Source organism: Lutra lutra, chromosome 10 (genome assembly GCF_902655055.1).
Source record: "Lutra lutra chromosome 10, mLutLut1.2, whole genome shotgun sequence".
Taxonomy (NCBI): Eukaryota; Metazoa; Chordata; class Mammalia; order Carnivora; family Mustelidae; genus Lutra; species Lutra lutra.
The window spans coordinates 15,144,202-15,420,343 of NC_062287.1; the positions used below are offsets into that span (position 1 = coordinate 15,144,202).

Consider the following 276,142-nt stretch of genomic DNA (forward strand, 5'->3'; position numbering starts at 1 on the left):
CTCAGGCCACGTGTCTCAACTGGCTAACCTACTTACCCCTAGAAGACTCAGCCTGGGCAGGCGGGGGCCAAGAGGAGCATGAGGAATGAGCAAAGCAGGGGAAAGCCCCAGAGTGTTCTGGAGGACCTGCGTTTGAAGGCTTGTGGGCTGAGGGAAAGCATGACACGTGTACTAGAAGATGCCCAAGGCAGTGTCTGTGAGCCAGGTGCCATTGCCATGGTGCGTCTGTGTGTCCAGCATCAGGCGTGTGCCTGTCTTAAAGGTCTGGATTTGCCTGGGAGAGTAAGGACTTCTGTCTGTAGTTGGAGTAGGCTGAGTTCTAAGTACCACTGTCACCTCCCAGCTGTTTGCAAGCTCTCCCAAAGCGGTGTCCACCGGCCTTCCCTTCTTAACTAGTTAGGGAAGGTGGAGAATGGGGTGGGGAAAGGGGAGGAGGCTCTCCCCAGACTCTAGCTTTCAAAGCCTTTTTATCTAGTTTGGGGAATCGCTGGAGGAAGCCGGAGCTCAAGGGCCGAAACCCGGGGAAACTGATGGGAGAGTGGTGCAGACAGTCTGACAGCTTCACAATCCCTTGAGAAGGATGGCGTCTGCACCCCAATGCCCACCCCATCCCCTGTACGCACACCACCATCGTCTAGTCTGTAATCCAGGGACCTGTCCCCACCGAGCGACTTCAGTTCTCCTGCCCTCACTGTGTTCAAGTCGGCCCTTCGCCGCCAACCCCCCAGTCCGGGGTCCACACTGCGCCCGCTCTGGCCCCGCGTCGCCGGCACTGCTGTCCCTTTCGCCGTGCTCGCCCCCCACCGGCTGCGGGGAGGCGTGGGCCCTTTAAGAACAGCCGGACCGGCGAGCAGTAGCTGGGAGGAGAGCGCAGTCGCCCCGCGGGCTCGGGAGGACGCGGCGCCCAGCCTCGGGTTCTGGGAACCGGCTGTGCGCAGCCGAGTTGGGGCGCGCCCCCATCGCCCCTCCCCAGCGTTGTCATCTTTCCGCGGACCTGAGGCCCGGGCCCTCCCCGGTCGCCCGCCCCGCCCCGGCCCCGCCCCGGCCCGCGCCGCCAGGACCGGGAGCCGGGCCGTGGGTGCCGCAGCCGGAGGCAGGTGAGGAGGGCCCGGAGTCTCCATCCCCGGCCCGCGGCAGCGCCAAGCTTCTCGGTCCGCACCAGTCCGGGGGCGCGTCAAGGTGACTAGGCATGCGGGAGATAGGGAGGGGGGAACTCGCCCCCGGGGACTAGTTGGAGGCGGCGGCGGGGGGCGGTGGTCTCGAGTCCCGGTGGTGCGCCCGCCTTTGGGGAGAGTCCGGGACGCGCGGGCGCAGGGGAGCCGGAGGGAGGGGCCGGCCAGGGGACGCGCCCGGGGATGGGGAGGGGGATGCAGCGGGAGGCCCAGAGCCTCCTCTTCCTCCGCCTTCTCCCCTGTCTGCCCTGCGCGCACCCGCGTACCCTGACCTCCTAGCGGGCAGCCGGGGCCGGCCGCCCCTGCCGTCCTCCCCGCCCCCCAACCCTTCAGTCCCCAGGGGCTGCTGGCCTGCGGGGTAAGGAGATTAGAGCCGCCACCGGGAGGAGGGAGTGGGTGAGGGCTTCTAGGGTCTGGGCTGGGGCCAGGCTGGGGCCAGACTGGAGCTGGGGCTGCCTGGACCGAGGAGAGGTGGAGACTGAGCGTAGCTACGACGGGAGTGGGGGGCAGGAGTGGGCAGATGCTCTGGCGGTGGGAAGTGGGGTGCTCCCAGTAGCGGGTCTGCCCTGAGAAGGAGGCGGGCAGTGGGGGTGGGGAGCATTAGAAAACAACGAGGCTTTGAGCCAGGGCTTGGGGGTCTGCCCCGAACTGAGCAGGCCCTCTCCCTGCAGGCCCGCAGCGTGATGGCGGAGAAGGCGCTGGAGGCCGTGGGCTGTGGACTAGGACCCGGGGCCGTAGCCATGGCCGTGGCGCTGGAGGACGGGGCGGAGCCCCCAATGCTGACCACACACCTGAAGAAGGTGGAGAACCACATCACCGAAGCCCAACGCTTCTCCCACCTACCCAAGCGCTCAGCGGTGGACATCGAATTCGTGGAGCTGTCCTATTCCGTGCGAGAAGGGCCCTGCTGGCGCAAACGGGGTAAGGAAGCAGCCTGGTGGGGAGTTGTGGAGCCCCCAGGAGTTGTCTCTTAGAGAGCTGGAGGTCTGGGTGTCCCCTGTTGCCCGAGTTCTGCCCCAGGAGGCTCTGTGTGGCGGAAATCTCAGCCCACCGTGAGCTATGCACGCAGCTGACCCGCCAGGTCTGTGCTACACCACCACTCCTCCCCGCCTCCCCTCTCCCCTGCACCTGTGAGCTCTGAGGTGGGACACTAGGTTCAGCTTCGATTGAAGTTTTCCTCCTCCAAGATGACACTACAACCTCTGGTCCCTAAGTGGTCCTGGAGGAGTTTCTTTTATTTTAGGTAGAATTCCTGCCTTTGAGGCCTGGAAGGAGAAAGTCCTGGGCTGTGTTTCGGCCTTCCTCGGGGCTTAGCAGTATCCTTGTACCTATAGACACTGGTAATTTTATTTTATTTTTTTAAGATTTTATTTATTTATTTGACACAGAGAGAGAGAGAGAGAGAGAGAGAGAGCAAGAGAGCAACTACAAGCAGAGAGAGTGGAAGAGGGAGAAGCAGACCTCCCATTGAGCAGAGAGCCCGATGTGGGGCTCGATCCCGGGACCCTGGGACCATGACCCGAGCCAAAGGCAGATGCCCAACAACTGAGCCACCCAGGCACCCCGACACTGCTAATTTTAAAAGATGTTCTCATTCCTGTCATCTTACTTCATTCTTGCTGAAGTCCTCCGAGGGAGGGAGGGTGAAGGTTTAGCAGGCTGGGTGACATCCCCATGGTAGGAGTAAGGAAACTGAGGTCCAGGAAACTTGAGTCACCTGACAGGGCCACACAGCAAATTAGTGGCAGAGCTGGGACCAGAAGCCAGGTTTGCCAGCTCTCTGTGGATTGTTCTTTCCTTCTTAACGTCCCTGGTGCTGCATTCCTATCTCCTCCTCTTTTCTCTCATCAACGCAGGTGGGTAAGGTCTGGGCTTTTGGAACTTTCTGAGGTCCTTGGAACCTTCACCAGACCCTGGAGTCCTTGCCTCCTCCTACCCTGGGCAGCTTGAGCTGGGAATAGAGAAGCTGAGGGGTTTTTTGGTTTTGCTTTTTGTTTTTCCCAGAGCTGGGTGTGGGTCAGGGGTGGAGCTGGGGCATTGTTCTCTGAGATTTAAGAAATAAGTTTGGGGTGCTTCTGAGCAGGGCTGAGAAGGAGCTGTCTCTGCGTTCCCCACCCTCACTCTGCTCTCTCACGAGTGCCCAAAAGGTCACAGGGCCTGAGCCAATGGCAACTGAGACCTCTGGGTCCCCTGCTGGGGGCCCTGTCCCAGAGCAGCCTCTGGACCCTGAGATTAGCTCTGGGCAAATGAAGAGGTGGCCATATTTCTTCTTCTTCTTTTTTTTTTTTTAAGATTTTATTTATTTATTTGGCAGACAGAGATCACAAGTAGGCAGAGAGGCAGGCAGAGAGAGAGGAGGAAGCAGGCTCCCTGCTGAGCAGAGAGCCCGATGTGGGGCTTGATCCTAGGACCCTGGGATCATGACCTGAGCCGAAGGCAGAGGCTTTAACCCACTGAGCCACCCAGGCGCCCCAGAGGTGGCCAGAGGCTTTAACCCACTGAGCCACCCAGGCGCCCCAGAGGTGGCCATATTTCTTACAGCCCTGTTTTTCCTCAGTTTTAAGTAGATAAGTTATTTTTTTAAAGATTTTATTTATTTATTTGACAGAGAGAGAGATCACAAGTAGGCAGAGAGGCAGGCAGAGAGAGAGGAGGAAGCAGGCTCCCCTCGGAGCAGAGAGCCCCATGTGGGACTTGATCTCAGGACCCTGAGGTCATGACCTGAGCCGAAGGCAGAGGCTCAACCCACTGAGCCACCCAGGAGCCCGAGGAGATAAGTTTTAAGGAGCTAAGAAAGAAATGTAGCTAGAGGGACTGGTTTCTTCAACCCACCAGCCAGATTGGCGTCCCTGACTGGGTGCTTCCCTCCTTCTACCTTGCCAGCCCCCTGCTCTCTACTGTCCATTTTGCTATCTCTTCTGTCCCTTGCCCCTTTCCTAGCCCACTGTCCTTCTCTCTTTGACTTGTCTTTTCACTGGAGTCCCTCTCCCCTTGCCTGAAGGACAGAAAGCCTTTAGAGGTAGGCAGAGAGGAAGAGCGAGGGATTTGGAGAGAGGGTGGTGTCTGCCTTGCCCAGGTAGGGACTTGCCACTGGTCTCCCCTAATTATATATGATGTTTCTTCTTTTTCAAAACACTTTCCCATTAGTTACTATTAAACGTCTCACTCTATAGTCACAATAGCCCTATTATGCCTTGGGAGGAGATCTTACTGTCCTTATTTTATAGAGAGGAAATGGAGTTCCTCAAAGATTAGGTGACTTGACAAAATTGCAAGAGTTACTGACAGAGACGGGACCAGAACTCTGGTGCGTTTTTACCTGGAAGGGCTGACAGGTCCTTCCCGTGTCGAGCAGCTGGGGACCAGCAGGTGTTCAAAGACTGGGTTCCTAGCCGCTTGTCCACTGGATGACGTTGGGCCTCTCTTGGACTCACTTTCTTCATCTGTAAACAGGGACGATAAGAATCATCCCCGCACAGGCGTGTTGTGAAGCTTAGCTGAGACGTTATCTGTGAAAATGCTTGGTGAGAGGCAAGTATAAGATGATATATGTATTAGGCATCAGTGTTCAATCTGGTGCTTGGCTCGGATTAAATGAGGGGAAGGTTCCTCGTCGCCTGTTTCCTCTCCTGCCAAAGAAATCACTTCCTGTCAGTGGCTCTGAAAGTTGTTTGCTGGAGTGCACAATCACACGTCTCTCTGATTGGTGGTGATAATCCCTGAGGCAGAGGGATGGATCCTATGACTTCCCCTCTCCCAGGGAAGAACTTGCTGTGTGACCTTGGGTGAGTCACTGGATGTCCCTGGGCCCCAGCTGGCTCATCCGTGTTGCTATAGCAGCAATGGAAGTAATGAGTTTGTAAACCCTAAAGCACCATCCAGGCCGCCGGTGTGATGGGGACCCCATAGTGGACAGCAACTGAGTCTCCTGCTGAATGGATGTGTCCAGAGGGACAGCCGGGTGCTGCAGAGGGAGGGTGAAAGGTCCCATCCCTTCACTGTCTCTGCTAAGCAGGTAGAGGGGAGAGGACAGGGAGCTCTGTGGGGGGCGGAGGACGATGGTGATGAGCAAAACCTCCAGTAGAGCTTGGTGTTCCTGCCTCACTGAGGGAGATCTGTAAGCATAGTAGGCAAGGCTTGCCTGGTGGGCTCCCTTCTTCCTCTCCGTCACCTTGTTTCCCCAGGCAACGCCATGTAGTCTCTGACCTCCGCTTCTAGATATGCTCTCATGTAGCAGAGCTCTCCCTCCCAAGGACTGGAGAGCCTTGACTTCCCTCTCCATTTTTGATTGCTGCTCATCCTTCAAGACTTTCCTCAAATGCCACTTCTTCCATGAAGCCATTCCTGATTTTTCCCTTGTCCCTCCACCCTCTTCAATTTCATTTTCTTCATTCTCATTGTACATTATTTGTGCTTCTGTTTTAACCTTATTTTATCTCTCCTCAGATCCATAGATGTTTCCAATATTTTTTACCTAGACCATGACTTTCTTGAATGCAGGAAATGTGTCCTCTTCATTTTTTTGTCCAGTGTGTGGGACAGAGCTTGGAATGTAGTAGATATCAATAAGTGTTTGTCAAATAGAATTAATAATAAAATGTCACTTTTTAAATGTACTCTATGTGCCAAGCACTGTGTCATATGCTTTGCATATATTATCTCATTGCATCTCTATAGCAACCCTATGAGATAGGTACTGTCATCCTCATTTTACAGATGAGGGACCTGGAGCTCAGAGAGGTTAAGCAACTTGCCTGAGGTCCCACAGCTGGTAAGTGTGGAGCCAGAATTTGAACCTCGATCCACCTGACTCCAAATCAGTGCTCTTAATGCCTATGCTGCCTCCCCCAGGGAGTGAATGAATCATGAGATTTTTACCGGGCCATATCAGGGGCTGTGGAGACAAGCCTCCTGGGCCAAGAGAGCACAAAGAAGAAGGCTTTTTCAGAATGAAACAAAAGTTCTGAGAATCTGTTCTCCTAGAACCCATGGTGAGCCTCTAGTACATGCCAGACAGTCTGCTGAGGTCACAAAGATGAGTAGGACACAGGTTCTAGCCCCAAGCAGTTCACATACTAAGAGGCTGGGGGACAGGGGTAAGGGACGGGCACAACAACTAGCAAACATGCTGGTGTGCGCAGGGCTGTGCAAACACAGGGGACATTTAACCACTTTGCTCAGGCTGATGGTTGGCAAAGTCTTCCTGGAGGGAGTGAGAGTGACTACTGCATTTATAGAGGGGGAGCAGAGTCATCACTAAACTTGATGCCCTCCCCATGCCCATCCATGAGGTGTGGCGGTCTTCTCCTGGCCTACAGGAGAGTGTTCTTGGCCTCTGGTACTTTGATGTTGGTACCTGGCTCTTCTAGGGGAACAGGTGGAGACGGTGTGAATCTCAGTGCTCTCGGAAGGCGTTTCTCCATCGTCATCAAACGCCACTCCCCACCTGGGAGGGAATTGCCTCGTTCGCTAGGGCCATTCCTCAGAGTTTCTGTTGCCTCTGTTCACTGTAACCCTGATCACAAGCTCCTTCCTCCCTCGCCGCAGGTTATAAGACCCTCCTCAAGTGCCTGTCGGGTAAATTCTGCCGCCGGGAGCTGATTGGCATCATGGGCCCCTCCGGCGCCGGCAAGTCCACGTTCATGAACATCTTGGCAGGGTACAGGTGAGGACGAGGCCGGGGTGGAATGGGGGCAGGAGCCAGGAAGAAGGATCCCCCAGGGAGCTCAGAAGGTATTCTGAGGTGGCCTTGACCCCCCCTCCCCATCTGTGACCAATGTGCCTGCAGGGAGTCTGGAATGAAGGGGCAGATCCTGGTCAATGGGAGGCCGCGGGAGCTGAGGACCTTCCGCAAGATGTCGTGTTACATCATGCAGGACGACATGCTGCTGCCTCACCTCACAGTGCTGGAAGCCATGATGGTGAGGGCTGGCGTCCCTGCTCCTTCTCCCAGCCCCTGCTTCTGCCTGCCTTCCCCATCCTCCTCGGTTGGTGGCTAAGGGGACAAGGCAGTGCCCTCCTCCCACACGTACCTGACCTGCCTACTCTCTGGGCCTCAGGTCTCTGCTAACCTGAAGCTGAGTGAGAAGCAAGAGGTGAAGAAGGAACTGGTGAGTGGGGAAGAGAAAGGGGTGAGGACAGGACAGATGCCCTTCCTTCTAGAGTTCTAGAGCCTTGAGTTTGCGGGGGGCAGGGGGTGGGAGACTGGACCCCAGGCTGGGACATTGGAGGCCAAGTGGGCTTAAGGGAACGCTTCTTTAAATTGGGGTGGTGTGGGGGTAGGGAGGAGCAGAGATTCTGAAGCTGACCTGGGGTGGGTGGGGGCCCGGTCCAGGTGACGGAGATCCTGACAGCACTGGGCCTGATGTCCTGCTCCCACACGAGGACAGCTCTGCTCTCCGGGGGGCAGAGGAAGCGCCTGGCCATCGCCCTGGAGCTGGTCAACAATCCGCCTGTCATGTTCTTTGATGAGCCCACCAGGTAGTTCTCCCCCTCCTCTCCCACCAGCATGCCGCCTCCCCTTGCCCCCCCACCCTCAGCCAGGGCAGGAGGGCTACATCTTCTCCACTGCCGGAGACCAGAGTCCATGCACAGCAGCCTCCCGGAGCCAAGATAAGGGCTTCTCCTCATTCGTTCCTGCCAATCCCGTTGCCGTAGCAGCCCCATCCTTCACGCACGCAGAAATCCTATGTCCTCCTTGATGGATGCCTCCCTCTCCCTCTCTTCCCCACAGCCAATCTGTCATCAAGTCCTGCTGACTCTACCTCCTTCCTCTGTCTCTCAGATTCGCCCCACCCCCATCCCGAGTGCCCGTGCTTAAGTTCTGGACCTCATCAGCTCTCGCCTGCAATTCTACCATAGACTCCTACCCCCTTGTCTTCAGTCTCTCCCAGCCAGTCCTCCCTCCGAGCTGCAGCCAGGGAGAGCTCTCTAAGAGACAAGTCTGGCAATACTCACTACCCCCCCCCCCCTTAAAAACACACAGCGATTCCCATTTGCCCTCAGAACAGTCAGAAGACTTAGAGGTCTTGGCCTGAACCTACTTCCCCAAGCTTACATCTTGCTTCATGCTGGCTTGTATTTTATGCTCTAATAACACCAAATTGCTTATAATTCCCTGGGCCAGCCATGTGTTTCATGCCTCTAAGCTTTGCACATGTTGTGTCTTCTGTCTGGACTGCCCTTCGCCACCACGCCTGCCCTTCCGCCTTCAGCTGCCTCAGCTCCTTCCTCTTCCACACGTGCTCAGGAAACTTCTCTGACTAGCCCCAAGCCCCGTGCTGCAGAGCTGAAGCCTCCCCCCACCCCGCCCCATGTTTCTACAGCATGTTCCACATCATCTCGAGTGATCTCTACGCTTCTCTCTCTCCCTCCAGACCAGAGTCTATGTCTTAGCCATCCATCATGGTCATCCCAGTGCTGGCCATTCAACAGGTTCTCACTCGATATTTGCTTGTTAAATGGAATGGTGCTTGGGCTTCTTGGTACCTCCAAAGGCTGGCACCGTGTAGCATGGACAGGCTGTCAGGTAGACAGAGGGACTCCCTTCCTGCCAGCTCCAGCCCCTTTGGAGCAGCTGCCCCACATCAAGCACTCCCTTCTCTTGGCACTGCCCACCTCACGCCCCCCCACTGCCTTTCTCTGGACAGTGGTCTGGACAGCGCGTCCTGTTTCCAAGTGGTGTCCCTCATGAAGTCCCTGGCCCAGGGGGGCCGCACAGTCATCTGCACCATCCACCAGCCCAGTGCCAAGCTCTTTGAGATGTTTGACAAGGTGAGTGGCTCTGGGCTTCCCAGGGCACTGGCCTACGGCAGGGAGAGGGAGGGGCACTGGTCCACTGGTGGTGCTGTCCTCACCCCTCCCTTTCCACCTCAGCTCTACATCCTGAGCCAGGGTCAGTGCATCTTCAAAGGTGTGGTCACCAACCTGATCCCCTACCTGAAGGGGCTTGGCTTACACTGCCCCACCTACCACAACCCGGCTGACTTCAGTGAGTGGCAGGGCAGGGGGGCTGGGCTGCGGTGTGGGGCCAAATCGGGAGGATCGGCTCCCATGCCTAGGTCTCCTTGGGGAGGTCTCACTGTCCCCTACCTTCCCCACATACTCACGGAGGGGCTGGCTTGCCCTCGGGAACCAAGGAGTGATCTTAGCCACGCACTCCACTCCGTGTCTCCCAGTCATCGAGGTGGCCTCTGGAGAGTATGGAGACCTGAACCCCATGCTGTTCAGGGCTGTGCAGAATGGGCTCTGTGCCATGGCCGAGAAGAAGAGCAGCCCTGAGAAGAACGAGGTCCCCACCCCGTGCCCCCCTTGTCCTCAGGTGAGTAGGGCTGGAGAGGGCAGAGAGGGAAAAGTGGGGGCGGGCAGGTGGGACCCTGGATAATGGCCCTGCTTAAGAGGCTGTCCCCCAGAGGCATCACAACCATTAGGGACTAGGAAGAACTCAGAACTTGGACTAGACCTACTGTGGACTGCAGTGTGACCTTGGGCACATTGCTCAACCTCCGTTCATTTACGTGTTCAGCAAATTCTCACTAAGCATCTGTAGTGTGTTGTCCTCAGTGCCGGCACGGGGCCACCTGGTAAGCAGACCCAATGCTGCATCTCTTGCCTCATGGCTCATGGGTCTTGCTGTCATCTCCAGGCCAGAGGTGATGACGCTGAACTCCGGTGTTACTGGGAGAACTAATCAGATCATTACGTAAATCTCTGCACCGGGGCTGGTACAGTGGATATTGGTTTGGTGCCGGTTCTCGTTCCTAAATGAGATACCATGACCCTGGAAAACGTCCCCGAACTGAAGGAGAGCTCGTGCAGCAAGCCAGTACAAACAGACAGCGGGCTTGTGCAGTGAAGGAACATAGGCGAGTTCCTGGTGTAGGGCCACCCGGAGAACGGGGAGATAACACTCCCAAGTCCCACACTCCCCAGTGGCTCACGAGCAAGAGTTTTTCAGGCCATGACTTGGGGCAGAGGTCTTTTGAGAAGCTGGTTGTCATTGACCAGAGACCCCTGAGGTCATGCCAGCAGGCGCTTGGTGCTGTTTCATCTGGTCCCCAGAGGTCTTTTCCATCTCAAGAGTCTTGCCTCCTGAAAAATATCCTTATTCTTTATGCTCCAGGTTTCATTTGGTCCATCTGGCGATCATGTCTTTCAGGTAGTGCTGATGAGCCACTTGGAAGCTAGCGGGGTCGCGTTCCTACAGGTCCCTTGGTCTGTCCAGCTGCGCCTGGGGGCCCTGTGACTTCCAGTGTTCATTCTTTCATCTGAACTGACAAGCTGGATGCCAGCTTCAAAACCCAGGAGGGCCAGCTGTAGTTGTTGCCGCCATTATGATCATTGTTTAATACGATTGTGGCACAGGGGGCAGAAAGGCACTGTGGCCTTCGGGTAAATGTTTCTTGAGGGAGTGAAGACAAGAAGAGGAGTGACTGGCCTACTCTTAGTCCCCACAGTGTCCTTGACGTCCTTGCGCTCTCCTCTCAAGTTTTTACTCACTCCTTACGTCTCTCACCGAATCTCGCTCTAATGCATGACCCTGGGGCCAGCTTCCAGGCATGCACCTCAGTGGTGGAGAGTCTCCCATCAGCAGGAAGGGCCTGGAGGAGCCCTGGCCTGGGGAAGGGCTCGAGGGTTTTCCATTACCAAGCTGGGTGTGCAGTGGGTGGGCGGGGTAGGCTCGCCTGACCCAGTGTCCTCTCCCCAGGAAGTGGACCCCATTGAAAGTCACACCTTTGCCACCAGCACCCTCACACAGTTCTGCATCCTCTTCAAGAGGACCTTCTTGTCCATCCTCAGGGACACGGTGAGGCATCACGTTGTGGGAGAGGAGGCTGGTACAGGCCTGCCTGGCTTATGGGGGGCATAGGATCTCAGCAGCTGGGATGGGAAGGCCCCCCCCACCCCCACCAGCCAGCCGTCTCCCAAGGCACCCATGGGTCTGTGTGTCTGTGAGGGCGGCTCTTGAGTTCCTACCCCAGTTGGTCTGCCCATCCCTGGCCTGTGGCCCATCCCCTCTCCTCACCCAGGTCCTCACCCACCTGCGGTTTGTGTCCCACGTGGTCATCGGCGTGCTCATCGGTCTCCTTTACCTGCACATTGGTAACGATGCCAGCAAGGTCTTCAACAACACCGGCTGCCTCTTCTTCTCCATGCTCTTCCTCATGTTTGCCGCCCTTATGCCAACCGTGCTCACCTGTGAGCTGAGCTGCCCTGGGCAGGGGACCGGGAGGTGGGTACTGGGGGTCAGGGTCAGGGGCTCAGACAGCAGCGCCTCACCTGCCTGTGTCCTCAGTCCCCTTAGAGATGGCGGTCTTCATGAGGGAGCATCTCAACTACTGGTACAGCCTCAAAGCGTACTACCTGGCCAAGACCATGGCCGATGTGCCCTTTCAGGTAAGCCTCTTCCTCCCTCCCCTCTGGCTTCTCCTATCCTAGCTTGCTTGCCTCCTTCAACCTTGTCACCTGCCGTCCTCTTTTTTCCTTCCCCTCACTTAACAGATAGGTGGGGAGTACCTACCGTGTACCAGGCTCTGTGCCGGGCATGGAGATCAGGCAATGAATAAGACAGATGGGATCTTGACCTTGCGGAACTGATATTCTCATGGGAACAACCAATGACAGGCAGTGATGAAAATAATAGCCCTACAAATGTGTCTGTGGATCTTTTTATTTTTTTTAAAGATTACTTATTTATTTATTTGACATACAGAGATCACAAGTAGGCAGAGAGGCAGGCAGAGAGAGAGGGAAGCAGGCTCCCTGTCAAGCAGAGAGCCCGATGTGGGGCTCGATCCCAGGACCCTGAGATTATGACCCAAGCCACAAGCAGAGGCTTAACCCACTGAGCCACCCAGGCGCCCTGGGTCTGTGGATCTTATCCGCAGCAGTGGAGGGCAGCTAGTGCAGGTGCTGAAGCCTTACCACCACTTGTTAGCCGCAAGACACAGAGCAGCTGCCTGCCTCTCACTGCTTCCGCATCCCCATCTATCAAGAGGAAGGATGAGAGTATCCAGCTCAGGATTGTTCGGGAGAAGTCAATGAGTTGATACACGTGAAGGACTTTGGCTAATGCTTGGGACGTGCAAAAGTGCCTGATAACCGTTAGTTGGTTTGGGTTGGTTTGTTGCACTAGCCTCCCCTCCCCCCTACCCCATACATGCTCTGAGACCACCAGTAATCTGTAGGGCAGCTGTGTGCAAATGAGAAAAAGCTGGGCGGGTGCTGCACCGCGCTGCGGTGCATGGCCTCGTGAGAAGAGCACGGGAGGACCTCGGTGTCTGGTGGCCTCTTGATTGGGCGCCTAGTGCAGGGAACAGCCTGCATGATGGTCCGTGCTAGGCTTGGTCTGCCGGCCCCCTGGACTTGACCGCTCAGAGGGGGATGACACGTGCTCACATGTAGAGTTAATGAATTAGCAGTATAAAGAACCAGCTGGTCCAGTTTAGGAGCTCAGATGAGATGTCACCGTGCCTGAACTGGTCAGAAGGGGTCCAGTGGAAATGGTGTCACTGGAGGAAACAAGGGGAGAGGCACCAGCCCGGGGGGCCAGCACACACCAAGCGTGGGGGCGGCGGGACCAAGTGTGGACACTCTAGGAAGAGCTAGTGCTCCAGGGGTTCCCGCCCAGGTGGCGTGGAGGGTGGTGTGGAGGGTCTTGGCATCTGTGGCCCTGGGGCTGGTGCCCCTGCTCAGGCCCATGCCCACTCCCCAGGTGGTGTGCCCGGTGGTATATTGTAGCATCATCTACTGGATGACAGGCCAGCCGGCCGAAACCAGCCGCTTCCTGCTGTTCTCCGCCCTGGCTGCTGCCACTGCCTTGGTGGCCCAGTCTTTGGGGCTGCTGATTGGAGCTGCCTCCAATTCCCTCCAGGTGGGAGGGCTGGCCCTTGGGGATCTGGGGTGGGGATGGGGTCTGGTGGGAGGAAGCAGAGGCTGACATCAGGAATGGAAGGGATCTCTGGGAAACCGCAGGGCCACCCCTGTGCCGGTCACTCCTGTAATGGCCCGGTCCCCTTCCTTCCCCTCCAGGTGGCCACCTTTGTGGGCCCAGTTACCGCCATCCCTGTTCTCTTGTTCTCCGGTTTCTTTGTCAGCTTCAAGACCATCCCCACTTACCTGCAGTGGAGCTCCTACCTCTCCTATGTCAGGTCAGTGCCGCGGCCCACACCATCCATCCCTGCTCCTCCCTGCAGGAGCCCAGGCTCCAGGGAGGACAGAGTGGCTGCTGGGCCCCGGCAGTCTGCCCAGGGAACAGGGACCCTATGCTCTGTATCCAGCTCTGATGTCCCCGTGTGCACAGGTATGGCTTTGAGGGTGTGATTCTGACCATCTATGGCATGGATCGAGGCGATCTGACCTGCTTGGAGGAACACTGCCCTTTCCAGAACCCACAGAGTATACTCCGAGCGCTGGATGTGGAGGATGCCAAGCTCTACCTGGACTTCCTGGTCTTGGGCATCTTCTTTCTGGCCTTGCGGTTGCTGGCATACCTTGTGCTCCGTTACCGGGTCAAGTCGGAGAGATAGAGCCTTGCGCCGGCCTGCGCCCCAGCCCCCGCAGCGGAAGCCCCCAGCCCCAGCCCTCTGGGACTGTTTTAACCTTGTAGACTTTGGCACGGGTTGCTGGTGCAGCCACGTTCTCCTCTCTCAGCTCCTCCCCGGGTTGGCTGCTGGACTGCGCTCCCAGCCATGGTCGTGGCCACGGGGGGCTCCAGCCCTCCCCACCATGTCCAGGAGTCTTCCCAGTTGATGCAGTTTATAGCTTCCTCCCTACTCTCTCCAACATCTGCATGCAAAGACCACTAGGAGGCTGCCACCCTCCTTCCCCCACCTTGTCCCCTGTCTCTGCTGTCTGCTTGGGAGCCCCAGGTTCTCCAGGCCCCCATTCACAACTGACCAAAGTGGCCCCCTCTGGGGGTTCCCACCACACAAATGTTTGTAAACTGGGCTGATCTAAGGTTCGGGTTCCAGGGCTGGGCCCTGGTGGGGTCTCCTGGAAGTCCCATTTGGACATTGGAATGGAGCAGGGAAGGCTCTGGAAGTCTCTTCCTCCTCCTCACCTTCTCCCCACCCCCAGACCTGGCTGATTTGGGCAATCTGCTGGAACAGAAGCTGGGTTTTCTGTCTGGGTCATTCCTCCCAATCCTGGGGATTGGAGGGGCCTGGGGGCCTGGGATGCCCTGTCCCCTTCCCTGTCCCCTTTGGTCGGGGGTAGGGTCTGGTGGCACTGCTGCAATAATGTCTGTGTTTCTCTCCCACCTGCCACTGGAACCGGAGAATGCACTTTATTCTGGGGCGTGAGCAGGAGAAGACCAAGCCTCCTTCTTGCTTCTCCTGCCCAGTCCTGCGACACTCCCTCCCCTCCCCAGAGTTACAGGCACATACATGCGAACAGGCAATCTCAGCCCGACACACACACACGCTGTCCCGTATGGCTCCGAGGAGGATTGATGGTGGCATGGTGGTGGCGGCGGCGGTGGGTGCCATAGGAAGGGCAGTGCCCACCTCCTCTGGGGGTGCAGCATTGACTGCACGGATGAGGCTTGTGCCGCCCAGGGTGTCCTGGGACCCGGGGTGTCTACCCCCCGAGTCTTCTTTCCCCTCCAAGTCAGGGATGGCACAGGGCACTAGCTCCCTGGAGCTCAGCAGCCAACACAAGCACAAGCATGGGCAAAATTTGGCCTTGGCCACTGCCACCCTGTGGCCCTTCTTTTGTGCATCAGGCTGGCATTCTCACTGCCCTGCCCCTTCCCCAGCTACCTGCTGGTCATTCGAGCACCTGCCTGGGTCTGTGCACACCCTCCCTTACCTTCACATCGGCCCCCCGGGGCACCAGAGCGACAGACACAGAGCATGTCTGGCTTTTGTGGTAGGTCCAGACTTGCACCACTTCTGATCTCCCCTTCCCCCAGGGCTCTCCCACTGCTTTTTCTTGTGCACACACCACTCTCCCTTCTCTTACCCTGCCACAGATTCTCCCCACCGCCCAGAGATGCCACTTGTATTTGTGGGACTTTGCCCATTATTAATAAAACCTATATTTATACAGTATGCAGTGCGTGAATGGGTCCGGCTGGGGATCCTGGCCCTGTGGTCTGTGGTGGGTCTTCAGAGCACTTGAGAGAAGTCTGTGAGCTTTAAAGAGTTTGTGGCAGGGGGTGGTAAGTTAGTATATGTCAAGCGAGTGAGTGTACATCCTAGGAAATACTCCTGTTATGCTTTATACATTGCAAATGCTTCATGTTCATGATCTCAATGGAGTCCCATACCCACTCTGCATTATCCCTCATGACCACCCATTTTCCAGATGAGAAAACTGACGTGCGTTAAGTAACTTGCCTAAGGACACTCAGCTAATAGGGGTGAAAGCAGACCTGGTAACCAGGTGTTCCTTCCTCCAGACTCCTCATTCTTGGCATTGGCCAATGGCACTGATGAGGGTGGATCTGTAAGCTGCGTGGGTGCCCCGGGTATGTGGCATGGGTATGTTCTTTTTTTAAATTTTTAATTATTTTTAAGCATTTTCATTTTATTTTTTTATTTGACAGAGATCCCAAGTAGGCAGAGAGGCAGGCAGAGAGAGAGGAGGAAGCAGGCTCCCTGGGATCATGGCTCCCTGGGATCTTGACCCGAGCTGAAGACAGAGACTTTAACCCACTGAGCCACCCAGATGCCCCATTTTCAAACATTTTTCATTTAAATTCAATTAATTAACATATCATGCATTATTGGTTTCAGTGTGTGATTCATCAGTCCCCCCCCCCTTTTTTTTTTAAAGATCTTATCTGTTTATTTGACACAGCAGGGGCAGCAGTAGAGGGAGAGGGAGAAGCGGGCTCCCCAGACCCTGGGATCACGACCTGAGCCAAAGACTGATGCTTAACCAACTGAGCCCCCCCAGATGCCCTTACCAGTCTTATATAACACCCAGGGCTCATTACATCACATGCCCTCCCTAATGTCCATCACCCACTTATCCCATTCCTCCCATCTCCCTCCCCTCCAGCAACCCTCAGTTTATTTCCTATGATTAAGAGTCTCGTATGATTTGTCTCCCTCTCTGGTTTGGTCTTTTTTCATTTTTTCCTCTCTTCCCTAATGGTCCTCTGTTTTGTTTCTTACATTCCACGTATCGGTGACATCATATGGTAATTGTCTTTCTCTGATTGACTTATTTCACTTAGTATAATACCTTCTAGTTCCATCCATGTCATTGTAAATGGCAAGATCTCATTCTCTTTTTTTTTTTTTTTAAGATTTTATTTATTTATTTGACAGACAGAAATCACAAGTAGGCAGAGAGGCAGGCGGGGGTGGGGGGGGCGGGAAGCAGGCTTCCCACCGAGCAGAGAGCCTGATGCGGGGCTCAATCCCAGGACACTGGGATCACAACCGGAGCCGAAGGCAGAGGCTTTAACCCACTGAGCCACCCAGGCGCCCTGATCTCATTCTTTTTGATGACTGCAAAATAGTCCTATGCGTGTGTGTGTGTGTGTATACCACATCTTCTTTATCCATTTTTCTGTTGATGGACATCTGGGCTCTTTCCATAGTTTGGTTATTGTGGACATTGCTGCTATAAACATTGGGGTGCATGTGCCCCTTTGGGTCATTACCTTTGTATCTTTGGAATAAATACCCAGTAGTGCAATTGCTGGGTCATAGGGTAGCTCTATTTTCAACTTTTTTGAGGAAATTCCATACTATTTTCCAGAGTGGCTGCACCAGCTTGCATTCCCACCAAGAGTGTAGGAGGGTTCCCCTTTCTCTGCATCCTCATCAACATTTGTGGCTTCCTGACTTGCCAATTTTAGCCATTCTAACTGGTGTGAGGTGGTATCTTATTGTGGTTTTGATTTATATCTCCCCGATGCTGAGTGATATGGAGCATTTTTTCATGTGTCTGTTGGCCATTTATTTTTTTTTATAAAGATTTTATTTATTTATTTGACAGAGAGAGATCACAAGTAGACGGAGAGGCAGGCAGAGAGAGAGAGAGAGAGGGAAGCAGGCTCCCCGCTGAGCAGAGAGCCCGATGCGGGACTCGATTCCAGGACCCTGAGATCATGACCTGAGCCGAAGGCAGCGGCTTAACCCACTGAGCCACCCAGGCGCCCCCTGTTGGCCATTTAGATGTCTTCTTTGGAGAAATGTCTGTTCGTGACATCTGCCCATTTCTTGACTGGATTATTCGTTCTTTGGGTGTTGAGTTTGATTAAGTTTTTTATAGATTTTGGATGCTAGCCCTTTATCTGTTAAGACATTTGCAAATATCTTCTCCCATTCTGTCAGTTGTCTTCTGGTTTCGCTGTTTCCTTTGTTGTGCGAAAACTTTTTATCTTGATGAAGTCCCAATAGTTTGTTTTTTCCTTTGTTTCCCTTGCCTTTAGAGAAGTGTCTAGCAAGAAATTGCTGTGGCCGAGTCCAAAGAGGTTGCTCCCTGTGTTCTTCTCTGGGATTTTTTTTTTTTTAAGATTTTATTTATTTATTTGACAGAGATCACAAGTAGGCAGAGCAGCAGGCAGCGAGAGAGGGAGAAGTTGGCTCCCTGCTGAGCAGAGAGCCCAGTGTGGGCTTGATCCCAGGACCCTGAGATCATGACCTGAGACAAAGGCGGAGGCTTAACCCTCTGAGCCACCCAGGCACCCCCTCCTCTAGGATTTTGTTGGATTACTGTCTCACATTTAGGTCTTTCAGCCATTTTGAGTTTATTTTTGTGTGTGGTATAAGGCAATGGTTCAGTCTCATTCTTCTGCGTGTGACTATCCGATCTTCACATGGGTCTGTTCTTGCGGAGTGATACACGTCTCTCTCTTCAGAATTCACCGAGCCCTGGTTGTACCCATAGTGGGGGTTATAGTCAGTGGTCATGAAAGGCAGTGAGAACCAGGAAAGATCCTGGAGCCAAAGCTCTAGGAGGAGAATGGCAGGGACCTCAGTGAGCTTACCCCAGCTTTCTCTTTTTCTTCCTCTCTTCTCTCACCCTCTGGGTCACTGTTAGCAGGGCTAAGCCATTGGCCACCAGGACTGCAGATGGGTTGGTGGCCTGAGGTTTGGAGCAAGCAATTGTCCAGAAGTCCTTGAAGGCTGGTGGCAAGATGGTGGCAAGGAACAGCAGCACACTGTCTCACCCTCTTCCTTCCTGATCCTGAAGCTTGGGGACTGAAGGGGGGAAGTGGCCTCCACCTGACTAGCAGTGCATGCAGAGCTAAGTGTCCTGGGCTAGATGAGGGTCCCATCTTTTACAGGTGGGGTGTCTGCCTGGAGATGGGCTTTCTCATGAAGGTTTTAGGGTGCTAGTGGGAAGAAGTCAGAGTAGTAGCTTCTGGAACTCTAGCTCCTTCGGGGGGATTCCGGGAGCCACCCTGTCTCTGCAGTGATGCCTGCAGATGGCTTTTTAAAGGCCACGGGCACAAAATCCCACCGTTAAGTAATCTTTCTTAAGATTCTTCCTCTTGGGACGCCTGGGTGGCTCAGTTGGTTGGACGACTGCCTTCGGCTCAGGTCATGATCCTGGGAGTCCCGGGATCGAGTCCCGCATCGGGCTCCCAGCTCCATGGGGAGTCTGCTTCTCTCTCTGACCTTCTCCTCGCTCATGCTCTCTCTCACTGTCTCTCTCTCAAATAAATAAATAAAATCTTTAAAAAAAAAAGATTCTTCCTCTTTACTTTCTCTTTCAAAATGTAAATACTCCTAAAGGAGTAAAACATTTATAAATTCACACTTCTACAAGTGCCCCTGGGAGCAAGAGGAGACAAACAGCCTTTCTGGAGCCAGCAAAGGCCATCCAGGCACAGAGAACATCTGTAGAGTGGCTCATGCATTTGCAGGGAAAGCTCTTTGGATTTGGGCAATACACGAGGCTGCTAGGATGAGTATTATCATTTCCTCCTTTCACACCGAAGAAAACCAAGGCTTAGAAAAGTGACTTGAGCAAGTGCTCCAGATAGTGTGCTCCTGCCGCTGGGAGCTCCCTGTGATTTCTTCCCACCGGTCCCATCGGCCCGCAGAGGTGTGGCACAAATACCCAGGCCTGGCATGCTTTGAAATGGGCCCCCTCTCCCTGAGGGCCAGCCCACCCAGGACTCCGAGATCACTGCCTTCCCTGTAGCCACCCTCTGTGTCAGGGCCTGTGCGAGGGGCTGGAGGACAGGGAAGATGCGGGCTGTTCTCCATGCTATGGGTCTATGGGACCCGATGCCCCATCTTGAGGTCAGATGACAGAGCACATGCCCACAGCGTGACTCACGGTCCTTCTGTCTGCAAGAGGCCAAATTATATGTTATTAATAAAGCCTCCATGGCCATCAAAGCCACTGGGGACGGGGAGGGGAACAGCTTGCTCTGAGCCATGTCCAGTAACTGTAGCCGGAGGCCTGTCTGTCTCACATGGCTAGGGAAGTGGAGTGAACCTAGAAGACCCCCAGGTCTGAAATGTCACTCTGAGACCCCATTCATAGCGTTGCTCTATCTCTCTCCCCTCTCCTCATCCCATTCTACTCCCCTTTCAGAGCTTCTCTTAAAATGAGAACGTCCCCCCTATTGTCGGAAAATGCCCTTCCCTTCCCAGACTTTTTTTTTTTTTTTGTCAGAGAGAGAGAGAGAGAGAGCAAGCACAGGCAGACAGAATGGCAGGCAGAGGCAGAGAGAGAAGCAGGCTCCCCGCCAAGCAAGGAGCCCGATGTGGGACTCGATCCCAGGACGCTGGGATCATGACCTGAGCCGAAGGCAGCTGCTTAACCAACTGAGCCACCCAGGCGTCCCCCAGACTTTTTTTTTTTTAAGATTTTATTATTATTATTATTTTTAAAAAGCTTTTATTTGTTTCTTTGTCAGAGAGAGAGAGTGCAAGCAGGGAGAGAGCAGCAGGCAGAAGGAGAAGCTGGGAGAAGCAGACTCCCCCACAGGGTGGGGAGCCCGACGTTGGGCTCGATCCCAGGACCCTGGGATCATGACTAGAGCCGAAGGCAGGCGTTAACTGACTGAGCCACCCAGGTGCCCCTAAAGATTTTATTTACTGAGAGAGAGAGAGAGAGAGAGATTGAGAGAACAAGTAGGGGGAGGGGCAGAGGGAGAAGCAGTTTCCCCAAGGAGCAGGGAGCCCGACGCAGGACTTGATCCCCGGACTTGATCCCAGGACACTGGGATCGTGACTTGAGCTGAAGGCAGACGCTTAACCAACTGAGCCACCCAGGAGTCCCCTGCACGCCTTTCTACCGGTAGCTCAGTAGGAACTCCGTAAATGAACACGCCTTCAAGTGTAAACGAAATATCAACTCTGTCTTCAGTCTGGATGGGGAGTAGAGATCACAAAGCCCTCTTCCCAGCCCTGCCCTGAGGAGCCTCTCTACAGCTTCCCCACTGCACACCTCTGTTCAGTGCACACTACACACCTATGTCTGCATGTGGGGCATGCCCTGGCTGTGGGCTGTGGGTGGCTGTTCCATGGGTGACGTGGGCCCTGGGTGTGCCCTGTGTGGAAGCAGAGGGATGGGGTGAGGGCTCTGGGGACCAGGAAGCCCCAGGGCTAGGCCGTGACTGGGTGCTAGACAAGAAGAGCAGGTTGGGGTGGGAGCTCTCCCTCAGCCCCCATTTTTGCTCCTTTCTTGGTCAAAGTGACCAGAAGCCACACACAGAGGTTTGGGGGTCTGAAGAGCGCCAGGTACGGAGGGAGGACCCAACAAGGCCTTGACTCAGATCTCTGCTAGGAGGTAGGCTGAAGGGGTGAAGAGGCACCGCGGGAAGAATGTCCTGGGGACCGGTAGGTGGCTCAGGAGGGGCGGGGTGAGGGGTGCCGAAGTAGGAGGACCCAGGCAGGGACTCTAGTTCCCGCCCTGCCACTTCCTCATTAGGTCAACCCCGGGCACCTCAGGTCATCTTGGGCACGTCAGGTCACCCCTGTGCGCCGCAGCTTCTCCATCTGCACAATGGGCCGAGCAGCGAGCCCTGCCCGGGACGGGAGGTAACCGGCTGGCCCTGGCGCGGGGTCACCTGCGGAGGGCCCTGGGCGCGGCGGGGCCCGCCTGGATCGAGGGCTGCGGCTACGGAGGGCGGGCGCGACTCGGGGACAGCCCGTGAAGTCCCCGCCCCGGTCTCCGAGCCCTGCCTCCGCGGGTCGCCAGCGCGCGGGCTGTCCTCCCCGCTGCCCGCGGCGGGCGCTGGCTGCCAGGACGGGCCGGGCTCCGCGCAGGCGGGCGGGGCAGGCGGGACCCGCGGCGCCGGGGCCTCTGGGAGGAAGCGAGAGACGCCGGCAGCCGCGGGGGAAGGCCCAACCGGCTCCGCCGCTTCTCGCCACCGACCGGGCCGCTGCTCGGGGCGCGCGTGCTGCGGGGAGTTCGCCCCCGGACCCGGAGGACCAAACGGGTGCGCTGAGCGGTGGGCATGCCGGCCGCCTCCCCCCCGTGGGCTCTGACGCCAGCGGGAACCGGGAGAGCTGTTTGGGACCCAGTCTGTGCGTGTGTGGAGGGGGAGGGGAGCTCTGGACCCCTGGGAGCACAGCCCCTGCACCCTTCCTGGGGCGTCCCCTCCTTTCCTCTCTGGCCCGCTGAGCTCCGGTGACTTTGGAAATTGCCTTCGCCACCGCCCCACCGGCCTGGCGAGTCCCATTTTTTTTTTTTTTTAAAGATTTTATTTATTTGACAGACAGAGATCACAAGTAGGCAGAGAGGCAGGCAGAGAGAGAGAGAGAGGAGAGAGAGAGAGGAGGAAGCAGGCTCTCCGCGGAGCAGAGAGCCCTTTGTGGGCCTCCATCCCAGGAGATTGGGATCATGACCCTAGCTGGCAGAGGCTTAAACCCACTGAGCCACCCAGGGGCCCCGCGGCAAGTCCCATCTTGAGGCAGTGGCCGGGGAGCCAGTTTGATCCCACTGAGCTGGTTTTCCCAGCTTCCCAGGGCCCTCTCTTCACCTTTCTCCAACCTCTGGGACCTCTGCTACGAGCCCCAGCCCCTCCACTGGTTGGTCCTACTGGCGGGTGGGCTCAGGGCAGCCGATTTTCCTAGAGCCTGTCCTGCCTTTGAGGAGCCACTTCTCCGTGGAGACCAGGTGCCAAATAGCAGCACTCCATGTAAGGGGCATCAGGAGAGACTTCCCCCGGGAGGGGGCCTTTGAGCAGCGTCTTAAAAGATTGTGTAGCATTCTGATAGGGGAGAAAAGCCGTTCCAAGTCCAAGTGTATAAACAAAGTCAGTAAAGTGTAAGCATGAATTTGGGGAGCCTGGCAAATGAAGTACAGGTTGGGGGCAAACTCCAAAAAATAGCTTGTGTGGGCAGGCAGGGGGTTTGGACCCTACAGGAAACCTAGGATTTTAGGGAGGTGATGGGTGGCGGGGGTGAGGGATTGCGATGGGGTGGGGCGAGACTGAAGGCAGAGGCCGGGAAGGAGACAGAGGGTCCCCAGAAGTCCACAGAGGGCCTAAGGTAGCACAGGAGGGGCATAGGGACCATGCAGTAGGACCAGGCTGGCAAAGCACTGGGAGAAGGGATCAGTAGGACTGTTGCAGCTGCATGAAGGAGGGGAGAAAGGGTTTGAAGACCAAGAGCTCAGGTTCCTAGTATAAATGTGTGATTGGGAAGATAGGCAGTAAAGGAACAAAAAGGGGAGGCAGGTGAGGAGTATATGTGCGGAGCTTAAAGCATGGGCAGGATAGCCACGTGGAGATGTCAAGTAGGAAGCTCATTCTTTCATTTATTTATTATTTATGCCAACCTCAAAGGCAGCTGGCATAAAAGTCACAGAGAAGATAAGATGATAAAATCATTAAAACTCACTAACAGGACCTGATAGCTGGGGGGAAAAAACACAGAGGAGAGTGGATAATTGTTACTTGAAAATGTAGGTTCAGAAAAGCCGTTGAAAATGAACACAGGACTCATCTGAGCTTGCTGGCCGCCAAGCAAAAAAAAAGGACACCTAAATAAAGCAGCAGGGCAGCAGGGCTGGGACTCAGGAGCAAGGCAGCTGTGGAGGCTCAGCGGGAGACGCAGAGGTGGTAGGAGGTACAATGGCATCCGGAAATTGGGGGATTTAGGAGAGGGAGTCAGTCCGAAGGCCAGCCGGGCCAGGGCACTGGCACTGCTGACATTTAAGAAAGGGCCGATGCTCCCTGAGGAGAAAGACTTTTCTGCAGCCTCACAGGGAGGTAGGGGTGGGAAGGTGTGTGTGTGTGTGTGTGTGTGTGTGTGTGTGTATGGTCCCTTCACACAAGTCTTCTTGCAGAGGAACAGGACAGAAGGTGACCTGCTAATTGCCCTGAGCTCTGACCTTCTTCCCTACCATGAGGTGGGGCCGCGATTTGCCCAGGGCCTTGTGGGGCTCTGGTCTGAGAGGAGCGCTCCAGTCTGCAGGTGAGCTGGAAGCAGGGGTTTCTGTTTCTGCCTCTCCTTTCAGAGTCCAGATGGTGTCTCCAAGAGAGCAGGGATCCAGACACCAGGTGTTCTGGCCCTAGCTCTGCCATTCACATGCCGCTGGTCTTGGGCAAGTCACCTCACCTGCCTGAGGTTCCCTTTTTCTCATTCTAAACTAAGGGAGTCAAGCTAGATGATCTTTGAGGGTCCCCGTAGCTACATGAGGTCTAGGATCACTTGTCTGATCTCATTTTGCATTCAACAAATATTTATTAAGTGCGTGCTATGTGCCAGACCTTGTGCTAACTTCTAAGTATGTAATTATAAACAAAAATAGATGTGGTCCCTGCTCTCGTGGAGGGGGGTGGGGCAGAAATGAATGTTAATCAAATAATCACACAAGATATAAAATTGTGTAGTAACTGCTACAAAGGGGCAGTATATGATGCGATGAGAACAAGTGACGGGAGATTTGATGTAGATGTGAAGTCTGCGTGTCGGTGGGGAAATATGGGTGGGATCTGAATGTTCTTTCTTTCTTTCCCTTTCTCTGTATAGATGAACGAATCCCCTTCCTGATCCACTGGAGTTGGCCCCTTAAAGGGAAGCTGCCCCTTGGGTTCCCTAGGTGAGGCCTTGGGACACATCTGGGCACAGCAGAGTAGCCTAGGAAGGGTCAGGACTTGGAGAGAACTTGACTCCCACCCCCCAGGGTGAGGTTGGTTTTCTGGGAGTGAGGAGGGTACAGAGTCAGCTGCCAGGCCTCAGAGGAAGTTGGTTTACTTATCTACAGTGTAAGTGACAGTGGGCAGCCAGAGGGAGGATCTGTGGGGGAAATGGTTGGAGCCTGGCAGTGGCCAGCCTGAGTTCCAGGGGGCGAGACTTCAGTCCCCGGGAAGAGTATGAGAGTCAGACAAGGCTCTCAACTTGGGTGTCCAGAGTCAGGCCTAGATCTCGGAAAGCTAGAAGTCCAGCAATTCAGATGGGCCTGGGCTTTGAGCCTGTCCAGAGGCTGAGCCCAGGAGCCAAGCCCCAGCTCATTCCTTCTCCTTGCTCTCAGGGCCTTTGTACGTCACCGTGGAAGCTCAGCAGGCAGTAGTCCTACGTCCAGAAGCCGTGGAAAGTTTTTCCAGGGCATCTCTGCATCGGGTAAAGGGACTGACTGCTCAGTTGGCCTGAGGGGAGGGGCTGGCTGGGATCCCAGGGGCAGGGGATGGGGAGGTGGGGAGTTGGGTCTGGAGGGAGAAGAAGGCAGGAAGAAGGAGGCATAGAGGATCCACTGCCATCACCCATCAGTGGGCAAACCCTCCCCTGTCACCCCATTGTCCACCCATCCATATCTCCCTTCCTGCAACACTTGTGCAGTGCACACCCACACGCTTGCCATGTACAAAGCACTGGGAGGGGTACATCATCCCAACTCTCAACAAACTCGGTCTAACAGGCAAGTGGAGATTGCACATACAACCACACAACCGTTCAACCCAGGTTTGGTGTTACTGGTCTCTCGGCTTGCTCCTTTTGGCCATGGGGGCTTCCAAACTTCCTGGGAGAGTCCTATATACACAGCCCCATCCTGGGTCTCTGTGTCCTGGTGCTGCATCTTGCTCTGTGGCCTGACCAGCCCTAAGCTCCTGCACCTTCCTGCCCCTTTCCTTGACCCATTCCCCTTGCCTCCCATCCAGAAGCCGTTGAGCGCCACCGCCAGAATCTGGCTGAGTGGTTCAGCCGGCTGCCCAGAGAAGAGCGCCAGTTTGGCCCAACGTTTGCACTGGACACAGTCCACGTAGACCCTGTGATCCGCGAGAGCACCCCAGATGAGCTGCTTCGCCCGCCGGCGCAGCTGGCCCTGGAGCACCAACACCCCACCGCTGGGCTCCCCCCACTGTCCCTGTCCCAGCTCTTTGACCCCGATGCCTGTGGGCGCCGGGTGCAGACAGTGGTGCTGTACGGGACAGTGGGCACGGGGAAGAGCACGCTGGTGCGCAAGATGGTCCTGGACTGGTGTTACGGGCGCTTGCCGGCCTTCGAGCTGCTTGTCCCCTTCTCCTGCGAGGACCTGTCCTCCCTGGGCTCTGCCCCAGCCTCCTTGTGCCAACTTGTGGCTCAGCGCTACACGTCCCTGAAGGAGATCTTGCCTCTGATGGCTGCTGCTGGGTCCCGCCTGCTTTTTGTCCTGCACGGCCTGGAGCGGCTCAACCTCGACTTCCGGTTAGCGGGGACAGGGCTTTGCAGTGACCCCGAGAAGCCAGAGGCGCCAGCTGCCATCATTGTCAACCTGCTGCGCAAATACATGCTGCCCGAGGTGAGTGTCCTCACCGCCCGCCCTGCTGCCGCTGCCCCTGACTTGTCCCCTAAGGACTTTGGTGTCCCCAGCTCACGTGTTTACTGGAGTGGGAGCATCGGCTCTCTACCAGTTCGGACCTGCCCCGCCCATCGCAGCTGTGTGTCTTTGAGCAAGTCCCTAACTTCCCTGTGCTTGTTTCCTTCCCTCCTGGAGCTGTCCCGATCAGATTAGATCCCTGGGTCCCCGCTGGGGCTTAGTCATAGAATTACGATGCTCACCCTGGTCTGCAGGGGCTTTCTGAGGAGTGAGGCAGTCAGGACATGGAGGTCCTTCCTAACCCTCAACCGTGCCTTCCCCAGGCCAGCATTCTGGTGACTACCCGGCCCTCTGCCGTGGGCCGAATCCCCAGCAAATACGTGGGCCGCTATGGTGAGATCTGTGGCTTCTCCGACACCAATCTGCAGAAGCTCTACTTCCAGCTCCGCCTCAACCAGCCGGACTGTGGGACGGGCGCCGGGGGCGCAGGGATCTCGGCCACGCTGGCTCAGCGGGACAGCCTGGTGGAGATGCTGTCCCGCAACCTGGAGGGGCACCACCAGATCGCCGCTGCCTGCTTCCTACCCTCCTACTGCTGGCTGGTGTGCGCCACCTTGCACTTCCTGCACGCCCCCACGCCGCCCGGGCAGACCCTCACCAGCATTTACACCAGCTTCCTGCGTCTCAACTTCAGCGGGGAGACACTGGACAGCACTGACCCCTCCAACCTGTCCCTCATGGCCTACGCCGCCCGGACCATGGGCAAGTTGGCCTACGAGGGGGTGTCCTCCCGCAAGACCTACTTCTCCGAAGATGACGTCCGCGGCTGCCTGGAAGCCGGCCTCAACACGGAGGGAGAGTTCCAGCTGCTGCATGTCTTCCGCCGGGATGCCCTGCGGTTTTTCCTGGCTCCGTGTGTGGAGCCAGGGCACCGGGGCACCTTTGTGTTCACCGTGCCCGCCATGCAGGAGTACCTGGCCGCCCTCTACATCGTGCTGGGCTTGCGGAAGACAACCTTGCAGCGGGTGGGCAAGGAGGTGGCCGAGCTCGTGGGCCGTGTCGGGGAGGACGTCAGTCTGGTCCTGGGCATCGTGGCCAAGCTTCTGCCCCTGCGAGCCCTGCCTCTGCTCTTCAACCTGCTCAAGGTAGCAGCCTGAGCGTGCCAGGCTGTCTGCGCCCCTGTATTCCCCCTTTACCCCTTGCTCCCCTCCCAGGAGGCGACTGCTGCTTCCTGCATAGCCGTCTTCCTGACACTGGTTTCAGATTTGGGCGATCTGGCTTCTCATGGGGTTGAGACACAAGGGAGGGAGAGAGAGAAACCACAGGCTGAACAGAGCTTGGAGGTGGGAGGAGGATGCAAGGCCTTTCCACACAGTCCTGTGACCCTAATGACGATTGTCTTTTTGTGTTTCTTCTCCTCGCCTTTGTCGGCGGGAGGACGACAAAGTCCGGGGTCTGTGCTCTGCTTTGTGGGCCCCAGAAACTCCACTGTATCTGTTCCCCCAGAGGTGGTTGGACTCGGGGAATGATGACTCATCCTAACAAAATCACCAGAGACAAGTTTATAAAGCAGATGCCATTTTATTCATTTATACCGGGAGGATAAATGGCATTGGTAATTGGCTTAGAATAGTGCAGGCCTGCTCCAGGATCCTAATTACAAGCCCGGGGACTGTGTTCTGAACAGGGAGGATGCGCTAGGGTTTTGAGGGGAGGAAGGAGGCACCCTCCGGTAATGTCTCTCAGTGCCTCGTAAATGAAATATTATTATGATTCCTTTTTAGATAAAGACACTGAGGCTCACAGGGGTTAAGTAATTTGTCCAAGGTCACTCAGATAGTAGAAGAGCTAGGATCGGAGTCCAGATCCTAGTTTTGTGATTCTGAACCCTGTGCTCTCTCAGCTAAACCTGCTGATATATTATGGATATTGCTGTTCAGCTTCCGTGCCTTGCTAGGGAACCCTGGTCCTCTCTAGGAATGTTTTGGTAGCTCATCTTGAGGCAGCAGAGCCCTGGTCAGTGCTGGCAAAATTTTAACAAGTTTTCCTTTTTTATAGGCAACAAAGCATAAGGGTTAGGATCAGGGATTCGGTAATCCAGCCATGTGGGTTCAAATGCAGGCTCTGCCGCTTCCTAGCTATGTGATCTTGGACAAGTTACTTAACCTCTCTGTGCCTCTGAGTCCTTATCTGTTAAATGGAAATAATACAATGTATATCATGGGCCTAATATGAGGGTTAAATGTTTTCATCCTCAGGACCTGGCACATAGGAAGTTTCTATTTCAATGTTTGTTAAACCTCAAAAACAGGCTCAGGCAGCCTACCCCTTCTGCCACCATTGCCTCAGATGGGGGTCATGGCCGTTGCTGAGGCCAGCCCACCCCTTTGAGGATGGGCTTGCATGCCCTGGATCACGGTGAGAGGCTGTGGTCTCCTGACAGGGTTCACTCTATGGTTAGCACCATAGCTCCGGGCCCTCTGGGAGGGAGCGCTGCCTAGCAGAGGACTAGTCCCGTCCGTCTGTTTCTTCAGCCCTATTGAATCTGCCTCACCATGTGACATTTCCTCATCTTGTCACCAGGTGACTGTTGAGAGAGAAGCACTTGAATCTCCATGGCAGGAACCTCACCTGTTAAATGTGAAGAGCAAAACAAAGCAAAAAACAAAACCCAAAACGAGTCAGTCATTAGAGAAGAGACCACAAAATAGCCTCGTGGCTCCTTGCCAGAGGTCTGGGCCCCTTCTTGCTTTTCAGCCCCAACCCAAGGCCGGGAGCTGATGTCCCAAACCCAAACATTAATTTCTCCAACAAGTATTTGAGCCCTTGCTGTGTGCCAGGCACTGTGTTAGAGTCTGAGAAAGAAACAGTGAAGAGAACCCTGGGTTTCTGCCCTTTCTGGTCCTCCAGTAAGAACACAAACAGGTCACCATAACCATGTAATTTAAAGGTGTGCTAAGGGCCTGGAGAGACAAGTTCTAGTGTTGTGAAGGTGTGTAAGTGAGGAGCTGGTTTGGTGGTGGCGGGGGGATAGGGGAAAGCCTCTCTACAGGAAGGGCATTTACTCTGATCCCTGGAGGATTGATTGGTCCCCTACTACTGGGAGAAGAATGGGGGGGACAACACCCCAGGAAGAGTACAGCTTTGAAGGAAGAGAACTGTGGTACTGTAAAAAAAAAAAAAAATCCTAATAATGAGAAAAGCTGAAAGCACAGAAGCAGAGTGCGTGAGTGTGAGAGGTCTGTAGAAGGAGACAGTGGAGCTGGCAGGGGCCGGATCCTGCAGGGCCTGGAAGGAGCAGGAGCGAAGCCAGTCATCGTTGCTGGGATGACCAGGGTGGTACAGACGGTGGGCGTGTCTTCACAGCATCTAGCCTGGTATGGAACAAAAGGCATGGCAGATGCTAATTCCTTCCTACAGCTGGTTTGCAAATGTATGGGCGTTTGGGGAAAAAGAATTTCCTAAGGGCCTGAGGGTATTGAGAGGGTATGACGCAAGTGTTGAGAGGGGAGTCTGGAAAGGTTAATTTGGGGCCAAATCATGACCCGTTTTTCTAGTCCACATGGGCAGTGGGGAGCCACAGCAGATGCTACGGGGGTTGGGGGGCGTAATGTGATCAGACAAATGGTACTTCGGGTTTGAGAGGGATGTCGAGGCTGGAGTGGGGAGGAAGAGCTGCCCCTTGGGCTGAGCTTCGAAGGCTGAGCGGGAGGCGTGAGGCTACAGCACCTTCCCTGCGTGCTTTCCCAGGTGGTGCCGCGAGTGTTTGGGCGCGTGGTTGGTAAGAGTCGCGAGGCAGTGGCCCAGGCCATGGTGCTGGAGATGTTCCGAGAGGAGGATTACTACAACGATGACGTCCTGGATCAGATGGGTGCCAGTATCCTGGGCGTGGAGGGCCCGCGGCGGCACCCAGACGAGCCTCCCGAGGACGAGGTCTTCGAGCTCTTCCCCATGTTCATGGGGGGGCTCCTCTCCGCACAAAACCGGGCTGTGCTGGCTCAGCTCGGCTGCCCCATCAAGACCCTGGATGCCCTGGAGAACGCCCAGGCAATCAAGAAGAAGCTGGGTAAGCTGGGCCGGCAGGTGCTGCCCCCGTCCGAGCTCCTTGACCACCTCTTCTTCCACTACGAGTTCCAGAATCACCGCTTCTCCGCCGAGGTGCTCAGCTCCCTGCGCCAGCTCAACCTGGCGGGGGTGCGCATGACGCCCGTCAAGTGCACGGTGGTGGCGGCTGTCCTGGGCAGCGGGAGGCATGCGCTGGCTGAGGTGAACTTGGCCTCCTGTCAGCTGGACCCTGCCGGGCTGCACACACTCATGCCTGTCTTCCTGCGTGCTCGGAAGCTGGGGTGAGGACCCCCGAAGACTGGAGAGGGTTGGGGGTGAAGGGGCTGGAAGAGAAGGTGCTAGTGAGGCCAGAGGTGGGGAGGAAGGAGCAGAGGGTAGGATGAAGAAGTCTGGTATGTGTGGAGGTGATGAGCAGTGGGAGGGAGGGCACTGTGGGTGGGCCGGCTCCATGCTGAGCTCCTTCCTTGCTTCTCCCCTCCCCTCCGGCCACCTCCTGTTCCAGCTTGCAGCTCAACAGCCTGGGCCCCGAAGCCTGCAGTGTCCTCCAGGACCTGCTGCTGCATGACCAGTGCCAAATTACCACCCTGCGGTAAGTGTTTCGGGAGCAGAGCTGGAGGGAGGTTTCCCCCCATCCTGGTGGCAGGCCGAGATCAAGGGTGAGCTCATGCCTGTTACTGGCCCACCCATGCTGTGGTAGAGGGGGTAGGAGCCTAGACCCTGGCCTGCCCCCTCTCCCCAGGTCCAGTGCGAGCAGCAGGGTAGATGAACGATGCTTCCAGGAATAGGTGCTCAGAAACCCAGTGCCGGCGGGAGGTGGGATAATACCCAGGCTGGTTGCCTGGTAACAGTGCCACTGATGCCCTCCCAGAATGTTCCCTGTTGCCTCGCAAGGATGACCCTAATGCTGGGTGCTCAGTAGATGCTTCCAAAGTGCTGGCTGATTTACTAGGAGCCCAGAAGCCTGGTTGGAGGAAGGGGAGGTGAATGAGGAGGGGGAGGGCCCTGGGGCAGGGGCCTCTGCGTGGGAGGTAAGAAAAGGAGGAAGAGGAGGAATAGTAACCATGAAGAGTGGGGAGTCAAGGGAGGAGGAGAAGCCGGCTCCCACCCCTGCAGTGTGCCATACCCCCTGCTTCTTCCTTCCCTCCCCCCATCCCCCACATTTCTGTGTCCGGGCTCCCCTCCACCCCAGGCTGTGTGTCCTTTGGGTCCAAGTCCCAAGGCAAGTCCTGTGGCAAGCCCTGCCACAGGCCCTCATCTCCTTGGGGTGCATGTGGCTGTAGGCTGTCCAACAACCCGCTGACGGCGGCTGGTGTGGCCCAGCTGGTGGAGGGGCTGGCGGGGAACAGCTCGCTGACGCACCTGTCCCTGTTGCACACGGGCCTCGGGGACGAGGGCCTGCAGCTGCTGGCCGCCCAGCTGGACCGGAATCGACAGCTACAGGAGCTGAACGTGGCCTACAACGGCGCTGGCGACACGGCGGCCCTGGCCCTGGCGCAAGCCGCCCGGGACCACCCTTCCTTGGAGCTGTTGCAGTAAGTCTGGCCCCCCACCCTGGCCGGGAGCTCCTGGTCTCCACTGGTTTTTCCCTGTGATAGGGCCTGTCCTCTATCCTTGCCTTCTCACCGATCTTTGTGGACCGGCTTCTGAACCAACCTGCCCGTCTGTGATTGGCCCTTACCCTTCCCTGGTCCCCTACTACCATTTCTCTTAGGATCCTGGTGGCCCCGTCTTATTTACTGTCCCTGGTCCTGCTGAATTCAGATGTCATCCCTGCCCCCTGTTGGCCACTACCCCCGTCCCTGGCTCACTGCAGACACCTGCCCCATTAAGTTCCATAGCCAGGGGATGTTTTGAGAATTCTCCGCTCCACCCTGCACCCTCTGTCCTCTGTCTCAGAGCTCCGCTGAGCGGTATCTTCTCTTCTCTCTCTTCCAGCCTCTACTTCAATGAGCTGAGCTCAGAGGGTCGCCAGGCCCTGCGGGACTTGGGTGGCACTGCTAAAGGGGGTGCTCGGGTCGTGGTGTCGCTGACAGAGGGGACAGCAGTGTCCGAGTACTGGTCAGTGATCCTTAGTGAAGTCCAGCGGAACCTCAACAGCTGGGATCGGGGCCGCGTCCGCCGCCACCTTGACCTTCTGCTTCGTGATCTGGAAGACAGCCGAGGGGCCACCCTTAACCCCTGGCGCAAGGCCCAGCTGCTGCGAGTGGAGGGTGAGGTCAGGGTCCTCCTGGAGCAGCTGGGAGGCTCTGGAACCTGAAGCAGGGGCAGCAGTCACCTAGCGGTGTGACCCCTGGCCCCAAGATCCTTCCCTCTGTGGCCTCCTGGTTTGCATTACTACTTCCAGAAAGACTCCTTTAGGGCTGGAGGTAAAGGGAGGAGCACACCTGTGGCAGTTGCTCTCCTGGGGCAAGTCCATCCGTGGCTTCCAGGTCTGGAATTTCCAGGGTTATGGAACAGGCCTCTCCATTCAAGAGGAAGACTGAGAAAGACTTCAAGCCGACAGTTGCCCTGGGGTACTACCAGCCTTGCCTCTCTGCTCTCGGGAGCTTCTGACTGTGCCACCAGGGGGCGCACTTCTTAAATCGAGATTGCCAAAGGTGCAGCCTTCCTGCGACATGTCGGAGGGCCTGCCCTTTCTGCCTTGCTGCTTGCCCAGGTCGCCCAAGATGCCCCCTGCCACTTTCCAATCGTGTTGGTGCCTTCTCCCCTTCACACCTCCTTCCTCACCACCCTACCTGTGCTCAGGTGCTCCAAGGGCCTTGTGCAGTGCCTTGGTTCCATTAAAAAGCTGTGTCTTCCACCTACTGTGGCCTCCTCCTTGCCTGGTGCTTTCAGGAAAGGGTACTGTGTTTGGTCGTTCTGGTAAATTACTGACCACATTCTGTTACACATGGTTCTTGGGCATTAGGTTCAGAGGCAGTGAGGGCTGAGGCGGGGGGTGGGGGGCATGAACAAGATCCTGGGGGGAGGGGGGAGGCCATGCTGGGCCTTAGGACCCCATCACCTTTTTCAACATACTTATCCCAGGCTCGGAATTACAGTGACCAGCAAGCTATCTGCCTTTGTCTGCCCAGAGCAGAAGCTGGGACAGCAGCAGAGTCTCCGGAGGAAGTCCGGGGCCCAGGAATGGGGGCAGGAGGAACATACAGACTTCCCCAGAGGATAAGACTGTCCTCCCGTTAACCATTACCCTGCTGCTTCTAAGGCAGTGTCTTTAAGGAGGCGGGACGTGGCAGGGTTGGTGGGAGGGTCAGCTGGTTTTGATGAACCTTGTCCCTACCCTGAGCGCTGGGTCGCTGGTCCAACTATGGAGGCAGCTACAGGTAGGAGGCCAGGAGAAATCCTCCAGTGGGGGCTTTAGGGCAGTGAGAGGTCAGGGTGGGAGGTAGAGGCTTCGGGGACCAGAGTGTACTTGATGTTGTGACTTGGAGACCTAAGGCAAATAGACCCAAGTTAGGAGAGACGAGGTGAGTGGAGAGGTCTGCCCTCCTGGTCCACGCCCTGTCCTGCTCTGTTCAGATTTCTGTGCCAGGGACTAGGAGGAGAAGGGAAAGGAGAGGAAGGGAAGATTTTTCTGGAGCAGAATGGAGGGGGCAAGACCTGAGTGTGGGGGTTCTCCTGAGTCCTTTTAGTTAATGACCTTGGAAGAGGAGTCGAGGTAGGGACAGAACGCAGCCCTCCTCCCCTCATCCCTTCTTTGCACAGCAGGTCTTCGGGACACAGCCTCGTTAACTCGGTAAGTGCCTTGCAGTGCTGAGAAGGGTTGGGGCCGGGAGCAGAGGGACTCCAAGGTGGGGAAGGCTCTTCAGCTGCCATTCACCCCTCAAGTAGAGGCTGGGACCAGAGTCCAGATGTCATCAGCTCACTCCTACCTGCATCCCTCGCCTCCTTGCAGGAAGTTTGAGTTTAACCCAAAGTGGGGCATTGATAATCCTGTCCTCTCTCTGGCTGAAGACTTCGACCCCTCCGGTAACCCCCTTGCCCTGGGCAACCGTTCCCTTTCCCCAGAGATACCCCAGCTCCTCACGCCTTCCATCTCCTTGGTAACTACTCCACTCTGCCTCCCTCTGATAACAGCCTTGGTGGGGAGTAACTGCGTGGAGGTAGGAGGGGGTTGGCTGCTTTCTTCTGTCCAAGCCACTCTGCCCATATGGTATTTAGCCTCACCGTCCAACACCTAACTGGGTAGAAGCCTGCCTGGTGCCCTATCACAAGGGCAGGGTCGGCCAGGCCAAGGTGACCTGTACTTGTGCCACATCCCCTCCCCTCCCCTTCTTCTGTTGCCTCTCCCCTCCCCCCCAGATCTTCAGTGCCTGCAGCGGCCTCGTTTCTGTCTGCTGAGCAAAGAGGAAGGCAGGAGTTTTGGCTTCCACCTGCAGGAGCTGGGCAGGGCTGGGCCTGTGGTGTGCAGGGTGGACCCAGGCACCTCTGCCCAGTACCAGGGCCTTCAGGAAGGGGACCGGATCCTGGGGGTGAATGACCGAGTCGTGGAATGTGAAGACTACGCTGTGGTGAGGTTGGGCCCGGGGTCTCCCTGTGGAATCCAAGGACGCTCCACAGCATCTCGGGGAAGAGAGGAGCCAGGGGGCCCCCTCCCTGGTTATAGGCGGGCAGTACCCAAGCCTCTGCCTCCCCCACCTCCCGGGATCTGGGGCTGTCCAGGTGGGAATGGTTGAGTGAAGGTGTCCACACAGCTGGGTCCGGGGGAGTAAAATGTAGGCTCTGGGGAGGGGGCGTTGGCAGGAGGGGCGGGCCCCACCTCATGCCACGCCCCCTCGGTTTAGGTAGTTCGCTGCATCCGGGCCAGCGGGCCCCGCGTGCTGCTGACTGTCTTGGCGCAGCACGTGCATGATGTCGCTCGAGCTCAGCAGGGGAACAGCGCCCACCTCTGTCCTCCTCTCGGCCCTGGGGTCCGGCCCCGACTGTGCCACGTAGTGAAAGACGAGGGTGGTTTTGGCTTCAGTGTCTCCTACAGTGAGCTTAGGGGCTCGGGAGGGAGGTCAGGAGGGGGATCTCAGCCCTGTTCTGGGCAGACAGCAGACCGAAACTTGCTTTTTTTTTTTTTTTTTTTTTTTTTTTTCTTGCAGGCCATCAAGGTCCTTTCTGGCTGGTGCTGAGTACTGGAGGAGCAGCCGAGCGGTCAGGGGTGCCCCCTGGGGCCCGGCTGCTGGAAGTGAACGGGGTCAGCGTGGAGAAGTTCACTTATCACCAACTCAGCAGGAAGGTATGGCTGTAGGTTTCCCCATTCATCCTCACCCACCTGGGCCCCAGGGCCTTGCCTCGGGCAGCCGATTCCTCCCCCCTGCACCTCATCTGAATTTGACCTTCTACCTCCTGCCACCCTTCCCTTGACAGTTGGTCCTAGGCTCTGCTCTCCCCCACCTTGCTGCCTCCCTCCTGGGGCTGTGAGGAGCGCTTGCCTCTGCCCTCCCCACCCAGGTGCTTGATGCTGATGTCCCACTGGGTCCCCACAGCTTTGGCAGAGTGGAGACCAAGTGACCCTGCTGGTGGCAGGGCCAGAGGTGGAGGAACGGTGTCGCCAGCTGGGAATGCCCCTGGCTGCACCCCTGGCAGAGGGCTGGGCACTGCCCACCAGGCCCCGCCGTCTGCACCTAAAGAAAGGGCCCCAGGGCTTTGGGTTCCTGCTTCGTGAGGAGAAAGGTCTTGATGGTCATCCTGGTGAGTGGGAACCCCAGAGATGGGTCGGGAGGGTGTGGCTTGGGGGGTGGGCATGCATGATATGGTGCACAGAAAACCCCAGCCCTGAGCCTCTGCCCTCCTCCTGTGTACACCCTGGCTCAGTTCCTCCGTCTGCCCACAGTGGCCTGGGCTGGTGCTGGGGTTGGGGGAGGAGCAATGAGGATGTTTATGTCCCAGGACAGTTCCTGTGGGAGGTGGACCCAGGACTGCCAGCTGAGAAAGCCGGGATGCAGGCTGGGGACCGGCTGGTGGCTGTGGCTGGGGAAAGTGTGGAGGGGCTGGGCCATGAGGAGACGGTGGCCAGGATCCGGGCGCAGGGCTCCTGTGTCTCCCTCATTGTTGTCGACCCTAAAGCTGACCGCTTCTTCAGCATGGTGCGAGTGCGGGGCGGGGGCTGGAGTATGGGCAGGAATGGAGCAGGGCTCAGGCAGAGGGAGAAGCTACAGGTCTGTTCTATCTGCCTCCTTCCAGGTTCGTTTGTCCCCACTTCTCTTCTTGGAGAGCACAGAGGCTCCTGCCTCCCCACAGGAAACCTGCTCGGCCTCTCTGGTTGAAACCAAGGACCTACCAGTTGAAGACACAGCCATGCCTCTTGTCCCAGGTGGCTCTCGCCAGTGCTCCCTATACCCTGCGCCCGGCGGTGGCTATGGCTTCCGACTTAGCTGTGTGGCCAGTGAGCCTCGAATCTTCATCTCCCAGGTGACTTATGCCCCATGGACCTTGGGTCTTTCCAATCATTTGCCTCCTGATGAGCCTTCATCTGCTTCCTTCCTGAGGTCTTAAAACAATCCAGCAACTTTTCCATGGTATCCCATGTTCTGTGACCCCTCTCTTTGCTGCCAGGTGACCCTAGGAGGCTCAGCTGCCCAGGCAGGGCTGCAAATGGGAGATGTGATTCTGGAGGTGAACGGGTATCCCATGGGTGGAGAGAATGACCTGGAAAAGCTTCAGCAGCTGGCTGTGGCTGAGCCACCACTCCACCTGAAGCTGGCAGCAAGGTCGTGCCAGGGCTCTGAAGCCTGTAATCCCCCCAGGTTTGGAGAGGTAAGGTAGAGGAGACAGGTGGACTGCAGGCAACTAGAGAAGGATAGAGGGAGTCTATCCTCTCTGCAGTGTGGGACATGCAGGTTGGGACGTTAGGCCATGGTAGGTGGGGACAGAAGGACCCATGCAACTTGCTGCCATTCCTGGGCACCATGGGCAGGTGGGCGCAGGGAAAATGTTTACTCTTCTCATCCTTGAATAACCTTCTCTCTCTCTCTCTCTGTTCAGGACTGGGCTCCAGTGTCAGAGCTGCTATAGTCCTCTCCTGCTTGGCACAGACCTGCCCAGTGGCCTTCCTGTCTTCACTCTCCTGCTTGTGATGGTAGGAGATGAGGAGCTCTCTTTAAGCCAGAAGGGACAGCTCTAGGATTCTGGGCACTTCCAATCACAGGATTGCCCTGTGTCTCCCCACCTTCCCTTGGGCCCACCTCCCAGAAGAAGGTGTGTCCAGAGGTCTTATCCAGCCCCACTAGGGGGCGGTCTGCCCTCTGGTTCCACAGGAAGTCCTATGGGAGTTTTGGGAGTTGTGTCCCACAGATGGGAGTTCTGCCTGAAACAAGTGGTGGGATTTAAAATAAATTATACTCTTTCCTGGCACAGAGCTCCTAAAGTCCTTGGAATTTCCTAAGTAGTAAGAGTGATCTTTTACTCATAACAAGCCCTTTTCAACCAAACTTAACTTTGTTAAGGAAGTGACTTTTGGAAAACACCTAAGGATGGGGGGGCTGGTTGCCAGGGAAACCAACCACGTGATTAGATGGCTGGAGCTTTCAGCCTACCCCACCCCCACGCAGGGCCTTCTGGGAGAGGGGAGGTGCTGGAGGTGGAATGAATCACCAACCACCAATGGTGTCATGGACCATGACTCCATAGTAAATAAAGCCTCCATGAAAAACCAAAAAGATGGAACCAAACAGAGATGCTGGGAGGGCAGCACCCCCAAAGAGGACACAGGCTTCCATGCTTGTGCCTTGCCCCCAGCAAACCTGCCACCTGGCTCTTCCTGAGTTGTGTCCTTCATAATAAGTTGGAAGCTAGTGAGTAAACCGTTTCTCTGGGTTCTGTGAGTCACGCTAGCAGATGATGGAACCTGAGGAGGGGGTCGTGGGAACCTTTGTTTTTCCACCAATGGGTCCGAAGCACAGGAGACGAGCTGGACTTGACACAGGCTTTTCAAGTGGGGACAGTCTTGTGGGACTGAGCCCGAGGCCTGTGGGATCGGATGCTCTCTTCACCTCGGTAGTGCCAGAATGGAATTAAATCGTAAGATACCCAGCTGGTGTCCACAGAGCTGTTAGAGAATTGCTTGGTGACCCCTTCTAGGTGACCGGAAGTGAAGTAGGAATGAGTGTTATAAAATAGAGGAGGGACACAGAGTTTCCTTTTATGAGGCTGTGAAGCCGGCTAGGATTGTTCCAGATGGAACTTACCCCGGCATAACTCCTGGACTCTCGCTTATATTGCAAGAATTTGAAGAGCAGCTACGCCTTCCCTCTGGAGGCACCTTGGGATTGTGGGGGCTGGTGCATGGTCACTGTAGGTTTATTAGAGAAAGGGCCTTGCCCCCACAAATCTGGCTGCCTGTGTTGGCAGGGGTAAGGAGAATAGAGGATGGTGATTGAAGGGCCCCAGAAAGGCCTCAGACTCAAAGCCTGGGGCCCATTTTCTCTAAGAGAGTTGCTGAGAGTTTGTCAAATTTCTCTCCTCTCTTTCAGTCTCCAGGGCAATGGGCCAGCCCAGAACCAAGGTGCCCCCAAAGGAGACCCTTGTATCTGCCAAAAAGCCACAGACCACAGTTCTGTTGAGTTCTACATCAAGATAGCTTTATTGCTGGAGCCTCCAAGAACCCCAGAGACTAGCAGCTTATGGCTTCAAAGATCCAGGGGGTTGAGTCCAAACTGGCGGAGCTGCTCCTTGTACTTGGCATGAAGTCTCAGCACAGCCCCGTCCCACTGAGGCTGGACGACCCTCAGCTTGGCCAAGAGTTGGTCCAGGTTGCCCTGCAGACACCAAGTTTGAGGCCCCAGAAAAGGAGAGGGTAGAGTGAGCGGTGCCCCAGGCTGGTCTGTAAGCTTTCCTCACCAGTGTCTTCTTCAAGTTCTTACTCTTAGTAAGTAGGCATGGTTGTATTCCCCTGGCAGTCTGCCCTCAAGACAGAGCAGGATTCCCTGTGGAGATGCTGCTTCTCCTTCCCCTGGGTCTACCATTGATGACGATGGCAGCATGAACTAGTTTGGGTTGGAGTGGGAGGATAGGGGAGCACTACGTACTGGGGATTGGGCTTCCAACGGTGGTGCTTACATGTAAGATTTCCTCATACTTGGCCTCCATATCTGCCACGTGGGCCCGAAGCTGAGCCAGAGTCTGGTCCCGCTCTCCCAGGGCCTGCTCAGCCTCTTGCCCTGCAGCCTTGGCCTCCTTCTGGCACGTCTCTGTGGGTCAGGGCAGAAGGATGAAGGGGACTGCATAGTGACAATCTCCCTGTGAACAGAGTCCCCAAAGGTGCCTAAAAAGCAGAACTTAAATGGGATCATTCCAGACTTCCCCCAGGATCATCAATTTTCCCACAGTCCCTATAAAGAGCTGACATATACCATTAAGGTACAGCCGAGAAAGTAGTGGACTTGGGACAAGGGATGTGGGTCCAAAGTCTGGTTATCACTTACTTAATATCTGTGTAAGCTCAGGCATGCCTCTCTCAGACTCAGTTTTTTCATCTTTAAAGGCAGACTGATACAAACCTTACCGGCTTACTGTGAGTTAAATGCGAGAATGTGTGGGAAGATACCTCGTATATACAGGAGGTGCTCCCTAAATGCTGATTGATTTTAAATTTGAGATAAGGCAAGGATTAGGAAAGAAATGCAGGGTCTGCATGGCAGAGAAGCAAGTCTTGGGTATCTGTAGCTAAACTGAGGCCATTTTAGGGGAGCCTGGCTGACTTAGTCCGTAGTGCCTGCCACTCCTGATCTCAGGGTCATGAGTTCAAGCCCCACATTGGGCGTGGCACCTACTAAGAAAGAAACTGAGGCTATTTTAGGTTAAGAAAACTCTGAGACCACAATTATGAAAGATCTTATGTGCCATGCTAAGATAGTTCAACTCTATCTTGTAACCAAAAGAGAAAAGAAAACCTTACTGTTCTTTATATTTTTGTTTATCTGGAAGGTTTATTCCTTTATTTAGCAATAATTATGTAGGATTTGGCATGCACTTGGCATTGAAGATATGAAAGTAAATAAGTCAAATATCTTTTCTTAGTTTCATTGTAAAAATCAGCTAAGAGGGAATATGTTTCGCTCATGACAGATAAGGCACGGGTGGGGAGAAAGACCCAAATTTGGAGAGATCATGGAGAGAGGGAGATGAGATGAGAGACCCAGGTCTGCTTTAGTTACAACTTAGAGATTTTTGTCATCTTGAACCCTCTGCTCCAGTCCTCCATGGTGGAAGAGTCAGTGGGGAAAATGGCCCAAAGGCCTAGACAGCACGCAGTCTTCTAGAGAAAGACCATCTTCAGTCCGCCCCTGCAGGCTGGACCTTGTCAGTGCCCCAGGAGAGAAAGGGCTTAGGGGGTGGGGAAGCCTACCCAGCTGTTCCCGAAGGCCTGTCACTTCTTCCTCCAGATGCCTGCTGCGGGTCTCCATTTCCTTCTGCAGGGCCCGGCACTGACGACTCATTTCTGTGGTGGGGGCAGAGGGTGACCAGGGACCCAGGTGTGGATGGAGTCGTGGAGAGAGGAAAGGAAGCTGTGGGTGGCGAAGGGCCTGCTTGGCCCAATGGGACAGGAACATAAACGCCTTCTCAGTTCCCGTGATTTTAAGAAGCTGGCAGAACTGGAACACCTGGGGCAGAGCTGGGAAACCACACCCCTTTCCCCCTCCCCCACCTGGTCAAGTCCCGGACCTGGATTCTAGCCCTTCTCCCCACTTACTCCCATGGCACCAATGAGACAAGGCCATGTAAGTTTTTGTAATCCACATTACAAGAGGTGCTTTCTGTAATCCTTAAAGCACATGGCATTGGGCATCCTGGAAGGTTCTTGCCCAGCATCCCGGAGGCCTTCCTTTGGTTCTTTCAGGCCCCGTGCCTGATCCATGCTGAGCCGGGAAGGTTGGGGCTAGGCATGGCAGATGGAAGTCCTCCTCGGTTCCCTTCCTGCACCCTCTGGCCCTCTTGGTTGTCCTCTTCCAGGCCCCTGTCTCCTGCCCACCTGCCTGGCCAACCACACACCTGCATAGATGGCCTTGCCCTCACTTCGGGCCTCCTCCAACTCAGCCTCCAGCACCTGCAGCCTCTGCCTCAGCTGCTCCTCAGAAGCTTTAGCCCGGCAGGCCTCATCCCTCCGCAGAGCTGTGAAAAGTCCCAGAGCAGTCCTCACAACGGGCGGGGGGGTCCCACCAAATCAGACCCCAAGGGCTTGATAGACTCCTCCCACCTTTGGGAACCTGGTGGCAGATTCCCAGCCTCTCATTCTCTCTCTGGGTTGTTTGGTTGGTTTTCCCCCTAGAATCCCATGAGCTCTTCATTGCTAAGAAGGCAAAACTCTATATCCTGCTTATGAAAAATAGCTCTTCTCACCCACCCTCATTGCCCACCCCTTCCTCGAAATGTCAAGTCTTTCTCCACTGGGGGATGGGGGAGAGATCAGCTCAGCCTCCTGCCACAGCTCCAACCATCCAAGTTTCCAGGATGCAAATTGCCCCATTGTCCCACCTCTGGTGTCCCAGAGCCTTTACCCTTCTTACCCAGGTGGTCTTGGAGCAGCTCCTTCTCCATCACTGCCCGCCGGTGTGCGGACTTGGTCTCCACATCTGCCCTGGCAAGTTGGCAAAATCTCAGCTTATCATGATCTCAGCCTTCCTCATGTCTCCCCATCCTCAGCCTACACTTTGGACTTTTTCCCTGTAGCTCTGAGGGCCTCTAAACGAGGGATCTCTGATGGCAGAGGCTACCGAGTTCACCCCTGTGTCCTGGCTGCCCAGCACAGAGTAGGTACTTGGAATATGGGTGATGAATGTATTAAGGAAGGCACAGAGCCAGAAGGGCACCACAGAGCGGGTGCGTGCTGATTTCCCCAATTTCCCAGCTCCATGGAACCTGGGGGCAGGGGGAAGACACGAAGAGGGAGGGGCATGAAAACTCTGTCTTGTCATGCAGAGGGCTGTGTTCTCTCTGAAGCACCTCTGCTTGGTCTCTAAGCCAGAGCATGGAGAAGCAGGAGGCACTCACCTCCAGCCACCCTGACTCACCAGCGCCCGCATTCTCTTTCTTCTGTGCCCCAGTTTTCTTCCCTTTTCCTTTGGTTTTGGGTGGCATCTCCTTGCTGTCCTAAGGAAGGAGAGGATCATATTTAAGCCTGGGCATGGGGCTCCTTTCCTGACCCCTGGACTGAACCAGGAGTCCTAGGAAAGTTAGAGTTCTAGTCTCCAAGTCTTTCTCTTCTACTTTCCAGAAGCTTCCATGCTTGGACTCCTTGGAACTTTAGGCAAGGCTGGGATTTGGGGAGGGTGGAGCTGTTTCTTTCTATCAGTCAGGTTCTATGAGCAGAAATCATTCCTCGCAGTCGTCTTTTGGAGAAAATAAATCTCAGTACTTGTCCCTTCCCTCTTCCCATCATCCTTGCCCTGCCTCTTCTTACCTGTAGGATCCTCTCTGGCCTCCGCTGTGTCTCCCTGTGGGGTGACCCACTCATGGGAGGGGCAGAGAAATGGCCCAACCAGCTCGGAGCCTGAGGAGGAGCCTGGGTTCTGGGAGCCAATCCAGGGTGGCAAATTTCCTTTGGGGGCGGGACTGAGAACTGCACGGTTGGGTTTCTGGAGACCAAATGTTGTCCAGGTAACTGGGAAACACGGAGCTCATAGGCAGGTGGAATGTGCCAAGCACAAAGGTCCTGGAGGGTCGCTTCTCGCCTTATCCCTAAATCCTAAATGTATTTTGAGAAGAAAGAGCTTTGGAACCAGTTAACTATGCTTTATTTTCACTTAGCAGTGCCTGAAGTTCCGAGACATACAAATGACAGATTTTCACATCTGACAGGATGCTGTTGTGCTGACACAGAGGAAAAGGGCTGACAGTAGCCATTCTAGGTGATTTATATCCCTAGGGCTCATGAGGGAGCACAATGACATTATTAGGCTTTGGGAAGGCGTTTTGCAGTGTATGAGGGAAAGAAGTGCAGAAGGTAGCTGAGGGAGTTTCTCACTTCAGAGAAAGGCAACCCAGAGGAGAGGTAGACCCATGGACTCCAGGGTGCTGACATAGAGGGAGACAAATGTAGAAGAAAGGATATTGGTTAGAGACAAGAGCCATGAGTTCTAGTCCCCCTTCTGGTTGTGTAAACTCTGACAAGCCATTTAATTTTGCTCAACCTCAGTTTCCTGGTCTTTAAGTCTTTGATGCTGTAAATCCTGAAAGGACCGGATTTTAGCTGGGTATTCACAGGGCTTTCTTCCCTTGTGGGAACTTAATTTATTGCCTTGCTTCTCCTGTTCCCTAATGTGGCTGATTCTCAGTCGGGTGCTGTGAAGCTACTTTGCCAGGCTCCCCTCAGTCCTGAGTTGGTCCGGGCTCCCTCTAGTGGACTTGCTTGACTTCTGGCGTCTCCTAAATTTTTCTACTTAAATTCTTGGGCCACGTCTGGGGTGCCTCCCTTTTGGGATACTTCCTAGCAACTTGCTGGGGTCATGAGTGGTTGGAAAAGCAAATTCAGGGAAGGGAGTATGATGGGCGACTTGTCCTTATCCCGATCCTCCTTCCAGCTCTGTGTTACTCCAGCCTTGTCATCTGTCTGCGACCTGGATCTCTGGGCACCGTACTGGCTAGTATGAAAATGGCAGAAACGTCAGGATTTTCCTCTTGTAGGTCAAGGAACCTGCAGACCCTTTAGATATTTCTCTCTCTCTCTCTCTCTCTCTCTCTCTGTGTCAACACTTTTGGTCAATTGCCTGCTGTCAGGAGCAGATCTGAAGAAATGCTTTGAGAACTGGGATTTAAAAAGCCTTCCGCAGGGTGCCTGGATGGCTCAGTGGGTTGAGCCTCTGCCTTCAGCTCAGGTCATGATCCCAGGGTCCTGGGATCGAGCACTGCATTAGGCTCTCTGCTCAGCAGGGAGCCTGCTTCCCCCTCTCCCCTCTGCCTGCTGCTCTGCCTACTTGTGATCTCTCTCTCTGTCAAATAAAAAAAAAAAAAAAGCCTTCCTCTGGGGAGTGGACAGATTCAGGTGGTGGCTGATTCGTGTTTATTTCTCTGTCACCTTGGTGGCTGCAGGGTACTTCTCTGATTCTTCAGACATTTTACAGCGTAAAAAGAAGAACCAGGCTTGCCTTTCCTGGGGCTTACAGTTCCTGTACCCCAGGGTCAGATAATTCTGTGCACAATTCCCAAATCTGGAGAATACTTTTCTTCTCATCTTAAAGTGTGTTTTTCATTTATTCTCCGCCCCGCCTTCCCTGAACCCTTCCCCCTTGCACAGAAATGCAGTAGAGATTCCTGCCCCAGTCCTTCTCCTCATCTAGAAGCCTGTTTGGGGTCATTTTCCAGGGAATGAGAAATCTCCGCATTACGCTGATGCAGGGGCCAGCATTTTGAGGACAGGGTTTACAGAAAACAAACAACATATCATGCCTCCGAAGAGCATTTACTTTTCAAATATGTTCAGTCAACTGACTTTCGGGTGCAGAATGAGGATGTGGTTTGGGTGAAGGTGAAATGGAGTAAGAAAGTGCCCCATGTCACATGATGTGATGATACAAACCGAGCCGGCTCTCGAATAAGCCAAGAATGCAAATGACACTGTGATCAACAATCCAATCCCATCTTCAGTATATGTTGAAAACATGCCAAGTAAAATTGTGGGGGGAGAAAAAAAAAGGTCATTCTTTCCTTCTTTTTTCATTAACTTCAGCTTAGAAGTGAAAATAGGTAAGATCATCTCCACAGAACTCTGTCTTCCTTTGAATAGGATCCCATCTGGGAGTTCAAAGAGACACAGAGGAGAGAACCATCACTCTCTCTGGTTTATTCAAATGTGAAATATAGGTCATTTGTATATTCAAGGAAATATGGCTTTTTCTCTTTTGTAGGGTGCATGAGTGGCATAGTCAGTTAAGCACCTGACTCTTGATTTGGCTTCAGGTCCTGATCTCAGGGTCATGAGATAGAGGCCCCCACCCACACCCCAACCCTCAGGATCTGCACAGCGCCCAATCTGTTGAGATTCTCTACCCCTCTCCCCCTGCACGTGTCCTGCATGTGCTCTCTGTCTCTCTAATAAATAAATCTTAAAAAAATAAAAAAAAAAAACCCTAAACTATGGCTTTTGTTTTTCCTTCTTCTGGGGGGGGGGAGGAGCAGAGAGAGAGAGAGAGAGAGAGTGTGTCTTAAGCAGTCTCCGCGCCCAGTATAAGCCTGATGCAGGGCTTGACCTCATGACCTGAGATGAAATTGAGAGTTACAGCCCCAGAAATATGGCTCCTGCAAGCAGAAATAAAGTATAAATTATACCATTACATTCTATCCAGGAGGTACTGAAATAATAAAAATTGGAAGCCTTAAAGGAAGCCAGAGATGTGTAGATGACCCAGAGGAACCCATATAGGTCCAGGGGTTAATTTCTTGCCTGTATTCCATTAAATCTAGCATTTGATGACGAGGGCGAAAATACCCTGCGTACTTATACTGTGTTAGGACTGTGGAAAACTAAAGTCTACCAGACAGCATAGCATAAATTAATATGAGGCATCTGTGAGAATACAGGGTTATGGAAATTTAGAAGAGGAAAGGATATTTCTAGCTGGAATGTCTGGTGAGAAAGAAAATATTTGAGCTGGATTCTGAAGAATGGATAGGACTTCAGTAGCATACTTTTTTTTTTTAAGGGTTTATTTATTTATTTGACAGAGAGAGAGAGATCACAAGTAGGCCGAGAGGCAGGCAGAGGGAAAGGGGAGTAGGCTCCCTGCCAAGGAAAGATCCCAGGACACTGGGATCATGAGCCAAGCAGAAGGCAGAGGCCCAACCCACGGAGGCACCCAGGCGCCCAGGTGCCCCTTCAGTAGCACACTTTAGGCAGAGGGAATACTCTCAGCCATGGTGATGAAAAAAGAAAGAATTGTGGTATTTTGTGACTTGGTGACTCACCCAGCATAGGATATACATATTGGAATAGTATAAAACTGCAAGGTAGTTTGGAGTTAGATCATGACTCTTAACTTCATCCAGGAGACAATCATGAATGTTTGAAGTTTTTTTTTTTCTGATGCCATCAGAACTATACGTCAGGAAGACTGGTCTGAAGGCACAATGGTTTGGAGATGACAGGGAAACCAGTGAGGAAAACGTTTCAATAAACAGATCAGGGGAGAGAAAGGAAGGGCCTGCAACCAGGGTGGTAGATGGGAAGTTTTGACAATTATCTGAGAGGCTTGTCTAGATTTTCCCTTGGGAGATTTCTTCTTTCTCTAGGTAGGAACTTATTAAAGGAAATTCTACTGATAGGAAATAATGTTGACTACTTAATCAATCTTAGGTAAAGGCCATTGAATTGCAAAACAAGGATGTCTGGCTGATGGGTGCTTGAGTTCAGAGAGATTTTCCCCAACTGTGACAGGAGCACACGGTAAAGTTAATTCCCTTATCAGTCAACGGCTTTGTGGAAGACCCAGGTGGGGGATCTAAGACGGAACTGAGTACTTACAGACACACTAGAGCCTGCAAGTTCCCAAAGAGGAGGCTCAGAATTAGCAAATTAGGGCAGGGCACTTCCTTCTTTAGGAAGAAAGTTCCCTTTTTTTTTTTTTTTCAAAGTTTTTCCAACAGAACTTTTAAATTAGAGAAGTGGAAATGACTGGGAACTGCGTTTCTGTTCCACAAGAGGAGCGAGTACTCCTCTGGTCAGAGCTCACACCCGTCTTACAGCATCTGTGGTCAAGGCCTTTGCAGACCGCGCTGACCTGCCTGCGCAATGTGTGGAGCCCAGTGCGCTGAGCTGGGGAATCTTAAGTACATACTCAATTCCCAGAAAAAGGAACTAGTGTTCAGAAGCCAAAAGAGGGGGAGGTGTTTTGTTTTCAGAAAGTCAAAAGGCCTGGAAGAAGAGCTTGCGGCCTGAGTGTCTCAAGCCTTTCTGGGGTGTAATCAGGCTTGAATATCGGCAACAGTCACATTCTTGTCACATTCTTGTCCTTGGTGCCGACTTAATGAGTTCAAAACACCAAGGGGTGGGGAAAGAACTTCTGTTTTTCTCCAACAGTGTGAAGAAGCAAATGACTTTAAGCTCAATTTCCTCATCCGTCAGGTAGGGGGTAAAGACTTGACGTCGAGGTTCCTTCCACTGCTACCTGTCTTCATTTAAATGTCCCAATAAACCACTCAAAGCGCCAACCTTACAGCCCACAAGGAATATGGAGGGCTCGGCTTCTGTCTAGTGCGCAGACTCCTGCCAGACCCCGCCCCCTTCCTTTCCCGGCTTCTCCAGCAGAGGGCGCAGGCGCAAAGGTTCCGCCTGGGCCCGCCCCCGGGGGCAGGGGAGGGGTAGGCGGCGCGGAAACTTGGCCGCGGCTTTCCGGGAGCTGTGACTCGGGAGGGGGTGGCGCAGGAGCGGTCGCTACCCAGTCGGGACCAGGCCGCCGGCTTCGCGGAGCTCCGCGCGCTCCTCCCGCCCCCGGGCTCGCGCTCTTGGAAGGGGCGCGCCCGCGCGGACCCGCGCTCCCGTCGCCGCCCACTCCCCTTCCCGCGGCCGCCCCTCCCTCCGCCCGGACAGCCGGCGGTGGCGGCGGCGGCGGTGGCGGCCGGGAGAGGCCCCTCCTTCACGCCCTCCTTCTTTCCCTCGCTCGCAGCGGAGCGGAGCCGGCGGACGCGGCTGGGCCCCCAACCCTCCCCGGGCCATGGCCGGCAACGTGAAAAAGAGCTCCGGGGCCGGGGGCAGCGGCGGCTCCGGGGGCTCGGGCTCGGGCGGCCTGATCGGGCTCATGAAGGACGCCTTCCAGCCGCACCACCACCACCACCACCTTAGCCCCCACCCGCCGGGCACCGTGGACAAGAAGATGGTGGAGAAGTGCTGGAAGCTCATGGACAAGGTGAAAGGCCTGCCCGGGACCCGCGGGAGCAGGGGTGGGCGTGGGCGGAGGGGCCGAGGGAGGGGAAGGAAGGGACAGAGGAAGCTGGGGGGAGGGGACGGGTCATGCGGGGCTGGGGAGGCGAGGAGCTGGGGTGACCCAGCCGAGGGGTGGGGGAGGTGGGGGTGGGGAAGAGACCGGGAGGGTGGGGGTCGGCGGTGGGGGAAGGGCTGTGGTTGGGAGTGGGGAACGTTGAGGTGCTGTATTTGGGGTAACGAGACAAAGATGGGGTGGGGGCTGGGGTGAAGGTTAACTGGGAAGCCACCGGGGCGGAAGTATAATGGGGGGGTTATGTTGGGGCTCTGCGGGGTCTAGGGATGTGGGTCACGAAATTGGCCCCAGGAGGTAGGAAGGAGAGGGAGGGCAAAGAAAAGAGTGTGCGATGTACCGGCTGGGGCTGTTAGCAGGATGAGGAGTCGAGCTCGGACTCGGGAATTAACGTTGATGGGCTCTGACTGAGAGACCTGGGGTCAGGACAACTCCGCAGGCAAACTGCGCTCGCGGCGCGCGCACAGTTTTTCTCGTTAAGATGTAACACCAAGATAAAAGAAATTTGGGATGTTTAAATGGGCCAAGGAAGGAACTTTCCTCCACGTCTAGCACTGGGGCAAGTTTTCATCCTCCAAAACATTGGATGGGATCCATTGCTGGTGCTGAGATTGAACCACAAGTTCTGGTTAGAACCATTATCTTCGGAAAGATGTATTCACTGAGCGGGCTGAACAGCAGCTTCAGGCTCCTTCCAGATTCTGGCTGCTTCCAGAACTTCCTCCTCACGCTGCTTTTAGCTGGGTTCTAGTTTTTTCGTGGTGGACCTGACTCCTGGCTTTAAGCTTGTTCCGTGAGCTTTGATTACCTTTTTTAAAGCAAGTGTAAAAAATACCCTTTTATATTTGGCCATTAAGTTTGCCGTTTGAGGGAATTTTACTTCTTCACTGTGTCCGTGGTAAAGAACTGTAGTGTTCCAGAGTACTTCAGAGTGTTTAAGCATTTCCAGAGAATTCAGTGCAGTGTTTCCTTAATATTTTTCACATTCATTAATTCATAGCTTATTTCTTGAAAAATTTCATATTGCCAATGAAAAGTAATTAAGAGTATCTGGCATATTGTAAGAGAATGGTGTTATTTCCTCCAGAATAAACTTGGTTTTCTTTGGTTCCTCTAGGTCTAGGTTCCTCTTCTGTAAGTTCTTCATGGATTCTTTTGGAGTAAAACAGTTAATAAAAATGATTATGAAACACTTGGCAAATATAAATGTTCTGTATAAATGCTTATTAAGTCTGGTGCGTGAATTAACACTCCTGAAGTGCATACAAGTGGTTCCTGAGCCACTTTGGGTGTCTAGTGTTTCTAATGTTAAATAATTTGGTACTGTAATGAATGATCCCAGTATTTGTATGTTCATTATATTGGTGGTGTAGTGCTAATTTCATTATTAGAAGTCATAATAAAACCATTGCAGAAAGTTAGGCATGGAAAGGACACTTTGAATTCATTGACACTTTTAAAAAAATTACCCAATGTATTCAGTATCTGAAGTTTGTAGGGTTACGTTTTAGAGATTTATAGGTAAGGACTAAGGTTCTCCCGGAATAGAAAAAAAACTTGTATTTTTAGTTTCTCATTTAAGATGTATGTATGCGGTATATCGAAACTGTTGAGACCTTTCCTTAAAAATGACAAACTTTTTCTCAGACTTTAGAATCTCTGTAAAGTAGTTCAATAAGATCCTTCTTTAAGTTTTATTCCGTTGTTTCTTAAAGTATGTGTATGGATTTTTGATTTTTTGATGCAGAGTGTTTAATGGGGAAGAATACTCATTTTGAGTGCTTCTCGGGTTTTGATAGTTTCAGGGAAAGTGGGCACATAGCTTTTCCTTTCTAGTGTTGGGAGAGGAATGTTTTATTCTTGTGTTGCTTGTCCTGGAAGGTAATTTTTAGTACTCTTCTGTGCCCCATATCACATATTACTAATCATGCTGAAATAAAACTTAGTTCTTTCTGATGTATTCGTCTGATAGGTTCATACTGCTCTCCAGATTTTGGGTACTTTCGTATTAGATTGAACTGTCTCTTCTGTGCTTTCAGAAATGGTCTTTTTTTCACTTTTTCGTTGTTAGAGTCTTAAATGTGTCGGTAACCCTCCTTGTCTTCGTGTGGTATGATGTAAGTGGTAAAGAACTTAAGTCTCAAATCCACAAGTGTCCCACACAGTTACTGAATTTGGTTCTTGTCACCTTCTATTTCCTGTTTTGTCCTTGTTATTGAAGCTAGGTGAATGTTACTCCAGCCTATTAATAATCAATTTATTGACTTTGCAATGGGAACTGTTGGTGTCCTCCCCTCCCCCAATATTGAATATGTGCAGATGGAGAAGTTGGCATAAGTCATGGGTTCTGGTCAACATAGGCCCGATTTACTAATCCATTATGGAACTTAAACTCATTGTTGGGAAAATGCTTGTCCTAGAACACTTGTTATTTAACAAAAGACATGGTCAGCCTCTGGGGTTTTTTGGTGCTAGCCTAGTATATTGTAATTAGTATTTGTGTAAATGCTTGTGTGTGAAGAAAGTGGCTAATAAGAGCCAAGTGGGCAGGGGAGTGGAGAGAGAAATCCTATAAATTGCCTTAAATGTCAGCTCGGAAGTATTGAAGTACTTAGTTTGGTGAGAGATTCAAAATTCTGTTAGGAAGTAGAGCAGGAGTTGGCAAACTTTTTGTCGAGGGACAGACAGTAAATATTTTAGGCTTTGCTGGACCCACTTAGTCTTGTTTTCTTTGCTGTTGTTTTATAACTCTTTAAAAATGTAAAAGCCGTTCTTAGTTTGCAGGTTTAAAAGAAGGCTGGAGATTGTAGGTTGCCCATCTCTGGAGTAGAGCATCATGCTGGCTGTACTATGTCTGTACTATGTTTTTATTTTGAATTAGCTTATATCACTAGAACATAAAGGTGTTTGATTTTTTTTTTTAAGATTTTATTTATTTATTTGACAGAGATCACAAGTAGGCAGAGAAGCAGGCAGAGAGAGAGGAGGAAGCAGACTCCCTGTTGAGCAGAGAGCCCGATGCGGGGCTCGATCCTGGACCCTGGGACCATGACCATGACCTGAGCCGAAGGCAGAGGCTTTAACCCACTGAGTCAATGGGATATAATTTACAAAAGAATTTATGGGACACCTGGGTGGCTCAGTTGGTTAAGCATCTGACTCTTGGTTTCCGCTCAGGTCATGATCTCTGGGTCGTGAGTTTGAGCCCTATGTCCGGCTCAGTTGGCAGTCAGCCTGAGGATTCTCGCTCTCTCCCTTCCCCCACCCCTCCCCCCAGCTCTCTGAAATAAATAAATATTTAAAAAAATTATAATTCCCTTATGATTTATAAGGGGAAAAAGCTTCCTTTTAAGTCATGAGTTTAAAAAAGTATTTTTTTTTTTTAGATTTTATTTATTTATTTGATAGAGATCACAAGTAGACAGAGAGGCAGGTAGAGAGAGGAAGGGAAGCAGGCTCCCTGCTGAGCAGAGAGCCCGATGCGGGGCTCCATCCCAGGACCCTGGGATCATGACCCGAGCTGAAAGCAGAGGCTTTAGCCCACTGAGCCACCCAGGTGCCCCTAAAAAAGTATTTTCAAAAGGTGATTCTTCCTTCTACCTATCTTCTCTTTGTCCTACCCGCCCCCTCCCCCAAAAGTACCTTTCTATATTTTATTTTATTATTATTATTTTTTTAAGATTTTATTTATTTATTTGACAGAGATCACAAGTAGACAGAGAGGCAGGCAGAGAGAGAGAGGAGGAAGCAGGCTCTCCGCGGATCAGAGAGCCCAGTGTGGGGCTGGATCCCAGGACCCTGGGATCATGACCTGAGCCGAAGGCAGTGGCTTAACCCACTGAGCCACCCAGGCGCCCCGTACCTTTCTATATTTTAGAAGTAAGATGCACTAAATAGAATTTATGATTCAGTATATTTCTTTTTTTTTTTTTTTAAGATTTTATTTAATTTTTTGACAGAGATCACAAGCAGGCAGAGGCAGGCAGAGAGAGAGAGGGAAGCAGGCTCTCCGCTGATCAGAGAGCCCGATGCGGGACTCGATCACAGGACCCCGAGATCATGACCTGAGCCGAAGGCAGTGGCTTAACCCACTGAGCCATCCAGGCGCCCCTGATTCAGTATATTTCATTGGACTATTTCCTCCTTCCCTTCTCAGCTTCCTTCCTTTGCATGCAAGTCCCAAGCATAGTGCTAGGTGTAAATTACCTTCCAGGAGATTACATTATAGTGATAAGGGACCATGTAAATGTGTACAAAGCGATATGAGATCTCTTAAGTTTAAACATAGCGTACATACAAGATTGTAAACTCCATGAGGACAGCAACTATAGTCTGCTAACCTGCAGTGTCCAGTCATGAGGCTTACTCAATAGTAAGTGCTTTGTAAATATTTCATTTGTTTTGTATTGTGCTCGCTTTGGCAGCACATATATTAAATTGTTTTGTATGTTCCAAAGAAATAACTGAAAAGGAAAGATGTGGGGGTGGGAATACATTTTAATTACATTAAACTTCTTTTTTTGCAGTAGCCCTTTGCTGGTATCATGTGTGTCTTATAGAAGGAGGCAGTTAGGCTCAGAGAAGTTAATTTAATTTAGTGGGTTTGGAGGCTGACTTGGAATCCAGGATCACCTATCTCCTGAGGCTTCGTTATTCCCTCCATACAGTACCTTCTTAGGTATACAGCAGAGCCTCAGTAACAAAAAGCCATTTATTCAGAAAGTGACCCTAGGTATAAAACAATCTTCATGCACACTTACTACGTTCTGCCATTCACACACTCAAGTGAAGTAGATGTTCTCTTGAGTGATACTAGGATAGCATTTAATATCATTCAGTGAAATATCATTTGTCTTCTACTTTCAGGTTAAGGGTTTGTGTCTCTCCAAATCATGTGTACCGGTTCCTTTGCATGGTGGTCTCAGAGGCCTGTGCACTTTATTTTCCCATTATACTAGTGCATGTTATCTCTGGTATCATTTATGACTTTTCTTTTTCCATCTATTTTACCGTCTATTTACCGTCTCTTTTACCATCTATTTTACTACTTTACCATCTATTTTATTTTTTCCATTTATTTTACTATTTTTCTTTTTCCATCTATTTTAGAGCTCTTTAGGACCAAGGCTTTGTCTTAATTTCAGTTCCTGGGCCTGACATGGGGTAGTTGGTGCATGAAGTGCAAGCAAACAGTTAACAAAATAAAATGAGCTCAAAACATAGTCCCTCCTCACTCTCTGTGAGATGAATTAGGGAGAATCAGGTAGGGAATCTCTTTTGAGTGCTGACTTAAGGTACCATTTACTCAAAGTACTTTTACCTTTCTCGGTTATAAGGGTAATATATAGTCATTGTAAAACATGATTGTGCTGTTAAGACCTCCCCCAAAGGATGTAAAATTCTTTGTAATTCCTTGTGAAACATGAGCTTGCTTGAGCATTTCACGTGATTTGTGATAACTTGGTAGGTATATAGAATAAAAGTGAGGTTGGGCCAGGGAAGAAGAGAATCTGTTCATTTTGTAACTTTGGTTGACGTGTTTAACTCTTGCTATATAGTAAAACCTGTTTTTAGTATGTAGTAGGTTTGTTGTTAGTATATATACATTAAACCTGATGGCAGATTGGTCCCTTACTCTTCACTGCCGACAGAGTTCATGTTCTATTCAAACATAACAACTTGGTAACTTCTTTTAAAAGATTTTATTTATTTTTTTTGACAGAGAGACAGTGAGAGAGGAAACACAAGCAGGGGGAGTGGGAGAGGGAGAAGCAGGCCTCCCGCAGAGCAGGGAGCCCGATGTGGGGCTCGATCCCAGGGTCCTGGGATCATGACCCGAGGTGAAGGTGGACGCCTATCGACTGAGCCACCCAGGTGCCCCCTTAGTAATGTTTATACTATGGAAAAAAAAACCCATTTCCCTAATGATTAACCTAGATCATTAAAAGAATAATAAATGAAGTATTAACTTGAAAACTGAGTTTAAACTTCAATCCTATTTTTTAATGAAGTTGTTAATTCTGATCTACATTAGGTTTGTTGGAAGTAGGGGGATTATAACAAGCAAGTCATTGTGAAATGTTTTCATGATTAGCACATTTTGTGCTGGAAGGAAATAGGTGGGAGCAGTCAACCAGGAGCACTGGAAGCCAGCCTCAGCTCTATCCTCACAGTGTTCCTTCCTGCAGCAGCTTCCAAAGGGAGGAAGGGAAAGGGGTGCTAATGATGGCATTGGTGGTATACACCCACTGGGGATTTCAAGCCCTGGGAAATTTGGTGCCACAGTCATAGATGCTCCTGTGATTCCTTTAGAAGAAATCCACGATGACTCTGGGTCTTCTCTCTGCAGCTTTTAGATGGACAGTGACTCTTGCTTTGCAGACTCTACTGCCTGGGCACCTTCTCAGACCCACCTCTGAATACTGCCTTTGCTCTGGCTCTGGGATCAGGCATGAGGAAGTCTTAAAATGAGGCCAGCGTATTGATACTTTAGTGAATGGGATGGGATCCTAATTCCCACCTCTTCCTACTTTGAATAGCAGTGTCTATTGTAGCACTCTTTGTGAAAAATGACATATGAATCATAACATATACAGAACAAAATGTAAAAGTCCCCTATTACTCTCCTGCCTCCACGTGACTACCTCTCCAGAGGTACATACTGTCTACAGTTTGGGTTCCATCTCTCCAGTCCTTAGTCCCTTTCCCTAAGCTAGGCTCTGAGAAGGTTGGATGGACAGCATTGCCCATGAAAGATAGATCAACTTGAGCAAGTTACTGACTTTTTAGCATTTACTCACTAAGACTGATAACTGAGTTCTAATCGTCCCTTGTAGAGCAGTTTACAGTTCACATCTGCTGATACATCAGGAATCTCAAAATAGTGTGTTTGAGGAGAATGGAATTGAGATTCAGAGAGATTAAGTAACCTAAGTCACCCAGCTAATACTTTTGCTTTTCGTCTGGATCTTGAACTGGTGTTCAGACTCTGTTAGGTGATTTCTTATAAGCCAGTGCTTCTCAGACTTTACTATGAATTCAGACCATTGCGGTGGGGGGGGTGTTAAGATTTGTTTATTTTTAATTTTATTTTTATTTTTTATTATTATTTTTTAAAGATTTTATTTATTTATTTGACAGAGAGAGATCCCAAGCAGGCAGAGAGGCAGGCAGAGAGAGAGGAGGAAGGAGGCTCCCTGCTGAGCAGAGAGCCCGATGCGGGGCTCGATCCCAGGACCCTGAGATCACGACCCGAGCCGAAGGCAGCGGCCCAACCCACTGAGCCACCCAGGCGCCCCAGATTTGTTTATTTTTTAGAGGGTGGGGAGGGGCAGAGGCAGAGGAGAGAGAGAGAAGCTCAAGCAGATTACATTGAGTGGGAGCCTAATGCAGGGCTTGGTCTCATGACCCTTACTTAGATCATGACCTGAGCCGAAACGAAGAGTTGGATGCTTGACCGACTGTGCCACCCAGGTGCCCCCAGACCATCTGGGGATCTTGTTAAAAAGGTAGAGGCTGAGTAAACCTGGGGTGGAGCCCATGATTCTGTATTCCTGACCAGCTCCTGGGTGATGTCCATGCAGCTGGCCCCAGGGACCACGCTTGAAGTAGCAAGCCTCCATTCCACAGTTGCTTTTATTTTAGGTGAGCCTAACAGACTTTTTTTCCTTTCTTGAGAAATAGGAGTAGTGTATCTCATTTATGTCGAAGATTTTTTTTTTTTTAAGATTTTTATTTATTTATTTGACAGACAGAGATCACAGGTAGGCAGAGAGGCAGGCAGAGAGAGAGAGGAAGGAAGATCTCTGCTCAGCAGAGATCCCAATGCGGGGCTCGATCCCAGGACCCCGAGACCATGACCCGAGCCGCAGGCAGAGGCTTCAACCCACTGAGCCACCCAGGTGCCCCTATGTTGAAGATTTTAATTATTATGTTCTTAAATTTCAAAAGTAAATTGTACTTAGAATATACATTTTTTTTTTTATTTTATTTATTTGACAGAGAGAGAGAGATCACAAGTAGGCAGAGAGGCAGGCAGAGAGAGGAGGAAGCAGGCTCACCGCCGGGCAGAGAGTCCGATGCGGGGCTCGATCCCAGAACCCTGAGATCACGACCCGAGCCGAAGGCAGAGGCCCAACCCACTGAGCCACCCAGGTGCCCCAGAATATACATTTTTTTAAGATTTTATTTATTTATTTGACAGATCACAAGTAGGCAGAGAGGGGGAAGCAGTCTCCGCGGTGAGGAGAGAGCCTGATGTGGGGCTGGATCCCAGGACTCTGAGATCATGACCTGAAGTGAAGGCAGAGGCTTAACCCGCAGAGCCACCCAGGCGCCCCAGAATATACATTTTTTAAGGAAAAGTGGGCTTTAAAAAAAGGTTCTAGAATGTTTTTTTTAAATCTTTCTTTTTTTTTTTTAATTTTTAAAGATTTTATATATTTATTTGACAGACAGAGATCACAAGTAGGCAGAGAGGCAGGCAGAGAGAGAGGAGGAAGCAGGCTCTCCTCGGATCAGAAAGCCCAGTGTGGGGCTGGATCCCAGGACCCTGGGATCATGACCTGAGCTGAAAGCAGAGGCTTTAACCCACTGAACCACCCAGGCGCCCTGTTTTGCTTTTTCAAAATTTGCTATATTGTGGAGATTTACCATGTTAATACCACATATAGGTCTCCCTAAATTCTTTTTTTTTTTTAAGGATTGTATAAGATTTTATAATTATATGTTTATCTAATAAATTCATATTGATAATCTTTTAGGTTATTTCTGATTTTTAATATTAGGAACAGTGCTGTGGTGACTATCCATTATGCAGTTTCTAAATATTTCTTTAGAATAAACTCCTAGAAATGAAATGTGCTGGATCAGAAGACTCATACATTCAAGTTTTAAAATATATATGTATTAGCACGTTGCCCTCTAAAAAATTTGCTTCCACTCATGATCCTTGTCTAATTTGTTGATTTAAATATGATTCCTTGGTACCTTAGAAGAAAATCGGGGGTAGGGAGAGGGTGGTGGGGTTATGGACATTGGGGAAGGTATGTGCTATGGTGAGTGCTATGAAGTGTGTAAACCTGGTGATTCACAGACCTGTACCCCTGGGGCTAATAATACTTTATATGTTAATAAAAAATAAAAAATTTTTTAAAATTACGTTGGCATCCGTCCATATACTTTTATTGGACATAAGCTGTATGCCAGGTGCTGGGGAGTTACAGATGACCCAGTGTACTCAGAATCTGGTGCTCTAACTGAAGGTATACAAAGGGCTCTGGGAAGTGTCTGTGGAAATCATTAGGCGAACCTTTACTTCATTCCTGATGAGACAAGACAGGGGATTGGGAAGGGAAGGAACTTGAGAGCACATCAGTGCCTCTGTACTATCCTAAGTAAGCCACAGTTGTATCTTAATAAGGGTCTCACATCCCAAAATGATGCTAAAATCATTTAATCTCTAGTTCATGCTGAGTATTCCGTTTGAAGTTGCACTGATAAGTCTGGGTGGAGAATTATATTTTCCTTTAAAAAACAGAATCTGTGTATAAAAACTACATGGTTAAACTATCAGTACGTGTAGGTTATTTAATATCCTACATTGTGTTGGATTTTTTTCCTGCAGCTAATGTGATAAATGAAAGTAATGAGATTGGTAATTAGTTATAAGTGGCATAGTGTCTTTAATAAATAGTGTTGGGTGGTATTTGAGAAGTGTTAGGTAGTAATTATAGTTCAAGTCCCTGAATGGAGTTTTGAGAAATCAATAATGGAGAATAGTAATTAGAAGTAAAAGGCTTTTTTCTTTGGGCCATTATCTAGTGATGATAGGTTTCTTAAAAAAAAAAAGTACAGGTTTCTGATTTCTCTTTAAAAAACATTTAAAAGCTTCACTGTATATAGTTGTAATACTGTTAACCGTTTTCAGGTTTCTGTGTTGGTGAGTTTCTAAACCTGAAGGTTTAAGAAGATGTTAAAAAATTAAAGTCTAAAGAGGCTTTAGAAATTAATTGATCTCTTTCATTTATAGAGGCAGAAATTGAGACCCAGAGAGGTCAATAAACTTGGTTAAGGTCAGCATAGCCAAATAATGTTGGTCATCAGGCTAGAACCCAGGTCTCCGGACCTGGTGTCCTTCCTGCCATACCTCTTGCTTGAGCAATATGGAGTCTTTTAATAAAACTGTAACCAGATTTTACGTGTTTTAAGATCAACTCAACCAACTGAATACTCATTTCAAAGCATAAAGCTTATTTTAATCACGTCTTAATGTATGAAATGTTTGAAATGAAAAACCGTTCCACGGATAAGTTGAGGTTTACAGAGCTAAAAATACTTAGTCATTCATAGTCCTATATGGTTAGAGTTTTCTGTCTAGTTGGAAATTCAGGTTCCTTAGTGGTACAGAAGAGTCTGTGTTAAGAATAGAATTAGGCTTAGGCACTGTTCTTGGTACCTTTTCTCTTTTTATAAATTTAACTGTTTCCAAGCATAATTTTATTTGTTTTTATTGTAATCATAGCACTTTCCAAATTGTTTCTGTTGACCATTGAGGCTTGGCAGAAGCAAAGGGAGGAGTGAGGCCAATGAGAAAGCTGTTATGAATGAACGTGTGGCAGCCGTACAAGGATGCTGTTGCTTTCCCAGAGCACGTTTCTTTTTGGCATTGTTTTGAGTGATGCTATAAATGTACAGGCAGAAGTAAACAAAAGGAAGCCATTTTTGCCATTGCAAGACTTGGAAGGCCAAATAAAGTTGGCCAAATGGAGGACACACTGAATAGGAAAATATTTTAGCTTTTTAGAAATTTTTTGGTGAATGTTTTTGGAGCTCAGTGTCCATTTATGCTTTAGCTAGCTAGCTATGATTGGAAATTAAAGTAATAGTAATAATTAAAGACAGGTTTTCACTTTTGATGTTTGTTAACTGTTAAATTAGTCATAGAGCCTTTTTTGAACTTTTTCCTAGAGGTTATACGTGTTGAGGGTATTTCTTTTCCTTTCTAGGAGATTTTAGTATCAAAAGAGTAGGTCTACTTAAATATTTTCTTTATGGTTTGTGTTAGTATTAAAAACTCAAGAGTTGTTAGTGGAATACTGATTTCCCTGGTCATGTGATGATTCATCTCAAAAAGATCTTAAGAGCAGACATTTAATCTGCAAATGATCTTCAAGGTCATGTTTGAGGGAGGGATGAATAATATTTGTGAAAGGTACACGGTACTAGCTTGAAAATGCAAGCGAATCAAGTGTTTTTGGAGACATTTTTTAACTTGTGATATTTTAAATGTTATATTATGAGGAATGTTATGTTTTTTGGTGAATTATCATTAACATTTATTGATTGCATGTTATAGGTTGGGTATTGTATGTAAGATTAAGCAATTTTAGTTTTGTGGAAAGAAAGTATATGTTTTTTCAGAGGTATTAGGCGAATAACTACATTTTAACCTAAACTCTCTGAGGTTAATGCATTTATCTTTAAATAGGGAGAACAGGGGGCGCCTGGGTGGCTCAGTTAGGTAAATGTCTGAGTCGGCTCAGGTCATGATCCCAGGCATGTGGCATGGAGTCCTGCCCTGGGCTCCCTGCTCAACCATGATCCCAGGGTTGTGGGATGGAGTCCTGCACCGGGCTCCCTGCTCCATGGGGAGCCTACATCTCCCTCTCCGGCTCTGCCGGCTTGTGCTCTCTCTCGCTCTCTCTTTGTCAGATAAATAAAATCTTTAAAAATAAATAAATAGGGAGAACAGGTGGGTTGGTGTGTGTAGCCCCGGATATAAATATGAATTCATATTGGGAGCTCTGCTGGATTTGGACCTTGGAAGGTGGAGTGGGAGGATACTGTAGCTTTTGCAGATTGTGGGTCACCGTATTCTTGAGTGGCCTGCTGCCTTTTCTCTATTCTTTGGTCATCAGTTAGAGACTATGCAGGACTGGGAAGGTAGCAGTGGCATGAGCCAGGATGGTAGGAATTATGGTATCAGTTTCTGGGAGTCATCAAAAGGTGATGATCTACCTAAAGTCCATAATTCCTGCCTACCGTGAAGATAATCCTGGTCAAGGTGAATGGAAATGGGAGCAGAACACGTATTGAGTACCAGTTTATTGGAAACTGTGCAGGCCTTTCATAAGTGTTTATTGTGAGGTAAGTATTTTCTATTTTTGCTGATAGAAGAGCTGAGGCTCAGAGGTTAAGAAAATTAGTGAAGGTAAATGACCGAAACAGGACATTTCAATATAGTTGGTTGAAGCAATCTTAGCAAAATATGAAAACATTTGGTCCTTTCTAATTTTTTTTTTTTAAGATTTTATTTAATTATTTGACAGACACAGATCACAAGTAGACAGAGAGGCAGGCAGAGAGAGAGGAAGGGAAGCAGGCTCTCCACTGAGCAGAGAGCCCGATGCGGGGCTCGATCCCAGGACCCTGAGATCATGACCTGAGCCGAAGGCAGAGGCTTAACCCACTGAGCCACCCAGGCACCCCGGTCCTTTCTAATTTTAATCAAAAACTTGAAAGCTTATATTACAGGCTTCATCCTAATGCCTCCTTGTTAATTACCTGTTTCACATCTTTCTCTCCTCTCTCCACTTTGCTGTCTCCTTCTTAGTCTTACTGATCTTTTTATTCCTCAAACAAATCCAGACCTGTTCCCATGTTCAGACTGTTGGATTAGTTTCCCGCTCTGGGCTCCTCTTCTGCTGATACTGCATGGCTAACTACTTTGTGTAATTTCAACTCTTAATCCAAAAACACATCAGAGAATCTTTCCCTATTCAGTGTTCTAAAGGAGTCGTTCAGGGGCACCTTGGTGGCTCAGTCGATTAAGCATCCGCCTTTGGCTCAGGTCATGATCCCAGAGTCCTGGGATGGAGCCCCAAGTCAGGCTTCCTGCTCATCAGGGAGCCTGCTTCTCCCTCTGCTGTTCAGAGGGAAAAATGCTGTTCAGAAAAATAAAGGAATTGTTCAGCATCTTATTACTCTATTTAAATGCTCTGCATGGAGCCTGACACTTTTCTTTTTATTGAAGTATAATTGACATGTAACATGATGTTAGTTTCAGCTGTATAACATGATGAATGATTGTTTGTATACATTGCAGAAGATTGTTTGTATACATTGCACCACAAGTACAGTTACCATCTCACACCATACAAAGTTACAAAGCTGTCCTCCCAAATTTTTTCTTTCAATGAGAACTTTTAAGATTTACTCTATTAACAATGCTTAGTTATCTAATACATATTGTATTATTGACTATAGTCACCAAGCATTACATTCCCTTGGTCGAAGTTTATACTTTTTGACTCCCTTCACCCATTTTGCTGACCTCCGAGCCCCCTCTCCCTTCTGGCAACCACAAATTTGTTCTCTGTGAGTTTTGTTTGCATGTTTGTCTTACTTATTAGATTCTACATATAAGTGAAATCATATGGTATTTGTCTTTCTCTGTCTGGCTTATTTCACAGCAGAATACCCTTGGGGTCCATCTGTGTTACCACAGATGGTGAGATTTCATTCTTTTTTATGGCCGAGTAGTATTCTGTTGTACACACATACCACATCTTCTTTATCCATTCATCAGACCATGGACACTTAGATCGTTTCTGTATGTTGGCTATTGTAAATAGTGCTGCAGTGAACACAGGGGTGCATGTCTTTTCAAATTAGTTTTTTTTTTCCTTCAGGTAGATATCCACAAATGGAATTACTGGATCGTATGGTAGTTCTGTTTTTAATTTTTTTTCAGGAACCTCCATACTGGTTCCTGTACGGTTGTATCAGTTTACATTCCCACCGAGAATGCGTGAGGGTTCCCTCTTCTCTGCATCCTTGCCAACACTTCCTTCTTGTCTTTCTGATACTAGCCGTTCTGACAGGTATAAGGTGGTATCTCATTGTGGTTTTGATTTGCAGTTTCCTGATGATGAGAGATGTTGAGCATCTTTTCATGTGTCTGTTGGCCATCTGGATGTCTTTGGAAATATGTCTATGGACAGCCTTTGCTCACATGAAAATCAGGTTGTTTGTCTCTTTGTTATTGAGTTGTGTGAGTTCTTCAATGTTTGGATGTTAAACCCTTATCAAATGCATGATTTGGCAGTATCTTCTCCCATTTGGTAGGTGGCCTTTTCATTTTGTTAATGATTTCCTTTACTGGGCAAAAACTTGTTTCCTTTAATTTTGCTCTTTTGCCCTTGCTTTTTTTTTTTTTTTTAAAGATTTTATTTATTTGACAGAGAGAGATCGCAAGTAGAGAGGCAGGCAGAGAGAGAGGGGGAAGCAGGTTCCCTGCTGAGCAGAGAGAACCCGATGCGGGGCTCGATCCCAGGACTCTGAGACCATGACCTGAGCCGAAGGCAGAGGCTTTAACCCACTGAGCCACCCAGGCGCCCCTTGCCCTTGCTTTTGAAGTGAGATCCAAAAAATCATCACCAAGACCATTGTCAAGGAGCTTACTTACCACCTGTGTTTTCTTCTGGGAGTTTAATGGTTTCAGGTTTTAGAACGCTCTATTTATATATATATATTTTATTTCTTTTTTGTAGCTTATTGCCTAATGGCTCCCAGATTCAGGCATGTTGTCTTTTTACTTCTGTGTATCCCAGTGCTTGACATACATTTGTTGAATGGGTACGTTGAGAGAAATCAAAACCATCAGGAACGTTGCTACCTTCATGTTAACTGCCTTCATATGTCTGAATTTGTCTCTCAATCTGCCCTCATCCCTTCTGTTTCAGAGGATGGAGGTGTCTTTTCTTTCTAATGATGTGTAATGTTCCTAGCCATATATAGCTATATATATATATATATATATATCTATCTATCTCATTTCCTGTTGTCTTCCCAAAAACCTTAGCTTTTCGCTTATCTTTTTATCTTCTGGTTCTTTCTCCTTATCATTTCCAATTTTCTGTGAAGATAAAAACCTTCAATTATGTACCTCTTATAGCCTTTGCTGGGTCTTGAGATCTTAAGTCTTATAGTCAGTCTACCTACTTTCTTCCATTAACTAACCTAAGGAAGATTTCCTTTTAATTATTTTTATTACAAACATATATTCTGTAAAAATATATTCTGAATTATAAACAACTGCCTTAAAATGAGGTTTTGGAATGTAACACTGTAAATTGAAGACTATTTGTTTTATTAATATGAGTTCTTATTAACTCTTGCACTTAGAATATAGTTATCTTTTGAGGTAGTCTTTCTTTCTTGGCTGTGTTTTTCCCTTTTGGCTTGAAATCTTTAATAGGATGAGCAGCTTCCTAAAACCCTAAAATATTCATACATCAGATATTTTTGTTGATTCAGCTTATGTTTAGTAGGATTATATGGGCCTCTTTTTTCAAGAGTTCAGGAAATGCTGTACAGAGAATAAGATTCCTAGCTTTAAAAATTTAATATCATCTGACTCATCTTAAGAAGAGTCATTGATGTTTAGTTATTAAATGGAAGGTTTGCGGTTATCCTAGCTGAACCTAATGTTTCCACTTCTGGGGGAATCTATTTGAATGAAATAATCTGATGTATAAAAGAATAACATGCTCAGAGATGTTCATCACAGTGGTCCTTGTAATAGTAAAGGCTTAAAAACAACATAAATGTTAAAACAGGGTGGGGTGAGGGGGATGGTTAAGCTATACTGTGGTCTATCTATAGAGTGGAATCATTTAGACATCTCAGGCTTATAATGAGCTTTTGTTGACACAAGGAAATAGATGTTTTTAAATGTGAAATAAAAAGCAAGATGTCAGATTTTGCTTCTGCCAATGTTAGACAACGTCAGATTGTTTTAAACCAAACCAAATATATTGCTGACAACTAGAAAAGCTAGAAAGCATTGAAGAGCTATAAAAGCAGTAAGGAATTATGAGGCCAAGTTCCAGAAGATAAGGAAGACTGAGAAGTTAGCTTGATGTTAGAAGGTGCCTTGTCCATGAGATCATGGCTGACTTTTTGGAAGTGACAGTTGAGAGGCTGAGTAGAGTGTTGAAAAGGCTGATGTCAGGGAAGACAAAAAATTGGAATCCGAGCCTCCCAGGGTAGAGGTAGAAGGCCCTGGGAAACTCTGGTTTTGGGTTGGGTTCTTCAGGACCTTAATTGTAGGAGTAAGGGTAAAACAAGTAGACTAGTCTTTACTAAGGAGTGAAGCCCAGTTTTTTGGTCTTTTCAGTTCTGGATTAGATTAAGATGATCTGGGAATCTAATATTCCTAGCCTGTCTGCTTGCCAGAAGCAAAAGTGAACCCTTTCTCCATCATCCATAGCCTCAGATTGTGTCTATAATTTTTTATTTATAATGTCCAACGTTCAGTAAAAAATAACCATGCATATGAAAAGATGAAATGCAACTAGAAACCAAGAGGAAAAACTGACAGTAGAAACATACCCACAGGATAGGCAGAAATATTTGAATTATCAATCATGGGCTTAAAAAAAATGTATGATTAGGGAGCCTGGGTGGCTCAGTGGGTTGGGCCACTGCCTTCGGCTCGGGTCATGGTCTCAGGGTCCTGGGATCGAGCCCCGCATCGGGTTCTCTGCTCAGCAAGGAGCCTGCTTCCTCCTCTCTCTCTGCCTGCCTCTCTGCCTGCTTGTGATCTCTGTCTGTCAAATAAATAAATAAAATCTTTAAAAAAAAGTGTATGATTAATGTGTTAGAGGAACGAAAGACAAAATTGATAATTTTGACATTTGAAATAAATTCTGAAACCGAAAAACGCAGCTGATTATTACGAATTCTGTGAATGGGTTTAACAGCATAGATATAGCTGAAGAGAAAATTAGTGAAGTGAAAGCTAAATTAGGGGAAAAAAATCCAGACTAAACCACTAGAAGCAGAGGATGGAGAAGACAGAAAAGAGTGTAAAAGACATATGGAACATGATGAAAAGGTCTTATGGATTAAGTCACTGAAGTTCCAGAAGGAGAGAAGAAAGTAAATGGCACCCAAGCAGTTACAGGCATTCCTCAGTTTATTGTGCTCTGCACATACTGCATTTTTTACAAATTGAAGCAAGCCTCTTCACAAATTCAAGGAAGTCTCTCTACTCCATTTTTCCAACAGCATTTGCTCACTTTGCTCACTTTGTGCCATATGGTAAATTCTCCCAGTATTTCAAACTTTCTCATTTATGTTTGTTTCTGTGATCAGTAATCTTTGATATTACTATTCTAATAGTTTTAGGGCACCACAAACCGCACTCATGAGAAATGTTGGAACTTTTTTTTTTTTTTTAAGGGAGCTCTACACCCAGTGTGGGCCTTCATCTCAAGACTCCAAGATCAAGAGTTGTATGCTTTAAAAAAAAAAAAAAAAAAGAATTGTATGCTCTACTCACCGAGCCAGCCAGAAGCCCCTGAAATTGCAAGCTTAATTGATAAATGTTCTGTGTTCTGACTATTCTGCTGACCTGGCCAGCTATTCCCCCTCTTTCTACTTCTCGTGTGGCCTATTTCCTGAGACACAATGATACTGAAATTAGGACAATTAAGAACCCTACATTGGTCTCTGAGTGTTTAAGAAAGAATCGCACATCTGTCACTTTAAATCAACCAGTAACCAGCACCCTGATGAGTCAGCAGGCGTCCACATTGAGGCAGGACCCTCAATTGCAAAAAAGTTACAACTCACTGAAAGCTTAGAGGATGCTTAGCATTTTGTAGCAATAAAGTATTTCTTAATTAAGGTATGTACATTTTTTTAGGACCTACTATTGTATATTTAATAGACTACAGTATAGTATAAACATAACTTTAATATGCACTGGGAAACCAAAATACTCATTTGATTCACTTTATTAAGTGCTTTATTGTGGTTGTCTGGAATCAAACCTGTGCGGTCTCTGAACTATGCCTGTATTCTGAATATATACATTTGGATATAGATGTGTTATATATTCTTTGATTCTCTACAGGGTTTTTTTTTTCTTTTTTTTAAGATTTTATTTATTATTTATTTAACAGACAGAGATCACAAGTAGGCAGAGAAGCAGGCAGAGAGAGAGGAGGAAGCAGGCTCCCCGTCGAGAAGAGAGCCCAACGCGGTGCTCAATCCCAGGACCCTGGGACCATGACCCAAGCCGAAGGGAGAGGCTTTAACCCACTGAGCCACCCAGGCGCCCCTCTCAGGGGTTTTTATTCTTTGTAGGGCATCTTGATAAACAGAAATTCTTATAAAGTAGTAGACTTTCAATTAACGTTTTTGTGTATGTGTTTAATGCTTTTTATAGTCCTGTTTAAGAAAGTTTTCTATGTAGTTGAGATAATTTTCTTATATTATCTTCTAAAGCTTTATAGATCTGCCTTTCACATTAAGATCTGTAACCCAAGGTCTACTTTTTTGGGGTTTGTTTTTTTGTGTGTATATGTATGGTTTTGTTTTGGTTTTTGGTATAGTGTAAGGTGAGGGTTTAGTTTGATTTTATTTTTTTGTTCTGTATAGATACCCGATTGTTCCACTACTATATTTGGAAAAGACCACTCCTTTGTGATAAGTGAAGGGCCTGTATATGTGTGGGTCTGTTTTTAGACTTTTCCCTTCCACTAATTTGTTTTTCCCAGACACGGAAATATCCATGTAAGTGGAAAATACAAAATGAGATAGTAGGAATAAATATAAATTTATTAGTCATTATTAACAAATATAAAATGTACTGAACTCACTAGTTTAAAAACAAAGATTGTTACATTGGGTTTTAAAAATATTGCTACGTATTCCTTAAAAGAAACCCACATAAAACATAAGAACTCAGAAGTTGGGGGCACCTGGGTGGCTCAGTGGGTTAAATCCTCTGCCTTCGGCTCAGGTCATGATCCAAGGATCCTGGGATCGAGCCCTGCATCAGGCTCTCTGCTCCTCGCGGAGCCTGCTTCCTCCTCTCTCTCTGCCTGCCTCTCTGACTACTTGTGATTCTGTTTGTCTAAAAAATAAATAAAAAAAGAAGAAAAAAAAAAAGAACTCAGAAGTTGAATGTAAAAGATGGGAAAAAGAATTATTAAGCTAAATGTTCTGGAGGTTCCCCCCCCTTCTTTCTTTCCTTTTGTTTTAAGCATTCTCCATACCCAGCTTAGGGACTGGAGGTCATTTATATGGCAAGAAATGGTATCTCAGTTGAGCTCCATGGGGTTCAAGGCTCCTCTGCTCCCAGACCCTAGTGGCTGTTAAAATTCTAGCCTCTCTATTACTTCCCAGGGCAGCCATGTTCTTTATTTCTGTCCTTAGGAATTTTCTTTTCTGTACTGTGGAGTGAGCCATGCATTTGAAATGAACTTGTTCTAGTTCATCTAGCACTTTTTAGGTATTAGTGTGATGTCTTCCTCCCACTGCAATGTTTAGTCTGCTATGTAATTTCTTTTCTTTTCTTTTTTTTTCTAAAGATTTTATTTATTTATTTGACAGAGAGGTCATAAGTAGAGAGGCAGGAGGGGGTGAGGTGGGGGTGGGGGTGAGCAGACTCCCTGCTGAGCAGAGAGCCTGATGCAGGGCTCTATCCCAGGACCCTGAGATCATGACATGAGCCAAAGGCAGAGGGTTAACCTACTAAGCCACCCAGGCGCCCCTATTTTCTTTATTATTATTTTTTTAAGATTTATTTTTAAGTCATCTCTACACTCAGCATGGGGCTTAAACTCACAATCCCAAGATCAAGAGTCACACACGCTACTGATTGAGCCAGCCAGGTCCCCCTTGTCTGCTGTGTAATTTCTGGACCATTAGTCTCTCATATGGTTTTAAGAACCCACCCTTCTAGGGGGGCCACTAAAAATGTAAAATAATTGCAGGGGTGTTATGGATCATTTCTTATGGTCTTGTGCATTTTTTAGTATTTCTGCAACAGAGCACATATTTTATAACTTTTTTTTTTTTTTTCAACTTGAAAAAGGAAATTGTCCTTAAGATCCTCCAAGTAATAGCCCTTCTTTTCCATTTGTTGCAGGTGGTGCGATTGTGTCAGAACCCAAAGCTGGCGCTAAAGAATAGCCCACCTTATATCTTAGACCTGCTGCCAGACACCTACCAGCACCTCCGCACTGTCTTGTCAAGATATGAGGGGAAGATGGAGACCCTTGGAGAAAATGAGTATTTTAGGGTGTTCATGGAGAATTTGATGAAGAAAACTAAGCAGACCATAAGCCTCTTCAAGGAGGGGAAAGAAAGAATGTATGAGGAGAATTCTCAGCCTAGGTAATGGCACATACCACACAAATACTTCTTCAGGTCTGTGACTGCCTAAATGGGTAACACTTAGAAGTAGTTGACTTGGTTTTAAATTTTAGGTCAGTGAGAATGCAAAGTTGACATTTGATTTAAAGGTGGGTTTTATATAAAACGTTACCTTGGAGGACACTGAATCCCCCCGCCTCTGAAAAGTCAGTGACTTTTAGTCATGAAGATGAGTTGGAGGTACTAGGTCCATTGGAGACCCCACAGATCATGGAAGTGTGGGGTTAGGTGAGAGTTTGAAAGAAGGTTGGGGTTCAGCTGAAGTTGGGTGTCAACAATAAGAGGGCAGATTTTGCCAGAGCTATAACTTATTAGGGAAGTCATATATGTGGGATAACAAGTAAAAAAATAAAGTCAATAGTTAGGTAACTTTTTTTTTTTAATCAAAGTGAAATGACGTTTCTTTTATAGGTAACTTTTCCAATAGAACAGATATTGACAAAAAATGTAGTTCAGTAAATATTTGACAGACTCCTTCATATTCTTTTATATTTATTACTGTATTGGGTATCCCATATGTTATTAGTTTGGTTGTTATAAATTACATACTGGGAGAGAAACAGGTTAATTGTAGGTATGGTTGTATTTGGTTTGGTTCAGTGGGAAATACTAACTCATCTAGGTCAAGTAATAAAATGTAAATTCCACTAGAGGTTTGTAGGTAGTAAATTAACACTCAAGGAGTGACACCAGTTAGGAAGAACAGTAATTTCTGAGGGCATTAAGTAAGCATGCATTACTCAAGCACTAACTTACTAAATGGTATCCTTGTAGCTTACCTGCCACTCCTTTGACTCTGGCTTAGATTCTGGGAACCCTCATCCCTTAGTTAAAATTTTACGCCCGTCGTTATTTATATTAAGTTTACTACAACAGATTACTCAGGTTTGGTCCAGAGTATCAGTCTTTTCTCATTAAAAAAGATTTCTGGTGACTGAATTCGATCTGTAGGAACCTTTATAGCTTCTAATTTACATGAAAATGAACTTTATTCCTTTTAAATATTTAAATTTTATGATTTGTTAAGATAAAACCTGATTATGTGGACCCCAGCTAACTGGTGATTTTGTATGGCTGAGTTTTTAAAAAATAATTTTGCTTTATTTAATTTGAAATTTAATTTGTCATCTACAGTGAACTAGGTTCTAATTGTAGGAGGTGAAAAGGGGAATTTTTAATTATGATGTACCGAGGCAGATGCTTTAATAGAGAGATGTACAAAAGGCTGCGTGAACACAGGTTTGCCTGGTGGCATCAGGGGATGTGGCAAAGAGGAAGTGTGATGTGAGCTGGGTTGTAGAAGGCAAGTAGAAATTTTCTAATCAGAGAAGTGAAAAAAAGGCCTTTAACATGGGGGCATGAACATGCACAGGCTCCGTATGTTGAAGGAACGTGAGTGGTCTGGGTTGGCTAGAATTGGGGCAGACAAGTGAGCTGTGAGTATAGGTGGGAGTCAGGGCATAAGTGTTCTTTTGTCTCTGGACATTGTCCTGTGAGTAAGAGGCTGCCACAGAACTGTCACTGTTCTTTTTTGAAGAGCACTTTTATAGGGAGATTAAAATAGTAGATTTCCCAGTTTTAGAGCATACTGAACATCAACTAATTTTTTTTTCTTTTCCCTGCTGGATTGTTCATTCCTGAAAGGCAGTATGCTGTGTTGGTTAAGAGGATGGACTCTGAAGCTTGCATTTGAATCTTAATTTTGCCATTTAGCTATGCGATCCCTGTTTATTCATCTGTAAAATGAGATAACAGTAGTACTTTATTTGTAGGGTTGTTGGGAGTTGTTAAATGAGTGAGTAAATGTTCAGCACTTAGAGTGGTGATCGGCACTTAGAGTGGTGATCGGCACAATGGAAGTAAAAGTGGGTTAGCTCTAATTTTAATCCTCATCCTGATTGTACTATAAACATCGGTTATTGTATCAAGCTTTGTGTTGGTGATGCTGCCAGATCATAATTAAGTACATGGACCAATTTGCCCTTAATAAGTGGCCTCATACAATTGCTTTCAGGTTCTTCTGCTGTTTTTTTTTTAAGTCTTCCTGTCAGTACGTTTGTCTGTATCAAGTGTTATTACCCATGATAGGAAGTTTTTAATACACTATGGGCTTTGAATCCATACAGCAAGGTTTGTACAAGTTATCTGTAAAATGAGAAAAATAAATTTCAATTGAGATTCAGATTTTTTTTTTAAGATTTTATTTATTTATTTGAGAGAGAGCCAGAGCACGAGAGGGGAGAAGGTCAGAGGGAGAAGCAGACTCCCCACAGAGCTGGGAGCCCGATGCAAGACTTGATCCCAGGACCCTGGGATCATGACCTGAGCTAAAGGCAGTGCCTTAACCAACTGAGCACCGATGTGCCCCTCAGATTTTTTTTTTAACCAAGGAAAATGTATGGCTTTCCTGTGTGACCTTTCTGATCTGTATTTTGGTTCCTTAAAGACTTTTTTCCTAATCAGTTTTTTAAATTGAGATATTAATGTATCATAAAATTCACCCTTTTACAGAATGTAATTCGGTGGTTTTTGGTATGTTAACAAAGTCTTGTAACCGTCCCCCACTATCTAATTTAAGAATGTTTCCATCATCTCAAGAAACCCCAGACTCATTAGCAGTCACTGCCCATTCCCCACTCCTGCTCCCCCCACCCCGCAAGCCCCTGGCAGTCACAAATATCTATTTTCTGTCTCTGAAGATTTGCCTGTTCTAGACGTTTCATGTAAGTGGACTTGGAATGTGTGGCCTTTTTTGTCTGGCTTTCCTAACAACTCATTCATGTTATAGTGTGGGTCAGTACTACTCACCGCCCCCCTTTTTTTTTTTTTTTTTAAATTTATTTGACAAACAGATCACAAGTAGGCAGAGAGGCAGGCAGAGAGAGAGACAGGCAGAGAGAGAGAGACAGGAGGAGGAGGCAGGCTCCCTGCTGAGCAGAGAGCCCGATGTGGGACTCGATCCCAGGAACCTGAGATCATGACCTGAGCCGAAGGCAGAGGCTTTAACCACTGAGCCACCCAGGCGCCCCAGTACTACTTCCCTTTTTAATGGCTAGATAATACTCTATCCCATGGATATACCACATTTTGATTATGGTCATTTGGGTTGTTTGCACTTGACATAATGAATAATCCGCTGTGAACATCTGCATGTAAGCTTTTGTGTGGCTATATGTTTTCTGTTCTCTTGGGTAATACCTGGGAAAGGAATTGCTGAGTCATATGGTAATTCTATGTTTAACTTTTTGAGGAACTATTAGACTGTTTATCACAGCAGCATTTTACATTCCTCTAGCAATGGAGGAGGAGAGTTCCAGTTTCTTACCAGCACTTGTTATTTTTTTGTTTTTGTTTTTATAGCTGTCCTACTGGGTATGGGGTAGCTATCATTGTGGTTTTGATTTGCATTTCCCCAATGAGTAATAATGTAAGCTTTTTTTCATGTGTTTATTGGTCATTTGTGTATCTTCTTTGGAGGAATTTCTGTTCAAATCCTTTGCCTAGTTGGGGTTCTTTTTATTGTTGAGTTGTAGCATTCTTTACATATTCTGGATACTAGACCCTTATCAGATATATGATTTACAACATTTAATTCCCATTTTGTGGGTGGTCTTTTCACTTTCTTTTTAGTGTCATTTGAAGCACAAGCAATTTTAATTTTGGTGAGGTCCACTGTTTTTTTCTTTGGTTACTTGTGCTTTTGATATCATGGCTAAGAAACCATTGCTTAATCTGATGTCATGAAGATTATGCCTGTGATCATTTTGAGTTAATTTTTGTATATTGTCAAAGGTAAGGGTCCAACTTTATTCTTTTGCATATGGTATCCTTTAGTGCCAGCACTGTTTATTGAAAAAAAATTCTTTCCCTGTTGAATTGGCTTGGATTCCCTTGTCAAAAGTCAATTGTATGAAGGTTATTTTTAGGTTTTCTCTCTTCTTTCCATTGGTTATGTCTATCGTTAGGCCAGTATCCATACCGACTTGATTACTGTAGCTTTGTAGTAAAGTTTTGGAATCAGGAAGTATGAATCCTCCAACTCTGTTCTTTTTTTTTCCAAGGTGGTTTTGATTATTTGAGGTCCCTTGAGATTCTTTATGAATTTTAGGATCAGCTCACCAATTTCTGCAAAACGGGTGGCTGTAATTTTCATAGGAATTGGATTGGACTGGTACATCTGTTTGGGAAGTATTGCTGTCTTAACAATACTAAGTCTTGGGGCACCTGGGTGGCTCAGTGGGTTAAGCCTCTGCCTTCGGCTCGGGTCATGATCTTAGGGTGCTGGGATCAAGCATTGGGCTGTCTGCTCAGCGGGGAGCCTTTTCCCCCTCTCTCTCTGCCTGCTTCTCACTTGCTTGTGATCTCTCTCTCTCTCTGTCAAATAAATAAATAAAATCTTAAAAAAAAATACTAAGTCTTCCTATCTATGAACATGGGATGTTTTCCCATTTGTTTAGGTCTTTTCAAACATCTCTCGGCAGTGTTTCTATAGTTTCTAGTGTACGAGTTTTTCACTTCCTTGGTTTAATTTATTTCTAAGTAGGCGTGCTGGGTGGCTCAGTTGGTTAAGTGGCCAACTCTTGGTTTCGTCTCAGGTCCTAGGATGGAGCCCTGCTTTGGGCTCTGCACTCAACAGGGAGTTTGCTTGAGGATTCTCTATCTCCCTCTCCCTAACGTGGTGTGTACGTGAGCTCGCTCCCTTTCACTCACTCACTCAATAAAAATCTTTTAAAAAATAAAATTTAAAAAAATTTTATTCCTGGGCGCCTGGGTGGCTCAGTTGGTTAAGCTTCTTGCCTTTGGCTCGGGTCATGATCCCACAGTCCTGGGATCGAGTTGTGCTTTGGGCTTCCTGCTCGGTGGGGAGCCTGCTTCTTACTCTCCCTCTGCCATTCCCCCTGTTTTTGCTCTCTCCTCTCTCTCTTTCTCATATAAATAAATGAAATCTTGGAAAAAAATTTTTTTTAATTCTTTCTGATGCTATTATAAATGTAATTGTTTTTCCTGGTTTCATTTTTGGATAGTTTATTGATGGTATATAGAACACAACTGATTTTGTATCCTGTAACTCTGCAGGACTCATTTACTGATTCTAGTAATTTCTTACTGGATTCCTTTGGATTTTCTACAAACCAGATTGTGTCATGTGCAAATAGAGAAAAGTTTCAATACTTCTCCTTTATGGATGCCTTTTATTTTTTATTTTCTTGCCTGGTTGTGGTGACTAGAACTTCATGTTGAATAGAATTTATGTTGAATAGAAGTGATGAGAGCAAACATCCTTGTCTTGTTCTTGATATGAGGAGGAGATCTTTTGGTGTTTTCACCATTGAGTATGATGTTAACTGTGGGATTTTCTTTCTTTCTTGTTTTTTTTTTTTTAAAGATTTTATTTATTTATTTGACAGATCACAAGTAGACACATGGCAGGCAGAGAGAGGGGGAAGCAGGCTCCCTTCCGAGCAGAGAGCCTGATGTGGGGCTCGATCCCAGGACCCTTAGATTGTGACCTGACCCAAAGGCAGAGACTTAACCCACTGAGCCACCCAGGTGGCCCGTAGCTGTGGGATTTTCATAGATGTCCTTTATCAGGTTGAGAAAGTTTCCTTGTGTTCCTTGTTCAGTGTTTTTTATCATGAAAGGGTATTACAGGCCTTTTATGCTTCATTCCTGGTTTTTCTTCTTGGGAGAGAGAAATGTGTGGACTTGTAAATTCTAGAAAAAGTGAATATGTTAAGTTGCACTTAGGGCAAGGATACAAGGAAGCCTCAGGAGTAACAAACCGGGGTTGGAAATGTTGCCGGGATTCTCTCCGCATTCTCTTGATGCAGACGGATGTCTGAATTGCCAGAAAACTGACCTCTGCTACATCCAACATTTACATCTTGTGGGGTTTCCACTGTAGCAGAACGTCTCTCAGTTTCAGTTTTGACTTTGGCTTGCTATGTATGTATAGATCAGTTGATGATCCCTAAACCAGTCAACTCGAAAGAAAAGGTGAGTGCTGGGACGCCTGGGTGGCTCAGTGGGTTAAAGCCTCTGCCTTCGGCTCAGGTCATGATCTCAGGGTCCTGGAATCGAGTTCCGCATCGGGCTCTTTCCTCGGCGGGGAGCCTGCTTCCCCCCTCTCTCTGCCCGTCTCTCTGCCTGCTTGTGATCTCTGTCTGTCAAATAAATAAAATCTTAAAAAAAAAAAAAAGGAAAAAAGAAAAGGTAAATGCTATGATTAGTTCAGCGTGGGCCAGGAGCCACTTCTAGATGAACCTGCTGGCTTGGGGAACACACTTGTTTCCCTAAAGCTGTATGCACAAGGGAATTTGTTCCTAGGCTGGATGTTGAAGAGCTGCTCCCTTAAGTCCGCTCTGCATATCTATCCATATTTAATAGAGTTGCTTCCTGTCTTTATTTTAGAGAGGATATTAGGTGAAGTAACTTCTCTCAAGATAAACTTGCCCTTATTTCTTTTAGACTTTATAAAAAACGACTTCAGCAAAAACTTTAAGCTGCTTTCTTGTCTTTGATCTGTGACCCTAGTTTTTGCACCTGTTTTCTTTCTTGCACAGGATGTTACAACAGAAGCTGAATGGGATTATGCAGCAAAATATCTTAAAAACATTACTGTTTCATTGCATACAGTTTGAAAGATGAAACTTTGTTGTAACTCTGCTGCCTTTTTAGTTATAAACTGAAATGATCAAGATTTGGCTTCATTGTCATTCAGCTGGGAATAATTCAGAACTAACTAAAAGCTCATGTTCTAACCATTCATTAAAGAAACAATTGGTCTTGGGTACTATCTTGATGGTAAGCACTACTCGAGGAGCAGTGATCGCACACCGGGTGGTACCAACACAGTCCTTCTCTTAGGAGGGTTGTAACCTAGGGTTTTAGCTTGTAAGGTTTTTGGTGTTTCTCTAGTAGAACAGTGGTGTTTCACAGACAGAAGTATTTGTGCTGCTATAGTCTTCCCCTAGCCCCCCGAAGAGAGGTTTTCAGTTAGCGTGTCATATCTTAGTGTAGGCAGCTTAGATCTTTGTGTGGAGAAGATAGGGCTTGGGGTGCTTGGCTGGCATAGTTGGTTAAGTGTCTGACTTTTGATTTCATCTCTAGTCAGGATATTGAGCTCTACTTTGGGCTCTGTGCTCCGCTCAAGTCTGCTTAAGTTTCTCTCCCTCTGGCCTGTGCCTGCCCCCCACCAGGCTTGCTCTCTGTCCCTCTGTTTCTCTCTCTCTCTCACACACATAATTACATTTTTTTAAAAAAGAAGTTTGGTTTTGGTTAAAGATTTCCACTCAGATTAGGAACGACTTTCTGCTGATTGGGAAAGGGGCAGCACCCCCTTTTCGGTCCTGGAGAAAGATGATGGATTGAATCAAAGTGGTGATGGTAGAAATGGCAAGAAGTAGACAGTACTTGATGTGTTTTAAACCTAGCAAGGAGCACGTGGGCGGCTAAGTCGTTTAAGCCTCTTGATTTTGACTCAGGTCGTGATCTCAGGGTTGAGGGATTGAGTCCCACATTGGACTCTGCGCTCAGTGCAGAGTCTGCTTGGGATTCTGTCTCTCTCTTTCTCTCCCTCATCTTCTGACTCTTCCCCCTGCTCTGTGCATGCTCTCTTTCCACCTCCCATAAAAAATAAGTAAGTGAGTGAATAAAATCTTAAAAAAAAAAGGAAGCAGAGCTAGCATTGGCTAGGTTTCTGGTTTGAGCAATGGGAAGTCACAGAAACGTATAAAAAGAGGGGAAGGACCTGATCCAGTAGTTACTTTAGAATGATAGCATTGGCTGCTCTGTGGGAAATGGATTAGGCTTGGGGGTAGCAGTGATGGGAGCAGAGGGGTAGGTTACAAGGTTGTTGTCAGCCAGATGGGAGGCAAGATAGCTTGGTCTAGGGAGAGGCTGAAAGGAAGAAAAGTGGACAGATTTGAGCTAGAATTAGAAAGAATTCCTGGGGAATTGGACAAGAGGACGGCAGGAAGAAATAACAAGGAAGGATCAAGATGACGTATACGTCTCTGTCATTAAGTCTGCCAGTGGCAGCGGCATTTACTAAAACGGGGTATTCGGAGTATAGACGTGGGGAGAGCTAAATTGGGAGTGAGGAGGATCAAGAGTTCCATTTTGGACTTGTTTACATTGGAGATATTTTTATGAGCCGTCTAAGGCAATAAGTCAAGCAGGCAATTGGCTGTATTAGACTTTGGAATTCAGAGGGAGATGTGTGGGATGCAGTTTTTGGTGGCATTTAAAGCCTACATAGTGGACAGAATCATCTAGAGGGAGAGGAGTTGGCAGTGGAGACTGAGGAAGAGAGAAGGGAGAGAATAGATTGCAAGAGCCACAAAGAAAAAAGAGGGGGAAATGCCTGGGTGGCTCAGTCGGTTATACATCTGCTTCAGCTCAAGTGTGATCCTGGCATCCTGGGATTAAGCCCTGCAGCAGGCTCCCTGCTTAGTAGGGAGCCCGCTTCTCGGAACTCTCTCTCTGCTGCTCCCCCTGCTTGTGCTCTCCCTCTCTCTCTGTCAAAGAAATAAATAAAATCTTAAAAAAAATTTTTTAAAAACCAAAAAAATCCTCTTTCTAAATGGAAAATTGACAAAGGAAATGACTAGAAGAAAAATAAAAAGGCACATATAAATATTAAAAGAACAGTCTAGTTTACGAGTCATAAAGTAATTTTCTTTGCCCCCCCCAATTGGCAAAAATTGGAAAATCAGCTTATAATTAGTGTTTCAAAGGAGGGTGCATGCAGGAAAAGGGAGTACTCCCTTACCTGGTTGTGGTAAGAATAAAATTGGTTTAGCCTTTCTGGGGGCTGGTATATATAGAAAGATTTAGAATCTTGCTCAGTTCCACTTTTAGAAATTTATCAAAAAGAAGTGAGAAGGGATTTGGATTAAAATATAAAACCGTAAAACTCCCAAAGGAAACCCTAGGGGCGCCTGGTGATGCATTCAGTTAAGCATCTGACTCCGTTTCAGCTCAGGTAATGATCTCAGGGTCATGAGATCGAGCACTGTGTGGAGTCTGCTTAAGACTCTGTCTTGGGCGCCTCGGTGGCTCAGTCAGTTGAGTATCTGCCTTCAGCTCACATACTGGCCCCAGGGTTCCGGGATTAAGTCCCAGTCTGGCTCCCTGCTCAGCAGGGAGTCTGTTCCTCCCTTATTCTCTGCCCCCCCAATAAATGAATAAAATATTTGAAAAAATCATTAAATAAAAAGACTGTCTCTCCCTCTGCCTGCCACCCCCTGTGTGTGTGCTCTCTCTCTCAAATAAATATTTTTTGAAAAAAAAAAGAGAGAAAAGAAAATCTAGGCAATAAACTCTTGGACATTGGCCTTAGCAATATTTTTCTGGATTCGTCTCCTCAGGCAAGAGAAACAAAAGCAAAAATAAACAGTTGAGATGACATCGAATTAAAAAGCTTTTGCACAGTTTCACTTATTTGTGGAGCATAACAAATAGCATGGAGGACAAGGGGAGATGGAGAGGGGAGTTGAGGGAAATTGGAAGGGGAGGTGAACCATGAGAGACTATGGACTCTGAAAAACGATCTGGGAATTTTGAAGGGGTGGGGGGTGGGAGGTTGGGGGCACCAGGTGGTGGGTATTGTGGAGGGCACAGATTGCATGGAGCACTGGGTGTGGTGCAAAAATAATGAATACTGTTATGCTGAAAAAAAAAAAAAAACAAAAAACTTTTGCACAGTGAAGGAAACCATCAACAAAACGAAAAGGCAACCCGCTGAAGGGGAGAAAAATATCTGCAAGTGACATATCCAATATGGGGTTAGTTATCAAAATACATAAAGATTCCCTGCAACTCAAGACCAGAAATACAAATAATCTGACTAAAAAATGGGCAGAGGACCAGAGCAGGCATTTTTGTATTACTGAGAGTTAGAATAAGTTACCCGAGGATGAGTAGCTAATTAAGTGCCAGAACCTCCTTTCTCTTTCTTTCTTTCTTTTTTTCTTTTAAAGCTAGTTTCCCAAATGTTTATTACTAATTACTTTGGTTTTCTTTGAATGTAGAGGAATGGTAACGGTATATTCCACTCCATATTACAGAAATGGTCTCTTGGAGGTAACACTTCAAGTATCATATGAAATAGTAAACCACGTAGACTCAGACATGAATACATCTTTTAATTGGTATGTCTTTTGCACACACAAATACTCAATAGTGTGATTTACCACAGGATTCTTTCTTTACATAACAATCTTACCCCAAATATTTTGTATTGGATGTAAGCTTGGTTATGCAAATAGAGGGAACATGAGGCTCTCCCTTGCCTCCTCTCAAAGAATCTGTGATAACTTTTAGAAAACCAGAACATTATAGAGAAGTAGGCAGCGAATGTCAAGTAGAATGTGTAAAAGCTTTTTCTAATCACTTCGTTCTACTAGTGCCAGCCAAGTCTTGCTCTAAAACCATAATACTTGGGAAGTGCACAACTGCATTTAAATTAGAACATCTTAAAGAACAAGGTCAAAAACTGGCTCCAAGAATGTCTTTTTTGCCAGGCTGTAGTGTACGAAGGAGCAAATGCTTGCTGGCGATACCTAGTAGTTTGAAAATGCATTGTGTACTTTAATCCTGGCAGCTTAATTTTTTACTTACTGTATATTAAAATACATGTCTTTTCCCCCAGAAAGCTTAAATCCAGTGTTTTAAATTTGTCAAAGAAACGGAATAAGGAGGCTTCGCTAACATTTTTGTTTCCTCTCTTTGTTTAAACCCTCCCCCTCCTCCTTTCACATGCAAAACACTCACCCCGCTTCAGTGTCTAATACAATATACCTGGATGGTTGAAATCCAAGTTTAAGCATTCAGAGTTTAGTGTTCTTCAACTCGTTTCATTCTTAGAACTTCTTCCCCAGTTATTTACATTTAAAATGGTTGACTTGTATTTCCTGGGTAAAGTTGATCCAGATAATAGTATCCTTTTTTTTTTTTTTTTTTTTTTTTTTTTAATTCTCCTGTTCGGACTTCAAAGAGCATGATTAAAAAAGGCACTTAGGAAAGAGAATCCTCCATTGTTACTTGTTGTAACTGTGAGCTAAATTCTCTGCCTGAACCTTTGTGCTGGGGATCTTTAGATCTATCTCTATGTGGGTGAATACTATTTTACCTTTTAATCACTGGATCAGGGTTTTGTAGATTAAATCTTCACTTGCAGATCCTGAATGATCATTAAGGCCCTGCCTTATATAGCACAGTTTCTCAGTTTCTCAGGCAGTGACACGAGCGTGTGTTGGGAAATATGGCACGTTGAGCAGGGATGTTGAGACAGAACAGAATTAGATGTAAGTAGGACTGTATGTGTGAGCTGGATTGCCCAGAGTGGAGCCCTCTGCCATTCACTGTCTATGCCTTGAGACCAGGTACTGCTCTTTGCCTCAGCTGTCTCACTTAAAGGTGTTCTGGGACCATCGTGTTATAATAAATACGGTAATATTTGGAAAACACTTAGAATAATGCATCGTTCACAGCAGACCTAAGTATTTGCTTTTTCTTTCTTTTAAAGATTGTATTTATTTGATAGCGAGCGAGAGAGCACAAGCTGGGGGAGCTGCAGAGGGAGAGGAGAAGCAGATTCTCCGCTGAGCAGGGAGCCCGATACAGGACTCGAACCCAGGACTTCTGGGATCATGACCTCAGGCCAAGGCAGCAGACACTTAACTGACTGAGCCACTCAGGTGCCCCAGTATTTGCTTTAAAAAACAAAAGAATTAGAGGGGCACCTGGGTGGCTCAGTTGGTTAAGTGTCTGTCTTCAGCTTAGGTCCTGATCCTAGGTCCTGGCATTGAGACCCCCATTGGGTTTCGCTTCCCTGGGCAGGGAGCCTGCTTCTCCCTCTTCCTCTGCCCGCTCCTCCCCTTGCTTATGTTCTCTGTCTCTGTCAAATGAATAAATAAAATCTTAAGGAAAAAAAGCAGAGATCCATAGTCAGTGAAAAATAAGGGAAGAAGAAAAGTATTGAGTGCTCTGTCCACTGAATTATACACTTAAAAATGGTTAAATAGTCATTTTGATCTCATGTATGCTTTACCATCACCTTTTCAGAAGCAGTGAGTGTCCTAATGCAAAGGCTGTTGAAGTTTTCTTGCTGCAAGTGTTCGGTCAGCAAGTAGTTCTGAGAACTTGCTCTCAGTGGGCTGCAGGTGAAGGTCAGGCTGGAGTTCATGGGTAGAAGGATGACAGGAACATAGACCCCCTCTTCTTGGTGTCCTGTGGAGAGGAGTGCTCAGGTTGGGGCACACCTGGCTGTTCTGTGAGACTGGGCTTCAGGAAAGAGACTCTGTCTCCCAACCCACCCTGTCCTCTCTTTTTATGGGGTTAATTGTGGTGAGTGAGGTAAAAAGGCGAAGTCTAGGAACCACCTGTTTCTAGGAGTTACTGAGAACCATCTGTCGAGCACCTAGAGACTGTGGGAACCCTTGGGAAGGGGTTTAGTAGAAACCCCTTCTGGCAGAGGGAGGGGAAGGAGGAACCCTTGGTCCTGTATAGCTCATTGCTGAGCTCATTGCCAGAGAGTACAGGATGACCAGTCAGGAGCTAAACCAGTCGTCCTGGTGAGATGGTGGGAGCTGGGACCACAGTGGTGACTGGACTGCTATAGACGTAAGAACTCACTGGCTCTGTGAACTGAACATGTTTTGTTTTTCTTTCCTTTTCCCTTCTCTTCTCTTTTCTTTCTTGATTTATTTAAGAGAGCTGACAGGGGTGGAGTTGAATGGGAGGGACAGAGGGAGAGAGAGAATCTCAAGCAAACTCCCTGCTGAGCGCAGAGCCCAGCGTGGGTCTGGATCTCACGACCATGAGATTACAGCCTGAGCCAGAATCAAGAGTTGACCAGCTGAGACACCCAGGTGCCTCCATGTTGTGTTTCTCTATGCGCAGTTGTTACAATGAATTATGGTTATAGATCGGCAAAGTTAAACTATCCTTGCGTTGCTTGGATTATCTCTAGTTTGTAATGATGTATAAATGCTCACTGGACTCTATTTAACAATCATTTATGATTCTGGGGCTCCTGGGTGGCTCAGTCGACTGAGCATCCAGCTCTTGATTTTGGCTCAAGTCATGATCTCAGGGTTGTGAGATCGAGTCCCATGTCTGGCTTCACACTCAGTGCAGTCTGCTTGAGATTCTCTATCTTTCCCTCTCCCTCTGCTCACATTCTGTGTCTCTAAAATAAAGAAAATCTTTATTTTAAAAATGAAGCAATCACTTATGATTTTTTAATCTATGTAATGTGTTGTATTAGTATGTATAATATATAAATATATAAATATATAACTAACAATCATTTATGACTTATTCACCTATATAATATATTATATTAGTAAGTGAAACTGGCATGTCATTTTTTTCTTGTGTTTGATTATGGAAGTAATCACAGTGATTTAATTCTTTCTGATTTTGTGACAATTTGCAAAAATAAGAATTTGCTTTTGTGGGGAATATCTAGCAAAAATTTCTTCTGTAGTTCTGTTATGGTCTAATGGGCATGCTTGTGCACATGTGCGTGCATTGCTATGTCTCTGAGGGCTGGGGAGGGACTTTTGATACCTACTCTGTTTAATGGTTGTGGTTTACTCAGCGTTTGAAATGAAATAGTCCATTTCCCCTAAATTTGTAAGCTTAAGAACAGTGCTTGCCATAGAGTAGGCTTTCAGTATTTGTGGAATGAGTGAATTAGTAAAAGTTATTGGACTAGAGTTCACTGTATTCCTTATTAAAATGCCTTCTATATTGTGTGTCTAATTTGATGTTGAGACAGAACAGAATTAGATGTTAAGATTTTAAGAGTTGCTGCATTCTGAAGATTTTTACCAATTCATTTTTTCAGTTACCATTTTTTGGTTTCCTCTCTTTGTTTAAACCCTCCCCTCCTTCTTTCACATGCAAAACACATCACTTTTTCTTTTTCTTTTTTTTTTTTAATGATTTCATTTATTTATTTCACAGAGATCACAAGTAGGCAAAGAGGCAGGCAGAAAGAGAGGAGGAAGCAGGCTCCCTGCTGGGCAAAGAGCCCGAGATGCGATGCGGGGCTTGAACCCAGGACCCTAAGAGCATGACCTGAGCCGAAGGCAGAGGCTTAACCCACTGAGCCACCCAGGCGCCCCACATCACTTTTTCAAGTACCATTCAGTTTCTACCAGTTCATCATGATCGGTTTAAGTTTGCGTTCTCACATAGCTTTCAGATATCTAATATTCTATTCAAGGTACATTTGTGATTTTTTTTTTCTTTATTTTTCCTTATATGTGAATATACCTCTGCACCTTGACCCTGTTGACATTTTATCATATGTGTTTTACTTTGCTGAACTTACTGCACACAGTAAATACTGTTTACTCTTGTGTGGTGGCTTCGATACCCGTGGGTGGCTCAAATGTGCATTTTCCTGTTGGGAAGTAGGATAGATGCCACTGGGTAGGTGGCACAGCCCCTGAAATCCTACAATCTATGAAGCTGTGCTGAGATGCTAAGTGCATTTTCGAGTCTGTATAAAAGATGCTGACAAGGACTGGGTCTCAAAGAGAGGGCATTACTTTCTGCCTTAGGTGAGAATATACAAAATTAGCATGATTTTCTTATAAAGGTAGTTTGCTTGGGACATTGATTGGCCAGTATTTTCAAAATAACTGTTCACATGGATTTGTTCTGCCTTTTTAAAATTTATTTATGTATATATTTTAAGTAATCTCTACACCCAGTATGGGCTCCCACTCATGACCCTGAGACCAAAAGTCGCACTCTCTTCCAACTGAGCTAGCCATGTGCCCTGGATTTGTTTTGCCCCTCCTCTTTTTTAAAAGATTTTATTTATTTATTTGACAGAGGGACAGCGAGAGCAGGGATACAAGTAGGGGGAGTGGGAGAGAAGAGAAGCAGACTTCTGGCCAAGCAGGGAGCCTGATGTGGGGCTCTATCCCAGGACCCTGGGATCATGACCTGAGCTGAAGGCAGACACTTAACAGACTGAACCACCCAGGAATCCCAAGGAGGATTATTTTTCATGGAAAATGAGAAGAGAATGGCAGTTGTGAGGATTTCTCCAGTTTTGATCCCTTCAAAAGTCTTAGATTCAGATAGTTACACAAAATTCCATATTTCTTCCCCTGTTTTGAGGATACTAAAGTTTTAGTAGCTACTCTGTATTTTCAGAGAAACCGTATATTTAAATGTCTAATGTGTCATACATTTAGGAGGTAAATAATTAATGATAACCAGATAGACTTTCTGCATATTTGATTAGATTCTGTTAGAGCTGTTTCCTGCTCAGTATAAGTTGTTTTGTCTGTCTGCGTATCCATATATTTTTAAATACATTTTTTAAGTTCATAAGACAGGCTTTCTGAAAGCAACTTGGTGGTTTTGTCATTTGCTAGTGAGAAGGTTTGAGAAGTTTTAGAGATTTTTCTTTTTGCATTTTGTTACGTAAGAGCTTGCATATTCTTTAAAGAACTGGTATGGAGAGGAAGTAATCAGTTCTTGGGGTTAATACACTTTTAGCTGCAGACAAATGCTTCAGTGTCTGTAATAGCTTATATACTTACCTTTCAAAACTTGAGTTGAATAAATTCAAAGGTTATGTTGAAATACAGGGAAGTCAGGTTATGTTCTTAAACTCTTTAGGAAATAATTATTTTCAAATATTGTCTCTAGTATAAATGATCTTGTTTCAGATGAGTTAGGAAAGGACGACTGTCGGTGAAAAAGGAAATCTTGTCCACTAGTAACTGTCCGGTGGAGAAGCATGCCAAACACTCCTGGCATTAACCCCAGTGATCAAGGTTGGCATCACCAGTGATGCCATGTGGACTTCATGTAGCCCCTGATAGGATGTGATGAGAAGGGCATCTCACTTCTGTGGGATTCTCTCTGTGAACTCAGGCCTCATCAAAAATACTAGCTTAACATCAGCTAAGCACATCGGGGGATGTTCTGCAAAATACCCGACAGGAACCCCTCAAAACTCTGTGAGGTCGAAGAAGAACAAAGACTAAGAAACTATCTCAGACCAGAGGAGAGTAAGGAGATGTGATGTTAAATGTTGTGTATCCTGGATTGGATCCTGAAACAAATAAGGGCATTAATGGAAAAAACCAGGCAAGACCTGCATAAAGTCTGCGGTTCAGTTGATAGGACCATACGGATGTTGGTTTGTTAGTGTTCACAAATGAACCACAGTAATATAAGGTGTTAATACTATTAAGGGAAACTGAAACTGAATGAGGGCTGTATGGGAAATTCTGTAGTATCTTTCAACTTCTTTTATAAATCTAAGGTTCCAGAGTAAAATGTTTATTTAAAAAAAGTAATATTTTCCCGTTCAGTTCTACAAATTTATTGAATGCCTGTTAGGTGCAAGGCAGTGTGCTCACTACTGCAGGAGACAAAGTATGTGAGACACCGTCCCTGCCCACAAGGAGTTGTCCAGTTGGGGACTAAGACAATGGATACAAAGCAGAACATGGTAGAGCTTGTGCTGAGTATGAGCAAGGTGCTTTGGGGTCTGAGATTGGAGAATGGACATAAAATAAAGACAGGCGAATGTCCCACACCTGCCCGCCCCACTACACATACTGGGGAGATAGCATTTGAGACGGACTTTGGGCAGGAGTTCAGTAACCGTAGGCGATAGAAAGGAAATCTGCATCATACTGACCAGTCTGGGCTCTTCAATCAGTAGACCAGCTTTGCCATTTACTAGCTCTGTGACCTTGGGCAAGTTATTTAACATCACTAAGTCTTTGTTTCTCATTTGTGTCATAGTATTAGTAATTCCTATTTCAAAGCGCTATTATGAGAATTAAATGAGGTATATATGTAGCCTTGCAAAGCATCTGATACGTAGTAAGCTCTTAAGGTTAACTGTTAGAAATAGAGGCATATATTGTTGACGTAACACCATCAAGAAAGGTGCGGGGCCCTGGAAAGTACAGGATTTGGGGGGAAATAATGAGTCATGTGTGTTTAGAAGGATGAATCAGGACCCTATTGTAAGTGCTCTGATTTGTAAGCTGAGCACCTTGAACTTTTTTGGTGGTTATTGGGAAGTCTGTGAAGATTTTTGTGTAGGGGGTAGTAATGAGATTGAGTCTGTGGCTTAAGATTAATTTGTTAGAAGTGTGAGGGGAGTACTGGAGATTCTCACATGGGCTGCTGCCTTCCCATTCATCCGGTGAATTAGATTAGTGTCCCTTCAGCTTTTAGTGCTGTGAAACAGGGAGCTGAAAATGCTGTGGATGGTTAATGCTGTGATGGTAATCTGTTACATGTAACTTGGGGGTCTTAAAAAGGATGGCCACAAGTATAGCAACAGGTACATTTAATATGTGTTTTGTATTTGGAAAAAAAAAAAGGTCATAGATATTTTTTAGAGATACTGGCTCAGGACTCCTTTTGTAGGTGATGGTTCTGGCTTTGCCACCACCCCTCCCCCCCTTTTTAAAGCAGTTTAAGCAGATAAGAGTTAAACAGTACTTTATTGACTTCCTGTGGAGCTTGTTGAAAGAAGTTCCGTTCTATCTATTTTTAAAGCTGATTACTGTGAGCAGGAGTGCTGCTGCCCAGTTAGAATGTTCACCCCAGTATGCTCTCAGCATTCTTTGGATGACACTGTGTTTGCATATAAGGTTCTCAGGGTTCATTGAAGAGGAAAGCAGCATAGTTATCGCTGAAATGGTGGCAGTAAATGAAATTCTTACAAGCATCGATCGTTTCACCATTCATCGGTATAATCAATTTATCGTCCTCCATATGGGGCCTTTACCTCACACTGCTGGCTGAAGGGCAAAAAATGGGTTATCGCTGTGACCTCATTTTGGGGAAGATTTTACAACTTCAAGATGATACTATATAATGGGGCACCTGGGTGGCTCAGTGGGTTAAAGCCTCTGCCTTCGGCTCAGGTCATGATCCCAGGGTCCTGGGATCGAGCCCCGCATCAGGCTCTCTGCTCAGCGGAGAGCCTGCTTCCTCCTCTCTCTCTCTGTCTGCCTCTCTGCTTACTTGTGATCTCTCTCTCTCTGTTAAATAAATAAAATAAAATCTTAAAAAAAAAAAAGATGATACTATATAATGTTCTATAGCTTGTTTGTTAATCATTGTATCAAAAGTGCTAATCATTTTGAAATTTACTCACTGGGAAGTAGAGGTTCATTGGGCCCATAAATATTAAAATAGATTCCAGCCTAAATTATTGGGGTTCCCCCAATGTTTTGTTATGAAAATTTTCAGTCATGCAGAGAAATTTACACCAATTGTATCTCCCATCACTTAGAATCTCTAAGTAACTAAATGGTAAAAGGCAAGTTCTGTTTTCTTCTCTTTGAAAATCAAAGAAACTTCTTCCTGAAACTTTGAACTGTTTTCATGTAAGGTAGTATTTTGAAATGGCTGGGGTGATTTTTTTTTTTTTAAGATTTTATTTGAGAGAGAGAGACACAGAGTGAGCATGAGCAGGGGGAGGGGCAGAGGGAGAAACTGACTCCCGGCTGAGCAGAGAGCCCAACGTGGGGTTCAGTTCCAGGACCCTGGAATCATAACCCAAGCCGAAGGCAGACACTGAGCCAACTGAGATACCCAGGTGCCCCGGCTACGATGATTTTTGATGCTAGTTATTTCTTCGGAAATGAAATTGAGTAAAATAACTTAACCACACATTCTGGGATTTAGTAAATTCCCAGTGTTAGAATAGAAAACAGTATTTACCAGATCAGATTAACTTTTCAGATCTCACAGTGGGTTCATACAATTAATTGCTCATTTAAATTCCATGAGACATGAGCTCATTTAAATTCTTTGTAGGTTGGGCGCCAGGTGGCTCAGTCAGTTAAGCTTCTGCCAGTCAGCTCAGGTCATGATCCTGGGCTCTTGAGATTTGAGCCCCACGTTGGGCTCCCTGCTCAGTGAGGAGCCTGCTTCTCCCTCTCCCTCCGCCTGCTGCTCTCCTTGCTTGTGTGCTCGTTTTCTCTCTGTCTCTGTCAAATAAATAAATAGAATCTTTAAAAATAAATGAACAAGTTCTTTGCAGGCAAAAATAAAACAAGATGAAATCAGAGAAGGAGACAAACCATAAGAGACTCTTAATCATAGGAAACAAACTGAAGGTTGCTGAAAGGGAGCGGGGGTGAAGATGGGGTGACCGGGTGATGACATGAAGGAGGGCATGTGATGTTATGAGCCCCGGGTGTTATATAAGACTGATGAATCTTTAACTTCTACCTCTGAAACTAATAGTACATTATGTTACTTAATTGAGTTTAATTTAAAAAATTAAAATGTTAAAAAGTAAAAAAAAATTTTTTGCAGGCAGAAAGAAAATAAACTTGTAAAATTTATTTCTTATAATTTCTAGTCCTCAATCTTATAAAGATATTTATACTAGTTTGCTTTCTCTTGAGTCTTTCTTCTTCAATCCTATTGTGAAATTAAACTGCTGAAGTTAAGGTTTCTAGTTTCAAATCCGTGGAATAGCATAAATTCATAAATTTTTATTCATAGAAATAGATCTTTAAGAGTCATTGGTTCCAGCTCCCTTATATTACATCTCAGGAAGTGGCAGCCCAGAGAGGTTAAGTAGCTGCCCAAGGGCCCAGTAAATTAATGGGGGATCAGGAAATACATTTTATTTTGTTTATTTTTAAGTATTTTAATTTTAATTTTAAGTAATCTCTATACCCAACTATGTGGAGCTTGAACTCACAACTGCGAGATCAAGAGTCATGTACTCTACCAACTGAGCCCACCAGGCATCCCAGGAAAAACATTTTAAATCTCTAGTCTTCTCTAGTATTATCATACATTATTTTTAGATAACCCTTGTAGAAAGAATAAACAGAGTATGCTTGTCAGTTATAGAATTTATCTCTATTTAAATGGAGTTTCAGAAAATGGCACCCTAAATGAGAATATCTTTATGAATATATTGGACTGTTTTATAAGTCATATTTTTTTCCTAGAAGATCTCAGTCCCTTAATGTATTGATTTCTCGACAGTCCTTTTCTTCATAATATTGTTGCTGTACTTCGAAGGGATGGGGCATTCTCACTAAGCAGGGAAGAGTGGTACTATCAGTACTCATCTTAAATGTTAATGAATATATTTTAAATTTTTTTTAAAGATTTTGTTTATTTATTTGACAGAGAGAGATCACAAGTAGGCAGAGAGGCAGGCAGAGAGAGAGGAAGGGAAGCAAGCTCCCTGCTGAGCAGAGAGCCCGATTCCAGGACCCTGAGATCATGACCTGAGCTGAGGGCAGAGCTCAACCCACTGAGCCACCCAGGCGCCCAATAAATATATTTTATTTTATTTTTTTTTTTAATTTTTTTTAAGGTTTTATTTATTTATTTGAGAGAGAGACAGTGAGAGAGAGCATGAGCGAGGAGAAGGTCAGAGAGAGAAGCAGGCACCCCGTGGAGCTGGGAGCCCGATGCGGGACTTGATCCCGGAACTCCAGGATCATGACCTGAGCTGAAGGCAGTCGTCCAACCAACTGAGCCACCCAGGCGTCCCCCAATAAATATATTTTAAATAGAAAGTTTTAATTTATCTCCCCGCACTATGTTCTTTTTTCCATTTCCTCTTTCTCTGCAAAGAACTCTGTGGCTATGAGTTACAAGATAGCTCATTTTTCAGTATTTTGTGCAGTAGTAACTTCATCAGTTGGAATCATTTGAAGAGGTTTCTGTTTATCTCATTCATATAAAGGCTACGTTTCAACACTGTCTTGTTTGATCTGCAGAAGCGGTGATTGTAATTCCTCTCAAGTTGTATTTATCTTTCTACTTTAGAAGCTAAAACAGGAACTGTAATTGCTCTTTAATCTTTAATATACCTATTTGTGACACAGAAATCTTAGTCCCTACTAGCTGAAATTATACTCAGAAGATGTAACTGTTGTTTTAGGCCTGAGGTACAAAAAAGGTGCTTTAGCTTTTAGAATAGGACTGGAGGTAGGGAGAAAAGAACTGACACTGGTCTTGAACTTAAACTGACACTGCATACTGAATCAGCATTTGATTATGAGGAAGTTGTGAGCGAAGAGAAGAGGAAGATGGAAGCTATACGGTAGAATTTGTGGTTACTTAGATGTAGATGTTTGGCATTAAAGGCAATAAAAATGATCTCCTTCTTCAAATACTGAGTTAAAGAAAAACCTGTATTGCTTGCTGCTGCTGGAACTTGAGAGTAGTGTTGTCTTCAGGATATTTATTAAAAAAAAAAAAAAATAGAAGAGATGTGTTCCTTTGTGTTTCTTTGGAGAATTGTTAGAACATAGTGTATGAATTGAAGTAACTGCTGACAGAATTTTCGAAGTATTGCTTGCTTTGTCATAAGCCTAAAACATCCATCATGCCTCATTGTTCTAAGATTACATGTTTAGACAGATTCTCCTGATTAAATTCAGCTCTGTACACGGCGGACACTCAGCTATAAGCCTATGGTCTTAAAATGTTATTGAACAGAATTTCAACTCAGATCAGTTACAAAATGCTCTGACCCATGGGATTTTATAGATGGTTAATTTCCTTTTAAGAAGTGTGATGCTTATGGTGCGCATCTCTGGTGGTTTTAAGAAATGTAAGCTGGCTTTTTGGGGGAATGCATCCTTAAGTAGGAAAGTGTCTCAAATTGATTTTCTGTGTCTATTTCAGTCAGCACTTTGAACCGCTCTTACGTACCTGGCCCCATTACATCCTTGTGGTCAATAACTTTCTCTTTTCTCGTGGCTTACTTCACATATTAAAATAGCTTTCTGTCCATTATTATTTTGGTGTGTATATTTTATCTCTGATCCAGCATAATGCTGAGCACTTGGTAGATCTGACTGGAAATTTTTTTTTTTTTTTAATTTGTTTGACAGACAGAGATCACAAGTAGGCAGAGAGGCAGGCAGAGAGAGAGAGGAAAAAGCAGGCTCCCTGCTGAGCAGAGAACCCAACGTGGGGCTCGATCCCAGGACCCTGGGAACATGACCTGAGCCGAAGGAGAGGCTTTAACCCACTGAGCCACCCAGGTGCCCCTTTGACTATAAGATTATTTGAAAAGATGCCGACTTGGCTTGGTCATCCCAGACTCACGTTGTCCCCACTTCATACTTCGTTTAAGAATCTGCTCTTGGGTGTGCCTGGGTGGCTCAGTGGGTTAAGCCTCTGCCTTTGGCTCAGGTCATGATCTCAGGGTCCTGGGATCGAGCCCCGCATCAGGCTCTCTGCTCAGCGGGGAGCCTGCTTCCCCCCCTCTCTCTGCCTACTTGTGATCTCTCTCCCTCCCTCTCTCTCTGTCAAATAAATAAATTAAAAGTTAATTAAAAAAAAAAAAGAATCTGCTCTTGGAGAGAGGTTCCCAAGACCACCTTCTCTAAAACAACAACCCCACACGACTCTCTTCTTATACTCTGCTTTGTTTTTCTTCAGAGCACTTTTCTCCCATCACCTGATGCTCTCCTATGGGAATATAAATGCCATAAAAACAGGAATTTTGTTTTGTTCACTGTGGTATCCATCCCTGTTGCCCAGCAAGCACATAGTAGGCACTCAGTGTTTTCGGAAGGTATCATGAAGGTTAGAAATTGTGCCAGATATCCTGTGGGATATAAATACACATTAGAAATGGATTTAGTCCTGTGTGCGCAGATAGCTAAAGCACAAGATGGGTTCAGACGGTCTGAGAACTTCAGCAAATAGGCTGTGGGTATTTTAGTGGCTTATTACTTCTAGCTGGCTTCGTAGGAAATGACATTTAAGCTGCGTCTTCTTTCAGACTGGGGAACCAGATAAGCAGAGGCTCAGAGGTGGGAAAGTGAGTAAGGGTGGTATGTTATAAGAAAAGATGACATATTCAGTTTGGCTAGAATATATTCCTGACAAAGTAAGAAGTCAGGTAGAAAGGTAGGTTAGATCCAGGGCAGTGGAAAGTCTTCAGATCAAAGCTGAGTTTGGGTTTTGTCCCGCTGGCACTGTAGAAATTGTTATTTTCCCTCCTGAAAGGGCAGTTAGTCGGTTTTGTGTCTGCCTCCAGCTCAGGTCATGATCCTGGCTCCCTGCTCAGCGGGGAGTCTGCTTCCCCTCTACACCTGACCACATTTGTGCTCGTGTGTGCGTGTGTGCACGCGCATGCTCTCTCTCTCGTATAAATAAACAAATAATTTTTAAAAAGGGCAATTATATGGCATGATTGGACCTGTAGAGGAGGAGATTGAAGACCCAAGTCTGTTTTTATTATTATTAGATGTTTTATTTTAATCCAGTATGTTAGCAAAGTGTTAAATTAATCTCAGATGTACAGCGCAGTGATTCAGAGTTCTGTACCTGATTCAGCGCTCACCACCATAAGTGCACTCTGAATCCCTTCACCTAGTCCACTCCTCCCCGCACCCAGCGCCCCTCTGGCAGCCACCAGTTTGTTCTCTAGAGTTAAGAGTCTGTTTCTTGTTTTGTAGGTCTCTTTCTTTATTTTCCTTTGCTCATTTGTTTCTTAAATTCCACATATGAGTGAAATCAGAGGGTATTTGTTTTTCTCTGACTGACTTCACTTGGTATTATCCTCTCTAGTTCCATCCATGTTGCAAATGGCAAAATCTCACTTTTTATGGCTGAGTAACATTTCGTGGACATACATATATACACCACATCTTCTTTATCCATTCATCTGGACAGTTGAGCTGCTTCCTTGGTTTAGCTATTGTAAATAATGCTGCGGTAACCATAGATGTGTGTGTGTGTTTATACTTTTTGGGGTTAAGAACCGGTAGTGTGATTACTGGATTGTAGGTCAGTTCTGTTTTTAACTTTCTGAGGAGCCTCCGTACTGTTTTCCACAGTGACTGTTCCAGTTCAATTCTAGTCAACACCCTCACCAACACCTGTTGTTTGTTGTGTTGTTGATTTTAACCATTCTGTCAGGTGAGAGGTGATGTCTCGTGATGAGTGATGTTGAGCATCATTTTGTATGTGTGTTGAAAGACTGAAGTTTGAATTGTAGGGTAGGTGGGGGAAGGTAGCAAGGAACTTATATTAGAATAATAATATAATTTCGGGTACCTGGGTGGCTCAGTGCGTTAAAGGCTCTGCCTTCGGCTCAGGTCATGATCCCAGGGTCCTGGGATCGAGCCCCACATTGGGCTCTCTGCTTGGCGGGGAGCCTGCTTCCCCTCTCTCTCTGCCTGCCTCTCTGCATACTTATGATCTCTCTCTCTCTCTGCGTCAATTAAATAAATAAATAAATAATCTTTTTAAAAAAAATTTAAAAGTGGGAAGACAACAGTGGTCAGCAAATTGACAAATAAATCCGATACGGAGAATAAGGGAAATGGAAGAAACCAAGATGACTTTAAGGTTTTGAATTTGTGAGAAGTAAGATGGTGTTGTCATTAAAGAGAACATGAAGCATGAAGTAAGAACAGATTTGAGAAGGAAGATTAATTTAATTTTGAACATGTTGCTTTGAGGTGCTAGCATTTGAGTGGAGGAATGTGGTTGGCAGTTGGAGAGCTACCAAGGCTTGAGATTTGGGAATCGCTTGCAGGGTAGTTTCTGAAGCTTGAGAATGTGAAGGAAGAGTCAGGAGAGCACATGGAAAAAGAAAGGAAAGTGGCGGAGAACATATTCTTGGGAAATAACTGTTAAGAGAACAGGAGGAGAACCAAGGGAGGACAACATTATAGGAGTCCAGAAAAAGGTCTGTGGTAACCTTGAGAGTGTGATATATATCTTTTTAGTCATATCACACATTGTTCTGTACTGTTTAGCATAGTTCTTTCTTTTTTAAAAATATTTAAGTGATCTCTACCTCCACTGAGGGGCTCAAAATCATGACCCTGAGATCAAGAGTCACAGGGTCTACTTACTGAACTAGCCAGGTGCCCCATTCTGTGATATATTCTTGGTCTTTCTGCTTTTTGTTTCTTTTTTGATAAAATAGCAAAAGTTCTAACAAGCCATAATCGAAGGATCTCAAAGTGTGAGGAGGACAACAGTTAAAGGAGCTTAGGGATTGGATAAGTGCTCATCTTCGTATCTCACACTTGATCTACATAGCATAGGAATTATTTTAGACTGTCTTCAAAGAATATATTATCACTTTTGTAGTGCTTTCAGAAAACAAATCAGAAACTAGAAAGAATAACTTGCTAAAGTGCAAGAAGACAGATCTTAGAACTGAAGCTGATTTGTTGAAAGCTGACTGGAAAGATTTCAGTAGCATTTTGTACAAGAATCAGGGCTAGGAAGACTTGGTGTCTTTGGTGCAGCATATTATATAGCAAAAAAGAGAACAATCTCTCCGTGAAAGAGAATTTTTAGGTACTCAAATTTGATCATGAATTGACTTGAAATTTTGTAATCCACTTAAGAGAAGAATAGACTTTTGAATATAAAAATACTAATGATTGGGACAAGGTGAAAATAAGTACAGACGGTAGCTGGTTTGGCATATAATAGTATCTAAAGCATCTGTCTGTCTTACTCTGTGTGGCAGCACATTAAAGATAAGATAATCTGATTAATGGACATACCTCAAAGTAGAGGCATCATCCGGTGTGTTAAATTGGTACTATGTGGCATCTTTTTTTTATTGACACAGAATGTTCCATTAATTTCAAGTGTACAACATAGTGATTCGATAACTCTCCATTATTCTCTGTGGCATCTTTATGAGGTTATTAGAGTAAAGCTCACTGATGGGTAAAGCATGCAGTAGCATATGCACGCAGGTAGAAATTGTCACATGGTTTGGATGCTAACATTCCAGTTTCGGTATAGGAAGAACTGTTTTGGTAAAACTTAACCTCTTTAAGGTCTGATTTAAGTGAAAATACTTGTTATGTCTGGATATTCAAATTGAAAATTGTAATTTATTAATTTATTTTTTAATTTGGATGAGTGATATGATTAGCTTTAAAATCCAGAATAATGGGGATCCTGGGTGGCTCAGCTAATTAAGTGTCTGCCTTTGGCTCAGGTCATGATCCCCAGGGTCCTGGGATTGAGCCCCGCATTGGGCTTCCCTGTTCCGTGAGGCGTCTCTTCCTCCCCTTTCTCTGCCCCTCTCCCCACTCATGCGTGCATGCTTGCGCGCTCTCCCTCTCTCTTTCCCTGTCTCTAGCTCAGATAAATAAAATCTTTAAAAAAAAATCCAGAATAGGGGTGCCTGGGTGGCTCAGTGGATTAAGCCACTGCCGTCGGCTCAGGTCATGATCCCAGGGTCCTGGGATCGAGCCCCACATGTGGGGCTCTCTGCTCAGCCGGGAGCCTGCTTCCACCCCCCCCCCCCCCGCCGCCCCCCCGCCTACTTGTGATCTCTGTCTGTCAAATAAATAAATAAAAAATCTTTTTAAAAAAATCCAGAGTAGCTTATGCGAAGCAGAAATAGTATATTTTGCTTTTTTAATATTTCCTTTCTTTTGTTTGTGAATGATTTTTTTTTTAAGATTTTATTTATTTATTTGGCAGACAGAGATCACAGGTAGGCAGAGCAGCAGGCAGAGAGAGGAGGACGCCACCTCCCTGCTGAGCAGAGAGCCCAGATGCGGGGATGCGGGGCTCCTGGCTCCATCCCAGGACCCTGGGATCATGACCTGAGCTGAAAGCAGAGGCTTTAACCCACTGAGCTACCCAGGCGCCCCTGTGAATGATTGAAAGCCTTAAAATCTATTATTGTTAAATTTTCGATTTACTATAGGACATCTTTTTGAATGCGGGGAGTAGGAGTGGACCTAGTGAATGCAACAGTCTTCCCTGTGTTAAATATCTGCATCTTTCATATGATGTTAAGACAAAAAGAGTTTCTGAAGCCCTTCTTTGAACAAAGATAAAAATTAGAGTATTTAATAGTGTCAACAGCACATTCCTTCCTGTCTTCTTTCCTAGTTTTATGTATCTCTGAATAATACTTGCCAGAAAGTATATTTGAAGAGGTTCTTTGTAAATGTGTGTTCATGTTCATATTAATTACATACCTGATATGGTGAATTCAGCGCATTTAAAATAGAAGTAATTTTATGTGTTTAATTATTGCACTTCTGATCATTTGTAGGCGAAACCTAACCAAACTATCCCTGATCTTCAGCCACATGCTGGCAGAACTAAAAGGAATCTTTCCGAGTGGACTCTTTCAAGGAGACACATTTCGGATTACGAAGGCAGATGCTGCTGAATTTTGGAGGAAAGCTTTTGGGGAAAAGTAAGTCTCAAAATAATGAATTTGGTTTTTTGGTTTGTTTTGTTTATGTGTTTGTTTCTTAAGTAGGCTCCCACATGGAGCCCATTGTGGGTCTGGAATTGTGCTGAGACCCAGAAGTTAGACGCTTAACCACTGAGCTACCCAGGTGCCCCTCAAAATAATGAATTTGAACTGTGAAGAGTTAAAGCTAAAGTTGTGGCCTTCTGCTTAATTTTTTTTTTGATGTTTTAACTTTTTTTTTTTTTTTTTAAAGTAAACTGCAGCCTCAGTGCGAGGCTCGAAATCACAACCCCAGCATCAAGAGTTGCATGGTCTACCAAGTGAGCCTGCTGGGTGCCCATTTATTTTTTTAATTAATGAAATAATTATATCATGGGAAAGCATAAAGAAAAATAATGAATGCGTATGTACAGTAGGCCCCCCCCTTATTGGCAGTTTTACTTTTCGTGGTTTCAGATACCTGAGGTCAGCTGTGGTCTAGAAGCTGATGGTCTTCCTGGTGTATTAGCACAACGTCAATAGTAGTCTAACACTGTCTCAGTGCTTGAGTCCTTCCCCTCACTCCATCTCCTCAATGTAGGCATCTTATCTCATCCTGACTAGAAGGGTGTCTATAGCACTGAGATGCTGTGAGAGAAAACCCACATTCACGTTTCATTACAGTATATTGGCTATAATCGTTCTATTTTGTTATTGTTGTTGTCGTACTGTGCCTAAATTATAAATTAAACTTCATCATAGGTGCGTGTATAGGAAAAACCCCAGTATATGTAGGGTTTGGTACTATCTGCCTTTGCAGCCATCCACTGAGGATTTTGCAAAGTATCCCTTGCAGATAAGGGGGGCATATTGTACCTACCTCCCCATGTTTTGGAGGTTCTTTTTTTTTTTTTTTTTTCCTGTTTTGTTTTTTTTTTTTTTTTAAAGAAATCTTTGTAGATTCAACTGATACCCAGGCTCTTATATTGAATATTTGTCTGTCTCTCTCCCCATCCATTCCGCTGTTAATAGATGTTTATGTTTCACATTCTTCGCGCTCACAAACTGTGCCACAGTGAACAGAATTATTTTTGTCTTCATATGCAAGAGCTTCTAATCACAGTTACATGCCTAGGAGTGAAATAGCTGAATCAGAGAGTTTCACGTCCTCTGCTTTGCCAGATATTGCCTAATTGCTTTCCCCCAAAGTGGTTATACCAGTTTATATCCCTGTAAGTAGTCTACACAAATTCCATAGCTCTACAGTTGGGCTAACACGGGTAGTGTGACTTGGGTATAATATTTTGCTTTCTAGTCCTAATGACAAAGGAGATTGAGCATCTTTTCACAGTTATGACCAGTTGGGATTCTTACTCTGACTTGCCTGTTCCTGTTCCTAACTTGTCCATTTCTCTACTGAGTAACTTGTCTTTTTCCTATTGAAAGACACTGATTGTTAGTTACCTTACGTTACAGATATCTTCTCCTAGTCTGTGGCTAGTTTTCTACTTTGTCATATTGTCTTTTATTGTATAGAAGTTTTAAATTATATAGACAGATTTATGTGTTACACTTATGCTTTTAAGTATTAATATAAATGTTGTATAGCCTATGAAATTTTGGATCGAGGAACTGAAAAAAAAATAGCAATACAGCTTTTTAGTTGTATATACAGATCCTAATATAAATTTCCCTTTGGATGCCTTCTTTTTAAAAATATGCTTAAATGTAAAATATAGAATAATCAGTGATTTAAAAACTTTGTTAAAGAGGATGGGAATAAATTTAACTTTGTTCCTTTTAACTTAATAACTCCATTAGAAGAGTTCAAAATGCCACTTTATCTCTTAATTTCTAGGCAGTGAGTACATAAACTTTTCAGAGTCAGTGAGCTTGTGTTTACATAAAGATCTTGAGAAATAGAAATCCCATAGTATCTTGTGCTAGCCTTATCTGGGGTTTAATCACTCTTACATTAATAATTTATTCCTCCTCCCTATCAGAACTGTGTTCTTCCTGTGTCTTAAGCCTATTTCCTCCTATCTAGGCCTTGAGATTATGAGTTCCTCAAAGAACTCAGGATGTTTTATATGCTTTTAAAAAGTTAGTTTAAATGTAAGCTTTTAAGTTAGTGAAGGCCTGGCCTCAGATGACATTTATATAAAAAGAGTAATCTCTCTCTTTCCATGTTTCTCTAAAGAGAACAGCTGTGTGAAGAAAGATGAGAAAGGGAATTAGTTTATGACATATTGCCAAAGAATAGTGGGAAAAGATTTCTCTATTACTAATTTCCTTATTAGAAAGTTAAGAAATATATTATTTATTCCCTTTCTTTTCTCAATCCAAAATATAACTTAACTTCTTTAAGAGAATTGAAATTGATATTGTGACCTTAATGTGGCTTTCTTGGTTATTATGGCAGTGCACAGCATTGTCTGTTACCTCACTCTGCCTTCCCTTTCACCCCTGCTTCCCCATCTAGGACAATAGTCCCTTGGAAGAGTTTCCGACAGGCCCTTCACGAAGTGCATCCCATCAGCTCCGGGCTCGAGGCCATGGCTCTGAAATCCACTATTGATCTGACCTGCAATGATTATATTTCAGTTTTTGAATTTGACATCTTTACACGACTCTTTCAGGTAGGATACTAAAATGTTGGCTAAACTAGTTGCTTCTTTCCTAAAGGGAGAGCTCTTTAAAAAAATAACATTTGGGGGACGCCTGGGTGGCTCAGTTGGTTAAGCAGCTGCCTTCGGCTCAGGTCATGATCCCAGCGTCCTGGGATCGAGTCCCACATCGGGCTCCTTGCTTGGCGGGGAGCCTGCTTCTCCCTCTGCCTCTGCCTGCCATTCTGTCTGCCTGTGCTCGCTCGCTCTCCTCTCTCTCTCTGACAAATAAATAAAATCTTTAAAAAAAAAAAAAAAATTTGGAAGTTTACATATTGTACAAAATTATTTTTTTTTAGGATTTATTTATTTATTCGACAGACAGAGATTACAAGTAGGCAGAGAGAGAGGAGGAAGCAGGCTCCCCACTGAGCGGAGAGCCCGATGCGGGGCTTGATCCCAGGTCCCTGGGACCATGACTCGAGCCCAAGGCAGAGGCTTTAACCCACTGAGCCACCCAGGCACCCCTGTACAAAAGTATTTTTAGTCAGTGTAGAAATTATAAGCAAAAAAACCTCACTACTCAGTTTTTATCTATTTATTATTAAACACAATAACTATATAATGTGCTTTCTTCTCCTCACATTTATAATCTCTCTTTTAAATATTCTTTGCATCGTTTAAATCATTGTAGAATGCCCAGAAAATGGGTGTAATCTGATCTATTTAATCAGTTTCCTGTTGTTGGACATTTATGTACATTTCCAGCTTTTTCTCCTATTGTATTGAAATTCTTGACTGTTATTATTAACGTGCATTGATGCTTCAGAAAGAGCTCTTTTCTTTCTCTCTGTAAAGATAGTATGTGTATGCCAACTGGCATCAGCCTTTATTTGCAACTTCTTAGTTGTACACGTGGGCTCTGCTGTTGGTTAGAACTTCTGTAAAATGTCTTGAATTTCATTTTATAATGAAATTTCTTTCTACAAGCATATATTTGTTTCTTCTTAGCTTTTCTGAGTTCTTACATCTCAAACATATTTCTCTCAAAGTAACCATATAATTGAAAATTTGTGACAATGAATGGAGAATTGAGGTGGTTTTCTTTCTGTTCTTCCTTGCTCTGAGGACAGTGGGATGTCCTGAGCTAAGTGGTCTGATCGAGCTCTTGTTCCCTTAGCCCTGGTCCTCTTTGCTCAGGAACTGGAACAGTCTTGCCGTAACTCATCCTGGTTACATGGCTTTCCTGACATACGATGAAGTAAAAGCTCGGCTCCAGAAGTTCATTCACAAACCGGGCAGGTCAGTGCTGGGAAGCAAAGGTGTTTATTCTCCTGAATTCTATGCTTTTGTGACCTCTGCCAGGATAGAGGAAATGTGATCTTGGATTAGTTTCCCGGTGGCTCCGTTGCTGCACTGGGATTGATGTCTGTTTACCAGAAGAATTGACTTATTCAGATCTTAGGATTTGATAAATGTTTTCAAGCCACTTAAGAATTGAACTTACGTATTTTTTGCTTTTGGTCTGGAGTCACTGTAGAATCTATTATTGATGATCCGTTTGATTTTTGTCTCTGTCTTGCCTTCCACCCTAACAAAAGCATATAAAATGTTCTGTTCATCTCTGTTCTCAGTTACATTTTCCGGCTGAGTTGCACTCGTCTGGGTCAGTGGGCTATTGGGTATGTCACTGCTGATGGGAACATTCTGCAGACGATCCCTCACAATAAACCTCTCTTCCAAGCCCTGATTGACGGCTTCAGGGAAGGCTTGTGAGTATCTGCTATTTGCCCCTCGCTGGAATACAGGAATTTAGGGGTTATAAAACTTAATCATCAGTGACTTGATTCTAGGTGTCTTCAGGACTGAACATTCAAGAAACACATTAACAGGTTGTATTATTTTAACCTTCAGGTTCTGTAGGACTTTTGTTGTTATTTAAAAGGATTCTTTGAGTGAAATGATTTTTCTCTAGTGCTTTAGTTATTACCATGTGTAAACTGTATCTTTTTCCTTTTCCAGATGTTGACTTATTTCCAAATCTATATTTGAAAATATGCCAATTATCAGGAAATGTTACCAGTTATTTAACTAGCCCACATTAGAGTGCTTAGATGTTTTTAATAAGAACAGGCACAGTGGCCTTCATATGCTCTAAGCATTTTGGTTTGGCAGTATTTCTTCAGGCTTTGGGCTTTTGTAATCTCTGCTAATATTGATAAGTAAGTTCTTACTTATTCCAGAATGCTATTCCTTTGGGAACGCAAACTGATTATCGCTTGGTAGGCACTAAAAATACTAGCAGTTGACCAGCTGTCAGAAAACTACTTGTGTTTTAAAGCAACGAGGAGAGTCCATTTTCTGCGCCAGCGTTGGGGCTGAAAGGGGTGCTTCCCCACACATCAGAGCAGGCCGGCACTCCGGGCTTCCTGGTAGCTGGTCTCATGGGCTTCCTTTGCTTCTTGTTACATTTCTTTTGAATTGTTGTCTTTCCATGTTAAATACCTGGTAAACAAGGGCATTTTAGTCCTTTGGTCAAAAACAGATGGTGCTTAAATTAAGAATGTGGGGACACCGACATAACTCAGTGGTTAAGTGTCCAACTCTTGATCTCAGCTCAGGTCTTGATCTCAGGGTCGTGAGATCGAGCCTTGTGTCAGGCTACACGCTGGGTATGGAGCCTACTTAAAATATAATAATTTGTATTTTATGGCTATCCATAGATTAAAATAGGGGTTGGGCCAACTATGGCCCATCAGCTAGCTGTTGCAGTATGGCCTGGAACTAAGATGGGTTTTCCTTTTTAAAGGGTTACTTTAAACAATAACAACCAAAGAATATAGGACACATACTTCTGTGGCTTGCAAAGTCTAAAATATTTATTGTGTGGCCCTTTACAGAATAAGTTTGTCAGCCACTTAGTTTAAAGATAAAGCCTGTGGCCTTGTGGCCTAGAGAAGGAGCATCATTGTTTGGAGAATATCTTCTTGGAACTGTTCTGTGTTACTTATTTTTTGAAGTATTTATCTTTGGTAAATACAAAGATTTACCTTTGTACCTTATGCAAAGTAGCCTATTTATGTATTTGAGAGAGTGTGCATGAGCGGTGGGAGGGGCCGAGGGAGAAAGAGCATCTCAGGCAGACTCCTGTGCTGAGTGCAAAGCTGATGGTGCAGGACTCAGTCTCCCCACGCTGAGGTCATGATGTGAGCTGGAATCAGGGGTTGGACGTTTAACTGACAGAGCCACCCAGATGCCCCCACAGTTGCCCTTTTAAAGATTTTTTTTTTTTTTTTTTTTTTTTTTTTTTTTGACAGAGATCACAGGTAGGCAGAGAGGCAGGCAGAGAGAGAGAGAGAGAGAGGGAGGAAGCAGGCTCCCCGCTGAGCAGAGATCCTGATGTGGGGCTCAATCCCAGTACCCGGGATCATGACCAACCCACTGAGCCACCCAGGCACCCCAACACAGTTGCCCTTTTAGATGAGAGAATGCCCAGCTACTATTTTGTCTGCATTAGCCAGCAGTTATAAATTGTCTTTAGTAAAACCCCAAGGCCGGTTACTCTTTTTACAGCTATCTGTTTCCAGATGGACGGAATCAGAATCCCGACCTGACAGGCTTATGTGAACCAACTCCCCAAGACCACATCAAAGTGACCCAGGTGAATTTTGTTTTACCTCCTCACCGTGTCTCTGGAGGCAAGCTTTTGTCCTCGACACAATTCATGGTAGAGCAGTACAGAGTGATTGGAACACTTAGGTTTTAAACCATCGACTAGCCTAGTGGATTTATGTGTGTGTAGTTTCTCTAGAGAACTTGAAATAGGACCAAGATCGTGTGCTTTCTGTGTTGGTGAGAGAATTGTGACCACTGTTGGGGCACTTCCATAGAAGCCAAATTTGTGGGGGGAGTAGCAGTCTGGTTTTCCTGGTGTCAGTTGAAGGTTGAGGTCATTCATTTGTTCGACAGATACTGTAGTTGGCTGAGTAGTCTCTTCAATTTCTCTTTATTAAAGGAACAATATGAATTATACTGTGAGATGGGCTCCACCTTCCAGCTGTGTAAAATATGCGCTGAAAACGATAAGGATGTGAAAATTGAGCCCTGTGGACACCTCATGTGCACGTCCTGTCTCACGTCCTGGCAGGTATGGCTCTAGACCGTGTGCTCTGCTGTGTAATCCTCGGAGGAACTGGGAGTTTTGTATCCTCTATGGAGAGAAAGGATGGTCTGGTTTGTGGGGGAGGTTTTAAGCTTCTGGTTTCTTTTTTCATCTTTAGGAAATGTATTTCCATATTGTCCATACTTACAGATGAGCCTTTGACCGTCTCCCATTTGCTCTGCAGGAATCCGAAGGCCAGGGCTGTCCTTTCTGCCGATGTGAAATTAAAGGTACTGAGCCCATTGTGGTCGATCCGTTTGACCCTCGAGGAAGTGGCAGCCTACTGAGGCAAGGAGCCGAGGGAGCTCCCTCCCCAAATTATGAGGATGATGATGATGAACGAGCTGATGATTCTCTCTTTATGATGAAGGAACTGGCTGGTGCGAAGGTGAGACTTCAGGTTCAGAGACTGGCAGACTCCACTGTGAGTTGTGTTCTAAAGGAATAGAGAGCATTTGATGACATCCAGACCACAGGAAGCAATAGTAGCTGACTATTTACTGAGCATTTACTATGTGAGAGAGGCCATGCTGAGTATTTCCCTTTTTCTAACTCCTATAATCCTGTCCTCGTATATACTCAAATAACCCAAGAGTAGGTGCTCTTATTTTCATTTAGCAGATGAAGAAACCAGGGCACGGCAAGGTTAAGGAACTGGCTGAAAATTACATAGCTGTGGCCACACGTTCTGGCTTCAAGGCCCATGCTCTGTGTCCTAGAACTGGGCTTTCCTCAGCTCGTTGGAGAGAATGAGAGGGGATAAGACAGTGAGGCCCTCTTGCGCTTCTCTGAGTAGGGTCTGGTGTTCTGGTGTTCTTTCCTGCGGGTCCTGGCACCGGAAAGTTAGATTGCTGAGGGGAGGGGCACTGTTAGTAACCAAGGACATGGCGACCAAAGTGACTGGAGGGTGGCAGAGGAGGTACCAGGTAGAAGCTAAGCAAACTGGAAAGGCCCTAGTAAAGAGAGGAAACATATAGACTAAGAAAGATGGGATCAAATTTTGTAACATCGGTGGGTAGGGTAACACAGGGATCTGCTGACTAATTAGAAGGAAGGGAGTCCTTTGAAGATGGTAAGCAATACAGGGCAAACAGAAGGTTCTAATGTGCTTTTGATTCTCTAGTTGAGGATTTTTATATAAATTTATATAAGGGCAGCCTTCTTTTATAATAGTACTTTACTGCCTGACACGTGGTAGATGGAAAGAATGGATTTGGGGAGGCCCCTGGGTGGCTCAGTTGGGTGAGAATCTGACTTGATTTCAGCTCAGGCCATGATCTTGGGGTCCTTGGCTCAAGCCCAGCTTTAGGTTCCATGCTCAGCGGGGAGTCTCTTTGGTATTCTCGCTCGCTCTCTCCCTTGGCCCTACCACCCCAGCCCCCAGGAAAAGGAATAGATTTGATCTCTTAAATGATTTGATCCATGTGTCTCCTCCTCTCTGTCCTCAGTGCCACTGCCTTATTTCAGACCTCATCATCGTCTCTTTGCCCTGCTGCCAGCACCGGAGAGCTCAGCGCAAACCTGACTATCCCATTCCTTTGCCTCATACTCTGATGACTTTTCGTTACTTAATGGGTTAAGCAGTTCTCCTTTCCTCCAGCACTTTGCCCTTAAAATCCTTTTTGCTTTATGTTTTGTGGTTCAGCAAGGCCAAACCACTAAAATCTCTTTGTGCTTTTGTCTTGGTAGTTTCTTTTTTCTTTTTTTAAAGAATTTTAAAATTTCTTTTAGAGAGGGAGCTTGTGAGCAAGGGAAGGAGCAGAGGGGGAGGGAGAAGCAGACTCCCTGCTGAGTGGGGCTCAATCCCAGGACCCTGAGATCATGACCTGAGCCGAAGCTAAGGGCAACTGAACCACTCAGGTGCCCCTGTCTTGGTAGTTTCTTCGTAAGTTAGTTGAGTTTTCATTTCCTAGGACGCCTTTCCAGACTGTTCCTGCTTCCCCCACCCCCAGTTCCCATGTGTTTACATATACATCATTTCTAGGTCTACCCAGGTGTCTCTGAGACACTGAGTATGTCTGCCATAGAACTTACTACCTCATAATATCGTATTAAATATATTTTCTGGTATATTATAAATTATAGAAGGCAAGAGCCATGTCTCATTTGTAATTTACTGTTCAAAATTGAGCACACAGCAATTACGTTGAATGTTTGGAAATTGAAACAACTTTAGTATAGGAGTTAATAAATCTATGCTTTATCAATAGCAGGTAGTTGAGGAAGACTGGAATGAGCAGTACATTTTTGGTTTTTTGAAGTGGACAGATTTTTTAGTTTTGGCCCCTTATAACAGGTTCTTTGGGTCCATTTTAAGAGATTAGTTTGAGGGACCACCTGGGTGACTCAGTTGGTTAAGCGTCTGCCTCTGGCTCAGGTCATGATCCTGGGGTCCTGGAATCAAGTTCCACATCGGGCTCCCTGCCCAATGGGGAGTCTGCTTCTGCCTTTCCCTTCACCGCTCTCTCCTCATGCTGTCTCTCTCTCTGTCTCTCAAATAAATAAATAAATAAATAATTTAAAAAGAGATTAATTTGATCTCTAAAGCAGTTTTATATGTTCTTACATAGATTTCTTCTGTTCATTGATGAAAATTTATTGGTAACTCCTGGAGTATTAGGGAAGCTGAATACTAAGATAAGTGATTTTTCCTGGCTATATTTATTTGAAATTAAAATTACCCTTTTCTCTTCATGAAATTCTATAGATGAATAATACTTATTGTGGAGAAACAGGCATCGCATTCAGTGTTGATGTGGGTACAGATTAGCCCATCTTTTGGAAGGACAGTTTGACATCTATCAAAATGCATAATGGGCACAGTTTGAACTAGCAATTCCAATTCTAGGGATTTATCCTAAAGAAATCATCAGATAAGCACCCAAAGATACAGATCCAGTTTTTATAGCATTATTTGCAGTAATGAAAAATTCGAATCAACTCACATGTCCAGCAGTTAGAAATTATGATACACCCATGTGTTTGTATTCTGTTGCTGCCATAACAAATTACTACAAATTTAGCAGCTTAAAGCAACACAAGTTTATTCTGTTACAGTGTTGAAGGTCACAAGCCCAACACGTGTGCCCTCCAGCTAGATCAGGGTAGATGCAGGTCTGTAGTTCTTCCTGTAGGCCCTAGGGGAAGACCCAGTTCCTTTTCTATTTGGATTTGGCAGTGTTTAGTTGCTTGCCAGCTGTAGGATTGAGATCCCCATGTCCTTGCTGGCTGTCTGCTCAGGGTATCCCAGCTTCTAATGGTCAGCCACACTCTTTGGCTCCTGGATTTCTTTCCTCTTCCTTCTGCCTTCTCTCTGAGGTTCTCTGCTGTTAAGGACTCATGTGGGATGTGAGGGTGGTATGGCTGCAACATCTGTCACCCCACTGATCACCAGGGTTGATTTGGCCAATCTGGCTGGTGAGGCGGGTGTCCCCTTCCTCCCTCACAGCTCCATGTGCGTCTCTCCCAAAGCTGCATGCTTGGTTGAAGAGGATGACCTTCCCCAATAGAGGAGAGGACTGGTCTTCGGTTGGAGTATACGAGTAGCTGTACTCCGCTGCTAGAACCTTCAAACAAGCTCTCAAGGACTCATGTGATTAGATTGGGCCTATCCAGATAGTCCAGGATAATTCCCCCATCGCAAGATCCGTACCTTCAGTCACATTAGCAAAGTCCCTTTTACCAAGTAAAATGACATGTTCAGTTTCTAGGTTTCGGGGTGTGAATAAACATCTTGGGGCTGGGGGATGGGAAATCCTCATTCTGCCTGCTACAGTCCCCATAATGGAATGCTCTGCAGAATGAGTTCGGTGTACGTATACTTAAGTCGAAAATTGCCTAATACTAAGTTTAAAAAATAATTGTATATTATGTGTAGTATCACCTTATTTCTCTTAAAAAAATGGTTGTAAAAAAGTTTTTTTAACATGCATAGGGGAATAATTGACTACCCACTGAATTGCTGTAATGTTTGAGGGCACAAGTTTCGAGGACTTGGACTTTATGGGATATTTGAGGGTTTTACAGTAAACATCGTATTTTTGCAAGGTGTCCATTATGCTGGGTAAGAGGCTCTTTATTGGGTGCTGTAAGTATTGAGTGAGATAAGAAACCTGAAACAAAGGCCTGCGAGGAGCTAGTGGTTGTATTTGAGGAGAGAGCGTGCGTGCGGGTGGAACAGTTTACCACAGGCAGACAGCGTGCGCTGTTGCAGATGTTGGGTCCACACTCTAAGTGCTGTAGGGCTGTAAAGAAAAGAAAAGGGGGGCGCCTGGGTGGCTCAGTGGGTTAAAGCCTCTGTCTTCAGCTCAGGTCATGATCCCAGGGTCCTGGGATCGAGCCCCGCATCAGGCTCTCTGCTCTGCGGGGAGCCTGCTTCCTCCTCTCTCTCTGCCTGCCTCTCTGCCTACTTGTGATCTCTGTCTGTCAAATAAATAAATAAAATCTTAGAAAAAAAAAAAAAAAGAAAAGGAACTCTTTTCCCATAGCTGATCTGTATGAATGATTTTAAATTTACTCATTTAAATAAAAGTCATAAACGTACACTGGAGAAGTTCAAATACAGAAAAAAACGGCTTCGTGCATGGTGCTGTCACTTGGCCATTCTGTAATTTATTTAGTTTCTTAATGGACGTTCACATTATTTCCAGACTTACACAGACTGATACTCTTTTCAGGTCTGTAGGTTAAATTCCTGGCAGTGGAACTGCTGGATGAAAGTGAATGTACATTTAAACTCTTTGATGGAAGAAAGGATATAATTAGGGGAGGGGCGATAGGAATTGGGCAAAGTCAGTGCTCTTGCATTTCTTAGTTGTTCAGTAGGTGCTATGTGGGTGTCTATTATTCTTTGTATGAATTAAATTTGTTATAAAATATTTAACTTTTTTTGAGTAGATAACTAAAATTTATCCCTTTTTTTTTTTTTAAGATTTTATTATTTATTAGACAGAGATCACAAGGCAGGCAGAGAGGCAGGCAGAGAGAGGTGGAAGCAGGCTCCTCACCGAGCAGAGAGCCCGATGTAGGGCTCTATCCCAGGACTCTGAGATCATGACCTGAGCCGAAGGCAGAGGCTTTAACTCACTGAGCCACCCAGGCACCCTAACCCCACGTTTTTGTCCTAAAATCACTCCTGAAGGTGTATGAGACTAGCGGGGTGCCTAACTTGTCACATCCCGGGTAGCTGTCAGCGGGAGCTTTTTTTTTTTTTTTTTTTTTTTTTAGATTTTATTTATTTATTTGTCAGAGAGAGAGAGAGAGAGAGAACACAAATAGGCAGAGTGGCAGGCAGAAAGAGGGGGAAGCAGGCTCCCCCCGTTGAGCAAGAAGCCCGACGTGGGGCTTGATCCCAGGACCCTGAGATCATGAACTGAGCCAAAGGCAGATGCTTAACCCACTGAGTCACCCAGGTGCCCCTGTTGCTGTTTTATTGCAATTTTGTTTTTAATGCAGTGAATGTACTTATTACAAAATCCAATTGACAAACGCTTGTGGATTATTTGGTAAGTTTAAAAGACTTGCTAGAAGGCTGGCAGAAACCTTGGCTCCCAGCCTCTGCCGCCTTCAGCTCCTCTGTGGGCTCTGCTCAGATTTGTGGGTTCTCAACACCTTTTATACCATATACTTCCAGTGCTTTCTTTTGCCTCTTCAGTGTCTGTTATCTGTTCACTTCAGGTGTTGTAGAAAAGGATTGATTATCTTCCTCCTTCCCACACCTTATCTCACCACTATGGTTACTTGAGTGTTGGTTTTTTTTTTTTCTTGGTGGGGTAGAGGCCCAAATCACTATTTGGTGTGTAAATGATTTTGCTCCTTGCTGTTCCTAGCAATACAATATGATGTAATTGCTATTGTTTTCTCATACGACCTTCTGCTTTTCCTGGGAAAATTTGTGTGTGTGTGTGTGTGTGTGTGTGTGTGTATATATATATATTTTTTTTAAGATTTTACTTATTTGAGAGAGGATGTGAGGACATGAGCGGGGGCAGGGGGAGAAGCAGAGGGAGAGGGAGAGAATCTCCAGCAGACTCCCCACGGAGCTGAGAGCCAGATGCAGGACTCCATCTCACAACCCTGTGAGATCATGACCTGAGCCGAAATGACAAGTTGGATGCTTAACCGACTGAGCCTCCCGGGCACCCCAAATTGCTTTATTTTTATTTCCTTAGTTTTCTGTTTGTACCTGTCACTACCAGGTCTTACCAAGCTGTCTGACATTCTCTCAGTATAATTTTCTATGAAGTAAATTTTCTAAATACAGTAGATAGTATATAACATATTACGGTGACATGGGAAACATGGCTCCCACGGTTTCCTCTTTCTTGATTTACTTCCTTTTGTGGGTGAAGAAAGGTGTGAGAGAAAACTTTTTTTTTTTTTAAGATTATTTATTTATTTATTTGACAGAGAGATTGAGACCACAAGTAGGCAGAGAGGCAGGCACAGAGAGAGAGGAGGAAGCAGGCTCCCCACGGAGCAGAGAGCCCAATGTGGGGCTCGATCCCAGGACTCTGGGATCATGACCTGAGCTGAAGGCAGAGGCTTAACCCACTGAGGCACCCAGGCGCCCCCGAGAGAAAACTTTTGAGATGTTTGATACCTTAGATATCTGTTCAGCCTTTAGACTGACTAGTTACCCAATGCTAGGTTGAAAAAAAAAACTCTAAAAATTGTTATGGCTTCACTTCACTTCAGGTTCTAGTGTTTGTTTGCTATTTGGTACCCCCTTTCCCATTATCCAAGAAGCTTTTAGGTTATTCTCCTTATGCTTGATTCCTTGAAAACATAAGGGTGCTTTTGGTTTGTTTGCTTGTTTGTCATGGTTTTTTCCCTTCATTGGGCTGGCTATGCTGTAAACCCTTTCTATATGGATATTTATGTCCCTTTGGTCATAGAACCATTCTTGTGGTATTTTTCTGAGTATTTCCTCTTCACTTGTGTTTTTTATCTTTTTCTGCAACTTGATTATCTGCTGTAATAGAAGAACAGTGCAAGGATAGTTACGATGTTGAGCCACAAAGAGTGTAATTAGCTCAGCCCTCTGCACTTCAGGAAGGGGAACGAGCCATAGATGGTGAGAGGGGTTGTAGGCAGAGAGGGGCGCCTGGCTGGCTCGGTCAGTGGAACGTGCGACTCTTATCTTGGGGTTGTGAGTTTGAGTCCCCTGTTGGGTTGAGTGTAGAGATCACTTAAAAATAAAAAAAAAAAAAAAAAAAGGCAGAGAGGGCTTTTTTCCAGTTGGGAAACAACCTGAACAAAGGCAAGGAGGTAGGAATTACAGAGTCAAGACTGGTAGGAGAGTGGGAGTTATGAATGGACAAGCTGTTGCGTAGTCTGAGGACGGCTCAGCTGGTAATGGCAAGCAAACGGATTTGGTGAGATAAGAAACCAGAATTTGGGAGAATTGCGAGAAGGTGGTTTTAATAAATCAGATCTGAGGTTGGTAAGCCGAATGAAGAGGCAGATCGAGATATGAGACTCTTTCGGGGCGCCTGGGTGGCTCAGTCGTTAAGTATCTGTCTTCAGCTTATGTCGTGATCCCAGGGTCCTGGCATCAAGCCCCGCATTGGGCTCCCTGCTCGGGGAAGGCCTGCTTCTCCCTCTGCCACTCCCCCTGCTTGTGTTCCTTTTTTCGCTGTCTTTCTCTCTGTCAGATAAAATCTTTTAAAAAAGATATGAGGGGCGCCTGGGTGGCTCAGTGGGTTAAGCCGCTGCCTTCGGCTCAGGTCATGATCCCAGGTCCTGGGTTCTAGCCCCACATCGGGCTTTCTGCTCGGCAGGAGGCCTGCTTCCTCCTCTCTCTCTCTGCCTGCCTCTCTGCCTACTTGTGATTTCTCTTTGTCAAATAAATAAATAAAATCTTAAAAAAAAAAAGATATGAAGCTCTTTCATGGAAGAATCAGCAAGATACAGTAACTAGCTAGAAATGGATGAAGTGACAATTAGCCTAATGACTTTCTCACTTAAGCCTTGAAGTGTCTCACTGTTCATGCTGCATCACTTGTGCACCAGCTACATGCAGCCCTTTCCTTAAGCATGAGTAGAAGCAGGTAGCTAATAGTGAGGGCTATCTTTGCCTTCATTTACCGCACAGCACTAATGATAGGCCTAAGTATGGGTATCTTTCTGTCATCTTACGTAAGTGCTTGTAATACATATTTGCCTTTATTCCATCTGTATTGCTCCCCGGGAGAGAATGCAAATGCCAAGTGGCATTTTGTATGAATTATGCAGATCTCTTGATAGCTCGCCTGGACAAGCTTACCAGCCATTCATCACTCTGCTGCAGGCTTGGAAATGGGAGAGGTTATACCTGTATTGCTTCGTCTAGTTTGGCACCTCATTTTTTTAAGGACACAAATTGATGGGAAATATTAATTCCTTTAAATTACTGACTTGAAATAACACTTCTTCAGAAGGACTTGAGATGCTTTTTACTGGTTCTGTTGATTCTTTCCCTCTAAATGTCTTTATTTTTTTCTTTTTTCTATCCTAACAAGCCAGAGAATTTCTCATCTTTGAGCTCTCATTGTTCTGTGCCTTAAATGTTATTTCCCCACATGATTTGTTGAGAGGTTCATGTCTGCTCCTTCCTTTTTATATGGGTTCCTCTTTTTGATCTTGAGAAGACTTTTTTCTTTCTCTGAAGAGGAGGAGGTGGAAAATTGTAATACTTGTTTTCAGTTGTGAGCTAGGAAGCTTCTTGTAGCAGAGCCATTTCTCCATACTTGCCTGTGGCTTGGATCTGCGTGGTGGTTCTGTGGGTGAGAGCGCCCTCTTACGGTGACGCAAAAATAACTCAGGAAGTCTGACCCATTGGTGTAACAGTGTTCAGAGTTTGCCGACAGAGTACTTGCTGTCTACGCTTTAAGAGAAATTGAAAGATGCCACTCCCTCATACAAGAATAACCTATTGGGAAATTTTATGTGTGTCAGGTGGAACGGCCTCCTTCTCCGTTTTCGATGGCCCCACAAGCTTCCCTTCCCCCAGTGCCACCTCGACTTGACCTTCTGCAACAGCGGGTGTCTCTTCCTGCAAGTGCTTCTGGTCTTGGAACTGCTTCTAAGGTAAGATGTTACCCACTTCTACAGTCTTCTGATTCTTTGTTGTGGATTATAGTGTTGTGGATTACAGTGGGGTTTTTTGGTTTTTTACATAAGTAGGTTTTGATTGATTTACTTTCCTCATGCTTCGCAGGTAGCTTCTGGCTCCCTTCATAAGGACAAACCATTACCAATACCTCCCACACTTCGAGATCTTCCACCACCACCCCCTCCAGACCGGCCATATTCTGTTGGAGCAGAATCCCGGCCGCAGAGACGTCCCTTGCCTTGTACACCGGGTGACTGTTCGTCCAGAGACAAACTGCCCCCTGTTCCCTGTGGCCGCCTTGGGGAATCATGGCTGCCTCGGCCAATCCCCAAAGTACCAGTGGTTGCCCCCAACTCTAGTGACCCCTGGACAGGTAGAGAATTAACCAACAGGCACTCACTCCCATTTTCATTGCCCTCACAAATGGAACCCAGAGCGGATGTGTCCAGGCTTGGAGGCACATTCAGTGTGGATACCTCCATGGTGAGTCCTGTTTCTGACATTTTTTTGCCTATTAACAAATACTTTTGCATGACGTTGAATGGGTCAGAGTTTTGTGATAGGTTTTGTGCAGGATTCCGAGACAGTGAAACATCCCTGTCCTCAGGCGTGTGTGTATATATACCCTCAAGAAGTGTACTACTAGAGCAGATAAAGCGTGTTTGCCAATAATGCTGTAGGAACGCGTGTGCACCTGTGTGTATGTGTGTGTGTGTGTGTGTGTGTGTGTGTGTGTATGTATGTATGGCTGGATTCATATAGTGTGAGTATTATAAATAGAAAGCATTGAAGTTGTAGAGAAAGGAGAGATTATTTCCAAATAGAGCAATCATGAGGGCTTTATGGAACAAATGACATTTCAATTCAAAGTGTTCTTTCCAGAGTGAATAGTGTGAAGGTCACGAGTACAATGACACAGATGCTTGAGGTATATTGTGGAACTAGAAGTAGTTTAATTTGAGTGGAGCAGAAGTTTTGTATGTCAGAGGAGGGAAGGTCTAGAAAGGGGCATTAGTACTAGATTGGAGGACCTTGAAAATCCCATCAAGGCCAAAAGAGTTTTAATTTATTTGGTAGGAGATGAGCACTTGAAGGTTTTAAATTAGGGGAATGACATGAGCAAAGTGATGGTTTACAGAGATAAATCCAGTAGTATGCAAAGATGGATTGCTAAGAGAGTAGATTGAGAGAAGGTTAGTGGTTCATTGTATAAGCATGAGATAAGGGTCCAGACCTGGGGGTGGGGAGGTTTATTTGTTCTTTTGTTGGTTCATTTGTGTATGCGCTCCACAAAAAAAATTCTGCCCTCACAAAGTTTACATTCTAATGGAGTAAAGACAAACATGGTAAGTTAATAAAACAAAGGACACTGGATGCCAATGAGAGCTATGGAGAAAAAGAGCAGAAAAAAAGGGGTATTGGGGCAGTTGATGTTGGGGTCGGGGGTACGTGGAGGGATGGGGTACAATTCTGAGCAAAGATCTGGAGCGCTGTTGAGAGCGAGCCGTGCTGATTCTGAGGGAGACCCTTCGAGGATGAAGGGGAGGCCGGTGAGTTTGGGAGACTATGGTGGGACGTAAGCAAGAGGGAGAATGCGCTGGTGCACATTTCATTGACCTGCTTTCTCTTGTGTGTGTGAGCAATGTTATGTGCTACACAAATAGTTGAAGGTTAATTAGCAGTATAACTACATAGTAATGCTGCCAGTCCCCTTCAGACAAATTAACAAAGGGGGAGAAAAACCTCTGAGCAGTGAAGTTTGGAATATGGCGGAGCCCTCACGTGAACTGGGTGCTGCTGCTTGGTGGCGAGAGAAGGGGGATGGTCACTTGCAAGTGGCATTGAGTGACAGGCCGTCTAATTCATGAGAATGAATTAGGTCCGGCTTTCTGGTGACTGCAGAAAGAGGTGTAGGTTTTTAAAGCTAGACAGGGTATTTGTACCGACAGCCCATTTCCTCAAATCTTCTAGAGTCAAAACAAAACCCCCCATTTCCTTGGCTCTTTTTAGATCTCTGTCTTCCTCGCCCTGACATTTAAACTCTGTTCAGAGCCTGAAAGCAGCTCTGCTTTTGATCAGATGTAGTAACGTGTGAGTGGCATTGAGAGCAGGGTCTGGGTCTGTGTTACTGTTCTTACTATTTTGACGGGGTCGGAGAAGGAATAGGAGACACTTTAGTCGTGTTAAGTAGGTTCTTTCTCACTTTTCTTTCCAGAATGTGAATAACAACCCATTAGCAGGTTCAGAGTGTGAGCACCCCAAAATCAAACCTTCTGCATCGGCCAATGCCATTTACTCTCTGGCCGCCCGGTAAGTACAAGGTCGCAGCCCGCACAGCAGACGCGTTCCCGCTGACCAACAGCCTCCGCACAGAGTGTAGGGAGCCCAGGGCGGCCTGAGGAAGAAAGTATAAGCTGATCTGTGTTTGTATCAGCTCAAAACTAGATCCTATGTTTTGGTCTCCTCTTTTCTCTGTCCGTTTACGTGATCAGCCTTGGTGGGCTTAGTGATTTTATTAATCTTCTCAAAGAAGCAGTTTTGGTTTTGTTGAATTCTGTAAAACAAAACAAAACAAAACAAAACAAAATCTTAATCATTCTTATAATTTTTAAGTTTGATTCTTAATTCTTAGTATGTATGGTAAAGTACACAAATACACCATCTTGGGGCACCCAGATGGCTCAGTCAGTTAAGCGTCTTGACTCTTAGTTTCAGCTCGGGCCATGATCTCAGGGCTGTGGGATTGAGCCCTGGCTGAGATCTGCATGGGGCACGGAGTCTGCTTGGGATTCTCTCTCTCCCTCTGACCCTCCCCCCTCTCTTTCTCCCTCTCTAAAAATGTATACATATACCATCGTACTTAGAAGTGTACGGGTCAGTGGTATTAAGTGCATTCACATGCAACCATCACCGTCATCTGTGCTCATAACTCTTCATCTTGTAAAACTGAAATCCTGCGCATACTGAGCAGTTGCTCCCCGTCCTTCCCTGCCCCGGCCCCTGCAGCCACCATTACGCTTTGTCTTCAGGATTTTGACTACTTTAAATACCACCTGTAAGTGCAGCCGTACAGTATTTGTCTTTCTGTGACTGGTTCAGTTTACTTACTGTAATGTTCTCATCCATGTTGTAGAATATGGCAGACTTTCCTTACTCTAAGGCAGAGTAATATTCCTGTTGTGCCCCCCCCCCTTATCTGCAGGGGGTACCTTTCAAGGCCCCCTGAATGCCTGAAACCAAGGATAGTACTGAACTCTATATGTACACTGTGTTTTCTTTTCTAATATACATACATACATATACGTACATACATGGTAAAGTTTAATTTATAAATTAGGCACGGTAAGAGATTAGCAACAACAATAATAAAATAGAACAGTTGGAACAGTTTGCTATAGAAGTTGTATGAACGTGGTCTTTCTCAGAATACCGTACTGTACTCCCCTTTCTCGTGGTCATGTGAGGTAAAGTGCCTCTGATAAGAAGTGAGGGGGGTGATGTAGGCATTTGGACGTAGTGTTAGGCTACTGTTGACCTTCTGATAATACATCAGAAGGAGGATCATCTGCTTCCACACCACAGCTGACTATGGGTAAGTAAAACCACAGAAGATAAAATTGCAGATAAAGGGTGACTCCCGTACCATATTTTGCTTATCCGTTCATCGGTGGGTGGACACTGGGATGGCTTTCACGTTTTAGCTGTTGCAGTGATGCTGCTGTGAATGTGGGTGAATAGATACTGGTCAGGGCCCTACTTTCAATTCTTTTGAATATGTACGCAGTAGTAGTATTCCTGGATCCTATGGTAATTCTATTTTTAATTTTTTGAGACACCACCATACTGTTTCCCGTGCCCTTTTTGTGGCATCTTTAGGCTTTTCTGTATATGAGATCATATCATCTGCAAACAGGGAGATAATTTTTCTTCTTTTCCGATATGATTGCCTTTTATTTTTCTTGCCTTGTTGATCTGGTTAGAAATTCTAGTACTGAGACATCTGGGTGGCTCGGTCGGTTAAGCGTCTGCCTTCTGCTCCAGTCACCCTGGGGTCCTGGGATCGAGTCCTGCATTGGGCTCCCTGCTCAGCGGGGAGCCTGCTTCTCCCTCTCCCTGCCGCTCCCCGTGCTTATGCTTGCTCTCTGACAAATAAATAAATAAAATCTAAAAAAAAAGAGAGAGAAAAAAAAAAGAAAAAGAAATTCCAGTATTCTTGAGTACTCAGGAATGGTGAAAGTGGACATGCTTGCCTTGTTCCTGATCCTTCAGGAAAAGCTTTCAGTCTTTCACCATTGCATATGATGCTTGCTGTGGGCATTTCATATATGGCTTTCATTATGTTTAGGTACTTTTATTCCTATTTTAGTTGAGTGTTTTTGTCTAAAAGGGTGTTAAATATTGTCAGATGCTTTTCTGCACCAACCAAGATGATTGTGTGGGTTTTTTTTCCCCTTTTGTTGACCTGCTGTATTTATATTAATCCGCTTGCATTTGTTGAGCCATCCTTGCATTCCAGGTGTGAATCCCACTGATGTATAATGGTGCATAATCTTTCTTAAGTGCTGCTGAATTATTTTTGCTGGTATTTTGTTGCGGACTTTTGCTTCGGTGTTCATAAGGGACATTGGTGTGTTGTTTTCCTGTAGTGTCCTTGTCTGGCTTTGTGTCATGATTGTGCCATCCTCACAGAATGAGTTAGAAAGTGTTCCTTCTTCAGGTCTTTGGAGCAATTTGAAAAGAACTGGTGGCGTGCCTGCGTGGTCCATTGAGTTAGGCGTCAGCCTTCAGCTCAGGTCATGATCCCCCTGCTCGGCGGGAGCCTTCTTCTCCCTCTGCCTCCACTCCTGTGATTCTCTCTCTCTCTCTCGTTCTCTCTCTCCCAAGTAAATAAAGTCTTTCAAAAAAAGAATTGGTACTCGTTTTGTATTAAACACTTGGTCGCATTCACCAGAGAAGCTATCAGGTACGCGGCTTATTGTTGTTGGCAGGTTTTGGACTACTGAATTCATCTCCTGTAAGTCTCTTCAAATTCTCAATTTTCTGTGATTTAGTCTTCAGAAGTATTGTGTTTCTAGGAATTTGTCCATTTAAGTTACACATTGTTTTGGCATATAACTATTCATAGTACTTTCTTAAAATCTTTTTTATTTCCGTAGAATTGGTAGTAATGTCTCCACTTTAGTTTCTGAGTTTTAGTAATTGGAGTCTTCTCTCTTTTTTTCTTAATCCATCTAGATAATGACACAAAGATAATGATAATGACATCGTGACAGAAAGCCAGACAAGTTTTGTCAGTTTTGTTGCTCTTTCTGAAGAACTAACTTTTATTTTCATTGATTTTTCTCTGTTGTTGTGGGTTTTTTTTTTTCTCCTATGTATGTATTTATTTGACAGAGAGAGCAAGCAAGCACCAGTAGGCAGAGCAGCAGGCAGAGGGAGAAGCAGGCTCCCCGCTGAGCAGGGAGCCTGATGTGGGCTCCATCCCTGGACCCTGAGATGATGACCTGAGCCGAAGGCAGTCGCCTCACCGACTGAGCCACCCAGGCACCCCAGTTCCTGTATTTTATTTACTTCTGCTCTAGTCTTCATTGCTTGCTTCCTTCCATGAGCCTTGGTTTTGGTTGATTCTTTTTGTAGTTCCTTAAGTTGTAAAGTTAGGTTGATTTGAGATCTTTTTTTAATCTTTAACGGAACCATCAATGCTATAAATATAGCACTGCGTTAGGTTTTGTTGCACTGTGTTTTTGGTCTCATTCACCTCTAAGTGTTTTCTAATTTCCTTTGTAATTTCTTCTTTGATCCGTTGGCTGTTTAAAAGTGTATTATTTGATTTTTACAATTTTGTAGAATTTTCAGTCTCACTTTTGTTACTGATTTCTAATTTTTTTTTTTTAAGGATGCTTTAAATTGGGTCTTTATTTTCATAAAGAAGCTGATTTCTAATTTGATGAGATTGTGGTCAGAGAAGACACTTTGCATGTCTTTTAAAATCTATTAAGACTTAATTTGTGGCCTCACATACTGTCTGTCTAGAAACTGTCCCAGTGCACTTGAGAAGAACGTGTGCCACTGTTGAGTGGAGTGTCATGTCTATGTCTGTTAGAGCTGATTGGTTTATATGTTGTTTAAGTACTGTCTCCGTGCTTCTGTCTGGCTGTTCTATCCATTACTGTGGGTGAGGTTCAGAAATTTCCACCTATTGGGGCATCTGGGTGGTGCACTTGGTCAGGTGTCCAGCTCTTGGTTTCAGCTCAGGTCATGAGATCAAACCCCACATCAGTCTCCAAGCTCAGCACAGAGTCTACTTCAGGATTCTTCCTTCCTTCCCTCTCTCTCCCTCTGTCCCTCACCTCCCCGACCCCCCACCATATGCACATGCTCACTCTCTCCCTCTTTTTCTCTCTCTCAAATATTTTTTAAAGTTCCTTTATTCAGTACATTATTGATAGGTTGTCACCTGTTTTTTTTTTTTTCAGTGTCATTAATAGTACTGTAGTGAATATTCTCAATTATTTTCTTAGAGAAAATTCTTAGTCGTGGAATTTCTGAGTCCAAGAGTATGCATGTTTGGTTATATATTTGGGGGGAATTACACTCCAGAAAAGTTGTACTAATTTCTTATTTCTAAAACTGTGTAAGAAAGTATCCATTTCCCTATATTTTCCCCAATACTTGGTATTTTTCCTTAATCTTTATAGGCATTTCCTTAATCTTTATAGGTATTTCCCACAAACAATTTACTATATGAAAAGTGTCAAGCATAGAGTCAGGGTGACAGATTTTCACCATGACCATCCACATACTCCCCGCCTGGGTTCTACTGACAGCATTTTTTTATCCTTTTTTTTTTTTTTTTTAAATTTTTTTTTTAAAGATTTGTTTATTTATTTGACAGAAATCACAAGGAGGCAGAAAGGCAGGCAGAGAGAAGGAAGCAGGCTCCCCGCTGAGCAGAGAGTCTGATGCGGGGCTCATCCCAGGACCCTGGGGACCCTGAGCAGAGGCTTTAACCCACTGAGCCACCCACTATCCTTGTTTTATCACGCATTTCTGTCTATCCTTTTTTTTCCCCTTTAATCTCTACACCCAGTGTGGGGCTCGAACCTACAACCCTGAGATTAACCATCATATGCTCCATGACTGAGCCCGTCAGGCACTGCCCTGTCTGTACTTCTGTCCATCCATAAGTCTATCTTTTTGGACATGTTTCAGAGTAAATTGTAGATACTAATACAGTTCCACCTGAAAACGTGAGCATGCCGTGTGCAAAGAAAGTAACGCGAGGACATGAGAAAAACAAAATCTCCGATTATGTTATAGGGATTGTCTGTGTTAGGTTTCCTTGGCATTTAAGTGTCTTATAATCAACTGCTGCTTTCATAATTGGGAAAAACAAACACTGAGTAAACACAGGCAAACCCCGTAGGTGCTCCCGCTAGTTACAGACTGCTTCAGATGCACGGGGATGGTGTAAAGGGGACGGGGGAGATGCTCTCTTTAACTCACATTCCCGGTAGCCATTGTGTCTGTGTGCCTATGTGCACGTGCGTGTTTCTCAATTTTGTGGATTTGTTTTGTCTTGTTTTCTTGTTATTTTTGTCTTTGTCTGGTTTCGGGGCGGGTAGTAGGAGAAATTTCAGTTCAAAAGTTTCTGGGTGAGAGTCTGTACGCCCTTTGTGTATGACAGCGGGATCCCTGAAGCAGGAGTCAGGATGGGACGTCTGGTCTCAGATCTGGTGCTAAGCTAGCAAGGCACCTGATCTCTTTTATTTCAGATGGTTCTTACATCAAACGAGGAGAAAAGATGTTTATACTATGAGATAACAAATGAGAAGGCTTTTGACAAGCTGTAAACTCTCTGAAACTGTAGGTAGATTCTAGAGTGGGGACTCGGTACAGGTTCCTAGAATATGGGATGGGGACTCCCGACTTACCTGGGGACGGAGACTCACGAGTATCAAGTACTGCCCCCGTTTGCAGCCCAGCTCAGCGCAGCTATATCTGTGGTCAGCTGAGAGCAGAGATCTGTTAGTGCCATTTGTAACAAGGACCGTTCTTGGCTGGGAAGAATAGTAGTTCCCTAGGTGCCATCCGTTCACTATGTCGGATTTGAGTCGTGGCCTGGTTGAAGGCACTCATTTCATACTTGCACGTTTAGCAGCTTGTTAGTTTTCAGTTTCTTTCTCTTTTATTCTTCTTCCAGGCCTCTTCCTGTACCAAAGCTGCCCCCCGGGGAGCAGTGTGAAAGTGAGGAGGACACGGAGTATATGACCCCCTCCTCCAGGCCTCTGGGGCTTCCAAAGCCAGATGGGAAACGGCCTTTGGAGACCGCCCAGAGTTCACGGTACGTTCATGACAGTCCCATCTGGGAGCCGGGGTGACACCACTCACCTGCTTGGCTGTGGCCTGTGCAATGTCACCAGCCGGAGTTAAAGCGGACAGTTGGATGCGGCCCCTGGTGTTTGGTCTCTTCCAGCTATAGGCGATCCCACTTACACTTCCTCACGGTCATGTTCATTTCAAAAACACTCATCTATTATGCATCGGAAGAGTCAGTCTTGGGACATTTGTTAGTGATCCTGGCAAAAGGAGTATGTATTGTCCTGATAGACTCTGGGTCTAGAATAGTGAAGACCAGATGAGTGTTAATAAGTTTGCAGGTAACAGAGTTCTGTTGTGAAGATCATCTGCCCCGTTCCTTCTGCTTCAGAGCGTGTGACTGTGACCAGCCGATTGATAGCTGTACATACGAAGCAATGTATAATATTCAGTCCCAGGCGATGCCATCAGCCACAGAAAGCAGCTCCTTCGGTGAGTAGCTGTCCTGCCACTTGGAAGATCAGTGCTGTGTCATAGGAATGAACCTGTAATATTTGGCTATTTGGGATAGCTTGATCTTAGCAAAAACTTCTTTTAAATAATTTCCTTTGCAAAATATCTTTGATCCATGGGCAGCAAAACCCTCTCCTCTCTTTCATTTCCTGTTCCCACAGCGAGTTCCCTTTTCATCCTTCCAGGGCCTAGAGACATTTGGGGTTATGGGGCCTGGGCCTGCAGTGCTGACAGTTCCCTTTTATTTCCTTTGCTTTTTAGCATTGATGAAATTCTTTTGTGTGTGGGTGGTGAACACTCTATTCCCATATCAACTAGCTTCCCAAGTGGAAAGTCCAAGAAGGCAGCACACACAGGCTCTTCAGCTGGTGCTCCAAGGTGACATGTCGATAGTGATGTTGAACGACTGACATAAAATGGCTCTGAGTCTTTGGCGTCAGCGGCCATCACCGTTGGCAGGGGTAGCCGTTGCCCCGTTCAGGAGAGCAGAGCTTCGGGATTGGCACAGACTGCATTTTCTCTGTTCTTTTATCTCCAGCCGCAGGGCTTCACATGGTGGTTGGCCTGGGGTAGAGAGTCGGTAACTTTGATGCGTTTCTCTCCACGAGCTGTATTAGCGCACGGGTGTGTAAGAAGGTGGTGACAGCACACACTTTTTTCTCTAGGGGAAGGGAGTCTGGCCGCGGGCCATGGGGGTGCCGGCCCTGAGGGATCAGAAAATGAGGAAGACGGCTATGACGTCCCTAAGCCGCCGGTGCCGGCTGTGCTGGCCCGCCGGACCCTCTCCGACATCTCTAACGCCAGCTCCTCTTTTGGCTGGTTGTCTCTGGAAGGCGAGCCCACCACACGTGAGTCTCCAGGCCGGCTTGGGTTTGTGCTATGGCAGAGGTGACTGCTGGGCCACAGCGCCTTTGTCACCAGATTTTAGTCTCTTTAGTCTAAGTGGGAGGAAGAGCTGGTCCGAGGTCCTGGTTAAGAAGTTAAACTGGAGACCGATTTTTCAGGATTCTGCCAGGCTTAAGAGGTTGTTCCTTAAACCCTGGCCCCTCTTGGCTGGTGGGAGGTAGGGCTTCCGGTTCTTCCGAGCATGTATTAGGACACTGGTAGTGAAGCCTGATGGTACAGAGCACGCATTCCTGACCTCTGGACCCTGTTGCGTTGCCAGGAGGGCATGCAGGCTCTGGAAAGCACACTGAGCGGGCTTGGAGCCAGGCTGCACTTGGGCCTTGACCGTCAAGGTCTGCCCTCGCACCTGTGCCTGCCTGGAAGGGCAGCACCCAGGGTTGCTGTCCTGCTGGAAACTGAAGCCCGAGCTCAGGACAGCTGGCGAAAGAGAGACAGCATCCAGCTGCCCAGGGAGGCGGTGACCCCACCCACCCAGCCTTGCTTCCTGCTGCTCAGCGGCAGCTCAGGCTTCCTTCTCTTCTCCTTCTTTGTCAGAGGAGATGTTTAGCGTCCTCTCTGGCCCCATTTGAAACGTTATTTTCAATCGTCCCAGTACTACTGTGCATGAACACTTGTTGCAAAATGTGTAAAGCATGATGATGTAGATAGAGATGTCTGAACTCGGGGCAGCAGTGTCCCCCTCAGCGGAGCAGGCGGATGGTATATTTAGAAGGTGGCTCCTGCCAGGAGGGAGGAGGAGGTGGAGGTTGGCTGCTACAACCCTGGAACCTGTAGAGTCCGGCCCTTTGAGAGCCCAAGTACCCCGTTGCAGTAGGTCAGCTCGATCCTAGGACACTGTTCTTACTGCCTTTAAAGGGTGGCTCCCCCCAGATTTGCACCTCTTTTCTGTTTGATTTCTTCTAGACTTCACCGAGGGTTCCCAAGTTCCTGAAAGGCCTCCCAAGCCGTTCCCTCGGAGAATCAACTCAGAACGGAAAGCAGGCAGCTGTCAGCCGGGTGCCGCCGCCGCCTCCTCGCCGCAGCTCTCCAGTGAGATCGAGAGCCTCATGAGCCAGGGCTACTCCTACCAGGACATTCAGAAGGCCCTGGTCATTGCCCACAACAACATCGAAATGGCCAAGAACATCCTCCGGGAATTTGTTTCTATCTCGTCTCCTGCCCACGTCGCCACTTAGCAGAACCCTCTCCGCTGTGGCGTCAGGACCAGTGAGCCGGGCGCTGTCCCCCAGGCGGCCCCTCAGAGGGCAGAGGTTCCTCGGGAGACTTCACAGTGAAGTCTGGCCCTCTCTGTGGGATTCCACATCTGTGGTTCCAAGATTTCAAAACAGTGGAGTGAACGTGGAGCAGCTAGTGTGTTTTACTTTGTTTTGAGAGTGGATTTGAAGGTGTCCTTCAGTCCCCAATTAGAGTGTGGATTTTTATTAAATGGTAGCCTACTGGGGGAACAGTCTAGAAAGCGGTGGGAGAAGTATTGTGCTGTAAATCCTCATGGGGGACTTCAGACTTCCCTGGGTTAAGGAGTGCTTGTGCGTGTGTGTGTGTCTGTCTGTCTGTGGTGGCGTGTGTCCTGTGATTATAAGATGAGCCTGCTGTGTGTGTTAATCCTGGGCAGGGAATTAGCACAAGAGACGTAGGAAGGAATGGTCCGGAGACCTCCCTCTACTGTGGTGTGAGACCCCGCCCTGGTGTGTAGTACGGTGCCCTCGAGCTCCCCTGTGGCTTGAATTACCGTGCGCACAGCTCAAGTCTTGTATTTTTAGAACACCCTCCCTCTGTCCTTTCCCCTGTCTCTGCCTCCTCCTCCTTGGTGTCTGTCATTGGCCGCGGGCTTGCTCCGACCAGCCTCACTGAAGCCCAGTGACTTACAGGATGTTCCTGATTACGTGTGATGGTGTTGGTTTGTTTGGTGGATAGACGGGGCAAGGAAAAGTACTGTTGCTGCATCATCACAGTCCTGTGTGATCCTAGCGGCTAACACTGGTCACTCCAAAGCACTGTTCCCATAGGAACGTTGATTCTGTGACAATGAGATGTTTTAATTATCCTAATGACGTAATGACTGATCTGAGATAGAGGCCTTCAGATACATTCCATGCCCTCCCCAGAAGGCCGTCTGTGGGAGTCCGTTGCCTTCCTGCCAGGTGTGTGTTCTCATGTAGGTCACGGGCGTTTATCCTTACTGGAAGGGAAGAACATTTGTTTGCAGTCTGGCTTTCTGGCCTGAAGGCCACCAAACTTTGAGGAGCTTCCTTTTCATGCTCTTTCCCTTATGCAGAAGATGGACAAAATAGATAGGACTCATCGGTTTGGTTTTTCTTCCCAGTGAGTCAGTTCCAACTTGTGTGGGCACCTCCCTCGCAACGTGAGCCAGGTTATACTTTCAGAAGAGGCTTTTGTCCTTGCTCTTGAAGGGGAGGGGATGGCACCCATGGTAGCACAGCATTTTGCTGGTAATTAGCACCAGTCCTCCCCTGGCACCACCAACGATATGGTTTTCTCTTGTGCCTGTGGCTTTGGGAACGGAGCATCTCTTCCCCTCTTCTCGCCACACTGGTCCTCTGTGCTCTTCACAGACCGCATTCTCCATAGTAATGACAGGTCCCGAAGTGCGACGAACACCTTTGCAGGGGTCAGAGATGGGGCGAAAAGCCCAGCAGCTGGTGCGCAAGTGGGTTTGTGAGGAAGATTCGGAGTCCAGCGTGGGGGGGCCGTGAATCGGTTCCGGTAAGGTACTGCGAAATGAGCCCCGGTCAGCCAGTGCTCTGGCCGGTCTTTGCTGAATTCCCTAGCAGGCCGTACCCTCCTGCGCAGCAGAAGCAAACCTACTCTTTGATACATCTGCCCTCCTCTAAGTCTAAATCATGCTTTTGTCTTTAGATCCAGACAGAAATGAATCTCTCGAGGTCCATTTTCTTTCCCATTTTTTCATCTGTGGAACTAAAGCGTTTCCTGATTCTTCTCTTCGCTTTTGGCTATTCCTAGACCTTTTGGCTTTATGCTCTTGCCTCAGAGCCATTTACATTCCCAGGGTAAATGGTACTGGACCTCTTGTCAATAGGCTCTGGCTCCCCAGTGTCTGCTCAGCATGGCCGGGAGCAGCAGCCCTGCCCGGGCGCACCTGGGAGCGGGACAGTGGCAGTCACTGGGAAGCAGTGACCTAGCGTCTCCTTCTAAGAGCCAGTAAGGAGCCTGTTTCATTTGTGGTTAACACTCCGTTTGCATTTTGTTTAGATGCTGGAGTCAGGCAAAGAACCAGGGAAGATGGCAGCATTTTCACTGCCTGTCCACACTGGAAGTTTTCCTTGTCTGCAGACCTCGTCCACAGTCTGAAGGTGTGTCAGGAGAACAGAGCCCTGGTTCTGCATATCTCTTGCCTGTTTGGTGTATCCCACATATTCTCTGGAGAGTCTTTCCTTACTCATATAGGCCAAGGGCAGGTTCGTCCCTTTTTTCCTAATTGAGTACCCCCGTGCCTCCCGGGGTGGGCCCTGAGACTGGGCTGTCAAGACCCTAGGGTCAGACATACGCATCGGTGACTGGCTTGCTGGGTGGCTGTCCTTTGTGGGCCTGGGCTTCCCGCGGGTTAGAACATTCTGGAAGGTTTGCTATCTTTGGGTGCTCTGAGGACAAACTTCAGCCATGCCTGAGACCGCCATCATCCCCTCAGAAAAGTTTCCACGTGGGCGTTTGTCTTGAGGGGACTTCCAAAACTTTAATTTCTTCACTTTTCCTTGGACTAAGGCACAAATAACCCTTCTTCATCTTCCAGTTGTATGGCAGTTTCCAATTCTGGGCTCTGCTTGGAATTTAAAACTGCCCTTTCAGAAGTGGGCTCTGAGTTCTGCCAGTTTGGGCAGACCCCTCCCCTCTCTCCCTCCGAATTCAGGGTGGTTCCTTCTCTGATCCCTTCCCAGGAGGATGAGGTAAAAGCCACTTAGGGGTTTTGTCAGATGCATTAGGTTCTTCTCTTCAGTGCGGTCTCCTGCTTTCCCTTTGTCTTTCTGGCTTGGTCTACACAGTCTGCCTCGTCGTCGTCTGGGGTCTGCTCGGCAGTAGGTCATCCGCTGCCCGAGCCAGGCTCCTTCCGCTCAGGTAAAGGGTTCTCAAGTGGAAAAAACCTGTGGGCTCTGTGATATACCTCCCTTGAAGAAATGAAGAGATTGGTCAGTTTCTCGTCTCCGCGTTTACCTGTTAATGTTGATGTAAATAGCGCTCTGTACCTGTGGATGGCCATTCTCCTCCCCTGGCCCTCTGGCCCCCCACAGCCCACACACTCTCTGCCCTTCTCTTAGCCACACAGCCCCAGGGCCCAGGATGGGGGAGAGTGCTCCTTGTATCAGTTAGCTGTTCCGTGGATTAAAATTTTTCAAAGGGGGTCGCTATTCTTCATACTTAAAAGTATTTATTTTCTCTGTAGAAAAGTAAAATATAACCCATGGTCCACACAGGAAACATACAAATGAGTTTTTGTAAATTTGCTAGCAGAGTAGGGACCAAGCTCTGTGTTCCCTTTAAGGCACCATTAACAAGATCTGCACCTGTTTCGGGTGGTCGGCGCAGGTGTTGATGCAGAATATTTTCCTACCTCACGTCATGACAGTCAGGGTTACAGACCTTCTTCCTAAACTGCAACTTTCCCTTCCTGCCATTGGCCTCTCTGACTCCAGTGGCCCCTGGCCTGGAAAGAGCGGCCTTTGGACCACTAGCCCGGCTGTGTACCCGTTAGCCTGTTCGTTCGGCAGATGTGAGTGACTCCCAGGTGCCAGCAGTGCCAGCTCCGCTCTCTTCCCTCCCACCACATGCAGATTTCCTGATGCCCATGTATTGTACTTGCCGGCTCGCCTTTCCCTTTGGCCCTGAGATAACCCTTCCTGGAAGATCGTGCAGTGTGTATTCACAGCTCTTTTCATGGAGCCATGGGTTCCTTGTAAAAGCAATTCAGAGCTCTCCCGTGAACCCCGGTTGTCTTCCCAGAGCCTTGATGACGTCTGGGAGATTCGGCGGCGGTCTCCTGGGTACCCGCCGGCTTGGATGCGTTTCAGTGGAATCTGTGTTGAGTTGAGGTGCATATTGGCTCAGAGTTGCACAGTAGGGCAGTTAAATGTTTAAGCAAGGCATCTGCCCACAGTCCCCTCTCCAGTCTAGTGCCTTCCTTGATCTTTTTACTGAACTGCTTGGAGTCCCTAATCCCCCTTGTTGTGAATTTTCTTGTCACCCTCGTGGGACCTGTCACCATCTCCCATTCTCTTTGGGACTTGTCCGCCAGACCTTCAACGACCTTTGCAGCTAATTCTGTGTCCTAGAAGGGCTGGAGGTGTGATGGTTGGAGTGTTGGAGACCCAACATCAGGGTCCTGGTCTTGAACGGATGTACGTGCTCTCCCAAGAGCCAGGCAGTAAACTAGATGGAACTCAGTCATTTCGCAGAAATGTCAGCCTTTCCCTCCCGGGGTAGGAAGCTCAGGACCCTAGAACTTTGCATCAGGGTGCACACGTCAGCATGAAGGGGTCCTCGCACCACTTTAACCTCAGCCTCTGTCGCGCTCTTTCTTTACAAATGCATCAAGCCATTTGTGCACGGCGGAGGGTGCATAGGGAAAGGAGGTCACAATCTTGTGTCTTCGACTGTCCTGTTTAGGAATCCAGGCTAAAGAAAGGAGAGAATCCTCCGGATGCTGGGTATTTCACAGACCCCAGCATGGGAAGCGTATTGGGTTCTTGCATGGAGCTGGGACTTACACCCCATTGCCCAGGTCCACACCACCTCCCGGCTCTTGGGATCACCGTGCACAGCTTCCCAGTACCTCTTAACTCCTATTCTCAAGAAAAAATACAGTCAGCCCAGCATGTTACTCGGCTTTCTACCCTCATTGGTCAGCCTGGGTGCAGGGGGCGGGGGAGGGGGGAGGCGGCGGCAGTGTCCTGTCCCCTTGGGTGGGAGTTGGGGTGGGGGGTGGGCTCTCCTAGAAGAGGCTTCAGACAGGATAAATACCTTAGAAGTATTTTAGTAGCAAAACTGCTGTCCTGCCGCCCACTTCCCACCCCGCTTTTTTGAGAGTGGAAAGGCAGGACACAGGACCGTATCTGGACATTGAGGAAATTCTTAGGTTTCGCTTCATTTGGGTTTCTGGCATCTTTGTTGCTTTATTTCCTGTTTTAATTCCCTTTACCAGTCTTGGCATCCAAGATTTCTTACCTCCCTCTTCAGGACCAGTTTCTCCTGCCCCGGAGCTCGTGTGTTCTTGGGAGACATTTCTTCACCTTCATTCAATCTCAGGTTTTTAGCCTTCTTTCGTACTTAGAGAGCAGATCACAAATCCCACGGTCACCACCCATGGACTTCTGGGCTCTCCTCAGGTTTTAGCGCTGAAAATATATTCATTCTATGAGCCTGTGGCCCGCCCGTGCCCCTCCCTGCCCGCCTCCTCACCCTTGCATTTGGTCTTTGCCATGTGAGGAGAGCTCTGCACTAATAGCTATGGGCAGGCCTTCTGAGGTACCCCAGAAGCTACTTCCCTGTAGCCAGCAAGAGTATCTGGTGGCTGGGACAGTTGCCAGGACAGAAATCAGATGTAGATGTCAGCTCGGAGGAGTTTTGACTGAGAGCTCTTTAGACCAGAAACCCTTGTCTTCCCTGTCCGCCGGCTTGCTTTGTGGTCCCGTATCAAAGCCTTTAATTTTTTGGATTTTGACACAACTGCTTCTGCTTGCCTAAGTGTTTTGATCTTACTTACCTCATCCTGGGGCCTGTCCCATGTTAGTAAGGCATTTCATAATTACTTGTAACTTTTTTAAACTGTTGGAGTCGTTTGGAATACACAGAAGTAACCTAGTAATCCAAAGATACACATTGAGGCACGTGACAAACGGTGGGGTCGTTAGCCTTTGCATTTGATACTCTGGACTCGGCTCCAGACTTAAGGACCAGAGGGACAGCAACGCCATGTGCCTCTGTCCAAGGAAATCTGGGTTGGTCTCAAAGGAGAGTACCAGTGTTTTTTCGTTCCAATAAGTAGCACCCCAATGAAGAGGTGGGGAGGTAGGGACGGAAAGAGCGAGCGCTGCGTGGAGGCTCGTTCACGTTCAGATGGGAAGGTCAGCCCTTCTGAAGGGCCAGCTGTTTACTCGGATAGCAGCTGTCTGCACCTCTCCCTGCCCCTTCCCTTGGGTCGTGCTTGAGAAAAATGTGGCGGACCACTCCCTCTTTTTGTACAGGGCCAAGGCTGAAAGCCAAACTCCGCTCCTACTGATTAGGCAGCCAAACAGATCAGCAGAGCTGTGATCACCCGGCTCCGTGTTCCTGACTTCTTCCTGCAGGGAACGAGAGAGGCACCTCTCCTTTGCCTCACAAGTTCTCCTTCCACCCCTGCACCAGACTGGGAGACCAGGTTGGGGAGTGGGGGTATGCTCAGGACAAGCCCCGTGTGACTCCTCAGGCCTGGCACTGCCTTCCTGCTCAGCCCCACCAGGGGGACGGGGCGGGGGTTTTAGGTGGGGTGGAGAGGATGGTGTGCAGGCCAGGCTGTGTGCCCACACTCGGTGCCCTGAAGTCCGTGTGTGTCGCTCCCTCCTCCCTACCTACCTCTGACCCTGTTGTGGGTGAGGGTGGCCGTGCTCATGGCTGTCTGGAAACTGAAGAGGCAGAGACCTATTAAGGAATCTGTAGACCACATGTTTTTCCTTGGCTTCTTTCTTCTGCTGTCTGGGTAAGCCTGTAGGCACAGTGCCTGGGAAAGCGGATGCCTCCCGACCTGCCTGTCTCGGTGTCGTGGCCTTGACCTCCTGCTGAAACATGTGGTAGAGGCATGGCAGCTAAGAGGTACCGCCTACATGTGCTTTCTGGCTGTGGTGACTTGGGATTTTTAACCTTATATATCTTTTTCCTTTATTCAAAACAGAACAATTTTTAGCACACTGAAAAAAAAAAAAAAAGCCAAACATTTTGTGCCTTTCTAAGGCAGCACTGTATCCCAGGCTGCATTTTAGGACTTAATATGGAAATACCAGAGTCTTAGCTCCTCTACCTTGAGTGTCAGTCCTTACAGTCTAGGAGGGAGGAGGAGAAAACTGTGTGGGGTGGGGAAGAGGGCACACAGGTGTGGTGGGGCAGCGGTCCCTTCCCCCTGCCCTGGTGGCTCTGTTGGAAAAAGCAAGCATTACCCTGGGATCATTTGGCTCCAATCAGAATCGTAGTTAGAGGTTGAATGCTGTGTCTCCAGCAGGAGGAGAGAGACTGTCCTGGGACTCCCAGGAGTGCTGTGGACCCTGCAGGTGTGCTAGCCTCCGGCTCCTGGGAAGGACCCAGCTGCGGGGAAGAGCGGAGGATGGACTCTGACGACAACGGGAGGTGGTTTGTGTCTTTCTGCTGGATCCCAAACTGGCCTAGACCTCCTGCCTCTCCCTTCAGATGTGGCTTTTCTTTTATTTGAAGATTTCGGTCTTAAAGCATTAAGTAGCCAGTGCCCTCGGTGGGGGCCAGTTTTCCCCTGGGAAAGGCAGCAAGGCCCACATGCCAGAGCCTGGCCTCAGGATTGTGGCCACTGTAGGTTTCAGCAAAGGAAAAAGAAAAAAATGTTTTCTTCATGGTATTTTACTTCTCCCTCTCCCTTTTCAATTCTTCCCTGCCTTTAACTAATAAGGAATTGGGGAAAGAATTCTTTTTCAAGTCCTCCCTCTTTAGGATATTGACATTTTTGGCCTGGGTGGGGCTGAGGAGAACTCGATGCTTTCTCCAGAATAAAGAGTCCCAATTTGTATATCAGTGTTAAAAATAAGACAAAAACTTAGATGAGATTTTTGTGGACTATTTTAAAAAATGTGTCATTAATATAAAAAAATTTATATTAGCAGTATTTAATCATTCTCACCTGTAAAGAGTAAGAAAAACAGAAGGTAAATATTCTTACAGAGAAGAGCAGAGCTTTAAGATTCATTTTCAATTTTAAGTCCCTTTTGTTTTGCCAGTGTATTAATGTCTAGAGGTCTGTTATACTAATGTTATTTATTAATTTTTTTTCATTTCCATACACAGTTAACTAAAGAGCTTTTTCAAGCACCCATGTCTGTAAAAAAAAAATATTTTTAAATAAAGTTTCTTTTGTTGTAGCAGACTGGAGTTCTTGCTCTGCCACGGGGGTGGGAGAGTGACAGACTCGGCCAGCCCCATCCTCACGGTGAGCCCACTGCTACCCCAAGGCGGTTCTGCGCAACGTGACAGAGTGACAGAGTGAAGGGCCAACTTGGCCTGGCTGCTGCCGAGAAGGGCTGTGGTCCTCTGGGAGCTCGAGCCATTTGCTCAGAAGCAGAGGTAACCCCTCATCCCCACTCGCAGATGCAAAGGTTTCGTGTTCCTTCTGGTGTGATGCCAGATCCCAGGGCCCCAGGCTGCAGTGGCAACATGATGAATCAAAAGCACTGTGAGGTTTCTGGGACAATTAAGCTTTATTTTTCATATATATATATATACACACACACACATATATATAAAGGAAATTTGCAAATTTACAGACAACCTAACAAAACCACATATACATACACTCACACACGCACACAGATACCCATACACACCCCAAAGCTCCAGCAAGCCCGCCTCTTGTCCCTAAGTACCATTCTCCGTGAGGGCCCTTCTTGCCAGGACCTAAGCCCCTTAGGGAAGTTTGTAGAAGTTTGGTGCTAGTGTAATTACAGTCTTAATCCTCCTAAAGGACAGTCTGAACCTCATCTGTCCCCTAACCTGTCAGTCTGATATGACCCGCTGACTGGGCAGTAGGAGCCAAACTTGGGGGTGGGGGCTGTTGGGCTCAATGGCCTAACTCTGGAGAAATGCCCGGCTTCCTCCCTGCAGGGACGGGATACACCCAGCACCTCTTAGGCAATGACACCATTCCCGGCTTCTGCCCCGAGAAAGGTGGGTCACAGCAGGACCTGAAGCAGGCAGGGGCTTGTCATGGAGGCTGGGGAACGCTCTAGAACCGGCGTGAGAGGGGCTTGTGCTCCGTGAGTCCTCACTTCGGTGACACAACTGACCAACGAAGCCAGCCTTTGGGGCAGGAACCAGACAAACAGGCTGCCTCATCCGGCTGCGGCAGAGGACAGGTATGTGCGTCCATGAGCTACATACAGAGAGAACGTGGTCTGCGAGACACTCTCTCCCGCCCCCAGGATGCCGAGACCCCTCCCTGGGATGAGCATCACCCAACAGAGTGAGCCGGTGGTAGGTTGGTCCCCGACGAGGGACCTCTGCGATGGGGCCTGCAGGCCAGCTGGGGCAGGGGGCGTTCTCCACAGCCCGCTGTAGAGGCCTGGGTGGTCATCCTGAGCGCTGGGAGGGAGGGGGCGAGCGGAGAGCACAAAACGTTCCAGGCGGGAGGGGCGCTCAGTGGGGGTGCGTGGGCTAGTGCCTCAGATCGATGTATTTCTCTCCCTAGAAGCAGGTGAAGAGAACAGATAAGGGGGGATGCGGCGGGGACAGGGACGGGAGCCTGAGGTGGTGAGCGCTGGAGGGACGAGGGACTGAAGCCAAAGCTGATGGACTAGGTGTGGAGGGAAGCAGCGGGAGGGGGTGGTGGGACGGGGTGGGAGAGCCTAGGCCCCTGAACCGGACTGGCCACACTGCACCTGGTGACCTGAGCCACGGCACTGTTCAGGAAAGGTGGTGACGGAAAGTGTTTGCTCTCAGGCTTGGGAGCTGCCCCTTCTCCGGGGTCCCTGGGCCACTCGCCTCACCCTACCATCTGGGACTAGTGTTAGGAAGCCAAGACGGGCCTGCTCCCAGTCTCCAACAGAGGAGGAGGAAGGGGGGAGACAGTTAGTGTTCGGGGACACGAGAGCCATCAGCCCCGGCTGCTCCCGATCCCTGAAGCTGGGTCAGGCGCTGGCCATGGGCACTGCCTCCTACCTGGTCTCCGGGCGCCCTCTGGTCACGGCTGCTGCCCTGTAGGAGGCCCATCTCTTCTGGGAGCTTATCTGACTTAACTTCAACTACAAATTCGCTCTTACGAGACGGGGGCAGCGTGCTGGGAGGGAGGGAGGCAAGAAGTCGGCATCTCGGGCAAGGAGAGGGAGGCTCGTTGACAAAGACGTTGGACTGGGCGATGAGGTGCTCTGGGGCTGGCTCAGGGAAGGGGAACAGGCGGTGAATGGAGAGGAAGTGTGGGTGACGGCAGCTGGCCAGTGGGCAGGAAAGCGGGGAGCATTCACACCCAGTGCCCCCTCCTGCTCCCAAGGGGTGAGGGGGCAGGGGGGCAGGCAGGGAATGTCCCTGCCCAGGCGACAAGCTGGGAAGCGTGATTGGGTGGGGGCGCTGGGTACCCGGCTTACATCTCCTGCTTGCCTGACCGCCCACAAGGCAGCTTGCCCTTCTTGTAGAAGAAGTAGAGGACAGCACCCAGCACAGCCAGGACCAGGACGCACACGGTCACAGCCACGATGGCCACGCCCTTGCTTTCAGGCTCTGGCAGCTTCTTCTCTGTCCCACAAAGATGCTGGGGTCACTCCCAGCCCCAGGCAGCCCTGACCCCACCATGCCCCACCCCACCTCACCCCTCCACCCCACCCGGCCACAGCCCAGGACTGATGGAAGATGGGCCCCTGCTCACCTTTGTGAACAGGGTTCTCCCGGGAAGGGTCAGGGCAGGAGGCGGCTGCCCAGCCACAGCTCTACTCTCGCGCCAGGACTGCTTACCTGTGGAGGTGCCGTTGGCTCGGACAGAGGGGCTGACAGTGGATGTGCTGAGGCCAGTGCTTCTGCTGGAGTCTGGTGAGTGGTAAAGGGGTTGAGAGGGGGGTTAGGAAAAGCACACGCTCGTGCCCACACCTGCCATGCCGCAGGACGAGGCCCTTACCCAGCTCCAAGAAAATGGTGGTGGTGTTTCTGCCCAGGGCGTTGGAGGCCACGCACTCAGCACCTGTCCTCAACAGCTCTGGGGTCACAAGGACGCTCAGGACACTCAGGACGCTCTGTGGCTCTTGGTCTTGTTCCTGTGCCTACAGGATGGGGACGCCGCTCAGGGAGGGGGGCGTGGGGAGGGTGCCCATGGCCCGCAGCGGAGCCTTGGCAGGGGCGGTGGGCCTGCTCACCGTGCCCTCGACGCTCCAAGAGATGGTGGGCCGGGGATGTCCCGAGGCTTCGCAAGACAGATTCAACACTGCATTCTCCTGCACCCATATCCTCCTCTCCTTCTGTGTCATCCATGGGGACCCTTAGGGAGAGAGCGGTACGGGTGTGGCAGCAAACTCTGCCAGCCTGCCTTCCTGTCCCCACCGGAGCATGCCAGGGCAGCAAGAGGAGGGTTTCCGTCCTCCAAGGAGCTTGAAACCACCCAGCCCCAGGGAGCTCCACAGGGTGGCCTGATCTCTGCCCCGAGGGCTTCTCACCAAAAACTGCCACGTGGACCAGCTGCGTGCGGTTCAGGCCGGGGACGCTGGGCACGGATGCCATGCAGCGGTAGCCTCCCCCTGCCTCGCGTTTCAGGTTGTGTAACTGGAGCAGAGGCCCCTCCGTCAGCACCTGGCCTGTCTGGGGGCACAGATGGGTCAGGGCCTTGCTCCCAGCCCCACGCGGCCCGCTGCCCCAGACCCGCCAGGTACCTTTTCTCTCAGCCACTGGAACTGCACGGCTTGGTTGCTCTCCGCCTCACAGCTGAGGACGAGGCTGCCGCCCTCCTGGCTCTCTGGGGCTGCAGGGCTCACCCGCACAGCAGACACGTCTGGGGACAGAGCAGTGCTCTCAGCCTGGGTGGGGTGGGCCAAATTCCCTCTTGCCTCACCCTGATCCCCCCATCCCAGGCCCCCGGCCCCTCACAGTTCACCAGCAGCTCCTGTTGGTCGCTCAGCAGTGATGCCATGGTTTCCAAGTCCAGGCCCTGACACTGATAGAGGCCACTGTGCTCCTTCTGGGCAGACTCCAAGACCAGGACCCCGTTGTCTTCGGGCGTCATCTCCTCCACCTCCTTGGTGCTGAGGTTCTGGGGGAGAGCAGAGAGGTGAGCCGAGTGCGCCTCCAGCCACTCCCGTGGCCCCCACGTCCCTAGCGCGGCGCCCTCCGCACCTGCTTGCTGATGGTGAAGTGTGGCGGGGGGTTGCCATCCGCCAGACACCTGATTTCCACGTGGTCCCCTTCCTTCAGCGCTCCCACGGGCTCCACCTCCAGCCACACCTTCTCCGCTGGGTCTGAAGAAGCACAGGGGGCAGCCCTCAGCCTCAGAGCCGTCCCCGCACTGGGGAGCTGGCTGGGGCTGCCACCAGCCTCAGCCCAGGGCCGCGCTGGGACTCACAGAAAACCTGGACGCTGACTTCCCGAGACTCCTTCATGTGGTTGCCGCTGGGCAGCCGGTAGCTGAGCTCACAGTAAAACAGGGCGTCCTTGTCTGCGGTCACCAGCTGGGCCTTCAGAATGCTCACCAAGGTGTACAGACCGCTCGACTCCACGATCTGGGACGACTGAATATAAACCCCTGGCGGGGCGGAGAAGGGGGAGAAGAGCTCAGCCTCGGCCCTGCCTCCAGCCCGGGGTCCCCTGGGATTCTCTGGGGGGGGGGGTGCACCTGGAGAGGGACCCCTGCCCGCCCCTGCGACCCTTCAGCTCAGCGGTTCTGTATATCTCAGCATCTAGCTATGCCACCGACACCCGCTCACAGACAGGGACGGGGTGCCACACTCCAGATGTCCACCAGCCAGGGACCCCCCTCCACCATCCCCATGGTAGGCAATCCTGGGCGGGGTGGGGGGGGGCACAGAACCATCAGGTCCAGCCACACAGGCTGTGCTGGAAAGACTTCCAGGACTGACCGTCCAAAGAAAAACTACCGTGTGGCGACATATGCCACACTGAGCCACTGAGGTCAGGGCCGCTCAACCTCAGTGCGACCTTAGGTGGAGGCAGGGGGGCTGCCCCGAGTACTCTGGGGTGTTTAGCAGCAGCTCCCCTCGGCCTCCGCCCACTAGGTGCCTGTAGCCCCTCTCCATTCACGACAACCAAAAATATCCCCAGACGTGGCTGATCGTCCCCGAGGGGGAGCAGCTGTGTCCCTGGTCAAGAACCACTGCTTCAGCTGATAAAACAATAAAGCCTTCGTGTGCCCAAGATGTATTTCTGTGTGTAAGTACCCCGAAACTGGCTGGAAAGAATAAACACTGACAGCAGGGATGACTTCTGAGACGGGACCGGGGGACCAGGGGCAGGAAGGGAATTTTCCTTCTAGATCTTAAGTGCAGTTTAAAATCTCTTGAAAAGATTTTCGGGCATCACTCGTGAATCGAAGCAAACAAAGAGCAAGGATGGGGGTGGGCGCAGTGCGGTGCCATCAGCATGGCTTCTGAGGGCTCAGAGGGCTACTCACGGTCCTTCTCCTCCTTCAGGGAGTGGCCATTCTTATACCAGACGACTTGAGGAAGGGGGTACCCATTTCTCCCCACACAGGTAGCCACCTGAGGAGGACAGGGTGTGAGTCTCCCTGCAGCGGAGGGAGGCCCCGCAAGCTCCCCCCACCCCCCCAGGCTCCTGCTTCCCACCTGGCCAATCTCACCTCCTCAGGCTCCTTACTGCTGACCGAGATGCCCAAGGGATTCACCTGGATGGTCGGCTCCTCCGGGGCTTCTACAAGAGAAGGAAATGAGGGGCCGGAACCTCCACCACGGGCCACCCGCACCGCCCACGAAGCCCGGCGTCGCACTCACTGTAGACACGGAGTTGGATGCGGTGCTCCTGGGACTGGGGGCGCTTGACCTGGCACAGGAAGATACGCTCATCGTGGGGGGTGACATGGCTCAGGACCAGCGCGGTCCCTCTGTCCTGCAGGCTGAGCCGCTTCTGGTACTCCCCAGGTTCACTCTGGCCCTGGCCCTTGCGCACGCGGAAGATGAGCGTCGGCTTCTCCTTGTGCACCTGAGGGCCGGTGTGCGAGGGGACGTGAGGGTCCCCTGCAGGAGGGGTACAGCCTCCCGCCACCCCAACACGCTCTCTAGGGCCGCGCACTCACAGAAAACCAGTCCACGTGGCTGAAGTTGCTCTGGGAATGGGAGGGGCCGCACGTCAGAAGCGCCGTGCCGCCCACTTCCGCCTCCACCAGCTCGGGGTCAGGGGGCTCCGCCTCTCCCGGCACACCTGGGGGTGGAGGAGGGGCCGTCCCAGCCCTGGGTCAACTCCAGCTGCTCTCCACGCCCTCCCCTCACACCCTCGATCTTGCAGCTGTTCCCCCTGCCACTTGGAAGGGTCCGGAGGGGGCTCTGGCCTCCTAACCTTCAATCCCTCTCTCTACCTGCTGCCCCAGGCAGCCCAGCCCGTTCGGGGGAGCTGAAGGTCACTGTCTCTGGTCATTGCAGCTGAGACCCTGAGCACCAAGCATCTTCCAGATGAGGCTGACAGAGGGGCAACCCAGGCTCTGGGCCAAGAGGAAGGCCCTTTTCCTTCCAGGCCCCCACCCCTTCCAGTGAGCTCAGAGTATGGGAATGCAAGGCATGTGCCAGCCTGCGCCACACAGGCCTCTTTGTGTCCCCATGCTGAGGGGAAGACATCGCTACTCTGCCCCCCAAAGAGCCCTCCCCAAATTTCCTGCAAGACCCAGTGGGCCAACCCTGGCCAGAAGCTCCCATCACATGCTCCCTAAGCAGTACCTCTATGAACATCCCACAAGCTCAGAGGACCCCATCCTGGGAGTATTGTGAGCATGGAGGGGTCAGAATCTCCCCTAGGGGTCAGGCCAAGGGCCAGGCAATGGGCAAGAGTGACGTCAGTGGTGCCGCGTGCTGCCTGTCCTGTGAGGAGATGATGTCACTCACTACCATCTGGCCGGCCTCTGGGGTGCCGTGGCTCTTGCCCTGGGCTGGCTCCCGGACAGGGAGGGCAGATGGAGTGGTCTGCAACCAGGAGCTGAGGCCTCGGATCCCTGACTCCGTTTCCCCAGAGCTAAAGGGGGGGGGGGGGGCTAGATCTGCTGCTGCGGGGGAGCCCAGTTTAGCCCTTTCCCCAGAAACACAGCTTGGGAGCCAGCAGCCGGGCGGGGGCGGGGGGGGGGGTACCCCAGGGACACTGTAGGCACTGGGCATGAGGCCAGTGAGCTGGGTACTGCCTAGCCCTTCCCTTCCCCAGCCGGACAGCGGCTGGGACCCGGGAAAAGAAGCCAAGAGAAACACGCGACACCGCTGCAGGCCATACAAGGGCAGTGTGCACCCGGGAGCGCCGGGCTCCCAGGCAGTTCCAGAAAGAAACTCCGAGGTGCAGTGGCGCTCTTCCCACCTGAATGTGCTCCCATTCCGGGAGACATAACGGATCTGGGGCGCTTCCACTCAGGGCACCCTCAATCCCTCGTTTCTGCCTCCTGTGATCCGTCACCCGGGTAGGCACGAGGCGACCCACGCCGTCCCCCAGCTCCTGGCAACGCCCTGCTCCGGCGGGAGCCGCCGTCCCTCCCCTCCCTCGCTCACCTCTAACCTGGCTCGAAGCCCAGGCGGGAGAGGAGGCGTCCGCGCACCCCTTCCCGCTAAGCAAGCTGCCTTTTTCCAGCAACAGGCGGGCGCAGAATTCGAGATTTGGAGATGCGCTCCAGCTGCGCCTGCCGCGGCAGCTTCAGCCGCGCGGCCCCCAGAGCCCGCACCTGAGGCACAGCTCTCCCCAGCCCACCGAGAGGCTCGGCACCACCCCTTCCCGCTCCGGGCGGCAGCCTCCTCTTCGCCTCCCCGGTCGTCCTCCCGGGATACTCCAGAATCCAGGCTGCAAACTGGCTGCAAAGAAGAGTTGCACGCGCGCAAGGTACCCGGGCGCCGGCGAGAAGCGCACGCCGGAGCGCAGAGACCCGTACCGCGCTGCCAGCTCCGCCGCCCGGCACGCCCCGCCGAAGACCTCCCACTGCCTGGCCCGGGCCGTTCGGGGCGCGGGGCCCCCCTCCGAAGTCACTCACCCGCGGCGCGGCGACTGCAGCAGCAGGCAGCGAGCAGGAGGGCGCAGACCAGCCCGGACAGCCCCATGCTTCCCGGCCGGAGGGCGAGCGCCTAGTGAGCTAGCGGCAGGCGGCCGGGGGCTGACGTCAGGGGGGCGGGGGAGGGGGCCCGGCCCGCCCCGCCCCGCGCAGCCCCCCGCCCCCGCCGCCGCTCCGTGGGGGCGGGCCCGGAGCTGCGCCGGGCCGCTTGGCCCCTGCTAGGCGGGGCCGGCTGCCCAGCTCCCGCCCCCCCCCCCCCCCGCCCACCCCGGGCTTGGGTCGGCCGAGGGGGCAGTGACAGGTGTCTCGAGGCCGGGCCGGCTGGCCGTGGCGGCGGCGAGGAGAGGCTGGCTAGGATGCCCAGAGTCACGCCGGGTCAGAACCAGCCGTGCTCACCCCCGCGCAGCCCCTGGCAGCCTGTGTGGCCCTGGCGGGCCGCGGGGCGGAAAAGCAGCAGACTGGGGCCTCCTCTTCCCGCCGCCGCCCCGCCGGACCCCTGCCACAGAGAAACTGGCCGGCCTCGGTCGCTTCCGAGAACGATTGCACCACTGCGGCTGCCGCCGGGCTGGCACTGTCCCCAAGGCTCGCACACCCCCAGCCTCGCAGTGCCGGCAGCTTTGAGGGAAGAACCCCACAGACCCAGAGGTACCTGTCGTGGGGAGTGCAGGTGGTGCCTTACGGGTGCTCCCGCAAACCCCAGCTCCCTCAAGTCCCAAGTAGCCAGAGAGGGAAGGGGTTGAATTCACAGGCCCAGGGTTTTCACACTTTTCCACGTCCAGACCTTGCAAATCCTGTTTTTGCCCTCTTCACTCCATGACCCTAGCGGGGACTCAGTCTCCTCTCACCTGAATGAAGAAAAGAGGGGGAAGGAAGGGTAAACGGGTGTGAGGTCTCCGGCTTGGCCCCTGAAAACCTGTTGCTGTCCAGATGGTTGAGAGGACCCCCTGCATCAGGGCTCCCCTCACACCCCGTGTCCCCCCCACTGGTGATGGTGGCTCAGCAGCTGGGGGTGGAAGCAGGGAGGGGGGATTGGAGCTGGTTGCAGGCACCGCTCTGCACAGCAAGCTCCCCCTCTTCCCAAACCTGGGTCTTCTGGCCTCTTGAACCCTGGGGAGTGGGATGGGCTCTTGCCTCTCAGAGACCCCAGCATCACATCTGCGGCGGCTCCTTCAGCAGGAGGGTCAAATAGAGGTCTGGATTTGGGGTGGAGGCCTGTCTCCTGGCAGGGCAGCCTTTCTGTGGGATGGGGGAGGAGCAGCGTGAGGCAGCAAACGCTGGACACGGAGACGGGCAGGTGACTTGAGAGAAGGCTCTGGGGTGGTATTTTGATGACGCAGAGATGACTGGCAAACCACATCTGAACCTTGCTGACCCCTCCTCTCTCTCCGTCAGTCTCCAGCCAGAGGCAATGCCAAGCCGGCCAGGGCAGGGACCTGGAGCCCGGAGCCTGCAGGGAAAGGACCATGGCTCCCCAACCCCCAGAGGGAACGTATGGACTGGCCCAGGGCCCAGAGTGGAATGGAGGAGTTTGTTTGTCTACAGGCGCAAGAGTAGGAATGGCTGAAGGATGCTGTGTGCCCTGGCCAGCCAGAGCTGGGCATGGAGCTCTGCTTCCCTGCCCCCACTCTCTTCCCTTCACTTAACACCATTAACTAATCATTCTCCTCTCCGCCTGGAAACAAAGCCAGCGAGCCACCAAGGACAGTCAGTTCGGAATTTGTCTTCAGCCAGGTGGGGGCGGAGGAGCTGTCTCTGCGGTGAAGGGGAAATGAGGTTAGAGCCCGGGGTGACATCCTCTCCCAGTGTGGCCCCACCAAGCAAGCCTGAGGACTGTCCTTTCAGGAAGCCCGGAGCCTGGGGAGACACGGGCCTGCCAGCTAGTGGGCAGTGGAGGTCTGGGGGCAGGCAGCTTGGGAGGACGGCTTCCTGAGGGAAGCACTTTTGGGATTCCAAACCAAAGAGAGATCAGGACTTTGGAGAGGATTCAGAGGGGTCTGGAAGAAGGAGGAAAGGGCAGTGAGGGCAGGAGAATGGGTAGAGGGAACAGAAGCTGGTGGAGAGTATCAGCCCACTGGTTCCTTGAAGATACCAGAAGACAGGCGGCAGCAGTAGCCTGGAAGAGAAAGGCAGCAGAGGAACAACTTTCAGGGACAGGACTGCGACCCAGCTGAAGCGGGGTGGTTCTGGGGGTAGAGATGGGCCTCCCTGCAGCAGAGACTCTGGCACCCGGGCTGGGTTGGAAGCAGTGTTGCCCGGATGTAGGCCAAGATGAGAAGGAGAGATCCTGGGCAGAGTCCTAATTCTTTGTCTGTTTCTCTCCAGAAAGAAGGGGTAGGGGGTGCCTGGGTGGCTCAGTGGGTTAAGCCTCTGCCTTCGGCTCAGGTCATGATCCCAGGGTTCTGGGATCGAGCCCCGCATTGGGCTCGCTGCTCAGCGACCAGCCTGCTTCCTCCTCTCTCTCTGCCTGTCTTTCTGCCTACTTGTGATCTCTGTCTGTCAAGTAAATAAATAAAATCTTAAAAAAAAAAAAAAAAGAAAGAAAGAAGGGGTAGGAAGGCTGCTTTCCTCCACCCCCGTGGTAGACCCATCGTACACAGAGATAAGGGGACCCCTGTGTGGCATGTCCTCTGTGTAGCGTCCCTGATCACAGGCAGAGAAACTGAGGCTGGGTGGGCTGGTGGCCATGGTTTTGGTCTTCAGGGTGGTGGGGCTTTCATTTGGGTGTGAGGAAAAGTGGGAAGAGAGCAGCCCCAGCCACCGTGGAGGGGGAGGTAAAAAGAAAAGGATGGGTCTGCCCCCAGGGGCCCCTGGGGCCAGGTTCTAACCTAGGAGTCCTCCCTTAGATCCTCTCTCAGCTCCAGCATAGTGGGCACGGTGGCCTCCCACACCCCTCTGGCCCAGGGGCTTGACCAGGAGGAAGATACGAGAAAGGCGTGCTGAGCTGGGCGGAGGAAGGAAGCTAATAAAGACGTTGCAGCTGCAGTGAGGAAGGAACAGAGGGTGGAGGGGGGAGGCCCAGCAACCTTGGCAATTAAGGAGGCTGGGGAACCCCCTGGCCTGGCCAGAAAATAGAGATCAGTTTGAGTCTTTGGAGGAGAGGGGAGAGAAGCTTTCCAGAATGGGGGTCTGACGTGGGAGGAGCTGTGGAAAACAGGGTGGGAGGAGGGTGGGGGGCAATTGTTGTGGAGGGCATCATCAGGCCAGGAAACCGGATACTGGGGGGCTGGGTTGGAAGATGTGGGGGAAGAGATTGAATGGGGGGAAGCAGCCCCTATCCTGGCCGGACGCTGTCTCACCATGCCCTTTGCACCTGACCCAGGGCAGGAGGAAGGAGGTGCAGCATGGACTGAGGTGCGCCCCAGAAACACAGGGGAAGAGGAGGAGAGTGACTTGAGGGGGGGGGTGGGAGGGGCTATTTTTAAACTTGGAAAAACCTTGAGTGAGTTCATCTCCACCCTAAGTACTGGAGGCGGCAAAGGGCCCATTGTACAGGGGTCCAGAGAAGGGGGGCGGGGAGGGGCTGAGTGGCACAATGGCAAGAATTATGTTGGAGTAGCCGGCCAGCCCGGGATGGAGGAGGGGACTCCTCGTCACAGCTGGCCTACTGAACTGTGGGGTCCAGTGGGGGTTGGGGGGGTGGTTCCACTGTCACAAAGCCCCCTGGGGGGGGAGCTGGGTCTCTGGTATCCGGTGGTCCATCCTGGGGAGGGGGCTGTGGGTGGGATTCCCACAGTCTGGCTTTCCCAGGGACAGCGGGGCCTGTTCCCAGGCTCCCAGCATTCCAGCGACTCCCCTGGGAGCTAATGGCCTCTCTTCTCAGCCCCTTCTCTGCCCGGGGGTGGGGGGAGAGAAGGAGAAAGAGGATGTGGATGCGTAGGGACTCTTTCTGGGCACTAGGGACCCTTAAGCCAGAGGGAGAGGACCACCCTTACATCCTAGTCCCCAACCCTGCTAAGGCCTCAGAATGGGGGCTGTCCTTCTTGTCCCCTCCGACCCCAGGCGCCTCTCCACGTTAGCCGTCCTCCAGCACCCAGACCTCAGCCTGGGGCGGGGGATTCCGCCGGGAGTCCCAGGAGCCCTGATCGCGGGGTCTCGCCCAGCGGGGGCCGCGGTGGGCGGGGCATCCGGCGCCGCTCGCACCAACCCAAACATTACCTTAAATGCTCAGGCGGCTGCTGCGGGCCGGGGAGGGGCTCGGCGGGGCCCTGGGGCTCTCCGGAAGCCCGGGATCTGTCTCCAGGCCTTTCCCAGCGCGGCCGGCAGCCGTGATTCAGTCCACTGGCCCCCCTTCTGGAAAGCAGGAGGGGGAGGGAGAATGGGGGGGGGCTGGTGTTGGGGAGAGAGCCACGGCTGCACTGGGAGTCCCTGGGGGCCGCTGCCTGGGCGCAGAGCGACCTCTGATCCAGAAAAGAGTAGGACCCTCCAGCCAGGATTTCAGCCTGTGGACAGGAGTGGGGGCTTCTGTTAGCCTAATGAACCCCCGCCCCCCAATCCTGGATCTCAGTTGTCTGGCTTCTGAGGGCCTGGCCACTTCCTCCTCCAACCCTAAATTTGGAGAAGGGAGCACGTTGGTGGGGTGGGGGAGAGGGCACAGGAGCAGGATGCCAGAGCCCACACCACTCCCCCTCAGGGAAGTTCACATCCGCTCCCCAAAATACCACCACCCAGAATGTCCCCAGAGAGCTGTTTAAGTCTGACTTGGAGTTGTCCCTGAGGAAAGGCCAGCTCCTCCACTGCAGAGAGGCCTAAGAGGAACCCAGGCTCATCACCTAGGGGCTCCTGGCCCTCTCCTCCCTGAGGGCCACTTCTGCATTGTTTTCCTTTCCACACAGAGCTCTAAGCGCCCGGGGAGGGGACCTGTAGTTGCTATAGCTCACCTTGGAGGCAGGGAGGGAGGACGAAAGACAGAAGGGAGGCAAGCCTGGGGCCTGCTCTGGGCCTCCCTGTACCACATCCCTGTAGCTGGGGCTTCTGGTGGCAAGAATATGGAATTTGGAGTCAGGAAAAAGCCCACACTGGTAAGACCCTGGCACCTTCCCTTCGCCTCCCTGGTGCACTCACAGCGCTTTTTGGGCTCTGCTCTCAGACAGCCGACTGCAACCCCCCGTGACAGCGCTGGCTTCCAGACAGCCCAGCCACTTCGCTAGCTGATCTTGGGCAAGTGACTGAACCAAGGACTGTTCAGAGGGGACAGATCTGCCATCGGTACAGGCCTTTACAACTTAGACTTTTCACATCCGGATCCTTTTCATCGCCAATATTTATCTGGATCTTTGCCCCCCAAATGAAGAAACTGAAGAACAAAGAGTGACATGGTCTAAAGTCATACAGCCTGTGAGGGATGAAACTACGTATTTCCCCCTTTAAAAAAAAATTGACTTATTATTTATTGTGGGGGGGGGAGTGGGGGAAGGGGCAGAGGGAGAGGGAGCACGAGAATCCCAAGTAGACTGCGCTGAGCGTGGAGCCTGACGTGGGACTCAGTCTCACAACCCTGACGTCACAACCTGAGCCAAAATCAGAAGTTGGTTGCCCAACAGAAGCACGCAGTTGCCCCCCATAAATATTTGCTGTGGTAAAATACACACACCATAAAATGCACTCTCTTCACCATTTTAAGTGGCGACTCAGTGGCATTAAGTCCATTCACAGTGTGCAACCATCATGACTGCCCAGTTCCAGAACTTTCTGATCACCTCGAGGAACTGAACTTTGAAGCGAGATAGCTCTAAGTCCGAAACCCAGTGCATGTACCTGTAACAATTCACAGCTGAACTGAGTAAACATATAACGGAAATGAAAGTAGGGGATAGACGAGCACTGAATCACATCTTATAAACAGGAAACGCAAGAGGGAATCAGTAACGGGAGCATCCATCGGGACCTCTGCCTGCACTAACTAGGAAAGTCTTTCTGCAAGTGGGGAAGCTTTCGTGAAAAGGAAGGTTTCGAGAGGGAGCAGTGAGGATCCGTCATTCCAGGCAGGACAAGCGGCACGAGCAAAGAGAGAGGATGAAGCTGAAGAAAGAGGCATTTACAATGACAATGGCAGGATTTCTTGTAGGAGCCATCTGGCTGGAGGGGAGGCTAGGCAACGTGGCTTGCTTGCGAGCACACTGGCACACCAAGCCCACTGCTTTCGCTTCCACTGCGTGTTTGTTTGGAGTGCCTTGAGGACAGTTCTAGCCACAAATCCACCTGTGGCACCAGCCTTATGCAAACAGAGAGGGATGAAGCTGAAGAAAGAGGCACTCAATAGAGAGTGTTATGTGGCTAACTAGAAATTCAGCAGGGTAGAGGGTGCGTGCATGTGACAGCCTGGGTGGATGAGCTGGAGTTAGGTCATAGGGGAGGAACTGGCTCTTAAAACAGGCAATCGGAAGCCACTGCAGGTTCTTGAGCAATGGCAGATGATGTGATGCCATTGGAACCCAGGATTAGACCGTTTCTCTCTTTCTTCTTTGCCTGACGGTGCCCTCTGGTGCCCCTAGTTTGAATTGCTCCCTCATTTTATGAGTGGGTGGGAGGATGGAGGACGGAGAAGCAGGACTGTTGAGTTGGAGAAGCCAGACTCTTGGGCCACATTCCAGTTCATCCTGAGTGATAACAGTAGTGGAAAGAAATAGAGACGACATGTGGACAGAGAGGGTATGATGTGATGGACAAGGGCATGGTGGTGGTTCCCTCTTCTGTCTCATCGTTCTGAGCTTGGATGTTGGGTATCGGGTACTAAGGTGGAGCTGGAAGCAGGATGGCAACTGAGACAAGGTTAGTGTTCTTGAGGAACTTGGACTCTAGTGAGAAAACAATTTGAATACAAGTGTCAAATACGAGGGTGCAAATATGCACATATACCAGTTACTGAACCCAGCTTGACATGGTCCCAGACAGCTGCCTGGATGAGTGGAAACCTAGCTTTGTTTTCTTTTCTTTTCTTTTTTTAAAAGATTTTATTTATTTATTTAACACAGAAAGACACAGCCAGAGAGGGAACACAAGCAGAGAGAGAGGGAGAAGCAGGCTCCCTGCTGAGCAGAGAGCCTGATGTGGGGCTTGATCCCAGAACCCTGGGATCATGACCTGAGCCAGACGCTTAATGCTTAACGAGAGAGCCACCCAGGCACCCCCCCACAGCCTCATTTTCATGATAATAATAGGTAACTGTGGGGGCACCTGGGTTACTCAGTCGGTTAAGCTCTCTGATAATAGAGTGATGGCCAGAACATCATTTTAAATTAAAAATCTAGTTAGAGAACACTATACGCAGAATGCTACCTTTTCTGTAAGAGTGGATGAACATTTTATATACTACACACCTATATTTCTTACTTTCTTTTTCTTTTTTTAAAACAAATGCTTTTCTTTTCTTTTTTTTTTTTTAAGATTTTATTTATTTATTTGACAGACAGAGACCACAAGTAGGCAGAGAGGCAGGCAGAGAGAGAGGAAGAAGCAGGCTCCCTGCAGAGCAGAGAGCCCGATGCGGGACTTGATCCCAGGACCCTGAGATCATGACCTGAGCCGAAGGCAGCGGCTTAACCCACTGAGCCACCCAGGCGCCCTTTTCTTTCTTTTTTTTTTTTTTTTTAAGATTTTATTTATTTATTTGACAGATGGAGACCACAAGTAGGCAGAGAGGCAGGCAGAGAGAGAGGTGGAGGCAGGCTCCCTGCGGAGCAGAGAGCCCGATGCAGGGCTCTATCCCAGGACCCTGGGATCATGACCTGAGCTAAAGGCAGAGGCTTTAACCCATTGAACCACCCAGGCACCCCTATTTCTTACTTTCAAATAGAAACATTAAAAGGATCAAAACCAGTAAAAATAGTTAACTATACAGAGAGATGGAAGAAGGGTCCTAACCCCAGTATTTGTGGGGCCTGGTCAGAGCACAAACGAGGGCTCACGTATCCTATATTGAAATATGTGAGTTATTTGAAAGCTGACAGTTAAATATGCTTTAACCCCTTACCTTGACAAATACACTTTGTAACGACACCATAAAAAAAAAAAAATAGGGGCATATAAATAGGGGCAAATAAAATCTTTTAAAAAATATGTAAAGTGATGGCTTTGTATGACTTTAAGTCAAAATGCCCAAGGAAAATTAATGCCCAAGGAAAATTAACTTAATTTTTAAAGATTTTATGTTTAAGTAATCTCTACACCCAATGCCGAGCTCGAACTTACAACCCCGAGATCAAGAATCACATACTCCACCGACTGAGCCAGCCAGGCGTCCCATAAATTAACTTAATTATTATTGCACATGCCTGGGTATTCTCATGATGGGCCAGCAATGTTTGGATAGAATAATACGGTCATATACAATTCATAAATTATTATGTGTTTGATTACATTAATTTTTCTTGCCTTAATTTTGGCAAAATCCCTAATTGTGCTGTTATGATAAAAGTTTTTCTCACTGTGCATATTCTGTTGCTAGTTATGCTCAATTAATCAACCTTTCTTGAATTATTCTTGTTCTTAGATATTTAAAAAATTCATTCAAATTTAGAGAAACTTTGCTCCTAACTGAAATTATTCCTAGTATTTTTAAACCAGTGTTTTGAGGGGGTTCTGGGTGGCTCAGTCAGTTAAGCCTCTGACTCTCGGTTTTGGCTCAGGTTATGATCTCAGGGTCCTTAGATGGAGTCCCACATGGGGCTGTGTGCTCAGTGGGGAATCTTCTTCTCTCTCTGTCTGTCTCTCTCTCTCTCTGCCCCTTCCCCCACTTGTGTGTGTGGGTGCACTCTTTCTCAAATAAAAAAATCTTAAAAAAAAATATATGCTTTGGGGCGCCTGGATGGCTCAGTGAGTTAAAGCCTCTGCCATTGGCTCAGGTCATGATCCCGGGGTCCTGGGCTCGCACCCTGCATCAGGCTCTCTGCTCAGCGGGGAGCCTGCTTCCACCCCCCACCCACCCCCACCTGCCTCTCTGCCTGCTTGTGATCTCTGTCTGTCAATAAATAAATAAAATCTTTTAAAAAATGTGCTTTGGGGCGCCTGGGTGGCTCAGTGGGTTAAGCCGCTGCCTTCGGCTCAGGTCATGATCTCAGGGTCCTGGGATCGAGTCCCGCATCGGGCTCTCTGCTCAGCAGGGAGCCTGCTTCCCTCTCTCTCTCTCTGCCTGCCTCTCTGCCTACTTGTGATCTCTGTCTGTCAATAAATAAATAAAATCTTAAAAAAAATGTGCTTTGATTCAGAATTGGACCATAAACTTTTATCATGTTCAGACATTAGACATTACATATGATAAATATTTTATCCCAGAAAATGTTTAAAGTATTTTTTCATCATACTAATCTTTATCATTTATATTGCAATTTTCACCATCTCTTAAAGCAATATCCAGGTCCACTTGGTGTTTCTTGTTTTACTCTTTTAATGTTTTTAAAGAATTTTTCCCTCAGAATTATATTTTATTTTTTTAAAGAGTTTATTTATTTATTTATTTGAGGGAGAGTGAGAGTGAGAAAGCACAAGCAGGGGTAGGGGCAGAGGGAGAAGCAGGCTCCTCCCTGAGCAGGGAGCCTGATGAGGGCCTCTAATTCCAGAACCCTGGGGTCATAACCCGAGCCAAAGGCAGATGCTTAACCCACTGAGCCACTCAGACACCTCAGAATTTTATTTTAAAAATTTTTATTTGATCCTAGCTGATCAAATAACATTGCAACACATTACATTGTGTACAACATGGTGATTTGGTAACTCTATACATTTTTTTTTAAAGATTTTTTTCTTTATTTATTGGACAGACAGAGATCACAAGTAGGCAGAGAGGCAGGCAGAGGCCGGGGGGGGGTGGTGGGAAGCAGGCCCCCCACTGTGCAGAGAGCCCGATGCGGGGCTCGATCCCAGGACCCTGAGATCATGACCTGAGCCGAAGGCAAAGTCCCAACCCACTGAGCCACCCAGGCGCCTCCATTACCGTTTTTTTTAAAAAGAAGACCTAGATTGTTAAACTATTACAAAGATAAAACAATTATCACTGAAGTACTTTGAGGACTTCACTGTAATTTCACTTGTTGTTATGGACACTGACCTAAGAGGTTAGAAATTAAAGGATATATCCTAAGAGGTATTGACTGCTGGAACACGGTGAAAGAAGTAAAAGCTCGTCAGAAACATCTGCGTTAGAGGTATTTCATGTGGCTAGGATGCTTCCCAAGAGGCTCCCTGACGATGCCTGAATGACGTAACCTGGGTCCCAGATTAGTAAAAAAGACCCTTACCCCTGTGAAGAATGAGCAGAGGCCAGGATCTTAAGGGGAAAGGGATCCTTAGGCTCTGAAAGCCTGTATCTTGGGAGCAGCCTCCCTCCTTCCCATCCAGTCTACCTAGGCCTTCGAGCACCTGTGCTTCTCACCATGTCCGCCTGCCAGGTCATGGAAAGTACGGGGAGTAGAGGACAGGAACTATGGGGCTGCTCAGAGGGGACCTATACACAGAGAGCTTGGGGTTAGGTGATAAGCTACAAGTACCTTCTTGGTTAAGTTAATTCATCTTTGTTAATAAAGGTCCTAGTTTCTTCTGCAGGTGGCAACTTTTTGTCTCAGTACAGTCTACCTCAAGAACCGGTTCAGGTAAATTCTGGAGAAGGAATGAGACTTTCATCAACACCCACGCCACAGGAGAAGACGCATCACGTTCCTTCCTAGTTATGAGCAGGTCCCACGGCCGCATCGAGCATGCTCAGTGATCATCATCTGTACCCTCAACTGTCCAGCAGCTGTTGGTGTGGTGTCTGCCTTCATCTCATCTTCATACCCTCTTCTCGAACCTTCTGTCTGGACTTCAGCCATGTAGTACTGGCTGCTCACAGACTGAGAAAGTTTTCCTTCTAGTCTCTCCCACGTGGCTTGGCCTTCTTAACCCTTCTTCCCAGGTATAAAATGGAGAGATGTCCCCCACCCTTGTTCCTGTGTTCTCCGTCTTTGTCCTCAGGGTCAGGATGCGAAGCCTGGCATTCGCATTTCGGGAGCATTGTCTCCAGTGCTCATTTATCACTAGGCACAAACCTAAACTCAGCAATAGGGTCAACCTCATCATCGCTGTCTTCTTTAGGCCCCTGGACCCCGCGCGCCCGCTAATGGTGGGGTGTCCGGTGAGAATCTAGCCCAGAGCCATCTAACCAAGACAGGTGGCTCTCAGCGATACAAAGGGTGCTGCTCAGCCAGGCAGGGGACACTTTGGAGGAAGCTCACTGTAGCAGGGAGTGCGGCGACACGGGCCAATAACTCTATACGTCATGCTATGTTCGCAAGCATAGATACATCTGTCCCCATAGGATGGTATCACAGGACCACTGACTGTTCCCTGGGTGGTGGTGGTTTTACTTTTACAAAAAGTCTTCAAGGCTGAGACCTTATAAAGAAAACTCTGAAAAGCAGGCTGTTGCTACATTTCTTCAAATCTCTCTTCAGTTGAGATTGTGACTTGATTGTGGCCAGAAGATAGTCTCTGTATAAGACGTTGGTTTGGGGGAATATTTGCATGTGCATCTTTTTCTTTATGGTCATGCAAACATTTTTATTTCCTTGTTTTAGTTTCCATATGTATACATTTAATTCTATTTTGAAATGATGTCAAACATTGAAAAATTTGCAAATAGCAGAGAATCCTCTTTTTTTTTTTAAAGATTTTATTTATTTGACAGAGAGAGAGATCACAAGTAGAGAGAGAGACAGAGAGGAGGAAGCAGGCTCCCCGCCCAGCAGAGAGCCCAATGCGGGACTTGATCCCAGAACCCTGAGATCAGGACCTGAGCTGAAGGCAGAAGCTCAACCCACTGAGCCACCCAGGCAGCCCCGAGAATCCTCTTTTTTTAAAAAAAATATATTTTATTTATTTTTTTGGCAGACAGAGATCACAAGTACGCAGAGAGGCAGGCAGAGAGAGAGAGAGGAGGAAGCAGAGAGCCCGATGAGGGGCTCGATCCCAGGACCCTGGGATCATGACCTGAGCCAAAGGCAGAGGCTTTAACCCACTGAGCCAGCGAGGGGCCCCAAATAGCAAAGAATCCTCTTATACCCTTTATTTTTTTTCTCTTATACCCTTTATTTAGTGCCACGTATTATTAACATGTTACCACATTTGTTGCTCTTTTAGTCTCTCTCCAAATTAAAATTCATATTTTTTGTAGTAATCTCTACACCCAATGTGGGGCTCTAAGTTACAGCCTGGAGATCAAGGGTTGCATGCTTTCCTGACTGAGCCAGCCACCCAGCCCCCAGAAATTTTATTTGGTATATGTGTGTGTATGTATAATTATTTTTCTTATGAATCATGAGAGTAGATTGCATACATCATGCTTCTAGGTCCCTTACTACCTCAGTATTTCCTTTTTTTAAAATTGATTTGACAGAGAGAGAGATCACAAGTAGGGAGAGAGGCAGCCAGAGAGAGAGGGGGAAGCAGGCTCCCTGCTGAGCAGAGAGCCTGGTGTGGGGCTCGATCCCAGGACCCTGAGATCACGACCTGTGCTGAAGGCAGAGGCTTAACCCACTGAGCCACCCAGGCGCCCCCTCAGTATTTCTTAAGAAGGCTATTCTCTCTCTCTCTCTTTTTTTTTTAAGATTTTATTTATTTATTTGATAGAGACACAGCTAGAAAGGGAACACAAGCAGAGGGAGTGGGAGAGGGAGAAGCAGGCTCCCCAGTGAGCAGGGAGCCCGATGTGAGGCTCGATTCCAGGACCCTGGGATCATGACCCGAGCAGAAGGCAGACGCCTAATGACTGAGCCACCCAGGCACCCCTCTCACTCTTTTTTTAAGTTTATTTTTTATTTATTTATTTGACAGAGATCACAAGTAGGCAGAGAGGCAGGAAGAGAGAGAGGAGGAAGTAGGCTCCCTGCTGAGCAGAGAGCCTAATGTGGGGCTCGATCCCAGCACCCTGGGATTATGACCTGAGCCGAAGGCAGAGGCTTTAACCCACTGAGCCACCCAGGTGCCCCAAGTTTATTTATTTTTTTTAATAATCTCTACACCCTCTCATGGGGGCTCGAACTCACGACCTTGAGATTAAGAGTCGCACACTCCTCCGACTGAGCCAGCGAGGTGCCCCAAGAAGGCTATTCTTTTATATAACCATGAAACAGTTATACACTTTAAAAGATTCAAGTCGCTGCAAGACATGTCTACTCTACGGTCCATATTCCAGTTTGGCAAGCGTCCTAATAATGTCCCTTGTAGCCACCGTGTCTCGGCTCCAGCGTGGGACACTATCCAGAACTCTCCATTGCATTTAGTGCTCAGTTCTCCTTTCATCTGTGATGGTTCCCCAGGCTCTGTCTGTCCCATTATCTGGATTTGCCTGATGCGTCCTTGTGCTTCAGTTATGGTGGTGCACCCAGGCCAGAGAACTACACAAGGAGCGTGTACGGTAGTCTCCCTCGATGGTTTTGGCCTGAACGGTTTTCAGTTTTCACTATGATAGTTTTGAAATGGTGATTTTCTACCTCCAGCCTCCCTCCCTGTATACGGGGGAGCACCGTACCATAAAGAGGAGCTCTCCTTTCTCATTTACTGGTTTGTCTTACTAGTTTAGACTAATGGATTCCTACTGTATTCCATGGGTTTTATGCCTTTACTGTTCTTATTTACTTTGAGGCTGACATTAGCCCAGATTTGGCCACCTTTGAGCAGGCTCTTGTGCTCTTTGACATCTCTCCCCCATACACCATAATTTTTGGCACTATTTTCTTTCTGGCACACCCAGTTTACCTTGTACCTTCCCTGCCCCAGTCCTGTAATCAACCATTTTCCCATTGTGAAATTCTTTTTAGTGGGGAATGGTAGTAAGAAATGGTAGTTAGAAACCAAAATCTGGGCATTGGATATGCTCCTTGTTACTGTGGTAAATATATTCTTTGTGAAATAGATCTCCAGAACTTTTTTTTAATCTTAAAAAACTGAAGATTTATATCCATTAAACAAAAACTCCTCCTTTCCCTCTTTCCCTTAGACATCAGCGATCACTATTCTACTTTCTGCTTCTAGAAATTTATATAGGTATAAGTGGGATCACACAGTATTCATCTTTTTGCGACTGGCTTCTTTTTTTTTTTTTAAGATTTTATTTATTTATTTGACAGAGAGAGAGAAATCACAAGTAGGCAGAGAGGCAGGCAGAGAGAGGAGGAAGCAGGCTCACCGCTGAGCAGAGAGCCCGATGCGGGGCTCGATCTCCGGACCCTGAGATCATGACCTGAGCCGAAGGCAGAGGCTTTAACCCACTGAGCCACCCAGGCGCCCCGCGACTGGCTTCTTTCACTTGGCATAACGATCTCACGTTTCATTCCTGCTGTAGCATGTATCAGAATTTCATTTGTTTCTCTGGTTGAACAATATTCCATTGGACGTGTAGACCACAATTTGTACATTTATGCATCACCAGACATTTGGCTTGCTTCTACCTCTCGGCTCTTGTGAGTAGCGCTCCTATGAACATGGGTGTGCAAATATCTCTTTGAGACCCTGCATAAATTCCTAGAAGTGGGGTTGCGGAATTGTATGATGTTTCTATTTTTAATTTGTTGAGGAAAATCCATACTGTTTTCTATAATGTTGCACCACTCCACGGTCCCACCAATAATGCCCAAGGACTCCAACCTCTCCACATCCTTGCCAACACTGGCTATTTTCTGTTGTCTTGCTAGGAGCCATCCCACTAGGAACAAGATGATATCCCACCTCAGCCCTACTAGTACCTCTCTGATGACCAGAGATGCCAAGCTGCCCCCCATTTGTCTGCTGGCCAAATGCACATCATCTTTGGAGACATGTCCATTCTGGTCTTGCGCATGAACCCCTCCCCCATGTGATTACCCGCTGTTGAGTGGTAGGAGCTCTCCAGACACCTACCCTCATTAGATATGTGACCTGCAAGTACTTCCCCCCACTCTGGAGACTGTCCTTGCTACTCTGTTGATCATGCTGCTTGAGACACAAGAGCCTCCGGTACAATGTGTCCAATTTGGCCAATTTTTTTTTATTGCTTATGCTTTTGGTGTCAGCTTCAAGAAGTCACTGCCAAGTCCAATGTCATGAAACTTTTCCTCTATGCTTTCTCCTAGGAATGTCATAGGTTCGGGACTTATATGTAGGTTTTTATTCCATTTTGAGTTAATTTTTGAAGATGGTGTAAGATAAGAGTCTAAACTCATGCTTTTGCATCCAGTTTTCCCAAGACCATTTGTTGGAGAGACTGTCCTTTCCCTACTGAGTGGTCTGAGCACTCCTGCTGAAGATCACATGAGCAAGTATGTCAGAGTTTATTTCTGGGCTCTCTATTGGTCTCTGCAAATGTCCGTTTTACGCCATTACTACGCGGTCTTGATTACTGTAGCTTTGTAACAATGCACATGTAGATATTGTAGGTAATGATGCCAAACCCCTCCCCACTGGTGGGTGACATTCTGCTTTCCCACCAGCAATGTACCGGAGTGCCTGCGTCCCCAAAACCTTGCTAACAGAGTGTTCTGTCAAGTTTTTTCCCTGACAAGTTTATTAGAATGTAGCTTCTTTAGCTTTAGAAAGTTTTAAGTCTTTGAAAGTCTTAAAGTCTTTTAAATTTGAGAATTTAAAAGAAGTTATTTAATCTCTCAAGAAGTAAAACAACTACTACATAGTTACATGCAAAAGAATTAATCTAGACACAAACCTCCCATGGTTCACAAAAATTAATCTCATAGACCTAAGTGTAAAATGTTAAACTATAAAACTTCTAGATGGCATAGGAGAGAATCAAAGTGATCTTGCGTTTGGCATGACTTTGTAGCATGACCCATGAAAGAAAAAAATTGGTAAGTCGGACTTTGTTAAAATTAAAAACTTCTGTTTTGTGGAAGACACTGTTGAGAGACTGAAGACAAGCGACAGACAGGGAGAAAATATTTGCAAAACACATATCTAATAAAGAACTAGTATCTAGGGGCTCCTGGTTAGCTCAGTGGCTTAAGCATCTGACTCCTGGTTTCAGCTCAGGTCACGGTCTTTGGGGTCAGGGGATCGAGCTTCACACTGGGCTCCGTGCTCAGCACGGAGTTTGCTTGAGATTCTCTTCCTCTCCCTCTGCCCCTCGCACTGCTCGCTCTCTCTAAATAAATAACTAATTAACTAAATAAGTAAAATCTTTAAAAAAGCAAGAAATACAGATAGCAAATACCCATATGAAAAGATATCAACATCATTTGTCATTGGGGAATTGCTAATTAAAGCAGCAGTGAGACGCTCCTACACATCCATTTCTAATGGCTAAATTTCTGAACACCAAACACACCAGATGCTGGTGAGGATGGAGAGTGACAGGAACTCTCATTCACGGCGGATGGGAATGCAGAATGGTGCGCTCACTTTGGAAAACAGTTGGCGATTTCTTACAAAACGAAACATACTCTTTACTGTATGATCAAGCAATCGTTCTCCTTGGTATTTACCCAAATGAGCTGAAAAATTCTGTCTGCGCAAAAACATGTGCACGGATGTGCACAGCAGCTTTATTCATTCCTGCTAAAACTCACAGCAACTGAGATGTCCTTTAGCAGTACAATGGATAAACGGGGAAGTACATCCAGAGAGTAGAATATTATTTTTTTTCACGATTTTGAGAGAGAGAGAGCGAGAGAGAACACAAGCAAGGGGAGGGGCAGGGGAGAAGAGGAAGCCGACTCCCCGCTGAGCAGAGAGCCCTATGCGGGGCTCGATCCCAGGACCCTGGGATCATGACCTGAGCCGAAGGCAAAGGCTTTAACCCACTGAGCCACCCAGGCACCCTGAGACTGAGAATCTTAAGCAGGCTCCATGCCCAGCACAAAGCCGGACTTGATCTCAGCACCCTGAGATCAGACCTGAGTCAAAATCAAGAGTTGGACGCCTGATGGAGCCACCCAGGTGTCCCTCAGTATTTTTAATATTATGCAACAGCCCATCTCAGATGTCTGCAAATAGTGCCTATTGAAGAGTCATTTCATTTTCCACGAGACCATAATTTTCTCTTTATTTGAGAATCTTCTGTTGTTTTGCTTAACTCTTCAAGCTCTTTTGATATCTCATCTACATTAAATCTACTGTTTTAACAGCACCTAGCCGGCATTCCCATCGTGTGTCCCAGAGAGGGAGGAAGGCCAAATGTGATGTGTGTCTTTCCAAGATGTTTCCTCTTTGGGCAGATACAGAAAACAGTGTATATGATCTTTCTATTGTTCTGAATGCCACCATGTCAGCACAAACTGAGCTGAGGTCTAGTAACGAGTTCAACTATGTGCCACGGCACAAAAATGCTTCTGGATTTTTGGTCCAAAAAATGACCTTATTCCCCCTTACCTTTGTTAACCATGATAGTCTTGTCATCATTGACTGCCCTCAACAACGCTTTTTTTTTTTTTAATTAAGTAGGTTTCACACCCAGCATGGAGCCCAACATGGGGCTTGAACTCATGACCCTGAGATCAAGACCTGAGCTGAGATCAAGAGTCAGATGGGCACCTGCGTGACTCAGTGGGTTAAAGCCTCTGCCTTTAGCTCAGGTCATGATCCCTCAGGTCACGATCCCAGGGTCCTGGGATTGAGAGCCGCATGGGCTCTCTGCTCAGCAGGGGGCATGCTTCCTCCCACCCCTCCCTCTCTGACTGCCTCTCTGCCTACTTGTGATCTCTGTCAAATAAATAAATAAAATCTTAAAAAAAAAAAGATGCTTAACCGACTGACCCACCAAGGCGTCCCACCCCCAACAATGTCTTAAATCAATGCCTAAAATTATGGGGTGCTTTTTTTTTTCAGTCCTTTCCTTATGTCAAAACAGAGCTAAAACCCATTAAAAAAGTATGTGTTTCATGTAGATTACATATATACACATTTTAAAAAATCTGATTTAATATTACAAATGTTCCTCAGCTAGTGCATTATTTTCTGAGTACTTCTGGAACCATAAATTAGAACAAGAAGAAAAGCAAGAGGATTTGACTAGGTAATAAATGTATTTCTTATGCAAGCACTACAGCTACTCAAACCCTCCCTTACATGAAAATTCAGGAGTTTTGTCTGTGGCATTTGTATACACTCACCTCATGTCTTCAGGACATTATGAGATGCAGAAGAGGGCTTTTCTGGGCGTGAACGGCATCATCAGCTGAGCCGATGTTTAGGGTTATGAGTTTGACCAGGCCAGTGACAAGGAAAACATTTTTTGATACGTTGGTGATCTGCAGAGCCCTTAGCTGGTGCTGGGAGGGAACTGGGCAAACAGGGGCAGAATGAAAACAAACCTACGAATGTACCTTTTAACATAGTTTTGACTTTGGGACGCTGTAAGATGATGTGTGTCAGTCAAAAGCAAGATTAGATGAAAAAGAGAAAAAAATCCATCTCTAAAAACCATAGAGGTAATATAGATTATACTGAGTGCTTGATGGGACACCAGCGGGGAGGGGGAAAGTACACATAATACCACAAGCAAGACCCCTGATTCAGACGTGCTTTCATGGTTTGACCCCCATCTCTAAAAGCCCCTTTTATTGTCCCTGTGAGCATCTCTCACTGAGCAAAACAAAATCCCTAACTTAGCACCACAGCAGAAAGCAGAAACCTGGGGGCCGGTGCTGGAAAACTTTGGTTCCCCCCACTCCTCATTCCAAATTCCATTATAAAATTCTGCAAGGATAGAGAGTACCTCTAGGCATTCGGTTTTCTTAGGAACTGGCTGCAGACCCTCTTCTCCATCACTGCAACTCACACTAGTAAGCAACTTGAACTCCTTCCTTACGTTCATTTGGTGTCGGCTCTTTTCCATCAACATTCTCGTCTTCTCTCTCCAGCCTCCGAATAGATGATGACCCCCGCTTTGGCAACTGTGGGTTTGAAAAGGCTCTTATCTGAAACACAGTCCTGGAGGAGAAAGACATGTTATCAAGTTAGTAGCGATACCACTTGACTTCAAGGCCAACCCCCATTTCCATGGTCAACTCAAGGGGAATGGTTGGTTTATAATCCTGCTACATGGGGAAGTATGTTGGCTTTTTCAAAGGGGGGTGTCATCCCCAGTGCTTCTTTTGCATTGTGTTCACATGTCCTTTTCAGCTTAAGAATGAAGAGCATTGGGGTGCCTGGGTGGCTCAGTGGGTTAAAGCCTCTGCCTTCGGCTCAGGTCATGATCCCAGGGTCTTGGGATTGAGCCCCGCATGTGGGGCTCTCTGCTCAGCTGGGAGCCTGCTTCCTCCTCTCTCTCTGCCTGCCTCTCTGCCTACTTGTGATCTGTCTGTCAAATAAATAAATTTAAAAAAAAAATCTAAAAAAAAAAAGAATGAAGAGCATTTTGTAAGACAGCAAATCATTTGTCACAAGAATTGTGGCCCCACATCACCTCTGCCTGCCCATAGCTGAGTGGCTGGATGTCAAACTTATAGCTCATTCAAAGTGGCTTTGGTGAGTCTCAGATCACTCAGAGGGGAAGTTCTGGTCTCAAACTAATAGAAATACTATTTTAGAAGATCCTGCCCATTTCAAGAAGATCTTTCTTGCTGTGGAAAGCTGGCTGGTTAACTGCACACAGTGTAGGCACAGCAAGTTTTCTGAGTTTGATTTTGGACATGTGGAGTTGGTTTGTTTTCTAAAAAAAAATTTTTTTAAAGATTCTTACATATTTATTTAACAGAGAGAAAGCACAAGTGGCGGGGGGTGCAGTGGCCGCAGGCAGAGGGAGAGGGAGAAGCATTTTCCCCACGGAGCAGGGAGCCCCACGAGAGTTTCAATCCCAGGACCTGAGATCACGATCCCAGCCCAACGCAGACGTTTAACTGACTGAGCCACCCAGGTGCCCCGGACATGCTGAATTTGAAGCACCAGTGCGATATCCAGGCGCTGTGTCCAGGAAATGGTTGCAACCTAAACTTTTCAAGAGCTGGGCTGAAGGCACAGATTCAGAAATCGTCATATAGGGAGTAGAGAGGGGCCATGAAAGGATACAGGAGAGGGTAATGTCCAGGGACCCCGGGGGGAGGAAGTGGCCACTGACAGGAGGTGCTACAGGAAGACAGACTAGGAACCCAGGAGGTGTTCACTGAACAGCTAACATTTCTGAATAGAACAGGTTCCAGGTGGGGAGATCAAATATCTTGAATGAGAGGTGGGTGTATTCGCCAAGATTTGAAACTGGGGGAAAAGGCACAGTTGGACAATAAAAGCATCAGCATCAATAACGGAAACAGACCATGCCCTGAGCAGGAGGCTAATACAAATCCTTACATTATTCTCCTTTGTTTAGAGAGATTAGCATTTTGTGGTTAGAGCTTAGCTTGGCTTGGGGGTAGAGACAGAGTATACTGTAAAATCATATAACAAAATAGGAAGTTGGGAGTCTGATGGCTACAGAAAGGGAGGGGAAAACCCAAGAGGAAGAGGAAGAGGAAGGAAAAACACATCTCAGAGAAAATATTAAGTTGGGGCCTGACAGGTGTGAGAGAGAGGCTGGGGCAAAACCAGTAGAGTTTTAGAAACTGCAGTCCTTGGGGCACCTGGGTGGCTCAGTGGTTTAAGCCTCTGCCTTTGGCTCAGGTCATGATCTCAGGGTCCTGGGATCAAGCCCCACATTGGGATCTCTGCTCAGCAAGGAGCCTGCTTCCCCCTCTCTCTCTGCCTGCTGCTCTGATTACTTGTGATCTCTGTCTGTCAAATAAATAAAGTTAAAAAGAAAGAAAGAAAAGAAAAGAAGAAAGAAAGAAAGAAAGAAAGAAAGAAAGAAAGAAAGAAATTGCAGTCCTTGCTCTGCACTGTGCTGTCACCCCTGGTGGGACCGCCACAGCTCATTAAAGGCTTGCTGCATAACTCAGCTTCGTATCAGTGGGGCATTGGGGGGTGAGGGATTAAGGCAGCATTTGGGATTAGGTGGGCAAAGTCGGGGAGTCCAGGCCAGGATGGAAATGAAGCATTGAAGCAAGGGGTTAATTGAAACAAAGGGGGAAGGATGAGATCCTCAGGTATCCTTGGCATTAGTAGAGAACACCAGGTTTCCCAGCAGATTTGGGATGGGGTCTCAAATATATTTTGAATATTGAAGGAAAAGATAGCTTATTGAGGAATCTAGAGCCACCCAGGGGTAGATATGGAACTAGAATGTTCAAGTAAACAAATTAATAGGGACTAGTGAAGGAGGGTGAGCTATTTCTGGTCTGCGGGCTCCTTGTCATAATGACAATGAGATAATCTCTTGAAGATGCCGAGAAAAGCTGATGACGCTGAAGGAAACAGTCTGGAACAGCATCTTGGGAATCCCCTGTGACAATGTGCTTCCCCTTGTGACCGGCGTGAGGGCACACCCTCTGAAACATTTTTTGTATCCCCAACGTATCTGCAGTAACTCAATAAATAATAGACTAAATGAATGAACGGAGGAGGACGAATGGATAGACAGAAGTCTGCGGAGGGTGTGGAGGCGGTGCAATCCCGGAGCCCAGCTCAGAGGCAGTAACCTGAGACTCTCACCTAAAAAGTTCACGACCCGACCCGGAGCCAGGAGAAAGAACAGCACTGGCATTTGGCCCAGTCCAAACTCCTGCTCTGTTTGGGGCGGGGCTAGGAGGAGGGCCTAGTCGGCTTCTGCGCGTCAACTGACCAATCGCCGCCTCAAAGGGGCGGGGATTTCAATCTGTCTCCGTTCTTCCCTTTGGAGAGAGTAAATACATTTGGGCGCGGTTCAAACGGACCAATGAGTGTTCGATGTTTCCTGCGGTTTCTTCTCAACGATTGGCCGTAGCTCATCGTCCCGCCCTCTCGTCACGATTTTTGCCCCACCCCTTCGCACACAAGATGGCGGCGCCCAGCGGAGTAGAGGCCGCGTTTGGGGTTTGCTGAGGCTGACGCCCTTTCCCACTACCCCTTTGGACGCAAAGCGCCGCGAGCCCAGAGGACGGGGGCCGGGCGGGGACAGGGGTACCTGCGTAGCTGGACCGCGAGCCCGCGCCCAGCCTGCGCCGCCCCCACCCGGCCCCGGCCCGAAACCATCCGTTCCCGGTCTCCTCTCGGTCTGACCCACTGCCCGGTCGTGGTTCGCCACCACCAAGCCTCCAAAGCTGAGCTCTCTCCTCCAGCCCGGGCTTACCTCACTTTAGAGATGTTTGGCCTCTTCCTTCCCAGACAGCCCGACTTCAAAACCGGGACTCGTGGACCGGCACCTGGCCCCTTTTCCCTCCACTGAGACTCCACCCCGCTCTAACCCACTTCTTCCTCAGATTCTTGGTTCTCCCTGGCTTGGAGACTGCTCACTTCCCTTCCAAATTGATCCCCGACGCCCCCCAATATTATCAGCCTTGACACCCCCCTCAACCTGGAGCCAGACTTCCTTTTGGATTAACCTCCACAGCCCTATCATGGAGGCTGTGTACCTGATAGTGAATGGGGTGGGCCTTGTGCTGGACCTGCTGACCTTGGTGTTGGACCTCAACTTCCTGCTGGTGTCCTCCCTCCTGGCTTCCCTGGCCTGGCTCCTGGCCTTCATCTACAACCTGCCACACACGGTACTGACTAGTCTTTTGCACTTGGGCCGCGGAGTCCTGCTTTCATTGCTGGCCTTGATTGAAGCCTTGGTGCGGTTCACCTTTGGGGGGTTGCAGGCCTTATGTACCCTGCTGTACAGCTGCTGCTCTGGCCTGGAGAGCTTAAAGCTCCTGGGGCACCTGGCCTCTCACGGGGCACTGAGGAGCCGGGAGATACTGCACCGAGGTGTCCTCAATGTGGTCTCCAATGGCCATGCTTTGCTGCGCCAGGCCTGTGACATCTGTGCCATTGCCATGAGCCTAGTGGCCTACGTGATCAACAGCCTGGTGAACATCTGCCTCATTGGCACTCAGAACTTTTTCTCCCTGATGCTGGCCCTGTGGGATGCAGTGATGGGACCGCTGTGGAGGATGACGGACGTTGTAGCTGCCTTCCTAGCCCACATTTCCAGCAGTGCCGTGGCCATGGCCATCCTCCTCTGGACCCCCTGCCAGCTAGCACTGGAGCTCCTAGCGTCAGCTGCCCGTCTCCTGGCCAGCTTCGTGCTTGTCAACGTCACCGGCCTGGTGCTGCTGGCTTGCGTGCTGGCTGTGATGGTGACTGTGTTGCACCCGGACCTCACCCTGAGACTGGCCACCCGGGCACTCAGTCAGCTCCACGCCCGGCCGTCCTACCACCGGCTCCGAGAGGATGTGGTGCGGCTGTCTCGCCTAGCACTGGACTTGGAGGCCTGGCGCCGAGTCTGGAGCCGCAGCCTGCAGCTGGCCACCTGGCCAAACCGGGGAGGGGCTCCTGGGGCCCCTCAGGGTGGCCCTAGGAGGGTGCCCTCAACCAGGACCTGGCGACAGGACATTCTTCCCGAAGCAGGGCCCAGATCAGAGGCAGAAGAGGCAGAAGAGGTCAGGACGGCCAGAGCAACAGCTGCTCGCGGCCGGGAGAGGCTCAACGAGGAAGAGTCTGTCGCGGGGCAAGACCCATGGAAGTTGCTCAAGGAGCAGGAGGAGCGGAAGAAATGTGTCATCTGCCAGGACCAGAGCAAGACGGTGCTGCTTCTGCCCTGTCGGCACCTGTGCCTGTGCCAGGCTTGCACTGAGATCCTCATGCGCCACCCTGTCTATCACCGCAACTGCCCACTCTGCCGCCGGGGCATTCTGCAGACCCTCAATGTCTACCTCTGAAGCCTCCTTCCCTGCCTGCCCGCTCTGCTGTGCTCCATGAGCCACCTGCGCTAGGACAGCTTTCACACCTGACCTCTTGGTTCCTGGCCTGAATTCCCTCCTGCCCCCATGGCCGTCACGCCGAGCCTCCAAGCCATACGTCCAGGACATGGAGATAGGCTATTCTGGAAGACTGTGAGCTGGGTGGGGCAGGGTAACAGCTTTTTCTCACCCAGTGCACCCCTGTGTGATGCCAGAGGTGGTGAGTGTGTCACTGTGCAAGGCCCTGAGACTGCTGTGGAGCCCCCTCTAGCTTGCCAGGGCCCATCCAGATGCCAGCCTCTGGGGCTCCCCTTCTACTTCTGGTGTTTCTGTTGGGGATTTGCAGGTCCTCTCCCTGACCCCTCCCCATTTCCTCCCCAGCTTCTGCAGCCACAACACATCACTGTCCTTCAGATGTTTTGGTAACACAAGGGCCTTGGAATGAACTTGAACCTTTGCTTTCAGCCAGAGCACCTGTGCACTGGTGGGCCTTGGGGATAGTATCTCTCAGGTGCACTTAGCGTGACCACTTCTGCCAATCTTGATCTTATGAGGCTCCCTCCCAACCTGATCCAACAGTTAGGATCAAGAGTTTACCCCTGGGGGGGGTGTCTGCACCCGGCTTTGGGACCATGTTACCCTCTGGCACCCCAGCTCCACTGGGAGCCTCAGAAGGGATAACCAGATTTCTACTTCTACCCCTTTCACTCCCCACATCACAGAGAACAATGGCATTCCCCTTCTGTTTGTCTCTCCCTGGCACTGGGGAGGGCAGACTGCACATTTCACTAGGGTCCAAATATGGAAGGGGCCAACCTAGGAGTATGCAGCTCCCTCATGGGTCTGTCTGACCCAGATGGGTCTGTCCGGCCCAATTTCTGGTGAATAAATTTCTCTTGACAGCTCTGATGGCATCTGTGTGCATCCTTACAGGGGTGATCAGCTGGTCAGACTAAGTGGGGCTGCAGCAGGGTCTTTCAGTCCTGCTGGAGTCACTATGGTCTGTAGGGGACCTGGTGGGGGAGGAGATAGAGGATGTGAGGACTGTACCTTGGAGAGAGCCCATGCCAGGTGTTGCTGGATTAGCTTCTGCCCCCTCCAATTTGTGCCCTCACATACCTGGCTTTTGGGAAAGTCCTCCCAGTCTTTTTTACTCTTTCCAGAATGAAGCCCTGGTAGAGAGGTGTGGGAACATTCCCATGCCTTGAGTAGGCTTCCCAGCTTCTCTAGTGCCGCTCTTCCCAGAAGGGAATTTGGGGTTCCTGCTGCCTGGACTCCAGTCTACCGTCCAGTCCCTGGAGGAGCCTGGTGCTTGTCTTTGTGTCCCTTGGGCTGGAGTGGGGCTGTGAGGCCTCCTGGCGGAGAGCTGGGAGCTGAAGTCCAGGACCCAATCCCAGTCCCCATGTTCATATCTGCCCTCACAGGCCCAGCAAGAAGGAGGGGGGGCACTCCCGCATAATTGTATGTTAAATCTAGGAGCATAATGCCAGGGCAGCCTTCTGGAAGCTGTTGGGTGGTTAGCGGGAGCGGGGGTGGCGGGCTTGGGGGGCGGGTGGACGGGGGTGTGGAGGAAGGGTAGGTTAGAAAGAAACTGAGAAGAGGCCCCTCCACATTCTCTGGGGTTGAGAGGCTGAACTGATTGTGGGTCTGGCAAGCCCTGGCTTGTTAGTCATTGGGATGGGGGTGGGGCTGGGGCTGGCTCCTGAAGGTCAGAGGAGGGGAACCTTGAAGGGGCTTTGTGGCTACCCTCAGACTTAGTGGCGCGGCCCACCCAGGCTATGCCCAGCGCGGTGGGGGGCGGGGGCGGTTTCACCACATCCATCTTGGAACTGGGAGGCCTGGGGAGGGCTTTTCTCCCCCTCCCCCAAGCCCTAGAGAGGGAGGTGAGCAAGGGGAGGTTCTGCTCCATCCAGTCTCTGTTTAATGTGAGGATAAACATTTTATGAGAGAAGATAAACTTCCTGAGCTGGGAGCAAAGGACCCCCTTTTCCTGTACCCCCATCTGGAATTACATTGGCAGACCTCAACAGCCGTCCTCTCCCTAAGTACCCTAGCAGCCTTGAGCTCAAGCGCTCCAGGATCATCGCTGCATTCTGGAGTTGGGACGCCCTCTTGTGGTCAGCTCAGAAACTACTTATCTCTAGCCGCCCAGGAACACACCACTTCCCTGGCATGGGGGGACAGAGAAATGACTTTCCAGTCATCTAGAGACCAGGCAGGCAGCCAGAGCGGTCACAAATGCACACACGGGGATCCTTTTTGTTGATCAGGGTAGTGTGTGGCGAAGGTAGCCCCCGCCCAGTTCATATGACATCTTTGAGTCAGAAAAAGCTGGCCAGAGCCCCATGCCAGAAAGGCACCCTCTCCAGCCCAGCACTCCTGTTCACAACCAACACAACTCAGGGGACAGCTCTATGGAGCGGCTTCTCATTCACCTGGCCCTGTATCTCCTGACCCATGGCTCATCCAGCCCAAGAGCCCTTCCTTCTGTCTGGACACCACCTTGCACCTCTTCCCCATCACTCCCTCTCTCCTCCCCATCCTCATCACCAGGGCATCCCCACCACAATGAAGAAAGGCTGAGCCACTAGGTTGTTTTTGTTTTGTTTTATTTGACTTATTGAATAATCTCTGAGAAAAGGGTCCAGGCATAGGAGGGACAAGGGAGAACCCAGAGAAGCAGCGCACCAGGAAGAGGGCACCCCACCTCTGGGGTCCTGGGCCAGAGCAACTGGGGGACCCACACCTGCCAGCACAGAGCGCTCCTTTGGTTTTGGGCAGAAATCCAGCCAATGCACCACACTGCCAGCCCTGATCTCAGACAGCCTCTGTCCCCGTTCTCTGCCAGCAGCAGGAAGGAGTCCTTCACAACATCCCAAGGGGGGGGCCAGCCCTCCCAGATGATGTGGCTGTCAGTGTCATACCCTCCTTGCCAGGAGTGAGAGAGCTTGAGCTCACTTTCCAGTGGGTGTCAAGCAAAGACAGGGGAGTTGTGCCAGTCAGAATACACCAGAAACCCCGAGAAGGTGCTGTCTGTCTTGATGCTGGCATAGATGCCAATGTAATCACCCACACCCACCTGCACCCACACCTGGTCCTCTGGCTCCAGCCTTACCATGGCGCCCCCGGAGAGCGAGGCTGGTTTGGGCCACCCCCCAAAAAACTGGAAGAAAGAGGCGATGGACTCGCCATTCTTGACCAGATCGAACTGCAGGCTAGCCCGGTAGACAGTGGCATGGACCGCGAAGTAGTAGACCCCGGGCACCTGGCAGGTGAACTTGCCGGTGGTGGCGTCGTAATGTCCCTGCTCGTTCACCAGCACGCGGTCGAAGGGTAGGGGCGCGTCCGACGGCGGAGGCACCCGGCTCTCGGAGCGCTTGGCGCTGAAGGCGGAGCGCGGAGGCACAGAGCACTCGCCCGCAGGCCCGGTGGCTCCCACGGGTCCCGCCTCTCCTCGCGGCCCGGGCTCCCCTCGGGGCCCCGGCAGTCCTGCGGGAGTGCGGGGCGCGGTTAGGACGAGTGTGGCAGCGGTGCCCAACCCCCCACCCCGTAGCCGGGGGTGTCGGGGGCGCCGCTCGGCACCCTCCCCACCCTGCCTGGGGCTCCCGGACGCCGCTTCCTGGGCGAGGGCCACCCTGCCGCCAGCTCCCCGGGCCCCGCCGCCCGCAGGAGAGGGTCACCGGAGTACCGGCCGCCACGCGCTGCGTCACCCTCCCCGAGCCCCGTTTCCTGAGCCCGGCGGCGCCCCCTGGCGGGACCCCGAGTCCCGACCCTCGGCCGGGCGAGCGCGGACCGCCCCGTGGACGGCGACCCGGCCGCCTTCTTACCCGGACTCCCGCCCTCGCCTTTCTCTCCCGGAGCCCCGGGCGCGCCGTCGCGGCCGTCGCGGCCGTCGCGGCCGGGCAGGCCCTGGCTGCCGTGGTGGCCCGGCGTGCCGGGAAGGCCGGGGTGCCCCGGGCACAGGCTGGGGATCTTGTTGTCGTCCAGCGGGGGCGAGCCGGCCGCCAGGCCCAGGAGCAGCAGGGCGACGAGCGGCCTCATGGCGCTGGCACGGGGACTCCGGCCGCCGGGGTCCTCAAAGTCTGCGGGCCAGGCGGGACGGGAGTCGGGACCCAGAATCCCGGCACCGGCCTCTCTCCCCGCCCCCGAGGCGGCCGGGTGGGTCCCCACCCCACTGCCACGGGCCTGAGGCTGAGCGGCCGCGGGGGGACGAAGGAGGGGCTTCCCCCAGAGCCGAGGACCCGGAGGGAGCCGGAGGTGAGGGGACAGGAGAGGCCGGCCGCTCCCCTCACCCCACTCCACCCTGTGGCCCTCCCGTCCCCACCCCCCTCCCGCCCTCCACCACACTCACCCCCTCCCGTCTCCCGGGGCCTCCTGGGGGCGCTGGCTACTTGGGTCCCTCCAGCTGACCCCTGCCCCGCCCCTGTGCTTCTCCCCCGACAGGCGTCCCCTGCCCTGGTCCGGGTTCACTCCCTGCCGGCTCCGCTCTGCTCCTCCCAGACTCCAAGAGGAAACCAGTTGTTTAGGGGCCAAGAGCTCCCGGCCGGGAAATAGGGAAATAACTCGTGGTGTCGCCTGGCTGCCGACCAAGGTTTGGGGGAGAAAGGAGGCGGAGGGAGTCTTAGCTGGGCACAGGGAGGCAGAGCTGTGCACCACAGACACTCCGACAGACAGTCCAGGCACCCACTGCTCCAAGGCCAGAAGGAGAGATGGTGCGGTGACAGAGACCAAGGCCAAGACTCGTGGTGGTGGTGGTGAACAGAAGCTGAGAACCGAGGGGGGAGAGTTCTAGAGGCAGACGGACAACTGGATCCCCAGGACTCACAACAGGGCCTGCCGCATTACTAGGCCCTCGATACTTTTTGTTGAATAAATGAAAGAGTCAGAAGGCAGCTGGTGGAGAACCTGAAAAAGTACATCTCCAGAGAGGGCAAGGCCGGAGATTGGAAATCGGGGTCAGAGGTTTGGTGCGAGGCGGTCCTCACAGTTAATGGCACCGTGTGGAGCTGGGGGCAAGGAACAGGACAGAGAAGCTTCCATTAGCCCTGCCGACGACTCCTCTTGCCTTCCCTGGGAGGCTCCAGAGAGGTTGGCCAGAGTCCAAGGCTGGTCCTCCTTCCTTTGTCCCATGCCTGCCCAGCCTGATCGGCAGAGGTGGACAGGTGGGCAGAGGGGCAGGGGCCCGGCCTGGGGTCAGGGCTGGGCACAGGCCTCCAGGCCAGCCGCCTCGGGCAGCCTGTTGCAGTTGAAAGGCCAGGGGGTACCCAGTAGAGCCAGGCCAGACTGGCACTGGCGCTCAGCCTCCTGGCAGACAGAGCGGCAGGGGGGAAGGACACTGCCTATGGGAGTGCAGTGGGGCACAAGCAGTCCGCAGAGAAGCCTCCGGAAACTCTGATAGCAGGGCAGACTTGTCAGGCTCTGTGGAAGGAGGAAACCAGCCCTCAGGCACCCCACCCCCTAGGCTCCCTCCACTTCCTGGGGGTCCCTGCTAATCTCTGCCCAGAGCACCTTATAACCTCTGAGGATCTCCACCACCTCCTCCTGGGTGGCCATGCCCACCCAGATGTTCGGGAAGGCCGTGGTGTTGTAGCTCAGGCCAGTGCACATCTCCACCTGGACGGGCTCACAAGCCAGCTCTGTAAGAGAATCACAGGAGGGGGTACACGGGCTGGCGACCTGGGGCAAGTCACCTAAATGCTCTCTCTGGGTCATTTGGGCATTGTTGTGGGACTCAAAGGAGATAACATGGAGACATGCTTTGCCCACATCATGGGTGCCTGTTATCCTCAAGAGCCCGCCCAAACACCCTTCGTCAGCCCTGGGCATCATGCAGGAGTCTCTCTGATCTCGGGAGCACTGGGCACTGACATTGGCAGGGACTGCTGGCATCTGGAAGGAACTCCCCTGCTCTTGACTTCATCATCATCCTCATCATCCTCTTTTTTTAAAAGTAGGCTCCACACCCAATGTGGGGCTTGAACTCATGAACCCAATATCAAGAGTCACATACTCTACTGACTGAGCCAGCCAGGCGCCCCTCACCTTCCTCTCCGAGGTGGACTGTGTAGAGGGGTTCTCTGTGTGACCAGGCTGGGCTGGTTCTTGAAGCCCCCATCATTGACTCCCAGATCTCCACTTCCCTTGGGGGTGGTGTCAGGTACCGTTGCCACCCCAGGGGGAGAATCCCTCCCCAGACTCTGCAGAGTCTCCCCATCGGGGAGAACATAGGTGGGCTGTGATGAAATGTGCCAGTGGGGTTTTTATGAATGGGCCCCCAGCCTGCTCCGGCCTCCTGTCCCCCCACCACGGTGCTCTGGGGGGAGGGGGCTCCTCACCTGGGGGTGGGAACAAGGGGCTGCTGCAGCTGTCATCACCACTGTCCAGGCAGTGTCTCCACGTGTCACACGTCCACTGCAGACTCTTACACTCTCCATCGCGGCAGGAGAACTCTCTGGGGCCACAGGGATCTGCAGGCATAGGGGGCACAGCAGTGCCCTGGGATAGGCCTGTGCCCCCATACTACCTTCGCGGTCCCCTAACCGGGTTTGGAGGCTTTCCGAGTTCTCCCGGAGGTGCCTCCACTGCCCACATCCGCTCCCCCAGGGGCACCTACTCTCAGTGCTATTGAGGGCCCGGTAGGTGGCAGAGAAGCCCCCGGTGCTGATGCCGCGGTCTGTCCTGAAGAGCACCACCAGCTGCTGGTGTGAGGAGATGAGGCGAGGCGGAGGCTCTGCTCCGCAGAACCTGCCCGAGGCAGAGAGCGTGCCTGGGCAGAGAGCCCTTGGCCCACCCAGGCTGTTCCCGCTGGCCTCCCTCCCGCTGATGCTCAGGGGTGGGCCTGAGGGGATGGGACACATGGCATTTACGGCCTGGGAGAAAGACACACTTATTCGGTTGGCAAAGAATTAAGCAAACTGCTTGAACTTGAGCCAGTCAGAGATGGGAAACACCAGTGAGGGTTTTGAGGGGAAGTGGGAGTAGGCCGCACGGGGCAGGAGAACCGGGCAGGGAGGGTACTAGGAAATGACCTTCTGCACAGGGGCAAAGCTGAACAAAGGCTTTGGACTGAGGAAGGACAAGCCTCTTCCTAGGGTGACAGTAGAGAGACCTCTGGCTTAGAACAGAAGGAACTGGCAGCCAGGGAGAGGGCAGGGTGAATCTCCGGGAGGCCTTGACCATCAGACCGCGGAGGATGGAATTTCTCTGGGGCTCCTGCTTGGGCAGCTACCTGCCCAGGAGGCCAAGGGCCCCCGTGTTGCTGGCCTCATACACGGCCACGTAGTCCAGCTTGCACTCTTCCTGGGCTTGCAGGCTAAAGTTGTGGAAGCGCAGCTCTAGGCCGTGTCCCGCGGGAGCGGAGATGTGCCAGGTGCAGAGCTGGGGGAGAGTATGGAGGGAGGGGGTCAGGGCTCCTTCTCCTGTCCCGCTCTGGGCATCCAGGCAGGGCTCCAGAAGGGTTTTCTCTCTGCAGCAGGCTGGGCAGGGTGCGGGAGGGGGCAGCCCACCAAGCTCTGTGCATCAGTGGAGCTACCAGTAAGCACTAAGGACTGCCCCACCTTGCTGCCTGTTGGAACTCTGACCTTCCCAAGAGCCGGGCAGCACCTCCCACACTGTTCCAGGTCACACTAACCCGTGTGTGTCTGCCCCACTCCCTTACCTGCTGGTGAGGGTAGCTCTGCAGGTCGCCCGGGGCAGAGAAAGTGCCCTGGAGCCCAGTCAGATTCCCCCCGCACCCTGCAGAGGGGAGGAGGGGCTCAGGAGTCTGCCAGGTCTGGGCCTTGGCCCGCTGGCCTGTCGGGGACCACAGGGGAGCACCTGGGCCAGTCCCACAAGGAAGTAGCTTCTGGGCCAGGAGAATATCCGGGCAAGTCTGGGGCTGGGCCAGAGCTGGGGAGTCCTGGCCGAACCCGGGTCGGATGCCCATAGACAGTACCCGCCCTGCGCCTGGCGGGGCCCGTACCCAAGAACTTGGCACTGCAGTTGGTCTCATCGCTGCCATCAGCACAGTTGGCAAAACCATCGCACACTGAGTCAGGCAGCAGGCAGAGGAGCTGGTCACAGGGGAACTCGTCAGGAGCACAGCTCCCTGGGGAGGGGCGTCTGGATTCAGAACCTCCCAGAGTCTCCAACCCCTTTGCTGGGGCTGGGAGTGTCTGGAGGGGAGGGAAGTGGAAGCTTGAGAGGCGGCCACAGGCGGGGTGGCGGAACACTCACCGGTGCCGGGAGCCACAGCCTGGTACCAGGCATGGAAGCCAAATCCTTCCACGCTGCTGTCAGAGACGAAGGCCACCCGCAGGCGGCTGGTGTTGGTGTTCAGTGTGGGGGGAGGCACCCTCCCACACACTCTGCAAGGAGCCAGGTTGGGGGTGACGGAGGCTCAGAACTCAGGGCCAGCCGGAGTGGAGGCTGCCTGGGCCCTGTGGTCCTCCTGCCTCAAGCCCTGACCTGGGGAGGATGGGGTCAAAAAGGGTCCTTTCCTTTCCCAGGGAGCTCTCACTTTCCTGACAGCCCTGTCCAGGCCGCATCTATTCATGGACAACAGAGGTGGGAGCTCCATCTGACAGAGAGTGAGTGGCAGTGACCTCCCCAAGGTCATGCAGCAGGCTGGAGGCAGAGCTGGGCCCCAAGGTCAGGTCTCTCGGTTTCCACCCAGGCCAGCCTTTCCCATGGCTGCTCCCCGGTTCTGTCCTCTGGACAGTGAAGCAGAGCAGGGGTGAGATCTCCTGGGGGCAAGGGCACCCACCTGAGGAGGGGCCCTTCAGGCTCAGGGGAGATTTCCAAGCGATCGAAAAGACAAGAGGCCACACTCTCCATGCTGAGCGCCTCAATCTTGAGCTGTATTGCGTGGTCTGCTGCCACCTGGATATGCCACACGCAGTGGGCGTTGGGTGGGTAAGGGTCTGGGTAATTGGGGCTGCTGAAGAAGCCCCTTGGGCCAGGAAGGAGGCCCCCACAGGCTGCAGAGAAGAAGGTTAGAGTTCGAGTTCCGAGGTCAAAAGGAGTGAGACCCTTTTATTTCCAAGGATCCCCTTCCTGCGCTTACCCTCCCCCCTCCCCCAGCCATCCTCCTGCCATCTTGGGCTCTTCTCCAGAAAGATCTTCCCTGGGTACTCACTGGGCTGGGGCGAGGGGCTCATGCCTGCCTCCTCCGGCTGTCCTTTGGGATTCCCAGATGCCGGAGAAGTGGTAGTGGTGGAAGGGCTGGTGGGGGTTGGGGGGGTGGTCCCACTGGGGGTCAGGCCTTGGGCAGGCAGTGGTGTAGAGGCCCCAGACAGGGGTGTAGCCCGCAACTCTGCAGGTGGGAAGATGGGGGAGTGGGATTCAGAGGAGCCGGTTCCCCAGAGGTGACAGATAGAATGGTTCATGGATTCTCATTCCCAAGCCCTCCTGCCAGGCAGGGCCAGGTACTCACGGGCCAGAATGACGGTCACTAGGAGCCCAAGCAGCAGGAGCAGCAGGCTGGCCAGCAGGAGGATGCACAGCCAGGAGAAGTGGCAGTCTGGCTGCAGCCCTCGGGAGCGCCGGCCTGTGGGTGGGTGGGGTGGGACATTGAGAGCTCCCTGGGCAACCCTCATACTGTTCTCGGTTCCTGGGTTTCTCTGTCCACCCCCACCCCCGCCCCGCCCCCATGCAGGTCACTCCCTGAGATGGTTACCATGCCGGGGAGCTGGGATGCTGTGGCTGGCATCCTCCCGGAAGGCTGCTGGAGGGCAAGGTGGCCCCAATTCAGGCTCAAAAGCAGGATTGCAGAACTCAGTCTGGAAGGGAAAGACTGGAGGGCTGAGGGCCAGTGGCCGCACTGCCAGGCTGGCATGGCCCCCGGACATGGCCAGCCCTAGGCAGGGATCTGGGCCTCGAGAGAGCAGTCCTATGTGACCCTTACCTTGCTCAGTTCTGTCGCCTCCACACACAGGATGACATCTGAGCATTCCTTCATGGCTCAAGGCTCTGCATGGCTTTCTGGGATTCCCTGTGATCGCCCAAGGCTGCCAAGGGCTCACTCCCTGATCCCAAACTGCCTATCAGAGGGGCAGCCTCTGCTCCCTTCGGGAAGGGTCTGCCAGGCTAGATGGACTCTCAGACCGCCCTTGGCCGACTGGTTCAGGCCACTGGCTACTTTGGGGAAGGAAGCAGCCAGAAGGAATTCGCAAAGGCATGAAATGGTTCCTTAATCCAACTCAGCTGAGGATGCTAAGGTCAAGAGCTTGGCTCGGGGCAACGGTCCTTAAAGGCACAGGTCGTGATTGAGAACACCCAGCAGAGGAAACTAGGTGCTCATCGGGGGGTATGATCAGGAGAGCTGGACACCCCCTTTCCTTACCTCACCCAAAGTATTAAGGGAGCACCCGAGAGGTGCTGGGAGGGAAGGAGGATCACGCCGGCATGAGGGAGCCTTGGAAGCTGGGTGTGAGGGTTTAGGCCTAGGCACCCTGAGGGGTCTGGACAAAACCAGCTGTTCTCCCACCCGCGTCTGGGGCAGTAGCCAAGCCCAGGTCTTTGGGAGGCCCCTTGAGTGTACAGGTGTGGCCAGAACCAGGAGCTAAGCCCGTCCAGGAAGCCCATGATGTGCACGGGGCTGCTTCTGTCCGTGCTGATGTGACTAGGGGAGCTGGAGGGGCTGGCTGCCTCTGCTCCCCGGGGCCCTTCGGCCTGCAAAGAAAAGGCAGAGAAGAAGGAAGAGGAGCCAAGTCCTCGTACAGGGTGGGCAGGGGCAGACCCCCTGAGCTGTGAATCCTGGCCTTTGGTGCCATCTGCTGCTGCGGGAGAGAAAACCCACACTCTGTGAGCCAGACCACTTCATGCCTCTTCCTCTGTGACGACTGTCTCTGGAAAAACCCAGTCTGGCCCAGATGTCCTCAGGGAGAAAAGAAAGGACTTGTTAACCTGGTTTGTGTTAGCCATGCTCGCACGGAGTTGGGGGAGGTGGACAGGGCAGGACGAGGGAGGCAGCATCCTTCCTGTGGCTGGACCATTTGCAGAACGTTACGTAGTCGGCCCTGGGCAAGAGGCTTTACCCGTTGTTTCCCTCCCTAGGCCACACTACGAGGTCGCATAACCATGTCACAAATGACGGCACTGAGGCTTCCCCAGGGTCACACAGCTGGTGTGGTGCAGAGCCACGAGCTGAATCTAGCACTGTGGAAATCCAAAAGCAGGCTTTGGAGGACACACCTCTTTCAGCCTCCACTGGGGCCGGTGCGTTTTGGCAACAGTGGGAACCAGTGAGGAACCCAGAGGGGAGAGAAGAAACAAAGGAGACAGATTCTCTGATTCTCACGCAGCTGTCCTTGTACTCGGGAGAAAATGCACCCCCAGATTCTTCTCCATTCATCCCTTGGGGGCCCTGTGTTGCTTCTATATAGGGGGGCACACCTTTTTCCCTGGGCCCTTGGATGGGGACTGCTTTTAGAAGGTCTGAGAGGTCAAAAGTATGTCCATGATGACACTAAGACATTATTTGTCTTCTCATTTGTGAGCACACAGCACGGTCTTCCAGAGGCTGGGTGGGAAGCTGCTCTCTGGCTTTGCTGTTGGCAAGGGGAACTTAGGGTGACTCTCCAGTGGTTTTGAGCTCTCTCGGGCTCCTGCCTGTATTCCTGAGAGCATGGTTCTGTAACTCCTGTAACTCCCCCATGCTGACCCCACACACTGTTGTCTCTCCTTGACTCTCTGTTTCTCTTCTGCCACCAGGAAGGGCGAGGCCAGCCTGAGCTTGGCTGGAACATTCTGGGACTCCTGGCTCTCTAGCTTTCTCTCCTGCTAGTTCTCTAGCTCAAACTTCCAGTCCAGCCAGACCAGCCTCTTCATTGTCCCTGGAACATGCTGTGACCTTCCTGCTAAAGACAAGTCCCCGGGCTCGTCCTCTCATGGAGAATGCCTTGTTTCTCCTTGTTCCGAGGGCCAGCACCGGAGGTGTATCTTAGGATCTGACTCTTCTTCCCCACCCAAATCTGTCAGTCGTTGTCCTCCTATCCTCGTTCACTGCCACCCCTAGCCTTGACCCTCATCCCCTGGTTTCTGGATCTCCCCTAGTCCCTAGGAGCCTGGAAGACTGAAGCCCCGTCTCAGCTAACCTTCCGTGATCTCCAAGAGGCAGGCCACGCTTAATATCAAGCAATCAGAAATGCCCATCCCTTGGGTTTAGATCGTCCCTTCTGTGGCTCTGCTTCACTAATTGTGGTTTGGGCAGTGCTACATTTTGCATTCCTGAGCCTTTAATGTATGTTGTTCGGAGGAGAGAAGAAGGCACAAGCATCCTGAGAGGATTGGGGAACCAAACGTTGGCTGAGCATCACCCACTAAGACAATGTGGATGGTGATGGTGCAGTCCTGAAAATGTGGGTGTGTGTGTGGGACATGGACATTTGAATACCTAGTATGTTTAGACACAGCTCTGAGTAGGTATGGTTACGTGCAGATTACAGAGGAGGAAACAGGCTCAGGGCAATTAAGTAATTTGCTTCGACTGTAAATGCTAGTCTCTGCTGCCTCCCGCTCCCTCGGGTGCTCGTTTCCGCCTCTAGAGCAACGAAGGACGGGGCCCTCAGAGGTGCGCGGCCCAGATCCTGCTGGGGCTCAGGTATGTGACAGATTGTGCTGGTTTTGCTTTTGGGTGTGTGTGGATGGATGGCGTTGGAGTTTCCTTGCTACACTGCTGCTCAGCTCAGTTCCCAACAGAGACAAGGTTGGAAAATTTGCTGCAGAAAACCCTGCAAAACCCAAAAGGCGGAGTACTCAGAGTACTCAGATGGAAAGAGAAGCGTCCTGCCCCTGCCACTGACAAACCAGTGGGCTGGAGGCAGCCTTCTCTAGCGCTGTGTCCTCACTGGCCAAACGAGAACATGGACAAGGTGACCTTTTTGGTGGTGACTCTAAAGCTCTATGGAAAGAAATATGTATTTTCTGAGCATGGGTTGTTAAAAAAGTTAAGAGTAGCTCTAGAAAACTGAAACCAGAGGCACAAAAGGCCCCTACCCTTGGGACTTGGAGAAGTGACTTAGGAGGACACTTGAGCTGAGAACTTCAAGGTCCAGTCTCCTTAATGCAGATGAGGCACAAGGCCCAGAAAGAGGGAGGTTCTTTTTTCAAGGTCACACAAGGGCAGTTGCAGGGAGAGAGCCCCCCCCATTCCTCCCCAGGGGGAGGCCTGTTGGAACGCAAGCAAAGAATGGGGGCAGAAATCCCAGTTGCTAGGAGGCAAAGCTGGTGGATAAAGAAACATGGGGACAGATTGTGTCTGGCATCTGTGTAGCGCTGAGACCTGTTGCCATGGGAATGAGAAAGCGCCACAGGTTAAGTACAGAAGGGAGAGTGGGGAGCAAGGGTAGAGCGGGCTGGACCTCTAGCCCAGACATTACCTGTAGTCCTCTGCTCCCCTGTGGAAGACAACAGGAACGCATTGGTGGTGTCCACATCCAGGGAAAAACTAGCCAAGGGAGAAGTGCAGCAATTTACACCATCGGCGCTCGCATCCACTTTGCTAGAAACCTGTTTCCATTTTGTAGACCATCCTGTTGACTTGTTGTTTGGGGGGAAATCATCTACATTGAAACTACTACCTTGGGTCAGGCCGCTTCCAGGGCAGGCCAGGGAGAAATCCCAGGGTTCGAGTCACTATTTTTTCCCACTTCTGGAAAATGCCCAGAAGCAATGCTCCCACTACTGTCTCATCCCATGATGTGAGTCTGACAGGAGACACTGCTGGCTCTTCAAAGATGGAATAGATGGGCCTTGATTTTTCAGTGTCTGGAGCAGGAAGGCAGCTAGGAAAAGTCCCGATAAAATACTCCACTGGCAGAGGCTTCTGCTTCCAGAGTTCTAAAATCAGCGGCAGAAAGGGAAAGTCTGAATAGGACTAAGAGCTAAAAGATAAAACCAAAGGAGTCAAATCCCTGAGTGCCCCAAGGAGGCAATTTCTTTAAAGGGCTAAATCTGTTTAAACCTTGGAAAAAGTACTTTGGGGCCGCCTGGGTGGCTCAGTGGGTTAAAGCCTCTGCCTTTGGCTTGGGTCATGATCCCAGGGTCCGGGATCGAGCCCCTCACGGGGCTCTCTGCTTAGCGGGGAGCCGGCTTCCTCCCCAGCTCTCTCTGCCTGCCTCTCTACCTACTGTGATCTCTGTCAAATAAATAAATCTTAACAACAACAAAAGTACTTTGGAGAATAAGACCTTTAACATCAAAGCGGCTCTTTCTAGGTATTAATAAAGCAAATTGAAGTCTCTTGTTTATTAAGGGCCAAGCCTTGGTTTCTCCACATCCTGGTACAGCCACTCTGCTCCGAGAGCAAACCTGGTTATGTCCAGCCTCTGCTGGTGCGCGTCCTAGGCCTGTAGAGGCACCCAGGTGTCAGGAGAACTGGGAGAGCAACACCGACCTTTAAACCGTGGGCGGTTCCGGTAAAAAGCGTCCGCTAGCTATGCATTTCTTAGGGGCGAAGACGGTGTTGAGCTTATATGGGAGATGGACACTGAAGTATTCAGAGGTGGTAGTGTCCCCTCGCCCCTACGTTTTGTCCCCAAGTATCTGGAGACAAGTGTGGCAACCTGTTAACTGGTGAATCCATATGAAGAGAGCATTCAAAATGTGTGCCAGTTGAGTTTTGTAGAGTTGAAAAATTTAGACTCAACAGTGGGCAGCATGTTCGAGAACTTGGAATTCGCGGTCTAGCTGAAGCAGTAAAAATATGTGGCAACTCATCTGCTCAGAGCGCTTCCTGGGGGCAGACCCTTCCCAAATCAAGATGCCATCATACCAACTTCTCAAAGCTATTATTTATTCTGTACAAGGTTTTACTGGACATCAGACATTCTTCTACTCTTGCTTACACAGTAAACAAGTGCACATCAGCCCTTTGGCTCAGGTTCACAGGGCTTCCCTGGGGAAGGGGGTCAGGCCAGTTAAACTTGGGGCGTCTTTCTCTGAGGCCTCCTTCTGGGAGCATTGGAAAGCTTCAGGCTCCAAGGGGCACAAGCTGGGCCCAGCCATGTGGATGCACAGAGCTCCGCGCCTTGGTGCTGACCAGTGTTACTGTGACAGCACCGAGTTTTGTCCAACTACTCAGGGAAAATCACGCCCGTGGGAAAGAATCGTACAGCTGAGGCGAGATGTCCCCAAACACCCAGGCTCCAGCTCCTGGGGTAGGACTGAAGACCGATGCCAAGGGGGGCTGAGGGGTGGCATGGGCATCCCTGAGAAACTCGGTCCAAAGGGCCTATGTCTAGGAGGCTCTGAGAAGGGCTGGGGGCATGAAGGTCAGGAAGAAAAAGCACATTAAAAGGGAATAAATTAAAGGTGAGAGAAGCTCTAGGGCTAAGGGGCTTGTGCTATCCTTCAAACAGCTGGGGGGAGTAGACCAGGGGTGGCTTAGAGGAAGTGGGCAGGAAAAACTTGATACACTACCAGAAGAAATCTTCTACCTACTCTCCTCTCTGCCTCATCGCAATGCGAACCGAGCCAGGGGCTAAGGGCATGACCCCCATTACCCCCAGCGGGGTCGAACATGGCACTGGGGAAAAGGGAACAGGCTGAGGGATATCTCAGGGAGGGGAAGTTACCCCCTGGTCCCCAAATGCTATAAGGCACAATTCTTGGAGGCAACTAGATTCCATCCAGAACATTAAAAAAAAAAAAGAAAAAAGAAAACAAAAAACTTGTTAGATCCTGGGTCTACTGTGGCTGTGCTTGGGGTCTGGCCAACACCCACCTAGCACCACTGGGGGCTAGCATTAGAAAAGCTGTATTTGAAGAACTAAAAACAAAACAAAACAAAAAAACAAAATGACCAGCACAATGTCCCAGCTGTAAAGAGGTGTGAAGGAAGCATCTCCCATCTGAAAACTTTAGTTATGGTAATTTTAAAAAAACAAAAAAAACCCAGGTTTTTAAAAACCAAAATCAGCTTTTTTCCCCCCCAAAGTCGTCCCCTTGTCTGTCCCCCTGGAGTTAGCAGCGTTAAGAGGGCTCTTGGCTCATGAGTGTTTTTCTTGCTTCTGGACCAGCGAGCGGGGTCCAGGCGAAGACAGGTGCGGGTTGGGGCGCCGGTGCTTCCAGGCGGCGATCTTCCCAGCGGGCTCCAGAGGGCGCTGTCCTCCCGGGAGGAACTGGGGGCTGCGAGGGCAGCAAGTGGACCAGGATCTTCTCCCCACAGACCGCTGCTGTTTATTACACACGGGAAAAAACCACAAGCTTAAAACTGCAAACAAGAGACGCCGAGGGGGCACCACGCCGACTCCAGGCTCTGTGTCCTGTCGATCTTCACGCCAGGTGGCTTGGAGCTCCCGGCTCCAGACCCTGACTGGGCTGCAGCAACTCCTGTTCGACAGCGTTACTTTGCTTTATTTTTCTCTTATTCGTCAGGTTCTTTTTTTTTTTTTTTTCCTTTTTGTCTTAAAAAAAAAAAAAAAAAAAAAAAAAAAACTTAGGGTGTGGGGCCACCACGGGGAAGGGAGAAAGAGATGTAGCTCCTCGCTGCTACATGCGGGAGGGCGGACTGGCCAGTTCGTAGAAGAGCAGATAGGCGTCGCTGGTGCGCACTTGGCTGGAGGACATGGGTGTGACGCTGCGGAGAGAGGGGGGGATGTCAAGAGAGCGCCCTGGAGAGGGGGCCACCGGGACACACGCGGTGGGGCTGGCGGACCGTGAGGGCCCACTGCTCCTCTCCCTAGGTGCCCCGGAAGCCGATCTCTTTTGCAGTCTTCTAGAAATTCTGCAAAGGGGTGGCAGGCTCAGACATATTACGTGGCCTTTTGGCTCTGACCTCCTCCATCTGGCCAAAGGGGAAGCCACATAGGTGGGTGAGGTACAGGCGTCTGGCAGCCAGGAGCCCTGCCTGAGAGCTGGGTCTCACCTGGAGTCATTGAAAGTGTGCCATTCGCCTGTCACTGGACTCCGGCAGTAGGCTGTATAATGGCCACCCATGGTGGTTCCAGAGTGATTGGACACAGCGTACAGGTTGTAAACAGCGTGGTCTGGGGAGGAAGTACAAGGTTTCAGGCCCCCAAAGCATTCCTTGCCCCACGTTCCCTCTCCCTCATGCCTCTATTCCTGACTTTTGTTCACTTACTCTTCAGCAGCTTCCTCCCATCTCCTGGCCTCCCATCTGGATTTTAGGTCCTTGTGCTTTGTTTCTGCCCTCCCAGCTGAAAATACTCACTGGTGTTTTCTGAGGCAAATTCTCTCAAGTCCAGGTCTCTTAGTGGGAAATTCACAAATGTTGTGAGCTTGCTGGTTCGTATCCTGGATTCTGAGAACCGCTTCAGGTCTGGGGTTGGCATTAAGTCAAGGACAAGAGAGGGTGGCAAGGGTAGTCAAAGTAAAGAGGACTGAGTCCTACGAGGGTGAAGCACTTCTTAGAAGCAAAAGAGCAAACCGGGAAAGTCTACCACGTTTCCTTTTCCCTACTCTGCTCGCCCTCAGTTCAGCCCCTTGTCATCAGTCACTCCGTAAAGGCAAGTCCAGCTTGCCATGGTGGACTGGATCTTAAGGATACGGAGCACCAAGATCTTTGGGAACCTCTGGATGGAGAACTTCTTTATACATCGTTTTCTGGCTCGGCATCGACAGCACGTCTGCAAGACAGGACAAACAGAGCTACAGAGGACCTGGGGGAGAAGTCAGTGGGCTGAGTCCAGGAACTCCCAGGCTGCATCTGCTGGTGACAGGTCTCTCCCAGAGCGTGTGTTCCCGCTCCCATGGGAGGGGACTTACCGGCTTTTCATCGCCGTCAAGCACGTCCTCTTTGGTGAAGAGCCTCATGCAGTCCATTAAAGTCACCTCAGGATAACCTCGCTGGGAGAGACAGAGAGTACGAGTCACAGAGGTCGATGCCATGAGAGGATAAGAGTGGGCGCTTCCAATGTGAGGCAACAGAGGCACGTACCTTAGCGATGGGCAGTGAGAGGTCCCAAAACGGATCAAAGACTGTCGAGCAATAACCACAGTCGGTACACGTCAGGGAGCTCTTTAGCTGCCCAACGAAGAGATCTGCAGAAGAGATGGGACAGCCGAGCTAAAGCCAGGAGAAGGAGCACACGTCTTCTCTGGGCTGTGTGCCCTCTCAGTGCTCCTGCCTCCGTCCGTGGGCCACTGGGCAGAAGGAAGGTCCCCTGAGAGGATGACTGTTAGAGCTTTTCATGCTCACGCTCTGCTTAGGGGAAAGCAGGACTTCTTCCCATTCATGCACTTACCCCCAATCCGACTGTCTTCCCGTTCTAGATATTTCCTCCACATCTGTCGTCCTTTCTCATCATCACTAGGAACCAGAGAGAGGGAGACAACTGGGTCAGAGCTCATGCCATGAGAAGTTTACGGATCCATCAGTCTAAATCTTTAATATTTAAGATTCTCTCCAAATTATTACCCCCAAAGAAGTCAGCCAAACACTCAAGCTCACCAAGTTTTTCTTCCCCACAGCATTCTCCTCTTACTTACGGAAGATGATCGAGGTTCTCAGGGTTGGACTTGGGCCTCACTGTCACTCGGTTCACCTCGTTGTGGAGCCCATCCAGAAGAAAGCGAAGAAACTCCTGAGCATCTTGCTGACTGAGTCCAAAGAAAAGAGTGAGCAAGAGCTCTCATTCCGAGAACCACCCTGTGGCTGGCACCCACCCCAGGGAGGACATGTCAGCACGGCTCTTACTTATAGCCAACGAAGCGTGGTGCGTATCTCTGGATCTGGGTCTTGAACTCAGATGGGCTCACCACATCATTGGGGGATGAAGTCCATATGGTCTGGATTAGTTTTGCAAACTCTATTGGAAGGAGAGGGTAGAGAGGGGGACGTGGAGGACAGGTGAGACATTTTCTATAAGAAACTCAAACTAGAATCCCAACAAAAAGAAGCCAAAGGGAGAAGACTAGGAGGGACACATACAGCACACAACTACTGATACAACCGTGGAGCAGAACCAGTGTCCAGGGCCAGGCTCCTCACCTTCCATGAGGGCTGTGTGGGCATTGCTGCTGTGGCTGAGATCCCGCATGTAGAGCCTCTGAAGGCAGTAGTCCCTCAGCTCCCGGGTGTTGCTCAGGCACTGCAGAATGGAGTTCATGAAGCACTGCAAGAGATCACCTGCTCAGTAAGACACAGCCCTGTCTGGCATGTCAGGGGCCTAGTACCAGAGGCCCTCTGGCTCATCTACCCCAGAAATGAACACTCCCACAGTCTCAAGTTCCTCTTTCTGTAAGGGAAAGGGGCGCTGTGGGGCCGACTCCCACTGGCGGCACAGGTGACATAGCTGGTTATTGACTGTGAGGTGTACAGAAGGGTGTGGGTGAGCCGGACAGAAGTGGGTGGGAAGTGATGGATGTCCTTCAGGATAAGGCTCCGGGAAAGCAGCTGACAGTAAAGAGGGCAACTCCCCTTTAGCAGTGCTTCCTGCTAGGGGCCAGGAGGGAGGCGGTGCCCCAGCCAATCTGTAAAACCCACCAGTCAGGATGGACAGTATAACTGGCCTCTAGAGGACAGGGAGTCCGCAGGAGCCAGAAGGGAACTCTGGCCAGATGGTCCCACTGGGACAGGAGTGCGTGGCCTGAGGAAAGAAGTGGGCTGGGAAGAGCTCACCGTGTTCCCAAGGTTTCGAAGACCAGCCAGACCCTGGGCGCTCTTAGAATTCTGGAAACAAAGAACACACAGCATATGAGGCTGAAGGCAAAGAGGCTGGGCCAGTGCTAGGTGCACTCACGCAGCTTTCTGCCAGAGCCAGGAGGATCAGGCACACACATTGTTCTCTCTTCAACACACAACAGAGACACTCGGCAGGGCTTTCCTTTCCTTTGTTGACATGTGCTTTCTCCGATCTATACATGCCTCTTCAGTCTCTGCCATACTGGAGGCTGGAGATTAGAGCTAGAGCCTAGGAATTCATGTATTTGATTGCCAGCTACAAGGAACTCCGGGTCCCAAATCTGGGCACTATCTCAAAATGACCCACTTTTCCACCCCTAGATGTCCAATACACAAAGCAGCTGTCGTAACAGGCGCTTCAAGGAGATCTTGAAATGTTCAATGACAAAATGTCTGAAATGAGTTTAAGATCTTCAGCATGAGGAAAACTGAAGTTGGCCTGCCATTCTGAATTGCCGGAGACAGGTGGAATTCCTTCCAGCTGAGCTCAGCTCCCAGAGGCTGATTAAAGCCTGGGAGAATCCTCCCAGCCTGGCTCAGGTTTCGGCATCCTGACTGGTCACTGGCTGGGAGCCCTTCTGATGGCAGACTGTGACCACACAGGGGTAAGCACCTGGCTGAGGGTGCCACTCTCGTTCCTGTCCCTATTGTGGAGGTTGGTGAGGGGGTTGGAGTGAGACAGCTGCTAGGTCCAGATCTCTTGGCTAGTCCTGGCCCCTACCTGCAAGGAGTCAGAAAACCTTCGGGCTCAAAGGGTTAAAGAAACAGTGTGCAGATGAGCCTGCCACCCCCTCTCTCAGGGAGGGGACCCGGGAGCCGGCAACTCTGGAGCAACACTGACTGGGGCATGCGTGGGGCCAGCTCAACCCTGATCAGAACAGGAGCCTGAAATAACTCAGCTAAAATTACTCATGCCGTGTGCTGACAAAGCCCATGAGGTTGTCAGCTCGAGGGGGTGGGGTGGGGAGAGGCAGGCTGAAGGAGGGCTTTTCTCAGGAATTGCCCTGCTGATCCCACAAGTAAGAGGATCCCTTTTTGCCAGTTATCAGGTCTGACACTAACAGGTAGGGAAGGAAATATACTGAGAAGAGAGACCTGGTTTCCACCTGTAGACAGCAAGCAAAGCTTATTGGCAGTAGGTGGGCAAAAGCATCCTTGAATTCTGCCAGTGCCGGCAGTATATGGCCCCAAACACAAGATTTTCATCTTACCTTTCTGACAGTCTAAACCCTGACGTTCCAGTAAGAGGACCACAACAGAGATCATTCCCTGGACAAAGACCTCATCAGGGTTTTTGGGTAGACCTGGAGAAGGACTTCCCTGGCGCCCCCCCCAAAAAAGCCTGTCCACCACAGGATACCCGTCCTCCCCTCCCCAAAGATCCACTCACACTTATACTTGGCATTGCGTGTTAGTTCCTACCCCCTGGGCCTCAGACAACATCTGTCTAAAGGAGCTGCAGAAGCAAAGCCTGGTGATCATGTCAGTGTCCACCAAAGTGGGCCTCCAGCTGAGACAGTAGTCCCTCAGCACTAATGGGGACAGGGCCGTGGAAAACTGGAGGTGTCTTTGCACTGAGGCACCTCTGTGGTGTTGACACTTTTAACTCTGACCCAGCACAGGGAGGGTCAAGAACACGTCATCACCTACGGTTACTGTTCTTGAGAATCTAACTCTACTAACGGCCTGGCAGGTATAGAGATGGGGAAGGTTCCTTTATGGCTTTGCTCGGACCCTCTGTTCGTTTTTCTTTTTGCAGGGGTGGGGGTGGCTTGTGCCTTTGTCTAAAATTTCCTGAATTCAAAACTACTTGCCAATTTCTAAGCGCTCTGTGTAGAAGGCGGCTGGATGAGAGGAGTCGGGGGGTGGGAGTGGAGGGGAGAGCAGGGCTGTTCTGTGCCCAGCCAGATATTCTTCGGCCATGAATAGGAAATCAGGAGCTCCAGGGAAAGTCAGCACTTTCCATTCTGGAGAGGAACAAAATGTCCCAGGAGTGACCTTTCTTATGGGGAAAACAATCCTACCTCTGGGCCGACAGGGAGAGGCTAGAGCTGGAGAGGTTGGGGGAGAGACCCCACACAGCGAGCCTCTCACCGGGAGGGAAGGAAAGGACTCCACTTGCTACGTGGAGTGCATACGCAAAGACTCGAAAGAGTCTGGATCAAAAACTTCCTTAAAATCAGTCATCAGCAAACCTAACCTTGACTTAGGGGCAACCACTGTTCTAAAAGGTCAATGCCACCTCCACGGTTAGTAGACAGAAAGCATTCACCCTCCGTGAAGGAGCAGGGGGCTCAGGGAGAGCCCGCTCTGGGTTAATGGGGAGGAAACATTTGGGGATGTGGGTCGCATAAGCAAGGCTGATCGAGGTTTGTGTCTTTACACTCAAGACCCCCGTGAAGGGCTTTCCTGCTTACTGTGCTATGAGGGTCAGCCATGAGTCCTGGCTGCGGCCAAGGAGCCTGGTGTGGCCCTGGCACGGGGCAGTGCACGCACTGCCAACTCGGGAGCTGGTGCCTGTTACATAAGATCTGTCAAGCTCTGGCCCCTTCTCCCTTCCCCAAGGGGGCAGTGCCCAGCTTCTGGCCCCAGCATTACCCTGGGGTGGCTACTTCATCTGAGGGATCCACTGCCCACTTAGCAGAACCGGGGGACGGCAGGAAAGGAAAGGGAAGCTGCCCTCTTTCACCTGTCTGCGACTCCTCTGCCCTTCACCGGGTCAAAGGACCCTCGTTACCAACCCTTCGGGAGAGCGCCCTTTGGGGCTAGTGAGGAGGGGGCGGCTCTTTCCGAACGAACAGCCTTTCTTGCTGGGTTTTGGCCTTGGAGGAGTCACACCGCCGAGCGGAGCGAGCTGCCGGCTCCCTCACACACACAGCGAGAACTAGTCAAGGTTACGCTTTTCTGCACCTGTCCTGAGAGGTGCCAGAAATTAAGAGCCCAAGGGCCACCTGGTGCCCGGGTCACGAAGAGGGAGAGGAAGAGGGGAGGGGGGGGACCTCAGGGCCTGGGACCTCAACAAGGGGAGGGGGCCGCGAGTAAGCCTGAGATCACCTGGGGAGGGGGCATTCCTTGCCGGGAGACCCTAGGAAAGGAGGGGTGGGGGCTGGGAAGAATCGGTCCCCCCCCCGCGCCCCCGGCCCCGGAGCGCGCGGCAGATGGGGGTGGGGGGCGTCCCGGGGAGGAGGCGGAAGTCCAGGCCCCCGGCGTGGGGGTCCCGGAAAGGGGCCCCGCGTACCTTGGCTTTGTTGAGCAGGAGCCCCACGAAGGTGGAGAGCAGCAGGGAGGGGGAGAGCGGGGAGCGCGGCCGCAGCTCCTTGGCGAGGGCGGGAAAGGGGGAGGCCGGGGGCTCCTCGGGCAGGGTCACGGTGTACGAGGTGCGCATGCTGGGGGGCGGGCGGCGGGCTCGGCCCCACGCCTAACGTTGGCAAAGGGGGCGCGGGGGAGGACCGCGCGGTGCCACGGCCCGGACGCTGAGGCCGGAGAGGCCGCCACAGGACACCGTCCGCGGCGCCCGGCGGTAACTGCTCCGGACCGCCGACCGCGCGCTCCTCCGCCTCAACCTCCCCGGCGCGCGCCGCCAACCGCCCCGGTACCCGGCTCTCGCGCTCCGGCTGACCGGCGGCCCCGCCGGCGCCTCGGGCCCCACGACGTCAGCGCCGGGGGCGGGGCCAGCACCCCAGCCCCGCCCCTGGCGCCGGCACGCGGCCCCGAGCGCGGCCGGGGCCCCGCCCCCCGTCCCTCGTCCCCCCCCCTCCTCCGCCCCGAGCCACCCGCAGAGCGGCCCCTCGCCGGGACTGCCCCCCGCCCGCTGACCCCACCGGCCTGGCTGCCGCCGAGACCCGCCGTCCCCTGGAAGGGCGGGACAGGCGCGCCGAGCCCCCCGCCGGCCTCCGGGTCGGGACTCAGGAGGAGCCCCACAGGACTCTGTCAGTCCGGTGAGCCGCCCCCCAAACCGGGAGGCTTACGGTGCCTGACTTCTGGGGGCTGCCGGGCATTTGGCACACCCTGTGAAAGTTCCGTGCTCTCCGCGGGGGGAAGATGCACTTGCGCACAAACTTTTGCACGTTCAGGGGGACTCAGGCCCTCCCGGAGCCCGACACGCACACAGCTCTCGAGGGTCGGTGGGCCCCCGGGTTAGGAGCACGGATTTCCCTGGCGTCAGCACTGAGCCCTCCCCGTCCCCCACCACTCCCCAGTCCCAGTTTGTCCCATTATCAAGAGAGCCAGTGCGCCTATTTTATAAGGTACAAGAGGTCACTGTCCCATTTGGCTCCAGGGAAGAACATTTTCTGGCATCTTCTGTCCAGTTACCCAGCTCCATCTCTCACAGAATCTCAAATTTTGGTTTGTTTTGGAGGGTGGGAAAAAAGTACCACCGCGGTGGGGACGCAGGTGCTCAGCCCGGGTGGGGGGCAAGCGGACGGCTCTGACCCTGAGGGCTTCGATGCCTGAAGAGCAGAGGTCTTTGCATTTCATTTCAGATGGTCCACCGCCCCTCACCTATCAGGGACCCACACAGAATCTGCCTAGAGAAAGTATCTTGTTTGGAGCCTGCTGGCTATTTTTAGCCAGTATTTTTAGCATTTAAAAATACTCTGAGAAGCAGCAGCGTGTGCTGTTACTCATCTGTGGCCTCCTTCTGTTCCTCTTGGCATGCTCATGGCCACATGTACACGCGCCCTGCTCACACGACCTCAGCCACATGGGGAATATGTCCCGGACACAGGTATGGGGTGGGCGATGGTCAGCAAGGGCACCGGTGTGAGGATGGTGAGCGCCCCCACCCCGGCCCTGTCCTCACTGTGACCAGATCCTGGAGGTGCTGCCTCCGCCTTCTCCCTGCTTCCCTCTTTCTAGACACACCCTTTCCAGTGAGTCCTACAGTATCTGCAGCAACGCTGGCCTTTGATTACACCACACTTCTGCCTGTAAGCTCCTAGAGCACCTGACTCCTGCGTCCGGCAAGGAAGCTGAGGTAGCTCTGTCTGTGAGGCTGTCTGTCCACAGGCTCCTTTCTCACCACCCTCGTCCTTCTCTGACCCCTGCTGCTAACCAACCTGCTCTTCTTTGCTTCAGCACTTGCCTTCTCTCACTTAAAAGACAAAACTGCCACTGATTAAGTACTCACTAAATGCTAGGCACGGGCTAAGAGCTTTATATATATTATCCCAGTTAATTTGCATAATTAACGCAGTGATGTAGGAACTATTATCTCTATTTTCTAGATGAAGGTCCTTAAGTCCTCAGAGGCCAAATGACTTGCCAGAACCACAAAGCTAATAAATGACAGTGTGGGGCTTTGAACCCCAACCTGGCTTACGGCAAAACCTGTGCTTTTAACAATTACCAGGAGATTCTGGAATGCCCTTCCCGCTCCCTGCCAATTACCTGCTTGTAAAGTCTGCTCAAAACTTGTGTTTTCCACCAAGCCCTCTCTAAAGGACTCCATTCAGCGTGGAACAGCCCATCACAGTATAACCCCTGTCTACTGGTATTCAGCTTACACTGTGTTAATTTATCTTAATATGTTTATCTTTGTTTTATAAGTGTCTTTAAGGCTCCTGTAAATGGTTTTAGATCATCTGTGGGCTCGTGCGATCACACTGAAACCTCCTCGGGTAGGGCTGTGGGTTCTCTTAGTGGGCGCTTGATAAATGGTGTTGATCTCATGTCTAAGTGGGGGCCGGACCAGGCTCTGTTGAGTATCCTGGAAGTCCCACAGAGCCTCACAGGGTGGGGTGAGTCTGGATTTGCATGCTGAATAAGCGTGTTGTGGTAAGCACTGTCTTCACAGGTGCTTCCCCACTGGAGCATTTGGCCTCTCTCCCCATGACTTAGGCCAGCAATGTCATGACTCTTAAACAACTTAAGTCAGTACCCCCCACCCCAGGACATCTTGGCATTGTGTTAGCACGCTCACTCCCTCTTTCCTGGGAAGTAGAAGGTTAGAGCCATCGCTGGGAGCAAGGAGGCCCAGATGAGGAAATCTACCTGCAGGGGAGCTCTTTGAGAAGGCTGGGGTGAGGGGAAAGAATTCACATAGGGTCCGGTCTTGTCAAGCAGGTCTGACTGCTGTAGGACACAACCAGCAAGCAACTGTGGCTCATTTCTCTACTGGCCAAACCCCCGTGACACCCTTTCTCCGCAGTGCCATTTCTTGAAGCGGGGTGGGGAAAGGATGGATCTTCTGGGATGGGAATCTAGCTCTGGCTCCACGACTCTGCCTGAAATACGCTGAGCTGATCTGAACCGGACTCATTCCTGCAGCCCGAGATTGCCATTGCTCAGAACCTGTGCTTGGTCCATGTTCCCTGTGGTTAAAAATTTTCTTCACCTCAATCCTTTTTGGCATGGATGGAATATAAATAAATTAGAGTCAGGGTTAGCTCTGTGAGGGCAGGACTGAGAGTATATACCCTGCTTCCTCAGATCTCAGTGGCAGCTTGGTTCAAGGGTTTTGGAAACACTGCTCTGACGCAGGCAAATGACCTCCCCTGCCCCCTCCCCCCACCAAGCATACACCTGTCATTACCATCACAAGTGGATAGACTGGTGGCTTGACTGACTGATTGAATGGGTAGGGGCTCTGAGTCCTTGTTGTGGGTTGGGCTTTTAGCCCACAAGTGCCACTGGGGACAGAGGGCCTTCTGCTTCCCTGTATCACTCCGACCCCAGGAGGCCAGAAGCTCTGTACTCTTTCCAGCCCTAGGGCAGTCTGGCCTGAACCAGCTGGATTCCAGAGGCCCACACACGTCCCTCTCTTGCTTATGTTTCTGTGTGGGTGCCAGTTTTACCTATCCATTGAGGTCGGAGGGTGCAGGGGGCCACGTGTGCAGCCTGGGCCCTGAACATGATGTTCATTTGTGTAGCTGCTGGTCAGTGGAGCGGCTCCCCCTCGGGCAGGGAACATTTTGCCGGGCTCGGATTAACTTCTCCACTGCCCAGCCCCACCCCAGCACCATGTTAACTCATGAAGACATCCTGGAGCAGGGGTGGAGGGAGGCAGGGAGGATGATGCTGGGCCCTGACTGAGAAACTGAGCCTCGGTGAGGCGGCACAGGGGCCACCAACCAGGTCACAGAGCATAGCCCATCTTCAAGGGATGGGGACCATTGGCGTCTTGCTGACACCTGCCCGAACTGCCTGTCCTTTCTCAGCAGCTCGTACTGGTCCTGGTCATGGGACCCTTTAGCTTAAGGTCTCCTCTGAGAGGCTTTCCCATGTCAGCAGAGACTCAAGCCCTCAGGACGTTCAGCTTCCTGGGGGCTGCTGCCCAGGGTCCCAGACTGCTAGGCTGGACAAACAAGACGACGACGGGGATGCACTTCAGCATGGCTGAATAAACAGAGAAGGCAGGGGAGGAGAGAGGAAGGTCACCCTTCTCCACTTCTCGCCCCGGACCGCTAGGGCAGTCAGTTTCTGCCGCCTTCAACTTGTTCTCTTTGGAGTAACCCCTGCTCGCTGCAAGGCAGCGGTCAAGTTCAAAGTCCCACCCAAGAGTAAAACCACATGACCTCCCCTTATATAATCTCGCTGTCACTGAACAGCTGGGCACCCAAGGCTTCGGGAGATGAGTCAGCAGCCCCTTGGCAAATAGGACCCAGGTACTCTAGGTTCCCAGACCTTTCACTCCTAGCAACAGGTTTTAGAGCAGCGGGCAAGGGTCTGGAAGAGGCTGTGCGGGGAGGATAGGCCGGCAGGCTCTGAGCCTCGCTCCCTGGCTCTGCATCTGAGCAGCAGGTACTCAGCCTGATGACTGTGCTCTGGAGGGCCCTCGGCCAACCCCTGCATGTCTAGGGGAGAGCAGAGGGTGGCCTGGGCGGGGCGGGGTGAGGGCAGGGCTGAGGCTGGCAGGCAGAATGCCAGGGCTGGAGAGGGAGCAGTTGGAGGGGTGGAGCAGGGGAGGATTAGGATGGATTGTAGGGGTTAAAGCGCAGCCCTGGCAGGGCTCAGTGGGAACAGCTTGTCCTTCCATAGGCCCAGGGAACAGTAGAGGTGGGGCGGAGGGGGGCCATAACCAGGCTGGGTGCTTGGGCTTTCTGCTGGGCCAACCCACCTGGCCTGGCTTGGAGTCCCCACAGGCGATGGGTGGGGTGGTAGTGAAAACTTTTTTTTTTTTTTTTTTTTGCCAGTTCTGAACCATCAGTCCCTCCCCTCCAAACTGTCTGCATTTTAAACAGCACGTGGAGCCTGGGGCACCCCTCGTTCTCTTAGGCTGAGCTGCAGTCCCCCCACCCCCCACCGGTGTTTTGTTGGTGCATATGCAAGCATGGGGGTGGGGGGTTTCAGAATTCACGTTCCTCCTCCACCAGTCCTTCACTCATGCTCAGCTGAGTCTGTAATATTCCAAGTTCATGTTGGCTGTTACTATTCATGAGGAGAATGAGCCTGGTTAGAATTGTTCTACTCCCTGGTTGGTGCCTGCTTTTGACTTTCCTTCATGAATGTCAGCTATAGTTCAAGTTGGCTACCCGGAGAGCCCCTGGGGCCAGGGCCACCCAAGGGGACCCCAGAAGAGTCAGATCACACTGGACCCTGCCACATGATACAAGGGTGGTCCCCTCCCTGCTCCACTCAGATGCCAAACGCCCCTTTTCTTTCTTCTCCTTTTTCACCAACTCTTCCATAGCATTTTATAGGTTTCAGATTCCTTCACAACCAGGTTGCTTTGAGCCTCACGACACCCTGTGAGGTGGGCAGGGCAGTATGACCCATCCCTTTTATGGATGAGGAAACACAGCGCAGATGAGCGGTGTCTAAGGTGAAAGAGGCAAACTGTACCTTCCAGCCTCAGGCAACCCCTCCCTTCCCCACCACCCATGACACTTAAGGAATGACACCTGGGGCTGCCTCCTATCACAACTATTTTAAGAACTTATTTCCCCAAGTTAATTGTGAGTGCACTGAGAGCAGGGATCACGGTTTTCATCTCTTTTGCCTCCTGAAAGTGCCTAGAAGGGAACAAGGAGGACTAACATTTATTAAGCACCTACTGTGTGCCATACAACCTTTGGTTCCTTACAATGATCTATGAAGTGGGAACTATGAAGACTCTCTTTTGTCAAGAAACAGGTGCAGAAGTTAAGGAACCTTCTTTGAGGTAGACTGCTAGCAAGCTGAGCCCTGAAATGAATGAATGAGAAGTTCAGATCTCCAAATGGAGATCTGAAAAGACACTGGACCCAGTTTTAGAAAGAAGTGGTGCGAGCCTTGCGAGCAGGGTTGTTGTGACCTCAGGAGAGGGAGTCGGCAGTAGGAAGTAAGGCTGAGAACGGTGAGGAGAAGGGGTGAGTCTACATGAGGGTCTGGCCCATGAGGGGCCATCCCCATCGGTAGTGTCTTGCCTGTGAGCTTAGGGCGAGACACTGGCTCCACTGTAGGGCGTTAATAGCTACACAGGTGTGCTGTAAGCTGGTTCTGGGTGGGAAGGAGGGATGTTAGGGTGGCTGAGTTTGCCCCAGGGCAATCTGCCACCTTTCTGAGGTCCTCTCTCAAAACTCTCCTCTGTCTGGTCCTGGAGGTGGAGGAGAGGCTGAGGTGTCCCCTGTGGGGGGAACAGGGAGGGAGGTTTGAGATACGCCTGTGTAGGAAGGAGGCAGAGTTCCACCCCCCACCAAGGGTGGAGACCCTGCTCTCATGACTGGGACTGAGCGTGGGTCTGCAGTTTAGTCTGTGGAGAGGAGGTTTTCAAACCTCAGCCTGCTTAAAGGTTACCTGAAGCGCTTATAAGAAGGACTGATTCCCAGGTATATCCCTAGAGAGTTTGATTCAGGGATCTGGGTTGGGCCCAGGCCCCTGAATGATTAAGCCTCGCAGGTGATTCCTGTGGACCTCACTTTGAGGAACACTGCGTACCATAATGAACTCTTCTCTTATGAGCAAAGGGAGGGAGCCTCCCAGAGGTCTTTAGGGCCCATCCACTAAGAGCTGCTTTCTGATTGCCCCCGAGGTGAGCCACACCAGACACATCTAAGTGAATCATGCTCCAGTCCAACCATATGTCCCTCTGAGAACACATACTTCTCCCAGGCCAGGCCTGTTGTCCCCCGCTTCTCTTCCATGCCAGCCTTCCAGTGTAGCCGGCCCTGCCTTGTCAGGTTCTGAATGCTCTGGGAGGCACCAACTTTTGGGTCTCCGTGGCCCTTCATAGATAGCCCAGCAAGAGCAAGACTCTCTAAGACTCTCTAAGTAAGTAATGTTATTAAATTTGTCCCCTCAAGACCTTTAGTTCTGTTAGGCTTAAAGGTCTATGGCCCAGGGGCACCTGGTTGGCTCAGTGGGTTAAAGCCTCTGCCTTCTGTTCAGGTCAAGATCTCAGGGTCCTGGGATTGAGCCCCACATTGGGCTCTCTGCTCAGCGGGGAGCCTGCTTCCCTCTCTCTCTCTGCCTGCCTCTCTGCTTACTTGTGATCTCTCTCTCTGTCAAATAAGTAAATAAAATCTTCAAAAAAAAAAAAAAAGGTCTATGACCCAAAGCCCTACGCCTGTTTTGTACCCCTGCTCCCTTTGTCTGGACGAGCCCACTAAGCAGCATTTATTTCTTGCTGTGCACAGCTCTTATTTGCAAAAGGCACCTGTCCTAGAAGTAGGGGACTGGTACACAACACCCAGCTGTCCCGCCCTCTGGTTTGTCTGTCCACCTGCCCATCCATCCACCCATCCATCCACCCACCTATGCATCCGCCCATCTGTGCATCCATCTCTGTACCCATCCATAAGATCAGCAGGTTAGCTGTAACTCCACTACATTCTGTGCAGTGCTAGACCCACGAGGAGGCATTTAGAGATGTGATTTCTTTCTCATTCTTTGAGAGCTTGCCACCTGATGGGTTCACTAATAACTAAAGAAAAGGCAGAATGTAGTCAGTACCCCAGAGAGGTGTGTTCACAGATTAGATGCAAGCCAGCCTCTGGCAGGACCAGAATACAGAGGTATGGGATTATCTAAAACCCTAGACAAAATTGTTTCCAACATTTTCCCCAAAGACACATACATGATAAGCACCGCTATCCAGACACTCTGTTCCTGAGCCAGGACTGGTGTCCATCAGAGGGGAGTCCCTCTCCCCCTGATGTCTTATGCCCAGATGGTAAGCCAGGTCCCCAGGCTGGGAAGTAAAAGCCCGAGCAGGAGGAGAGAGACAGCCAGAGCAGGGAGGCCTCTCTTACCACAGGGAGCACTGGCGGTGCGGGGGCCTCAGCATTCAGTCCAGGATGGCGCAGGGCCTGCAGGGGACCCTGGCATGCTGGGTGGCAAAGCGGAAGGTGAGCACTGCAGTGTATGTGGGGGTAGCCGAGCATTTCCGGGAGCACTGTTAGATGGGCGTCCAGTGCAGGGGTCGTGAAATGGGTTTCCTAGGGAGAGTGGGAAGGCCTCTGAGCAAGGCACTGAGCCACGAGGGTACCAGACATGCTGACATGACTTCTCTGGCTCAGGCTGCAGGAGAAGCTTTCACAAGGATTGGGAAGGAGACCTCTGCTTCTATCAGCAGTCAGATGGGGAGCCCATCCTTTAATTGGGGTCTTCTACATCCTTTGCTGCCTCCCCAGCCTATCAGTGGGCCCCCAAGGGGCAAACTCACCATGGTGTCTCGCCCTGGGGAGCTGGAGCGGCTGGACCCAGGGACTTGGCCCTTGCTCTTCTCCCACAGACTGTAGCGGCCACTGGGTCGGTAGGTGGGGCTGAGGACTTCAGGGACTCGAGAGGTTGGGGCCTGGGCGGGCACCTGAGATGCACTGCCCTTCCGGCCATAGTTCTCCAGGTAGTCGGCCAGGTACTCCGAGCGGCTAGCTGCCTGGTAGAGCCCCTGCAGGGTGCATAGCTCCTTGCGCGTGCGGGCCAGCATGGGGCTGCGACCCAGGTTCCCAGGGTCTATCCGGTAGCTCTCTGAGGTCCGGAGGCTGGAGAAATCCCGGGCCAGGTCTGATTGACTGTTTGACTTCTTTTGGGTTAGGGTTCCACCCTGGTCACGGGCAGTCACAGGCAGGTAGCTGAGGGAGTTGTTGGTCACTCCGTAAGGGAATCCGCTGCCCCCGCTGAGTCCGCTCCCTGAAGGCCGCTCAGTGCCCCGAGTCTGGCTCTCAGCCCGCTTACCTCCCCCGACGATGTCAGGTCTCAACAGGGGGCGGCCCCTGTCATAGTCCAGGATGGAGGAGGGACCATAGGTTCGGGGACGGGTGAGGAAGCTGGTCGGGGGGCCTGGCTTAAAACCAAGCTTCTCCTTCTCCAGGAAGGAGGCAGCCAGGTTGGCCCCGTAGGAAGAGGGAGTGTAGGTGCCATAGCCCGATTTGGCATAAGGGGTATCTGTGTAGCGGGCCGATTCTGTATAGCGCTTCAGGGTGGAGGAGAGCTGGGACATCCTTCAGGGCGGCACTCAGTGGGTACTGGGAGCCTCATGGGCTGGAAGACAAGGAAAGTGGTTGTCAGAGAGCCCTGCCAGGTGTCAGGCAGGGTACTTGCATCCCTCCTCTTCATCCCCACCTGGCTGGAACCGCAGATCTCAATGAGAGACCACACGGTCCATTTCCACGAGAGGCTGGCCCATCGCTAAGAAACACACCTATGCTTGTGTATTCACACCTGAGAGCAAAGATGTGAGCCAGCTTCTACAAACCACAGAGGGCCACCAGTCAGCACATCCTAGCTGCTCCGAGTGCTCTCTTGCAAAGCCCTAGATGTGAGGTGGGGACCACCCTCCCTCAGCAGCCCTCCAGGTGACCTGCAGTATGCCAGCCCAGATCTCAGCTGCTCCCTCTCTTCTGGCCCTCAACCCCTGGATTGAAAATGCCAGCCATTTTAAGAATTAAGTCTTAATTCTTTCTGCTGAAAGGAGGAGCAGGAATCTTTTTGGAATCCTACATTGTCTGAGCTTGGAAAGGCCCCGGACCATTTGGTCAGATCCCTGGTGAGGAAAAGGAGGCTCATGAGAGGAAGCAGGGGGACTAGGGGAGGTGGTGGTAAGTGAGCATGTGGCAGGAAGTGGACTTGACCTTAGTCTCCAGATATAATCCCACAGTTTTCCCCTGGACATGGTCACCTGCTCTGGTGGGGAATCCTCATGTGGCAGAAACTTCTTTCTTCATGGATCTAACTCAGGTGGCTCTAAGCAGAGTTGGGGTTCTGTGGCCTCTCAGGGGTTCCTCTACCAACCTCCAAGCCAACAAGCTCACGGTGATGACTTGTGCAAACGGGGCCCCCTAGAGGCTAAAATCCTTCACTACAGCCGGTACTCCTTGTCCCCACACCCCAGGAAGCTGGGGTGGGTCTGGTGAAGGCACACAGGAATCTCTAAACTGGGGGGTTGTAAGGATCCTAAAGAGTCACCCCCCTTTTAAAAAAAGACTATTTATTTATTTGAGACAGAGAAAGCGAGAGACGGAGTATGAGTGGAGGGGGAGGAATGGAGGGAAAGGGAAAAGCAGACTCCCTGCTGAGGATCATGACCTGAGCCCAAGGCAGACACTTAATGGACTGAGGCCCCCAGGCACCCAAGACTCATCTGTTTTAACCTCTCTGTTGTACAGATGGGAGCAACGACACTGATGTACCCACGGTCACAACTAGCAGAGCCAAGATTGGAATTCAGGTCTTTCAGGTTTCTAGTCCAGTGCTTTTCCTTTTGGACCTTGATTCATCCCTCCCCATCAAGTTTAAGCTCACTTGGGGACCACCAGAGTCCTTCTGTCACCCTAGGTGTGCAGGCTGCATCTAAAATGGAGCTCGGGGGGTGGGCAAAGGTGCTTCGGAGAGAGGAACAAGTAGGATCAGGCCTCTTTCCTAGAGGCTATCAGGGCTTCTTGGGGGGCTCCTGCAAGGGGGGGACAGAGCCCTCCAGGAACCTCAGAGTAGTGGTACAGGGCTGGTTGTGGCTTGCCCTGTGACTGACTAGCTGGGTGATTTTACACTAGTCATTCAGCCGATCCGAGCCCCAATCTTCTCACCTGTACAATGAGTATAATCACCGTCATTATGGTTCCTACCTCACAGGGTTGTTGCGAGGAATAAATGAGATAATAACATGTGGAGGCCCTGAGCTCTGAGAGTGGTTATTATCTGTTCCCCTAACACCTGCCAGGCTCTGGGCCCCTCCTTTGTAGGCCTGTAATAATGTGAGGGCTGCCTGTCTCCCGGACTGGCCGGCTTCCGACCTCAGCCGCGGGGCACCAGACTTCCCCTGCATCCCTCAGCAAGGCGTGCGGGTGAGCGGGCAGTGGGCAGAATCTCACTGTGCTGCAGACACTGGCTCGGGGATCCCACGGCCTGCCCTAGTCTGGCAGCCCGGCCCATTTGGGCAGAGAGGAGTTGGTGCCAAGCCCCAAACACTGATGGCTTGGCAGAGGGCCCTAGCAACTCAGTCCATGCAGGGGTGGGAGATCAGCGGGTGGGAACCTCCATATGGATCCCAGAACAGAACTTCTAGACCCTGCCAGAGACCAGCAGCAGTTTTCAGTCTGGGCTGGCTCAGAAATGCCTGGTCTACGTTTACTATGTATGCTTTTCCCACCTGGCCTGGGGACCCCCATCTTCATACACACACCCTTGCCCACTGTGTTCCCACCGCCAGCACAGCTCCCACTCCTTTCTAGGAAAAAGTAACTGGAGGGTGACCTTGTGCAGGGTTAGAGGGGAACCACAGCTCTCCTTCCATCTGCTTGGCTTCCTGGGGTACAGAGAAGGAAGAGTGTGAACCCTGAGGGAGGCCAAGAGAGACACAGACAGAGGCACCAGGGCGGGGGCGTGGGACGAGTCCTGCTCTATTTCACTTTGGAGAAACTCCATCAATAATTCAAAGTCAAAGAGACTCCAGGTCTCAGGAACTGGGCTCTGGGACACCAGGCAGCCAATCAGATATGGCCTGTCCCCCCCCCCCCCCAGCCCAGGGCATGAGCTCATGCCTCCTCCCCATGGCTTTCACTCCTTCCTCCACACCAAGGCTCCCAGGGAGTTGGTATTCTGCAGGCAGTGCCCCAGACTCGTGACCTCTCCTGGCCCTGCCTATGACGCAGTAAGTGCTGCGGCCAAACAAGGTACAAGGGACAGGGACAGACAGCCCTGGGAAGGCTGGCAAGGATTCCTTGGGAAGGGTTGGGGCTAGAGGTGGAGTCACACCCTGAATCCCAGGAGGCCTCCTAAGTCCCCATTCTCCTGTCTGCTCCAATCTGGCAGGTGAGTGGCAGACCACTGCCCCCCTTGCCATAGCAGCCTTGGCTGGGGGGGGGGGGTGGCGGCGGTGTCATGCCATCACAAACAGCTCCCATCCCTAGCAGTTTGGCTTAGAGTTCCCGTGTCTGGGGAGAGGGTCCCTACTGCGGCTGAGACCTTGAGCAGGCGTATCCCCTCCCCTAACTTCAAATTTCCCTCTTGAGAAAAGTGTCAACACCTTCCAGGTGAGCTGACAGCTTGGGTTGGTGCCCCTTGGTGTTACCTGACACGGCTGTCCCTGGAAGCCGCAGAAAACACCACGGGTGGGAGAGCAGGCTGGGCCCTGGCTGTAGGCTTGCTGCGCAAGACAGGGACAGGACGGGCACTCACATGGCTTGGAGTCTCCTCGTTGCCACAGGAACGGCCTGGACTGAATGGCCCTTTCATGGGGCAGTGGGAGGCGAGCCGATTGGCTGGGATCCCCCGTCTCCCTCCCTGCCGGGCGTGGGGCCCCTGCTGCCCTGCTCCTTTTGCTGTTTACTGAGAGCTGGCAAGTATAGGCATGTGGCTCTAGGCAACTCCTCCCCAGGTGCCCGCCACCTCGGACAGCAGGGGCACACCACCTGCCAAGCTCCTCCTCCGTGTCATCTTTGCCCGGGCACCTCCACTCTTCCCTGCTCTGCCAGAACTCCCCTGTCACTTGGCTCAGTTTCCCCCTCTTGGGAAGTACAGCTGCCTTTCCTCCACAGAGCCCTCTGCTTCCTGAAAGGACACATGAGCCCAGCAACCGTGACCTGCCAGCAGGCCGCAAACACCTCTGGACCAGGCACTGAGCTGAGCGCTTCCGTCGCAGCTTCCATGGGGGTCACGGCAGCCTTCCCTGGAGCGCTGCCTGCCCGGTGTCCCCAGAGCCTCAGCGCAGCTTTAGGTTTTAATTCTTTCGGAGAAAGAATTTAAACTTAGAAGCATCATGTGAAGGTTTAATGATTTACATTAAATCGAAGTTTTTATTCAAGATTCAATAGACAAGGAATGAAATAATGAAACTTTGAAGCGTTTATCAGTCCTATTTCTGAAGTTCCTGAAGTTTGAAACTCTATGAAGAGTTTTGGGACACCACGTGCCAGTCCTCACAGTCGGCCCCAGCAGTGGGTGCCATCCTTACGCCCACTTGCTCATGAGGAAACCCGTGACGCGGGTTTCCCAAGGTCACGCTGCACGAGCAGTGGCCACGTAGGACTGGCACCTGTTCTCGGCCCCCGAACAGCCACCCTGAGGCCAGCACCTCCACTTCGCACTTCCTTGGCCTCTCCCTGAGCTGGAATGGGGCAGGACCTGTGGCCTGGGGCTCTGGGGGACACAGGCATCCCCGTCTATGCCACGGTGTGGCAGGTACAGACTCCCGCAGGAGGCGGCCCTTCGAGTTTCCACTGCAGCAAACAAAAGCAAAGCCAAGTGCAACCTGAGCACCAGTACAATTCTGATCCTCCAAGAGATGGTCCAGGAGGCCTCCGTTTCACCCGCAGTGCCAAGCTCCCGAGTGTCCTGGGGCCCTGGAATTTAGCGCCAGCCAGGGCCCTTGGCCCCAGGCCTGGTTATGGACATGCCCCCCAGCCTCCTACCCTTGCTGCATCTTGGTCCATCCCCCCAAGGTACCTGGGCTAGATGAGTCAGGGGTTAAAATGAGCCCTGTCTCCCTGGGCAGCCAGCCCCTGTGCGTCAGCCACTGTCATTTCCTGTTGCTCACGTGAAGGGCTCCCTAACCTGCCCAGCCAGGGGAGGGACTTGCTCCCCAGGAATCTCAGACACTCCTGGCCCCCAGGGTAGGGGGTGGGTAATGTCCCACATCCCAGGAGCCTTCGTGGCCCCTCTCTGCTCAGATCCACTGTGCTTTCTGGGGGGAAGGCATGCCAGCTTCTGTGGCCTTGCCTGGATAGAAAGCCCCTAGCTGGGTTTCAGAGGTGTGCCTCAATAGAATTCAGTCCTCCTCTCCTCCCCAGGTGTCCGGGACAGGTGAGTGGGGAGTCCCAGCCAGTCCTGCCAGGTGCTTGGGAACCTCCACAGGAGTGACCTCAGAGCTTCCCAAAGCCACTTGCTAACACCATTGGAATGAGGCACAACTGATGTGCTGACCTTGAAAGGTAAAGCGGGCTGAGAGAGGGGTCCTGTCTCCCTTCGTGTACACGCTCTGACCCGCACTCCTGTCTGCTTGGGCACTGTCTGGGCACAAGCATCAGTTCCTAGGTTGAGGGATGTCCTGGCAGGTGTGCTGGCTGCGGGTAGGGTGGAGGGCCTCCGTGGGGGCTGTTTGTGCTTGCCTTCTCAGTCCCCAGCTGCCTGTGTGCCTCCCCTCCACTGTCACCAGTAGCTCTGTCTCTCAGGGGCTTGCATCCATCGGCCCACCAGTTTAGTGCCTAATCCTCTTGCAAGCCTTGGCAGGGGGCCATTCAAGAGAAATTTGGTCCATTTCTGTCTCTCTTGCTACCTCCAGTAGTTGCCCCAGGGCTGGGAGGGGGTGATGGGATGAGAGAGACTGGAGATGACGGTGAGAATCCTGACTGGTGAAGTAGGGGGGTAGGCCCAGGGTAGTGTCTCTACAACAGGCTTCTGGATTTAGGGTTTGGAGAGGGTAGCCATCTCGACACTTCCAAGAAAATGCAAAGGAATGGGCCTACAGGCAGTCCTGGTATCCTTCAATTCTCTTCCCTAATCCCATCTGTCGGGAGCTCTCCTGGTGTCCCCACCCCAGGGGAGAGTCCCAGTCTCCCTCCCTTTCCTCCAGGGCTTATCTTCCCTCTGTCCTTGTCACCCCTGCCTGCCTCCTCCAAGCCTTCACCGTCCATCTTGCCCCAAGCACTCCTCCAGGCCCAGCTGGGCAGCCTATCACATGCTCCCCCAAATACACAGGGTCCTCGGGACAGTGGGCCCCATAAAGTTCACATACTACAGGGGCAGCTACTGACCTGTGTCCGGGGGCACTGGACAGGCTCTGGGGGCTTCTCCTTCCCCAATGAGGCAAGGGACCGTGGTGGAGAGCCCCGAGGCTAGAGTCCGACTGGGGCTGGGTAATCTGGAGCTCAGGTTACCGACTCCGATATATATAGTATCTTATCTGACCTCACAGAGATGGCTAGCTCAACTCACTTGCATTCCAAGCCCAGGGAGAATTAAAGGGGCAGTGGCAGGCCCTCCCTTGAGGTGCTGCCCTGATGGGCCAGTGCCAGGCTAGGAGATGGTGCGAGGGCTCTCTGAAGGGGGACATTTTCAAGTGGAACACAAGGGGGATCCAAGGGGAATCAAGTGGAAAGAGGATAGAGAATGGAGAGAAGAGGGGGAACCCTCAGTGCTAGTCCAAATCCTCCCTTGGAGGCGGAGTACACCTAGAGATCCAGGCACACACGTAGTGAGAGGCAGGCGGGACCTGGCCTCAGGGGTTCGGTTCCAAACTCTTTTCTAATGGACTTCTAGGCCTGGGCATATATTCCCATTCTTTCCCTTTCATTGGCTCTCAGACAGTGGGAAAGTCATGTAAGCCATCTGAACCTTAGTGATTTAATCTGTAAAACAGGAGTAAAAAGTGTAATAATGCTATACCTCACAGTTGTGAGGATTAAATAAAATAATATTTATAAATTTCCTGGCACATGGTAAAAGTTCAATAAATGCTAATAATGACTATACTGAATACTTCCACTAATTATGATAATTAGTGGTAGTATTTGTAGTAACACCTACCACAGAAACCTTCCTAGGGAGAACAGGGCCTCTGGGCCACCCCTTGGGAGTACTGTGTTCTAAAGGCAGAAAAGAGCCCCATGGTTTTCTGTCCTACAACTGGCAAGGGCAAATGACTCTTGCTATAATCCCAGATGTCCAGCCCATATAGTGGAGAAGAACCAGGTGTATTTCGGCTCCTTCCACCTTTGCCTAGAAAAATATAGCAAGGGCAGCTGCCTGGAGGCTAGCAGGAGAAAGCTGCTCGGGGGGTGGTTCCACTCTACCTGTCGGAGTGCTCAGGATTCCAAGGCCACAGAGCTGGGCTGGGCAGGCTCACGGGAGGATGGAGTAGGATTCTTAACCTCTTGGGCCTTGGTGCTCTTGTCTGCTCCCAGTCTGTGTCTCCTGTTTCTCGATGGTTCTCCCTGAGGACTGGGAGTACCCAGGATGGTGCCTCCACCCTGTCTCAGCAAAGGCTACTGACTCAGCTTGGGTCCCGGTGATGCACTTCAGAGGACGCCCTCGTCCCTGGCCCTCATTCCAGTCCTCATTCCGATTCCAGCTTGGCATGCATCTACAGTACCAAAGGAGTGCGGGATGCCCCAACCCCAGCCCATCCAGCTCTCCTTTCCTCTACTTTCCAGGGTTGGACTTGGGGGAACCTTCTCGTGCCCATGCCTGGGGAGGTGAACGTCACTACGATCTCCAGCTCAGCCCCATTCTAAAAGCAGCCAGCTAGGGAAGCAGACGTACACTCCTCAGAGGACAGCTAGAATGGGTTGGCCAGAGCTTGCCGTGGCTGTTAAAGTCTAAGTTACTCGCCTTGGAGCACCGCGTGCCTGCTTCTGGTTTGGGATTGGTGAGAATTTCAAAGATGCCTCTTTCTGGTTTGGGATTGGTGGAAAATCTCCCCTTGCACTTCACTGCTGCCCTACCCCCACCCCCACCCCTTGGGCAAACTGACCGGAGACAGCCCCCAGGAGCTTCAACAGGGCGGAGGAAGTGAACTGGATGCACACGTGGGGAAGGGGTTGTCAGTGTCCAGACGTCACTCTTAGGCCATATACCGCACAGGGCACAGAGACGCGGACCTGCCCAAGCAGCATTTCCTTAGAACACACTGATCAGCACACAGATGGCTCTTCCTGGCACCCTGGGCTGTTAGCTGGCAGCCCCCCACCCTCCCCAACTGGCAGCCACAGCTGGGGCTCCTCCGCACAGCTGGCGCTCGCCCTACATTTCTGGTGCCCATTCTACCCAGGCTGTTGTTGATACCTCACTTTCTGAGCCAACAACGGGGCTGACCTCCGCATCCCTCCTCTCTAGTCTCCGACAGGTGGCACGTACCTGCCTCTTCTCCGAGGATGGACGAGCGGAGCCGGGCACAAGCATGGAGCTGCGGGTGAGTCCCGGCTGGTACTGGCGCGGCGCAGTGAGCAGCAGCTGACGCAGAGGGCTCCCTGGCCTTGGCCTCTCCCCCACCTCCGCCGGGGGCCCAGTAAGGACCTCCCCGGGAAATCGGCGCCACCCAGCGGGCAGCCGCCTCATTGCGCCCCGGCCGGCAAAACCACGCGGCGCGTCTCGCGTCACTGAGACGCGTCACGGCTATTGGCTTGTTCCTATTGTGGCGTCAGGAGAGCCCCGCCCGGCCGGCGTCTCCCGGGCGACCCGTATATACAGAGAAGCACGTGGAGGAAGAGCGCGCGAGCTCGGAGGGGGTGGAGCGCGACGAGAGGTGGATCAGTATGCGGCGGGACTGGAACCGCGGGGAAGGTACTGGGGACGAGGAGGGGTTCTGCGGAGGAGGCCCGGAATTCGAGCCCTAGGGGATATGTATCAACTTCCAGGTTTGAGGGAAGGCTTAAGGTTCCCGCTCCTTTCCCACCGGTCTGGGAGGGGGCTTGGCTTCGGCCTCTCCTCCTTTTCTCTCCGCTTAAACGCACCCTCTGCTCATTTTACTAAGGTGAAACCCGTGATTGGTGATGGTTGGTGTTGGCTCCCTGAGTGGGTAAACGGAGGCGCTCAGTTAGTGGGGGGGAGCCTTCTTACTTTCTCAAGAAAAAGCCTGGAGATGACTTGGACACTCCCCTTCAGCTGCGTAGCTCATGCTGTTGAAGAAAATCGCACGGCCGGGTAAATTGGTGCCAAGGCAAACCCAGGTTTTCCATTTCACCTGGATCGTCAGTCCTTCCAAGTGTCCTTAGCTCCTTCTCGTCTTCTCTATGGCTGCTGTGCCTGTCTGTCACCGTTCTCCTCAGGTCCTTCCTTGTCTTCTATTTCCCAGGGAAACTGGGTCCAACCAGGAGGGGAATACTTAAATTTCTGTCTCCAAACACATCTGAATCCATTCTCACCTCTGCTCCGGGGCAGTGACAGAGGCGGCCTCCCTCTTCTTGTCCAAGATGAATCCCACCTGATCTCAACTCTGCATACTCCTTGGGACCCTCATTCCATCACGTTTTATGGATAGCTGTTGGATGTACTGGATCCTCTTCCACGCACAGGGGGAACCAGATTAAACCAACAGGCAAAACTTTTGCCTTCAAGGAGCTTACATTCTCGAAGAAGCAGAAGACAATAACGAAATAAGTGATATCTGTAGTATGCTAGATGGCAGTAGGAGCTCTGGAAGGAAGTAAAACAGGGTGTGTAAGATGTCATCAGACATGGTCTCAATGAGAAGGTGACATTTGAGTGACATGAAGGAGGTGAGGGAGTGAACCATCTGGCTATCTAGGGCAAGACTGTTCTAGGCAGAGGGGGTTAGAAATGCAAGAGTTGTGGTGAGGTGGAAACACACCTGCCATTTTTTTGAGGAAGAACAAGAAGGTCAGAGTGGCTGGAGTGAGGAGAGGGAGTGTGGGAGGTGAGGTCAGTGAGAGAAGGCAGGGATTGTACTATGGAGGGCCCTAAGGCCATTTTGATGACTTCCATTTTTATTCTGAGATGGGAGCCTTTGGGACATTTTGAGCAGAGGACATGGATCGGATTTTTGTTTTAACAATCCTTTCAGCTGATGCATGAGAACACATCTGAAAAGAGCCAGAGTAGAAGCAGGAGATCCTTTGGGCTGTCATTAAAATGATCTGGTGAGAGTTGGTGGTTTCAGTGTGGTAGGTAGCAGGAGGGGTGGTGAAGAGTGGTTGGGTTCTGTATGTATTTGGAACGTGGAGTCAGTAAGATTTTCTGATGGATGAGGTGGCGTGAGAGAAAGGGAGGAATTTTTGGTTTGAACATTAACTGGGAAGGTGGGGTGGGGGAAGGCAGGAGCTGGTTTAATACCTACTAAGTTTGAGATATCTATTAGGCATATCAAGATGTCAAGAAAGCAGATGGATATACAAGTTTGGCAGGGTCTGGGCTGCAGATAAAGAATCGAGAGTCCCTGGCATATATCTGTTCTTTAAAGCTATGAGATTAGGGGAGGTCACCAAGGGAAGAAAAATAGAGACATGCCAGGACTGAATCCTGAAGCTCTCTGACATTAAATGACTTTAGCATTGAGTAGAATATATCAAAAGGACTGAGAAGTATGAAGTAGAGAAGAAAAAATCCGAGGGATGGTGTTACACCGTAAGCCCAGAGAAGTTAAGTTACCGTCAAGGAGAGAAAGATCCGTTGTGTCAAATGTTGCATATGGATTAAGTAACATGAGTCTGGGAATTGATTACCAATAGTGTTGGTGACCTTGACAAGAATGGTTTTGGTGGAGTCGTGGGGTGAAAGTCTGTGGATGGGCTCAAGGAAGGATGGGAGGAGAGAGACGGGGTATAGTGCGGCAACGCTTTAGAGGAGTTTAGTGGTAAAGGAAGGGGAGAGGTTGGGTGGGAAGTAAAAGGAGAAGTGAGGTCAAGAAATATTTTTAAATGGGAAAAATAACCGTATGTTTGTATGTTGAGAAACAGCCAGGGGGGAGTGAGCACTGGTGATGTAGGGGAGAGAGGAGAAGAGCCCAAGCCACGTCGTCAAGGTGGTGGGAAGGGAGGGGACGGAGTACAGAAACCGGGGCACAAAGCATCCATCCAAAGTACAAAGAGAGAAGACAGCATCTCTGGGCCCAGATGCAGGGAGGAGGATGGATGTGGTGGCAGCAAGGGGGCACTCTCTCCCGATGGCCTCTTTTCGGTGGATTAGAAGGCAAGGTTGAGAGAGAGAGAGAGAGAGAGAGAGAGAGAGAGGATGAAGTGGAAGGGGATGGACATTTAAAGAGAGAGGAAGACTTGTAAACGAGTCCTTGAGGGTAGTGGTTCTCACATGAGTGTGTCAGAGTCTTCAAGAGTCTGTTAAAGCTCTGCCCAGACTTTCTGACTGGGAGGGCTGGGGTGGGTGGGAGAACTTGCATTTCTGACAAGTTTCTTCGTGATGCTGAAGTTGCCCGTCCAAGGACAGCCCTCTGAGAACCACGGTGCCAGTGAGCGGAACAGCAGCGGGACTGTGGACAGACAGTGGGGTTATCAGCATCCAGGGCCCACGTGAGGTTAAAGTCGTGGGTTGAAGGTGTCTCCAGCGTATTTTCTCTCCACGCTCATAGTCACTGTCAGAGCTTCAGAGGCCTGCGTCTTTAAAACTTTCATCTTTTACTGACTTCCCGTTTGCCGAATAATAGTCTCTAAATTGTTCTCCTTTTAGAAAGGACACGGATTCTAGCCCTCTCCTTCTCACAGCTCTCTTGGAAGAGTCATGCTCCCCATACATCCCCACCTCCCGGTCCATGCAGCGCCCGCGTGTCCTCTCCTTTCCAGATGTCAGGACTCCTCCTTCTCCTGGGCATTAGGAACTCCCAGGTGCAATCCCAGTGGGCCTGTTTAGTTATAATCAGTTACTGGGTCGCTTGCAAATTTGGTGTCTCCCATCACGTTCTCCTTGAAGTCCTCTCTTCCTTCGGGTTTTGTGATATAAGGCTTTTCTGGTTTTTCTCCTGACAACTCCCTCCTCCTCTTTGCTTCTAGTCTAGCCTGGCAGTTGTCCTATGTGTAGATTGTAGATTTCCTGGGGTCACTTCTGGTGCCTCTGGTTACTCGCTCTGAGGCCTGAAGCATTGATTATCTGTTTTGTCACATGTCAAAAAATGAGGTTAGTAGGAGTACCCGCCCTGTAGGGTTGACTTGAGGATCAAATGAGTTAATACGCATGAAAACACTTAAGGCAACAGTGAGCGCATGAGACGATCACTTTGATCTATTGCTCCTCCATCAGCTGCTGCATGTGTGGCCCCCATGACCCCAAAACCCACAGTTTCAGGTAGACCTTGTTCCTGAGCACCAGTTCTCATGACCCGACTGCCCCCTGACGTGCCTGTGGACACCCCACCAGCATCTCACCCTCAACATATCCAAACCTTCAATTTACCATTCTCCACTCAATTTGCTTTATTCCTTTATTCCCTACATCTGTGGATGGCATCCTCGATCCAGTTTCCTAGCTGGACATTTGCTGGTTTCTAACTTTCCTTTAATTCTTACAGAGGGATTATCTTAGTCTACCAACTCAGAGATGCAGGAAACATAATGTTGTGTTTCTGTAATATACCTACATTTCTACTGGGAGTGGTGGACACTTAGTTTCAGGTGGTTGATGGGAGTTGCCCCTCCTTTCTCCAAAGACTGCCTGAATCTCGGGGAAGCACCCTATATGTATTTGCCCAAGCACTAGAAGAAGTGGCCCTGTTCTTGAATGACCAGCTGAGTATCCACTGAGATGTTGCCTGCCTGGTTCTAGCTTGCATGGCTTCTTCTGGTCTGATGTTCCTCTGCTACTCCCAGGTCAGTCTTAGACACACAGGAATCATTCCGAGGTGGTGAGAGAGAGCGTGGCACTGTCCAAGGTTCCTGCTGCCTCCAAAAGAAGTTCCCCTCTGCAGTTATTTCCTCTTTCTGGGACCAGGTCTCCTTTCTGAGGCTGGGTAGATGTCGGGGTGGGGCCCCGTCGATGTCAGATCTCAGGAACCTGCTCGAGGTCCCTGTAGACAGAACCCACCAACATCTGCGCTCTTACTTCTTCCCCCTCTGGCTCTCGTCTGCTGAGGGTAATGCCAATGGGAGTCCTGGCTTTACCTATGATATTGTCCCCGCATCTTTTGTATAGGTTTCAAGACCTTTCTGTTTTATTTAGGGCCTAGGCAATTAAAATCCAAAAGCCTGAAGTGGCTTCCCATTTTTTTCCCCCTGGTTTTGTCTCATGCTTTTACTGAGGCATAAGCACCAAAGCTTGGCTGCTTAAAGTGGGACTATGTGGAGAAAGGGAAGCAAAAAAAAAAAAAAAAAAATCCTATTTAGAAATATTATCTCATCACATTCCCTACGTCTGCTGGGGACTGTATCTTTTTTTTTTTTTTTTAAAGATTTTATTTATTTATTTGTCAGAGAGAGAGGGAGAGAGACCAAGCACAGGCAGACAGAATGGCAGGCAGAGGCAGAGGGAGAAGCAGGCTCCCCGATGAGCAAGGAGCCCGATGTGGGACTCGATCCCAGGACGCTGGGATCATGACCTGAGCCGAAGGCAGCTGCTTAACCAACTGAGCCACCCAGGCATCCCTGTATCTTTTTGATTCTGTCTCTTTTGTTCCCCTAAGGTCTCCTCTCCCTCCCTATTGCTTCTGTTTTTGAGTTCTTATTCTGTTTCTCCTGGCTCGGCTAATATTCTCCTCCCCCACCGCTGACTGTCCACGTGCTGAAAACAGTAGGAGGTTTTGCATCTGAAGACCCTTGATGAAAAATAAGATTAGGATGACTGAGTGATCCTATGATATGCCTGATACATATTTTATGCTCATTAACACCAAACACTCAAAACTTAGCACGGTCCATAAAGGAAGTATCAGTAGCATTTTACAGCTCTTAAATTAGCAGTAATATGCTTATCGTCCCAGGATGATTTCATGTTTTTATTATTTTTATTTATTTATTTTTTAAAGATTTTATTTATTTATTTGACAGACAAAGATCACAAGTAGGCAGAGAGGCAGGCAGAGAGAGGAGGAAGCAGGGAGCAGAGAGCTCGATGCGGGGCTTGATCCTAGGACCCTGGGATCATGACCTGAGCTGAAGGTAGTGGCTTTAACCCACTGAGCCACCCAGGTGCCCCGATTTCACCTTTTTAGAACTACCCTGCTGTTTCAACAAGAATGTGGTAAATCTAGTTTGTTTTGAGGCATGTGCTATATAGTTGGGGTTTCCCTCATGCTACCTTCCTTCTCCAAACATCCAGTGCCTTCCTGGCTTCAGGTCTTCCAGTTGGTATGGCCCCAACTGGTCCCTTCATGGTCTTCAAGTCAGCTTTGGGGAGACTTCTGTACGGGGAGCCTGCCTGAGATTGGGTTGTATGATTTTTGGCTCCTCGGTAAGGAGATACAGGAAAAGCCAGCTTTTTTTTTTTTTTTTAAAGGTTTTATTTATTTATTTGACAGAAATCACAAGTAGGCAGAGAAGAGGGCAGAAAGAGAGGAGGAAGCAGGCTCCCTGCTGAGCAGAGAGCTGGATGCGGGGCTTGATCCCAAGACCCTGAGATCATGATCTGAACCGAAGGCAGTGGCTTAACCCACTGAGCCACCCAGGCACCCTGGAAAAGCCAGCTTTTAAACGTTGTAAGCAGTTTTCAGTTTCTAGAGAGAGAGAGAGCGGGCCTTCAATTCACCTTGGGGCTGAGTCCTTGCTTTGGGAGAATCACTACGAAGTGCTTTTAGTTTTCTCCACGTAAAGCAAGTTATCTATCACTGGGCTGAGAGGAATGTTAAATCTGGTGGAATTCTTACCTCTTGGTTTTTAGAAGGCAGTGGGGAGAGATGCATTTCTTTGCCTTCAGGTTTTTTTTTTTTTTAAGATTTATTTATTTATTTGAGAGAGAGAGAGATTGTGAGCATGAGCAGGGGGAGGGGCAGAGGAGAGGGAGACAAACAGACTCCCCACTGAGAGGGACCCCCAACTCCCGCAACATGGGACTTGATCCCAGGACCCTGAGATCATGACCTGAGCCGAAACGAAGAGTTGGGCACTTAACTGACTGAGTCATCCAGGTGCCCCTCTTTGCCCTGAGTTTTGAGTGTTCTGTGTAGAACACTGTTGCTGGGTGGTGGCCCAGCAGGTGTTTACAGGAACTGTGGAGCAAGACAAAGCGCACTGAGGAGGACAGGCGGTGACAGAGGTGAGACAGAACCGGGTGGACTGTGAGCATCCTGTAGACCTTATTGATGTCCCACACAGCGGGGAAATATGGACATTTCCAAATGTACCAACTTGGCATGTGCTGTGACTACGTGAGTGGCTGGTTTAGGGTTAGAGGCATACCACGCCTTTGCGGGTGTGGGTATGTCTGTGTTCCTCTGAAGGACATGGACTTCCACAGTCAGTTGTGCTGACGCAGGAAGTAAAGAATGTGGGTGGGGTCATGCCTTAGACTAGCAGTAAGAAGAAACCTTCCCCTCTGTGGGCCTAACCACGCTGTGTTCTGGGCTCAGAGGTGTTGGTGTACTCAGAGCATTGCTGGGGCTGGAGGTGACTGGGGCTTAGAGGTTTCCCCTAAGGGCCCTTTTGTTCTGCCTCCTTTTCATGAGTTCAGCTACTTCTGAAGGTCAGTGGTTCAGACAACCATGGTTCCTATCCACTGTCCAGCCCAGCTCTGTCCAACAGAACTTTCTGCGAGGATGGAAATGATTTCCGCTCTGTCCAGGGTGTCAGCCAGTAGTCACATATGCTTTTGAGCACTTGAAATGTGACTGGTGTGACTGAGGAACTGAACATTTAATTCACTTAGATGTCATTCCTTTAAGTTTACATCTAAGTAGCCACCCAAGACTAGTGGCTACCATGTTGGACAGCTCAGGTCTAAATGACCGGAAACTATGAAGATGTTAAGCCCCAAAGCCTGAGCCCAGAGCTGTGATGACAGCTGTCATCATCTTAGGACACGGAGGCCCTGAAAGGGTGAGTCACCCCCACGTGAGGAGTGGAGCTGCCCAGAAGGCCCTACAGCAAGAGAGGGAGTGTGCTGTCGGGGCTCATGCCCAGAAACTTAGTGGCTCAAAACACACAGTCTGTAGGTCAGAAGTCCTGATGGGAGCAGCTGGTTCTCTGGCCAGAGTCTCACAAGGCCGAAATTAACGTGTTGTGGGGGCTGGCTCTATCTGGAGGCCCAGGGCAAAAATCCACTTCCAAACTCATTTAGGCAGAATCTGAATCCTTATGGGTGTAAGTATGAGGTCCCTTTTTCCTTGCTGGCTGCTAGTGGGATCTCCTATCTGCTCTTAGATGCTGCCCGCATTCCTTCTCAAGTGACCAGCAGTGGCATGTTGAATCTCCCTTGCGCTTCAAATCTCTCTGGCTGCTTCCCTTTCACTTCTGCCACTAGCCAGAGAACATTCTCTGCTTTTGAAGGAATCATGTGATTGTGTTAGGCTAGATCTCTCCCTTTTTCTCTCTCTGTTTTTTTTAGGGGGTGTGAAGGTAGAGGGAAAGGGAGAGAATCTTTTTTTTTTTTTTAAGATTTTTATTTATTTATCTGACAGATCACAAGTAGGCAGAGAGGCAGACAGAGAGAGAGGGGGGCGGGAAGCAGGCTCCCCACTGAGCAGAGAGCCCAATGCAGGGCTCAATCCCAGGACCCTGAGATCATGACCGGAGCTGAAGGCAGAGGATCAACCCACTGAGCCACCCAGGCGCCCGAGAGAGAGAATCTTTGGCGGGGGTTAATCTTAACAAGATTAAGATCTCACAACTTGATCTCACAACTCTGAGCCGGAACCAAAATCAAGAGTTGAATAGACTAAACAGACTGAGCCACCTGGGCGCCCCAATAATATCCCCCTTTTTAAGATCAACTGTGCCATTAACTTAACACAGTCATGGGGCGACATCTCATCTCATTTATAGACTCCAGGGATTAGGAGGTAGGGAATCTTGGGAGACTGTTTTTAGAATCCTACCATACCCACTTATTGATAGGACCCTTTTATATTATCTGTTTTCTCAAACCTGTCTCATTTTCCCTCCGTCTTCTCAATCAGCTGACAACCTTGCTGCTTATGTGAAAACCCCTGACTTTCCCACCTTCAGGTTCACAAACCTCCCCCCTCCACACGTGTCTTCTTTGCCTTCCCTCCTCCTTCTAGATCCTTCCCTCTGGGCTTCCTTAGAACCCTGCTTTGTTGCTTTCCTCTTCCTCCTTTCATTAGTCTTTCTCTGCTCCAGGAATAATCAGCATCAACATACAACCATGCTCTAGTATCTCCCAACTTAAAAACAAGCCAAACTCTCCTGGATGCCACCTTCCACAGCAATCACAGTAAGACTTCCTGGAATAGCAGTCCACACTCTCCCACTCACCCTACTGATCACTGCAGTCTGGCTTCTATTACCAGAACCCCACTGAACTGCTCTTGTTAAAGTCACTGTCTGGTTTTCTATTGCTCTGTCACATTTCAAAATTGGGTGGTTTTCAACAACTTATTAATGTATCTCTTGCTGCTGTGGTGATGGAAATTCTCACTTGAGGTTTCTCAGGAGGCTACGGTCAGTAGCAGCTGGGCCTGGAGTCATCCAAAGGCTCAGCTGAGCTGTATGTCCCAAGACAGTGCACTGACATGACTGGCAGTTGATGGTGGCCATTGGCTGGGACCTTAGCTGGGTCTGGTGACTGGTGTGCCTACACATGGCCGCCATGTGACTTAGCCTCTCAGAAGGGCAGCTGGGTTCTAAGAGGGAGTGTCCCAGGAGTGAGCATTCGTGGAGAACCAGGTGGAAGCTGCGAGGCTTCTCATGACCTAGCCTTGGAGGTCATGCAGCATGACGTCTACCGTATGCTGTTGGTCATAAGCAAAACACAGGGCCATGTCAGGTTCAAGGGGAAGGGCTTACAACAGGGGCATGGTTTATTGAGGGGGCCATCTTTGGAGACTAGCTATCCTAGTCACCAACAAGTTGATCCTCCTCATCTTCTTGACTTTTTTTTTTTAAGTTTTATTTAATCATCTTCCTTGACTTCTTATTAGCAGCTGACCTCGTTGATTGCTCTTTTTCAAAACTTTCTCTTCTCTGGCTCCACAGACCCCTGGCTTTCCTCTTCCCTCTCTGGCTCCTCTTTAATCTCCTTTGCTTTCCCCCAAATTGGAAATATTGGACCACTTCAGATTCTAGGCTTGGGCTTGATTAATTCTCTATGATGTCTCTGTGCATAATCTTACTTGTCCCATGGTCAGTGCCTACCACCCACATGCTGACGTCTACCAAGTTTTAGCTCTAACCCTGACTTTTCCCCTGTGTGCAGAACTGGGATATCTAGCTGTCTTCTAGTTACTTCTGTTTGGATGTCTGATGGGTGTTGTAGATTTAATACATCCACTTCTCCACCCTCGTACTCTCCCAGCCTTTTCTATCTCAACAGATGGCATCACCCTCCATTCCCTGCCCAAGCAAAAACCTAAGGGTCATCTGGAATTCTTCTTCCCCTCCTTCTAACACCTGCACTTCCATCCAAACCACCAGTAAGCAAGTCCTCTCTGTTCTTTGGCAGGCTTCAACATATTTCTTTAAATATATTTAATCTTTATTGCCTAGCAAACTGATACATTTATAGAGAAAAAAATATTGTATTACTAGGCTTATCTCATAAAAGCAGTGTGTTTCCCCATTCTGAATTTTCATTTCCCAAAGCAAGCATTCTTAACTATTTTGGCTAGTTTTTCTGCCATTTATGTCTGTATGTTAGAATTTCTCATGTAGATAACTGTTTCCGACATTTTCAGTATTATCTGTTTACTTTCACCTGTGGGAATGAGGTTTAGCTTTCTTATAGGCCTGTTTTGTGCCCCCAAATGCATTTAGACTTCTTGCATCTGTGTTATCACAATTTTTGGTTAAAGTTTTTTTTTTTTTTTTAAGATTTTATTTATTTGACAGACAGAGATCACGAGTAGGCAGAGAGGCAGGTGGAGAGAGAGTGCGGGGGAGGTAGGGGAAGGAAGCTCCCTGCTGAGCAGTGAGCCCCATGCAGGGCTCAATCCCAGGACCCTGAGATCATGACCTGAGAGGAAGGCAGAGGCTTTAACCCACTGAGCCACCCAGGCGACCCTGGTTAAAGTTTTGTCCTCACCACAGTTCAGTGTTTGTATATGAGGGTGACGATGTGAATGTTGTTTTTAGCCAAGCCGGGTAATGTGCTCTGTCTAGAATTCCTTTTTTCTTTCCTCCGGAGTTGGTACTTGCCATCTTTTTTTGAGTGTATGCTTGCTGTTGAGAATTAAAAGAAAAATTATTTAAAAATAATTATAGATTTATGGGAAGTTACAAAAATAATATAAAGAGTCCTGTGGACCTTCCACCCGGTTTTCCCCAGTGGTAACATCTTACATAGCCATAGTACAATGTCAGAATGGGGAAACTGATGTTGTAAAATCCACAGACCTTATGCAGATTTCACCAGACCTCTCAGTTTTAATTGTGTGTCTGTGAAAGTCACCACCACCTCCTACTTTTTTTTTTTTTTTAAAGATTTTGTTTATTTATTTGACAGAGATCACAAGCAGGCAGAGAGAGAAAGGGAAGCAGGCTCCCTGCTGAGCAGAGAGCCCAATGCGGGGCTCGATCCCAGGACCCTGAGACCATGACCTGAGCCGAAGGCAGAGGCTTTAACCCACTGAGGCACCCAGGCACCACCCCCTCCTCCTACTTTGACCACTACAATTCTTGTCCAAGCTGCTGTAGTGTCTCCTAGGATTACCATAATAGTCCTTCTCCTGTTGTCCTTCTCTAATCCATTTCCCACTGAGCAGCAAGAGGGCGCTTCTAAAAACATTTTTAGGTAGGTCAAATCCTTTGTCACTTCCCCGCTGCCCTTAGAATAAAATGCAAACTTTTCACTGTGACCAGCAAGGCCCCAGAGGACCTGGCTCACACCTGCCTTTTCAGGGACATTGGTGGGAGTACCACCCCTCACCTGGACGCCTTGAGCACGCCCTTACTGTTTCTCTTTGCCTACATGCGCTTCCTGCTCTCGAAAAGGGCGGCCGGGTTCTCTTCCAGGTCTCCACCCAATGGCCCCCTCCTCAGGCTGTCCCCGATCGTCCTAATAAAGTGTCCCCTTATCACCTCCTACATGGAGATGATCCCAGTCTCTACTCATGAGACTTACTCATTGGTTTACCTGTTTTTTGTCATCCTCTGGACAGCAGCAGCCGTTTTGTGGGTGGGAACTTGTCTGCATCATTCACTTTTCTGTTCTACTATACTTTCTGGTGTGGAGTGTGCGTTTAGTGAATGTGTGAATGAGTATTGACTGTGTCAGCGCCCTGATGATGGGCCCGTGTGCTCGGAGAGCTTTTCTATCAACCAGCCGTTGTGAGTTGCCCTAGAAGATAGGCCAAGGCCTGTTCTCAGACTGAACCCATAATAGCGTCCCCTCTGTCTTCCCATGTTTTTCGGGTTATAGAAGAAATAAAATAACGTTCCTTTCTTTGTAATCAGCTTATAAAATCACAGAGCCCACTTTTTGTGCTAACTCCTACTCATGACTCCTCCTCTGGGAAGCCCTTTGGCCTGGCTACTTATGTATTCCCATGGTATCTTAGAGAGGTCTAATTTACAGTCAATGAAATTCCCCCATTTTCAATATGTAGTTTGGTGACTTTTGACCCAGCAAGCATGCACTCATGCAAGCAGTCCAGAAAGTTCCCTTCTGCCTAGGTTGCTGCTGCTTCTTTTTAAAAATTGTGGTAAAATACATATAACATGAAATTGACCATTTCAGCTATCTTTAAGGGTGTGGGTTGGTGGTGGTAAGTCTGGTTCCTATTGTTTTGCCACCATTACCACCGTCCATCTCCAGAACGTTTTTCATTTTCCAGAACTGAAACTTTGTACCCATTAGACACTAACTCCCCATTCCCCCCTCTTTCTTCTCTTCCCAGCCCCTGATAACCACCATTTTACTTTCTGTCTCTCTGTTTGACTTTGGCTTCTTTTTTTCTTCTGTTGTGGTAAAAAACACATATAAAATTGACCATCTTAACCATTTTTAAGTCTATGATTCAGTAACGTTAAGTAATGGCTTCTTTTAAACATACGTTTGGGTTTAGTTGTGAATGCGGAAAACTCCAATTAACAGTAGCACAAACATGGTTGTCCATGGCTCCTGTGACAGCTGTACCAATACTAGGAATCTTGTGTTTTGTCATTTGTTACACATATCTTCTACCTTTTAGTCCAATATGGCTGCTCTAGTTCCAGCCCTCAAGTCCACATTCCAGCTGGCAGGAAGGTAAATGGGGGAGGATGTATTTTCCCTTTAAGAGCACTTCATAGGGGCACCTGGGTGGCTCAGTGGGTTAAAGCCTCTGCCTTCGGCTCCGGTCATGATCCCAGGGTCCTGGGATCGAGCCCCACATCCGGCTCTCTGCTCAGCGGGGAGCCTGCTTCCTCCTCTCTCTCTCTGCCTGCCTCTCTGCCTACTTGTGATCTCTGTCTGTCAAGTAAATAAATAAAATCTTAAAAAAAAAAAGCACTTCATAGAAGTTACACATCATTTTGCCCTTATGTCCCATCAGAAAGAACTTGGCCATGTAGGCACATGTTGCTGCAGGAGAGCTGGGAGAGGGAGTCTTTATTCTGGACCACAGATACCAATTGTAATTTGTGGGTCCTAATGCTGAGAAAGAGGAGCATGCACATTGTAGGAATAGCCAGCAGTGTCCACGACAGCTTGCCCTCCTCATAGCACTGGTCACTGCACTGAGATCATTTTTTTGCTTCTTACTGGACTGTCGATTCCCTCAGCCAGAGGCTGTATGTGTGTTTTACCCCTTGGCCCAGGGCCAGATCCTTCATGTTTTTCTACAAATAAATGAGTCCAGCCAAACCATGTGATTTGGAATAGTAGAGAAGTGAGGCATTGAAGAGTGAAGTGACCAGTCATCCAGCCTGGGCTCCCACCAAATTCAGGAAACTGCTTTCCTGCAGATTGGGCAGGTGGCTTCCACTGACCACGCCCACTGCTGGGCACTGCTGGCCATGTAGGGGCTCTTCTGGCTGTGCACCCACACTTGGCCTCCACGGAACTTTCACACCGGTTCTGCATTGCCCCCACCACCATGGTTCCACTTTCCATACCTTTCCCTGGCTCCAGGTCTCCCTCTGCCAGGCAGAGATGCCTCCTTGGAGTCTTCACAGGACCTGCTCCTCCCTGAGGGGCCAGGGTCGGGGAGCATTCGGGGCCTGAGTCTCCTGAGGCTGAGAGCCTGGGCAGGAAGGCAATGTCACCTCTGTCCTGGGCTGAGTGCAAGAGAGCGGATGACCCCCCACCTGTGCTTTGCCAGGACTCTGAAGGGATCCAGCTCTAACACTTCCTCTTCACCTGAGGTGGCTGTTTTCTCATGTGAAGACAGACATGCCTGGCCCATAGCAAGTTATTTCTTGGCTTACGTTGTGAGGCCCGATGGCCCAGACTTTAAATTGTAGGGCCTTCCCCCCACGCCCTGGCCCATTCCCCTCTTCTCTTTTCCTGCCTTCTAGAGCTCTTGGTTCTCCTCAGGCCTCTCTGTGGCTTCTTAAGCTAGCCTCACCTGCTGCAGCCTTCAGGTTCTCCTTTCCCAAGTGTGGCTGCAGGGGGCAGCACTGGCTCCCCAGGACCTCGGAGTGCGGCTGCTAAACTCCAGGGGAACCACACCCCAGTGTATGACAAAGGCCCCATAGGAGGCTTTACGCAGAGTTGAGGCTTCATACCTGGCTTCCCAATTCCTTCCAGAAGATCCCTCCACCTTTAACTCTCACTACCCCAAGGAAGGCATTCATCCTTCCTTCCCCCACAAAGCCTCTTTTTATTTTCTTGGCATGGCCCTTGAAGCTCCAAGCAGGGCAGAACAAGAGGAGCCTGTGTCCCCTAGTGTCCTCTGGAGACCCCAGGCCGGCTGCGCCATCCTGAGTGATGTGGGCCTCGTGGTCGGTGACACAGGCATCTCCAACTTGTAGGCTTCTCTTGCCATCTTCGGGCATGGTCACTGCACGGCCGCTGGCAGGGCACGGGCGTCGATAGGAGGTGGCAGGAAGAGTGGGAGCGAGTGGCATGAATTTAGATCCTGGGCCTTTAAGTAAATGCTCAGAGCAGCCTACATGGTGGGGAATTCCAGATGAGGGAGCCTGTGGGTAGTTCCCACCCTCTGCTCCCACATTTCCTGGCAGAGCCGGCTGGGCTCTCTGGGGGACCCTGGGACCACCCCGCGGTCCCGTTCTAGCTCCCGGCACCAGGATGACCACTGATGTGCACATGCTACTCATTGGCTTTGAGGGGAGGGAACCAGGCCCTGCAGGCTGTGTTTTCTCCCCGCCCCCTGCTCCCCGCAGTCCTGGATATATACAATCCTGTCGGATTGAAGAAGACATACTTGTCTTTAACATCTTGATGGCGTGGACTGCCACTGTGCCACCTCCCATGCTTACTCTCGATGCCCCTGTACTTCCCCTCTCTGTAGCAGATGTCCCTTGAGGGGGCGTTTCTGAGAACAACCAGGACCAAGAAGAAAAAGCAGACTCTACCCCATAGTGCTTGTTAGCCTCTTGGGCCACGTGGATTGGCCCACGTTCGGGCAGGTATGTCTGTTGTTCCTGCCAGGTGAGTCGGTGGAGATGGAACATTCATTTATTGGGGCAAATGTGCCATGTTAGAGTCATTCTGAAAAGTCCAGCATGCCATGTCCCTCCCCCTTACCACCCCTGCCCCCACCCTGGGGGCAGCAGGGGAGGGGAAGTGCTGATGAAAGCAGGGGAGAAGGAGAGTTCACAGGGCAATTTGGAGCTCCTCGATGCACCAAGGGAGGGGAAGCGGACCTGGGGGCAGACGGAGCAGCAAAGCAGAGAAGGGCAGGCAGGCATTCTCCAGAGGCTTGGTTTTATTGTGAGGTTCTCTTATTCCTCAATGAGATACCAGAAGCTGTGGTGCACTATACACAGTCACAGGACAGGGCACAGCTGCCAGGGTGGAGCGGGGAGCTGGGGGTTGGGACCAGCCATCTATCGAGGCATGTCTCTCTTCAAGGGCTGCCTCAGATTCCCCCACCCCAAACCTTCCAGGCCCCCAAGAAGCCTGGCCTGTAGAGCAGAGGACTGTCAGAAGGCTCAGCCTCCAGCCACTGGGGTCTGGCACTGACGGGGGAGGGAAAGAAGAACCTCCCGAATACTCGGGCCACACACACCTCTGCTCAGGGACTCCACCTGGCCTGGCTTCCTGCCTCTAGGACAGAGTTCTGGAAGCTCTTCGGAGCTTGGGACCGGTTGGGAGGAGGCTGGTCCTCTGCTGCCCACTCAGCCGCTGGCTGAGGTAGTGAGGGACAGTAGGTTCTTAATTGTAGTTTCATCAGGTAGAGAGGGGTGCTGGACCCTCTCTTCTTCCACGTCTGCAGCCCTCTGTCAGCACCACTCCCAGGCAGATTCTGCTCCCATGCCAGGCCCACAGTCCCAAGGGGACCTCTGCAGTGGTAAAAGGACAGCTTCTTGCTGTGGCAGAGAATGCTCCCGGAGATGTTCAGTTCTGTCCTTTTGTGATGGGCCACAAACACTTGGCAGTGCCCTCACATACGGGGTCTTTGGGCACCATCCCCACCTGCTGAGGGATGTGCTAGGCCCAGATGCACCTCCTCCTCCTTCTCCAGGTTTCTCCCAGGCCCATGGTCCTGGTGGGCAAAGATGACCCCCCTCCTTTGTCCCCCTGGGACCCCTCTATCCTTCTACCCCTTCCATTCCCTCACTCTCCATCACGTCCCCAACCCTGGCTTCCCTTTTCACAAACTCCCGAAGAAAAGGAAGGATAAACCAGATAGAAGCAGCTCTGGAACAAAGAGTACAAAAAAAAACCAAACAAAGACAGCCAGTGGCGTGCGGAGAGGGAGTGAGACTGTGGGGGGGTGGGCAGAGGGCTGGGGCGATGATGCATGCGGCCCTGGGATTCCTTATGGGGGGGGTCCCCATTGTTCCTCTAGCTGTGTGAGGGACTCGGGGGGGCAGGGAGGGGGGTCAGCCAACGCAGAAAAGTAGGGTCTCTGGCCCAGGCCACGTGGCTTCCTGCCCAAGCAGTCACAGGGAGATGAAGTCCATGGCCTGTAGGAGAGGCAGGGAGAGCAGGAGCAGCAGCAGCCACGAGGTGTTCTGAGCCAGCAGGCTGATGCCCTCACACTTGACCAGTTTGTCTGTGGAAAGAGAATGGGGGGAAGGGAAGGGCAGGAGTGAAGAGGGCCCAGGATTCACACAGCCACAGGCCCTGAGCTGGGGCACATTCCCTTGGGCAGACTGGTGCCATGTTGGCTTAGCTGGAACCAGGGCCAGTCTGCTCTAGTAGAATCAACTATCTTTCTCATTCGCAGCTTCCTGAGTCTTGAACAAACGTCATTTCAAATCTTTTATCAAGCACCTTCCATAGAAAACTTTGGGTGAGGTAGCTAGTGTCTTCCCTGTTTTCCAGGGTGGGGGGTACGGAGGAGGACTGGGGGGGCCAAGTGATTTGCCCAGTCATGGTAGAAGTGTCTGTGACACCATTCCACCTGTCTCACTGTCCCCTTAGCCTTTCCCTTCATACACACAGCAGGCAGTGGTTCCCCCAGGGCACCAGGCAGTAGCTGGGGGGAGGAAGAGAGAGGTTCTGGGCTCCGCTCATCTCTGGTCTGGCTAAGGGGACTGCCTGCTGTCCTAGCCAGCCCTCTCCCCTCCAGCCTCTTCTCCCAGCTCACTTGGCCTTGTTGGGAGCTTGCCTTACCTCTGAGCACAGAAACATTCTTGCTGGAGGTGATGGGGGGCTGGCCAGAGAGCCGAAGTTCACAGGTGTATGTTCCCTCATCCTTGGTGGTGAAGCTGGATAAGTAGAGGACCTTGATGTTGTACTTGCTGGTGAAGTTGGTTCGGGAGCGGTAGGAGTGCTCAGGCACCCCCATAGTGCCATAGAGCACGTGCTTCTTTTTCTCCCGGGTCAGGCTGAACTCATACTGGATGGGCGAGGTGGTAGAGTTCTCATGGCGGCAGTCCAGACGAAGGCTCTGGTCCACCAGGCACGCTGTCAGGCTGGTCACTTTCTGCCCACGGGCTACCTGCAAGACTGGCACCAGCAGTGCCCACTCCCAAGTTGGGGGGCCTGCAGAGCAGGGGACCTCCCACCCACAGTAACTGGAGAGAATGGCCTGGCCAGGGAGGGCACAAGGGTCTGCTTTTTGGGTACCTCTCCCCACCCCAGAGGTCCCTCGGGGCCACTTCCACTTCCCTGATGCAGACCCAGCCTCCTTCCCTCATGTTTTTTAGTCCTGGTGTCCCATGGGGCAGGAGATCTTGGGGAGTTGATGTAGGCTCCCAGTTCCCATTTGGAGGTCCCGGCTCAGTGTGGGGCAGACTCAGTGAACTGTTTTTCCAAAAACTGCCTCAGGCAGCCTGAAGGTCAACTAGGTTACTCAGCGGATTTAGGGATGAGAAAGAGCCTCCTCTCCCTCAGTCATCTCCCCCTCCGAGGTTGGGAGCGAGAAGCTAGTTTCTCTGAAGGGAAGGAAGTCAAGGTACTTGGAATCCCAGCCCTGCCCCTGCCCAGTACCTGTCAGCAGAAGAGCGAAGCCGATGGTGGGGTTCATGGTGCCGGGAGCTCAGTCCTTGATCTGGGGGTGCAACCGGATGGGGGTCAGCCAGGAGATGGAGCAGGTGGGCACACATTTACTGCTAGGGCTGGGGGGGGGGGCTCGGGGACACATGCTGTGATGGCCGTGCCAGGCAGGCAAGCTTCTCTGTGTACTTCTCCCCTCCCACTTCTGAGTGATTGTGACACTGCCACTTGGTGCCTCCCCTCTCTGGGAAAGCAAGGGGAGGGAGGACACACCTTGTGATGGTGTCTCTGTGTGAAAAACCTGGAGTAAAGGGACTTTGACCATTTCCTTTTTCCTTCAGGAAGGCAGAGACAATATCCTAATTGTGGCAAAGTGGATCTCACACAACATTTACTATCTTAATCATTTTTGAAAAGATTGATTTGAGAGAAAGAGTGAAAAAAAGCACATGTGCAAGGGAGGGGGGAGGAGCAGAGTGGGAGAGAGAGGGAGGGAGAAAGAATCTCAAGCAGATCTGTGTCCCTGCCTGGTGCGACCCGGGGCTCGATCTCAGGACCCTGAGATCACGACCTGAGGTGAAACCAAGAGTCGGTTGCTTAACTGACTGTGCCACCCAGGCGCCCCTGTCTTAATCATTTTTAAGTGTACAGTCCAGTGGTGTTATTAGGTTCCCTCACATTGTTGTGCAGGCAATCTTTTTTTTTTTTTTTTTAAAGATTTTATTTATTTATTTGACAGACAGAGATCACAAGTAGGCAGAGAGACAGGGTGAGAGAGTGGAGGAAGCAGGCGCCCCGCCGAGCAGAGAACCCGACATGGGGCTTGATCCCAGGACCCTGAGATCATGACCTGAGCCGAAGGCAGAGGCTTTAACCCACTGAGCCACCCAGGCGCCCCTGTGCAGGCAATCTTCAGAACTCCTTTTATCTTGCAACACTAAAACTCTACCCATTACACAAAAACTCCCCATTCGGGGACTTTTCTGTTTGTTTGTTTGTTTGTTTGTTTTTTAAGATTTTATTTATTTATTTGACACAGAGAGAGAGAGAGAGAGACAGCACAAGTAGGCAGGGGGGGTGGGGAAGTGGGCTCCCCATGGAACGGAGAGCCTGACGCGGGGCTCGAACCCAGGACCCTGAGATCATGACCTGAGTTGAGGGCAGAGGCTTAACCCACTGAGCCACCCAGGCGCCCCAACTTTTCTATTTCTTTTTTAGAAGAAAAATCCCCAATACCCTAACAGTTCTTGGCGTATAATAGATGCTCAAAAGATCCTGAATGAATGAATGAATGAATGAATGAATGAACTTTAGATACACACAGGGTTGTGATGGGGATTAAGAAAAATGGCGAATGTCTGCCACTAGGACTGCTCCATAGTGAGTGGCCTGTAAATGTTTTAAGTCCCTTCCTCTAGAAATTTTTCAGACTGTGTGGCTAAGGTGCTTCCAGATGGGCCAGTAGTTGACCTACAGCTAAGGGCCTTGCAACAGTGCTCTCTGATTGCATATGTTCTCTGATTGCATAGGAACCAAGATGTTTGCAAATGTCCAGCTCTCTGGACAGGCCTCTTGGGCCTGCCGTTTTCCAGTCTGGCTTCAATACTCTCCCTGCCTAAGCTCTGTTCCCTGCCTTTTTTCAAAGCCTAGTCGGGACCAACATCCTGGTGTCCCAGAGCAGGTAGCTTGGCCTGTCCGCACTGATGCTCACCCGGGAGAGGCCGCGCAGGAAAGACTTGCGCGTGGGAGGGCGCGCAGGGCCCTGCCCAGATGCCTGCGCCCAGGTGCGCAGCTGGCTGCCTCCAAGGCCCCCCAGGCGCTCCAGAGCTGGGCGAGGCTGGGGCCCCGGCAGTACCAGGGGGCGGCAGTTGGCACCTGCTCAGAAATATAACTGAGAGGGCCCCAGGGGTGCTGTTGGGGAAAGAGGGGGTCGGCATCTGGCTTTGATTCACAGACACTGAGTTATGGAGGAGGCGTGTGAGCTTGAGATCTAGGAGGGAAAAGGGGAAGCCTTGGCTAGGACGGGGATGAAATGGGACTGGGGCTGGATAAGGATGGAGACCCAATGGCACAGTTAACAGTAGGGGAGGCACAGATGTTTTCATTTCCTCTGCCTGGTGTCCCCGCAGCCCAGAACCCAGACAAGTTCTGCATTCCCTCCTTCTCCAGCCCCCGTTAGACTAGCCCCACCCTCATTCCATTTCCGTATTCCACCCGTCTCCTCTCCCAACTGAGGTCCCCCTTCCCCCTCTCATCCTTTCCCAGTTCTCCCTTCCCCCGTCGGCCCGCCTTCCAGTCCCCGCCCGCGGCACTGCGGTTTCCCTGCCCTTTGACGCCCCGCACCCAGCCCACCGCGAGGTTGCAGGGCAGAGATTCCCCCCAGCTCTCGGTCATCCGTTCTGTCCCCAAATCTCCCCGCCCCCACCCCATGCCTTTGCGAGCTAGGTTTGGGGACATCTGCTTGGAGAGCAGAAACCAAGGCTGTCCTTGGCGCCCTTCATCCCCGTTCTCCTCCAGCGCCCCGGCCCCAGGCAACCATCCCTTCAGGGGGTGAAAACCCGGGTGCGCCTTCCGCGAAACGAGGGGTGCGGCAGGCCAGGGGCGTCCCGCTCCCCCCTACCTGGGAAGCAGACCCCTACCCAAGCACGGCGAGGCTCCTTGCCAGGGCACCCCCGAACCTTTTCTGGAAGCCTCGCGTTGGGAGGACTTGCCTGGGCGCTTGGGGCCTCTCCCAGCGCCCCGGGTCCCGCCCTGGCTCCCGCTCCCACCTGGGCTCCGGTCCTCCTCTGCAGCTGCAGGCTCCCCCCCGGATGCGCCGCCGCCGCCGCCGCCGCCGCCGCCGCCTCCAGTTGCAGCAGCCGGCCGGCGCCCGCAGTTTTCACCAGGGGTGGGAATGGAGGAGCCGGGGTTGGCCCAGGGACCGGCCAATCAGAGACTGGGGAAGGGGGATGGGGGGGAATGGGAGGCGAGGAAGAGAGGCAGAAGGAGGCGGCAGCAGTTGGGGATAGATGTAGGAGAGTGGCCGTCTGCCGCAGAAGGGGGACCTCACCCTCTGGCTGGCAGGCCAGACCCGGGATAGGAGGGCTTAGGGCCCTGGGGGATCAGGGTGGGGCAATGCTGGGAACACTAGCTGCCTTCCAGAACCCCGAAATGACTGCTCCCCTATTTAGGCTTTAACCCTTTCTTCTGAATTAGGCTTCTGAAGCCTATGGGAAAAACAAGGGGCCGGAAACCCGCCCGTTAGGTCAGTGCCCACGCCTCCCCCCTCCCCCTTTTCAGCGGGAGCCTACCTCCCTGGAGCCAACAGTGAGAAATTTTGGAGTTGGAATATTCCAGGCTTTCTCCAAAGGAAGATGGTGGGGTGTTTTTCCACATTGGAACAGTTCTTCAGAGGCAAGGCAGGCACTGCATCCCACCTTCCCTGGTCCTGAGCCCTGCCGCAGTCCTCATCCATCCCAGAACATCCGGACCTTCTGGGGCTTTCTGCTCTGGGGCTGGCACCTCCTGGAGCAGAGAGCTAGAAGGTTCTTCTTGGTTTCATATACTCCTCCTGACACTCCCATCCCCGCCCCACCTCCTCCCTGGTCCCTGAGTTGTGTGTGCTTGTTTGGTCTCCAGACGAGAGGAGGAGTACTGTGTGTTTTGTTTTGTTTTGTTTTTTAACCAAGCATTGTGCTGGGCACAGTATATTCATGGCTGTGTTGCCCCCCCCCAGCAATACGCTGGGTTCATCTCATCCCATGTCCCATCCTGTTTCTCAGCTAGTAAGTGGGAGAGCTGGCCAGCCAACCTGGGGTGTGGAACCCCGTGTCCTCAGTGCTGGCCCACTCCACCACTACATCCCAGCCCAGTGGGAGGGGACATTGTGGAACTGTGGGAAAGGGGAGGAGACAGGAGCATCGAGAAAGAATAGAGGAAACCAGGCTCTTAATCCCATGGGGCACCCTCCCTAGCCCTATCACTTCAATTTCAAGTCACCGGAAGCCCCTGGATCTTTTTTCTCTTCTTTTTTTCCATGGCCAGTGCCAGTGACTTGTCTGTCTCCCCACCCACAGGTGAGGGAATTTTTTTTTTTTTTTGAACGAATTTTATTTGCTTGATTTGCATCCTCGTGGCCTCTTTGCGGATTCTGGCTGAGGCATCTTGTGGGCTGGCCCTGCCTCCCTGCCATCTGCCTGCCCGTTCTCCTATTTCTTCACAGAAGTCAGCCCTGGCACCTTAACTGCAGTTTCCATTACTGCAGTGCTACTGTTGGAAGTCATCCCTGGGCTGGCAAGTGGGAGACTCTCTTCCCTCTCCCTCCCTGGGAGGTTAGGTGGCCTCCCGGCTCTCCGAGGGATGGGACTTTCTAACTGGAAGGAGCTTCGAGGATGGTCCAGTCTAGGGGCCGGTCACCAGGATAAACAACAGATGCTCTGGGGGGTGGGGTGGGGTGGGGATTTATGAAAAAAGCAGTTGTCCCTGCCCACCTGGGATCTCCTTAGTCTAGCAGTACACTGCCTGAGTCTGCACTTTTCACAAGCTCCCCGGGGTCTGGGGAGTGCAGAACGCTGATCTGGTAAGACCGTCCCTCTTTATAGACCAGGTCACCTGGCTTCTTATTGTCTTCTTGGTGATTTTTAAGGCCCTAGATGTCCTGGCTCCTGACTGTCAGCCTTTACCACCAACTCATCTTGCCCATTTTTCTTCCTGCTACATTCTGGAAACATTGGCGGCCTCCCTGTCACTGCACGCATGTGGTCTCCTGGCTAACAGCTTTCTAGTTCTCAGTCTGGAGATCTTTCCTATCAGAGCACAGTTGCTTTAGGCTGGGGCCTAACCCCCTTCTCTCTCTCTCCTTCTCTCTCTCTCTCTCTCTCACACACATACATAGGCACAGGCACATGTACGGATGGGACTGGAGACAGTTCCTTTTTTTTTGGCAGAACATGGGGATACCCAGAGGCATCTTATCTTACAGAAGATATCTGAGCTCTGTCTGTACATGACCCTGGCTGCTGTTTCCCGCTCTGTGGCGGAGTCTCTGAGTGTTGTTGGATGGGAGCTGTGCTATTTTTTTTTTTAAAGATTTTATTTATTTGACAGATAGAGATTACAAATAGGCAGAGAGGCAGGCAGAGAGAGGAAGGGAAGCAGACTCCTCGCTGAGCAGAGAGCCCAACACGGGGCTCGATCCCAGGATGCTGGGATCATGACCTGAGCCGAAAGCAGAGGCTTTAACCCACTGAGCCACCCAGGTGCCCCGGAGCTGTGCTATTTTGATAAGGTTATGAGGACCTGGCCTACTTTCTGGGTCCCCAAGCACTTTAGTTCAGGAAGGGGAGGGGTGTGTGGACTCTCATTTTTCTGTCTACTAAAGCAAGATCTCTGGCTGGTTGGAGTTAATGGTTCGAATGAGACAATCTGGGGGCAGAGATGGAACACAGGTTGGAGAAGGGAATGGAATTTAAATATCTCCCTTTTGCTAATGGTACGGGATCAGGGTGCTGACAGTAGGAAGGGTTTCGGGGAATCCACCCAAAGCAAGATTTCCTGATAGCCTGTGGCTGTTCTGTTGGTTCCTTAGAGCTAACTCTCCCATTATCTCCAGTTGCCCCAGCTAGGGACCATGGGGTTAAAAACTCTAAAAATTCCTATTCCTTTAGGGTAATCAAAGGACAACCAGCCATTCACTTCTTACTTACCAGTTTCAGCAGACTGGCTTTATAGAATCCCAGAGATGACAGAAGCCGTCCCATCATTTTACAGCTGGAGACTTAGGTCCAAGAGAGGGAGGATTTGTCAAAGGACTGACAAATACTTTGAAACATTTCCAGGGCTGGCTGTATCCTAGATGTTCTGACTCCTCATACAGTGCTCTCTACTACTCCCTTCCGACTTCTACTAGACTGATTTCACTGGTCCATGGTGAATAAGAAAAGCAAGGACAGTGTGGGGGTACTCTAAACATAGCTGTGAGGTTGCCCCCTTGTTCTGATCACCTCCTCTTCACTTAATAAGGGAGGGATTTTTTACCCCTGGTTTTTGGAGATGGCTGAACACACGATCCCTGACACCAGAAAGATGAGATGGATGATAGCTTATTAGTCACGTATGCTCACAGCCCAGAGGAGGACACCACACATAGAGGTTTCATAGGAGCGGAGTGAACAGCCCGGAGCTATTGGAGGCAGACTTCGTTATTTAACATTGGCTTGCTGAATAATTCTGTGGGCTGGCATGGAACTGAAGCCCACTACTCAGAGATAGTCGGGAATTGTGCCTCGTCCCCATGATAAGGAGGTTTGATTGGCTTGGGGAACTTATTAGCAGAAACTAAGTTGGAAGGAGGACTTGTGGTTAGGTTGTTGAGGTGTTTCAGATTTTTTGTGTCTAGATAGCACATACCGTTGAATCCTAATTTGGGGCTAATTGAGTTCTTATACCACATACCTTCCCTTCCTTGGGAAGACCTACGTTTTCATGCTAAGGTTATACCTCTCTGCTTCTTTGTAGCAGTGGTAGAAGGCATGCATGTTTTTAATGTCCAAAGGCAAAGAAAAAAAAAAAGAAAAAGAAAAGAGTAAGGTGGTAACTTCCTGTTGACGTGCAGACTTCTTCGGAAACATGACTAGTCTATGAAATTCAAAAATCTTGGAATCGTGCCCTCTATACTCTGCTGCTTCTCCTAATCTCTAGTGGAGGTCAACTCCCCAAGTGAGGTCACTTTCTGAAGAAGTGCATGTTTGGTTGGAGAGTGTGACAAAAAATAAAAGTTATCTCTTAGAACACAGGGCAGAGGGCAAGAGGACAGAGCACCAATGGAGATATAATACTTGATGTTTTATTTATTTATTTATTTAAAAGAATCGATTGACTGATTGATTAATTGATTGAAGGAGAGGTAGAGAAACATGGGGCTCATTCCCAGGACCCTGAGATCTTGACCTGAGCCAAAATCAAGAGTCAGAAGCTCAACTGACTGAGCCATCCAGGCACCCCTCAACATTTATTTCAAAAACCTTATCCATGGGTGTATAATTAAATAATTAAAAGACATTATTGTTCTAGGTGCAGTGTTCTAGGCATAGGGCTAGACCCTGGAATTACAAAGATCAACAGAGCACATTCTCTATCTTCAAAGGTTTGTCCAATGGTGGAGACAGAAATGGTATAGAGATGGTTAGAGAGCAGTAAGGTAAGGGTGATGGTAGGATGTGTACAGAGCATTGTGGGACTGCAAAGAAGGGGCAAGTGATGACCCAGTCTGTCAGAGAGGCTTTCTTGGAGGACGTGAGATATGAATTGAGTTTTTCAAGATGAACTAGAGTTGCCCAGGTATGGTAGGTTGTTAACGTTAATGGTCTCCAATGAAGAATGCATCCTGGTACCCATGCCCTTTGTGTGATTCCCTTCCACATTTATTGTGGGCTTGGCCATATAAACTGAGGTGCCTCCATTTAGATCAACCACCACTTGGGATCAACTAGCTCCCAACTGACTACCACAAGAGTGATCACAAAAGCATGTGTAATCCCAACTGATGCCACATAGAACAGAAATAAAGAATCCCAGGTAAGCCTGCTAAGGTGAATATTGTAAAACCTGGATACAAATTCTTTGATACTGCTTTATCAAGAAGTTAGTCTGTATTCCCTTATGAATCTCAATGGGGATGTAACTGCTTCAGTCAATGGAATATGGCAGAAATGATGTTAAAAGACTTTTGATTATTTATTTTTTAAAAAGATTTTATTTATTTGAGAGACAGAGAGAGTACAAGCTGAGGGGAGGAGAGGGGGAGAGGGAGAGGGAGAAGCAGACTCCCTGCTGAGCAGGGAGCCCAATATGGGGCTTGATCCCAGGACCCTGAAATCATGACCTGAGCTGAAAGCAGAAGCTTTACCAACTGAGCCACCCAGGCACCCCAAGACTTTTGAATTTAGATCTTAAAAGACCATATAGGTTTTATTTTGTTTGCAGGAACGTTCCCTCTTATGGCCACCATATAAAGTGCCTGACTATCCTGAGGCCATGCTGTAAGGAAGCCCTAGTCACATGGAAAGACATTATGTAGGCAGTTTGGTAGATGGTCCCAAGAGAAGTTAGCCTTCAGAGTCATTTCAGCCCAGGCTCCAGATATGTAGCTAAAGAAGCTTCTAGATTATCTCAGCACCAAAACTGTTTGAGTTGTCCACCTAGCTGCTCACATTTTCAAGCCAAGGCACCAGATGTGGTGGGACAGAAACAAATCTGTCCACAGAATTCATGAGCTTAACAAAATGGAGGTTGTTTTAAGCTATTGTTTTAGGTGATTTGTTATGTAACAATAGATTTCTGTCACATGAATTGATACTAAAAGCGTGGTGCTGTCTTAAAAGCCAGAGCATGTGGCATTTGGAACAGGATGGTGGATGAAGGCTTGAATGACAGGCAGCAGAGTTGTGAGTGCCCTGGAAAGGGAGCTGGAAACTGGACCAAGGTTGATCAGTATTACATAGTGTCGAGAAAGTGTGCCTAATGAGTTTTTGGGTTTTGTTTAAGAGATGTAGAGGTGGGATGTTAAAAGTGCCATCTGGGTGCTTCCAGCTGGCATGTCAGGTGTAATAACAGAGAGATGAGCTAAATAAGGATCTGTCTAGTTAGCTGGTTTGGGAAGGAAAACTAGTTCTCATTTCCAGTCTCTATAGCAGGCAGCAGATCCCCCAAGTTAGAACTGGTCTAAAGGTAAAGAAGAAACCATTGTAGAATTGTAGAACCAATTGTAGAATCTTTGTTAAGACCCCTAGAGGATTTAAGGTGGTGCCTAGTAGACCACCTCAGTTAAACAAAAGGGTTTCTAAGAATAGTAAAGTTGTTTTATAGCTGGGGTAGAATCTTCATGAAATTAACTATATATGTGGCTTTTGGAGCAAGAAGTGAAGCTGATAATACTTCTAGAAAACCCATAAAGTTTCAGAGTATTGTTTTGGAAAAGACTCTATTAGTTTGGGCTAAAAAGAACTGAAATAGTTAAAAAGTGAAAATAGGCTTCTGGACCCCCAATTTTCTATGGGTAGTAAGGTGGCCAGTATTCACAAGGGCCTTCTCTTATGGGCAGAACCAGGATCCCAGTGGGTATAACTAGAAGCCGCGCAGAACTGGATGCTATTCAAGTAGAATGAGGGACCCCTCCCAAAGGAGGGGTCCTGATAACAGAACCTGGCTGGATTTCAGAATTGCTTTGAATCAGTGATCTCTACATGCCTCCTATTTTTCTCATTTTTAATAGCTCTCCTTTGCCTGTGTCATGACTGTATGCTGGCACATGGAGGGCAGATGTCTTGTTAGTTCATAGGTCTTTGGATCAAAAGGAGCCACACACGAGGAGTTGTACCCCAGGAGGCTCAGTCACATCCAGACTTGCTGCACGTTGTGAGATCATGGACTTTGAGCCTGGTGTATGATTGAATACTATTTTGGGTGTTTTGGGAAGGATGACAAACCCTGTGTGTTAGGTAGGGGCAGAGGGCAGACTTGTAGATTGCTACGTTAATGGCCCCCCAGTGAGTCACACCTTTAACAAACTGATTCTGGGCTCAGCTATATGACATGCTTTGTTCCTAGGCAGATGTGACCTCAGCAAATGTGACACAGGCAGAGACTTCATAAGCGCTTGCCCATCAGGCCTTGGTTCTTGGAATCCAGTTGCCATGTGAGGAGTCCAGGCTAGCCACGGGAGAGAGACCTGAACTGAGATGCTCCACCTGGGAGCCTCACCCAATGACTAGACACCGTGTGAGCCCCTCTTGGAGCATCCAACCCCAGCGCACCTGTCAGCTGACCACAGTGAGGGGGTGAGCCCAGCCAACTCTGTTTGGAGCATATGTATGCACTGTTCCAGCGTTTCTCTAACCAAACTGCTGATTCACAGAATTGTGGTTGCCTTTCATTACTAGTCCGAGTGGTTTGATACACAGCAATAGATAACAAACCAGATGAAGGGAAGGAAGGGCATTAAGACAGAGGAGATGGTATGAACAAAAACCTAGAGACAAAGCAAAGTGGGTATGGGACAATGCAGGCATTTTGGGGTTGTCTGAGGCAGTGAATGCTGAGAGGGGACACTGGAAAAATGGGAAAGAGCCTTCTGAGAAAGCTCTTGTCTGTTTGGGTGTGGGTGACGGGGAGTCATCAGTGGTCTACAGGAACGGTGTGATATGGCCAGAGAGATGCATTCTTTAGAAGGATGACTCTGGGGTTGGAATAGGAGATGAAAAGAGGGCCATGTAGACCCTCTCCTGCCCAGGTGGTTTTTTAACTCTTGTACTATGTCCAGAGTGTGGCTAGGGAGGAGGTAGAGGGCAGCTGCTGGGGAAGCAAGGTGGTATGATAGACACTGCCTTGAGGTCCGTGTCCGTGTCTGTCTTGTTTACTGCTGTATCTCTTCGTGCTGGAGCCCCAGCACAAAGTTACCTCTCAATGTTATTTATTTATTTATTTATTTAACATGTAGTTGACCTACATTTTTTTTAAAGGATTTACTTGAAGTCCAGTTAGGTAACATACAGTGTAGTATTAGTTTCAGGTGTACAACATAGTGATCTGACAATTACATATACTGTGAAACACTCTGGTAATTGTAGTTACTCTCTGTCATCATATAAAGGCATTACAGTATTGTTGACTGTATTCCCTGTGCTGTACTTTTCATCCCTGTGACTTATTTTATAATTGGAAGTTTGTATCTCCTAATTCCCTTCACCTGTTTTGCCCATTTCCTTATCCCCCTCTCCTCTGGCAACTACCAGTTTGTTCTCTGTATTTATGTCTCTTTCTGACTTTTTGTTTTGTTTTTTAGATTCCACATATAAATGAAATTCTATGGTATTTCTCCTTCTCTGTCTGACTTATTTCACTTAGCATGATACCATCCATGTTTCATTCTTTTTTGTGGCTGAGTAATATTCCATCATGTACATGTACCACATCTTTATTCAATTATCTGTCAATGAACACACAGTTTGCTTCCATATCCTGGCTATCATAAAACTGCAGTAAACATAGGGGTGCATATATCTTTTCAAGTTAGTGTTTCATTTTCTTTGGATAAATACTCAAAAGTGGAATTACTGGGTAATATGGTGGTTCTGTTTTTAATTTATATAGGAACCTCCATACTATTTTCCATAGTGGCTGCACCAATTTACATTATTACCCACAGTGCACCAGAGTTCCCTTTTCTCCACATGCCTGCCAACACTTGCTTTTTCTTGTCTTTTTGATACTAGCTATTCTGACTGGTGTGGGGTAATCTTATAGTGGTTGTGATTTGCATTTCCCTGATGATTGGTGATGTTGACCGTCTTTTTCATGTGTCTGTTGGTTATGCTGTGTCTTCTTTGGAAAATTGTCTATTCAGGTTCTCTGGCCAATTTAATAATAACATTTTAATAATAACATTGATTCATTTTGTTTATTTTTGGAGGTGAGTTGTAGGAATTCTTTATGTATTTTGGATATTAACTCCTTATCAGATGTATCATTTGAAAAGATCTTCCCCCATTCAGTAGGTTGCCTTTTCATTTTGTTGATGGTTTTCTTCACTGTGCAAAAGCTTTTGAGTTTGATGTAGTCCCAATTGTTTATTCTTGCTTTTATCCCCAATGCCTGAGGAGACAAAAAAATATCGCTTATAGTGACGTATAAGAGGTTACTGCCTCTGTCCTCTTTTAGGATTTTTATGGCTTCAGATCTTACATTTGGGTCTGTAATCCATTTTTTTTTTAAAGTTTTTATTTATTTATTTATTTGACAGAGAGAGATCACAAGTAGACAGAGAGGCAGGAAGAGAGAGAGAGAGAGGGAAGCAGGCTCCCTGCTGAGCAGAGAGCCCGATGCGGGACTCGATCCCAGGACCCTGAGATCATGACCCGAGCCGAAGGCAGCGGCTCAACCCACTGAGCCACCCAGGCGCCCCTGTAATCCATTTTGAGTTTATTTTTGTATATGGTTTGAGAAAATGGTCCAGTTTCATTCTTTTGCATGTAACTGTCTACTTTTCCCAACACCACTTACAAAGATTGTCTTTTATCCATTGTATGTTCTTGCCTCCTTTGTCAAAGATTAATTGACAGTATAAGTGCGGGATTATTTCTGGGCTGTCTATTCTGTTCCATTGATCTGTGTATCTATTTTTGTGCTGGTACTGTACCGTTTTGTTTTCTATAGCTTTGTAGTAAAGTTTGAAATCTGAGATTGTGAATTCTCCAACTTTGTTCTTTTTTCTCAATGTTGGTTTGGCTATTGGGGTCTTTTGTGGTTCCATACAAATTTTAGGATTTTTTGTTCTAGTTCTGTAAGAAATACTGCTGGTATTTTAATAGGGATTGCATTGCATGTCATCATTTTTCAGGGGCCATGCTTATCTTATCTGTATTGTCTCAGTTTTAGTACATGTGCTGCTGCAGTGAGCACTAATAGGGATTGCACTGAATCTGTAGATTGGTTTGGATAGCATGAATATTTTAAAAATATTCTTTCAGGGGCGCCTGGGTGGCTCAGTGGGTTAAGCCGCTGCCTTCGTCTCAGGTCATGATCTCAGGGTCCTGGGATCGAGTCCCGCATCGGGCTCTCTGCTCAGCAGGGAGCCTGCTTCCTCCTCTCTCTCTGCCTGCCTCTCTGCCTACTTGTGATCTCTTTCTGTCAAATAAATAAATAAAATCTTAAAATAAAAATAAAAATATTCTTTCAGTTCATGAACATGGTATATCTTTCCATTTATTTGAGTCATCTTTAATTTCTTTCATCAGTATCTTATAGTTTTCAAAGTATAGCTCTTTCACCACCTTTGTTAAATTTATTCCTAGGTATTTTATTCTTTGTGATGCAATTATAAATGGGATTGTATTCTTAATTTCTCTTTCTGCTAGTTCTTTATTGGTGTGTAGAAACACAACAGATTTCTGTATATTTGTTTTGTATGCAGAAACTTTGTTGAATTTATTAGTTCTAACAGATTGCATGCTTTGTGTGTGTGTGTGCATGTGTGTGTGTGTGTATAGTCTTCAGGGTGTTCTCTGTATAGGATCATGTCATCAGCAAATGGTGACAGTTTTACTTCTTCCTAACCAATTTGAATTTTTTTATTTCTTTTTCTTGTCTGGTTGCTATGGGTAGGACTTCAGTACTGTATTGAATACAAGTGGTGAAAGTGGACATCCTTGTCTTGTTCTTGATCTTAGAGAAAAAGCTCAGCTTTTTACCATTGAGTATGGTGTTAGCTCTGAGTTTGTCATATGTGGCCTTTATTATGTTGAGGCATGTTCCCTCTATACCCATTTTGTTAAGAGTTTTTATCATGAATGGATGTTGAATTTTTTTCAAATGCTTTTTGTGTTTCTATTGAGATGATCATATGATTTTTACCTGTCATTTTGTTAATATGAAATATCATCTTCATTGATGTTGTTATTGAACCATTCTTGTGTTCCTGGGCTAAATTCCTTGATTGTGGTGAATCATCCTTTTAATGTACTGTTGAATTCATTTTGCTAATATTTTTAAAGGAATTTTGCATCTGTGTTCCTCAGGAATACTGGCCTGTTTCTATTCATAATATGTTCTTATAATTGTTTGTATTTCTTTGCTGTTGGTTATGATCTCTCCTCTTTCATTCATTCTTTTATTAATCTGGGTCCTTTTTCTTTTCTTTTTGTTAAGTCTGGCCAGGGGTTTATCAATCTTACTAATTCTTTCAAAGAACCAGTTCCTAGTTTCGTTGATTTGTTCTACTGTTCTTTTGGCTTCTGTTTCATTGATTTCTGCTCTGATCTTTATTATTCCTCTTCCCCTGCTGGATTTAGGCTTTTTTTGCTGTTCTTTCTCCACTTCCTTTAGATAGAGGGTTAGGTTATATACTTGAGACCTTTCTTATTTCTTGAGTAAGGCTTGTATTGCTATATACTTTCCTCTCAGGACTGCCTTTGCTGTGTCCCAAAGATTTTGAACAGTTTGTTTTCATTTTCATTTGTTTCCATGAACTTTTAAAATTCTTCTTTAATTTCCTGATTGACTCACTCATTCTTTAGTAGTATGCTCTTTAGCCTCCATGTATCTGAGTTCTTTCCAACTTTCCTCTTGTGGTTGAGTTTTAGTTTCAAAGCATTGTGGTCTGAAAATATGCAGGGAATGGTCCCAATATTTTGGTACTGGCTGAGACCTGATTTGTGACCCAGGGTGTGATCTATTCTAGAGAACGTTCCATGTGCACTAGAGAAGAATGTGTATTCTATTACTTTGAGATGGAATATTCTGAATATATCTGTGATGTCCATCTGGTCCAGTGTGTCATTTAAAGCCTTTATTTCCTTGTTGATCTTTTGTTTAGATGCTTTGTCCATTTCAGTGAGGGGGGTGTTGGAAGTCTCCTACTATTTTTGTAATATTGTCAATGTGTTTCTTTGATTTTGTTATTAATCAGTTTATATAATTGGCTTCTCCTATGTTAGGGGCAAAGATATTTAAAATTGTTAGCTCTTCTTGTTGGACAGACCCTTTCAGTATGATACAGTGTTCTTCCTCATCTCTTAAAGACATCTTCCTCATGTCTTAAAATCTAATTTATCTGATATAAGGATTGCCACCCCAGCTTTCTTTTGATGTCCATTAGCATGGTAAATTTTTTTCCACCCTCTCACTTTAAACCTGGAGGTGTCTTTGGGTCTAAAATGAGTTTCTTGCAGACAGCAATGAGTCTTGTATTTTAGTCCATTCTGATACCCTGTGTCTTTTGATTGGGTCTTTTAGCCCATTACATTCAGGGTAACTATTAAAAGATATGAATTTAGTGCCATTGTATTGCCTATAAAGTGACTGTATATTGCCCTTGTTCCTTTCTGATCTGTTACTTTTAGGCTCTCTTTTTGCTTAGAGGACCTCTTCCAATATTTCCTGTAGGGCTGGTTTGGTGTTTGCAAATTCTTTTAGTTTTTATTTGCCCTGGAAGTTTTTAAAAAATCTCTCTTATTTTCAATGACCCCTAGCTGGATGTAGTATTCTTGGCTGCATATTTTTCTCATTTAGTGCTCTGAATATATCATGCGTCCTTTCTGGCCTGCCAGGTCCCTGTAGATAGGTCTGGTGCCAATCTAGTATTTCTACTATTGTATGTTACACACCTCTTATCCCGAACTGCTTTCAGAATTTTCTCTTCGTCCCAGAGACTTGTAAGTTTTACTATTAGATGATGGGGTGTTGACCTATTTTTATCGATTTTGTGGGGGGTTCTCTGTGCCTCCTGAATTTTGATGCTTGTTCCCTTCACCATATTAGGGAAATTCTCTGCTGTAATTTGCTCTAATATATCTTCTGTCCCTCTCTCTTTCTTCCTCTTCTGGAATCCCAATTATTCTAATATTGTTTCATTTTATGGTATCACTTATCTCTCAAATTCTCCCCTTATGGTCCCATAGTTAATCAGATTCTTTATTCTCCATCATTTGGTCTTCTATATCTCTGATTCTCTCTTCTGCCTCATTTATCCTAGCAGTAAGAGCCTCCATTTTTGATTATACCTCCTTAATAGCTTTTTTGATTTCAACTTGGTTAGATTTTAGTTCTTTTATTTCTCCAGAAAGGGATTCTCTAATATCTTCCATGCTTTTTTTGAGCCCAGCTAGCACCTTGATAATAGTCATTTTGAACTCTAGATCTGACATCTTACTAATGTTCACATTGATTAGGTCCTTAGATGTTGGTACTTCCTCTTGTTTTTTTTTTTTTTCTTTTTCGAGGTGAGTTTTTCCACCTTGTCATTTTATCCAGATAAGAATAGATGAATGAGAGAACAAAATACTAAAAGGGTAGCAATTACCCCACAAAAATATACACTAACCAAATCAGAAGAGACCCAAAACTGGGAGGGGGTGGGGAGAAGAAAGGAGAAAAGAAAAGAAAAGAAAAATATATATATTAGACTGGTGAATAGAATAGAGCCACACACTTGATTTTGGGTGTGTTTTGGTCTGTTAGAGGAAACTGCCTCCCAAAATTTTAAAGAAAGAAGAACTTATATATATCCAAAAATAAAGGTAAATATGATGAAGGGATGGAATATGACTATAAAGATGAAAATTAAAAAAGATTCTAAAAAAGGAATTGATAAGATAAGAAGTTGGTTGAAAAAAGAAAAAAAAGAGGAAAGAATGTGATCAGACTGGAGACTAGAACAAAGCCATGTCCTAGATTTGAGGTTTATTTTGATCTGTTAGAAGAAACTGTATCCCAAAATTTTAAAGAAAGAAAAACCTATATGTATACAGAAAATAAGGTTAAATACAATGAAGGGATAGGATATGACGATAACAATGAAAATTAAAAAAGATTTTTGAAAAGATACTGATAAGATAAAATAGTTAAAAATGTAAAAATAGGAAAGAGTAAAAATGTAAAAAATAGAATAAGAAAAAAAAAATTAAAAAAATTTAACTTTGAGGGGCGCCTGGGTGGCTCAGTGGGTTAAGCCGCTGCCTTCGGCTCAGGTCATGATCTCAGGGTCCTGGGATCAAGTCCCGCATCGGGTTCTCTGCTCGGCGGAGATCCTGCTTCCCTCTCTCTCTCTCTGCCTGCCTCTCCATCTACTTGTGATCTCTCTGTCAAATAAATAAATAAAATCTTAAAAAAAAATTAAAAAAAAATTTAACTTTGAAAGACTAAAGAATTATGGGGAAAAAGCCATGAATTCTATGTGTTGTATTCCCATAGCTCTGAAATTTTGCAGTTCTTATCGATCGGTGATCTTGGTCTTGGCTGGATGTTCTTGATCTTCTGGGAGGGGGCCCTGTTGCAGTGATTCTCAAACGTTTTTGCCTGAGGCGGAATTGCACTGCCCTTGCCAGGGGCCAGGCTAGGCAATGGGCTCAGCCTGGGTTCACTCTTGGAGCTTTTGTTTCTTGATTGCTTTCCGTAGAGCTCTGGTGGACGGGAATGAAGATGGCGGCCTCCCAGTCTCCTGCCCCGGAGGAGCCGAGAGCTCAGGGTCCCACTCCTCAGTGTGCCCTCGCAGAAAAGCAGTCAATCCCTCCTGTCTCCCTGGTCTCCAGTAGCACTCCAAGCTCATCCGACCTGGGACCCACCATTTCTATCTCTGGCACACGGCCCCGTTTGGAGTCTCCAAACCCAGCAGATTCATTCTGTGCACTCCTATGACACTCCTCCCAGAGGAAGAAGGAGGGTGTCTCCCTGGATCTACTACTTGTGGGGTCTCTGCTTGAAGAGCAGTGGCCCAACTGTGCCGCAGATCACAGTTTAAGGTAACTCTGAGCTGAGAACTCACTCCTCAGCTCGGTCTCTGTAGTTGGCTTCCCTTCTCCGATACCTGGGAGCTCTGCTGCACTCAGACACAGTCTTTCTGTGACCCTAAGGGTCCTGATTCTACACTGTCCCTGCAAGGGCTACCCACCCCTCCGCCCCCTTAGGTGTGACGTCCCTCAGTGGAGAAGACTTCTAAAAGTTCCGATTTTGTGCTCTGCTGCTCCACCGCTTGCTGGGAGCTGGCACCTCCCCCCCGTGGTCTATCTTCCCGTATATCACCTCGGATTCACTTCTCCGCATGTCCTACCTTCCAGAAAGTGGTTGCTTTTCTGTTCCTAGAATTGCTGCTCTTCTCTTCGATCTCCTGTTGAGTTTGTAGGTGTTCAGAATGGTTTGATAACTATCTAGCTGAATTCCTGGGGCCCAATAATATTTAGGCCTCCTACTCCTCTGCCATCTTGCTCCCTCTATCTTTAATTTTTGACATTTTAATTATTCAACAAATATTTTTGAATGAACATAAAAATAAGAGCAATCAAGTGTTGTAGGTGCCTCCTATGGGGCAAGAAAACGAGGGAATTCCAAGGAGAGTTTGGGAGAAAGCAGTGGTTGTTTTTCTGGAAAGAAGTAGAAAGACACTCGCAACAGAGGGAGTCTCAGAAGCAAAGGCATGAAAGAGGGAAGTGTTTCTGGGGAATTGCATATTCTGAAGTTCTGTGTGGCTCAAGCTTGGAGTGGGAGGAGGGGGTAGAACCTGAGATATGGTTGGGGAGGGAGAAGGACCCAGATCACAAGAGACTGGATGTATAAGGCTGAAGATTTTATTCAGTAAGCAGTAGGGGACCGTGGAAGGCTCTAAAAAGGGGAGAAGCATGATGAGACTTGCATTTGGGAGAGATGAGTGGAGACCAAGGTGACTGTGGGATTGGAAGGGTGCACAGAGTAGGTATAGAGCAACTGAGAGCATAGGAGCTCAGTTGAGGGGCCTGAGGGCTTTGAAGTAGCGCAGGACTAGAGGAGATGGAGGAGCTGGACAGGTGAGGGAGACCCATGTGGAGAATTCATAATATCTATGCACTTCCTGGATGTGTTTGGTGAGGATTACAAGAACTCCCAGGTTTCTGGTGTAGCTTCTCTGGAGGATGAGATGAGACAAGGCAGCTTTGGGGCAAAAGATCATGAATTTATTGTTGGCTATGTTGAGCTTGAAGTACCTGTGGGCCATCCTTGTGGAGAGGTCCAGGTTGGGGCTGAGGAGTGAGGTCTGAGTAGAGGGTAGATATCTGGCAGGTGTTGGCAAATTGGTGATAATGAGCACCCAGGGAGCCGTGTAGGCCTAAGAGAAAACTGAACCTAAGGCAGCATCTGAAGGAGCATTGATAATTAAGGAAAGGAGTACCAGAAGGCTAGGAAAACCAGGAGAAGGATATTCCACAGAAATGGGCATGTTTCAGTGAGGAAGTACTCAGGATGTCAAGTAAAGACTAAATCATATCCATTAGAATTAGCAACAAGGAGGTCACCCAATGAGGACAAATCCAGAAGCAGGTCAGAGCTGAAGTCTGAGGTCATTGTTTAAAAATAATAGGTTTTATTACGTATGGCAAGGCCAACAGATCAGGAAATGACTGCCATTAAAAAGGTAGTTTGTTATATTTACAGATTCTAAGAAGAGGGACACGTGATCCATAGGGGGCTTCACTGGGAAGCACTGGGCTTGGTCAGGATGCAGAAGCGGGAGAGGGAGTTTCTATAGGAAAGAATGGGTGAGGCAAGATAAGTAGGCTTAGGATTGGCTAGTTTGAATAATTTCAGTGGCTTCTGGGGCACAGGAGTGACTCTGATTGGCTGGTACCTGGCCTTACGATGCTTAGGGCAGGTGGCTAGTGGCCTGGAGCATGAGAGCTTGCTAAAGGAGGAGGTTGAGGATGTGGGCACTGTCAGAGCAGATGGGTTAGCTAAGTTAGACTGCTAAATTAGATAGATTAAATTAGATTGGCTGGTTGCGTTGAAAGATGCCCTTGTAGGTGAATGGTGCATCTGTCTCTAGGAATCAGTTAACCCTGGGGTAAGTAGTCACCCCAGATATGGAAGCATCAGGATACAGAACATAAAAGACTTGATTAATACAGTTATGGGTTGGGAGTGAGTGGGAAGAGATTGAAGATATAAAGCAGAGGAACCTTGTAAGAGTGGTATAAACTGCTGGTGGCTCCCTCTTCTCTCAAGGGTGGTTGAAGGTGGAGAGGTGGGTTGCTAGTTTCTAAAGAATAGGGTTAGAGTCTCCCCTGAAGGCTAGAACCTGCCTGTCCAAAAGATCTTGCTCATGCCTGCCTTCTGTGCATCAGCCCCTGGCAGAGACGCTGGAGAGCATGGGCTGTTGGGCTGCTTGGGATTTTGGGCTCAAGCTCAGGGTTCTGTCTTGGCCAAGTTCAGTTCTTCTCAGTTTTCATAAAGTCAGGGGAGGGCCAGAAAGGGCTGCCTGAGAGGTGAGAATAGCCCCCCTGAGTCCTGACTCAGTCTCTCCACGAAAGGGAAAACGAATTAGCAGTTTTTTGGCAGGTACGTCTGTGCCTAGGGATAAACAAGACTCATCCTTGTGGAATGTGAATAGAGTTAGCATTTTTTTTTATTGGCTTTTGGAAAAAGAAAAGGGGGAGGCAGAGATCCCACAGCTGTCTGGAGCCACTTCTATCTCAACTTTCCAAATTCAGGACCCATCTTCTTGGGCAAAGCTGCTTTGTAAGCAAGCTGCTGTCTCCTGATTTACAAGCTCATAATATCCCTAACTCTGTCTGAAGAGGCTGACAGTTACCCAGCACTCCTTGCCAGCTGGCTTCAGCCAATAGAGCTGCATGTAAATGAAGCATCCTGTAGCTACTCTGGGTTAGGCTTCTCCAAAGGGAAGAGAAATTCAACACTTAGATACGGAAAAGGAAAAAAAAATCTGAAACATTTTCTTTATGTTGGAGGCATTTCTGTTGCTCATTGGAAGGAAGGAAAGGCAGAGAATGTTGATAGGTGTACTTTTCCCAAAGTGCAGTGTGTAGAAAAGCATGTATTTCAGCTTTTCTGGGTGGGAATCAACAGATCTCATTCATTCAGCCTTCTAGGAGCTATTGGAGGAATGGGTAGACCTGGGGGTGAGAGTGACTCCAAGCACGAAATCTTTCTCAGCCCAAATCCTAGGCATCACCCTTTCCTGCTTTCACCCCCCTATCCAGTCACTCATCCAAACTTGAATTCTACCTGCAAAATGCTCCTGGGAGCCAGCTCTTCCTCTTTATTCTTACTGATACAGTGCTAGCCTAATACTCACCTTCTCTTGCTTGGACTGGTGCAGTAGCCTGCTGGCTGGTCTCCTGCCTCCAGTCTCTCAGTCTTATTAATATGTCCACATGATGGTCTCAAATCCATTTTGTTGAGGGGGATAGAGACTCTCCGCTCTAGCCCCTTTTGGTCCCTGGCTCCCCTTTGCTCCTGCTAAGGCCAAGAAAAGACCAAATAGCCATCCCATTTGACTAAGATAAGATAACAAGTCATTGCTCCTACTGAGACAGAAGAAAAAGACCAGAAGCCCGGTCCTGTTTGAATAAGAGAAGAAAAAGAAACAGTCCCCCCACACTCTCCTGAAACACCTCCAGAGATTATACTTCCACATGAAAGGGCCATTTGGCCTTGAGAGACCTGGAAAACACCCTGTTACCATCCCCCATTACCCGTAACCATAAAAACTTACTCCTAACCCTTTAGGATGCTCAGTCTTTGGGAAGGAATCCTGCTGAGCCCACTGGTGTTAATAAAGCTAAGTTTTCCCTGCTCTCCCAGGTGGCGTTTGAGTTTCCTCGGTCACCTCAGATTTTCCACAATGTCTTGTCTTGTCCACTGCATAAAGGGGACCCCCATCTACACAATTGCCTAAACCTGAAACCTTGAAGTTATCCGCAATTACTTCATTTCCCTCCCTGCCCACTCACCTGCCCATCAACCCACTCGCCCATCTTTTTTGCCCACTTCTCTCCGAGTTTTAGCACCTTCAGTTAAGCCTTTTAACTCTACAGCACTCTACAGCTACAGCCCTTCCGTAGAGATAAGCCACCACTCAAAGCTTACATCACCTTTCACCCAGACGAATGCAGTCATCATAAGAGTAAAGGATTTATTGGTGATTCACAGTCCTGTACCCCTGGGGCAAATGATACATTATATGTTAATTAAAAAAAAAAAAGAGTAAATGGCTTATAAAGCACTTACTATGTGACAGGAACCTTTCTAAGTGTATCATAAATCCTAGTTCCTTTTAATTCTCAAAATCACCCTCAGGGTGTGTGTGCTGCCACTACCTCTATTATCATTTTACTTGCTTTCAAAAAAATTATTTATTGCTTTACTTATTTTATTCCAATATAATTAACGTACAGTGTTGCATTAGTTTTAGGTGCACAATGTAATGATTCAACAATTTTATACGTTTCTCAGTGTTCATCAAGATAGGTGTGCTCTTAATCCCCTTTGTCTATTTCATCCATCCCCCACCCCTCCCATCCACCTCCTGTCTGGTCTGGTGACCACCAGTTTGTTCTCTGTAGTTAAGAGTCTTTTTTCAATTGTGTCTTTCTTCTTCATTTGTTTGTTTGTTTTGTTTCTTAAATTCCACATTTGGAAATCATATGATATTTGTCTTTCTCTGACTTCTGTCGCTCAGCATTATACCCTCTAGCTCCATCCATGTTGTTGCAGGTGGCAAGATTTCATTCTTTTCTTGTGGCTCAGTAATATTCTATTCTGTGTATATACCTCCTCTTTATCCATTTGTCTATGGATGGATACTTGGGTTCCTTCCCTATCTTGAGTGTTGTAAATAATGCTGCAATCAACCTAGGGGTACATACACCTTTTTGAATGAGTGTTTTCCTTTTCTTTGGGTAAATACCCGGTAGTGGAATTAGTGGATCATAGGGTAGTTCTATTTTTAAATTTTTTTAAAAGATTTTATTTAGTTATTTGAGAGAGAGACAGAGTGGGGTGAGGGGCAGAGGGAGAAACAGACTTCCTGCTGAGCAGGGAGCCTGATGTGGGGCTTGATCCCAGGACTCTGGGATCATGACCTAAGCTGAAGGCAGATGCTTAACCATATAAGCCACCCGGGTGCCCCTCTATTTTTAATTTGTGGAGGAACCTCCATACTGTTTTCCACAGTGGTTGCAACCAATTTGCATTCCCACCAACAGTGCATGAGGGTTCCTTTTTCTCCACATTGTCACCAACTCTTGTTACTTCTTGTGTTTCTGACAGGGTATGTGTACTATTATGTCCATTTTACAAATGAGGAAAAGGAGGCACAGAGAAGCCCATCAACAGGTAAGAGGCTGAACTGTTCAACGCTGTTCTTTCTCCAAAATGAACGCCCTTGTGTCCCTTGTAGAACATTCTCCAAATCAGTGGTCTTTTTAAACACGGAGCAAGTCGTGTCCTGCACCTCTTTTAAACCCTTCAATGGATCCATGTTTTCTCCTTTCTCTTAGAATAAAACCCAAATTCCTATAAGGGATTGCATGGAGGCCCTACATGTCTCTGCCTTACCTAGCGTCACCTTTCTCATCAGAGTCATACTTGACAGTCTCTCTTTTGGTACTGGGATATTTCCACTTTGTCTCACCTCAGGGTGCGTGAATTTACTCTTTGTCTAGACAAGTGGGGTTACTCCCTCTCCTTCCTCTCCCCTCCTATCTCCCCAGGGACATTTGGCCACGTCTGGAGATGCTTTTGGTTGTCACAATTGGAGGAAGGGGAAGGGCTGCTGGCATGTGGTGGGTAGAGAGACTGGGATGCCGCGGAACATCCCGTTCCCGCAATGACCGGAGCCTCCCCACAGCAAAGAATTCTCTGGTCTCAAATGTCAGCAACTGATAAACCTGTATCTTCACATATTTCATTCACTTTCAATTGTAGATGTCGGTGGAAAATTTGGTCTCTCCAGAAATGTCTCTCTGACTCTGACTCTCTGACTCTCTGACTCTCCTCTTTAAAGGAGAGCTAGCCTCATGTCCCGCCCAAATGATCTGTGGTCAGTTTCCTAATTATTAGTGCCTTTGCTTTATTTTATTCTTCTGGCTTCCTGGGTTTCAGTGCTTTAGGCCATTGTTTCTAATCTTCTTGGAAAATACCTTAGATGTTCTCAGTTTTTAAATTTGGGTCATGTATGGTCTTTAAAATGTATTCTGTATTTTTGGTGCTACTGTTACTGGAGTCTAGTTTTACATCATATTTTGTGATCTATTTGTGTTATCATGTACATAGGTACTAGTGTTTGAGAAGCGCATTTATTGAATTGGAAAGACCTTGCCAATCAAGTGTTGAGTGAATCGAATGTTTTCAAAATGCTATATAGATTTGTGCTGTTTAATACAGTACAATAGCATGTGGTTATTTAAATTAATTTAAATTTAAGCTAATTAAAATTAAACAATTAGAAATTCAGTTCCTCACTCAGGCTAGCTGCATTTCAAGTTCTCAATAGCCAGTTGTGGCTCATGGCTACCATGTTGGACGGTGAAAATAGAAAACATTTCCATCATTACAGAAATTTCTATTGGACTGTGTTGTTCTAGAATTTGGTCTCATTTTAAGATAAAGTGTATATACCACATGCATGTTCATATAGATGTAGGTATCAATTTTATAGGTTTTCTGTTATACGGTTTAAAAAACTTCGTTTTCTTTTTATATAGTATACCTTTACTAACTTGATAGGATACACTAAATTATTAAATGCTAGAAACTACCACATTCTTTGGAGCAATCTCTATTTTGCTGCATTTAAAAAATATACTGCTTCATAAATATCTATGTGTTTAAAAATTTCCTTTGACGTCCAAGGGGAAGTGACATCGTCTTAACAATTTTCTTCATGATGAGAGAGTCTGATCTCATAAGTGGATTCCCGGAAGTACAAGAGAAAGAAAGAGTACTGGAGAAGTAATGCTACATCCTCTGTCTTGTCTCCTGATATGCATATTCAAGACAAGTGTGCCTACTTTTCCCCCTCAGAAAACAAAGGACAAAGCAACACTTCCAGAAATGAATGTGGCTAATGATTATGGGGATGGGACATGCTCACTTATTAGGGTCCTTCTGAGATTTCCCCATGATGGACACTGGCTACTACCTTGTATCTAGCTTCTTAGCAGGCAGCATGGAGCCATGGGTCCCTGCCTGCTACGTACTGCCCCCTCTCAGGGGCCCAGAAGCTGAGGGGTCAGGAGGCTTGGTGGAGTGTCAGGGAGAAGGGCAGGGGTCTTATCTGTGCCACCTGAGGTGGAGCGCCACCGGTGCTTGTGGGTCTGTGCATTTTGGGTTGGAGCCAGTGTAAGGCAGATGAGGGCAGGTTGCCCTTGTGATTCCAGCTTCGTCTACCTTGGTTCACCAATGGTGCTGGGTTGAAATTTAGGGCCGGGTGGGGCTAAAGTGAGGTGAGTGAGGGGCTCATGAGGGGTACAGCATTTAAGAGGATGCCAAAAAACCCAAGATAAATGCTATCTTAATGGCAGTATTTCAAAAAACATAACAAATGCAAAAATGCCACGATGAACAAAATATCAGTCTTTGAAACAAAGGCAGGATCTGACCCTGCATTTGCACAATTCACCTTACTTGCATCAACCTCACCTTGCCCTTGTCACCAGACAAAATTTGGTGTCACCATCTTAAATGTGGCAAGAAGAACTTCCCTTTTTAAAGAGTATGAATCGAAGCTTCCTGCTACTGTAATAAAATGCATGGAGGTCACACACAGCACACGTCATCAGGATATAGGTGGCTGAGTTTTCACAAGTTCACACTCAAGTGCAACCAGAGCCCAGCCTACTGGAAGCTGCCCTTGGGCTCCTTCCAGGCACTGCCCTCACCTCAAGGTGAGGCTAAACCCTAGCCTGACGTCTTTTTCTTTCTTTCTTTTTTTTTAATTGAGCTGAAATTCACACAACATAAAATCAACCATTTTAAAGTGTACAATTCAGCAGCATTTTATACACTCACAGTGCTGTGTGAATGACCACCTATATCCAGTTCTAGAACATTCTCATCGCCCAAAGGGAAACTGGACCAATTCAACAGTCATTTCCTGTTTTCCCTGCCCCCAGCCTGTGGCTAACACCAGTATACTCTCTCTCTCGGGATTTACCTATTCAGGACACTTGAAAGAAATGGAATTGTACGGCAACACGTGACCTTCCGTGTTTGGCTTCTTTCACTTAAGTGTAATGTTGTCAGAGCTTATCCATGTGATAGCAGGTGTTGGCCCATTATTTCTTGTTACAGGTGAATAATGTTCTGTGGTATAGCTACACCACCTTTCACTTATCCAGTCATCTGTTTTTTTTTTTTAAAGATTTTATTTATTTATTTGACAGACAGAGATCACAAGTAGGCAGAGAGGCAGGCAGAGAGAGGAGGAAGCAGGCTTCCCGCTGAGCAGAGAGCCCAATGCAGGGCTCGATCCCAGGACCCTGAGATCATGACCTGAGTCGAAGGCAGAGGCTTTAACCCACTGAGCCACCCAGACGCCCTCCAGTCATCTGTTGATAGGCATTTGAGTTGTTCCTACCTTTTGAATTTTGTGAATCGCACTGCTGTAAATGTTCCTGTAGAAGTATTTGTCTGAATATCTGTTTTCAACTCTTTTGGGTTCATTCCTAGGGGTGGAATTGCTGGGTCATATGATAGTTTTATGTTTAAGTTTCTGAAGAACTGCCAAGCTGTTTTCCACAGAGGCCGCAGCACTTTCCATTCCCACCTGGAACATACAAGGTTTCCAGTTTCTCTGTGTCCCTGCTAACACTTACTTTCTGTGTTTTTTTATTTTTTAATTTTTTTTACTTAAAGGCATCCTATGGATGTGAAGTGGTTTCTCATGATGCTTTTGATTTGCATTTCTCTAATGACTAGTTATGTTGAGTGTCTTTTTATTTGCTTATTGGCCATTTGTAGATCTTCTTCGAAGAAATGTCTATTCAAGTCCATTGCTTATTTTAAAATTGGGTTGTTCGTCTTGTTGTCTATTGAATTCTTTATTTGTTTTGGCTATTAGACCTTTTAAAAATGTATGGTTTGCAAGTCCTCTTTACCATTCTCTAGGTTATCTTTTCACTTTTTGGGTGATATCATTTAATGCCTGAAGTTTTTTAATTTTGATGAGTTCCAATTTACCTAATTTTTCTCTGGTTACGTGTGCTTTTGCTATTGAATATAAGAATTCATTGCCGAATCTGGGGTTCATAAAGATTTAACCTTATGGTATCTTGTAAAAATTTTCTAGTTAGGTTATATTTAGGTTGATTCATTTTGAATTAATTTTTGCATGTGGTATGGTGGAGGGATCAGACCTTGTTTTTTTGCATGTGGCTGTCTGGTTGCCTCAGACCGTATGTCCCCATTGACGAGTCTTGGCACCCCTGTTGAAAATTAATTGGCCACAGATTTATTATTGGCCACAGGCTTATTTCTGGACTCTCAGTTCTATTCCATAGGCCTGTATGTCTTTCTTTATGCCAACACAACACTGTATTTTTTTTTCTTTTAGGATTTTATTTATTTATTTGTCAGAGAGAGAGAGAGTGCACAAGCAGGGGGAGCGGCAGGCAGAGGGAGAAGTGGGTTCAGTGTTGAGCAGGGAGCCCGATGTGGGACCTGAGCCAAAGGCAGACACTTAGCTGTCTGAGCCACCCAGGCGTCCCACCACACTGTATTAATTACTGTAGCTTTGTGTAAGTGTTGTAATCGAGAAATGTGAGTCTCCTAGTCCTCCTTTTATTTATTTTGACTATTTATTTTCACATTTACATAGTTTTACAATTTATATAAATGGAATCATATAACATATACTCATAATATGTTTGTTTTTTTCTACTTGTCTGAGAGCTGCCTTTTTAGGTTGAGTTTAAAAAAAAAAAAAACAACCTTTGAAGGGCTCCTGGCTGGCTCAGCGTGCCTGGTTAAGCATCTGTCTTCAGCTCACTCAGGGTCCTGGGATCCAGACCTGCATGGGGTCCCCGCTCAGTGGGGAGCCTGCTTCTCCCTCTGCCTCCTCCCACCCTCTGCTTGTGCTCTTTCTCTCTCTCTCTCAAATAAATAAATAATATCTTTTTTTTAAAAAACCCACTTTGAATAAATAACACGCTGAAATGATTTAAAACATTCAAATAGGATGACAAGATTGAAGTGAAAAACCAGGCTCTCTCCCAGTCCAGTTCTCCAGTTCCCTTCCCCAAGAGATGCCCAGTGTTATGAGTATACCGAGTACTTACAGAGAGAAATTTTAGGCATAAAGAGGTCTTGGATTATATACTTTCCCCCACCCCTCCACAGAGAAGGCAGCACACACTACATAGGAACAGAACACTTTACAGACTGAACTTTCTAGTTCTTTCCTTGGCTACCTTCTCTCCATCTGCATTATCATTATTCAATTTATTTTTTAAAGAGTCCAGGGCTGTTACTTGGTAGACTGTAACTCCATTTTTCTGGTGTTTGCTCATAATCAGATGTAGCATGGGCAGTAATACCAAAGAAGTGATACAGTGCCCAGCTCAGCCTGTCATCTCAGGAAGCAGCTCATGTCAGTTTGCTCTGTTACTGGTGAAATAAATTCTGATCACTTGGTTGAGGTGGAGCCTGCCAGGTTTCTCTGTTGCAGAACCGTCATGGTTTTTCTTTTCTTTTCTTTTCTTTTTTTGTAATTAATAAGTCATCTTCAGGGGAGGTCTTGGGGTGATGTATATCTTGTTACTCATCAGACATTCATTTAAAGGTTTTATTTTATTTTATTTTTTTTTTTTAAAGATTTTATTTATTTATTTGTCAGAGAGAGAGAGAGAGAGAGCGAGCACAGGCAGACAGAGTGGCAGGCAGAGGCAGAGGGAGAAGCAGGCTCCCCACAGAACGAGGAGCCCGATGTGGGACTCGATCCCAGGACGCTGGGATCATGACCTGAGCCGAAGGCAGCGGCTTAACCCACTGAGCCACCCAGGCGTCCCCATTTAAAGGTTTTAATACCCACCGATGATTTTTGCCTGAATCAGTGATGACTGTCATGATTGGAAAACGGTGTGTATGAATTTTGTTTGCACTGTCATTGAGCTCTGCCCAACTCAAGAGTCAGGCTAGGTCGATAGGGCTGTGAGGTGCCTCTTGCAGTGTTTCTCCATGTCTGTGGCTCCTGGAATCCTTCCTGTGGTCTCCAGAAGGTTTAGCTTGTAGTCCAGGGGGAGGGTGAAGAGGCAAAAAGAGAGAGAGATGCCCAGAGTGACAACATCAGACACACTGAACTCGCGTCCTCCTGGCTCCAGAGAAATCAGATGGCCATTGGTAAGGTTGGTGCCATTTTGTGTAGCTTCTGCACCTTGAACCCTCTCATCTCAGAGATCATGTTCCTGGTCTTATTTTTGTTCCAAGGCCTCATCAGGTTTTTTGTTTTTGTTTTATGTGTGTGTGTGTGTGTGTGTTTTAAATCTGGACAGGATAATTAGATCTTCAGTTTTGAAAGCAAATTTGGACTCTCTGTCCTGGAACCCCAATCTCTTGAGCAAGTCATCCTCTGAAATGAATTCTAGAGGGAAGGGTTGTTCTTAAATGGCTTGGTGAGGGTATATCACTGGGAATTGAGAGAAGATATAGCTGGTATGACACCAGCTTGCTTCTCTACCTTGAATCTTCTCTTCAGGATGATCTTGTCATGGCCTTGACTTGATTCTGAGGCCTCTGCAGAATCTGGTCTTCTCTGAAGTAGGTGTCTAGCTCTGTGATCCAAATTTGGATTCTAGACTTTCTGGTGTTTGGAGACTTGTTTCAGGAGGAGAGTCCTAGAGTCCATCCTACAATGCAACTAGCTGGAATGATCTTGTAAAAATGCAAATCTCACTAGTCCTGTGCCCTACCAAAGATCCTTAGATAGCAATCCAATATCTATAGCATCCCCAACTATATGCCACCAATTCCTGGGATCTGTGAGTCCATGCACACACTCCCTAAACACTGCCATTTTGATCTTTATTTAGCATGAAAACTATAAGATATGAATAATTTATTTGAGGCCAATATAACTAATAATGCAAACAAAGCCTTGTTGGATTCATCATAGTTTTTGTATCTATGGATTCTAAAGATGTGTTTTTTATGTTAGTGGAATCTTCAGAATATTTTAACATTAAAAGAGGACAATGGAATATCACTCAGTGTTTAAAAAAATTTATTATCTAGCCAAGAAAAGACATGGAGGAACCTTGCGGGCACATTACTAAGTGAAAGAAGCCAATCTAAAAAGGCAACATAGTGCATAATCCCAACCATATACCATTCCTGAAAAGGCAAAACTATGGAGACAGTAAAAAGATGGGCAGTTTCCAGGGGCTGATGAGTAGGTGGAGCACGAAGGAGTTTAGGGCGGTGAAACTACTGTTTGATATTACAGTAGTGGATACATGTCATTGTACATCTGTCAAAACCCACAGAATGCACGCAAGAGTGAAACCTAACGTAGGCTATGGACTTTAGGTGATAATGATGGGCCAACATGGGTTCATCCATTGTAAAAATGTGCTACTCTGGTGTGGGAATTTGATAATAAGGTAGGCTCTGAGTGTGTAGTAGTGGGCAGGGAGTATATAGAAATCTGTGTCTTCTCAACTTTGCTCTGAACCCAAAACTTCTCTAAAAAATGAGGTCCATTACAAAAAAAAAAAAAAAAAAAAGATTCTTATGTTAAAAAAATGTTGGGAACCTGCTAGGCTTCTTGGTAAATATCCAAACTCTTTCATGCACTGGGCCCTTCACAGGCTTAGGCACCTTTCTGGCCTCCTCTCCCAGCCTGCTCCTTCTTCCCAGCAGGGTAGGCTGTGTTCTCAACCCACAGCTCCTCTTGCGGCCACCTTCTTCCTTACTTGGTGCCTTCATCACTCCCTCTCCCACAGAGCTTGTCTTTCTGCTCTGTCTCTGCCAACAAGTCCTGGGGCTTAGCTCAGAGGTCTTGCCCATGATAAGCCTTCCTCAGTGCATTCAGTTCCAGGCAGAGCTGTCACCCCCAAAGCCCTTCACCAGTGCATTTCTAGAGCAATGTGCCTGGCAGATGCAATGCTGTTAGAAGTCTAGTGTAAGTCACTTACTTGTGATTTGTGCTTCTTTTTCCCCAACCAGACTGTTCTTCTTTCTTTTTTTAATTTTTAATTTTTAAATTTTTAAAGATTTTATTTATTTATTAGACAGACAGAGATCACAAATAGGCAGAGAGGCAGGCAGAGAGAGAGGGGGAAGCAGGCTCCCTGCTGAGCAGAGAGCCTGATGCGGGGGTCGATCCCAGGAGCTTGGGATCTTGACCTGAGCTGAAGGCAGAGGCTTTAACCCACTGAACCACCCAGGCTCCCCCAGACTGTTCTTTTATTTAAAGGATCAGCATGGCATGGAGTATGTGATGGTTAATTTCATGTGTCACTTTGGGCTCCAGGATGCTCCAGTAGCTGGTTAAACAAGAGTTCTAGGTGCATCTGTTCTGTTGTTTCTAGAAGAGATTAACCTTTGTTGGTGAGCTCAGGAGAGCAGATGGCTCTTCCAAAAGTGGGTGCCATTAGAACAAAGACCTGAAAATGTGCAGGTGGCTTTGCAACTAGAAGGGTTTTGAAGTGCATATACTTGAAGAGGTCCATATTGTTGCCACGGGGCTCTGAAGAGAGGTTCTGGAGAGAGCTCTGGAAGAAAAGAGGAGAGTGCCAAGAGAAAACATCCTTTTTTTTTTTTTTTTTTAAGGTTTATCTATTTACTTGAAGAGCATCTGGGTGGTTCAGTCAGTTAAGCATGTATGTGCCTTTGGCTCAAGTCACCGTCTTGGGATCCTGAGGTCGAGCCCTGTGTCTGGTTTCCTACTCAGCAAGGAGTCTGCTTCTCCCTCTCCCTCTGCTCTTCCCCCTTGCCTGTGCTCTCTCTCTTTCAAAGAAATAAATAAAATCTTTTAAAAAAAGATTTATTTGAGAGAGAGAGAGAGAGAGCAAGCATGGGGATGGAGGGGGAGGAGAAGAGGGAGAGGGTGGGGAAGAGGGAGAGAATCTTAAGCAGACTCCGCACTGAGCGAGGAGCCTACTGTGGGGCTTGATCCAAGGATCCTGAGATCATGACCAGAGCCAAAATCAAGAGTCAGACACTTAACCAACTGAGCCACCCAGGCGCTCCAAAAATGTCCATCTTTTTAGAGAATACGTAAATGATCAAGCACAGATTGTTGGTAGAAATAGGATGGTAAAGGCCATTCTGGTTAAGGCCATAGATGGGAAGGAGGGACGTGTTATGTGACAGTGGAGAAAAGGCCATCCTTGTTATAAAGTGGCAGAGAACTTGGCTGAATTGTATTTATGTTCTAGTGTTTTCTAGAATGTAGGACTTGGGTGCAATGAAATTGCAATGAAATTGGATATTTAGCTGAGGAGATTTCTTGACAAAGGTTTGTCTGGTTCTTCCTGACTGCTTATAGTTAAGCGCAAGAAGGGAGAAAGATGGTTCCAAAATTGTTAAGCAGAAAGAAACCAAAACAAAGATTTGAAAGATTCTGTCTGTACTGTGAGAAGAGGGAAAGTGTGTTTGGAAGAGAGCACTAAGGCTGTAGCCAACTGACCTGTTGATAAGGAGAGTAGTGTGACTGTGAACCAGCCGTTTAATTAGCCACCTCAACAGAGAACAGGGACTGAGATGAGATCGTAGCAGCAGAAACACTGTCAGCCGGGAAGAAGGATTCTGAAGGCGACTTAAGAGTCAGCAGGGCCACTGCCTAGCTTCCAATAGGGCAGAGAGCCGGCTGGGCAGCTCTGGGGGTGTGATCCCTGCTTGGAAGAGGGCCTCAGCGTAAGTGGCTTCTCACCAAACTATGGGGGTGACCCCCCCCAATGCTGTGGCCCTGGAAGGCAGAACATCTGGCAGAAGAGGATTTCTTTCCAGCCTTCAGATCTCATGGCGTTTGTGCTATGGGTTTTGGACTTGCTTGAGACCTGCTATCCCTTCCTTCTTCCCTGTTCCTCCCTTTCGGAAAGAGAATGTCTGTCTGGTGCCGGTGCCTGCCCCACTGTTGTATTTGGGAAGCATGTCACTTGGTTGGGTTCATGGGCTCACAGCTGGATAGCAGTTCAGCTCAGGGGGAAGCTTACCTCCAGTCTCACCCACATGCGACTGAGGCAACAGATGAGACCGTGGGCTCCTCCAAAGAGTGGACGCTGTAATGAATGAGTTTGGGGGTTGCCAGGATGAAATGAATGCATTTTGCATGTGAAAAGGGCATGCATTTGGGGGGCTAGAAGGCGTAGAGGGCTAGCATGGAAAGTTTGTGTCCTCAATATTTATATGTTGGAACTTAATCTCCAGTTGTGATGGTGTTAGGAGGTTAGGTCATAACGGTGGAGCCCTCCGATTTCAGTGCCCTTCCATGAAGAGACAGGAGAGCTCGCTTCCTCTCTGCCCTCTCTGCCATGTGAAGCAGACGCACAACTGAGATGTGGCGCTGTTTTAAGAGATGGGGACATGGAGGCCCAGCTGGTCTAGGTTTGCTTCCTGGCTCTGGAGCATGCCAGAGATGTTGAGGGAACAGAGGTTTAGTTCCTGCATGACTTTCTCCTATCCCATCCAGCTGCTTCCTTCCAGCTGGGCTAGACCTCTTTTCCCAGCACTGGGCATGCCCTGGGGAAGCTGGGTCAGGGGTGGTGGGGGAGCTTAGCCCACTGCAACTCATATGCCCCCCTCAGACCAGAAGACAAATGCTTTCTTTCCTCTAGGGTGGTCCCTTTCCCCCTTTTCTCCCCCAGCCACTCTTGGTCCTGTGCAACCCTGGGTAAGCTCTGTCATTCCTCTGGCCTCATGTTGTCCTCTGTGCAATGAGCCAAGTAAGGTGTCATCTGCCCACCGAAGTGAAAGGATCTGGTTAGCTGGGGTTTATATATCGAGGCTGCCCTCCAGGGCCGGCCCACACGCTGTGTCCTCTGAGAATAAGCCACCTGCCTAAGCTATTTTCAGACACAGCTGCAGTTGAATAAATCATGATCAGGAAGAGGACAGCACTGTGAGCTGGGAGCCAGCTCTCGAGAGGGCTAGGGGCGCGGCCAGTCCTCCTGCTAGCACTGCTCGGCCCCTCTGCTCCCAGCCACACTTTCCCCCCTCCTCCTGGAACCAGCCTCGCTTCTCTTCTGCAGAAGGCTTTTCCCAAGTGACTCTACCTGCCTCCACTCTGAGTGACTTGACCCAGTGCCCATTCCACTCACTTAAAAAAAAAACCCAAAAACCCTACCAGTTGAGTGCCTGCCTGGGATGTGGTGGGGTGCCGGATGGCGGAGGGAGTGAAAAGGTGTGGTTATTCACTTCCAACTGGTCATCCTCTGTGGGGATTTGAAAGCCAGAGCACGGCCACACAGAAGAAAGCAGGACACATGATAAGATGAATGCCAGATGGAGTGCAGAAGAGGGAAGCAGCACATGGCGCTGGGGGGGAGATGGAGAAGCTAGCAATGGGCAGAGGGGCTGGTCTGGGCTTTTCCGTGTATCTTCTTTCCTTCCCATTTTCCTTTTCTCCTCTGATCTCTCAAGCATGCTTTTCTGTATCAGATACATTGCTAGGTACCAGGGAATACAGATGCACTGATTTTTTTCTTTTTAAAGATTTTATTCATTTATTTGAGGGAGAGAGAGAGGGGAGGAGGAGGAAGGGTAGAGGCAGAGGGAGAAACAGATTCCCTACTGAGCACAGAACCTGATGCGAGACTCGATCCCAGGACCCTGAGGTCATGACCTGACTGAAGGCAGTTGCTCAGCTGACTGAGCCACCCAGGTGCTTCCAGATGCACTGATTTTAGTTAATTAACTCAGATGTGCAAGAAATGATGTATTTTTCTGGCTCCAATTCTTCTGGGCTGGTGAAAGGCATCTTTATCATCTTGGAGCCTCCTGAGCCAAGGTCATGCAAAGGCCCAGGTCACATGTGGAGGCCGTGGCCCTCGGAGGCTATGCCTGTTGGCAGCTCTCAGTCTGCTCCCCGTGCTGCTGAGGTTCCCTCAGGCCTGCTCTGCTGGGTGCCTGGGACTCAAGCTCAGCGTCCAGGAACCCAATGCCTGGCTATGTGTGGGGGGCTCCTGGGGAGTGGGATGTAGTTCTTCCCGTTTGCCTCTCTGGCTCAGGGGAACCTCTTTTTAGTTCAGAAGACTCTCTCTCTCTGTGCTTCCAAGGACACCTCGCATACGCACCCAGGGATAAATAGAAGACAGGAAGAAAAAGATAGGAGTATTATGGGCTGGATTGTGTCCCCTCAAAATTCATCTGTGGAAGTCTTAACCTTTAGTGTCTCAGACTGGCTTGAAAGAGGTAATTAAGTTAAAATGAAGTCTTTAGAGGGGGCTGTCCTAATCGGGAATGACTGGTGTGCTCACAAGAAGAGAGTTGGACCTAGACGTAAGGTGCACAAACAGAAGACCATGTGGAAACACCGAAAGAATATGGCCGTTTTCCCAGACAAAGAGGGCGGCCTTCAAAGAAACCAACCCTGCCGATGTTTGATCTCGGACTTCTGGCCTGCAGAATTGTGAGGAAATAGGGGTGCCTGGGTGGCTCAGTCAGTTAAGCGTCTGTCTCTTGATCTCAGCTCAGGTCTTGATCTCAAGGCCAGGAGTTCAAGCCCCATGTTGGGCTCCACCCTGTGCATGGAGCCTACATAAAACAACAACAACAACAAAACAAACTGTGAGAAAACAAATTTCTATTCTTAAACCACGCGGTAACGTTTTGTAATGGCACCTTTAGCAAACTAACACAGTAAGGATATGTGTTTGGTTGCTGTAACAAAGGAATCCAAAATATAGTGGTTTAAACAAGATGGGAGTTCATTTTTTTAAAAAGATTTTATTTATTAGACAGAGATCACAAGTACGCAGAGAGGCAGGCAGGGGGGTGGGAAGCAGACTTCCTGCTGAACAGAGAACCCATTGCAGGGCTTGATCCCAGGACCCTGGGATCATGACCAGAGCTGAAGACAGAGGCTTTAACCCACTGAGCCATCCAGGTGCCCCGGGAGTTAATTTTTATGTCATGCACCACTTTGAACGTGGGCTTCGCAACTGACATGGGGCTGGGGATTCACACTTCTGACTTTCTGCTTTTCTCACTCCTTGGGATGTTGTTCTTATCTTCATGATCCCAGAGAGCTCCCCATTATGTCCCTAGGTCTACATCTGGCCAGCAGGAAGAGGGAAAAGGGGAGGGGAGAGGAGTGCCCCCTTCCTGTTAAGGACAAGAAATGGAAGATGGAGATACCACCTTTTTTTTTTTTTTAAGTAGACTTTTTTAAAGGTTTTATTTATTTGTGAGAAAGAGAGAGAGTGAGCAGGGGGAAGGAGGAGAAGCAGGCTTCCCGCTGAGCTGGGAGCCAGATGTGGGGCTTGATCCCAGGATCCTGGGTCCATGACCTGAATCAAAGGCAGACCATCCCGGTGCCTGGAGATATCACTTCTGCTCACACGTTCAGGCACTGAATTGGGTCATAAGGCTACATGTAATCCCAAGGGAGGCTGGCAAATGTCTTTATTCGGGATGTGTATGTGCACAGTTAAACCTTGAAGGTTCAGATACTACAAGAAAAATTGGGTACTGACTACTGGAGAACGGCCCGCAGTTTCCGTCCTCCCAGAAGCAAGGAAAAACAGGAATTATCAGTCTACTAGAATAGAGGAAAGGGAAAGGGAAAATGGCAAGGAGGATCTAAAAAATTAATATCAAAAATTACCCGCCACATGGAAATAGTAAGACCCGTGCAGAGCCCACCCTCACGTTGCTTCCAAATGCTCACCATCTCTAGAGAACAGTCTTTAAAAATAAGCAATCGTGACACAGCATGACAATACACAATGGCAACGAAGTGGACGTTATTAGAATTACAGCCTACACTGGATGTCACGGAGGGCAAAAGAGAAAGCCAAGTACTAGGTGGGAAGGTGGAAAGTGAATTGATAGAATTCTTAGGACAGGATCACCAATACTTAATTTTAAATCATTTGGGTTCTACATAACTCCTACAAACCTTGCATCAAATCCACTAACTGTATAAAGGTCTGTGTGTGTGTGAGTGCGAGAGTTACATCTGGGTCATTTTTGTGCAGGGCGGGGAGGACAGTGCACCTGTTTATTGTCCACATCAGGTGAAGCAGGACTGAATCGAAGGTGGCCAGAGAAACCAGTACTGCGTGTCCCCTATTGAATTCCAGAGAGCCTGGGGTGGAGGAGGGGATGGGATTTCAGCCAATATTGTTGAATTTCAAAGCTGGAAGCCATGCCTGGATTACAACCATTGTGGTAGAAATATTTCCCTCTGCCCAGGGGAGTCAAGACAGTGTCCCCTCAAAGAGAGGGGACACTTAGGATTACCTTAAAGGAGGGGAAAAGAGGACTAGCCACCTCACTTGCAGAAGAGGCTTGGTTAAGACACACCGGGAAGGCTTTAAACAGGGGTCCCATGATTATGTCTGGCCTTTCAGAACGTGATGAGGACTGGAATCTGCTCTCTGGATGTGTTTTGGCCCTCCTCCTCTGCTCACTATAGACACTCATGTCTTTTTTGAAAGATTCCCCTCCCTGATCTACCCTCTGTTGGTGATGGCTGCCTCTGCCAACTTGGTTCCCGTGGTTGGGAATCAACCCATAGATGAAGCAAAACACCACTGGGAAGGGGAGAGACGGGGAAGAAAGGGACAGAGAAGCCAGTGAATCTTGGATTAGCAAAAATGAAGACGGGCTGTCAGGTGGATGAAGATGGACTTTCACAGTATGAAGGAGCCGTTGTCAGAGAGCATGACTTTTTTTTTTTTTTTAAGATTTATGTATGTATTTTACAGAGAGAGAAAACACATGCATGTGCCCAAGTTGGGGAGGGGCAGAGGGAAAGACTCTTCAAGCAGACTCCCCGTTGAGTGCAGAGCCCAAGGTGGGGCTCGTTCTCATGACCTATGGGGTCATGACCCATGAGATCATGACCTGAGCCAAAACCAAGAGTCGGACATTTAACTGACTGTACCATCCAGGTGTCCCAGAGACTGTCACTTTCTGTGTGGGCTTCATAACACTAAACACAGAGGAAGACCTGTCCCATTTCTGCACCCAGTCCCAGGCAGTGCTGGGCAGATCCTTTGTAAAACTTCCAGCATGGAGAATGGAGGAAGAGAGGCACCTGTGAAGACAGTTTGATTTGAGGAGAAAGGGAAGAGGAACTCTCTGTCACACATGCCACGTTTGCCTTCCCAAATTACCAGTCAGACACATTCCGCCATCTCTCTCAGGGTGGAGTGCGTGAGAGGGAAGAAGGGGGCCCGGAGGGTGGTGTTGTGGGACCCTCTTTTCACATAGAAGGAGCATCGGGATGGGGAGGAGGCCTCACGTTCCCTGGGGTTCTTTTATTGGTGCTTCAGGCTTAAGCATTAAGCTAAGAGGAGGTGTGTTTGTCCCCTCTGGAGAGCTATTCCACAGTCTCACTCATCTTTGTATTCCCAGCACTTAGCACCATGCCTGGAAAATGGCGGCCACTCAACACATATTTTTTGAAGAGAGAAAAAAGGCAGGCATTGCCTCAGAGAAGGAGTAGAATTGGGAGACCTCACCCTGGTCATCCATTGCTCTCGGTTAGCCTGTAGCGAATCTAATCCACGTGGAGAGGCAGGGGAGAAGCTCATGTCTTTCTTCAGGATCCTGAGGGAGGTGGACATGCCCTTTTCCTTTGTTACTTCCCCATGTTTTCCAAGGTGCCAACCAATGTAGTAGGTTGTGGCCATAAATAAAACAATAAAACAGACTATAACAGTACAGGATAGAATGACATTGAAAATACGAAAGCACATCATATGTAATAAGGTGGGGGTTGTTTTATGAAAATTGGGGTGTGTGTGTATTTGTACTGGTTTGTTATGTAAGTTGTATATTTTACTATGAATTACAGTAAAAAATTTCAAAAAAAGTTGACTTCCTCCATTTAACAAAACTGCAGCTTCCCCCTCTTTTCCTGTAAGGAAGTGAATTCAAGTAGTGGGGTACATTTGATTGAGGGATGAGGAAAGAGGAGGGCAGTTTGGACTCAAAATGACTTGCTTATTTGTCAACTCCTTGGGGCTTATGCTTAAGAGCCTTAACTGGGTGGCATTTTTTTGCAATAGGGAGTGTCCAATGGGATGAAGTAAAACAGAGTACTCGCCCTTGAGCAACTGGCCGTCACTGTGTCTCTATACCCTTGCCAAAGCAGGAAACCCGTGCAGAGCTTGATTTTCCTGTGTGTGGAACTAGTGCGTGAAATCTTGCTGCTGGTTGTCATGGTGAACGTTAACAGTAATATTGGTATAAGCGGTCCTAACGAGCCTGGAAATGTGTTGAGTTCTTTTCAGCTTTGAAAACTTTTCCCACCTGTCATTTCATTTAATCCTATAACAACCCTGGGAGCAGTCAGTTAGGTAAGGTTATATCCACTTTCTTTTAGAGGAAACAGGCGCAGACCAGGCTCCCACAGTTCCAAAAGAATTGCTCACAGGGACTCAGATACTTGTACACTGGTGCTCAATGCAGCATTGACAGTAGCCAAAAGGTAGTCAAGGGTCCAAGAACAGACGAATGAATAAATAACGTGTAGTATATACATGCGATGGGATATTATTCTGCTATGAAAGGAGCTTTGATACATGTCGCAGTATGGATAAATCTTGAAAACATTATGCAAAGTGAAGGAAACAAGGCACAAAAGAACAAATATTGTATAATTCCAATTAATATGAAATATCTAGGGGCACCTGGGTGGCTTGGAGGGTTAACTGTCTGACTCTTGGTTTGGGCTCAGGTCATGGTTTCAGGGTCAGGACATCGAACCCTGTGTTGGGCTCCATGCTGACCATGGAGCCTATTTGAGATTCTCTCCCTCTCCTTCTGCCCCCCTCTACCCTTCTCTTACGCATGCTCTCTAAAAAATATGTATATTCTATATTATATTAAATATTTTATATTTATATTAGAAATATATTTATAATTTATATGTCTAGATTATATATCATATATCTAAAAGATATAAAATATGTATCTAAAATATACATACACATAATATGTGTATTATATATTATATCTTTTATAGTTATAAATATATTTATATTTAATATATAATAAGCATATTATATATAGCATAAAATATATAAATATCTTATATAAAAAGTATATAAAATATATAATATCTATTTATCTATCAAGAAGAGACAAATTCTTAGAGACAGAAATTAGATGACCAGAGCCTGGAGGAGGTGGACATGGGGAGTTATTACTTAATGGATTCAGAGGTTCTGTTCGGGTCATGAAAAATTTTGGAAATGGATAGTGGTGATGGATGTGTAACATTGGGACTGTAGTTAATGCCCCTGAATTACAATTCAATACTTAAAATGGTTAAAATGGCAAATTTTATATTATATGTATTTTTACCACAATAAAAATATATTTTAAAAAACAGGTCAGAGGCATAAATATAAAGCCTCAATCTGTAAAACTTGAAGAAGAAAACTCAGAGCATTTTTTTGTCCTGTGGTTATGCAAATATTTCTTAGATACAACACCAAAAGTATGATCCATCAAAGAAAAAAATTAATAAATTAGACTTCATCAAACTTAAACACATCTGCTCTTCAGAGGAAAATGCCAATAACGCCCATCCACTGATGACACATACGATGAAATATTCTTTGACAACGAGAAGGAACAAAATACCCGTGTATGTCCCAACATGGAAAACCCTTGAAAGCATTATGAGCAATGAAAGAAGCCAGTCACAAAGGGCCACATATTGACTAATTCCCTTTCTGCTAAATATAAGCAAGCTGATTTATATGGATTAGTGGTTGCTTAGGGTTGGGGGAAGGAAGGGAAAATGGGATTTACCACTAAGACTATGAGGTTTCTTCTACCAGGGACAAAAATGCCCTGAGACTGTGGCGATGGCTGCACAACCCTGTCATACACGGAAACACACTGAGCTGTATACTGTAAATGAGCAAATTGGATGAGATGTGAATTATGCCTCAATAAAGTTGTGGAGATGAGAAGATAAGCCATAAGATATTTGGAGACAATATCTGAAAATCACTTATTTGATGAAGGACTTGTATCTAGAATCTTAAACTCTCAACACAGTAACAAGAGAAGAAATAATCCACATAAAAAAAATGTGCAAAAGGTTTGAACAGTTGCTTCCCCAAAGAAGATATATATGTAACAAACATAAGATGCTTGACACCATGAGTCTTGGATGGGTGCAAGCTAAAACCATGATGAGATATATGCAAACCTGTTAGAGTAGCAAAAACCTAAACAAAACCCTGGTAAGGGCGCAGAGGAGCAGAAACTCTCATATTATTGCTGATGGGAGTGCAAAATGGTAGAGCTGCTTTGGAAAACGGTTTGGCAGTTTTGTAAAGTTCAGTGCACACTTAACGTAGAATGCAAGAATTCCACCCCCAAGTATGTATATAAGTGAGATTAAAAAAAAAGCTTCGGTTCACCTGTTGTAATGATGGGCTTTGGGTAATGATGACGTGTTAGTGTGGGCTTATTGGTTGTAACAAAGGTACCAGCGTGGTGGGTCATGTTGCTGATGGGGGAGGCTGTGCATGTGTGGGGGCGGGAGGTATATTATATGGGAAATTTCTGTATTTTCTGCTCAAGTTTGCTGTGAACCTAAATCTGCTCTTAAATTCTTAAAAAAAAAAAACCCAACCAACTTCTGTTCACACAAAACAGTATGACTGTTTTTTAATTGTTGTTTTTGTTTGTTTTTAGAGAGGAAGGGTGGGGAGGGGCAGAGGCAGAGGGAGAGGGAGAGAGAGAATTTTTTTTTTTTTTGTAGTTTAGTGATGGTATTGTATTAATGTTAATTTCTTATTTTCAATAATTGCACCATGGTTACACATTAAAATTAGAGGAACTATGTGCACTACCTTTGCAATTGTCCTGTATGCCTAAAATTATTTTTTTAATATGAAGTTGAAAAGAGACATAGTTAAATTAAGAAAATGCAAAGAGAGGGTACCTGGATGGTTCAGTCAGTTAAGCATCTGCCTACGGCTCAGATCATGATCCCAGGGTCCTGGCATTGAGTCCCACATTGGGCTCTCTGTTGGGCGGGGAGTCTGCTTCTCCCTCTCCCTCTGGAGAGAGAGAATCTTAAGCAGACCGTATGCCCAGCGTGGAGCTCAACTTGGGCTTGATCTCACAATTCTGAGATCATGACCCCAGCTGAAACCAAGAGTCCATTGCTTAATGACTAAGCCACCCAGGTGCCCCTTTATGTGATTGTTGATAGTGGCTTTATTTTTTAGTTGCTCCAAGCTGGAAAAAATCCAGAGGTCCCTCAAGTAAGAAAACAGTGTAACCAATGGGTAAACTAAATACAGACACTTCCATACAATGGAATAGTACTGGGTACTGAAAAGACGAGAATTGCTGATATAGGCAACAATATGGGTTAGTTTCAAATGTATTATGACAAAGGAAAGAAGCCCTCCTCAAATAGCTCTGATAACTTTTTATGACATTTTGGAAAAGACAAAACTCTGGGGACAGAGAACAGATCCTGATTGCCAGGGGTTTTCCAGGACAAGACTGACCATGAAGAAGAATGACAAGTTTTTGGATAAAAGTGTTCTGTCTTGGTTATGGTTTGATTCCGGGTGTTTTCAGGATACATAGAGTGTTATTCCTAAAAAGGTTGAATGTAAATTATACCTCCATAAACCGGACTTAAAAACGGGTTCATCAAGAGACAAGGCGATGTGTCCATGTTCATAGCAACCTTATTCACAATTGCCAAAAGGTGGTAATAACCCAAGTGGCCACCAACGGATGAATGGATAAACAAACCGTGGCATATCCATAGGATGACAAATGGATGAACTGAAGTATGTTCAACATGGATAAATTTTAGTAAAAAGAGAAAGCAGGTCACACAAGACTACATACGGTATGATACCCTTTTTGTAAAATCCAGAACCAAACAAAACTGAAGAGTATATTGTTATCCATATTTGCAGTAAAAATAAAAGGTAATGCCAAGCACAAAATTCAGGTTAGGGCTGCTTCTGGTAGGAGTGAGGGATGTCAGGAAGAGGCAATGGGGAGGAGCTCATAGGTCAGTGCAGGTTCCTGGGAACAGTCTATTTCTCGGGTAACAGGCAGGTGGCAGTAATACTTATGTCATTATAATAAACAAAGAGGGACGCATGAATCAGTAATCCTATATTATGAAACAGGAGATTATGACTAATTCGATCTTATGCGATTCTACAAAAACCAAAAACCTCACTAGACGATGCGGCTTAGAAGTGCAGGCGTATTTGACTTGGTATTTTTTTCATCCCCAGTTGATGGGTACCTGCACGTCTCTCTGCCAAAGACAGGTCCCTTTCCACGTGACAAAGAGTAGGCTACCATGAGGGTGGCTTTACAGAGAGTCCCTCTTGTAGACTCACCGTCATAAGAGCCATGGGAGGAGGGAGGCAGGGGACCAGCATGAGTCTCTCTCTAGTCCCAGATTCTCCCTGTGGAGGCGCAGGACTGGGAAGTGGAGATGGGTTCCCTGTCTGCTGCCTCTGTGCTGGCATTCTACCTCTGTGCCCCAGAGCTCAGAGAGCTCCTCTTTCTGCTTGTTCCACCCTCTGACCCAAGCTTACTGGAAATCTCTCCATATCACCTCAGGGATTCCTTTTCACTTTTCCAGTAGACAATTTCTTAGAGCAGTTTTAGGTTCACAGCCAAAGTGAGCAGCAGGAGGAGGAGAGGAGATGTCCCATATACCTCCTGCTTCCCCCACCCTAATGCACAGCCTCTCCCATTATCAACATCCCCCGCCAGAATGGTACGTGTGTTATGACTGGTGAGCCACATTGACACGTCATTCACATTAGTTCACATTAGTTCACATTAGGGCTCACTTTTGGTGGTGCATATCCTATGGGTTTTGACAAGCACAATGGCATGTATCCCCCATTATAGTATTGAGCATAATAGCTTCACTGCCCGAACGATGTCTGTGCTGTCTATTCACTACGCCCCCACCCCATCCTTGCCCTCGTAACTGCTAATAATATTACTGTCTCCATAGTTTTGCTTTTGACCTTAAGGGGCCATATAGTTGGGATGCTACCGATCGTAGCCTTCTTAGAGTGGCTTCATTCACTTAGAGGTATGTGTCTACGTTTCCTCCTTGTCTTTTCGTGGCTTGAGAGTTTATTTCTTTTTAATGCTCAGTAATATTCCATTGCCTGGATGTACCAAAATTTAGTCACCCACTCAAGTACCGGTGGGCATCTTCGATGCTTCCAAATTTTGACAATTATGAGTAAAGCTGCTGTAAACATCCATGTGCATTTTTTGGTACGGACACAAGTTTTCAGCTCTTTTGGGTAAATGCCAAGGAGCATGACCGCTGGATCTTATGGTAAGAGTGTGTTTCATTTTTAAAGAATCTGCTGAACTGTCTTACATAGTGGCTGTACCATTTTGCATTCCCAGAATTTGGCATTGTTGATGTTCCAGACTTTGGCCATTCAAATAAGTATGTAGTGGTATCTCATTGTTTCAATGGGCATTTCCCTGATGCCATATGATGTGGAGAATCTTCTCGTGCTTATTTGCTGTCTGCACATCTTTGGTGAGGTGTCTGTCAAGGTCTTTGGCCCATTATCTAATTGCATTGTTTGTTTTTGTATTGTTGCATTTTAGGAGTTCTTTACATATTTTGGATCACAGTCCTTTGTCAGATGTGTTTTTGGCAAATATTTTCTCCCCATCTATGGCTTGTCTTATCCTCTTGAAATTGCCTTTTTGCAGAGCAGATGCCTTTTAATTTTAATGAAGTCCAGCTTTTAATTATTTCTTTCATGGATCACGTCTTTGGTGTTGTATCTGCAAAGTCATTGCCATACCCAACACCCAGTGGTTTCTTTAGATGACCTTTCAGTATTTCTTACCTGGTGGGAATAACTGGTGATTGTCTAGTCAGCATTGGCTTCTTGGTTTCTCATCCTTCTTGAGCTTACACTGGTTGGTTCAGAAGTCAACCCAAAGGGTGTAGATCTCAGAGAAAGTCATGATAGAGCCACAGCATGCCACCTGTGTGAGTGGTCCATCGTAGCCAGTTTCCCCGAGCAGGGAGCAGAACACTTATTTTTCAGCTGAGCACCAGACAAGGTAATTGGCCTATATTTGAAAGATGTTTACTTTTAAATGTCACAGTCATGCTTAGCTCAGCAGGATACCCAGACTATGAGAGGCATACAAAGAGAGCAGATTCAGGTCTCTGGTTTCACAGACTCCCCGTAGGGCAAACTGTCATTGGGTGGGACAGTGAGCATAACTGCCCGTACTACTTAATTTGACACTTTGCCTTCTGGTGGAGCCCAAAGATTGGAGTTTATGTAAGTGAAGTGCTTACTGATGAACTGTCTTGTAATTTACCTTTGGAGTTTCTGTCTATGACTATACACCAATTTCCTCGCAGAGCAACATGGCAAGAATGTCTCTGAGGAGATTTGTGCACCAAGCACTCGAGTCAGAGGTGGGCCTGCCCCCTTCCTGGAGGTATAGGTCAGAAGCTGGAGCAGAAAATGAAAGCAATGCAAGGGACTAGGTCAGTGTGCTCTCAAGACATGTGGGAGATCCTGGGTGGGCAGAAGTGGGATGCAGGGAGAAGTCCGGGAGGAGAGGGAAGAGCCAGGGAGAGGCTGTGTCCAGGTCACCAAGAGAAGAAAATGGGTGGTTAAGAGCACCAGGGGTGCCCAGGCCAAGAGGCTGGGACAGTTCCGGGGTTTGGCAACCAGGAGGTCACTGGTGAACAGGGCGGGGGCAGTTTTAGTATGTCAGTGGGGGCTGAAGAGGGCAAAGTGGGAGCAAGTCAATGGGAACCGTGAACGGGTCATTTCCTGGAGAGGTTAGGTGAAGGAGAGCAGATGTAAGGGACAACAGTGACGAGCAAAGGAGAGGAAAACCTGTGTCCTCTTCTGCTTGGCCCCCTGATTGGACCATAACACCGAAGGAATGAATGAATAAACATCCCAAGGTCTGATGGTGAAGGGAAGGAGCCAGTGGAAAATATTAAAGATGGGGCAGGAGTTTAAAGCTGGCAAGGGGTGGCATTTCTGAAGACAAATTGTGGGAGTTACAGTCTTGTCCAGTGTCTGGGTCTCTAGAGCTGGGAGGTCCCCGGTGCGGCTGGACGGGAAAGCCAGAGACTGAGCTGTTATCAAAGAAGACTGCCTGCGAGCTGGAGCTGGGTGGGCTGTCAGTGGTGCCATGTGGCCTGTCCAGGGACTGGGGCTTGAGGGCAGAACAGGGGTTGGGGTCTTTGGGGAGCCAGTCTGGAGGTACAGGTTGGGGCGAGAGTTGAGGACATGGGAGATGAAGACTGAGGGGTTCCTGGGGGTGTGGGGTTGAGCTCTGGTGCTTGCTGGGAGTGGTGGGAGGCCTTCCTGGGGCAGTGTCTTCCCTGAGCTACCTCCCTGCAGGACTAGCCCCCAGCTTCCTCACCTGGAGCCCCCTTGGTGAGTTGTGCTAAAACCAGGGATTGATAAGCCATAGCACCTGTGCCGTCAGGATTTGGGGCCCCAGATCGTATCTCTTGCCCTCCCTCGCCACCATCAGAGATGATACCAGCCACTGAGAAGGTAAGTGCAGATTTTCTTAATCTGCACAAGGACCTTATAATTTATAGTCCAAGTTGGGACACTTTTGAGTGAAAGGAGACGTTACTAATAATTATGCCAGGAGAACAGGTACAAACTGGAGCTCTCCCAGGAATGTACATGGTAATGCCCTGCCTCTAACCCCCTATGTCAGATTCTCTGATAAAAACTAGACTTGAAGCTCAGGAAGGGAATGAGGCCGTGGCTAAGCCAGGAAGCCACACCGGATTCAGTGGCCTACTTGCCAATCAAACATGGCCCAGTGGGGTCGAACTCCAGTGCGTCATGTTAGTGATAGAGGAACACGGTAGGGGACTTTCTGTAGCATTTGTCCACTTAGGGAATGAAAGCAGGAGGTGGAGGAGGCCTGTGGAATAGTTCCTTCTCCAACACCACCCAGCGTGGGACCCGTCTCCCTCCACCCGTGGTATGTTCGAGCTACTGTTGACTCTTTCCTTACCGTCTTGAAAAAGTTGGCCTCAGAAAACAGACCTCAACCTCAGGCACCACAGGCTGAGAGGAAGGAGCTAGGATCACAGTGTTTAAACAATCCAAAAAAGAAAAAGTTATGCAAGGATGTGGGGAAATTGGCACCTCTGTGGTGGGCATGCAAACTGGTGCCATCACTATGGAAACCAGTATGGAGGTTCCTCAAAAAATTAAAAATAGATCTGTTATCTGATCCAACAGTCCCCCTCCTGGGTATATATCCAGAGGAAATGCAAACAGGATCTCAAACAGATCTTGTGCTCCCATGTCATTTCAGCATTATTCACAGCAACCAAGGTGTGGAGACAACCTAAGTGTCCCATCAACAGGTGAGTGGATAATGAAAGTATGTCTTGTGCGCAGAAGGGAATATTATACAGCCTTTACGTGGATGAACCTGGAGGATGTTGTGCTGAATGAAATAAGCCAGTTACATGATTCCACGTGATTCCACTTAATGTGAGGCATCAGAAGTAGTCAGGCTCATAGAAAGGGGTAGAATGGTGGAAGCCGGGGTTTAAGGGGAGAGGGAAATGGGGAGTTCCTAATCAAGGGGCATAAAATTTCAGTTATGTGGGGTAAGTTCTACAGAGCTGCTGTACGAAATTGGCAACAATGCAGTCAGTGATATTGCACACTCACAATTTTGTGAAGAGGTAGATCTATGTGAGGTGTTCTTACACAACAAGATAAAATTTAAAATTATGCAAAGGGAAAAAAAGACGGGAAAGACACAGAAATGCTGACAGTGACTCCCTTGATTTGTGGGCTTTTAGGTGATTTAAAGTATATCTACTTTTCAGTGCTTTCTAATTTTAAACAAATGAGTATTATTATTTTCTTTAAAGATTTATTTTTTTTGAGGGAGAGAGAGAGAGAGAGAATGTGAGTGATGTGGGAGGAGCAGAGGGAGAGGGAGAAGGAGAGACTCTGAAGCAGACTCCCTGCTGAACGTGGTGCCCAACACAGGGCTCGATCTCACCACTCTGAGATCATGCCCTGAGCCGAAATCCAGAGTCAGATGCTTAACCGACTGAGCCACCCAGGTGCCTCAGATGACTATGATTTTTATGTTGGAAAAAATTTTTAAAAAAATTCCTGCATTTGTTACCTTTGACTAGTCTAAGCTCCTTTAAGTGGCTTACAAAAGTGCCCTCTCCTGCTGAACTGTACCCACTTTTCCAGAAAGATATTTGCCTGTGTTACTCACGAGGCTGTGACTGCCATATGTCTTCGTCATCTCTGTCGCCTCAGCACCTAGAACAGATCAGGAGGTCTGGGCTTGTTTGCTGACAGAAAGCTCAGTGCATGACACTTGTGTACGTTGTATGCAACCCCGAGTCCAGACGAGTACCCCCTTCATTCCTTAGGGCAGAATATTTGGGGGAAGTGCCTCAGTCCCCAGGAGCTGTCCGTATGTTTCAAATGACAGAAAACCCGTTCCCAACTTGGCTTAAGCAAGAAAGAGAATTTGTTGGCTCACATAACTGAAAGATCCGGGAATTATATTCGCTTTGAGTGAGGCCGTACCCAGGGCTCTGATTGCCTAATAGGGACTCAGTTTCTCTTTCCCTTAGGGTGGAGGAGAGCATTGAGAGATGGTTACGGGGGGAAAAAGATGCTGGGCAACCAAAACAGTGAGGAAAATCCTCCACTTGGATGTGTTCATAGATAACAGGGATGTTGGGATTGCACGGTCAGCCAGCACATCTCAGCAAGGCCGGGTCATAGATATAAACTGGAGAGTTCTGGTTCCGGGGAAAGCAAGCCCAGGGTAGCTCCTGGAGTGGTTGCTTTGAGCGGGCATGGATGGCAGAGCTGGAATAGCACAGATGGGGCAAACTGGAAGGTTAGTTGGGGGAAAAAAGGACATTTAATTAATTCACACGTTTATTCAGTAGTATTTATTTATTTATTTATTTTTATTTAAAGATTTTATTTATTTATTTGACAGACAGAGATCACAAGTAGACAGAGAGGCAGGCAGAGAGAGAGAGAGAGGGAAGCAGGCTCCCTGCTGAGCAGAGAGCCCGATGCGGGACTCGATCCCAGGACCCTGAGATCACGACCTGAGCCGAAGGCAGCGGCTTAACCCACTGAGCCACCCAGGCACCCAGTAGTATTTATTTTTTTAAAGATTTTATTTATTTATTTGATAGACAGAGATCACAAGTAGGCAGAGAGGCAGGCAGAGAGAGAGGGAGGAGGAAGCAGGCACCCCACCAAGCAGAGAGCCCGATGTGGCAGAGGCTTTAATCCACTGAGCCACCCAGGAGCCCCCTTCAGTGGTATTTAAAAGACCCACCCTATGCCACATGCTGAGAAACCAGTCATTGCTAGGGTTCCTGTTCCTGCTTCTGCCAACAGCTTCTCGTGTGAACTTAGATCATGTCCCCTCTGGGCCTTAGTTTCCTCATGTGTAAGAGTGAGGGTGTTGGACTTATGTGTGGGGCCCCTGCACCTCGGGGACCAGACAGGCAGGAACTGTTGAGTGAGTGAAGCAGGCCGAGCGGTCAGTAGGGCAGGGTGGGGACTTGTGTACCCCTGACCTAGGAGCCTGGTCCCAGTGCCCATCCAACGTCACCACAGAAGTGTCGCCAGATCTTCTGAGGCTTTTTCCCAACAAAAAGAAAATCTCTATTTTTCTATAAAATCTGATTTTGACATGCTAATAAAATATTAAGTGGCTGTAGAGGCCAAATGCAACAGGTGTGAGGACCACTTTGCTTCCCCTGACCGGATGGCTTTTGGCCCTTCTGGCTTGGTGGTTCTGTGGTGGCCCCCAGCAAAGGGAGGCAGTTGCGGGGTTGGCGGGGGGAAGTTACAGCACTTCTAGCTGAGACTGAAAAAGAAGACAGCATGACGAAATGCTAGATCGATAACTCCATGTAGACCTGGGATTATCTAGCAACAGGGTATCCTCCTTTCCATACTCTCTGGAAGTGGTCTCTGTACTCCTCCTTCCTTCCCCGTCCCTGACGTGCTGCCCTGGGTCCAGTCAGCTGAACCAGTCTCTGCCTGTGCATAATGGCGGGGAGGGATAGCTAAAAGGTGTCATCCACAGTGACTGGACCCTTTAGGAATAGTGCTGAAGGGAGGAACTCCCAAAAAGGGGAAGCTACTTCACCTTCATCCATCTGTCTGTCCGTCCATCCATCCACGCACCCACCCATGCAACCATTAGTTTACAAATTGTTGAATGTCCACGTATGCTCATGGTGTGCTAGGCACTGCGGGCCCTTTCCACAGTTAGTAGCTCTTGTACTCAGAGGTCCCCAGCTTAGAACACAAATCCGCCTGTTGACTGGTTAAACCTGAAGGTTTGGTACATCTGGTACATCCTGACAGCTCTTTTGTTACCACCCCAGATGCATCGTTTAATCAGGAGCTCAGCACTTGGGAACATTCAGGGCATCAGCTCCTTATCTAAACACTCAAGAATTTAGGGAGTCTTCTAGCTTGCATTTCCTCCTTAATATATTATAAAGGCAAATTTTCTACACTTCTCAGGCCCTCTGGGAAGGTCAGCTTGTGGGCGTGGGGCCCATAGAGAACATGCCCTCTGGCATGTAGATGATTTCAGGGTTCACAGTAGCCTCAAGTACCTAGCTGACTTGCCAAAGCCTCCCTCCATTGACTTCATTAAGATATTTCCCTGAATAAGAAAGTTCTGGAAGTAGATCAGGTTCCTGTAGCAGCCTTCCTCTGGCAGGGGCAAAGCTCAGCATCCCTGCTCACAGATCACGTCTGGCAACTGGTCCCACTTCCAGGGAGACGAAGGCGGGGTGGGGCTGGAGGGATGGAGCCTAGGGGGAGTCTTGAGCCCAGCAGGGGATACTCAGAGCTCTCACTTTTCTTTCCCCTGTGTGTGGTGCCCAGGGCCAGGAGACCCTGAGTTAGTTTCCTGCAGTGGGAATGGTCCTGAGCTCTGGAGGTCCATGCAGCTGTTTGAGCTGTGGCTGACCACAAGGCCAACCTCTCACCAGGGGCTTCATGGGAGCCCATCAGCGCCAACATCCACGGGAGGGCAGGACAGCTGTGCCCGGCTGCCGGTGCCTTCAGGTAGCTCTTTTCGAGCAGAACTTCCTGAGCATGTGGCAGCAGTGACTTCCAGATATGCCTAGGCGCTGACCTCCTCAGCTGGCCGGAACCCAGGGTCGCTCAGCTCCTGGGCCTTTTACCTTCAACTCTGAGCTGCTTTGTTTACTCCAGAGTGCCCCAAAGTGTTATTTTCTCTGTCTATCCTGACCCGCAACAGCTTGGGAAATAATTGTCTTGGTTGTGCCTAAGCAGGTAACAGCTGGGTATCTGCTCGCATGAGGCTGGCTTGCTAAGCACCCGTCTAGATCAGAGATTCTCAAGTTTCATTGGGTGTGAGAATCTTTTGGGGAAGCTTCTTGAAGGTGCAGGGCGCTAGCCGCAGTCCCTGTCTCTAGAGGGTCTGGTTCTCAGACTCTGAGGTGGAATGGAGCTGTCTTCTGCCGCTGTGCGTTTGGGACCCTGCTTCGAGCAGATCCGGCTTGGATGCTTGTTTGATTGTTCTCCGTTTCCCGAGATCCTTCTTGTTGGTCCCTGGGGCTGCAAAGCTAAAAATGACACTGGCAAGATTAAGCAAGTGATGACAAGGCAGGTTGGTGAGTGCCAGCACCCAGCGAGCACCCAGCGAGCTCAGTGTGTCCTGGGAGGTCAAGAGAGACGGCTGCTTCACCTGGGGAGATGGGAGGTGGTGGTGTTTCCCAGGGAGGGCAACTCTCTGCTGGTCTCTCTCTATCTCTCTCTCTTTTTTTTTTTTCCCTTAAGATTTTATTTATTTATTTGACAGAGAGAGAGAGAGAGAGAGAACAAGTGGAGGCAGGGGGTGGGGAGGGAGAGGGAGAAGTAGACTCCCCGCTGAGTAGGGAGTCTGACACAGGGCTCGATCCCAGGACTCTGGGATCATGACCCAAGCCGAAGGCAGAGGCTTCCCTGACTGAGCCACCCAGGTGCCTCTCTCTGCTGGTCTTAAGGAATGAGGAGTTTTCCGGATAGAGAGGAGAGGAAGCTGAACGTGTTGATGCCGTGGGAGTAGGAACATCTCAGCTTCTGGAGGCAAGCCTGGCCATTCCATCTGGCTAGAATAGAAGGCGGGCTGGGACGGCTTGAGGATGGTCTCGGACACCATCCTGAGGTGTTCGTGTTTTGTCTGGAGCGTAGTGAGGAGGTATGGCCTGGTGAGATGAGGTTTGCATTTGTGGGAGCAGGTCGGAAACGCATGGGGCTGAGGCACTTAGGGCAGGCTGACCAAGGCTCCAGATGCAACTTTTTCTATAGTGTTGTTAAGACGGGGGCAGATTAAGGGGCACCTGGGTGGCTCAGTCAGTTAAGGGAACAACTCTTGGTTTCAGCTCAGGTTGTGGTCACAGGGTTGTGAGATCGAGCCCCAAGTTGGGCTCTGCACTCAGTATGGAGTCTGCTTAAGATTCTCTCCCTCGGCTCCTGCCACCCCATCGCTCTTGCAAATAAATAAATAAATCTTTAAAAAATTCTTAAAAAAAAAAAAGAGACTTGGGCAGGTTGCTTATGTTTTTGAGCCTCGGTTTCACTCATAAATAAAAATGGGTATAATAATATCTAATGTACATGGTCATCTGAAGATAAGTGGACTGGCATACGAGAAAGCTCTCAACATAGTGCCTGGCACTTAAGCTCCCAATAAATAATGTCCCTCATGCCCTAGCTATATGACTGTGGGGGCAGGGGAGTGGTGGATGGGGAGGGGGAAATCTCTGGTCACGAGCTGAGGGGAGGCTGTCTTACCAGGTCTGAATAAAGGTATCAGGTGTGGACGGAGGACTGGGGGCCATTGTGGGGGGAACTGGAGCATCAGGCCGTACTATGTGGGCTGGAGGTCAGATACTCTTCAGCGGAGGGATAGAGGGGAGGGGGGCTGGATTCAAGGGGACCTGGGAGGGGTTGGTGTGAGAAGAGGGTGTCTAGGAGAACAACATATTGGAGAACAACATATCAGAGAACAGCATATTGGAGGGGCTGGCTGAGGAGAAGAGTCTGAGAAGGGTGCCTGGGTGGCTCAGTGGGTTAAGCTTTTGCCTTTGGCTCAGGTCGTGATCTCAGGGTCCTAGGATCGAGCCCCACATTGGGCTCTCTGCTCAGCAGGGAACCTGCTTCCCCCCACATCTCTGCCTGCCTCTCTGCCTACTTGTGATCTCTGTCAAATAAATAAATAAAATCTTAAAAAAAAAAAAAGAAAGAAAAAAGAAAAGCAATGTACAGAGAAGCAGGAAGAAAACCCGAAGAGGCCTGTCTTGGAGGTCAAGGAAGGGGTGGCAGTTACTGTTGCCGCCCACCTCGGAGAGGGCAGAGCCACGGGGATGGTGTGGGCGTTGAATCAGGCACCAGAAGGCCACGGCCCCTTTCCTGAGAGCAGGTGGAAAACAGGAACTGGAGTGAGCTGAGGGGCTCCCACAAAGGGACCATCTCTTGGAGAAATGCCCCTGGGCCAGTCCTTGAGAAGATTCAGGGTCAGGGTCATAGAAGGAGCCTTTGTGCCGAGAGGGTTGTGGATGTGGGGAGGGAGGAGGGCGGGGAGAGAAGACACAGAAGACTGTGTGGGTGGGGGCAGCAGGGGGCTCCTGTAGGTGGCTGAGGGCCTGGGAGGGAGGGGCGACTAGAGCTGGGCCTTGGAGGAAGAAAAAGAATCCAGCAGGTGGGGCAGAGGTTAGGGTGAGGAGGGGGGAGCAGGAAAATGTGGAGGAGCTCACTGGTGTGGGGGTGAGGAGGAAAACCTTCGGAGAGCATTGCAGGGAGTCAGCCTGGAGTGATGGAGGCCAGATCCCATCGCTCCGGAGGGCCATGGGCCCTGGAGGGCTGGAGGCGTGTCCCCGGGGATCGGGGGGTCGGGGGTCCAGTAGCTGGCCCAGACCCTGCCTTGGAGCCTGCATTGTTCACATGGGCACTCACGGTTTGCATTTCCTCTCCTCGTTTTGTGGTCCTCCCCCGCCCCCCACGGTGCCCACAGTCTCTGGAAACTGAACTGGGGCCTCCATGTTGCAGTGACATCCCATATGTTTAATTTGGGGCCTTTCATAAACTGGGAGGTAGGGCAGAGGCTGCAAGGGAAGGGTAGAATTAAAATCACATCCTGGGGTAATGAGATCCCCATGTAGTCTTGCTGGCTTCTTTTCCCCACTCCCAGCCCTGCCCGTCTGCCCGCCTTTCTTGCAGGGAAACACATCTCTGCTTGCCTAGCGGAAGCCAGTGGAAAGTCCGGTTCACATTCCATACGTAACCTTGTTGGCACGCACCCGGCCCGCAGTGGGAGAGCTGCCAGGAGGGAACATTCTCGCTTCGGATCTTGTTTGTGACTGCAGACTCGCTCTTCACGCAGAGTGGAGTTGGCCAGGAAGGCAAGATGGGAGGGTTGCCCACCCGTGGAGACCCTGGCAGGGACTGGTGTCCACGTCTGCCTCTGGGAGTACGGAATGGGAGAAGGCTCTATGTGATTTAACCCTGAGGAGGACTTCTGGGTGGGGGAAGCCAGGGAGCGTATCTGGACACTGGGAAGCTGTCGCTGGAGAGACTGGCTGACTCAGTTCAGTCAAATCCCAGCTCCCCGGGTTTGGCAGGGTAGAGGGAAACTCCCACTTACAGATGAGGATGGATTCTGAAGTTGCTGCTCCGCAGGGCTCTGCCGCTGGAGAGCTCTGTGGCCACACCCTGCTGGCTTTAGGTGGCCGGCCCAAGCCTGAGCTAGAACTGGGGTCACTGCCTCCATATCCCTAATCATGGCTGAGTCAAGACTGAACAAAATAGGGCTTCAAGTCAGAGATGACAAAGGGGAAGGAAGCACAGACGGTAATGCGAACCCAGCCCAGGTACACGGACTGCGGCTTCTTCAGCTGCAGGACCCTCCCCCGCCAACCCTCAGGCTCTACCCTGACCCTCCGGATGTGACAGAAGTCACCTTCCTCCACCTCTCCTGTCCTGGGAGAGGTCCTGAATGGACAGCTTCCTCAGATAACATCAAATAAGCTCTTACAGGAGATAAAGGCATCCAGTAGCAGGAAGTGTGATTCGGGACCATTTTCCCGCTCTTTTCCTGGACTTTGGGGTGTTCTCTCTGGCAGCAACATAAGGTCACGAGGCCGTCCATAAGGACAGCATCCCCACTGCTGCATCCTGGTGGGTTCTCTTTTTTTCTTTCCTTTTCTTTTTAACTTTTCAACTTCTTTTCCCCAAATTGTTCAGAAACCAGACAGTGTGTTTACTGGGGGCCCCACCAGAGACACACTCCTGGAATCAAGATATAGTTGTGACAGAGATAAAAACAAACAAACAAACAAAAACACCCCAGACCATCCAAATGGAGCTTAATTCATTAAGTTATTGTGTTTCTTGGCAGGTCCTAGGTTGAGGCTTCCTTCCTGGGGTCATTCTCCATAAATCATGGCAAGGAGGCAGGGCCTAGGAAGCCTGGCCCTTCCCCAGCCTTTGGGCTTCTTGGAAGCCTGTGATCACAGGAGAAGGCTGGGGTGGGGGCTGCTGAGGGTCTCCTGGGTGGTTATCTTCTGGCCTCTGGGTCTTCCTTTATGCCAAGGATAGGTAATGTGGCTGCCGTGGTGGCTGGCGACTTGGTTAGGCTTGCTGATTCATGGCTTGGTCCCTATTTCTGTGAGCGTCTTACTGATTTCCTCCAGCTCAGCTCCCACTCCTGGGAAGCATTGTGCAGGCCCTCCCAGAGGCAGCCCTGAGCAGCCCACACCTGACTCCTCCCTTGTGAACACACGTCGCCCAGCGGGAGGCAGACAGTCTCAGTATTAAGTAAGCGCGTTAAGATTCAGCCCCTAGTTTTGTGCTAAGTGGGTTCCAAATAATCCAGTTATGAAATGAGAGATCACGTTCCTGTGAGGTTAATGAAAAGGGAATTATCTGGTGGGGCATATTGATAATGGGAAAGGGTGTGCATTAGTGGGGGCAGGGGGATTAAGTCTGTTAAGAAAGGAGTTCTGGCTTGGAAACATGGTTTCTTAGCATCAGCAAGAAAAGGAGGGATTAGGTAACCACGTGTGTGTTTCTAAAAGAAGCTCTGTGTAAAGTAATTTTTTCAATGTCTTAAGCACCTTTGCTCTGCCTGTTAAGATTCAGAGCTGTGGTACTGCTCTTAGCAAGGCAGCCGGGTCTAGAACTTTGACAGATGTCCTATGTGAAGTCATTTTAGAAGTCATATTAAATGATTTTAAAAGTAAAAGGTCATATACCTGCAGAGTGTAAGAATACTGGGAAATTACTACATTTTTAGTTTGGAGACTTGACTTGTATTTTGCGAGCTGAAGCACCTGGCCAGCTCAGTTGGAAGAACATGTGACTCTTGATTGCAGGGTCATGAGTTTGAGCCCCACATTGGCTGTAGAGATTCCCTAAGTAAAAAAAAAAAACTTAAAAAAAAATATTTTTTCTCTAGCAAAAAGTAGAGAGAGTGCGACTTACACTATCCCCGAACTTGCATTGAAATGACAAGGTCCTAGATAGTCATGAGATTGTTATTTCCTGGATATCCTGTCCCTGGCCCCAAAGACATGACCTTGAGCTTTCCTTGTTCTAGACAGTGGTGGCGGATGGGGAAGGAATGAGGTGCAGCTGGGCTGCAAGGCTGGGCACTGAGTAGGGCAGATGGTGCTGGGGGAGTCTCGAGACAGCAGCTAGAGGGAACCCAGCCCCGGGACCAAGCCTGCCTCACTGTGCGCTGTAGCAAAGCCTAGCCTTTCCATCTCGATGCTTCTCTTTCAGGTATGGATGCATTGCTGGTGGTCTTTCTACTCCATGGTTTCTGTGTGCTCTGACTTTGGCCCATGGTGACCTCTCTGGTTCTACCTCTCCCTCAACCCTCGGAAGTAGGTTCTACTGTCATCCTTGTTTTACCGCCAGGAGACGGATCAAGTTAGGTGACTTGCCCAAGGTCGCACGGAGGGTCAAAGCCAGGTGCTCTGGCACCAGAGCTGTTTTCTTCCCCTAGATGACCTTAAGCTGCACCTCCTAGGTGTGCTGCCACTGTGCCCCCACCCCAGCCCTGACTGTGCCGTCTTGTTTATCTCCATCCACCTGACCTTGATTGGCCACTGCTGGAGCATCTGTATGTGTCCAGGACCAGCTGAGGGGTGCTGAGAGGCGTGAT

The 276,142-nt window shown here is 49.1% G+C and overlaps 12 protein-coding genes, 1 long non-coding RNA gene, 1 other non-coding gene and 1 pseudogene across 36 annotated transcripts; 7 read left to right on the plus strand and 8 right to left on the minus strand.

Annotated features, from left to right (window-relative positions):
• The first annotated feature begins 876 nt into the window (after positions 1–876).
• Positions 877–15,217, plus strand: ABCG4 (ATP binding cassette subfamily G member 4). 3 transcript variants are annotated; one of them, XM_047693931.1, is made up of 15 exons: positions 877–1,097; positions 1,844–2,093; positions 6,720–6,837; positions 6,961–7,093; positions 7,232–7,282; positions 7,507–7,652; positions 8,822–8,945; positions 9,048–9,162; positions 9,350–9,492; positions 10,879–10,977; positions 11,201–11,369; positions 11,467–11,567; positions 12,886–13,044; positions 13,203–13,321; positions 13,474–15,217. In XM_047693931.1, the coding sequence occupies exons 2-15, from the start codon at positions 1,856–1,858 to the stop codon at positions 13,697–13,699; spliced, it is 1,941 nt and encodes a 646-aa protein (XP_047549887.1). In that variant the 5' UTR covers positions 877–1,097; positions 1,844–1,855; the 3' UTR covers positions 13,700–15,217. The 3 variants fall into 3 exon arrangements, with proteins under 3 accessions (XP_047549887.1, XP_047549888.1, XP_047549885.1); XM_047693929.1 differs by having other exon boundaries at positions 878–1,179; XM_047693932.1 differs by lacking the exon at positions 10,879–10,977 and having other exon boundaries at positions 877–1,179.
• Positions 15,218–21,026: 5,809 nt separating this feature from the next.
• Positions 21,027–32,707, plus strand: NLRX1 (NLR family member X1). Of its 4 annotated transcripts, none has more exons than XM_047692562.1 (10): positions 21,027–21,133; positions 23,388–23,515; positions 24,074–24,143; positions 24,576–24,664; positions 25,201–25,820; positions 26,162–26,983; positions 29,589–30,184; positions 30,406–30,492; positions 31,184–31,435; positions 31,839–32,707. In XM_047692562.1, exons 2-10 carry the CDS (start codon positions 23,446–23,448, stop codon positions 32,158–32,160), a joined length of 2,928 nt encoding a protein of 975 aa, XP_047548518.1. In that variant the 5' UTR covers positions 21,027–21,133; positions 23,388–23,445; the 3' UTR covers positions 32,161–32,707. The 4 variants fall into 4 exon arrangements, with proteins under 4 accessions (XP_047548518.1, XP_047548519.1, XP_047548517.1 ...); XM_047692561.1 differs by lacking the exon at positions 21,027–21,133 and adding an exon at positions 21,202–21,546; XM_047692560.1 differs by lacking the exon at positions 21,027–21,133 and adding an exon at positions 21,203–21,534.
• Positions 32,708–33,142: 435 nt separating this feature from the next.
• NHERF4 (NHERF family PDZ scaffold protein 4) lies at positions 33,143–37,244 on the plus strand. 6 transcript variants are annotated; one of them, XM_047692568.1, is made up of 11 exons: positions 33,143–33,226; positions 33,612–33,639; positions 33,799–33,872; positions 34,206–34,414; positions 34,688–34,877; positions 34,991–35,127; positions 35,378–35,582; positions 35,781–35,977; positions 36,075–36,302; positions 36,447–36,647; positions 36,876–37,244. In XM_047692568.1, exons 1-11 carry the CDS (start codon positions 33,211–33,213, stop codon positions 36,903–36,905), a joined length of 1,515 nt encoding a protein of 504 aa, XP_047548524.1. In that variant the 5' UTR covers positions 33,143–33,210; the 3' UTR covers positions 36,906–37,244. The 6 variants fall into 6 exon arrangements, with proteins under 6 accessions (XP_047548524.1, XP_047548522.1, XP_047548525.1 ...); XM_047692566.1 differs by having other exon boundaries at positions 33,154–33,226; positions 33,735–33,872; XM_047692569.1 differs by having other exon boundaries at positions 33,159–33,226; positions 33,732–33,872.
• Positions 37,245–38,352: 1,108 nt separating this feature from the next.
• On the minus strand, positions 38,353–42,991 carry CCDC153 (coiled-coil domain containing 153). The gene is made up of 7 exons (XM_047693797.1): positions 42,289–42,991; positions 41,900–41,978; positions 41,396–41,461; positions 40,881–41,000; positions 40,237–40,329; positions 38,949–39,079; positions 38,353–38,647 (listed from the first exon to the last, which is right to left on the minus strand). Exons 1-7 carry the CDS (start codon positions 42,340–42,342, stop codon positions 38,519–38,521), a joined length of 672 nt encoding a protein of 223 aa, XP_047549753.1. The 5' UTR covers positions 42,343–42,991; the 3' UTR covers positions 38,353–38,518.
• Positions 42,992–47,184: 4,193 nt separating this feature from the next.
• Positions 47,185–133,031, plus strand: CBL (Cbl proto-oncogene). Of its 2 annotated transcripts, none has more exons than XM_047693791.1 (16): positions 47,185–47,725; positions 67,758–68,005; positions 95,106–95,252; positions 97,714–97,870; positions 99,018–99,139; positions 99,472–99,609; positions 101,411–101,498; positions 101,853–101,984; positions 102,184–102,387; positions 110,937–111,068; positions 111,199–111,576; positions 113,309–113,403; positions 119,297–119,437; positions 119,804–119,904; positions 120,591–120,773; positions 121,735–133,031. In XM_047693791.1, exons 1-16 carry the CDS (start codon positions 47,534–47,536, stop codon positions 122,004–122,006), a joined length of 2,730 nt encoding a protein of 909 aa, XP_047549747.1. In that variant the 5' UTR covers positions 47,185–47,533; the 3' UTR covers positions 122,007–133,031. The 2 variants fall into 2 exon arrangements, with proteins under 2 accessions (XP_047549747.1, XP_047549749.1); XM_047693793.1 differs by lacking the exon at positions 47,185–47,725 and adding an exon at positions 65,134–65,507.
• On the plus strand, positions 112,694–112,816 carry LOC125080287 (small nucleolar RNA SNORA19). The gene has a single exon (XR_007121310.1). It is a non-coding gene; the product is annotated as a small nucleolar RNA SNORA19 (small nucleolar RNA).
• Positions 130,248–137,839, minus strand: MCAM (melanoma cell adhesion molecule). Of its 2 annotated transcripts, XM_047693794.1 has the most exons (16): positions 137,726–137,839; positions 135,809–135,933; positions 135,507–135,714; positions 135,356–135,426; positions 135,170–135,257; positions 134,105–134,284; positions 133,879–134,000; positions 133,633–133,795; positions 133,419–133,537; positions 133,206–133,347; positions 132,909–133,030; positions 132,674–132,815; positions 132,514–132,585; positions 132,150–132,297; positions 131,728–131,845; positions 130,248–131,253 (listed from the first exon to the last, which is right to left on the minus strand). In XM_047693794.1, the coding sequence occupies exons 1-16, from the start codon at positions 137,790–137,792 to the stop codon at positions 131,224–131,226; spliced, it is 1,917 nt and encodes a 638-aa protein (XP_047549750.1). In that variant the 5' UTR covers positions 137,793–137,839; the 3' UTR covers positions 130,248–131,223. The 2 variants fall into 2 exon arrangements, with proteins under 2 accessions (XP_047549750.1, XP_047549751.1); XM_047693795.1 differs by lacking the exon at positions 131,728–131,845.
• Positions 137,840–138,623: 784 nt separating this feature from the next.
• Positions 138,624–159,279, minus strand: LOC125080017 (uncharacterized). Its single transcript, XM_047693796.1, has 4 exons — positions 159,221–159,279; positions 156,414–156,628; positions 141,899–142,182; positions 138,624–139,495 (listed from the first exon to the last, which is right to left on the minus strand). The coding sequence occupies exons 2-4, from the start codon at positions 156,537–156,539 to the stop codon at positions 139,396–139,398; spliced, it is 510 nt and encodes a 169-aa protein (XP_047549752.1). The 5' UTR covers positions 156,540–156,628; positions 159,221–159,279; the 3' UTR covers positions 138,624–139,395.
• A 251-nt stretch (positions 159,280–159,530) lies between these two features.
• On the plus strand, positions 159,531–162,336 carry RNF26 (ring finger protein 26). The gene has a single exon (XM_047693279.1). The coding sequence runs from the start codon at positions 160,105–160,107 to the stop codon at positions 161,407–161,409; it is 1,305 nt and encodes a 434-aa protein (XP_047549235.1). The 5' UTR covers positions 159,531–160,104; the 3' UTR covers positions 161,410–162,336.
• A 1,685-nt stretch (positions 162,337–164,021) lies between these two features.
• Positions 164,022–165,918, minus strand: C1QTNF5 (C1q and TNF related 5). The gene is made up of 3 exons (XM_047693677.1): positions 165,782–165,918; positions 165,258–165,512; positions 164,022–164,919 (listed from the first exon to the last, which is right to left on the minus strand). The coding sequence occupies exons 2-3, from the start codon at positions 165,469–165,471 to the stop codon at positions 164,402–164,404; spliced, it is 732 nt and encodes a 243-aa protein (XP_047549633.1). The 5' UTR covers positions 165,472–165,512; positions 165,782–165,918; the 3' UTR covers positions 164,022–164,401.
• Positions 165,919–166,623: 705 nt separating this feature from the next.
• On the minus strand, positions 166,624–175,495 carry MFRP (membrane frizzled-related protein). 3 transcript variants are annotated; one of them, XM_047693675.1, is made up of 13 exons: positions 174,789–175,495; positions 171,086–172,080; positions 170,843–170,956; positions 170,546–170,722; positions 170,174–170,387; positions 169,645–169,775; positions 169,391–169,516; positions 169,088–169,164; positions 168,659–168,807; positions 168,044–168,174; positions 167,766–167,897; positions 166,939–167,066; positions 166,624–166,848 (listed from the first exon to the last, which is right to left on the minus strand). In XM_047693675.1, the coding sequence occupies exons 2-13, from the start codon at positions 171,357–171,359 to the stop codon at positions 166,624–166,626; spliced, it is 1,878 nt and encodes a 625-aa protein (XP_047549631.1). In that variant the 5' UTR covers positions 171,360–172,080; positions 174,789–175,495. The 3 variants fall into 3 exon arrangements, with proteins under 3 accessions (XP_047549631.1, XP_047549632.1, XP_047549630.1); XM_047693676.1 differs by lacking the exon at positions 174,789–175,495 and having other exon boundaries at positions 171,086–171,188; positions 171,314–174,092; XM_047693674.1 differs by lacking the exon at positions 174,789–175,495 and having other exon boundaries at positions 171,086–174,092.
• A 2,333-nt stretch (positions 175,496–177,828) lies between these two features.
• On the minus strand, positions 177,829–201,474 carry USP2 (ubiquitin specific peptidase 2). 6 transcript variants are annotated; one of them, XM_047692399.1, is made up of 14 exons: positions 201,263–201,474; positions 192,639–193,456; positions 192,226–192,411; positions 180,992–181,042; positions 180,362–180,485; positions 180,068–180,179; positions 179,860–179,970; positions 179,616–179,680; positions 179,309–179,412; positions 179,137–179,217; positions 178,919–178,997; positions 178,583–178,690; positions 178,277–178,397; positions 177,829–177,988 (listed from the first exon to the last, which is right to left on the minus strand). In XM_047692399.1, the coding sequence occupies exons 2-14, from the start codon at positions 193,413–193,415 to the stop codon at positions 177,901–177,903; spliced, it is 2,007 nt and encodes a 668-aa protein (XP_047548355.1). In that variant the 5' UTR covers positions 193,416–193,456; positions 201,263–201,474; the 3' UTR covers positions 177,829–177,900. The 6 variants fall into 6 exon arrangements, with proteins under 6 accessions (XP_047548355.1, XP_047548356.1, XP_047548353.1 ...); XM_047692400.1 differs by lacking the exon at positions 201,263–201,474 and adding an exon at positions 200,200–200,371; XM_047692397.1 differs by lacking the exon at positions 201,263–201,474 and adding an exon at positions 199,162–199,260.
• LOC125079055 (uncharacterized) lies at positions 184,805–187,336 on the plus strand. Of its 2 annotated transcripts, none has more exons than XR_007121032.1 (3): positions 184,805–184,992; positions 185,915–186,032; positions 186,283–187,336. It is a non-coding gene; the product is annotated as an uncharacterized LOC125079055 (long non-coding RNA). The 2 variants fall into 2 exon arrangements; XR_007121033.1 differs by having other exon boundaries at positions 184,807–184,992; positions 187,206–187,336.
• Positions 201,475–216,764: 15,290 nt separating the features above from the next.
• On the minus strand, positions 216,765–222,395 carry THY1 (Thy-1 cell surface antigen). 3 transcript variants are annotated; one of them, XM_047693465.1, is made up of 4 exons: positions 222,232–222,395; positions 219,458–219,518; positions 218,639–218,974; positions 216,765–218,075 (listed from the first exon to the last, which is right to left on the minus strand). In XM_047693465.1, the coding sequence occupies exons 2-4, from the start codon at positions 219,492–219,494 to the stop codon at positions 217,963–217,965; spliced, it is 486 nt and encodes a 161-aa protein (XP_047549421.1). In that variant the 5' UTR covers positions 219,495–219,518; positions 222,232–222,395; the 3' UTR covers positions 216,765–217,962. The 3 variants fall into 3 exon arrangements, with proteins under 3 accessions (XP_047549421.1, XP_047549423.1, XP_047549422.1); XM_047693467.1 differs by having other exon boundaries at positions 222,175–222,340; XM_047693466.1 differs by having other exon boundaries at positions 222,142–222,297.
• Positions 222,396–231,799: 9,404 nt separating this feature from the next.
• On the minus strand, positions 231,800–231,898 carry LOC125080254 (uncharacterized; annotated as a pseudogene).
• Between the last annotated feature and the right edge of the window lie 44,244 nt (positions 231,899–276,142).

Excerpts from the sequence above, each read along its gene's own strand:
- NLRX1 (XM_047692562.1), top strand. The coding sequence starts at position 23,446 with ATGAGGTGGGGCCGCGATTTGCCCAGGGCCTTGTGGGGCTCTGGTCTG. Across the intron at positions 30,493-31,183 it reads TGCCAAATTACCACCCTGCG|GCTGTCCAACAACCCGCTGA; the intron begins GTAAGTGTTTCG and ends ATGTGGCTGTAG. Across the intron at positions 31,436-31,838 it reads CCTTCCTTGGAGCTGTTGCA|CCTCTACTTCAATGAGCTGA; the intron begins GTAAGTCTGGCC and ends TCTCTCTTCCAG.
- CBL (XM_047693791.1), top strand. The coding sequence starts at position 47,534 with ATGGCCGGCAACGTGAAAAAGAGCTCCGGGGCCGGGGGCAGCGGCGGC. Across the intron at positions 47,726-67,757 it reads GCTGGAAGCTCATGGACAAG|GTGGTGCGATTGTGTCAGAA; the intron begins GTGAAAGGCCTG and ends CATTTGTTGCAG. Across the intron at positions 119,905-120,590 it reads CACAGAAAGCAGCTCCTTCG|GGGAAGGGAGTCTGGCCGCG; the intron begins GTGAGTAGCTGT and ends TTTTTTCTCTAG.
- THY1 (XM_047693465.1), bottom strand. The coding sequence starts at position 219,494 with ATGAACCCCACCATCGGCTTCGCTCTTCTGCTGACAG. Across the intron at positions 218,975-219,457 it reads CTTCGCTCTTCTGCTGACAG|TCTTGCAGGTAGCCCGTGGG; the intron begins GTACTGGGCAGG and ends TGCTGGTGCCAG. Across the intron at positions 218,076-218,638 it reads GAATGTTTCTGTGCTCAGAG|ACAAACTGGTCAAGTGTGAG; the intron begins GTAAGGCAAGCT and ends CTCTTTCCACAG.
- CCDC153 (XM_047693797.1), bottom strand. The coding sequence starts at position 42,342 with ATGAGTGGGTCACCCCACAGGGAGACACAGCGGAGGCCAGAGAGGATC. Across the intron at positions 41,462-41,899 it reads GAAAGAGAATGCGGGCGCTG|ATGTGGAGACCAAGTCCGCA; the intron begins GTGAGTCAGGGT and ends TTGCCAGGGCAG. Across the intron at positions 39,080-40,236 it reads AGGCCTTCGGGAACAGCTGG|AGACGTGCCAGAAGGAGGCC; the intron begins GTAGGCTTCCCC and ends CCTGACCCACAG.
- ABCG4 (XM_047693931.1), top strand. The coding sequence starts at position 1,856 with ATGGCGGAGAAGGCGCTGGAGGCCGTGGGCTGTGGACTAGGACCCGGG. Across the intron at positions 9,163-9,349 it reads CCACAACCCGGCTGACTTCA|TCATCGAGGTGGCCTCTGGA; the intron begins GTGAGTGGCAGG and ends CGTGTCTCCCAG. Across the intron at positions 13,322-13,473 it reads TCCTACCTCTCCTATGTCAG|GTATGGCTTTGAGGGTGTGA; the intron begins GTCAGTGCCGCG and ends CCGTGTGCACAG.
- LOC125080017 (XM_047693796.1), bottom strand. The coding sequence starts at position 156,539 with ATGTTGATGGAAAAGAGCCGACACCAAATGAACGTAAGGAAGGAGTTC. Across the intron at positions 142,183-156,413 it reads AGAAAACCGAATGCCTAGAG|GCTGAAATCCTGGCTGGAGG; the intron begins GTACTCTCTATC and ends TCCTGTCCACAG. Across the intron at positions 139,496-141,898 it reads CAGCCGCCTGAGCATTTAAG|AGACAGCTCCTCCGCCCCCA; the intron begins GTAATGTTTGGG and ends CCTTCACCGCAG.
- NHERF4 (XM_047692564.1), top strand. Across the intron at positions 34,878-34,990 it reads TGGCTTCAGTGTCTCCTACA|GCCATCAAGGTCCTTTCTGG; the intron begins GTGAGCTTAGGG and ends TTTTTCTTGCAG. Across the intron at positions 35,978-36,074 it reads CTGACCGCTTCTTCAGCATG|GTTCGTTTGTCCCCACTTCT; the intron begins GTGCGAGTGCGG and ends GCCTCCTTCCAG.
- MCAM (XM_047693794.1), bottom strand. The coding sequence starts at position 137,792 with ATGGGGCTGTCCGGGCTGGTCTGCGCCCTCCTGCTCGCTGCCTGCTGC. Across the intron at positions 134,001-134,104 it reads AGTCAGCGTCCAGGTTTTCT|ACCCAGCGGAGAAGGTGTGG; the intron begins GTGAGTCCCAGC and ends GTGCTTCTTCAG. Across the intron at positions 132,816-132,908 it reads CTTGGAGCGTCGAGGGCACG|GCACAGGAACAAGACCAAGA; the intron begins GTGAGCAGGCCC and ends CCCATCCTGTAG.
- MFRP (XM_047693675.1), bottom strand. The coding sequence starts at position 171,359 with ATGCTCAGATGTCATCCTGTGTGTGGAGGCGACAGAACTGAGCAAGGT. Across the intron at positions 169,165-169,390 it reads CTGCAGTGCCAAGTTCTTGG|GGTGCGGGGGGAATCTGACT; the intron begins GTACGGGCCCCG and ends TCCCCTCTGCAG. Across the intron at positions 168,175-168,658 it reads GCCCTTGGCCTCCTGGGCAG|GTTCTGCGGAGCAGAGCCTC; the intron begins GTAGCTGCCCAA and ends TGCCTCGGGCAG.
- RNF26 (XM_047693279.1), top strand. The coding sequence starts at position 160,105 with ATGGAGGCTGTGTACCTGATAGTGAATGGGGTGGGCCTTGTGCTGGAC.
- C1QTNF5 (XM_047693677.1), bottom strand. The coding sequence starts at position 165,471 with ATGAGGCCGCTCGTCGCCCTGCTGCTCCTGGGCCTGGCGGCCGGCTCG. Across the intron at positions 164,920-165,257 it reads AGGCGAGGGCGGGAGTCCGG|GACTGCCGGGGCCCCGAGGG; the intron begins GTAAGAAGGCGG and ends GCACTCCCGCAG.
- USP2 (XM_047692399.1), bottom strand. The coding sequence starts at position 193,415 with ATGTCCCAGCTCTCCTCCACCCTGAAGCGCTATACAGAATCGGCCCGC. Across the intron at positions 178,691-178,918 it reads CCCAAAGATCTTGGTGCTCC|ACCTGAAGCGGTTCTCAGAA; the intron begins GTATCCTTAAGA and ends TGCCAACCCCAG. Across the intron at positions 178,398-178,582 it reads ATTTGCCTCAGAAAACACCA|ACCACGCTGTTTACAACCTG; the intron begins GTGAGTATTTTC and ends CTTCCTCCCCAG.